At 42.6% G+C, this 212540-nt stretch overlaps 16 protein-coding genes across 26 annotated transcripts in view; 9 read left to right on the forward strand and 7 right to left on the reverse strand.

The window, feature by feature from the left end:
* The window catches only part of tmem245 (transmembrane protein 245), a 12424-nt gene extending 2592 nt beyond the window's left edge, over window positions 1-9832 (reverse strand). The window contains exons 1-15 of one of the 3 annotated variants that reach the window (XM_079164580.1): window positions 8911-9832; window positions 7564-7681; window positions 6881-6976; window positions 6209-6316; window positions 5520-5741; window positions 5248-5417; window positions 3960-3983; window positions 2082-2186; window positions 1915-1997; window positions 1725-1815; window positions 1517-1615; window positions 1312-1443; window positions 859-981; window positions 109-254; window positions 1-5 (exon numbers count right to left, since the gene is read on the reverse strand). The exon at window positions 1-5 is cut by the window's left edge and continues 96 nt beyond it. In XM_079164580.1, the coding sequence (XP_079020706.1) occupies window positions 1-5; window positions 109-254; window positions 859-981; window positions 1312-1443; window positions 1517-1615; window positions 1725-1815; window positions 1915-1997; window positions 2082-2186; window positions 3960-3983; window positions 5248-5417; window positions 5520-5741; window positions 6209-6316; window positions 6881-6976; window positions 7564-7681; window positions 8911-9510 (2122 nt within the window). In that variant the 5' untranslated portion in view covers window positions 9511-9832. The remainder of the gene's footprint in view (window positions 6-108; window positions 255-858; window positions 982-1311; window positions 1444-1516; window positions 1616-1724; window positions 1816-1914; window positions 1998-2081; window positions 2187-3959; window positions 3984-5247; window positions 5418-5519; window positions 5742-6208; window positions 6317-6880; window positions 6977-7563; window positions 7682-8910) is intronic. The other 2 variants (XM_079164581.1, XM_079164582.1) reach the window with 2 other exon arrangements.
* A 1821-nt stretch (window positions 9833-11653) lies between these two features.
* On the reverse strand, window positions 11654-14375 carry frrs1l (ferric-chelate reductase 1-like; the record flags this gene model as incomplete). The annotated part of the gene is made up of 5 exons (XM_079164061.1): window positions 11654-11826; window positions 11922-12168; window positions 13296-13434; window positions 13714-13798; window positions 14174-14375. The coding sequence occupies 5 exons, from the start codon at window positions 14373-14375 to the stop codon at window positions 11654-11656; spliced, it is 846 nt and encodes a 281-aa protein (XP_079020187.1).
* An 11547-nt stretch (window positions 14376-25922) lies between these two features.
* LOC306699293 (phospholipase A and acyltransferase 2-like) lies at window positions 25923-27267 on the forward strand. Its single transcript, XM_079163865.1, has 4 exons — window positions 25923-26082; window positions 26510-26633; window positions 26736-27037; window positions 27121-27267. Exons 1-4 carry the CDS (start codon window positions 26029-26031, stop codon window positions 27184-27186), a joined length of 546 nt encoding a protein of 181 aa, XP_079019991.1. The 5' UTR covers window positions 25923-26028; the 3' UTR covers window positions 27187-27267.
* A 97-nt stretch (window positions 27268-27364) lies between these two features.
* alg2 (ALG2 alpha-1,3/1,6-mannosyltransferase) lies at window positions 27365-31783 on the reverse strand. The gene is made up of 5 exons (XM_079163864.1): window positions 31675-31783; window positions 30955-31126; window positions 30739-30876; window positions 30076-30243; window positions 27365-29034 (listed from the first exon to the last, which is right to left on the reverse strand). The coding sequence occupies exons 2-5, from the start codon at window positions 31123-31125 to the stop codon at window positions 28294-28296; spliced, it is 1218 nt and encodes a 405-aa protein (XP_079019990.1). The 5' UTR covers window position 31126; window positions 31675-31783; the 3' UTR covers window positions 27365-28293.
* A 352-nt stretch (window positions 31784-32135) lies between these two features.
* On the forward strand, window positions 32136-35539 carry sec61b (SEC61 translocon subunit beta). Its single transcript, XM_079164825.1, has 4 exons — window positions 32136-32269; window positions 32791-32888; window positions 33980-34084; window positions 34967-35539. The coding sequence occupies exons 1-4, from the start codon at window positions 32267-32269 to the stop codon at window positions 35052-35054; spliced, it is 294 nt and encodes a 97-aa protein (XP_079020951.1). The 5' UTR covers window positions 32136-32266; the 3' UTR covers window positions 35055-35539.
* Window positions 35540-87579: 52040 nt separating this feature from the next.
* On the forward strand, window positions 87580-108231 carry nr4a3 (nuclear receptor subfamily 4, group A, member 3). Of its 4 annotated transcripts, none has more exons than XM_079163883.1 (8): window positions 87580-87707; window positions 90661-90831; window positions 94802-95634; window positions 99969-100098; window positions 100853-101016; window positions 101127-101326; window positions 104482-104660; window positions 106384-108231. In XM_079163883.1, exons 3-8 carry the CDS (start codon window positions 94804-94806, stop codon window positions 106644-106646), a joined length of 1767 nt encoding a protein of 588 aa, XP_079020009.1. In that variant the 5' UTR covers window positions 87580-87707; window positions 90661-90831; window positions 94802-94803; the 3' UTR covers window positions 106647-108231. The 4 variants fall into 4 exon arrangements, with proteins under 4 accessions (XP_079020009.1, XP_079020008.1, XP_079020010.1 ...); XM_079163882.1 differs by having other exon boundaries at window positions 87585-87707; window positions 90616-90831; XM_079163884.1 differs by lacking the exon at window positions 87580-87707 and adding an exon at window positions 91661-91742 and having other exon boundaries at window positions 90667-90831.
* Window positions 108232-111629: 3398 nt separating this feature from the next.
* On the forward strand, window positions 111630-120631 carry stx17 (syntaxin 17). The gene is made up of 7 exons (XM_079163869.1): window positions 111630-111786; window positions 112529-112737; window positions 112839-112904; window positions 114866-115192; window positions 115755-115805; window positions 117973-118059; window positions 119623-120631. Exons 2-7 carry the CDS (start codon window positions 112615-112617, stop codon window positions 119863-119865), a joined length of 897 nt encoding a protein of 298 aa, XP_079019995.1. The 5' UTR covers window positions 111630-111786; window positions 112529-112614; the 3' UTR covers window positions 119866-120631.
* A 110-nt stretch (window positions 120632-120741) lies between these two features.
* On the reverse strand, window positions 120742-131678 carry erp44 (endoplasmic reticulum protein 44). Its single transcript, XM_079165129.1, has 11 exons — window positions 131549-131678; window positions 128944-129016; window positions 128229-128268; window positions 126907-127022; window positions 125881-126065; window positions 125652-125767; window positions 125392-125566; window positions 125028-125139; window positions 124782-124923; window positions 122978-123080; window positions 120742-122881 (listed from the first exon to the last, which is right to left on the reverse strand). The coding sequence occupies exons 1-11, from the start codon at window positions 131606-131608 to the stop codon at window positions 122771-122773; spliced, it is 1233 nt and encodes a 410-aa protein (XP_079021255.1). The 5' UTR covers window positions 131609-131678; the 3' UTR covers window positions 120742-122770.
* Window positions 131679-132359: 681 nt separating this feature from the next.
* On the forward strand, window positions 132360-151717 carry invs (inversin; the record flags this gene model as incomplete). Its single annotated transcript, XM_079165464.1, is given in 21 exon segments — window positions 132360-132423; window positions 132513-132577; window positions 132581-132602; window positions 132605-132618; window positions 138221-138320; window positions 139084-139247; window positions 140559-140732; window positions 141309-141476; window positions 141614-141794; window positions 142623-142732; window positions 142881-143052; window positions 143809-143964; window positions 144106-144227; window positions 144747-144854; window positions 144953-145059; window positions 145177-145386; window positions 146270-146481; window positions 146697-147273; window positions 147867-147991; window positions 151130-151216; window positions 151298-151717. Coding segments are annotated over 21 exon segments (3054 nt in total). The 3' UTR covers window positions 151414-151717.
* Window positions 151718-152002: 285 nt separating this feature from the next.
* On the reverse strand, window positions 152003-160702 carry tex10 (testis expressed 10). Of its 2 annotated transcripts, XM_079165197.1 has the most exons (16): window positions 160677-160702; window positions 159886-160077; window positions 159595-159782; window positions 159179-159505; window positions 158874-159086; window positions 158502-158754; window positions 158307-158419; window positions 157950-158197; window positions 157582-157717; window positions 156739-156908; window positions 155699-155876; window positions 154656-154872; window positions 153254-153334; window positions 152950-153134; window positions 152590-152800; window positions 152003-152487 (listed from the first exon to the last, which is right to left on the reverse strand). In XM_079165197.1, the coding sequence occupies exons 2-16, from the start codon at window positions 160066-160068 to the stop codon at window positions 152365-152367; spliced, it is 2826 nt and encodes a 941-aa protein (XP_079021323.1). In that variant the 5' UTR covers window positions 160069-160077; window positions 160677-160702; the 3' UTR covers window positions 152003-152364. The 2 variants fall into 2 exon arrangements, 1 of the variants encoding a protein (XP_079021323.1); XR_013767196.1 differs by lacking the exons at window positions 152003-152487; window positions 152590-152800 and adding an exon at window positions 154110-154165 and having other exon boundaries at window positions 153082-153134.
* Window positions 160703-160952: 250 nt separating this feature from the next.
* On the forward strand, window positions 160953-166899 carry LOC306699415 (uncharacterized protein). Of its 3 annotated transcripts, none has more exons than XM_079164027.1 (12): window positions 160953-161048; window positions 161344-161436; window positions 162669-162699; window positions 163692-163769; window positions 163865-164004; window positions 164095-164220; window positions 165132-165177; window positions 165277-165342; window positions 165439-165830; window positions 165932-166036; window positions 166253-166355; window positions 166539-166899. In XM_079164027.1, the coding sequence occupies exons 2-12, from the start codon at window positions 161362-161364 to the stop codon at window positions 166580-166582; spliced, it is 1206 nt and encodes a 401-aa protein (XP_079020153.1). In that variant the 5' UTR covers window positions 160953-161048; window positions 161344-161361; the 3' UTR covers window positions 166583-166899. The 3 variants fall into 3 exon arrangements, with proteins under 3 accessions (XP_079020153.1, XP_079020152.1, XP_079020154.1); XM_079164026.1 differs by having other exon boundaries at window positions 165430-165830; window positions 166539-166894; XM_079164028.1 differs by lacking the exons at window positions 160953-161048; window positions 162669-162699 and having other exon boundaries at window positions 165430-165830; window positions 166539-166889.
* Window positions 166693-169651, reverse strand: rbm12ba (RNA binding motif protein 12Ba). 2 transcript variants are annotated; one of them, XM_079164025.1, is made up of 2 exons: window positions 169598-169651; window positions 166693-169053 (listed from the first exon to the last, which is right to left on the reverse strand). In XM_079164025.1, the coding sequence occupies exon 2, from the start codon at window positions 169026-169028 to the stop codon at window positions 167373-167375; it is 1656 nt and encodes a 551-aa protein (XP_079020151.1). In that variant the 5' UTR covers window positions 169029-169053; window positions 169598-169651; the 3' UTR covers window positions 166693-167372. The 2 variants fall into 2 exon arrangements, with proteins under 2 accessions (XP_079020151.1, XP_079020150.1); XM_079164024.1 differs by lacking the exon at window positions 169598-169651 and adding an exon at window positions 169258-169365.
* Window positions 169652-169838: 187 nt separating this feature from the next.
* On the forward strand, window positions 169839-179629 carry tmem67 (transmembrane protein 67; the record flags this gene model as incomplete). Its single annotated transcript, XM_079165465.1, is given in 30 exon segments — window positions 169839-169861; window positions 170767-170780; window positions 170783-171016; window positions 172648-172736; window positions 172875-172965; window positions 173127-173226; window positions 174141-174204; window positions 174298-174369; window positions 174462-174524; window positions 174639-174793; window positions 174900-175008; window positions 175140-175226; window positions 175486-175551; window positions 175701-175854; window positions 175934-176054; window positions 176153-176258; window positions 176425-176481; window positions 176617-176715; window positions 176804-176902; window positions 177191-177277; window positions 177390-177489; window positions 177592-177731; window positions 177826-177966; window positions 178107-178187; window positions 178353-178469; window positions 178547-178663; window positions 178779-178886; window positions 179024-179126; window positions 179223-179365; window positions 179452-179629. Coding segments are annotated over 30 exon segments (3021 nt in total). The 3' UTR covers window positions 179533-179629.
* An 806-nt stretch (window positions 179630-180435) lies between these two features.
* Window positions 180436-187234, forward strand: pdp1 (pyruvate dehydrogenase phosphatase catalytic subunit 1). The gene is made up of 9 exons (XM_079163910.1): window positions 180436-180527; window positions 182406-182681; window positions 182773-182940; window positions 183443-183654; window positions 183941-184022; window positions 184474-184568; window positions 184655-184823; window positions 184915-185133; window positions 185414-187234. The coding sequence occupies exons 2-9, from the start codon at window positions 182430-182432 to the stop codon at window positions 185792-185794; spliced, it is 1578 nt and encodes a 525-aa protein (XP_079020036.1). The 5' UTR covers window positions 180436-180527; window positions 182406-182429; the 3' UTR covers window positions 185795-187234.
* Window positions 187235-191638: 4404 nt separating this feature from the next.
* Window positions 191639-198924, forward strand: LOC306700447 (GTPase IMAP family member 8-like). The gene is made up of 3 exons (XM_079165466.1): window positions 191639-193057; window positions 195696-195748; window positions 197223-198924. The coding sequence occupies exons 1-3, from the start codon at window positions 191736-191738 to the stop codon at window positions 198425-198427; spliced, it is 2580 nt and encodes an 859-aa protein (XP_079021592.1). The 5' UTR covers window positions 191639-191735; the 3' UTR covers window positions 198428-198924.
* Window positions 198925-201361: 2437 nt separating this feature from the next.
* cdh17 (cadherin 17, LI cadherin (liver-intestine)) lies at window positions 201362-211845 on the reverse strand. 2 transcript variants are annotated; one of them, XM_079164744.1, is made up of 19 exons: window positions 211790-211845; window positions 210166-210222; window positions 209567-209662; window positions 208752-208889; window positions 208514-208649; window positions 207850-208008; window positions 207426-207578; window positions 206827-207032; window positions 206563-206694; window positions 206306-206456; window positions 205043-205252; window positions 204885-204961; window positions 204615-204803; window positions 204239-204483; window positions 203421-203551; window positions 202933-203157; window positions 202721-202831; window positions 202295-202411; window positions 201362-202146 (listed from the first exon to the last, which is right to left on the reverse strand). In XM_079164744.1, the coding sequence occupies exons 2-19, from the start codon at window positions 210211-210213 to the stop codon at window positions 202052-202054; spliced, it is 2619 nt and encodes an 872-aa protein (XP_079020870.1). In that variant the 5' UTR covers window positions 210214-210222; window positions 211790-211845; the 3' UTR covers window positions 201362-202051. The 2 variants fall into 2 exon arrangements, with proteins under 2 accessions (XP_079020870.1, XP_079020871.1); XM_079164745.1 differs by having other exon boundaries at window positions 211795-211832.
* Window positions 211846-212540: the final 695 nt, after the last annotated feature.

The raw sequence follows: 212540 nt of genomic DNA on the forward strand, positions 1-212540 counted from the left end.
CTCCTCTTCAAAACAAACACACACACACACAAGGTCAAAAAGAATCTCCTTTAGCTAGATGTTCAGATTGTCTACATAGTTTTTGTGTGTGTGTGTGTGTGTGATTACCTGATGGCCTCTTCTACAGACTGGCCTATGATATTTGAGGAGGGTCCAGGCTGGGAGAGGGGGGTCAGGCGGAGCACCCATTTAACAGGTTTGTAGTATTCACCACTGGAGCTCAACAGGTAGAAGAGAGTGGTCAGGAAAATCACCTGCGTATGAAAACAGCAGAAATATGAGCAAGTTTGCTGTCGCTAAACAAATTCAGATTATTTAACCTGTCTTTACACTCGTAAAAAACCCATTCAGGAACAGAGTCCTCGAGTACATGTGGACCGTCTACTTTACCACCAAAGCATATACCGCTCAGAACAACCAAGCCTTTCACAGGTGTATCGAGGGTCAATATCTGTTGCAAACGCTTCCATTAAGATGTCTCTACATCTCCAAGTGAGAATTTAGGGATGAATACAATGATTTTACCTGCGCTATGCAGACCATGAACACATGTATTTAATGTTGGTAGACTGTGCAAACACCTGGGACAACGATGGCAGGAATATTGTTTCATCCCTGATAGAGTCTGATATGTTGTATTTTAGTACGTATATTATTAGATCAGCTGACATGTTTGTGCTTGTTACTCTTGTTAGCTACAAAAGAATAAACATGCAGTAAATGTGATCTGAAATCTGAGTGTTACCCTCAGTTGAAATTGTTGCTGGTTTTATTGTAAATGAATAACCTCATAAATAAATGTCAACAAACCAAACCCAACCCGTGTCATTTTGTGTCCGATGGTTTAGTGCTTCATACCAGACTCAGGACAAAGTTGAGCAGAGCCGTGCCGCTGTGGAACAAGACGGTGAGGAGAGTTGTCGTGGTGGAGATGAGGAGGCCGACGTTTCTACTCATCACCACCCATAAGGACTCCAGGATCTTCAGAACAACAGGGCAACAGTAACAGCGTCATCCACAGGAGAACTATACACCCACTTGAGTTATAAATGCGTCAACGATTTATGAACTGCAGTTGTCGTAACGCCAACAGTAGCCCAATCAGAGCCAGGCTGACACACAACACGTTTTATCAAATTCACTGATTCTTGGAAATATAATATTTGATACAAAGCACAAACAAATGACGACGCAGCCCCTCGTCTTTAGTCAAACTTTATTCCATTTAGTGTCACAAATGTTGATGGGTCCTTGAAAGCAAAATACATGCAGGTCCTCATGCAGAAGATGGTGTTAAACAGTCATACTTACAGACAGCAGAGTCTCAATGTTTTCCTGCAGAAAGGAGGCGATGTCATTCCAGTCGAGGATTTCGCCGAGCCAGCTGTTCCCTCTCTGAACCATCATCTTCTGACCGCGGTGCCGGCCCGGGTGGGTCATGTTCTGGGAAATGAAATATTTTGTGTGAAGGATAAATCTTTCCCAGACATTTAGAAGTTAAATTGACTTGACTGACCTTCACAAACCAGGAGTGGTACAATCTGTCCCAGAGCTCCAAAACCTGTTTCTCAATCACAGCTGTGTTGTTCATCTTGTCCCCTAACATCTTGTGGAGCTGCACAAAATGAGAAAGATTATTAGTATATTAAGTATTCAGGGTTTTTTCTTCCACAGTTTGAGTCAGAGAGATCAATGGTAAACATACAGGCACTTTTTATTCTTACCTTTTGTGTTATCCATTCTCTACCGTGTTGATGAACATTAGTAGCAGCTGAATTGAGAGCCTTCTGCACCACACGAGCCTCTGGAAGCCAACTAGAGGACGACGATGTAACAAGAAGATGATGAGAAGTTACAAACTCCAAACACAAAAGCAAAAAATACAAACTACAAATTAAAAAAGGAGAGTCGTACTTGGCCCATTCCGGATGGTTAGACACAGTCTCATTGATGAGGTTACTGGTTACGTCGATGATGTGAACACTTTCATGGTGAACCTAGAAAGATAGAAGTTACTTTGTGCCTCTGAAATGCAGTGATGTAAAAAAAAAAAAAAAAAAAAGGAACAAAAACAGTAGTACCATAGCGGTGAGCAGTAGAGCCATGAGCAGGGTCCCTGTGACCAGGATGAAGATGATGAAGATGCTGATGATTTTATCCAGAGATCGCTCCAACCACACGATCATCTACGCACATAGAGAGGACACAGATAGGAAGAGGGGGGCGGGGGGGAGATACAAAGTCAGCAGAATTCTGAAAAGTTTGAAAACATACAGTGATCGGACACATGGAGAAACCTGCGTCCTTCCCATGTGAAGAAGCCATTTTGGATCTAAAAGCTGCCCCCTTGGGCCCTGAGAAAAGCAAGGTGGTCGACTGAGTGAGCCAGGGTACCTGTACGCACGCATGCACACATCCTTGCACTTTAACACGGAAACATGCAAGCGAAAAACTCCGGCCGTGTGTTCTGAATGCATGACATTCCCGTCAGTATCTTTTATTTTAAAAAATAGTTTGCGAGCCCGTCCAACAGTCTTTCAAAGTTCATTCTGTTGAAAGGTGGTGAAGTTCTTAACTCAGGTTTCTCAATGCTCCAAAACTGCATCAACAGCGAGCTCATAACAGCATCCGTCAGTGTGTGTTAATGTCACACAAGCCATGTGTTACTGGATACAATGGCATGTTACTGTTAGTGGACACCTCTCTCCCGTAAGGCTATGTCCTTATGATTTGTCATTGTATTGATGGTGAAATGCTATGGCCGCAAAAGGTCCCACTGCATTTCAGCTACACAATGCGACACAAAGTCTAGAATAAAGCGTTTATTATTGAGGTGAATGTTGAACTTTTTTCTTACCGTCTATAAGAATGTAGCCGTACTTTACAGATTATGCTTGTCAGGCTGACTGATGGTAAACAAAAGAATGGAAACACCACATCAGCGAGGACTTACTCCTGATTTTAAAATAGCTACTTCAGGCACATAACCATGAAAGTTAGTACAGTATGTTGGGTAACAATTAGCAAAAAATCACCAGCACTTAATGCAACACAAGACCACTAATGACATTCCAGAGGCCACACAGTCAGTGCCGTAGTTACAAACACCACATTCTTAATGCAGAAAGGGACCTTAAAAATAGTGAAAATTCAAACCATGTATTCAGAAATCTCAACAATCGCACCAACACCTTATTTGTTCTTATTAAGAAAAGTATAGAACAATTCAGCCCTATCCTTTAAAAGAAAGTTAATTTCCAAAACACGTCTTTTAAAACTGGAGCTTCTAATATTCTCCTAAATACAAACAGTTGAGGCATCATATAATAGCACAACAAAGAAAAGTAAAGCTCTTTTAAATAAGGTAAAAGTTTGCCCACATTGTTAATATGAAGCGGCACCAAATAAAAACAAAGTGTGAGGTGTTTCCATTGTTTTGTCCATCCTCGCTCCCACCCATAAAATCTCCTGCGTAACCACATCTCTCCACGGGTTCCATGGACAGTGTTTGTCCTTAATCTCTATAAAACAACTTATCAGGCTTATCAGCCAACATATATTCAGGTTCAGAAACGCCGCCCTCTGCTCCGTCTGCATCAGTCATCTCTCCATGCAGCCCAAACACTCTCAAGCACAACCTGCCAGTTAGACCACAGCAGGGAAGGTACGAACGAGGCAGAGGGACCGAAGAGTCCCGCCTCCCCCCCGGCCGTAGCTTCCTGTAAAATAAAAGCATGACCCAGCGAAGCAGCGAGAGGACAGACATGTAGACAGGATGAAGGGGTGATGACAGTGGATGGGTAAAGCGCCACTCTAAGCTTGTGCTCACGCCTCTACACGCATCCACACACACATGTAAACAGGTTTGTTTCCTTATCCTTCTTCTCTCGCTTTCTCTCATGCACACGCTTTCTGTGAGTCTCTCGTTCTCTCAGCACTCTGCTCCTCCAAATCATTACCTGCTTGTTAAGCCAATGCCAGAGCTTGGGGAGGAGACAAAGAGACATTGGGAAGATTATTTATTTTTTTTTTTGGAAAGACCTGTGCAGCAGTTCATCACATGTACCCATGCGACAAGAACACAACCTCTTCGGGTACAGGCAGTGAGGGATCAGGAAGTGGCCCGTGGCAGGAAGGATTTGACTACAGTGTTTGAGTGTGGACTGGCACAGTGGGATGCAAATCATTGGGATTATAAACACACAACACAACCACATCAAAAAAACATCAGGAGAAAGACATCTTTTAATGGATCGATAGGCCCTGTGTTTGTTATGGCCAACATGTTGGCAAACAACTGCCTACTTATACATCCAGCAGGCAAGGATCAAAATTGTCATTTATTTGAAGTCTTTTGGAAATATCTGGTTCTTTATCTGCTGAACAGGAAGTGTGCGGTACCGTGTCGGTTTACCAGAGCTGCATGATGCATCTCGAAACAGCGCGAGCAGTGAGAGTGGATCGAAACAATGAGCCGATAGACGTTATGACGCTCCGTAAAACAGAGGGGAACTGCAGAGTCGGGTGACACACCTTTCATTTGCTTTCATACAGTTTTGATATAAAAATGTGGATAATTGCAGCGTCATTGTAAAATAAATGAGTATCTGAAAAATAAGCACAAAAGCAGACCATGGCGCAAATAAATCACCAAAACTCAGTCGGTTCTGATCCCTAAAATGCATTTAAAGTTTGTTTATTGTGTGCCATTGTTGTCCTGTGTTGTGTCCAAAATCTGAATTAATACACGATTTCATTTTTTGTTAGTTTGTTCTTGAAGAAGGTGATTACATACAGTATACCCAAGATGTCCTTCTGCACTCATGTACTGAAGTCCTGAGGGATAGGTGCATCAGAAAAGACACCATCAGGACAAATAAGAAGGAAAAGATACGACACAATGACTGAAGTGAACAATTCAATACCCCAACACACAGAATTGTAATTCTTGCTGAACTATTTCAATACTTACAGAATATTTTATCCTGTAATATTTGAACTGCAGAAAACCAGCAGTCCTGACCTTCAAAGAGTATTAGCCAAACAGACCTTGATAGCCACTGATGGCCCTTAACTGTGGTCAGTGATGAATATACTATATCAACACAAAATAATGTCTAAAAGGACGTACAAGTGAAACATAAAAAGGTGTGTGTGCCTGGATGAGGATGCGTGAAATCAAAAGGAAGAGGGAAATAAGGACAGCGCCTGCACCGGCGGCACGTGGAGATCAGTCAGAGGCGTTACCTTCGTGTCGATGCGCAGCAGGAACTGAGCCAAGCCTTTGATTGGTCCAGGCAGCAGGGCCCCCTCTCGCTCACGTCCAAGCTTCTCCAGCACCGCCCACCATGAGATGAGAGTCCGCTCCGCAAAGCCCTTCAGGCCAAAGCGGACCACCAGCTTCTTCAGCACCCACACTAAAGCATAAACGCAACAGTAGTCTGTGTACAGTAGAGCAAGAAGCATGTGAAAGGGAGTGTTCATGCATGTGTGTGTGTGTGTGTGTGTGTGTGTATTACCAGCCACAGGGATAGGCAGCAGTTGAAGGATCCAGAGGTTGAGCCAGACCTGAACCAGTACAATGGCCCAGACTAGTAGAATAAAGTAGATATCACTGGCTCTTTTGGGGCTTTTCTCTTTCTGGAAGAGGCCGGTTGGTAACGAACTAAAGCCGCGAGGGAACCCAGGCGTGGAGGTGAGGGGGCCTACAGACTGCACACCACCTTGGAAGACATCACGGCCTTGGCGCAGAGGAAGCACATAGAGGAAGAAAAAGAGAGAAGCAAAGAACATTAGTTTGTTGTTCAAGTGCAAACCACTGGTGAAGCTAAAGCAGAAGTTTCTTGAGCTGCAGTTCCTCTAACGGCTACTAGAAGCTGGCTCAGAAAGACGTTGTCTGTATGGAATAAAAATGCAACTTCTCTATTAAGATACAATGTCATTTTCAGATTAATGTTCATTAAAGATGAGCCTTTCTCCTCTCTTTAAATCATTAGGGTCATTTTGAAATAAATGTTTTTTGCCAAATGATTTATTTCTTCAGTAAATAGCCGTGTAATAAGCGGGATAATGTACAGCGACGGGGTTCCTGTCGGGGTTCATTCCGTACTAATGACCGGCTCGCTGTTCATTAATACCCCTGACATACACAGACTATCTATAACAAAGTGCCTCTATAATACACAGAGTTGGAAGTGAGCGCTCTTACCTGCGGTAGAGTTTTCACTTGGCTCAGTTTTCATCTGAAGGTTGCTACAGGAGATCGCCATGTAAATAGTGTTAGCAGCGAAAGACAACACCTGCCCCGACAGCTCTCCTGAGGAAGAAGAGAGACAGAGGACATGAAATCAAAACAGCAGAGCGTCAAATAGCACATTTCTTTGTGTCCTGATTAAAAAAGGGACAAACTGCCCTCCTCACGATGCCTGTGTTTTAGGTAACGCTGTACTAAGATACTGTTTAACTGTGTATTTTTAAGCTGTTAACAGGATAACAGCTGCTCAGCGAGATTCTTTCATTAGGCAGCGCATCAAAGTTAATTATAAGCTGATTTGACCCCCTTGACTTTTAAAGCAATCGTTTGACATTTGGGGAACTTGTTGAGAGTTAGATTGAAGATTGATACCACTCTCATGTCTGCACAGTAAATATGGAGCTACAGCCAGCAGCCAGATAGTTTAGCTTAGCATAAAGACTGGAAACAAAGGGAAACAGCTAGCCTAGCTCTGTCCAAAGGTAACGAAGTCCACCTACAGTACCAGCACCTCTTAAGATCCCAAATGAACACATTATTTCTACTGTTTAATTCATACAAAAATACATTTTTGAATGCCCAGTGGACTTCTCACGGTGGTACATGTGCGTGTCCATTAATCTTCACCTCTGCCAGGATCAGGTGGTTTCTCTTGGGATCCCACGATGATGAGTATGACCACAACCACAAATAGGGGCACTCTCCACGAGCCGGTCAGAGACACTGAAAACAGATGCAGAAATCAGGCTGGTAACGCTGTATTTTCTTGCTATTGTGGAGAAACATGTTGCTCTTGAACTGCATAATATTTTGATACATTATTAGTTATTTCTTGGCAAAAAAATAGTGAGCCTTGTGTCAGCTGAAACATGTGTTTTGCAATAAATAAAAGATCAAATAATGAGATAATATTGATCACACGCTCATGTGAAAAACCTCGTTGCTCTCCTCTTGAGCAGAGCGTCTTCTTAATATCGCTCAGTCACTTTTAACATTTCACGCTTGAAGGTCAACTTTTCGGCACGCCTTGAGTGTGCTAAAAATACTGGAGACTTTATCATCTTACTATGCAACTCTGCACGCGCTCTGTCAATTAGACTTCACTCATATATCACTTTTGAAAAAAAACTGTGTTTTGACATTTGTTTTAAGCCTCCTTTAAACTGCTACCTGCCAAGTAGGCAACATTTGAAGAAATCTTCCCGGGGGCAAAAAATTTAAAAAAAAGGGGAATTTGAATAAAAGCAATGGAATGACAACCAACATGTCTGAGCAGACTCTCCCTGGCTGCCCCTCCTCAGCACACTCACCAATGTAGAAGAGCAAAATGGCCCAGACAGGAAGAGCCAAAGCCCTCAGGTAGTGCTCAGTGTGGGGACTCCACTTGAAACAAACCACCAACAAGTAGCCAAACACCACAGTGCACACCTGAGAGGAAACAAGAGGCACAGTGGCAACATAATAACAATAGAGGGGATGCTATGGGGTACCGTCAGACCAAAAGGTAAAGGTTGTAACTTTTGCACCGTCGCTGCTTCTTCCACACATAGTTTTGTTTCAAACTGGTCAGCGTTTATAATCTATACTCGAAGAAAACTCAGCAATCACTCCATATGATGTTTGTGTCAATCGTTTAGTGTTATCGTTGTACCTACATGAAGGTGTCCGCATGAATGACTGAGCATCATTTGATATGAAACTAAGACTGTGACGTTATTGAAGGTTTTTTTTTTTTCCTAAACTGTTGCGCATTTGAAAAACATTCAAAAGGCCTTAAAGTGATCAAACTATACTTCTGTTAACCCACAGACAATCTGCTGCTGTTTGATAGGAAAAGCATGAAATGTGATGCTCCAGTCACAGAGGTCTTATAGCTGGTTCCACTGCACACAAAGGCGCATTTCGATGTAATCGAATATAATGTCCTCGTCCTATTTTTGGACAAGGGCCCTGTGTCCGTCTACCTCAGCATTTAAAGAAAAGGACAAGGCCGTCTGAGGAGGAACGTTTAATACAATTTGAATCTAGTCAAAGCGTGGCTGGATTCAGGCCCCTGCAGCCGTTTAGGATTAAATATCGATCGATCTGCAGGAAACTGCAGGAAATGTGATTAGCTAGGATACAAGTTTAGGCATATGTTCCAAATAAAATAGGTAAGTGGAATAACCCATTATGGGACACATTCAAGGAAATGCAATTCAAACTATTTGCAGCATTTCCTCATTCTGCAATGATTCCAGTTTCTTATTACCATTCATCCACTGTTGATAATGGATGATCACATTGTGTCATCCTTTAACAATGTTGCTAGTAACCCTCTGTTTATTTGTTTGTCCATCAACTCATCAATTAGTTATATTATTATAATATATAGTCATATATATAAGTTGTATTTGTCTGAATTTCACAGATAACTCTAGACAACATCAGATGCATCTCAGAATAGTATGCATGATTTTTGCATCAATGTTCCAGGCAGTGATGTAAACAACACTGGAGAACATGTTGTTTTTAATAGCGTGATATACTGTAGCTGTCAACCGTGTGGTTTGTTGGGCTGACAGAGACCTCGCCCACCCAGCAGCATCCACTAGGAGTGACAACAGAGGGTCTTGTTGTCACCCCGGATGTACGTGCCCACTTGTCCATCCACTCACCCACGCAGTGTAGAAATAGTCCAGCGCGGCCCCGATGATCCCGCAGATGTGCCCGAGGATCACCTGCATGCCGACGACACTCCAGAAAAGGTAGAGGAAGTAGACCAGCGGCGCCCCGGCCCCGATCACCAGCAGCACCGTGAGCCTCTCGAGCACCAGCCTTCCCATCGCCTCCACCCCGTAGTTCACACACCACACCGGGATCAGCAGGGTCCCCACCACGATGGGCGTCCGGGTTTCCTGCAGCCCACTGAGCCACGAGCGGCCGAGCCGAGCCAGGGAGTACTTGAAGGGGTGCAGGAAGGTCCCGCAGAGCACTGCCCAGAGCAGCGGGCGGAGGAAGGCCTCCAGGATGAAGTAGACCAGGACCGAAGCTCCGCAGCATATAGCCACAAAGATCATCGCCCCCGTGTTGTAGAAGGCCTGCTTAATGTTTTTATCAAACTTCAGGGACGACGGCTGGGTTAACAGTTGGCTCACCATCCCGACGGCCGGCTGGACGCTCTCGGAGAAAAAGACGGAGTGAAGCCGCGCAGAGAGAGGGCTCTCCGGGGGAGAGGCGGAGGCAGGCCCCGGAGCCGATTCCTCCTCGTCTTCCATGTTCCCTGATTCCACCACTGTAGGCCACCCGAGGGATCACTTCTTCTTCTTCTTCTTTTACTTTTAATGGCGGTTGGCAAATAGCTCTCGGGTCCATTACCGCCCCCCACTACTCTGGAGTGTGGACTAAGGATCTATATTCTCTCTAAACCGACAACAAAACAAAGAAAAGAAAATAATTAACCAAACAAAAGTGAACGAATGGAAAAAAATAAATAAAACAATAATTCTCAAATTATTTTCATTAGTCTTGTTGACCCTAAATACTGTAAAGAAGTTTCCAACATGTGTTACTAGAACTTTTCTTTACTGATCACTCACTGAAACGTTCTTCTATAATAAACAATAAAACATGGTCCACAGTTCTTCTTCACAAAATCCTACTACTACCAGTTTATTTATTTATTGTTTATTTCCTGTTATTACTATTTATCATACTATTAATAGTGTAATAATAAATTATTATCATTGTTATCATTATTGTTATTATTATTAAACATTTGATCTAAAGAAACAAATAATGTTCTTGTTTGTCTTTTAAGTTGTAGTCCTGCATAATATATAAAGTATGTGATTTAAAAACTAGTATGTAGCAGATATAGTGGTAGACATGGTTGAAGACACCGATACAATCAGAACAATGTAAAAGGTACTATAATCACATTAACCGATTTACAAATAGCAAATAATATAATCAGTAATTTTAAATACTGAGGTAAAGTGTCCTGCATGTGGCTTTTATGGATAAGAAGTGTTTTTATCTGGACTGGTTAGAAAAATGACCTTACAGTTGGCTTATGGTTACAGACAATATTTTGATTATTGCAAGCTATTTTTTATGTAAGTTTTGAAAAATATAAATGTGTGCATGCGCCAAAGAAGCAGGCCCCTTGAATTAACGTTGATTGTTGAATATATTATAACATCTTGATTTTATTAAATTACTAATATAGGGCTTTTTTCTTTTAATTACTCCAAAAAATGTTTCCGTTGAAGGCAAGACCAAAATAAAAATGTTGTTTTAAGATTTTCAAATGTATTGTCTTATATTTTATTTTTATTTTGTATCTCTCTTAATCTCCTATGGCCTTATACTGTTTGACTGACAGAGCTGTCTGTTCATGCACAACATCTGTACTGTGTGTATTGTATTGTTATTTCTTCACAGTTTTATTGATAATAAACACAACCATGGCAGATTACTTCAGTGGGAGGTGTTTTTATACAGATTAAAAGGCTACAATAACAGCCTGGGGGAAAAATGAGTCCACCTCCAAGAAACTGTCCAATCCACAGTTTGCTTAAGTTTAGTGTGTTATTGCTTGTAATAGTAACTCATTAGCAGCCTCTCTGTCTTTAAAACACAGTCACAGTGGCACATTATTAATAAACAAACACAACAGACATTCTGGTTGAGAAAGTGGGGAAACATCTTGAAAGGAAATTATAGAAAAGTTCAGCCAAACATAAGAAAAAGTTTATGAAAATCTTTTACATGGTAAACACGTAATGTAGGCAGTACCTAAAACCATGGAAACTATATGTTATGATAGGCCCAGTTCAAACAACAAACAAACCATGATTTTCTTTTTTGCAAAGCATGAAATCCATATAAAGAGGGTGAAGGGGGCAGGAAGAGTTTGTGCAAAAGGCTGTGAGCTGCTTGTTTTCTTTTGTCCTCCGAAAACCTTTTGTGTTTTAGCCAAGTTCAACAAGAGGCCCTGTCTTCTCATCATCGCTGAACAGCGGGATTTTGAAATCATTTCCACATTTCCCAGTGCATGCAGTATTTCAAAGACTTGTGAGATTTATTTATAATCATTTTTAGTTCTCACATTTTTTAAATACTTGGAAGCTATCATAAATACTGAAAATAACTGTCCTATTCTTAATATAACACTACTCTTGTTTTGTACTGACACCAGTACATGACTCCTCTACAATATAGGTTTAATAATTTGTCAAGATCTTCTTTATGAGTTCAATGCTATAATATAAGTAATATACTCTATATTGTGTTTAATATATCTAACGATGTCTCTTTGCACAAAGTGCACACTTGAATGTGGCATCAGACAACTTATTTATTGCTGCATCATGTTCTCTTCCCTCTTTTTTCCACTATGTGGTCTGCTGTGCTTCATTATGGCGTTCCCATTAGTAAGTAGAAGGTGAGGGCTACGATGAGCAGTAAGCAGAGGGGAGAGTTGAAGGTCTGGTAGGCCGTAGAAGGCATGAAGATGTCCTCGTACTTATAGATGCTGATCATGTGGTCACTGACAGGCGGATTGTCGATGTCATGCCTCGTGATGGAACCTGTTGGAAAAGGGAAGACGATGTAAGATGAGATGAAAGATGTAAAATAAAAAGCACAAAGACAGTTGACTTGATGCTAAAGCTTGATCAATCACCTTGTATGGCAGGTCCCCATGCAAACAGGTAATACCAGGACAGGTGTAAGTCCACAAGTGTTTCCTCTCTGGGGACATACAACGGTCGTTTAAAACGGCAGGTCACCCGGTTGTTCTCAAAAACGCCCTCTTCATCTCTTGCAGGGTTCCTTTTTATTTCCTTGGCCCACTGGCCGACATTGTAGAAGTGATGAATCCGTACACGTCCGTTATCGTCATGCACACAGCCCATGACATCGTCTCCTCCCTAAGGAAATAGGAAAGGAATGAAAAGCTTTATTTCAAATTGATGTATTCATCTGTTGACAAAAGGTTGACTTCTGATACAAAACATAAATAAAGTTATTGGGACTGAAACTATTATTGCTCATGCTTGTGCAATAAGCCCCAATGGGTCGTTATAATGCACACAAGTGTTAGTTTTCTTTTTTTTCCTTGTAGGAATAGTCAATAGGAGAAAAACAAGACGCGGGGTAAACCCTTGACAGGTCGCCAGTCAATCACAGGGCTGACACATGAAGACAGAAAACCATTCAAGCTCACATTCACACCTAGGAATCTATAAACTCACCTGCATGTCTTTGGACTGTGGCCGGAAACAGAGAACATAAAGAAAACCAACGGCAACATAGGAAAACATGCTAACTGTACACAGAAGAAAAGCTGGAGGGTTAAAACCCAGAACAGTGCTGCCCCTGATAGTCAGACAATTAACTTTTGATGAAGTGCCCAGCCTTCATGGGGGCCACAACATTTATGACGTTTGTACATGCTAACTGGTACGCAAGTTCAAGTTCTTACGACCCTCATCATGGGTGGTGGCTTCAATATTAATTGTGACGAGTTCAACCAAAGACTGACTTTTCCTTCTCAGATTGTTACATTTGAACAAGTGACCTCAAAGAGTTACAGAAAGTTCACAATATTTAATGTGAAAATGGCAGGAAAAAAATGGGAGGAAAGTAAACTAATTTTGTATAACCTGCCTCTGAACATCTTGTAAGCGCTCATATTTATCTTGGCTGCCTTAAAAATAGTTTCATTAAAAGCATTACCATACTGTATATAAAGGTTTTTACCTTCATCCCAAACAAATTTCAACACAATTATGTAAACGATGGACAATTGCTTTTGGTATAAAAGCCTTCAAAGTACATGTTTCTGTAGTTAATCATTTGGTTTCATAGTGACAGTAAACTCTTGAAAATATGCATAATTCGCACCACATCCATGTGTTTAATTACAGGTTATGGACCATACATTGGCATAACTTGATCTGATGCAACATATAAACTAAAATAACACACATACTGTGTGTGTCATACTGCCCTGAACCGTCTCAACAGTCAGAGTTGTTGATGTGCAGCTGCTCACCATTTTCTTGTCAGAGGAGAAACCTATAGCCACCCAGCCGTCTGTGTCTGAGCTCATCTCATACTCCACATCTGTCCCGATGCGGCGATAACTCAGAAAGTAGTCACACGTTTCTGCATCACACCCTGGCTTTCCATATCTGTACAAGGACAAATGAATGCGTTCACTTAGAGGCCCTACAAATAGAGACATTAGAGAAGGTGAGATTCACAATATCTTCATAACGTAAATAGGGCACTTTTTAGGGTTATTTCACGCAGGTTTCAGAGAATAAATACAAAGACGAGAAGTCCATGTTTAGCTCCAGCTTTAGAAAGTCAAGCGACAGCATCTAGGATAAAGCAGCCTCTGGGAATTCATCTGCACCAGAGTTCTGTTCAGAAAGGGAGAGTTGGCAAAAGATGTAGCCTTCTCTAACCTTATGCAGCCTTTGGTTACTCCACAGTCGACAACTTTGATCTTGGCAAAGGGATCCACTGGTGGGGCGGTGGGGAATGGATAACCTGCAAAATGCAAAATCAGCACTCTGTTGGTTCCACACAAAAACAACTGATGTTTGTTTTCAAGACAGTCAAAGGGCCAACTAGGGGGAGGCCATCTGCACTGTGAGCGTGTGTGAGTGTGCGTGTGCGTGTGAATGAGAGAGAGCGAGGAGGAGGGGTTGGGCAGCTACCACCGGGGAGCTGGCCTGGGTGCTGAAAGGCCTTGCACAGTGCAGGTTGGATGCAAGACAAAATGAGCAGCACGTGATCAGTTTCTGTTTACAGTTTTTGTTTAATTTTCTGTTCAACTTGTATGATAGAAGTTTGTCTATTGCGCATGCCATGTAAACCAAATCCACCAACTGTGAATCGTCGTACAATGCATTAGAGCCTTACCGTCATCGGACAGATATCTGGACTCCAGGAACTCGGAGGCGAAGGTGTAGGAGTCCTTGCGGGGCTCCTGGTGCCCCGGCTCTCCGTGCTCCCCGTGGCCGGCCCGTAGTGCTCCCTCATCGGTGGGGCTCGGCGCGACCCCCAACCATCCGCTCTGGATCAACAGCACCAACAGCTTCACGAGCCTCCGCAGGAAAATCATGGCCGAATTATGTCAACAAAGAAGCGATAAAAACCACTAAACCAACATAAAATCAAATCGAATCCTCATTATTGTTTGAATTTCGGTATCTTCGCAGGTACCCATCGCAGCGTCACCAAAATCATCCCCGCATCCCAATTGTCTGTTTGGCTGTTTACTCGCAGGTTAGTGGGGGGATTCAGCGCCCATGACCGTGTGATTAAGAAACTAATCCAATCCTAAATTACCCCTTATTGTAATCGTACCACCTAATTCGGCTACACGGCCGTAATCCTCTTTGAAATCCGAATCTAGATGCCTAGCAGTGCTCATTCATCTTCGCATATTTTTCAGTCGGAGTATTGGCCGGATGAATGGTTTCGCCCGGCCTCCCTCTCTTCTCCCTCCTCAGTCAATCACAGTAACATCCAATGAGGAGGCGCTACGTGCTATTATCAGGATCAATCAATTGGGGATTAGGCCAGAGAGGGTATTTCACACACAATCTCTCAGAGATGTGGAGTATAGACATGTACTGCTCAAAAAGCCGTGCCACAGATGAGCAAAAGAGCAGGAATAGACTTATATGAAAAACAAAACAAAAAAATTGGCATAGCTAGGATGTGAGTCCCCCTATGGGTAGACTCTTAAGACACAAAAAAAGTCTATAAATAACTCATTTATCTATGAAGATGTTTCATATTCATAGTCAGTTGTTTGTGCAATTACATTTTCTGTAAATTTCATCTACTAAATTGGCCTACTTTTAAGTGTGCCACGCTGGAATAACATTCAGGAGAAATCCTTTATTTACCTATATAAAAGTAGCTTTGAATAAAAGTATAATTTGCTTAAAAATACTGTAATCAGCCTATAAAATGCCCACCATGTTTTAATTGCTAATTGCTTTGTTTGAATTATCTTTATTTCCTGCTGCATTATCTTGGATGAAAAAGAAAACCTGGCACGTATCCCGGACTGATAATATGTATTTGCAGATCCAAATCTAGAGCGGCCTTGTCTCTGAATGCGTTGTTTCTTTAATATTGTGCAGCCCAGCTTTAATTTGGATATTTAGTTGACAAGGTCTCATGTCTCATGTCTCATTCCAACTGCCGAGGGAACACTGCCTCTAGGTCACCCTGTAGGTGTACCCACAGTACTGGTTGCATATGCAACTAAACAAGACATCAAAAAACATCATCTAACCATCCTCACTCTCATCCTCGAACTGTAACTCCATCCTCTGTCTTTTTCAGTGGCTGTACACAGTCCTGCCACTTGATGGTGATATAAAGCCACGGTTTGAACATCATGTTCAGGCCGGCTTGGGGAGTCTCTTCTAAGGCTACACCCATCTGTTTCACGTTTCACTTCCCAACTGATGCAGAGCAACGTCTTGCTAAAACCTTGGACTGTAGGTTCCAAATAAATGTCTCATCAACTTTCCTATTTTACCTTCAGTGAAGGACAAATTACAAGCAAACTTTTACATAGTTGAAAGGACTTCAGTCACTCCAGTGCGCTTGTGTCTTGCTGCTGCTGATAGCCTAATAAATGATGAGCATACTACTGAATCCATAACTCAGAAATACTGAAGAAATCTAGAGAATAAGTATATCATACTGTGCCCCTTGCAGAAATAAATATTACAGAATTACACCTGCCTCTTATTCATGAGGACACATGACGGTGACAGTGAAATTGATTTGTTTACACTTGCTCAGTGTCCAGTCATCGTCATAATTTAAAATGTCTTCAATACTTAATGTGTCATGAGTCAGTCTATTTACTTGTCACTCTCAGAACAGTGAAAGTTTAACAGAACATCTCAAATGAATTTAAATTAGCCTCAGGATCATAATCTATTATAATCATAGCAAGAGACTTGTAAATAAATGTACGTAAATACGTAATATTGAATTGGTTTTGTAAACAATCATATTGAATGTATCATCACACAACTTCATTCACAAATAAAGCATGTTTGGACAGCTGGTTTTTACTTGAATTAACAAAAATTACCTCCAATGATTGTATGTATAACATAACAAGTTACTTTAATTGTTTTTTAGCAGGGACAGCAGGTGACGGAAAAAACGAATCAGGCTGTGAAACTTTGCTGTTAATGTCTGTATCCTGTAGGTGATGCTGGTGTTACACAATCTGAAAGATGCTAAAAGTGTAAATAGACAATAATGACTGCCAGAGGGGTTACAGGCTGACTGACATCGACAATCACACACACCCACACACATTCAGACACACAATATAATAATATAAATGTTTTTTAAACATCCAAAACTCATGTCAAGTTAAACCTATGGCATGTTATCACATTTTTACTTTATTGAGTTTCCATCGTTGTAGCATGTCTGTGTGCATGTGTGTGTGTTGCATGTGTGCATCCACTCCTGCATGTCAAATTTTTTATTTATCACACTTGCGCACATGCTTGTTTGTACATACAAGAGTGTGTGACCTTTAACCCTTCCTCTCTTCACACCGTCTCTCTCTGCAGAAACAAATCAACCTGATCAATCGCTCCTCTTGTTCTCGATCCGCCCAATTATCCCTCGTTCATCCTCCTATTATTTCCACTTCTAACACCTGACCCCCTCTCTCTCTCTCTCTCTCTCTCTCTCTCTCTCTCTCTCTCTCTCTCTCTCTCTCTCTCTCTCTTCTTCTCAATTACAATTCTGTGTAGGGGGCAATGCTTGCTGGGTAATGAGGGACTCTGGGCGTAGCAATCTTTTCTTAATAGCCTTAAAGGGCCACTCATTAACACAAACACTCACTATGTCTCTCTCACACACACACACACACACACACACACACTTATCCACACACATCTGTCCTGGCACATCAGGCCACAGAGAGAGATGGAGTGACAGAAAGAGAGAGTGAGCAAGGTACAGGAAGAAGTAGGAGATAGTGAAAGAGAGAATGAGACAGGAGAGAAGGGGATGGTAGGAGAGAAGCGATGAGGAGAGGGTGAGGCAAGCAGGGTGAGGAAAGAGAGAGGAGGGGGGGGGGGGGTCTTGTAAATGTCAGCGGTGTGTCTCCTGGGCCAGAGAGACGAGTTTAGTGACAGGAGAACAATGGCCACTGGATCCATTCAGAAACACAGCTGCTATGAGCGCATGCCTGGATCTGTCTTCTGCTTAGCCATCAAACGGCAATTGTAAAGGCAGAGCTGAACACATACACGCACATAAACACAGACTAATAAAAAAAAAAAAAATGCATAACTGGCACACTTTCAGCCACCCACAATTGTATGTCTGGACACACAAGGTAAGCCCTGGATGTAAAGGAGGATCAGCAGCGATGTGGATGGTTTAGTCAGCGCTGTCAGTCAGTAACAGCCCCTGTAGACTGTAAAGACCCAAACATCCTGCATACTCTGCCACCGCTTCCTCTCTTCCCTCTGTCACCTTAAAGAATAAAGCAAAGAAGAATAAAAAAAAAACTATTCAAAATGCATAAATGACATGTTTAATAGTGAGGCGTTCCTTCTTCAAGATGAACATGGGAACTGTAGTTTATTTCTGAGTCAATCACAAATATAATATTTTCAAAGATCACCGGGAATTTGACTTTTTAATTTGACTAAAGAAACTGATGCTTTGCTCTGCGACTCAGTTGGTAATACACAAGAGGCACAACTGGGGCTATCCCACTCAATAGTGCACCAAATGTGAATATGCACTGTTCATCTGTTTGGGCAACTTTTGCTTAAAACTACAATGCTCTGGTGTTTTAACAAATTATTGATTAATGGGTTTGTGGCTGATCGAATCGTTTAGAGAAACAGTCTTTATATTGCTGGTTTCGGTCTTTAAATGGGATTTGATGAAAATAAGCAAAATATAGAACAACTTTAGCCTCGTGCTTTAATCATGGTCTGCCTCCTCTTTGCCTGTATATCTCCAGCAGTTCAAATATCTCACCTTTCCCCATTCCGTTTGTTGTGTTACCCTTTGGTGGACAATACTGTATGTGTAGTAGAATTGCAGAGGGGTCATTTTATTCCCCTCTAGAGCTGCAGAAATAAACCTCTAGCTTTTGTCTTATTTTGGCATCTAAACTCAGTGTTGGATACCTCTCACCTCATTATCTATTGGAGAGTGGATAGATCACTTATCGACTCACTCCTTCTTATAACGGCAAGCTATTACCTCTGTCTCTAACTCTCTCACACACACACAAACAGTCATAAAGCAGGTCTGCGATCTAGCTGCAGGCCTCCCCACCCCCAGGGCTTCATTTAGGACTTGTCAGAAATCACTTTGCTCACAGAGGACAGTAAACACTATTGGCATGTTCTTCTGTCTGCATTGCAATTGCACCTCCACCCCTCCCACCTCCACATCCACAAAGACACCACAAAGACATGCATCTTCACTGGTGTATGCTTATTTCATTTATTGGGTAGTTCTCTGTAAGAGTGGGATATGAACAAAAGCATGTCTGTCTTTGTCTTATTTGCATATGTCATTTGGTTTGTGCAGTTTGTCTGTTGGGGTCTCTGTGTGTACCAAAGGCTGAACGCTTCCATTGTGCTGATGAAATGTTTGCTTTAGAGATAAGGCGGCACAGATGAGACATCGATCAGCACTCATTAAACACCTACAACTGTGGTTACACACATTCACATGCACAAACTCAGCCACATGACCACGTACATGACAAACACTGAAAAAATTATTTAAGCTCGGAATTTGTTTGATCTCATTCCAGCCTCTCATACATTGGTCTCTTGACATGTGAGTGACTCTGAAAGCGTGTATTGACAGCTGACTTAAAATGCTTGTTGTCAGTAGACTTATCCATTAAGCTGTGACACTACTCTCTCTCCATATACACACGCCGGCTGGCCAGGGCCTTAAGCAGTGATTATGGTGTTGGGCAGTGGGAGCTGGGGGCTGCACCGTCATTAGCCTGGTTAATCAGAGCCTTGCTCCAGGTTAAGCTCCGCAGCCTCAAGAGATGGGCTGATGAGCTGAGAGCCGTGCCCAGCCTGCAGTTCTCGGGTCTGGGCTCCAGCAGCTCCCCTGGCCCCCGCCTGCTCTAGCCAGTAATCTATAACTCTCTCCTGGAGCAGCGAGCGGAGGCTCAGCCTCCTGGACAACACTGACACACGATGCATGGTAATGAGACACACACAAAGTGACACACTGTCACACACACCTGTTCGCACCCACACTTCCCACTGATGCAGCGTTAGCAATCATCACTGAGTTTCTATGAGTTTGTTCTGCCTGGCTTCCAAGAGAAGTGCATTTTTGCTCAATAGCACTCCAAAAACAAGCGAGTCCCTCTGTGTTTTACCAGTTAGCAGTGACCTTGACTTAATGACCGATGTGATTTGACATCTAAATGCTACCCTTGTCCATGGAGCGCGATAATAACCAGCTCAGCAAAATGAGTGTATAATGACCACAGGGACTGTTGGGGTTTCAAACAAAAACTACCCAAACACATACACATTCATACACTGACACATTCCCATGGGGCAATGAGGGTCTCAGCGCAACAGGGACCCTCCAGACAGGTGCATGTGAACCAGGCCTGCCATTGGCCAGCCTCCTCTATCCAAGTGTCCCCTGTGAGCTCATTAGCCCCAATCATAACCACTTTCCTATGTCTACTTTACATGCTCCATCCATCGCCACCCTGCCACACACAAATTACACTCTCCATCAGGATCGGATGAATAGTGTCTGTGTGTGTGTGTGTGTGTGTGTGTGACTGCAGGAGTGCATGTGTGTTTAAAGGACAAGCAAGGTCGGAGAGCCCCGTGAGCCCCCGACATTTCCCAGTGGACTCTGCAGACCCTAGCAGAGCAGAGAAAAGTGGGGAGGGGGCCGCATGAGAGCAGACAACCAGGGGTGAAAAGTAGAGAAGGAGGTTAAGAAGTATGTTTTCCGGTGATGAAGTGGACGACCAGGTTTCAGTTTGGGGCCCCTGTACTGCTCTTTTGTGCTGTGTGACCCAGATGGGCGGTGAGGAAGAAAAAGAGGAAGGATGGGGGGAGGCCAAGAGAGATAAAGAAAGAGGCTTTTTAAAAATGAGTGCATGCTGCAGACACAGGAAGGACCCCAGAGAACCATAGAATGGGTTGAGACAACAAAGAGCCCCATCATCAGTTCAGTGAATGGATCTGTCCATCTATCCCTTTTATCTCCCGCTGCTGTCTTTTTTTTTTCAGCATCTCTTTTCCTCTCTTAATCAGCCTCTCATTGTGCCATTAGCTCAACCTGTAGTCTTAATCAGAGGCTTGGCAGAGACATCATAGCCATCCACTGCCCTTCTACACACACGCGCACAAACACTAAATAAACAGATTTTAATGCGAAACCAATCATGTCATCTACTCAATGAGCCCTTCTCCCCTCCCTCTTGTAGCCCACAACACAAACAACACATGGGACGCCCGTCTCTCCCGTCCATCAGTCAGCCAACACACTGCCGCTCTACAAATGTGTGTGTGCGTGTGTGTGTGCGTGTGTTTGTGCGCGTATGGTTGCATGTGTTTTTGGTGTGACTCCCAAGGGGAGGGAGAACAATTTTAACTCAGTAACCTGAATCACCTCCTATCCCAAATCTTTACTGCAGAAATATTGTACACACACACACACACACACACACACACTCTTTTGCATGTCAGTGAGTGTGTATTGATAATGGCCATTAGCATATTTATGATCATTGCCAGCCTCTTATTGTTTGCGCGCTCCATTAATCTTCATCTGCTGCCTGCCGACTGACAGCTCAATCTAACAGGCCATCACTGGGCACTGGGCACACACACACACACACACACACACACACACACACACACACACACACACACACATTAAGAATGCATAGTTGTACATAAAGCATACTTGCAACAACAATCGAGGGGCATTGTTTCACACATGCAGACACACACACACATTCGTGCAGACAGCGTGATTGACATTCACCCCTGTGAGTGTTATCACCGGAGGTTATCTTCCCCAGCTGTGTGGGGGTCTGCTCGGCTTCTTCTGTGCAGCGCTGTGGAGTCGTAACCGCAGGCAAGTGTGCGAGTTCCTTCTGGGCCATAGGTGGGCGATGGTACCCCTTGATCAGGGTGTACCAAGCCTCTCTCTGTACGTCTGCCTGCACAAACACCCCACATATGCATTGTCATCTACCACAACCCTCCCACCTCATCAGTAAAGACCCCTTCCTGTGGTCACCCTATGCTAGTCCCCACCAGAACTACATCAAATGCACCCCTCAGGCCAACATCTGTCAAGAAGCGAAGAACGGAAAAGCAGGAAAATCTGAAGGAAAAAAAAGCACCGGGTAAGAGCGCAGTCCTAAAACCCAGGGTGTGTCTGATTGTGTGTGTGTGTGTGTGTGTGTGTGTGTGTGTGTGTGTGTGTGTGTGTGTGTGTGTGCGTGTGTGTGTGTGTGTTTAATGTGTTTGTGCGTGCCCAAGTGAGCACTTGTGTAATGCCTCAAATGTTAATGTGTTTGTTTAAAGCCAGTATGACTGACTGACTCACAGCTGATTACTGGCTGAATGAAAGCTGGAAGCGAGCCAAGTTCAACGGGAGGTCTGTTCTCCTGTTGCCTCTTACTTTCGCTTCCTTTTTCTCCCCCCTCCTCCTCCTCCTGCGTCTCCCTGCTGCTCCAGGAAGAGCAACCAGGGCGCCAGGATATCTCTGTGTGCATAATATGTTTGTTTTCAGACATATATCTGGAACTTAAAGTTTGCAGATGAATGAAAGCAGAAAGGTCACAACATCCTTTCTAAATTCATCTCTAAATGTGAGGCTATTCAGCACGTTGACCTGTCTTAAAGGAAGAGTCAAACATTTTGGGAAATATGCTTCTTTTTGAGAGTCAGATGTGAAAATCAAAGAACTTTCGTGCATCAAAGATGCTTAATCAGACTGAATTGCCATTTTGCCAGTTCATTCAAGAGTTACTCCTGTCGGCAACTGGTACATCAACGTTGATCTCATCTCCTCATTTTTTTGTTGTAAATGAGAGCAGCAGTAGTTAGTATGTAGAAAACTGAAACATAAGTAACAATGTAATAGTATCAAACGATTTTCAAAGACCAGAAAATGCATGCATTTTGTCTAAGTTTAAATTGAACATCAAGAATAAACACTGGAAGCTCACCATGGCTTTGTGGAAACTTTGATAACTATTTAATCTTATCAATAAGATAATAATATAATTATCTAGCAGAACAAAATGTGCAACCCACATTGTTTTGTTTTTTCTCGTTGTTATTACTGTTTCTTATCTGACTGCACCTCATCAATGCTGGTGGACAATTCCTCATAACTTTATATCTGAAACAAGACTCCTTACAATTTTATGGACAAACCTCCCGTGAATTAGATGACGTCTGATGTATGAAATCTATGGACTCATTTATCTTTAAGCTATAAGATGGTTTAAACCACAACGAGCAGGGTAGAACAAGTCGTAATGCTTCTCTTTCCTGGGCCATAAAGATCTTTTTATAGAGGCTATCTATAATATTCCACTATCAGAGATTATAGAAGTTTTATTGTGATCTCCCACAGAAAGAAGAGTTTTATGTAGCTTTAGTAAATCATTCCTTTCCTCCGTGATATCAGTTCCTCATACTGTTTTACCAGTGTGAGTATAAGAGTTGTGCAGTAGTAACATTTATGAGGTGTAGGCTAATATATTTGAATAGTTTATGGAAGCAGTAAAGAGTGAAATACATAATTTGCTAACATGTACAATGTAAAACACCTCTTAAAGATGAGCTGTGAATACAAATGCAGATTTCCCATTTTTTAAGCATATTCATTCATCATTCATGACGAGGAAGACTCTTTCTCCTCACTGCATTCATCCAGCAGTAAAGCTAGTCCTGTCTCTTGTGCAAAATGGGAAAATATTTGGCGCGAGGAAAAGGCTTTGTTACATTGCATAGACTGCAGGATCTTTGCACATCACAGAAAATGGAGGAATGTAATCTCGCTCATTCCATTTATCGCTGATTAAAGCCCCTTTCTATACATCCAAGGAAAATGTCCAATTTATACGTTTGTGTTTGATAAATTAGGTTGAAAGAACATTTTAACCTTTTGATTGGTTAAGATTACAGACAGAAGACTATACGTATAAGAGACGTTAATATTGCACATTTGGTGAACAATATTAGAGATCTACCTGCACTTTACAAACTCATACTGTTGCAAACCTGAATTATGCTACAGGTTTGCTTAAGTGTCATAATGACATTATAATTACAACGTAATTTGCACTACTGCTACACAACTGAATTGTTTTTTGGTATATGTTTATATTTAGCCAAGTGATTTGTCTTCCCTAATTCTGTTAGTGTTCTCCTGTTCCAACTTCCTTTATTAACTTTTAAATATTTCTAGATCAATCAGAGGGGACAGCGACCGAAGAATGTCATTGTGCAGGACAATAAAGCTTTGAATCTTCAATCGTCAGTCAAATCTAACTCTACTTATCTTGTTTTTTATCTTAATTTACAGATTTTTTGTTTAACTTTTTAAGCCACAAAAGATCATTTATATTTGGTGGAGGCCTACCTAATACTATATCGAAATAAAATTGATGGAATACTGTATATGTAAACAGACACCACCCTGGTGAAGACAAGATCACGGAAAACACTAAATAAAACATGGTAGTGTACTGTATAATGGACTTCTGTCTTGGTAAATTAAAGTAATTTAAAAGTGAACTACTCGATTTCTTATAGATGCCCTTCAGCATCTCAAACTAAATAAAATGGGAAAGTTTTGAGAGAAATGGTTTTTTTACAAGATCCTTACTGACAAAGAAAAAATACTTTTGTTTAATTCAGTTCTACCAATCTTAACTCATCCAATTCATTATATTTAAACCTGCGTAACACACACCGTGCACTCCTCTTAACACCGTCCTCTGATTTCATTATGTTTAAATCTCATGTACATTTCTCTGTTTTGGGGCAATGAGTCCATGACCTGGTTCAGATTGATGTATTATTTAGCCCATGATTAACTCCCAATCATATGACATGATTAAAAGTCAGAGTCAAAATATTCCATACATATTTAATATTCCACTAATAAGGAAACCAGCTCCCAAACTGCCAACAAAATAGATATACACCCATAAAACGCACACACATACATCTCTCCTTTCCTCGCCTGAAAACACACACACCTAAACATTTCTCGGCTATCTCTCCCACACCCCGCTGCTGGCTAGGTGGAATTAGAAAACCAACCCCGCGGTCTCATTAATTAATTAAACACCATGTGCCAGTGGCACCTGGGTACCGGTTATCGCTGCCACTCAGACACACCGTGATCTCAATAACCACCCCACCACAGGGCACTGAAAGAGCGGAGGTGGGGGTGGAAGTAAGGGAAGGGACATTGACTCTTCTCTCACAACTTTGAGGTAAAGAGTGAGGAACAGGAAGAGATGGAAAAGAGACTTCAGTCACCATCTTTCTGTGTAGGCAGTAAAGTGGGACACATTTAAACTGAATTACACTGTTTGTGGGTCTTTCCCTCCCTTACAGGCTCCACGGGCCCTTTTTATCATCTTGCCTAGCGGGGCCCCTAAATCACTGCAGCTACGCCCTCCTCATCATCAACTCTTAATACCTCTGCATGTGGAAACACTGCAGGAACACACACACACACAGCTGCTTTCTGATTCTTGTCCTAGTACCATTTTATATTTCTTTATATTTTTTTGTATGTATTTACATACACACACACACACACACACACACACACACACACACACACACACACACACACACACACACACACACACACACACACACACACACACACACACACACACACACACACCGGTCATGAAGGATAGCTCTATTTTATGATACTCGTGAGAGCGTTGTCAATAATATTACACCCACATATAGTTTTAACATGTTCTAAATATGCAAATGTTTGATGTTTTCTTTTTACATGAGCTCACAAAGCAGAGTCCTTACAAAGCCTTAAAAAGGCAAGTAACCATCTCATTTTTAATTAGATTTATCTATGTGAAGGATTATCAACAATTACTGGCCAAGCAGTGACTGTTCAAACAACCCACAACCCATGTGGGCTGTGGGTGTGTATATCTATTTATCTTCTATTTGCTCACATCAAACATCTTAAGATCACTAACATGAATTGACTGCAGTCTATCACTGTGGTATCCAAATGATCCAAAAGCTAGACCTTGGTATCTATTTCAAATGAAACCAAGGCCACCTGCACTAATTGCATCTACAGGGACAAACAGTTTTCAGCTCTGAAAAACAAACGGCATCGCTCTGAAGAAACGTCTGAATCAATATGAGAAGTGGGAATTCAAAACTCAATGCAGGTTAATCACATAGTTTAAACAAACTGGAGGAAATATCAGAATAATTCATTTTTGCATGATTGACTGATGAGTGTCTGGCTGAACCTGATAGAATAATAGAGCACATATTAGATTAATAGGTAACATATTATGCTGCCTATCATCTTGAAACAGTTACAGTCGAGGCTATCTGAGGCTATTGAAGGTGTTTGGACTATTACACAACCTGGTTTCAGCCTCCCAATAATTGGAAAATGCACTTCAGTCAGTCTGTTGGCTTCAGCTCACAGCAACAATGGACCTTTTGGGGAACTTGGACAGCTTTTTTTCTCAAATGACAAGGCAACAGGTGAGCATTACCAAATATATCCAGAAATGCTTAACCTGATGCAGCAGTACCTTCAGTCTTATTCAAGGACTGAACGTGTTCATGTTTGCTGACCAGTTGAAGAGGTACATTTGCCAAAGTAAAACTATTTTTGGTAAAATAGCTTAGAAAACTCTATTAGCTCGAATTTAATGTGTAAATATGTTTGTGACATGAGGAATTCCACACTAGAAAGTCATGTTTTTTGCCGTATTGAGTCATTTTAAGATATTCATTACTGCTGCAGCTTGACTTTGGGTTAAATTATTAGATTTGCTGTCCATCATTTTCAGTTTTCCATCATAAATATCTTCTCATTTAAATTCTGTGAGAAAATCAAAAGGGAAAGAAAAAATAAGGTGTTGATGCTTTGCACTGCTCTAACGTTGCTCTTTTTTGTTACCTTTAGATTGATCCGAGTGTGTCCACAGCAGAGATTGGAGACTTGATTGAGTTTGTGTATCCGTGGTCAGGACTGTCTCTTTGGGGAGCTTATGTTGGGGAAGGCTGTGTTGTCCATTTCGGAGTGGGAGGTAAGAAACTGAAATGTGGACTGTATTTGAAATAACGACGTTGCACACATACAACTTAAAGAGCGTTAATCCGAAAACTTTCTATTTCCCTGTAACTGTAAGATGAGAACATGGCACAGAGAACCTGCCGCAGCTTCCTTCAACAATTGGTTCCAAAGTCAAACGGCGATCGTGTTCTCAGGAACACTAGAATCTGCACACAGCGCATTACGGAGATCAAAGTGCCTCCAGGAACTCGCATCAGGGTCAACAACAACAGGCACAACCTGGTTCCATCCCCACCGGAGATGATGAAGAACCGCTGCGAGACGTTCCTGAACCAGGAGTTCAAATATGACCTGGTGAAGTTCAACAGTGAGCATTTCGCCACGTTTGTTCGATACGGCACCGCCGTGTGCAACCAGGTTGGTTCAACGGTATGAGGTTGTGTGGTGTGGTTAATATTAGATATATAAAGCCAATCAGCCTATGTTTCAATTATTTATAGGTGCACGCGGATACAACTCAAACCCTGCAAATGATAATGCAACAACGGATGGAGACAGACATTTAAGATCGTCTGCGGTGCTTCTCATGAACGTCATCCGTCACACCGACTTTCATAATGAGCAAAAATAAAACTCCTTGGCTGCAATATTGTCTGAGAATGTTTCATTTCACAACTCAAAGCACAATCAAATATGTTCAATGAAAAGAGAAAAGAAAAAAGGATGGCACAACATTTCTGTGGCTCCGGGCTCACCCGGAAAAATCCTTAGCGAAGCATAATAAAACTTTGCCAACAAAGCAAACCCCATAAGAGTCAGAGAAGTATGTGTCCTCTTGTTTATTAGGACTTCAGGAATGTCAATAAGAGTGTTTCTATACAGTAGGAGGGCTGAGGAGGCCAGCGCGCAGACACATTGACCTTCTGCTATTCTCCTCGTTGATAATGACCCAGACAAAGCCACACTGCCCATCAACCAGACCTCTAATGAAGCCAAACACTCTATATCATCTGCTAATAACCTCACAGCAGCAAGAGTCATGAACAGGCCAGCGTCTTCTGAATGCGAGGAGGGGAACAAAGCGCTGGGCGGACAGGAAGTAGTGGAAAGCATCCTGTTTATTGATCTGGGACTGTGCGCTGCCTGATGGCACGTGGTGGTAACTACATGCTTCTTCTTCATCCCCCCCCAAACACACAAAGACAAAGAGTACTGTAGCAAAGCACGAAGAAGAAAAAAAAAAAACACACACACACAGTGCAAAAGTTTTCACTCTAACAATCAATCCTTTTGGTACACTCATTTGCTATGCTCTACACATGTACAATTACACGCACACCACCACGTACACACTTGCCGGTGTGGTATTTCTTTCCAGAGATAGGGGAGGTAAACTCGTTATTCTTGTCTTAATTGGTAAAGAGATTCCGTCCTTTTTTTCCTCTCAGCAACCCCTCCAGGGGAATGCTGATTGATTGTCCTCCGAGTCCTCATAATAGCCCCCCCCCCCCCCCACACACACTCTCGCCCCTCCGCACATTTACACACACATTCTCTGCTAGAAGACATCCTCTTCACCTCACTGAAGACCCCTTGTCATCCAGAGACATTTCACAGTTCAGTAGAGGATCATTTTTATCCAACTGTCTCCTGCTTCTCCTCCAGCTTTCACATCACTGGCTCAGCCTGACAATGTACCCATACAGCTGGTTCGAGAAGGCCTGAAGAGAGAACTTATCTTGAACCCTCCGTCTCCCAGCTTGTCCCATGTCCCTGCGGAGCCGCGGCTCCCTCGCGAGCTTCTCCATGGCCTTGGAGAAGGCCTCTGCCGTGGGCTCGCACAGGAAGCCCGTCTCCCCGTCTGCCACGCTCTCCAGGGGGCCCCCAGAGTTCACTGCGATAACAGGGCAGCAGCAGTACATGGACTCTACGGGAACTATCCCAAAATGCTCTCTACTCGGGGTGTACAGCACCGCTGCGCTGCCCCGCAGCAGTGCCACCTTCAGTGAATCAGAGGGGGAGCGCAGGAAAGTGACAAAGTCTTCCAGGTGGAGCCGCGCTGCTAGCTCTCTCAGTTCAGTATAGTGCTGAACATTCTCAGTAACTCGGTCATCGTAGCCTCCCGCCACCACCAGGTGAATACCTGCTCTCTGGCCTGGAGGAAGGCTGCTCTTCAGGGATGCGAAAGCCTCCAGAGCCAGCCCCAGATTCTTCTTTCTCTCGTATCGGTTCAGAGAGAGAAACAGGCATGAGGTTCCCTCGGGGAGCAGCCCTTCCAGGCCTTGTGCTTCACTGGACTGCTGGTCAAAGGTACGCGTGTTGAGGGAGGGATAGAGGACGTCTGTCTGGACTCCTCTTAGACCACGAAAGGTCTCTGTGAAGATGCCTGCGGTGAACTGGCTGTTTACCAGAATCTAAGAGGAAGTACAGGGAGATTAGTTCATAAGGATCTCACATATATCACACGCATTTTAATTCCCTATGAAGTTGGTGGCAGCCTGCAGTCTTTGATTATCCTGAAGTCTAGACTAAAGTCGAAATGTCAGTTTCTTTTCTGTCAGGGCCCTGAGCTCTTACAACAGCGTGCGCACGGAGATCAGGCTGTACCACATTTTAAATAATCACTTTGGTTTATTCAAGCTGTTAAAAATAATATACCTTGTATTTTGATGTATTATATTACACTATAGTTTTAGCAGCTATCAAGCACCAAACTCCATCAGTAAGAGAGACTTCACTTCTCTTAACCTGTTAAACAACATCTGGGTGAAATAAAAGTAGTTCTGAGCAAACCTCTGTGTTCCAAACTTAAACCACTGAGCTATATAAAAATATATTGTTCTTCACTAATCTTTTCCCTGTGACAGCACTGAAATTCCAGGATACAGTTTATTATAATCATGATCTATAAGTGATCTTAAATGTGTTTTTATGTGCTATAAACCTGCTTTGTGCAACAGAATAAACTTAAGATTCATACAATTTTTAACCTTGTTACTGTTTAGAAATCAACATTCCTGTCTGCAATCGGCAAAATGCAAAACCAACTAGAGAAACTAAATCACATCATCCTAGTAGGCCCAGCAACAGTCTGGCGACCTGTTCAGGCTCCAGACACCCTGCGACCCTGAACAGGATAAGCGTTAAAGATAGTGGATGGATGGATCTTCCTATTAGTTTTCAAAATTGGTTGAGAATGCTTCTTTATAAAGACATGCGTAGTTTTGGCCCCGGTCTCTCCTTAAGCCTGAAATCCTCACATAGGACCCGCTGGTCCCTTACAACAATTGTGTTTTATTATTATTTTTAAACTTGATCTAATCCATGTCTGGTATTTTTCAAAAGAATAAATGAGCTTTTAAATTAAACGTTGTACAATGACACAATCCTGCCCTGCAATCGGACCATCACAACCTGTAGAACGTTACAGCCTTCAACCCTCAGCTGTAACGTACCATATCAGCCATGCCAGTGGTGCGTTCCTCCAGCCAGTCGATGGGAGCGCGATAAAGCTTCTTCAGGGCCGACTTCCTCTGGGTCAGTAGCTGGTCTGGAAAGTGACAGTAAAACAAAACCTTCTTCCTGTGACGGGACAGTCGCAGCACCGGGATACACACAGACACCTGGGGTGAAATGAAAAGGGTGTAAACAGAAATGTACATGTCTTCCCTAAGAAAATATGGCAGCAGGAAAATACCAAATATAGAATATATATCATAGCTAAACATTCTGTTATATAAATTGACTCTAAACATGAGGTAAATCATACACTGTGTTAATATATCTAACAGTAAATGCACATATTAAGACAAGTACTGCAAAAGCTCTTTGTGACCTTTGCATGACATGTTTTGGATGATCGCAGTTTTCTCTGTACTGTTGTGCAAGAGAAACGTGATAACAACAGGAGCATATTTGTGCGAAAGACAAAATAGTAGAAGATAAGCAAGGGAGGGTCCACTTTATGGCAAAATGATCAGACAAAAAAGAAAAAGGGAGAAACTAAGAGACCACTGTTAACAATGGAAGATATTCTCTGAGCAACAGAGACAGCTAGAAGATACAGAAGGATGGCGAAGGATCATGCAGACAAATGGCTTCTGTAGGACAGGACTCACTTGGTCACAGAAGATGACATCGTACTCCACCCCGCTGAGGAAGACCAGGTAGAGGGCCACATAGATCATCCTCAGGTAGGCACACAGGGCATGCAGGTAACCAAACACACTGGTGGGTAGCCAGTCACCCACACATACCTATTAGAAGAGGAATTGAAACAATGAAAAAATAGGTGTGTGTCTTTTGAATTTGACAGAATTTTGGTGTTAACGTACCACAGGCAGTTCTGGGTCCAGGGTCTCAGAGAAGCAGTGTGTTGGGTCGTAATGGGCCGTCCAAATCTGCACGCTACATCCCTGAGACTTCAGAGCGACAGCAGCGTCTACCACCAGTCTCTCTGCTCCACCAATACCAAGGTCTGGATGGAGAAACACCACCCGCGCCATCCTGCACACAAGAATGATTCAAGTTCAAATGGAATCTGGAATATATTTACCTACAAGACAATGCTGTTTCGGAGAGAGGGAAGTTAAACACATTGCATATCTATATATAGATATGATGTATAATGAGATAAACTGATGGGCACAGAAAGGCCAGAAGACAGTGCAAATCATCCCAAAATCAGAAGTAAAAAGGGTATATTGACAGCTTAAACATTTGCTTGATAATGGCAAAAACAAACCAGATATGTATGAATCCACTCTCTCGTGCCAATAAGAGAAACTTTTCAGAATCGTATTGTTGACAAACGTCACAAATTTGTCCTTGTGGTTTATTAACAATGGATTTAGATAACTGTTTGCCTAAAAAAGTTATCCCATGCGTGTTTAGCAAATGTAAGTTAACTGTTACAGTGATGACATTATGCTGGCTAGCCTATGTAGCTGTTGAAATTATAACCGTTTTACGAAACTAACTTGGTGAGCAGTTGTCTTTGTGATTGAACACAACTATATATCCGCACAACCTAATTATAATGCAGTTATGTTTACCTTTTGGATCTCTCGACTACCTTGTCCGAGTTCGGATGCCTGCGATTAAACTCGTCTATTTGGCCGTAGCAGAATGAACTGTCAGGAAACTCTACTGTTTGGACGCCATGTTGGCTCAAATCCTCTCTTGTGATCGGGGCTAATCGCGATCTATTTGTGAGCCACAATGGCGTCTGTTTCCTCACTGTAACGGACGCGCTTCCTGTGAGACACGTCTCCTTCAGAATCAAAGCAGACCAAAAATATGCCTTTAAATTAAAATACAAGTACAAATCTAAATTCAATGAACTAGAGATACAGCTGGATTTCGGAAATGTTTGTAATCAAAATAGCCTAAAACAAGCTCCTAAAATATATTTTTAATTCATTATTATTGTGGTGAAGGCGATCAGCTGGTCAGGCTTCTGCTCGGTCTCCTCCGCTGGTCTTGTGTTTTGCAGTCGTGTCCTTTTTAGACAGGCGTCAGCTTTGTGGGATCTCTTCTCAAGTTTGGACCAATTCATACACCGACTGTCTGCTGTTCATTTGACGTGGACATCGGCTCGAAGAAGGGATCAGGTTTTCACCTCGCATCGGGACAAATAAAACAAAAATGGTAAGATACTTAAGATAAGATACTTATCTCCATCTGAAACTGCTAGCATACCAGCTCCAATGTGCCCGTTTAACGTTATACCTATGCTAGCGTTTTGCAATCTGTTAGCTAGCTTTCTAAGGCTAGCTTATCATTTGTGGACGTGGCTCTACTCAAACAGTCTCAAACACACATTTTACGATGGCCCAGCTCTAAATGAATGAATGAATGAATTATAACGTGATGTGTTCCTGAAGACATTTGGTTGAGACTCGGCATGTGGCCTTCGCTTAGAAGTTGAACTCAATGAACAGTGTGGACAACTAGTGAAGGCCTTTGCCATCAGTCTCTGACATGAACACACTGTATAGTTCAGAATCAAAAAGTAAATCATCTAATCAAGTATCATTGTTAAATCTCTTTATTGACATGCTGTTTTTTTTGTTTTTTTTAGCCAGAAATGTGTTTGTGAGAGTGACAGGTTTCAGGCTGTGTTCTCGTGTGTTCGTGTTCATTCATTAATTCTGGTGTCTTCCCCTCAGCCTGGACCAGCAGCAAGTGCAACCAATGTTGGGGCTTCTAGCCGTTCCCCCAGTAAGACGGTGGCTCCTCGTGCAGCAGGCTCCACAGTCAGACAGAGGTAAACACACACACTCTACCAAACCTCTACTCTTTATCTGGAAGGAAGGTGGGTAAGCGCTCCATAAGTGCATACAGATGTGTGTCACAGACCTGCTTAAATGGATGCAGTAAGAAAATGAATGAAGATTCTTCGATGTAGGACTCAAACGCTCACTGAATTGTTTGAGGAGTATAAACATGATGTGAATCATTTTCTACAGTTGTCACAGTCACCAGATTTCAACCCATTTGAACACCTATTGTACATGTTAGTTAGACTTGTTGGGTAGCCCTCTTGGATCAGCAAATCACCACAAGTTCATCACTCCAGTAGAGTTCAAAGACCTGGAGAATACACGAAGCATTAAAGCTGTTGTGGCAACTTTGATGTCTTGCTTACCCAGACACGCGTTGCATTGTTTTCTCCATTAGTTTGTGATCTGTTTGTCGGCTACCACTGTGAAAATGTAGGAGACTGCTTCTCATTAAACATGAGATGTAAGTTATGTGGTCATCTCGCTTGCACACATTCTCTATAATTATTTGTCAAATACCCCGAGCGCTGACCCCCGCCTGCTCATGTCATCGTGCTGTACGGAGTGATTGATGATTTTCAGATGGCCTTTCCCTTTATATGTGTGTGTGTGTCCTGTGTATATGAGAGCAGCAGATGGATGTTGTGCTGTGGGCTTAATCAGTGTGTAATCAGAGTCTCGCTGTTACCTCTCCCATTATTACCCATTACTATCACCCTCTTCATTACCTCATTAACCTCTGTTTAATCTCGTCACGAGCGAAGCAGCCATGAATCACTGCGCTCCTTCATCAGCAGCTATTATAGTTAGTTACATTGTGAGTACAGTGTATAATGGCGAAGATTTGTTATATTTTCAATGAATGTTTTTTTTTTTTTGTCAAAATGTTTGTTTTTAAGAAACTGCTGGATGAGTAAAAGTTATCAGATTTTCACAATATCTGTTCTAATTGTCTTGTTTTCCTATAGAGGCATTTCAACAGTTGATGATCAGATTAGTTATCTCGTAAACACTAGTTTGTGTGTATGTAGTGTAGATATATACTTGACTTGGTATGTGTGTGTGTGTTCCACAGGAAAGCTACCAGCAGCGGTACACGCAGCGGTGGCAGGACCACAGGATCTGCAGGTACCGGTGGCATGTGGCGCTTCTACACAGAAGACTCGCCAGGCCTCAAAGTGTAAGTGCAGTTCATAGAAGCAGAACACACAAGGACATAAACACGAGCAAACAAATTTAGCCACTGACATTTCTAACTTCCATTCACAAACGCGTACTAATACTCAGGATTTCCGACACTTGATATCATTAGTGTCGTATATTTTCATCAGGTAGAATGGGAGGAATGTTTAACGGCAGGAAATTGGACAAACGTGCCTCTGTGGGCCAAAAATTAATCTTTTGAGGTGTGTGTGTGTGTGTGTGTGTGTGTGTGTGTGTGTGTGTGTGTGTGTGTGTGTGTGTGTGTGTGTGTGTGTGTGTGTGTGTGTGTGTGTGTGTGTGTGTGTGTGTGTGTGTGTGGAAAACGCACTTTTATAAAACTCTCAACCTCATGAACTTTTATCCTACTGCATCCTCGCCCCGAATATCTGAGGAGGCGTCCTGTCTCCTGGCCATAGCTGGCTATTGCTGATCGATGGTGCCGTGGTGGTTATTGAGTGCGTCTCTCCAGCAGTCAAAGGAGGGCAGACTCGCCATACAGTTCTGTATATCGAGTGTGTGTTTGTTCCTGCGTTAGACGCTGTCCTCAAAGCTTCATTAAAGGATGCACTCTGAAAGGTCAACTCAATTACAGCCTCCTGTCAGGGAGAGGAGGGGCTGCTGAGGAGGTGGTTGGCATGGCAATGCTGCTACTTAGCGATGCACCCCACACACACACACACACACACACACACACACTCTCAGTCCCTCCTTCAGCGATGAGAGCGCCTCCTTGTTTCCTAAGCTCGTCAATAAAATCAGCCACTGCACTAAGACTCTCGCTGTGGTTGGAGTTTGAGCAAATTATGGGATTTTGCATGTTTTAATCTGAGTGTTGATCAATTTGTCTTTGTCGTGACAGCGGCCCGGTGCCAGTGCTAGTGATGAGTCTGCTCTTCATCGCGTCGGTCTTCATGCTGCACATCTGGGGGAAGTACACCCGCTCTTAAACTCTCCCTGATGACCTCTGACCCTGTGGCTTGGCTTCTTAACACATTGGACTTGGACCAAACAACAACAACCACCATACTCCCCTGGTTCCCTTCTGAACTATCAACAACAAACAACTTGATTTTTATTTTTTATGCGACCGATTCAGTTCATGATCTTCATCTGCACAGATGTTGGTATCCACCTTGTTGCGGTTGCCCTTCCTGTATTTTTAAAGATCTGAAGGGGTGAACGGGACGAAGCCATGCTAGCCCACCACTGATGTAATATCTGTGTGTGTGTGTGTGTGTGTGTGTGTGGGGCTCTCCCCCCAAGCAGTATGTTCCCGCCACTGCTGCATGAAGGTTCCGTGCAGTACTCAAGGACATTGTTGTTTTCAGGCCCCAGAAAACATTTCCTCTTGTAGCCTGGATTTCATTTTTTTTGTTAACAGCATTTGTACAAATGTAATTGTAATATTGTACAATAAAAAAGTAAAAATCAATGTTTGTGTTGAAAGTCACCCTTGTGCTCTGAAATAATAACCCAATTGTGTTTGAGAAAGAATCCGTTTAATGAGAAAATATGTTCCTCAAACACATTTTCAGTGACAAGTGAGGCAGCATTCTCACTTTGAACCTTCTGTAACCAGACTTTTGAAAGCTCGACATTTTGCCAAAAGGCGTTTATGAACCTTTGTTTCAATGAATGCTTTCAGGCAGAACAGGATTATTAAGAGAACCACCGAAGTGTAACATTTTAGTGTGATTGACAGTTCACCTAATTAAGGCTTAAACACATTCAAGCGACCCTTATTTGACTGAGGTTTCAGCCATAACCCACTTTTTAATATTTTCACTGAACCCCGTTGTTTAATCAACCTTCATTGTCTTAAATATGTCGTCATATGGTTCAACAAGACTACACATCTCACACACACACACATACTTAAAAGCATCTAATCTGACACCAGCTGATTTAAAATAAGTGATTGATGGGATGGAGGTGTTCAAAGGCATCAGCCTCCAACATGGGCTGCCCCAGGGTTTGTCCTCACCACCCGCACTGAAGCTTTTTCTCCAGCTGCTCTCAATAATTGCTGACAGGCAAAATTAGTTTTTGAAAAGTGTCAAGTCGTCATGTGCCGGTAATACCAGAAGGTAAACAAGCTGCAGGATATCAGGAATTGTATGGCTTTTGTCTGATGACCCAAATCCTGAATGTTACATGCTGTTTATTAGTTTGTCCTATTTTACATGAATGTCCATTTAAATCTGGTGCTTCTAGGAGAATAGACCACAACAATCAGCTGACAGTATATACCTGCATATATCCAAAGCACAATAATACTTTTTGTTTAATCACTCTCTAAAAAAAAGATTTAATCAATAAAATGGGCTTGTAATTTGTGTTGATGTTGAGAAAGAAATACTGCATTTAGGTTTCCCTGTAAATTTACCGAAAGGCCCTTTTCTGTCTTTTCCTGAGGGGGGCGCTACAGACTATTATGTGAAGAGCACTGGCTCAGAGAATATGAAGATATAACTGTCCTCACTGAGGGAGGGCATGAACACGTGTGGCGATTTTCTTTTTTCCACCTCGTCATATCATCATGATCGTATGTAACATGTTTGTATCAGTGGCGTATCCACGTGTGTGCGTGTGACACCCAAAGAGACAGCTGGCGCACCGAAAAATCACATGCAGAATACATTTTTAGTTCTAGTCTTACTAAAGATTTTTAAAAACTATTATGGTAAATTATAATAGTTACTGTTTCAATTAATTTGAAATAGTTTTCTTCAACAAACAACCATCCAGCGTCATGCAGAATGTATAGCCGCACAACATCTGTTTGATACTCAAATGTTTCATAACCAGACTGTTGAGTTAAATCTTTTAAGATGAAAATCAATATAAATGAGCTGAGGGGAACAAAAGCAAATGATGAGAAGCAGCATCAGATTTGATTTGTGTGAAACCGTAAGAACAATTTATGACGTGATCAGTGTAATGCTGTGAGCTGCTGCCTGAGAGTTGCAGAAGTGGTTCTGGCCCAACCTGCATCCCCAGGTTACCTGTGTTGAATATATAATCACCAGCTGGCTTCAACCTGTGCTTGTGTGCTTGTGGCCTTGTATGTGTGTCTGTGTGTGTGTGCGCGCTTGTACCTAGTGTTAAACGTAGCATTCTGATCCTGTTCATTAATTCATTCTGTTGCTATGGCTCTGCTTTCCCACAGGCTTCCAGTGTTCGTGGCAAACTCGGGCACTACTGCCACATCACTCTCCCTGTCGTCCCTGTCCTACACACACACACACACACATATACACACACACACACAAACTCACAAACTCTGAGGCCCAATTCATGGTGGCACAACACGGCAGTGAGCCAGAATAATTTAACAGAACAATTAAATATGAAGGAGCCGCGGTGAAGCTGTCCCTCAGTGTTCAGGAGTCAAACAGGCCCAGGCAGCACGAGGAGCGCTCCACACTGCTGCCTGCAACCTGTAGTTACAAACTCCTCTTGACACCGTCTATACAAGTCAACTTAGTGTTTCATCAAGGGGTAGACATTTTTATTTTTTTAACGCTGGGACCAGGGTCCTTAGTCTTTGTGTTCTGGACTGACAGACACATCAATACCGCTCTTAATAAAATACTCAGTATGTAAGCTATTGTTTTAGATTTGTACACTGGTGTTTCTCCAGTGTGTGCTTGTTGTTTTTTTTAGATATGTAGAATTTCTTTTTCAGCAGTTGATTGCACACACCTAGTATAATAATATTAGTGAGGTGACTGCTGGATTTTGTCCTAAGGAAGGCAGTTCTATTGATCTATAGAAGTCACAGTTAGTGTGCAACTTTCTTTGTTGCAAGAAAGCAAAAAGATATTTCATCAATGTGCATGTTAAGTGACCAGACAAGCGAAGCCTATACCTCTCATAGTCTATACACAAACCATCCTAAACATGAGAAGTTTGTCTCGTGGAAAGAAAGAACGGAGTGACAGATGGAAGGAGAGAGAAAGAAAAGAAGAGAAGCTTTCTTCAGAGTGCTTCCTCTCTGTGTCTTTTTCACCAGAAACCCATATCCTGTGAAGAAACCACACGCTTTTACAAGGGATGGTCCCTTACATAGAGAGAGTTGAGCATGCACATGTGCACACACACACACACACACTTGAGGAGAACTGTAAATAGGTCACATGTATTTTCTGTTCAAGACATGCTGCTCTGTGGTTTTTACATGGAGGAAAAAGAAACTGTTTAAGTAAGTCTCTATCGCTCTCTATTGCTACATCACGACATCACTCATCCATCACACACGTGTTCATGCTGAATGTCCCAACCTGCAGGTAAACGCAGCTATCAGGATATCAGGTGCAGCAGAGGGTTTATAATTTAAAACTCTCCTTTCCTTTCAAAGACTGCGCAGAATATTCCTTCTTGTAATGAGTGTGAGGGCCCAGTCATGCACGCGCGAATGTCAAGTATGAGTGTGTATTTCTGAACAGATCACATGGTTGGTAAAGCGTGGAATAAATCGTCAGGTGGGTGGAATCGATCCACGCTCACCGACCAAGCGAATCCTGAGGGATGTCCCAAAAAAATGAAGGCTGGTTAAGAGGATACAGGGACACCTGTCTCAAGATCTACACAGCGAAATGACATACAAGCTGTACGCAGACCCATCAGCGTGATCTGTTAAGCAACACATGGATACAGGTATTGACAGTGGTGAAATAAGTATTCAGCTCGTTTACGTGAGTAAAAGTAGTATTAAGTCAATTCAAAATCGTTAATTTATAGAAATAATTATGCATTTTGAAGTTACATAGAATAAAATGTACAAATGAAGTGTTTTCTGTATGCTTTTTTAGTTTTACGTGTATTACTTTAAAAAAGCAGTTTTTCACAAAAATGATCTCTACTTTTACTTTTACTGGGCTTTTACATGTAAAAGTATAAAGTTGCATAAAACAGAAATGTAAAATAAAATGTAAAGTAAAATGGCTTTGAATATTCTTTCCTATTCACTACTCTATTAACTATATTTACTACCTTAATGCTACCTAACGAGACTCAGACTGTTGAATAATACATGTTTAAATCTTTTACGTTCTCTATGATGTGTGTATGTGAGTGTGTGTTCATGTCGACTCGTCGCTGTGATCATGAGACCAGATCAGGAGCATAGCAGCCAATTGGTGCAACACTCTGTTAATGGCCAGCGATCAGCAGGTCTGCTGAGAGGTGAGAGCTTGTTCACTGTAAAATAATCTGACTCCATATTTTGCATCCAGACCACATGGTCTCTGTCATATGAACTGTTCGGGTCACGAGGGTCGGAGGGAGTTGCGACACAGAGAGAATTTGTGAAGGTGTATTTGTGTGTGTGTGTGTGTGTGTGTGTGTGTGTGTGTGTGTGTGTGTGTGTGTGTGTGTGTGTGTGCCAGCTGGAGGCTCCCTGATCTTTCCGGTATCTCCTTCAGAGAGAAATAAGAGAGTCAGAGTCTGAGCCAAGACTGATTCAGCATCTATCAGTACCTCATCTCTTGCTCTATGTGTCACACACTCACTTTGTGTTTAGCATGAAAGATGAACAGTGTGAAGCCCATTCACCCTGCATAAAGGTGGACCTGTTATAGGAAACAGAAAACCAAAAAACTACTTGTTATTTCTCCTAAGTTCTGTTGCATCTGTCTGAGTTAGAACTGTTGGTTGTAGTGACAGAGACAGAACTGTTTATTGTGTCTTGTGACATTATTTACACATATTAAGTTTGTATTTTTTTATCTCCAGTACTTTAACACAAATAGCTTCTTTGATAAATATACTGTTCATCAGTGTCAAAGATCAAATTCTCAGTTCTGAGATTAAGTATTTAAACAAGGTATGCCTACAATCTGGCTATTCACAACCAAAATACCTAAATTGTACCCAATCAAACAGATTCATTAGTTTTAGATATTATCCAATAAGCAGTGAAGTATCTTCAGAGTTTCCAAAAAGTTTCTGCTCCAAACTAAACCACGCTCATTGTTTTGGTTCACCGCTCTCAAAACATAATTTTGGGTTTGCTGCAGGCAAATCTTTTCAGATAAAAAGCTCTAAAACTCCACCTTACACTACCTGCTTAGCACCAAACAGCAGACAGACACAGTAAGCGACTAGCTGGTGATAACATTTGAGCATTTAACAGCTAAAGAGACAGATATTTGGCAGAGACCAAAACCAGAGCAAACAGAGTGTTCAAACACAACAAACAACTGGCTAAAATCACATATACAGGTTTATGATTGATTCATTAATTCATTGAATTTCAATTAGAGTTGATAAAACAGAGTAGCAAGATATAATTCATAAATATAGGACATTTCAATCTACTGATTTGTTGTATGAAAAATATATACAAATACGAAAAGCATAATTGGGAAAACTACATTTAAATGTCTTTTTGTATACTAATCAATTAGAACATATAAAGGAATCCTAATAAACATTTCTCAACAAATGCATGATATCAAGTGCAATACATTGAGATAAGAAGCATAAAGCACAAGTATATCAGAGCTCAACGGACATAGAGGGAAAAAAAGAAAGAAATGTATCAACAGAAATCTGACAAAAGTTGTTTAAAAATAGTCAATAGACAAGTTAAATAGAAATGGAAAGTGAGATCTTGAAGAAGGATATGGCTCCAACGGTTAAAGTTAAAAGAACAAATGAAAGAAAACAAATTGAGGTTGGGCACAAGCAAGAGGTACAACAAAGAGAGAAGAGACACAAGATGCTGGAGAGAGATATAAATAACTACAGGAAGATGGAAACAAGTGGAGACAGTCGATGGTGGGAGAAAACCAAAAGACAATGAGCAGGTCTACAGTGATGATGTATGCAAAGAATTTAAAAGAATGGAACAATGTGGAGGCTCAAATAAAGACAAAGATGAGAGCTGAATATAACCTTAAAAGAGCAGGTAGGGGAAACCAAACACAGTGCGAGGGATCAGTTCAAATTCAAACAAACTACAACAAGTGGCTCAAACAGCAGAATATACTGAAAAAGACGAAATTGACCGAGTTTATTGTCTTTATGTGTATAGTCTGTGTGCATGGGGGGGGGGGGCTTACGATAAGGAGAATCCAAGGATGGAGGCCACGCTGGCCTCTGTAACCTTTTCACACACATCCCCTCCCATGAGCCTGGCGATCCCCCGTGTGACTGCCACAGGCGTGCAGGGCCAACTGGGCTGTGATGTCATAAGCATGTGTCCCCCAAGCAGCACCTCCACCCCCGAACCTCCCCGTCACTGACTGCCAGCCTGCAGCAGAGCGGATCAGACTGGACCCTCAGGGACACTCTGGCCACGGCTGGACATATTTAAGGAGGAGGGTTGGAGTGACACAGCTGCGCTGAGTGTCTCAGTTGTCAGCCTTGTGCCTATATTATAGACACTTGGAGGGTGTGTGTGTGTGTGTGTGTGTGTGTGTGTGTGTGTGTGTGTGTGCAGGTGTGTACTAATGTGTCTGTACGAGTGTTGTTTATGTGCAGTGTATTTTTAGGTGACTGTATTTTCCACTCCTTGTGCAGCACTCCAGGGCAGCCACAGAGGGGAGAGGTGAGGCAGATAAGTGTGTGTGTGTGGGGGGGGGGGGGGGGGGGGGGGGGGGACCTCGTGTATATTAATGTTCCTCATTAACATAAATTATTGTAGTCTGAAAAATTATATTAGCACATGCTTCTTTGTAAATAGTTACAATATGTATTAGATTAATTTTCTATTACAGCCTAAAACAATGCTGAGTCAAACATTACAAGCCCACATTAGTGGCAGAAATAGTCCAAATATTGACGTACACAGGCTTTCTTTTTCGGATTGTCTTCAAGATAGAGCCGGGAGCTTTCATCTCTGAGTCATAGTTGTCATTTTCTTGGCTGGATCATCTGTGCTGCATTCCTAAATCAAATACTTCCTACATTACATAAAAACAAAACGATACCCTGAGAACAAGATTCTGTATGCAAAAGAGCAAAATGAGGAGTAATTCTTGGCCAAACGTCCTGTAGAAGTGCCGAATGAGATGAAATAAAAGGTAATTCCGTCTCCATGATAATCATTTGGTCAGATTTATGAGTTTGGCATGAATGGTGTACAATGTGTGTCTACTACAGATGCATAAATTCTGTGTGGTAAGGTGGTTCCTTTAATGGAACATTTTTCTCCATTGTTTATTCATTTATTAAATGAAGCGTCATATCTCTCTCTCTCTCTCTCTCTCTCTCTCTCTCTCTCTCTCTCTCTCTCTCTCTCTGCATCATGCCAACCAGCTTGTGCACTAAATACAGGCGTGTCGGTTTCGTGGTTTGTGATTTCATAAGCTTTACACAGGATGAGCGGAAGAGTCGCTGATGAATGAGGAAGGCCGTCACATACAATGAGTGCAGCCTTCAGTCACATCTGATGGACAAATATGGAGCATGGCACTTTTCATATAAACTAATAAATAACATTACGCAAGGTTATGAATGATTTAACATACTCTACCTCTGCTGCTGTGCTTCCCATTCAGCTAAATGCTTTACTAAAGCGGAGTAACAGTCAGTGAGTTTCCTCTTGATTTAAACTGGCAATAAGTTATTTGTTGGCCACTTGGGTGCAGCAGAAACAGGTTGTAAACAAAACAGACGACACGAAGCATATTATGCATATCAATTTGATCAGTTATTGTAAAAATATAGATAAGTGAAACTTTTGAAAATAAGGCCAAATCAGGTAATCTAAATATCTTTATTGTGTCTCAAATCTTCAATTCTTGCTGATAATGACAATACCATAGTGCAAACATGTTAAAGCATGCTCTATAATCTCCTTATCACAAAACAGCTTCTTTCAGGTTGCTTGGTTTGCATATAGCATATATTCCTTCTGTTCCACGGCATGTTCATTCCATCTTAACAGGTCTGTCAGGGCAAGTTAGTGTGTGTGTGTGTGTGTGTGTGTGTGTGTGTGTGTGTGTGTGTGTGTGTGTGTGTGTGTGTGTGTGTGTGTGTGTGTGTGTGTGTGTGTGTGTGTGCGTGTGTGTGTGTGAGATTGCGGCAGCTGAGGGTGCATTATGCAGTTTGAAGTGTTCAGGGAGTGGAAGCGCTTAAGGAGTGGAGACATAATGTGAATCGATTTCTCGTACATACCCCCAGCTTCAAAATACAAAACCCAGCCAAGTCCGCTCTGTTTGTGGACGAATTTTAGATTTTACAGCTGCTGTGCTTGCATCTCATCTTTACATATCATAGAGGTCATTCAATACGTGTTTCTTGCATTTTGCTGTGGGCCTGAAGTCAGATTAAGGCATGTAGATGTTTGTGCGACCCCTTTTCAAACTACAGTCGTGGTACACTGCCCTGACTTTTGTCTCTGCTTACGTGATGCAAGAATTTGCATCGTGGTATGGTTTGCTCTCAGGATCTTTGTGCTGAATGAGCACATACCGTACTCGTGACAGCTGATCTATCTCTCTCTGTGTTTCGCTCCGTCTGTCTGTCTATCTCTCTCTCTTTCTCAACTACCTACCTGCTGCAGGTCTGAGCAGGGAATTTCCTTATAATGCTCAAGTGTACATCAGGAGGGCTTGGGGGGCTTCTGTGCGTTTGTTCATGTGTGTGGATGCATTTGTGTGATCAAACACATCTAAAACCCCCAAGCAATAGAGAAGATAATAACATAATGACAGGCAAGTCCTCCAGTCACAATTATCCGGTAGCCTCGGGGTGAGGTGTTGGTTTGTGTGTGTGTGTGTGTGTGTGTGTGTGTGTGTGTGTGTGTGTGTGTGTGTGTGTGTGTGTGTGTGTGTGTGTGTGTGTGTGTGAGGGGGGGGTTTAGGAGCTCATTCTTCTTCTGTCACCTGCTGTCTCATAAGCCTTTCCCTTCCCCCTCACTTGTTCTTCTTCTCTGTCTCTCCTACAGTGGTGGAACAAGTATTCAGAGTATTCAAGTATTCTTTTATTTACGAAAAAGTACCAGCACAATACTGTAAAATACTCCATTCAGTCCTGCAGTCAAAACAATACTGAAATAACACTATAGAAGTATTATCAGCAAAATGTAAAGTATCAAAAGTAGAATGGCCTCTGTACCTCATATATTGTTAAATGTTGTTTATACGGATAATGCATCAGTGTATAAGTAGCATATTACTATTGGTGCTGGTTGAGGTGGAGCTAGTTTTAATTGCTTTATATACAGTTTGTTGAGCAAAATTGTAACTAGTAATTATAGTCAGAAAAATGTAGTTGGGTAAAAAGTAATATTTCCCTTCTGAAATGTAGAAGTATTACGTAACATCGACTACAAATGCTCCTGTATAGAACCTGCGTAAATGTGCATAGTTACTTTCCACCACTGGTTCCCTCCTCGTCCTTTCACCGCTCTGGGCTCCTGCTTCTCATGTTAACTAGTTGCTTGCATTAATAAAATGATGAGAAGAAGAACAGGTAAAACAAACCCAAAGATACAATCTGCTGGGGGTGAAAAATGCAGACTTGCAGATTTTTCACACAGAGATTTGTCAGGGTGAATGACTAATGAGTGGGGACAGACAGTAAACACAAGTAAACACGACAGTGGGAGTGTGTGTGCGTGTGTGCGTGTGTGTGTGTGTGTGTGTTAGCTCTGAGCATTGGACTGTTTCTCTATGTATTATTAAGCAGCTGAAGAATACAAGGAAACACAGGAGATCGTCTTGTTTAGCAGGGAACTTGTTTTTCTCTGAGGGTGTTTCATATTGATGACTCTTTTGTGAGTCAGTAATTTGTAGCCAAACGAAAATAACTTTGATTCAACTTCATGTTTTGGCAAGTTAACAATGACCTTTTGGATACTTTCATTTAAAATGATTTCACTGTTAGATAGATTACACTGGATTAGTCACACATTTACAAGGTTACACACAAATATGTGCACGTGCAAGTATGTGTTTGCCTGGCTCTGAGGAGTGGTGGATCCAGGTCGTCGTTGGATGTCACTTCTAATATCGTCCCATGGCCATGGAGCTCTATTATTCATGAGATCAATGTTGAGATTCAACAAGGCCTGATATTGTACAACCTTTCCTCGTGAGACTCTTCCCCTCTATTTTTCCTCCTCAATGTTTCTAAAAAGATTATTTTCTGCTGGGATCGAGTTGTGAGAGCTGTGAACGTGCAAACTCTGCAAACTCGTGCAAAACACTGAGAAGAGTGTTCACCTCAAGGGGATGACAGCCAGTGAGAGGCAGCGAGGCAGACATCAGTGTCAGATACCCAACAATGACCAGGCAAGTGTAAACTTGTGCTGAGTGTCCCACAATTCATAAGTTATATCTCTCGGTCAGTCATTTCATGTTCCCTACATGATAAACACTCAGTAAACAACTCAATAAATTGAAATTTTCGACACTTATGAGTCATCTTCGTTGCATCACTGACAGGTGTGGTGCAGTGTTGCATAACTGCAAACCGATGCTTTGTATGATTTTATAGCATAAAGTATCAATGTTAACATATCATTTGTCAATTTCAAGGTATTTCAACTTTAAGTTTCTAGCTTTAAAATGTTTTACGGCCTAAAAAGTACACTGTAAAATATTCATAGTGTAACAAATACAAGTAACTAATGAATGAGTTTAAAAAAAAACAATAGTAAAACTCTTAACCAGAGTTGAGAAATAACTAGTGACAATCTTGCAATGGGATCACACCGTCTGCAACGCCAAATCTGGTCAGGGGCATAAAAGTGGGCCGGCCAGCAGCCCCTTCTTTAGTTCCTAGCCCTTACTCATGCTTGATCGGACCACACTCATCTTCAAACTCTGTCTTCATTTTTAACTCAAATGCACACCTGTAAAGCTTCATGACTGCATCTCTCACGGTTGAGACACTATCACTTTGTCAAAATCTGTCCAGAGACACAGACATTTGGCTTCTGTGGTAGTTCCTGCTACAGTAAGTGTCTCCAGGACTACATTTTGTCTTGATGACACACACACACACACACACAAACTGAAAACAACAAGAGCTACACACTATTGTGGCTGGTAACAATGTTACATATGACGGTCTTGACTTTTCCACAGATCCTTCAACACTCAACATGCAATAGTTTCACCCACAAACACACAAACGTGCATATTTGTATTTTTCTATGTGTAAAACGTGACTGGTGTGCCAGGAGCCGGCGCAACAGGGAAGGGGGACTATCCATGCATGCGGCTTGATGCCTCAAAGGTCCATCAAATATGCACAGCGACCAAAATCCCTTCACATAAAGGACAAAACACATATGCTCAAATCATGAACCACGACTCAACCACTCGCCTTCACTAATTACTTTTACATATATGAGCATCTGTGAGCTCCACCCGCGTTGTGTGCCAGTTTTTACACACATAGGGCTGGTTATAAGTCTTTTTCACAGCACACATTTTTAAATAAGGAGAAGCACAGGGGTTTCTAATGACATTAACGATTGCTGTGAGCCAGCATGAACAATACCAGGACCCTAAAACGGAGGCAGCTAAATGGAATTCAGCCATGGGGCCTTTAAAACCATCAGCCATATAAAAACATTGCCTAAATAAATGATAGTCAAAATTAGCTAAGTTTATGATTTACAAGATCAAATAACAAAAAAGAAAATAGGTATGAGGTTGAGGTTCATGGAACATTTGCAGGCCTACCATATATGTGCCTTTAGAACTGTAAATAAAAATGGGCAACCAAAGATATTAGCAGGTACATTCAAGCGGTTGTACACATTATGTTCACACCACATCACAATTTTTCGCACTGAAATGCCAGCAGTGTTATTCAGTGTAAATAGGCCTTTACTAATATCCTCCTGTGTGTCCCACCAAACAAATCAGTGTTTCGTAGCGACTCATAAATATTTCCAACTCCAGCACCCATAATGCTCATAATGCCTGAGAACTACAACTCAGAGGCCCTGAGAACTACAGCTTCCACAGAGAGACGTCAATGTGTCTGCGTGTCAGTCGCCTCGGCTGTGACGTCTCTGCAGGGTTCTGGTCTGAGCTGCCCGTGCGTGGACGCCTGGACAGTGATGTCAGCACACAGGCTGTGGTCAGTGAAGTCGGGTTGAGGTTTGGGACCGTGTGCAGCTGCAGCAGCTGGAACAGACTCCCGAGGGAAAGCTGGGAAAGTGGCCGCAAACCTACCCCGCTCCCAAAGGACACAGTGAGAAACAGAGATAGGATACGACCCTAACTACAGCATGTTATTAGGGGATGCATTGTGATGCTGTTCTCTGTCTATGTGCCACATTGTTGTGCGTAATCACTAAAATCATCTTGTGGATGTGTGTGTGTGTGTGTGTGTGTGTGTGCGCACAGGAAGCAGTGGTGACGCTCTCACACCGCCCACCATAGATATTACAATGAAAAGCCCAAGTTTCAGAGCAACTGTCTCTGCCGTCCAACACACACATGGAAAACTACCATTGAGTTGTTCTGTTGTTGTACTGGCCAGCTGGTGGGTACATACTAACTAACACTGGCTCAATAAAGGCTGAGTCAGGACACATTAGTCTCTGTATGTGTGTGTATCTGTGTGTGTTTAGGGACAGTGAAGAGATGATGGCAAAGCAAAGTGGCGTACACACACTCACTCGCTTTTCTCTTGACACGTGTGAGGATAAACATCGATTTCCTTGACTGACGTTAACACCCTGTTGAGTAAACACACACCTTAACTCACACCACGGCGGCCACACACGACACCCCCTGCACCCTCAGATGCCTCTAAGCACCTCGGCTGCGTCTATAGCCACCTGGTTAACGGCTACAGGCCCAACAAACAGCGCCAGTTCAGGGTTCAGAGCAGCTACAGCCACAGCTCTCCCACACATGCAGCCACTAACACAGCGCATACCTTTATTTTGGTTTAAAAGCCTGCGATTGTCAACACAGTTCACTGTCATGCCCCATAGGGAAAGAAACAGAGACACAGGTCACACTAAAAATCAAGGCCAAGTCATGTCTCGAATGTTTAATTGACAATTAAGAATCTAGGAAGAGCAATAGCTAGGTTAGGTTAGCCTGTCTGGGTGCCGCTGAGCAAAAGAAAAATGCGACATGAGCACATATTCCTAAATTCTATACAGTATATCTTATGATTTTATATTTTTGGGGGGATAATTTTACTTCTTTTATAAATGTTTTAATTTGTGTACTCTGTTTTGACCCATTTCTATTTTGAATTCATATGATGTGTGCTTTGAGAGATTAACATGTGTTCACTGCTGCGCAACCAATTTGCATACAAATAAAGTGATTCAGAACATATACCAAAACTAAATGACGAAGACTGTCCAGTTTGTCCAGTTGGTTATTCAGCCTTAGCGGAATCACTCACACTCTTAACAATTTGAGATGTTTAATGAATCCATTACCGTAGAAAGCAAGATACCAAACCCTCACACCAAGTCATGTTTTATAACTTCCATTTATAAAATTGAAAATGTTTAAATGTCTTTTAATGTCTATCATTATTGATGCATTTATGTGTAAGGAACACTTTCCAGTTGCAGCTATTTTATTGGTGAAGCTGATCATACCCTTCATACTCTTTAAACACCCTGAGGTCAAACTACAAATAGTTAAAGTTATTATAATTTACAGTAATCACAGTTGTAAGAACAAAGACTTATTCTGTTCACTTTAAGCAAATTAAATGTTTAATCTGGCTACCTATACTATTCTCTCTAGATAAAGAAGGGCCTTTAGTCTGAAGAAATCTACTTAATTACATCCTCACAGTTTATATTAGCTTGTTTGTTCTCCCTGACATCGACATGCGCACAACAAACTCAAAATCAGATCCGCAAGCAGAGAGATTACAAGGGGCTGAATGTGAAAACAGCTGTGTTTTACTTTGAGGGGAAAAATTGTTGAACATTCTCACATGAAGGGCACGACGGGATTTTGTAATGGTGTGAAGGAATTTTAGTGGCTCCCCTCAGGTGCGGGTTGATAAATATACTAAACTCAGGAATTAGGTGTGAAAAAGTGTCTCTCGGCGCAGTGTGAAGGTATTACGTGTGTTCCTTGAAAGAAATGAGAATTTTGTTTTTTAATCTACTTTCATGAACAAATGTGATAAAATGCGTAATTGGGTTTATTACTTAAGAGTGTATGTGTGTTTGTGCACTAAGTGACAGAAACAGAGACACAGTGACTCAGTCCTGTGGGGGCAGCATGATCCTATGAATTAATTCCTCCATGTCCCAGAAACCTGAGAGTCAGCTGTGCTTGTTTGTTTGTGTGCGTACAACTAAAGTCATAACATGACAGAAACAGGGATAACTCCTACTTTTATATTTCTACTCCTCTATAATTTAGAAGGAAATAGTGTCCTATTCAATCGGCAGCCCTCATTCATCTTTAACTTCATTTGCTGGTTACCTTAGACAATTGAAGTTGTTTGTGTGTGTCAAACATGTCATTTTATACAATGTGATGAGCTGTGTTAAACTCTGCAACAGTAAAATGCTCCTTCAACATGCATGCATCAGTAATAATGTAATGTATAATAGTGTAACACTTATAGTGTCATTTCCCTGAAATATGAGTACTTTTGATACTCTATATCAGTGATTTTTAAAGTGGAGACCGGGGAACCAGGGGGGTCTGTTAAATGATTTGTTATAAATTATAAAATTGTGATGTTTTGTTAAAAAGTGCATATCGACAGATGGGGACCATTGGCGCTTATAAAACAAGCATATTGTGTCCGTCACTCCCACCCGAATTAGCTTTGGGCCAATATAAACTCGGATACGATTGTTACACTCAGCAATAAGAGGCTGTCAACTAGAGTCCAAATGCAATTTGGATAAAATGTTTAAAATTATAAATGTTTTTAGGTTGAAAAGTTTTAGATTAGTTCCAATGGCATCTAAGAGTTTAAATGTTAGTGAGCAATACTAATCGATGTTACGATTATGAGGGGGCTGGAAAAATGTACTCCTACGTACGGGGTCCCAGGCCCCTAAATGTCTGAGAGCCCCGGCTTTAAGTATCCTACATTGTGTTGATAATACCGACATTCTTGATAATAGCAGTATTGTTAACTTAAAGGATCAGAATACTTCCTCCACCCCTGGTCAGGTGTGCATGTTGCTGCATACGTGTGTAATCCTTAACCCCATTTAAACCCCTTCACTTATCCCGCCTGTTTCACCTGTCTTTCTGTCCTGTCTAAATAAAGCCAAGACAGAAACAGGTTTGAGACCCTCTTCTCTCCTTTCATCTTAAGAACCCACAGATCTGTGGGAAACGAGGAAAGAAAGGACTGAAATCACACAGAACGGCAGGAGGAGAATGTCCTGGAGGTGTGCGTGTGAACGGGTTGGGGGGCTGCTGGAGCGTGGTGAGGTCGGGTTTGTGCAGGAACATGCTACAGGATTAGGCGTTTCCCCTTTGGCAGAAGCAGTGCAGCGTAAATCCACCAGTGCCATCTGATGCCTGTGTTTGTGACGGTGCAACAGCGTGCGGCAGATGCTGAGAAAAGATCTGGCAGCTATAAATAGGCAGTGTGTTAAATAGGCGCGTTGTAAATATAGTGCCCTGGTGTGGTGTCACTTTACACCCCCACCACCTCCACCCCGTCTTGTTCTCAGCCCCAACCGGACTCCTCTTAACTGTTTCATTATGCCAGAGTGCGTCATGAGCGCTGGAAAAAAAAAGACTTGAAAACACAGGAAGAAAGGAAGAAATGAAAGACGGGGGCTGGCAGCAGTGTAGTAATGGGACAGATTAAGCTCAAGGTGTGTGTGTGTGTGTGTGTGTGTGTGTGTGTGTGTGTGTGTGTGTGTGTGTGTGTGTGTGTGTGTGTGTGTGTGTAATGTAACTGAGGCCAGGATTCCCCCAGTCCTCCGGTGTCTGCAGGTTTGGGAAGCTTCCAAAGGACAAGAGGAGAAGTACTGAGAGGGAGGTGATCCTCTCCTTGCTTCTTTCCCTCCTCACCCTCTCATCTTCTCTCCTCCCTTCCATCCCCTTGCCTAACCTCTCCTCGTTTCCTCGTCCTTTCCATTCCCTCTTCTTTTCTCGTTACTTCCATCTCCTCATCATGTCTTTCTTCTCCTCTCTCCTCATTTCCTCCAGTTTCTCTCCTGTCCTTCCCTTTGCCTCCTCTCCCCTTGCCTCCTCTCCTCATTCTTAATTTTTCCCTCTTCTTTCCTCGTTACTTCTATCCTCTCATCTCATCTCTTCTTTCTCTCTTCTTACCTCCTTTCCTCTCTCCTCTCCTGTTTTCTCTGCTCTCATTTTGTTTTTTTCTCCTCTCCTCCTCCTTTGCCTCTTATTCCTGCTCCTCTCCTCTCCTCTTTTTTCCTCTCCTCTCATCTCCTCCCCATTTGCCACCTCTCCTCTCTTTTCCTTTCTCCTCTCCTCCCCCTTTTCCTCATCTCATCTTCTTTCCTCTCATCCATGCATCTCCTATTTTTTCTTTTCCTCACCATAAACTTGTTGAGAAAGTGCTTGGCTGGGTGTGGTGTGGTCACTGTGTCCACTGTGCTTTCACACTTTGTGTGTGTGTGTGTGTGTGTGTAGATGAATTCCTCCTATCGCATATAAAATCCTTCCTATGACATCACTCAGTGACGTCCCTTGACATTAAGAAGGCCGCTCAGCCAGATTTTAAGGGCACCGTGCGAGTGTGAGTGTGTGAGTGTGTGTGTGCTTGCACATCTGGCAAGGATTTTCAAGAGCTTTTTCCTCTTCGTTCCTTTTCAGCTTGAACAAGTGACTTCTTTACAAGACAAAAGTCGGATACACTCAGTCTGTCTCTCTCACACACACACACACACACTGCCACACAAAACACTATGTGACGCAACGGCCACTGGTCATGTTTCCAAGGTCCTGTTCTCAGAGCAGTCTGACTAGAGGCCTTTGTCTACGCTCACTTTAAAAATAAAACTGGAGCAGGGTTACCACACACACACGCACGCATGCACGCACGCACGCACACACACACACACCATCACTCACTCTTTGTGCGTGAACTAAGCCTGACCCGAGGTGGAAAAGGAGCCTACTGCCAACTCATGATGCTGTTTAAGTAAAGTGTGTGTATGTCTATGTGTGTGCGTGTATTAGTACTGCCATACTGTATCCATGTGTGGATTATTCCACTCAGCCTCCTTCTTAAAGTGCAATTATGGGCTTGTGTGAGACCCATATGAGCACACACACACACACACATGTATGTGCCTGAACATGATCACACCACCTGTCATTTTACGGCTGTGCACGGAAACGTGATCCCCCCACAAATTACAGGACCCATCTTAAACTCGTCAAGCTCTTCATAACTTGAGGAGACTTGCTGTTCTGACAGTGTTACTTACTGACCCTCCCCAACACTCCCATTAAAGTACAGCAGCAACATCCCAGTTTAGGGCGTGGGAGGAGTTTAGGATAAGAATCAGTGTCCAGTTTCATGTCATCACTGTCAGCTGTACATTTCAGAAAGCCATTTTATACGTAGATCTAGCATTATATCATGATTTACAGTTGCTTTAATTGAAACGCTAGTCCTGAAAGGGATGAGATAAAACTCTATGACCCTTAAATTGATGACCTTTTTTGACCAATTACAACAGATAATCTTGAAAATACATGGAGGTATGAGAACAACTGAGAACAAGGCAATGGCTCTGGTATTTCTTAATCCGCAGCACAGAAAATGTTGGGTGTTGAAGGTGTCTTTAGATCCTAGAAAGTTTTTAGAAAGTTGCAATTTGAGAGTTAAATAGCAGGTTGTCACCCGCCTGCAATGGTACGCCTTCTGGCAAACCTTCATCCAATATATGCAAATGACCCTGAAAGCACCACAAGTGCTTACATTTCTATCACGGACACCCACTGGGGTTTAAAAACTACACTGTGCCATGTTTTACCAATTAAGAAACACTCAGCTCAAGACATACTTAATTAGCTTTGTCTACTAACTCTGAGATCCCTTCCCTTCTCCATTAGCTTCTACTCCAAAAACATCTCAGCCACAAATGAATCATTGCCTTCCTGAAGGCTTCAAGGGTGCATGTTGAAACAAGTACAGATTCTAGTGAGAGCTCTCGCAGCGGATTAGCAAAGCTTTGCCACAACAAGGCCCAAGAGTTCTACATAAATGATAATAAAGGTGGCAAATAGAAGCGCTAATTGGTAAAGAAAAGAAAAAAGTCCCCCTTTAAATACCCTTTTTGCATTTATTTTTAATGTAATGTCTTTTATTTTTGAACCATGCATTAGAGTCGTTTTTCTTCTTTTTTCATAATAAATAAGTAATAAGAAGTCAAATATCCATTTTAAAAGTAGATGGTTATTGTTTTCAATGACTTTTCAAATCATATTACACACTTTTATTCATATTTATTAGTTGCTGATATCCCTTTTCAACTCCATCTCTTTATTGACAAAGTAAAAAGATGACATTTCAATCAATAAATTGCTTTATGAGCATTTGCCAGGCTCTCTAGCTCCTCCAGAGCCTTCGGCCCCATCCCTTTTGATTGAAAAATATCACTGCCCTGGTTTCACATTATGTGAGTCCTGGCAGGTCAGACCACATCACAAGGCAAACCCTCCTCGGGACACTCGGACACCTTCCAAGGAGCCAGATAACCGCGAGGACCTTCAGGGGGGACACCTGCTGAATCAGGCGCTTCTACGCCACAGAGTGTGATGGAAACTGATCCACTAATATCAGCCATGTGGCTATTAGTGTCCTGTACAAACACACTGCTGTCTGTTAATACTGTAACCTGGCACAAACACACGCGCTGCTCTATAAATGCACACTCACGCGGTGGCTGTCACACATAACTGATCTGGTTTCAGCTGCACAAACCTTCCCGGCAACACATTATACAAGCCAGTAGGCCCACACATGCAGATGCACACACACACACTGGTTGGCCGTGGCTCTCAGTAGTGTCCCGTTCAGCAGACACTTGAAAGGACACCCTAGAGAGGGGTCCTTTTCACAGTAATAGTGCCCGGCAGCACTTAGCGTGGACCCGGTGGCTCACTCCCACTGTAGTGAAGGGGATGAGGGTTCTCAATTCCACAGCAGCCCACTCTTCTCTTCCCGCCGAGTGGGGGGAAGAAGAGTCTTTCATGGACACAGCACTTCACCGGCTGCACGCTCACGCACACTCCAAAGCACTCACTCACCCATCGTCAACTGTGGAGAGCGAGATCTCAAATTTGAGTGAACGAACAAGTGGGAATTGGCGATGAGTGTGAAATATTTCTGATTATATTCAGATGGTTCACACTCAAAACGCTGAAACTCAGCTGCCACAACAGAATGGGCACATGAAAAATTGCCCAGCATACACATACAGATGGGTCAGTGCTCCTGTGAATAAACTCTACAAGGCTCCTAAAGGCTACTGGAGGGATGAGCAACGTCTGCTGTTTACCTTCAGATTGTGAAGATGGAGGGTCGTTGCTATGATTTCCAGAGTTATAAAATTGTTCCTCAGAACATTATGAACCCCTGTTTTGTTCTGGCAGCTGATAAGCATTTAAACTCAAGGATGTGCTATTCAAAACAGATACTATTCTATCGTCTCACTGGTACCTGAAACAACAGGTCCCACACCAACACATCCTCTTGTGTTTTTTGATGTAGTGCTGTTTGCGATCTGAACACAAAAGTCTCTCATGGATGTTCAATTTGGTTGAGATCTGGTAATTGCAAAGGCCATAGTACATGACTCACATCATTAAGGGATCCCTCGTCCTCTGCATGGAAGCATCTGCATTTGTCAATGTCAATGTATATGTATCATCTCTTCTTTTTCTAGTCTATACATGAGCACACAAATCCAAATTAATTGGCCAAAAGTTTACATATTTTTATAAACATATGCAAATATGAATATGTATAAAAGACAACGCTGTTTACATACTTTTTTGGGGGGGGACTTTTCGATGTTTGCTGACCCATACAGGATAATTCCCGTAGTTCAAGTTATTAAGAGAAGTGTTTATACAAAAGAGTCTTTTCAACTTTGTGGCAAAAGTTTGGAGAAGGTCCTTTTCTGTTTTTAACATGACAATGCTAGGTCCTGCAATGAACTAGTCTTCTGAGTGTGGTCCTTAACCCCAAAACACACCTTGTGATGACCTGGCAATAACAGCCGTTGCCGTTATAGCAGTATATTAAAGCCCATGGTTTTAGTATGAGATGTTCAACAATCATATAAGGGTTTACTGTAGTGTTTGGTTGTCCACATACATGGGAGAAAAAAAACCTCTGCAGCTCCTTGTCTCTTTAGCAGCTGACTCTGTGTTGTCTAAACACAGTGGAGTGCGGACCCTCACTTTACCCTCATTGTGGAAAAATGAACCTGAGAGCCTGTGGGTCTGACACGGACAGGCATGAGGGCAGCGTGAGGGTAAGAGGAGCTGTGGTTAACACATCTCATCCCCACAGCACGTATTTGAGTTAAGCGAGACACCATCTTTCAACAGGTTTTCTTTTATCTCTCCCTCTGTTTTCCTTCCTCTCATCTTTCCTGAACATATTGCACATATTCTGTAGCCTCTGTGGTATTCCCGTCTGCCTTTGCCAGCTCAGCATCACCGTTGGAATTCATCCCTTGTGGTTTTGGCGCAGTCAGGATTACAGCAGCATTCCCTGCTGCTCAGTCACAACGTAAATTCAGCTCATCAAAGAGGATATCTGGGCTTTTTGGACTGTGTGTTTCTTGGCTGAGGATCTAGACAGGATGAGCGTAATACTAAGCCTTTAGGAATCAGGAAGATAGTTCCCGGGATGCCTGGAATTCCTTCCGGAAACCTTGCTGTCTGACATGGACGGTGTATTAGAGTCCAGCCTGTGTGTGTTTGTGTGTGTGTGTGTGTGTGTGTGTGTGTGTTTGAAACAGAGAGGGTGAAAGTGAGTTACAGCAACTATCTCCCCCGCTCTCTCTTCCTTTTGAGGCCAGAGCCGATTGCATCTACTTACGAGACTGAAATTATGGGACAGTTATTCGGAGAAGCCTATTATGGTATAAGGACACAACATGTCTCACTCCCACACACTCAAACACACACACATACACACACTGGTAGACAGTTACACAATCGCAGGTGATAGGAATCAGGCTGTTCCAGTGTTATCAGACCAGAATGTGATGCTGCTGTGGATTCCTCAGATACCTAAGTGGTCAGGTTTATTCCTCACTTTAGACGAGCGTTGCAGACGATTGCCTAATAGCAGTCCGAAGTGCAATAATACATAATCTATGATTCAGCCATTGCCTCATGAAGTCATGCAGAGGAAAAGAGAAAGCGGTTCACAGATGAATGGAATGCAGAGGGAAAGTGAAGAAAGGGACAGAGGCTGAATCTGTCAGAGTAGTGACAAACTTTCTTTGGCCTTGTTACCAGCAGCTCAAAACCCATTTACAGTGTGTTGACATCATAAAAAGACAAGTGTTTACACAGGAATGTGCAAAAGTAAACATGCCTCAAAGGATGATTTCAGTTTATTAAAACTTCTTATTTTAGTCTCATTTCCATAGCTGTGGTCATTGTTTCTTTTAATTTTGATAAACGTTTACACACCAAAGGAATTGCTGAGATCTGAGAAAGGTTGCTAAGACAAGAAACATTGTCAGATGATCAGACAGGCTATGAACAAGCCAACAAGTTTAGCCAGATTATTTATATTATCTGGGGGTCAAACTGAAAGTAACACCTCAGGTGCTGAGAAACGAAGCCAACACAGAAGTGTCAAAAACTGCAGTTGAAAAGCTGAACCATGAAATTGGTCTGTGTACTTTAATGAATGTTTACAGGAGATACTTTGGGTGATGATTTTATCTTTCACCTTTGATTCTCTTGCAAATAAGAGAGGATCTAAGGAATTAAAGGAATACTTCATCCACAAAATAACCCAATTTAGATCAATAGCACCCTTTGTTGCCTTGAATATTTAAAGAAAACAAAAACGTTTTTTGGATTCTTTGTTCACCATGGAGGCATGCACGAAAAATCAAGAAAAATCAAGAATTTAAGTGAATTTTGGCCGCGTTTAACCAAAGCAAAGCTATATCAAATCATCCGTTCAAAAACACATCCCAAACACATGTATCTTCCCCAAAACATACTATTGAAAACACACACTCGTCTAGACTTGCACAGACAAGTAGCAAGCCTGGGCAAGCGTAAGACTGTTTATGCATAAGTGTTTTAAGTCGCAAGGTTCATTAAGTTTGAGGTAGATATATAAAAAGAGGCGGAGCAGAAGCCAAAACATCCTGACTTATAGTCTGCGGTATGGGTGAAGCTTTTGTTTTGACTTTTCAAAGCTCCTCCAGAGACACAGAAGCAACCGTTTTCACAGTACTAACAATGACTTGCACCCCTTTGAGGACAATCTTATTAATTCTGATGAAAATAAACCTGAATTATCTGTTCACATGCGGTTTGGATCATCTGTTTGTCAGTGTGTATCTGTCCTTTGATGGATTATGATTTCTGCTGAGACAGCTGAGACAATGGTCCTGGATCAGGTCCAGCAACTGATATGAACATGATGTCATAACTTTGGCACACCTTGTGGGACGTTACAGCAGTTTAGGGGGAAAGAAAATGACATGCATATTTTACAACTGTCACACACACACACACACACACACACACACACACACACACACACACACACACAGTGTGAAACTCATGTGAAATTAACTAAAATGTGCAGTTGGGCATCACTCATCTCCGCTGGGAGCAAGGGATGGCCTCTCCACCACACACACATACACACACACACACACACACACGCACACACACACACTTACTTGTACAATGCCAGATTCAGAACAAAGACATAATACATTCTTACTGCATGTTGGCGAACGAGCACTCCATTTGTCAAATTCTGATTTGTTTTAAACCATAATGTACCACACATGCATGCTTGTTTCCCACTGCTGGAAACTCACAGCAGAAGTGAATAGTGCCCTTGAGGTCTTTCTTTTTCCATTTTGTTTTATGGCGCAGTTTTTGCCATTTTCTCCTACTCCTGACTTTGTAGAGCCAACATACCCTACTACCTCGGGCTGCATGTTTGTTTTTCTTTCATCTTTAACACAGAAACCCGCCGTCACTAGTTCCCACAACTCACCTACAGTAACCCATGAGGGACAATAGATGCATTCAAATATGAATAGCTGGCAGCTTACCAAAAACTTTTGAAAAGGGTGAAAGGATACTTCTAAATTGCTATGCTATGAATTCACAGCCACATAAAGAACTCACAAGGTCGTCTTTTGCTCCGAGGCCTTTGTTAATTTCTGTTTCTGCAACTGACAAAGCGCACACATCTGTCCTAGTGTAACCTCCGAATATCTCTCTATTGTACTGAGTAAGTTCACACTGTGATGCTGCATCTTAGCGTCCTCTCAAACACAGACATCATTACTTCAGAGAATCAAAGAACCCGATGGATTCAAGTCCACAGAGAAGCAGAGCTGACTGACTGATATCGAGGTCATTCTCCTAATAAATGGGCAGTCACTTGTGATGAATGCTTTGATCTCAAAATGACTTACTGATCGTCCATTGTGTGTGTGTGTGTGTGTGTGTGTGTGTGTGTGTGTGTGTGTGTGTGTGTGTGTGTGTGTGTGTGATATCTGTCACTTGGAGGCTCCCAGCACTATTATAACGAGCATACGGTTGGCGTCACACACAGCTCATATTAACCCCATGGCTCTTTCTGTGCCTGCAAGATTGTGCGTTTGGGTCTTAGTCTCTATCTTTGCAAATGTACACACACATTTTGATGTACTCGTGCAAGGGCTGATTTAAGTGATTTACTCCTGTTTTAATGGCTGATTATGTTGAGTGAGTCACAGAGAGAATAAAACAAAGTCTTTGCCTCAGAGCTACGACTTGAGTGTTGCCTCGCTCTCCTCATCCAGCCTCATCAACCATCTTTATCAAGCCCCGGAAGCTTTGGTCACTGTCCTAAACTTTTGCGGTCACTGCCCTGAGAGAAGTCAGCCATGCACCCAAAAAACTCCCTCGCACTCCCAAAGCCGCTCAATAAGAACTATTCATGGTCCGACACCATAGGCAGTAAAGGCGGTAACAGAATAAGACATTGTGCTCGCCCACATTTATGCCAATGTGGGCGAGCCAGAGGTGAGCGAGAAACCCCAAGAAATCCTAATCCAATTTCACAGAGAAATACATTGCAGAAGAAGAAAAAAATCACAGTAACACAATGAGATGTTTCAAGAGCAAAGCTTCAGTTTCTGAAGAATTGTTGTCCAACATCCTGACGCACCCACACTCCCCTCCCTGCTTCAATCCCTCTCTCCTGCTGAAACAAGATCCATGAGTGGCTCCCGCAGATATCTAACCTGGCAAGCATATAAATGTGTGTGTGTGTGTGTGTGTGTGTGTGTGTGTGTGTGTGTGTGTGTGTGTGTGTGTGTGTGTGTGTGTGTGTGTGTGTGTGTGTGTGTGTGCGTGTGTGTGTGTATGTTCCTCGGGTTGTCCCACAGGGGATACGTGTGTCTTGTCTGTGAGTCACAGGCAGGGTCTGTGTCTGTGTAAGAGTCCATCAGAACACATCAGCATCAACATCCCCTAGTTTACCCTCAGGCAGGCGCACACACACAAACATGCACACACACGCATACATACACACACACACATTGCACATTGTGAAAACTCCCCAGGGCTATGTGCTATTCCCCCACATCCCCTCAAGCTGAAACCTCAGTTTCTCTCCTCACCTCACTTTCCACGTCGGACAGGCTGTTCACTCACACTGAACAACTGCCAGCATATGCTGCTCGCCTGGTAAACACAGAGAGCTGTCCGGGACTGGATGAGACACTTAACACACACGCATACACACAGTTTTCACCACATACAATCTACAGTATGCATTAGGCTACAAAAGGACCAAAAAAGTGCCCAGATATTTTAAAAGCAGCACTGGGTTAAATGGATGTTAACTTAATGGAATGAATGTCCCCGCTGCAGCCCAAAGTTGCTTTGCTGCCTGCTGCAAGAAGAAGCTGCACATCACAGTTTACCAGTTTACACTAAATGTGGAGACAATGGAGACAGTGGAGACAAAGAAAGACAAGAGACACAAAGGGAAACAGACAGAGGAGGAGCGCGTGGAGACAGAGAGGCAGACACACAAACACAGACAGACAGATAGACAGAGACTGCAAGAGAGACAGACAGAAACAGGGACAGAGACAAAGAGACAGAAGCAGGAGCGTACAAACATAGAAGCTCGCTGAGTGGATAGCGGGGTTTTACTCTGAGTGCTTCAGCGAGGCTCTCTGCGCTGAGAGTCATTATCAGTCTATGACACAGAAGAATGGTACATTAGCATAAGGGAGGACCTGACATGACACACAGACACAACTAACCTCTCCTTTTTATGAGCTTTCTTTCCCCAAAAGTGGACATATTAAAGAGGATAGGCCATTGTACTCAACCATGCTGCCTCAGACAGCCTCACACACACACACACAGACGTGTGTGTGTGTGTGTGTATATGTGTATGTGTGTGTGTAGAAGAGAATAAAAGAGAATATAACAGCTCTGCAGAGCTTCGCTGCGCAGTGAGTGTTGGTGAAGAGCCCCTGTTTGGACTTGCGGCCTTGTTTGGAGTGTGCCTCTTTCTGGTGTGTTGTTTGACGAAGAGGCTCTCAGAAAACACACACACACACACACACACAAACACACACACATAAACACTCCCCACAAATTGTATCAATGGTTTTCTAGCACATGGAAAACAAGTGCATGTTTGGTGGGTGAAAGCAGCATCCCAAGGTCTTCCATCCGTTGATTGTTCTGTGTTCCTGTTAATAATTTCCAGAGTTTATATGTCCGTGACTATTCCTGGCATGTGATTAGGAGTTTTGTGTAGACAGAGCCGTGCGTAGGGGAAAGTCTCTTTACCCTGGCTAAGCTCTGGGTTTCCGGTTCACTCTCTGCAACTCTGCTGACTGAGTGGAAGTGGCTTCTTGGCTTCTTCCTCATCTTTGTTGACTCACTGGGCAGGCAGCGTGTATGTTCACAAAAATAGCAAGGGGATCCTATGAGGTGTCCTCCTGATGCGGTGGCATAGAGCCACTTAAGCATCTTAGAGGTGGGAAACACTGGGATAGCCTGGCCTATCCAGCCACTAATAATTGGATCAGCATTTGTCCGAAGAGGCCAGGGCCAGGCTGCAATTATCTAATATCCTAAATGGATTAGTGAGTGTGGCTATGTGCGTGTGTGTGTGTGTGTGTGAGGGCTTCCCCAGCTTAGCGTGTCCCCGGTGTGTATAGTAAAGCCGCTGGAGTAAGACATGCATGTAACGTCACACTCAAAGGCAGCTGTATGATCGCTGTTGTGACCCCATGACCGGCTTTTTTTTTCCCGCTGCCACGGCAACACCAAACAGGAGATTCCATCACCAACACAAGCATGACGTCACTGAGCAAGAAGAGGAAACACACAGAGAGCTGAAGATTAATTTACCCTGCGGGATCCAACCGAGTGTGGGGATGGATCCTATTGTGTGGGACAGCCCAAGAACACCGAAACAAAGTGTGCCCATTTACCACAGTTAAGTTCTACTTTGGATCACAAAAAAAAATATCAATAGCGCATTTCCTTTGGCATCAGGGTGGATCACAGGTCAGGACCTTTGCAGTTTAGTTAGTCATCTCATTGGGAGAAGATCCCGGGACAACAAGAGGGTATGGATAAAGGATGGAGGGATGGATTCTCTTGGGCATCAGGTGCTGGATCAGTGGTTAGCAGTTTGGTCTCTCTCACACAGTCCAAAGACATGCAGGAAGCAAGTTTAAATTGCTCGTAGGCGGAGATGTGCATGCCCTGTGATTTATTGCTAAAACGTCCAAAATATACCCTGCCTCTCACTCAATGAATGCTGGGATAGGACCCAACTCCACCAAACAGTGAACATGTGTGTCACTAAAACCAAGCCTGGAGATTGTAGAAGCTTCCCAACCAACAGAAGACCATTTAATCCTTCAATAAATGTAGGATGACATTAAAATCACCATCCTTAAACGGTGCATTCTCAAAGAACGTAGTAAAATAGTCTTCCCTCATCATTTACGATACTGAATATATGTGTGGATTTAGCTTCATGCCTTTGAGGACAAAATGTAGTCATTCAATACAACGTGATCCCACAACTCTACCTGCCACTGGATGCAATGGCTGTGATACTCATGACACAAACTCATTTCCAAAAATGGGAACACACCCACTCTTGTTATGATTGCTTGTGGTATCAGTATTGGCGATGTTCTTGAAGGAACAGCATGTTCTGTTGATTCAGTGCATGAGGCATTGTGGTTACTATGTGCTTGAAAGAGCTCTCTGTGCGTCTGTCCTTACATTCTCTACAATGCTCAAACCAACTCCAAATTAATTACAAACTTATAATGATAGGTCTGTTGCCCAGTTTGTTTAGTGTTACTTGTGTACGCAATAATGCTCGAACTCAAAAGTTCCCCTTCTGTCACCTGAGCATTGCAACAAAGTCTGAATCTAGTTTGTGCTGTGTTTGCATGTGTGGGCGAGAGAGTGGGGGCAGGGATGCTGAATGTGCCGATCCATAAGCCCCATCGACAGAAAAACTACTGTTCCTCAACCGGAAAGAGCATTGGAGGAGAAACACTCGAAATGGACGTCCTCAGAGCAGTTCAACACACACACCCACACACACACACACACACACACACACACACACAGCAGGCAGGCGAAGATGTCAATACTGAATTTTGGCAAAAGAAACATTGGACACAGAGCAAGAGAACTGGCTAAAAAACAATTCATGAAACTACTTTGCACATTGTTTTCATCAAACACAATGATATGTATTTACTCATGCATAACCAATTAACAGTAATTATATCTGAAACACAATATTAAGTGGCTGTCTGGTTTCTCAAAATGTAAGACGGATGTATTATAAGAACTGGATACAGGACTTCGGGGTGACGGCCATTCATTTGAATGAAAATTGTTTACCCAGTGCAAAAGCCAAAAAAGCAACATTAGTTTCTCCCGCAAAGCCCTCAGAGAATAAGAATCACTTTTTCGTATTTTTAATTAATTTAAAAATCATTATACAGAGAGGAGTAATAACTGACTTTGTTTGAAGTTTGAGGTGTCTTGTCAACAGTTCTACAGACATCTTTTTTATAATGGTCATTTATTCCAAAAATGCTTTTTTCATTGCAATACCACGAATTACACAATGAGACACATTAGCTGCAAGGCAAAGGAGCGGCACTCAGCTCTCTTAATACAACTACATCCAGACTTTACATTGGGATGACATCATGCACACCAAAAAAAAACACTCTTCTTGACTCTTGGAAAGTTTAGCAAAAATACACAATGAATAAAAATATTCATATTATTAACAGTTTTCATGGGAACTATTTTTTTCAATAGAAAGAGTTTAGAACAAAATAAATTCCATTCAACTCCATTGTATAGGGGAGGAATTTTCATAATAATTTTCCATATTCAGGAATCTCAGAGGCAGATACACTATAAAAAAAACAGGAAAAAAAAGTAATATTAACTTTAACTAAAACTTTTTTGTCAGTCGGGTGATCTAACCTATACAATTGTAACTTAAACATGCAGTTAAACTATGATGTACACTATGACATACTAATGCACTTCTCTCTACATCTCTACAGGACACACAAACCAAATAAACAGAGGAGCGTATGGTCACAACAGAACCCATTGTGACGGAATCAATAGTCAATAGTGTGAAGTAGAGAATACCAGTTAGATTATAGAGAGCTATATTGTGTGAGCGTGATTGTGTGCTCGTGTGTGTTTGTGTTTTTAAGCACTGTATGCGGCTTGTTACCACAGATCTTTTATGGCATACTAATTAAACATTCAGCTCTTCGTCATCTTCAACACTACAGGGAATTCAAACACGAGGCCTCGACTTTCCGCACGTTGCATTTCATCAAAGTCACATAACAAAAGGATCGAGTGAACGTAACCATGACCCACCGCGCCCTCTGACACGCCCTCTGTCATTTCAAGCCCCTTCCCCTTCAAGCTTCACTCATTCACACATCAATCAAACACATCCTCCCACACAAACCACTGCCACAAACACCCACACACGAGCACGTGTTACAGTACATGAGTAATTAGGTACAGGACTGCACCTGTCGTCTGATATTCTCATCCAAGAAATACAACCTCAGGCTTCACATGCTATTATCCAAAGCGTGGTGGATCCATTTAGACTATATGAGCGTAAATGCCTTCCAGCGTGTCAGTGGGCACACACAAGCATGTACACATGTACACCTTGAGGAGGTTAAAAACTAATACAATATCCTGTTAGGATTAACAAAACCCCTTCAATATGCAGAATAAGCAACCTAATAAGTTACGTGCAAACCGCAGGGCTGATATTTTAACATTCCAATAGTGGCATAAAGTTGAGTGATAAACTAAAGGACAAAAGTGTACTTAGAAAAGGAGAGCTATGAATTTATTTAAGACTGTTATGAATATATGTGAATATGAATATGAACAGGGCTGTTATGTAAACAAATCTCTATCTTGTGAAAGTCAGATAAATGAAATCCATGTGAAAATCAATTAAATAATAATAATAATAACAATAACAATAAAATTGTTGTTTACTGTAAAATGAAAGAATCACCGTCTTATTGCTCTAGCTTCTGGAAACATGTAAACATACATATCCTTAGTTGGAAAAAGGAATGAAATGTTCGGAAATTGCGATATTTTTTTGAATGATAATGCATTTGCGATATGATTTGCGATATTAGAGGGAATGATCTTTTTTTTTTTTACTTATTTAAATGATTATGTTGTGATTTGTGCAGGTGTCTCTACCAAACAAAGTGTGTTTTGTTAAGGTTGTAGAATATGATTTGTAGGCCAGGACATCTCTGCAGCACACATTTTACCTTAGACAAATACCCTGCACGTTGTTTACTGCAATAGGCCATATTGCAATTTTGATCAAATATAAATTCATTGTTTAGCCCTAGTTGGAAAAATGTTATCTGGATTAAAATCAATTCAAACCAATTTTCCTTTAAAAAATATAAGTTTGTCAGTAAAAAAAGGGAACATTTGTACACAACCAACCTTAAATATGCAACAAAAAAGCATAAAATCTAAAATAATAATAGTCAATGCTTCAGCCTCGTGGAGTAACCATCAAGAAAGTTACTTGCTAAATGTAAAGCTGCCACAGTCATATTTTGAAATATAAATGTGTTCTTTCTGGTGTAGGCTGTGTGACATCATTTGGAAAAGAAAATGTTTATCTCACCCTTGGAAACAGGATGTTTTTATCAATTATCTCTGAAAAGAGGTCTGCTGAGACCCCTCAACACTTTGGCCCACATGAGTGCACACACATACACAAAAGTACTCCCACAGCTACCTCAAAGACGCACAGCCTTAGCCAATGAGAGGAAGCTGGGCGATAGAGGAAGTTACACTGTATGTGTTCATCATCAGCGCTGACAGAAATAGCTCTATCAGAGAGTAAACAACACATCCCATTCATAAAAATAAAAAAAAAACAGCCAGCGAACGCCTACTCCCCTGCCGTGCAACGAGAGGAAAAGCAAGAGATAAAGACAGAGAGAGAAACAGACAGAAAAGTGCACAGAGAGACAGATTCTGCACGGAGACAGACACAAAGAGAGGCGGAAATATAGACACAGACAAAAAGTAAGCAACAAAAGAGTAAGCGTGAGACGTGGGGCCGCAGCTAGAGCGAGAAAGAAAGCCTGATGATGACGTCACATCCTCGTCACTGCTGGTTCCACTTCTTTGGTTTGGAAAACACCAGAAACCTACGTCACGTGGTGAGACACCACTTTCCAACTCTCAATCTTTCTCACTAAGTCAGTCACACACGCAATGACACATATACACACTCACCCACACACACACACACACAATGATCATAAATATATGTATATGTGTATATATACATATATATATATATACATATATATATATATATATATATATATATATATATATATATATAATATATATATATATATATATATGTATGTATACACAATCATAGATGATGTACATCCTGTATAGAGTAACCCTTTGTAACACAGGACTCTAAGCATCCACGTGTTAATTGGAGCCACCAGCTGTTTCCCAGCCCACACATTGTGCCATTACACCAAACCACTTTCCACTCGCAAACACACGCACAATCAAACGCACACACATCATGGTTACCGCGCAATACCAGATAAGGAAATTGGTAAACGCCGTTAAGTTACATGCATGAGTGTGAGTGCATGCATGGCGAGTCAGAAAGAGGAAGTGATGCAAGCTGTAATGGAAGGTACATTTTTAGAATAGAGCGGAAGTGTCCATCTAACGATCTAGATTAGCACATACACAAAATACAGACACACGCACACACACAGACACACACACACACACACATATTGAAGAGAAACCAGTGAAAGTGCACACTTCCTTGACACAAACATCAACACAGTCTTACAGCAATGCACAATGTTGGATCTGATGCAATGTGTGTAGCATTTTTTTAGCAAAGTTTTAAATACAAAAAAAAAGCAACCATCACTGGCAGTTAATGTTCCCCTAACAAAATGCAGATCTGCAGCCAACAGAACATCCAGGTTTCTTTCATATGTACGCAGACACGCCTACACAAGTGTGAAATCAGTACCACCTAACCAACCAATCAGCAGAAATAACCCGCTACTACCAGGTGATTATAAAGCTGTGTCATTGCAATACTGATGTCACATGAGTGTCACGGCACTGAAGACAGAGTGGGCGTTTTCACTTCCATTTACATCACATGGTAACAGGATGAAACCAGCAAGTGAGACTTGAGTGGGCGACGTTGTCACCACCTTGATCACTGGACCACAAACCCGCTCTCTATGTGACCAGAGGGTTCAGAGAAAAGGATCCCATTCTTACAGTTTAAACCAGGCCCAACTAATGCTGGTGTTGGAAGATCAATACAGTTAACATTTTCTGTAGGAAAAAAGACACTGGATGCTGCCTTGTTATTCTAAAGCAATACATTAAATAATCACAAACTACTACTACTACCACTCAAGGACCACACCATGTCTTTGGTCTTCATCTACAAAACACATAGTCTTTATATTGTTGGGCATATAATAATGTTTTCACATTGGTTTCCTGATTTTCATTTATTCTTAGATAGAAGATAGATAGAAGTTCCGGGTAATCTATTGCAATTCATTGTGTTCAAAGAAAACACTGGGGGTGATAGGGAAGTTACAAGCACGCACTGCTTTACAAACTCCATTTACTGCATTCAAGGAAGCTGTGACATCCTCGATTTGACATCTAGCTGCTGAAAAGCATTGTATGCAACAGTTACATATGAATGTTTTCAGGAAATAGTAAACCCAGCGGAATCAGGAAACAATGAAGAAACATGGACGTCATTTAAAATATGATATAAGTGTGAGACTGCAGTTTCTTGCATTACAATGGTTGTTGTTTGCACCCCATGTCGGAAGTTGGAGTTCCCCCTAAGGGCTTGAATGCATCAACGAACAAGGAGTTTTCCAAAAGGTTCTGTTTTGGAGTTACATAACCACGAGAGGATGACAAAACAATAAAGACAATTCAGTGTTCGTCATGATGGATCACATGTCTCAACAGCTTTCAAGTCTCTTCAAGAAGATTGTTATAGAGTAATGAAATGAGTGGAGACCAATGGCTGGAGGTCTGTGTAAAGACATCGTGTTCAAAGTGCTCTCCATTGATCGTATCAAAGTTTAAATTTACACAACATGGGGAGTATTATTCAGCCTGTGAATACAGCTGTGTATGTCTTCTGTGGCTTTGACAAGTCTAGAAAAATAACTTAAATAACATCACCTACGTATCGCAGCTTTGAACAGGAAACATGCAATACAAAATGGGGATGTGGCGTTTTGTAGAAGTAGGCATTTGTCAGGCATCTAACAAAGAGACACTAGAGTTGCATTAACCAAAGTTAAGCATCCAGCGTTTTCGGAGCTCGACCCGTACAGGTAATAGGAAGTAACAGTCGGGAAATCTCGACCTCTGTTTTTTTAAGATTAGTTTTGGGGCATTTTAAGCATGATTTTGATAGTGATAGTGGAGAAAGTGAGAGAGTAGGGGATGACATACAGCAAACGGCCTGGCTCCTGCAGTTCCCTCAGCGTAATGAGGATGCAACATTAAGACATGGAAGAGCCTCTAACAGACTCAAAAATTAAAATACAACTAAACCAGTAGAGGTAAAGAGGATGAGAAAAATCTAAATGGTTTCTGATGTTCTGGGTGCAGGACATCATAGCACGGGAGAAAGAACGGGAGATGGAGGATGTTTTCGATGCAGAATTGCATTTTTCAGAATCAACTCAAACCTTCCACAATAAACACATAAAAACACGCTCACACACTTACCACAAGTACAAGGGCCAAGCCCCTCGCACCCCTGCGGGTTACCTCTGGGGGGGTTAATGGATGCACTCACTCACCCTGAGACTTCCCTCCCCCCTTAAGTTCATCTTCCACTACCCCTGTCCTCCCACTCTCCTCTTTTTCCCACTCCAGTAGTGTTTTCCACCTCAGTGGAAACAAGGAGGGGTGGGTAGCAGGGCCGCTCACCAGCGTCCACAGTGTACACAGGAAAATGGGTCAGATACAGGAATGAATGGGGGGGGGGGCCTCTATCTCAACCATCGAGCAAGCGCCGAGGGCAGAGAGTGTGTGTGTGTGTGTGTGTGTGTGTGTGTGTGTGTGTGTGTGTGTGTGTGTGTGTGTGTGTGTGTTTAGAGGTGACTGGGGTGAGTTGGTGGTGAGAGCCCCAAGGGTGGAATCACCTTCTGGCACATGCTGCCAGTGCTTCTCTCTCAAAGACACACATGACGACATCAATACTTAACGTTGTACATATGAAAATAATTCAGAATCACTATCTTTCAGTTTTGGGTTTATATTCTGCCGTTTGTCAACCTCTCACGTCTTACATCAGTCTGAGCAGACAACACGCTAATTTTATCTCATCAACAAGTCGCTCTATTTTGAAACTCTTGAATCTGGCGTATACGTCGTCGTGCGTGTGGGCGTCTTTGTTGTGTGTGTGCAAGCGTTTGCATGAGTGCATGTGTGAATGGTGTTGATGCGTAGGAGACAGTTACGTGTTTTGGCTTACAACATGGCTGTTGATGGCTTGAGTTGTCATGACAATTTTTAGTAGGACTTCACCATGGTGACCATGACTGGACACACAGAAGCACAATTTTAATCCAGTGCAATTGAATATTTCTTAAGTGAATGACACACTTTGGTCTATTCTTTTTATGTTTCACACAAATGCAGTCCTGCCTGACCCACAAAACAAGCTTTTTGTGAAACTAGCTCCTGCTGCCACTCTATCTACTACTGATCATTTTTAAACCCAGATCAAAACTGCCTTTAATATACACCTTAGGATATGAATTGGAGGTTTTAACTGGTCCACTTGGTTCCTAGTAATGGAGAACTGACCCACGACCAGGAAGTCAAGCAGGGTCCCATCATATTACCACAGGTCTTGGGTCTGTGTGTCAATATATTTAGTGGATCCTAATGGACTCGCTATTACTTTGTTATTTTTTCAGGTCCTTCTGCTGCCAGTATTGGTGTCTCTTTTCTAGTTGGGTTTGTTCGGGTCCACCACTATTTGCATCGGATCTAATTATCCTCAGAGCTATTCGGATCAAGCCAGACTTTCTTTTGATCCCTTTCAGATCGGGTCGCATTGATTTTAAACAAATTCATGCATGTTGGGTTCATTTTGTTTTTGCTTTGGTCCATGTTGGATCAAGTCTATTGGATGTATTATTAACCTGATACCAAGCAGAATTCTAATTTATTACAACTTGTATCTTATTTTTGTATTTATTAAAATAAAAAACTCACCAACTCAAGTTGGTTGATGAGATCTGGTAATGTTGCAACATCCCTAAAAAACAGTCAGACAATCTGACAGGATTAGAACAAGCTCCTGACTAAGCCAGGCTTTTATGATAGAGAAAAAGAAGGCTCGAGGTAAAAGTGTCTGTTGTTAACATCAAGTACAATTTACAGACCAATTTCCTGGTTCAACCTCGACCTTGATCATACTTGTCAAAGTTGTGTACACACAATTGTCCTTTGCTATGATTGACAATTATATGGACATTTCTGTAATACTTATAACGCCTAAGACAGAAATAACATTTATTTTTATAATTAACTCTTGAAATGATGAAGACACTTGCAAATGACAAGTTAGCACGAAATGTAAACCATAATTTGGTGTTTCATTTGTACTCCTGCCGGATCACCATGATTGACTTACAGTCTGTATGCACGTTTTTTAAAGCCTTCATCTCTGAAGCTACAGACAGCACTGGGTTCAACTTTAAAGTGTAATATGTTCATTTTATCACACACATGCCTACATGAGCTCTGGGCCACTAGTGTATCTGAAGCAGTGTAACTCGCCCCCATGTCTCACATTTTTACAATGCGGCGACAAGAAAGACGCAAGTGTCCTACTGTGGGGTATAAGAGGTTGCAGATCAGTTGACCTTTACAACCACAACACTCTGTGGCACAGAGAGCGACAGTCGCCCACATGGTATCTCCCACATACACAGCACGCACTTAGACGTCACTCAATCACACACAACAAAGCTCTGACATCATGGCTGACATGACAGCTAAGCAGGGACAGCTGTGTAGTAGTTACAGGCCACACCACAGGAGAGTGACGCAACAGTGTGTGTTGGCGTGCATGTGCTGCATGAGAGTCTAGGTCAGCACTGCGTCTGTATAGGATAGACAGCACTGGTGTGGTCAGCGTGGGAGAGATGAGTCACTAGGTCAAACTTAAGTTGCGTTCCGGTGAAAGGAGAAGAAGAAAAGAGAAGTCAGAGTAAGTGAGAGCAAAGAAATCACAAGTCAGATGGAAAAGGAAAAGCAGACTTGACGGACAGACAGAGGCAGTTTATGTTTTAGCGAATTGATAACACATCCTCATGTAAATAACATTTTGGACTGAGTAGCCAAAAACACAGATCTCATGAACTGTGCAATGAGGTTAAGTCCACACAAATGGACAACGTGTTTCCATGCTGTGCTACGTGTTCATGTTGCGTACAGATAGTCGTGTGTGAATGGTCCGGTCCGCTGGGGAAAAGAGGGAATCCTGCCCAGAAATTCCATGGCACAGATTCCCAAAGAGTTTCCACTACAAGTAAGACACACACTCATATATACAAACACACACACACACACACACACACACACACACACATGCTGCCTCTCAGGATGAATTCCTGTCTAATGTACGATGGGAAACATGTCTCTCCGACAGCTCCTAATCTTCATGAGTGTCATAAAGAGTAGCAGTTAAGCACTCAATCAGGCAGGTTGTTGCAGTGAACTAGCACATACTATTACAGCCTGCACCCAACATGCAAATCCCTAACAGGACACAACTCAAAGTGGGACTTCCCATTTGCAAAGTAAGGACAGCCCCTCTGATACGGAAGAAAAGGTTATGTCTGAACACAAAGACATACACTACGCTGAAATATAAGAATTTGCGACTTTCAAAGTCATCATGCTTCATCAAACAAAAAAGGAGAGAGAATTGAAATTAGCCCACCTAACATTTCATTTGACTTGCCACAAGACTTTAAGTTAATATTGTATATTAGATCATGTAAACACACTGACAATTATAGAAAAATACATGTATCAACTATAAGGCTACTAAGGCTGTATAAAGAGGGTAAACTGCAACAATCTAAGCTTCACAAAGGTAAGATGTGTTGATGGGATCCATTTTGAGACCATTATTAAAAACACATCATCTATTTATTTTAATAGAACAAACTGTCCTCTAGTGTACACAAAGCAGCCACCATCAAGCTCAAACAAAACTCATATATTACCAACACAAAGACTGTACAGCCATGCTAGCGGCTCTGTGAGGCTGTATAGGCTGCTTTGAGCTTAATGCTAACATCAGCATGCTAACATGCTCACAATGACAACGCTAACATGTTTCTTAGCTATCTTTACCATCTTCACCATCATCTGATGGGTGGCTCTAGATGAAAAGTCAGAGGATCACCAAAGCCATTAGGATTCATCCTGTGGGCACCATGGAAATCTGTACCAAACGTCATGGCAATTCATCAAATAGCTGTTGAAATATTTCAGTCTGGACCAAAGTGGTGGGCCGGACAATAAAACTCATAATTGACAGTATGTAGCTATTTAAAAAGAACATTTGAAGTTTGATTTGCTTGTTTTGACTAACGCCATGTGGCACTGTGCGCATGCTTCAACAGTCACAAAACAAGAAACAACGTAAACTGACATGACATTAGCCTATCACATCAAGTTAAACCCTGCAGCCAAGTGAAAACAGAGGGGCTCTGGTTTACAAAAGATTGAAGTAAGCACAACTTTTCCCCTCTCATGTAGCCACTGTTTTTCTGGCAGTGCCACAGTGTAACAGTTCCTCTTCTTCATCCAACCATCAGAGCCCCCATTCCCCATTCATCCCGCTGCCTCTCCACCACTGTCCCCACTGAGCAGAGTGGGGCAGTGGAGCATTTCCACAGCCGTGGCCAGGAGAGCTTCCAAGGCGTCACGGACACACACACACTCACATACAATCACACAATTGCAGTTCCACAAGCTTTCCAGATACACACACAAAAACTTAAAGCGCCAAGAATTATATAAGTCCCAGGCATATATAAAGACCAGATAATGTTCATGGGGAAAAGGAATATCATGACTATTGAAAGGCATCTTTGACAGCCACATATGCCTGTACACACACACACACACACAAAGATGGCTACTGGTCATGGTCATTGTTGAGTTAACGGCTACTGCGTACGTCACTACCTCATGTATTCTATTCCTGTCTGCTTTGAATACGATGACTCTTCCTGTGTGTGTGTGTGTGTGTGTGTGTGTGTGTGTGTGTGTGTGTGTGGGTGTGTGTGTGTGTGTGCTGCTACATATGTGTCTTGTCAATCCATTAATGCTGATAAGTATCCAATTACAGCAGGTGTCTTATAGGAGAAGATCAAAAACAACACGCACACGGTCAGATATAGACCTCTGCTTTGCATATTGCAGTCGTTTCAGATGTTCGCTGGATGTTATCCTTTGAATAGGAGTGCTGCTGGACGGTGAGATAAAAAGGGATCTTTCTCTAATGTCTGTAAAATCATGTGGTGCCAGATGCTTTTTGAAATTACTTGTACGGTATCAAGAAAAAGGAAATTATGCAACCAAAAGATTAAAGTCGTTAATTAGCATGGTGTGAGTAAAAAAAAAAGAAAGAGATGAATGTGCGCTTGTGTACATAGTGTGTGTGTGTGTGTGTGTGTGTGTGTGTGTGTGTGTGTGTGTGTGTGTGTGTGTGTGTGTGTGTGTGTGTGTGTGTGTGTGTGTGTGGACATAAAGCCCAGCTCCCCCTCCCCTGCTCGGTGTGGAAAGTGAACCGGAGCAGCGTTATGTAGCTGTGTTTCCACAGTGGAAGCCTGTTCCTGGATAGAAGCTGCAGTGGAAGTTCCCTCTCATGGAGCGAAGGAACACAAGGAGGGAAAGAGGAGAGGGGAAGAGGAAAGACAGAGCAGAAGGAAGGACTGAGTGGTGAGTTTAAAGAGAGGACAGCAGAGAGAGGAGGGCGTGCAAGGAGACATCAAGAGAGGAACAAAGAGTAAGGGGAGAGGAGAGTGGAACAGAGACCGTGATGGTGAAGGCGTTGCGGGGGAGGAGGAGGGGGCTGTTGGCATTGGCTAAGTGGGTCAGTCTGAAGTCAAGACCTGCCGTTGACCCGAGTCTTGTCTGGCAACTGTCTGAGAGACTTCAAGAGCAGCCTCTCAGGCCATATGATGCCATGTTCAGACCAAATATTTATGTATAAAAAGTTAATCAACCATGTGATATGTAATATGTAATATTTTGATAAGAATGTTCCTGTTTTGAGAAGCACATGGGGACATTCGTGACTCGAGACACATTCCCGACGACGACCAAGAAGAACTAAAATGTGTAGCTGCGTGCAAGCAATAGAAGACGAAGACAACCCACCGAGAAACAGAAGAGGACGGTTTGAACTATACAGTAGAGAGAGTGAATCAAACAAACATGCTTGAAAATGTGTTTAGACGCTGTTCCAGGCTGGTATATTGAATGAAGGGTGGCAGTAACGTGACAAGAAAAATAAAGAATCACTAGCGAAAAGCAGGAAGGAAGAATTACACTCTGGTACAAAATAAAGGTTTTAAACAGAAACAAATATTTCAGTTAAGTTTAGGAGCAATATGTATTAATACGTTATTTAGGCCTCATGTATACACATAATGCCTATCAGGGTGTACCCTGTGGAGTCTTCTAGAAAACAAACACACCTTTGATTACTTTGATTGAGTACTTTATTTTTTATTTATGACTGCATGGGTTGAATTTAATTATCTATCTAACAATGCAGCTACTTTACAGCAGCTTAAAACATGTGTATTTAAAATCAAAGTATGGTTTTGTCTGGGTCAACATGTCAATCTTGGAATAAATGTTCCTCAACAACATGTAGGAGAAGTCGTAGATGATTATGGTTATAAAGGCCACTACATTAGAGCCAAGCACACTGACCGACTGAAACTGTGCATTCTCTGCAGTCACGGTATAATCTAAAACAACGCCGTCAGTCTTTTCTAATGACCCCTCAGCCACTTATTGGATGAGGACTTCAAAGCAGCACAGCAGCCAGCCAGACTGAGGCTCAAATGAAGTTATTTATCTGACAAGCACACAACTTTCCAAACATTACACAACATTACTGAGCAAACATTTAGACAACAGAACCCTCTCTCTAACAGAGTTAGTTAGGTGAATCACATCCGGTGAGTACGCAGATTATTCAACAGAGAGGGATGAGAGGAATGCTGTCTCCCTCGTCCCAGTAACAGAGTTAAAGCTGCTGTCACTGCAACTGTCACAATCACAGATAATTCACATCAACACACCAGTACAGCTCACTGTAACTTTACTACGATGAAGTTTACTTTTCTGCAGCCGTGTAACATCTGTGGCTCTTAAAGACAAGTTCAAGTTTTGAAAAATAAACCCGATGATGCTATCAGATAATCACTTTACTGAGTTGCATTATGGGAATTTTAGGATTTGCCTTTTTGGAGCTTGACCCAACTAGAAACAGTCAGTGTACCTCGGCCTCTACTGCTTTGATTTGGACCATTGTTCTTTTAATCAGTCCTCCAACTTTATGAGTTGTGAGCTTCTATCAAACGTCTAGTTGACATCTTGCTTGCATGAGCTTAAAGCAATTTTGTTTCCAATGATTAGTAAGAAAATACTTGTTCCAAAAAGTTTTAAAGCTAGGATAAAAAACACTTGAGAAGGGTCGTTTATTTACTATATAAAGAGCAGCTGATCCTATAGACATCCCATAGCTGAGCACTTCTGTCAATTTCGCTTTTAAATAATTTATAATGTAATACAAATATAACAGAAGGTTTTATCCACCAAATATATATATAAACAGGGTTCTAATCATGGTTGATTGCATAATTCCAAGTGACTTTAAGCTGTGGATCCTCGGATTGCAGTCACACGCTATCTGGAGTCGGCATTACGTCGGCTATGTATCACAGAAGAAGCAGGACCTTGGTGGTCACAGACTTGGCAGAACGTTGAGCCTCAAAAACCACCGGCCCGGTTGGAGCTCTATTATGTGGTCTTTTCCGTATGCGTGTGGGGGAGAACACTGGGAACACACGTGTTCAAATGATGCAATGATATTTTCTTCCCCAATATAGTTTCTCTTAGACTGTCATTACTCAAGCAGGTGGGCGTTGGGATCGACCACTATTCCTGAAAGTTATACAATCAGATGCTGGAACTCCCTCTGAACATCTTACATCAAGCAACAAGCACTTACGCCCACACAAGTCAGCCATGGGGAGCGGCACGCATAAATACTTGCTCTTCAGGTATGCAGTTGGCTGAACATCAGGGATTCTCCAATCTCAGCAGAGGAAATCTTTCTCATGTAAATTTCTGGGAGTGTCTCTCACTTGTGGCTTCTGGGAATCCCAATGTCACCCACGGGTGGTGATGGGGTTTATTACTAGTGCCCACGCAGTAGCCATGATGTGCCATGTTGCATACGTTTGATTCCCGTATCCAGGTAATTGTTGAGCACCGGGTTTCGATCGTGAGAAGGAGATGAAATTTAAATGTCAGATTTGAGACGCAGTGAATCATAAGGGGTGATCTGAAAGAAAAGGTCAAAGCTACAGTGAAGCCAATTTAAATAACAAAATGAATCCGCTTGTGCAACCCTGCATAAGATGTTATTCACAAACGAACCGCCGCTCATATCACGTTGTAGCATAGTGACTTTTAGTGACCTTTTTTTTAAAGACAGTGAAGGAAGAAGACAAACACGATAACTAACAAGAAAGAACAAAGAATTAAACATTGATAAAGTGGTAATCCTTAAGATTTCAGTCCAGGTTGATTTAGAATTTCTATTTGAGGGAAAACAGTCAAATTGTCCTCAGAGTTGGGCAGTCTAGAGTCCTGTTCTTCAGAATTTATTAATTGTTTGTGTGTATACCATGGAGAGCCCAGTTCTTAGTAATATTGCAAATATATAAATACTGCAATGCTTTCCTGGGGCTCAATCACCAATGTTTTACCTCCTTCAGTAGCTATAGTGACTCAACAGACATTTATTTAAATAAAAATCTTCAAGATTGCGACTTAAAAGTTACAAGAGGACATCGTTAAAGACGACTGCATGTTTATATATATATGCATGTCATAGTTTAATTGACATCATACACTGTGTCATTAGGTGTTACATGTTACCTATTATTAAGTCATTCATATAAGAAATATATAAATTGGATATCAGGAAATAGACAATGTCTTACTTTTTATTACTTTTTTTAATGTCATTTGTTATTGTATGCTCCCTTTTTGCATTTTTTTGACCTTATTATTCTTGTTTGTCTGATGTTATTGATAACTCTTTGATACATTTTGTATATGTATTGGAGAATATATTTTGTTTTATTACCAGCAGCTACAGCAACATTGGTATGGTTTTCACCTCGTCAAGAATTGTGGTCATGAAGACACCGACTTTAGCCGGAACTAGTGAGGCAGCTTTGAGTACTTTGCCAGATCGTGTCACAATCATGCAAGATGCAGTCACTGAACTTCACAGGTGTGTAGTTGAAGTCAAAATCTAAATCAAAATGTATATTGCAAACACAAACGGTCTGGTATTATCAAAAACAATTCCAAAGTGAGAGAAGCTGTATTTTACATTTGTACAATTCTATAAAGAACATTTATCCAAACAACTTCAAGCATAGTTATATTTGAATTCTTCATCTTGAAACCTGAAAGACAAACAGTTCTCAAAATTAGACTCAAATAACAAGTGAAACTGTTTCTGGTTTTGAGTGAAATATGTTTCATATTGTAAAAAGATACTGTAACATAGAACGTTTTGTGGCGAATAGGAGGGAATGTCAACGATTGTCAACTCTTCATAAAATGATTGATTTTCTTTTTACATCCGCTGCAGCCTCATTTAGTGAAAAAGAGATTTCACAGGAACATCGTAGTCAGGGTCTGATCTAGAGGTTAAAGATTAAAACCTTTAGGTCATCTGTTCATTGTTATTCATCTCATCATTGTTGAATTCAGCACTTAGAAGTTAGAAGACAGAAAAAACAAAATAATCTGAAATGCAGTTGGTACCTGTGGATCCCAAAGTTCAACCATCCTTAAACTGTCAAAAAGGTTAAAGGGTAAAAGTGTGACACTAGATTGTGAAATTATTTTAATCCCATCCACCCACACCATACAAATACCAATGGTTAATGGGTTTGAAAATGGAATGATGACACTTCATGAGTCAACTCATAAACAAACTTACAATGCGTTTGTATTACATGATCATGCAAGCGCCCACGCACACATACAACTGTGGACACTCACAGATAGCCACAGGCACAGACATGATCGGACAGGTTCCTCCCTACAAGCTAATATTTGCTGATCCCTTTTTTAAAGTCAGCCGCACATACCTGAAGTTTAAAAAGCCTAAACTTATTATGTCTCAGTCACAGCCTTCCAAGCATTTCATTCATACACTGTGAGAAGAGAGTGAGCTTGGCTCGAAGCATTGATAGTATTTATTAATCCTTGGATGTATAACTGAAAAAGAAATGAATACATGTCTCAATGAAAGTCTATGGATTAGCAACATAGATTGTTAGATTAGTCAGTGACGAAAAGTCAACCAGCTCTGAGATTTTAAACAGCTGACAAGTATTATGCAAACATCAACATATACTGTGATGATGTAATCTCTTTAGTAAAAACGTGGTATAATACTGAAAAGTTGTTTGTTTTAACCTTCCTTTAATCAAGTTTCACTCAGAGAAGTTTCACTCTCTTTTCTTTCACAAACACGCTGTTCACGTGGTTACACACTTTCACACCTGGAGGCGGCCCAGTACAACCACAATCTGATCCGATGGCCGCCAAGCAGCTAAACTGGAGCAGTTGAAGGATCAATGCATATTTAGTTTTCCCCCATCAAAAATTAAAACTAGGACTGCAACCAACAGCCCAAAGACTTAAAAATATTGAGCGTACTATCATTTATGATAAAAAAAACAGCAGCTAATCCTCATGTTTGAGAAGCTTGAACCAGCAATTATTTAATTTGCCTAAAAAATGACTGCAACCGTAGATCAATTACTTAACTAGGTGCCAAATTATTTTCTTTCGATCAACTAATTAAATGGTTGAAGCTAACAAGACACAAGATATGTGTCCACTTTTAAATAACACATCAGTATTAAATATTCACCTGTAATGACAGATTACATATGAAACATAAATGCTGCCATTTTAGAGTATTGTAGCAGAGTAGAACAAGGACATATTACGTGATGTCAGCAAGAATATATTCACAAAAATAGTAACTTAGTAAATTGTAGCAGTAGTGGCGGTAATGGTGGTAGTATAAGAAGTAGCAATATTTGTTTTATGCAGTATCCTCTTGCATTGCTTTTAAATTTCAGAATGAAATAATACAGTTCGATATTATATATTTTATACAGTATATGATGTGTGTTTCTGTTAATGAGCAAAAAGAAAGGGAGGGAAAGTAGTCAGGATGTCTGTATTCTCAGCAGGTATGAGCTGAAACCACTGTCCACTACAAGTTGACAGCATTAGATACACATCAGATACTTCAAGAAAGTATCAAAAGTGTCAGCAGGGGGGAATAGCCCAAACAAGGAAACTTTCCACCTCTGCCCACGACTGTGACTCATGCAGAAATGCAACCACTTGTTTATCTGTAAGTGTGTCTGTGTGTGTGTGTGTGTGTGTGTGTGTGTGTGTGTGTGTGTGTGTGTGTGTGTGTGTGTGTGTGTGTGTGTGTGTGTGTGTGTGTGTGTGTGTGTGTGTGTGTGTGTGTGTGTGCGCGCCTGTCTACCCATGCACATGCCCATGTGGTCAGTGTGTGACCCAGAATATTACTCTGAGCCACGGCAAAGCGTCAAACACCGAGCACATATTTAGACCCTGTACGCAGATAAAAAATCACAGAATACACACACACACACATTCTGCTCAAGTGTTGAATATCTGAAGGGCGACAAAGACACTGACTCAGCTACCAACTTGTCATCACTCCTTTTTAAAAGTTAGCCTGAACTGCAATTATGAGCTCCCAGGCAGATACCTGGGCTGAAGTCGTGGGAGTGGAATGAGCGGAGGTGGAACTGATGAAGGTGTGTAGGGCATTCAGCCAGGGGACAAGTGTCTCCCCGAAGCAGGGCCCAGAGGTGATTATGAAAGAGCAACTGTTTCTCACACTAATATAAACACTCAAATGCATATACAAACTTTTGCATTCAGCCAAAATGTCCAAACTTTAAAAATAGCATCGACGGTATCATTGCCGGCCCTCTGCAGCATGTTTTCTATTACGTTTATTCATAGACTGCACGCAAATATTTGGGTAATCCTCCGTCGCTGCACTGGTGGTCAATGTGTCTTTTCAAGTGAATCTCCGCCACGAGGAGATTCTGCCTGTTTGTTGTCTGGTATCTCCATCTAAACACTCTAAGAGGGGGAATTCTGTGATTCTTGAACTCAACATCACACACGCGACACACACATGTACACTAATACATGTTCCTGTTTCTGACATCTAGAAAATGGCCTTTAAACAACTGCCTACACTAAGGTGACTCATACGCCCACTGTTCACATATTTCCACAAACTATCTTACGAATCACACCCACACAAACTTGAATTCACCGCTGGTAGTTAAGTTGTAATCTTAACAGTAGTGGCAATTCGTTTTTTCAAATAACCTTACATAACAAGTGAGTGCTGCATCTGATTGGCAGGTGTAAAGGTATTGATCAGCAGGATTTTCTTCCTTTTTTAATGCAAGATGACTTGCGTGACCACAGCTTCAGGATCATAATTAAAAACAAGACAGATTTGGAATACAAAAAGTCCAAAACCAGTAACACCTGTGGGGCATGTGCTCGAAATGTTTCATCTGATGCAATCACTCAATTCGGAGATTGCTCAATATCAAGATGCCATTGGGTTCAATTCCTTTAGGGAGTGTTTCGTGTGTGTGTTTTTTTCCTGCCTGTAGCAAACTTCTGTATGTGGCACACAAAGGTTCAGAACATGGAAACCATGAGCATCACGAGTTAAAAGATCCCCCTCAGACACGTTTAAGAAATATAAAAATACTTTGTTTAGTAATAATAATTTGTGTCTGATATGGTTTTCCCTAAAAAGCTTTAAACGTCGTTCCATCATTGAAATGCAGAATCTATGAAAATGCTAAATATTTTTCATTACAAAAGTTTAACAGCTGGACAAAGTGTCTCCTACTCGCAGGTTGCATGTTGGACCAAATGGCTTCCAAACTGGTCCTGTTTATCTCAAAATCATGCATGCATGTACATGTCTTGACTTCCAGAGGAGCACAGATGAATATGAAAATGTTCTTGTCAACTTCTGCTCTGTGAGTAACACCAGGATGTTAATAAGCAAGCTTTACATTGGCATGATGTACTGATGTTCAAGTCGTTTATGTTCCTCTGAAGTCAACAGTTGCACATTATGAGTGCACCTTCACCCACATGGGATCCTTACTGTTCACAATCTGTTTGATCCTTTGTGTAACTGACATGGCTGGTATCCCCATCCATTAACAGTCCAAAGCCCACAATACAACTCTCACTGTTAATTACTGATCTGCTGTTGCTGCAGCATCTCATTAAACATTGAACGACTGCTGTCACCCATTTGGTTGAATACTGTCTGTGTCTGTCAACTATTCCGCCCAAGCACATAACTGCAGACTGGCTTATAATGGAGATATCTGCTTTGTCTGCCAGTATACCCAGAAGGGTGTAGACAAGCTATCAATACACACAATAATACTTATTATAAAGGAGTCAAGCCAGTCGTACTGATTAGCAGCTTTATGTCATGATAAAAAAGAATACAAAGCTTCTATTCCACCTCTAAAGTTAAATGTTAAATCATATCAAGATATTATTTACTTATTCATATCATTAAAATTGTATTTCTGTCTATGATATTTTTTAACTGATGTAAAGAGAGTCACACACATAAGGACCCTGAACCTCTGTCAGAACAAGCCACCGTGTCTCCCTGACTCCACACATGTGCACATAAGATAACGTGGACTTGACAGCGCAAATGCAGAAGGATATATGTATATTTAATAGAGATATTTCTTTGTAACCGTGCAAACTAAGACTCCGTCCTTGTGGAGAAATGCATGGAGGCAGAGTGGAGGCCTTGAGAAATTGCAAGTACAGCACTCATGAACATATGAACACATGCACAATAGACCACAGATAAATGTGCTGCTAAACGAAGGGGCCGGGTTTTAATCACACTGCCACACACTCTGCAAAAAGTACACAAGGCTATGAATCATGCTGTTACATGCAGGAGTTACATGTTTACTGCAGGGTAATAATAAGACAAGTGATAAATCTGCCATCAAACAAGCGAGGGAAACTACAGAACAAGCTGCTGCGCACTACCGTTCTCTCCCTCTGTCAAGACACACACAAACACACACAAAATACAGTATAAAAAACACATCATGATAACATCACATAATGGCCCACAATCCCTGAGTGATATACAGTACACCTCCTGTGCCGTGGCTCATGGAACACCTCTCTACACTCCTCTCTCCTGTCTTTGGGCACTGGTGTGATAAGGCAGTGATGGGTTGTATTACTTCACTTGGGTACTCCCGAGGGGGAATCCCCATGGTGTAGCTGTATGTGTGTGTGTGTGTGTGTGTGTGTGTGGGGCGGTGTGTGTGTGTGTGTGTATGTCTGTGTGTGTGCCTGTGTGTGTGTGTGTGTGTGGCCACAGAAAAGGAAGAATGCAACCATTGAGCACCCTACCATTGCGCCAGCAATCCTCTCCCCCGCACCCCCGCCCCTTCCCGTCCTCGCTTGCACTCTGACGTACAGTTGAAGCAGATTTGGTGACATGAAGATAAAAGCCTTCCTCTGTTTCTCTGCTTTCCTCTTTCTCCAATGTCACCAGAGCACTGAGTGCTGGTGCCTTGGCCGTAGACATAGAGAGCTCATTCAAACTGACACAATCACTTTTCACTTCTGCTTTGTGATAAGCCAGAGTTCAGAGTGTCTCGGTGCAATATGCCCACCGGCAGCTCTGTACAGGAAGCCTAGAGGGATGCTACACCGCTGTACAGTATATGCTCCAGCTGTGCTCTGACAACTGGCACAAGATGCCCCACAGAGAAACTTTTTATGCAAAGGAACCCTCGGTCATAAATCTGACAACTCTGTCAAGCCTGCTGAGGCAGTTCTGTACAGAGCAGCAGACATTCAACCTGTCAGTGTAATTCTTTATGGTCGTATAATTAGTTTTAGAAGCAGTAAGTAATTCATTTGATTTGTCAAATTAAATTTGTCTGGCAGGAAATAGTGATTCTAAAGATGCACTCACCATTCAGCCAAGATGTTTTTGCATGGCAGCTTTACGCAGAAGTCAGTCAGAATGAACTTTACCCTGAAAATGTCAAGCAAATATTAGAGAGAAGATGGGATTTACTTTGTCTTCAGCTAGTTTTGACTTTTCCCTTTTCTTGTTTGTAAAACTGTAAAGGTGATAGAATAAATGCAGCAGATTTAAATTAATATTGCACAAAAATAGAATGTATGGAGAACAAAGTGTTTGATAGATTTATACTTTTTAACTTGTGGAATTGTTGTGTGAGTTTGTCTTAGGTTTATAAACTGGTTAAAATGATGGTTGGGTTTAGATTAAATTTGAGGTTAAGCTAGTAACGGTTGTTGTTAAAGGCAGGGTGAATATGAATCAAACCAATGACAGCAACCAACAACAACACGCGCTTGTGTTTGTGTATATTACTGTCTTTGTGAATGAATCACATGACACGCGACGCTGGTGGATGCAGTTAATTACCCACACGCCAAATTCTATTCAAAGGACACGGTCATAATCTCTAATCACTTCCATGTCTGGCGGAATAAGAGAGCAGGTTAATCTGGATTACACGTCACCATGGTGAGGTGGTCACAGCAGAGGCAGCTGATACAATGACCAGCCAGGAAGAGAGCGGGAGAGAGACCAGGTGAGACACAAAGACAGGGAGAAGACTGGGGACCAACAAAGAAGCTGATGAGTTATAAAAACAACGAGAAACGCCTTGTTTTCATAGGTAAATTCAAACAGTTCCCCTTACATGACCAAAGCAGGTTTATGGATACTGACAGCGAACATAAACAACAAAGGTATTGACATACAATGAGCTTCATTTTACAATAATAATAGAAATATGAAAGCCCATTTTATAAAATAAATGATCCATTTATAAGGGCTTACCCTGGATGACCCGAATTTTGGTTCAAAACTGAAAAGAGGGAGAACAGAGCGGACATGAAGAAGAACTTGTGATCTATGCCTATAGGATATGTTTTACCCTGATAAGCCACGGGGACATAATTCAACAATGAAATGTATTGAAAACTGTCCTGATAAGATGGCACAAATAGAAGAAATGTGAAGTTATCCATGAAAGGTGTAATATTCAACCTGCAATTAACCTGCACTGTCACGCACTTAACCAAACCAGTGTTCACCCCCATCAGATGACCGAAGCAATACTACAAACTATTGACAACTGTTTCAGTGTGAAATTGTGAATTAAAGGGAGACATTTTCAAATTAAATTAAATTACAAATTCATGCACTGTCACTGAAGGAGGGTTTTTTTGTTTGTTGTTTATCTGGGGCCTGGTGGCATGTGATCTGCATGCCCTGCAGCTGATCCTGCCATGTGGGACTGACCATGCAGTGTTCTCCAGCATTAACCACCACCACTCGCTCTTCAAGCATGTTACAAACTAACTTAGCATGACTGGAATGTTGGATGCTGTGCACACTACAGTGCATACTTCGATGAGCTAAACCAGGACAATTTGTGTGATTGTATGTTTTGGTGTTTCATACAGGGCTCCTCTCTTTTGTGCACACGTGCATACGCAAATCTATGGATTTGTTATCTGCAAGTCAGAGAGTCTCAAGGTGTAACACGTGGAGAGGGATTTCCCGGGGCAGACGGGTTCACGTTAGAGTGCTCTCCTTTCACGGCTGTTTTTGCCTTCAGCCTACAACTTTCCGCCATTATCACAAAAACTTCTCCTGCAGCAGAGGTGTATCCTGACTACAGTGGTCCTCTCAGCTAAAACATTTTTTAAAAAGTCTGTGCTCAGCTGGTGTGGAAGAAGCAGCGCTGCTGTGCGAAGCTTGCGAGCCATCATCACATCCACAAACCTGTTGTATGTGTCTGCTTGACGGACCGAAGCTTATACATCTTCGGGTCTACGGTCTTTTCATTCCCCGCTTTTCCAGCCTTGTCCCCGGGTAGAGAGAGAGAGAGAAGCTGTGGGCAGTGAGAGTGACCCTCGACAGTTGTTTCTCTCTGTGTATGACGGTTGTATCAGCTGACTGTAAAACTATGCCCTACTGAATAACAGGTTAACACGGAGTGTGCTGATTGTGGAGCTGGGGGCTCACTTCACTGTATCCTATATCGCCCATGTGGCTTTTGGCGGATGAAAACGGGGACACGCTGTACGGCTAAAAATACCTGTCTACGACTATATTTGGCTTGGCTGGATCACAAACGGAACGCTGAAATAGTCGGGCCCGCCCCGGGACAATGAATGGGCTCTCTGCTATCTCACCCTGCCTCCGTCGGCCAGTTATTTTTAGTAATAAGGCTTGCGTCAATCACGAGCCTCAGTGCGTCAAGGCTTCCCCGCCCCCTGAAGCTCGTCATTGGTCGGAATTAGGACGTTACGCGCCTCGTGATTGGCTGTTGTGAGTTATTGTTCTGAGCCGCTCCGGTGGCAGTTTTTTTAATTTTGAGGTTGCTGGGGAGGATGGCTTCTTACTTTTATATCCCGTCAACCTTATTTAGTTATTTATTTATTTGGTGTGTTGGTTGGTGAGAGTATTCCTCACTCATAACCAATTTTATCAATTAGATTATGCAATTAGATTAAACACGGTTTTAGGTATGTGAGTCAAATTAACTTTAGTCACATTTTCTTTATATTGAAGAACTTTTGTTGAATCATAGACTATCTTGTAAACTAAAAACATGTGATGTTTAAATCACACACAAAAAAACATTTTAACAAGTCAGGTAGTTTCGTTATATTCCTTCAAAATGTAATTTATTAGATTTTAAAATTATCCTACTAATAGGATGAGATAATCCCATTTTCTCCTGCTGCAATTTCCCTTATGTCAGGATTTATCTTTGAATAGCCTAACTGTCAATGTCTTGACAAAATTAGGCTGGACACTGCGGTGTGATTTTAGGGTGGTAAATTGAGATAAGTTGATTTGTATTGGGAAAAGGCTGAATCATCTAGTTAGATCTTTTCACTTCACAAAATAACACAACCTGACAATGGACACAATAACTTGAGATAAGAAAAGGTCATAAAAATAGCCATAAGGAAGCAAAGACAAAGACTTCTTGTGGATTTAAGGCACATAATCTATGTTGAACTTCTTCACAGGCAGGCCCATTTGTCCCAGGAAGTGCAGGCAATATTATATTATAATAACACATAAAAGTCCTGCATTCAAAATTCAAATACAGCGTACTAAAAGTACTTATTATGGAGAAAATCTAAACCTTATATACAAACAACATTCATTTGGAAAAATAATCTGAATCTGAAAAGTAATAAATAAGTGCAAAAGTGCAATATTTATCCATAAAATATAGTAAAGGATAGAGTTAAATTAAATACGATTTCAATACTCAAGGAAAGTTGCCCTTCCCTTAAAAGTGTGCAATATAGTACTTACTTACTTCTCACCACGGTTACTCTTACATTTCTCATACAAAAAGTTGACGGTAACTAACATATGTGTATGCTAATGTATTTTGGCCTTTTATTTGTGAGATTAATGAGTGTTTAGTGAAAGTGAACTCTTACATGTCTCACTGATTCGTTGTTTATGGTTAGTAGTAAATCATTATTACAATTATTTTTACGTTTACTTTCCATTATAACGATGATAATAGAGTTTGAAATAAAGTGCCTGGCACATAAACAGTGTTGTCTGCCTTTACCAGTAATGGTGCAAGCTCGCCCGCCGGATCCCCCTCGGCTTCCTCTTCTGCAACCATCAAACCAACCGCCTCGCTTTCTCACTCCCTCTGATCCTCTCCCCGCCCCTCTCTCTCTCTCTCTCTCTCTCTCTCTCTCTCTCTCTCTCTCTCTCTCTCTCTCTCTCTCTCTCTCTTTCTATCTCTCTCTCTCTCTCTCTCTCTCTGCTACTGCAAGCGGGGCTTATGTGTCTGGTACTGTAGGGGAGAGAAAAAGAGAGCGAGCGAGAGTGAGTGACGTCACCTCTCCCATGGCGTCACATTGACGTAGCGCATACCAGCCGCTCTATGTGGAGGCAGAGCCCACATAAATGCACTAGTTGACTTTCTCCCTTCAGACGGCGCACATAAACAAACCCGCGTTACTTTGCAAAGCACCTATCAGCACTGACACACTCACGGGAACGGACGAAGACACACTTCTTATATCCGGGAGTTTTGAATTTTTTGAATTTTCTGTTTCATGTTTTTTCTACTTTAAGTAAGAAGAAGAAACTTTTTGTCGCCGATGCATCCTGATCCTCCGCAACATTAGGCCAACCTTTTTATATATATTTTCTCTCTATTACTCGACTCTTGGTGATTATTCTGGATGGAAATGGGATACTTCATGCGAGGTTATTACCACATGTAAAGACGGAACCTCTACAGCAAACCAGTGAGTAAACTGTGAATGAATGAGTCTCTAATATTCTACTGTACAGCGAGTATAGACTACTTGTTAGATTGTAGGACTCATTCAGAGCCAAAACATATTAACTATCAGTTGTGTGTACGCATGTTCATATTAGGCGACCTAAATTATAAATATGTCATTTTGAATCTATACTCTTTTTTGTATCATTCTTGTCCGCTCTGTCCAACTTGGTGCGTCCAACCTGTTGATATGTCAAACTCCAACACGCTGCTCGTACAGTATGTCCCTGTGTGGTGTCTCCAAATAGCAAAATGAAGCTGAATTTAAATTTAATTTACGCTGGGAAGGTATCATATCCTTTCTGGTTGTCATGGAAATGAGATGCCTCTCACTCACACAATGAACAGTGGAGTCAGACGCACTAATGGTCTGAGTGGAGAATAGTCTACATTCAGAAGCTGAGAGAGAGGAGAGTTAAAGCTCTTTGATTTCTTGCCATGTGTGGGTTGTATTTTTATTTTTTTGCGTCATCATGTTGGATTTTCTGAGGGCTTGTGTTGTTTACGAGTTTACATAGCGTCATGTGGGATACGGGTTTGTGTTTATATACAATGTCACTGATAGGCCATATACTACAGCAGGATATTGTCTCACAAATGAAACCTATACAGCGTTATGATTCTCAACCCTGGTTTGCTTTTAGGAATTAAAGCTCCACAAACAGTCATGTAGTGTGAACTGTCCCCTGACTGGTGGCCAATCGCAAATATCAGCTGTCTCACTGTCTACTGTCTCTGTGAGGACACAGCCTCTCCTACCATTGATCGCAGGATAAAACCATTAACTGTTCACCATAAAGCCACATCAAATTTCTGAAGTCATCTGTGAAGTATTTCCTTGAAGCTTCTGATGGCAACACAGACACTGTATTCTATAACAGAAGTGAGGCTTAGTGCTAATCGTATGATGTGTGATCAGAAACTACCACTGCTGAATTTAGGTTGTTTTCTGATTTTATCTTTCTTTCTTTCTTTCTTTCTTTTTTTTCTTTCACACACTCAGGTTTACGCACGCACGCAACCGCGCACGAGGGGACTTCTGACAGTCTCCCTCTCAGGACTGATTTACAGTACTCACATATTTCTCTGCTCTCTCCTTTTTGTCCTCTCTTTTCTCTGTCTCTGTTTGCTGGAAGCCTCGCGCTGTCCGGGGTTATTGGTGCAAGGGGCTACCGGGGGCTACCGGCGCTCCGGGGCGCGTGCTTTGCAGCTCTTATGCCGTTCTCTTGGTTACCGGTGCGCGCAGGGCCAGAGCCCCACCGAACCGGCTCGGCCTGAGAAGAAAGCGAGAGGGGATCCGTTTGCTCATTTAGAAATAAAAACTGACCGAATGTCTCACTTTGCAGAATCAGTTTTTATCTTTTTCCTTTTTTAAGTCAACATGCCATTTTATTGTCACTTTCTTAACCCTTCACAAAAGCTGTGATAAGAGCACGTTTACGCACAGTTGCGCTCTCAACTTCATACGTGTATGAAAGAATGAGGCTATGTTGACGTATATCAAGTAGTATCTTATTTCTGAAACTGCCATAACCAAATACATTCATTGGCTTAGAGGGTTTTTTTCTGCACTCAAATAGTTCCACACAGAATTGAGTGTGTTCCAATTCAACCCTAATCAAATACGTGTTATACAGCCTGACTTGTTTGTTTACTCTGGTTTGTCTTCTTTATTTACTTAAACACATTTGACGAATAGTCATGCAACCGTTTCCTCACAGAATTGGTTTATAAGAGTTTGGAGAAAAGTGGATGTTATCCGACACCAAGTGGAGGAGTTTGATTTGTTGACACAAAGATAAGAGATGACAGCAGGCTGCAGGTGCATGTAGCACTGAGAGTCGGTTGAGATGCATATACTGGGAGATCGAGTGGTCTCTCGACTTGACCGTATATCCAAGAGGGTATGTGTGTCTGGCAGAGAGAGAGAGCGTGAGTTTATAAGAGTGTGTGACAGAAAGGGGGCGCTCTGTGCCTTGAAATCCGGCGGCCATGGTGCGCCCTGCTGCAGAGAGGGAGTTGAAGGCGCACGGCGCACAGGAGTCCACTGATTCGGTTTCAGGTCCGACTCTTACATTTCTAGATTTCTCTCTGCATCTGGATGAACCCTGAGCAGGCGAATACGGTGGTGCTCAGACACAAGAAAATCGATGGCCTGGAGGCATTGACAAAAACGGCTTTTATAAAAGTGTTCACTTTTGCAGGTCTGTATTTGTAGAAGTTGTGTACAGTTTTAGCCCGGTTGAATACGTCTTTTGTTGCGCAATATTAGAGTTATAATAATAATAGAGCACAGCGTAGTGTTAGAATGAAACTTGTCGCCCACGTATGTGTAATTCTTGAAATGAGCTAAAAGTCCTCAGTTGTGGTTCATAATATTCTCTTTGTAGCACAGATCCAGTGTCATATTTAATGCCAACGTTGGTCTATGTTTCATTTTAATGTGCACATCTTCCTTTTACTTTGCCTTCCAATGGATTTACATGAATGATTGCAATGATTTAGCATTTGGCATTTTGCTCCGATGGGCACAGAAGTTGTCATGCTCTTTCATCTTTCTGCTCCTTTTCATCCGATTTCCTCACTTTATTTGTTGGATTACATTTTTGGCAAATAGTTTTCCTCTATTTATGCGCAAAATCAAGTTGTGGCTTATTGTCTAAAAAGTAGAAATATTTAATATACAATAATGTTTTGAGGTTGTTATGAAGTCCGACCTTTTTTAAGAAATGAAGTTTAGGAAGTATGCATGCTTCTGAAAAATAGTAAACATCGATTAGTCTAATTCTGAACTTAAGTGTGATACAATTTTATATTGTTGCCTTATGATGATCACTGAGTGAGATGACCGTACGTACCTTTTTATTCAGCGTGTCGCCACATCACTGCCGGTGACCCAGACATCTCTCCTCCAGACACAGGTTCGGAAGAGCGCGCCCAGCCGAGCTCGGAGCACCGGCGATCGGAGACTTCCTTTGCGACGCCCGCCGAATCCTCCCCGCTCCAGAAGCCCTGTCCCGGCTGCAGCCACGCCAGCCCTCAATCCCGGACACTCAGCACCATTCAGCGCAAAGCTCTTTCACCAGGTAAAGACCCCAGCACTTCCTTTTACATTTCATCGAATCTTTTACTTTCTCTTTCTTTCTTTCTTTCTTTCTTTCTTCACATAATCTATTTTCTCAGTTGATGTGTAAATGTGACTGTTGTGGATTACGTCTGTTTTTGTGCACCTATTGGGTAGGTGTTTGGTTATGTTTAGTGTATTATTGTATGAAAAACTGCAGACCCCGAAAAGTCTATTGTCAACTTAGAGGTAAAATCAGAGTGTAAGTGTGTAATAGGATGCATTTGAACTTCTGTATACTGTGTTTAACAAAAACAATTCTGAACCTTTTTGTTGTGCGCAAGAGTGTCTGCTCGTGTGCCCTTGTGTATGTGAGTGATTGTGTGTGTCGGCTGGCAAATGCGGACTGAACTTACATTTCAATAATTAGACAAAAATAAATCTGAGAGCAGGCACACTTAAATCTGGGAGCCAATCACATTGGTCATAGACAACGATCCTCTTATTACTATATTTTTGTACTGTCTCGGTTACATACATTTTTTATTTAGTTTTATTTTGTTATTTGTATCCTGGTCAAAGGAATATTCAATCACGAGATAGTATACTTTCTGTCCTGGATAAATTGAAAACATGATTAAAAAAAACATGATAGATATTTAACATATAGTCAGTGATGGTGTAAGTGTTCTTTTGTGTGGGCCTATGTGTGCATATATATTTATGAAAATCACTTTACTTATTGTGTGAGGCCACTGAATTGAGTTCAACCAATTTATCTCATAATTCACTGACAAAAAAAAATATTGTCTTTGTATTTATGTCTGCAACTTCATGTTTTTATTTGTTAGATCTATGGCATTCTGACAATGAACAAGCGCGCTCAGTTATTGGAACAGCTGCAGTTTGTCCAGTTGAAATGCACACCTCGAGGTTAGAGACTGTTTCCCTTCGCCTCAATGCTGCACCACCTGTGTCTGACTCTGCTTGGGTTGTCTGTCCTCTTGCTTGTGCGCGCACACACACACACTGCTTGCATAGGCTAATAAAGACAATCTGAGGGTGGTGTTGGAGTGTAGAAGGTTTCCTACAAGTTAGCTTCAGTGGCATGAAAATAAAGATGCTCCACGGATACAGTTCTATTTGTATTGTTGGTTTATGAGGGAGAGGGTGCATGCTTGTGAGCATGTGTGTGCGCGCGTGTGTGTGTGTGTGTGTGTGTGTGTGTGTGTGTGTGTGTGTGTGTGTGTGTGTGTGTGTGTGTGTGTGTGTGTGTGTTGCTGAGAGAAGGAGAGGCACACCACCAAATGTAAAGCACTAGAGGATGATATGTTTGCAAACACTATAGTGGTTTTACAGGTTTTTCTTAGGATAAGGGCACATGTTATTGGTAGAATGAGCGTATGCAGGTTCATGTTGACATCTTGAACATCATTACTGATGAAAATGTGTGTGTGTGTGTGTGTGTGTGTGTGTGTGTGTGTGTGTGTGTGTGTGTGTGTGTGTGTGTGTGTGTGTGTGTGTGTGTGTGTGTGTGTGTGTGTGTGTGTGCCTTTATGTGTGTATGAATAAACAAGTCACCAAAAGCATCTTTCCTCACCTGACACACACATAGACAAGCATCACAGTCAATACAGTTTGAAGTATCTGTCAAGTAGATGGCCTGTATATTGGCATATATTTGTTTTGCAAAATTTCTCAGCCTCCCTCTTTTTGTCATTCACTTCTTCTTAAAATGTTGTGTGCATATAGCTGCTAATAAAATACTCTATTTGACAGGTGTTATAAGTCTTGAACACATACACACACACACACACACACACACTAGAGCCCAACACTGATCTGAGGCTTGACCTACTGACACAACACACAGAGAGCCACAAAGTTCACCACTGTACTCTCCTCCGCTCACAGTTAAATGCCTTCCTCTGATGCCTCTAATCAGTTGCAAAAGTTCTTTAGGTATAGCCCAGAAAGCCTCCATGACGCCATATGTATGTTTTTCCGAGTGGGCTGGAGAGCTGGTCACTAGTAGAAGAAGAAAAAAAACTTCATGATGTCAAGCACCCGTAGGCTTACAGCTTGACTCATATCCTCATTTAAACAAGGTGTAGGTTTGTCTGCTATACCCAACAGTTCATTTTGAAGAAATCATTTACAGTTCAAGGTTGATATTCAAAGAAAAGTGTTGTTTTAGGCTGCAGGGTCCTTTAAAAAATCAATTTCAGGGTTATAATAATTTTTCCTGCACCAGGTCAAATCTAAGGTCAGCTCTCTATTGACCCTTTGTCTCCTTGTTAGAACCACAAATAATATAAAACATATAAATGAATGAATAAAAGAATGAATAAATAAATAAATCGATGAGTGTCCCTTATTTCTTTAATTAACATTTTGAGTCACCTTTTGTTCTTCGAAACCCCACAGCCCCAATCACAGGCTGCCCCTCAGGAATAATGTAATTGTGTTAGAGCAGCTGAAATGAATGTGTCACTCAGTCTGCTTTCGCCATGACTGACATTCGTGTATATAGGCACATATGACCGCAAACTAAAAGTTGTAGGCTATTTTCAAAATGCATTATTATTAGCCTATTAGTAGACGTTAGTTGGCCAATCAAAATTGAGAAACGGAGGATGTTTTTTTTTGTTGAAAAAGGATTGAAACCTCTTTTTTATTTACAACGGGGGTGGGGGGGGGCTGTGATTACTTGACCGAGCCTGAGTGCGTCGGTTTGGATTGAGGAATTTGTGACAACAACAGCAGGATCCGATGTGGCCCGTATTTGACTAGACAAACATGACGCGCGTTGAACGAGGGCGATTACGGCAGAGCGCGCGCATGGTGGGCGTCAATGAGAGCTGCGCTGTGTTGACAGTTCCCTGCTCAGGAGCGACGAGCAAACACCACAAAACCCTGGCTGTGCTGACACTCATGACTGATTGGCCCGCACACACACATCATGCACACACACACTGGTGGAGAGTATTACGTAAGGGGTTTGATAAGACAAGACCATAGTCCACACACACACACACACACACACACACACACACACAGATGATGAGGTGGTGGCCTGCTGCTGTGACGGAATTAAATCAAGCGAAAAACTCAAGACATACCGACTGGCGTCTGTTGCAGTTAAGGAAATATCTGAGTCTGTGTGTGTGTGTGTGTGTGTGTGGGTGTGTGTGTGTGTGTGTGTGTGTGCATTTGTGTGTGGGTTATGCAGCAAGCATCCAGCACGACCATGGGGTTCCATTATTATTTAATGTTATCTCATCTGCTTTGCCATCTGACTAACCAGAGTACACCCACCCACACACACGTGCAACACAAATCCTGCACACACACACACCCTGGTTGCAGATACTTCAGCATTTCGTTCTGTGGAGTGGATTGGATCTTTGCTTTGACAGCTTTTTCTCAGTCAGCTTCTCTTACTGAACTAACTGTGGGAGAATCGTCAGTGTCTGCGGCGGTGTGTGCGTACTGCAAATGTTTCTACTTATTCAGGGAGGTGCAAGAAGTGTTAAAGCAGGAAATTGAGTAAATGGCAGTAAATGGAAAGATTTTCATATTCCTTAAAAAAAGGTGCATTCAGAAAAGTTTCATAACATTGCAAAATTTCTGACACCTCAAGAGCTGAAAAAACTGCCTGTTCCAATAAAGCTGTGCAGAAACTTTTAGTCATGCACTGTTTAATTGTTGACCCTGTTCAGCACTATCCCTGCATGTGTCTGCCTTCTATAGTAGATTTACTGCAGGGCTCTTCCTGTATTGTCTTCTGTGGGCAAGCTCCCTCTTGATGTCCTGCTTTTCTGTTTACATCGGTGGTTAACTAATATGTAATTTCCTCACTGACTATTTGTTGCAGTACAGCTGTACTTTACTAACACCAATAAAATGCTTTGATTGAAAACTTTTGGAATACATGTGGTCTGACGTGCCACGCAGCTCTAACTTACATGTGTCCTCTGTGTCCCTGGCAGACATGCCCTGTGTGCAGGCTCAGTATGGGCCCGTCCCTCCAGGCTCAGCCTACTCTGGCCAGTCCTTCAGTTACCAGGGCGACAGCTACGGCTCTGACCTCATGACCCCTGACTACACGAAGCTGGACCTCGGTGGTGGCGAGATCTCTGCTGCCGCCACCACCTCCCTACCCAGCTTCAATGTCTTCGTGGAGGGGAGCTACGAGCCCAAGTCCTCCTGCCTCTACCAGATGCCCACACACAGGCCCATCAAAAAGGAGGAGGAGAGCTATCCGACTGCTCCACCGCTGGAGGCCATGTCCTCCTCCACCATGTACTTTAAACAGTCTCCCCCGTCCACTCCCACCACCCCGTCCCTGCCGCCCCAGCCTGGCACCTCCTTCCTGTGGGAGGAGCACCCCCTGGCCCCTCCTTCGCACCCCCACTCTCTGGGCTCCAGCCTGGAGTCGGGCCCCCTCAAGTCGCCCCGCTTTCCGCACTTCTACCAGCACTCGCCTCCCCACAGTGGCGGCAGCATCGGCGGCTATGAGAGCCTGGGTGGAGGATTGGTTCGCACCTCCTCTTCTTCCTCCTCCTCCTCCTCCTCTGTCTCCCATCCTCACTGTCCACCCCTGGACCAGCCCATGTACCAGCTGCACCGCGGGGCCGGGGGTAGCAGCCTCGCCTTCCGCTCCCTGGCTCTTGGGCCCTGTGGCCCCCTACTAGGAGACAGCCTGCCATCGCCTCCCCCGCGTGGCCCCCAAGGAGAGGGCACCTGTGCGGTGTGTGGGGACAATGCAGCCTGCCAGCACTACGGCGTACGCACTTGTGAGGGCTGCAAGGGCTTCTTCAAGGTAAAAACCCCTCAAAGTAAATATGTCATTAGGAGTGTTGCCTCATCAAAGCTTAAAACTACAACGATGCCTCTGTCCATTTCTGAAGTAACTACTTTTCTTCTTACTGTTCCACTCCTCCTGTTCCTCTGTGGCTTAAGTCCCACCAACAGACACACAACCAGACGCACACACTCACATTCACAACTAACATTCCACCTTAAAATATCACCCACTGTGAAGTAGCTGTAAACTGACTGACTGTTTCTTGCGGCTGCCTCGCTCCCACTCTGCACTCGTCTCTGCGCTCTCTAAATCGTCTTTAAAGACATAATGAAAGCGCAACACACCCACAGGGGTCGTCTCTCCCAGCAACCAAGTGGGCAACTTGTGTGTATGCATGGTCTGTGTGCGTTTGTTAGGTGAGAACACAGAATGATAAAAAACACAAATACAAACGGGGGAAATGGCCCTCCATGCTATGATTCAAGTGGAAAAGGAATCCTCCTTTAAATCTAAGTTTCCTTTCAGGGTGTTTGTAGTGAATCGGTGGCCACGAAATTGACCACATTTCACTGACATATTACTGAGGACAATATGAGTCAGTTTGAGATTTGGTCCGTAAAATGATTCAAATCTAACGCCTCTCAGCTCGCTGTCTCACATCCTATGTCACCGCACACGTGCTCATACACACAACTCATTGTTAAACATCAATTATTTATTTTTTTAGACATAATAACAAACTTCTCTGACATGTGAATGTGGTACACTACCTCATTCAAACAGCAAACTCACAGTCAGTCATTGAAGCCATTTCTTTGCCCAGTTTTTGAATTCTAACATATTCTGGCACACTTGTTAAGCATTGTATTGGCTGCATGAGACAAGATACAGCAAGAAGGAGGGGGCAAACACAGAGGTAATTGAATAATGCCTCTGGTAGGTGGAAATGAATTATCCTTCTTTTCAATTAGTTTCACAATTTGTTTTTATTTAGTAATTAATGAAAGCAGCGTCTGGTGGCAGCAGGCCGCGGGCTGTCTGCTTGCTGCAGCGCTCAGCAGCCTGTCAAACCTCACTATGTTTCCTTTACACACACATGCAGATGCAACCAAGCATGCACACGCAACATATCCACACAGCAACATATTCATACAACATAAGCATGTACATGTTTTTCTGTTTCACCCTGAATACAGGATGCAACAGCAGAAACGGAAACATGCCTTTCGAACACCTGCTCTTTTTCATATTCATATTATCAGGCACATTACCTCCATTATCCTGATGGTTTTATTGTCCCCTAAAAATATTTTCCTGATTATATTTAATTATTCGTGAATGGCTATTACACATTAAACCAGAGGCTTGCTGTAATTTGTTGTTATGTCATTAGTGCAATTTCAGGCACATTTTCACTGTGAATTAATTTGAGCTCTTAAACAAATAGTTTTTTTTCCTGTATTTATTATTTTTTTGCAGAATAATGTAGTCCATTCACTGGTTTCCATTAATTAATTAAACCTATTCAGAATTATTTTTTGAATTAAAAACTAGATCTAGTATTTTACAAACATTATGCTGGATACAAAAATACTATTAAAAAGTGACATGTTTTATGCACCTACTGTCCTAACTAGTGAGCTACTTTAGTTGTGTTTTTTTCGGTCAAAACACACACAAAACATCAGCTCAGCTCATTGCACATCATTTTTATTTTCCACATGCTTGCACAGCATGCAAGTCACAAAAAGGTTGGGAGGTGGCAGTGGTGGAAGAAGATATTAAAATGCACAAAACTATATCCCTTGAATGGATATAAGTTCAACATTTAATTCATTCAGGAAATGCAACCAGTTAAACACCCACACACATACACAGTCATATATATGTGTAGGAGAACTACTTTGCACTATGAATCAGGTTTTAAAAGTTAAGTCTATTTTGTTTCCATAAAGAAAACAATTGAATCAGCTCAGAGATACCGACACATAATTCTTTAACTACAAACCACCCTTTCACTTCCTCTACAGACGGCGAGAGAGATTGCCTCTGATTAAGAAGCTGAGGATTGGAGGGAATAGAGGAGACAGGGGGAGGAGAAGGGGGAAGAAAGTCCCTAAAGGCTTTTAATTTAAGCTCAGGCTATTAGCACATGTTACATGTCAAGATTCTGCATCTGCATGCCTCCGTACAGCCCCCATAACACCGACAGCATGTGAGCTTCTGTAAGCGTGTGCGTTTGTGAATGTGCTTTCAGTGCATATAACTCATTCCTCAACTCTGACTGTCAACGTTTAACTGAACATCTTTTCACTTGAATTAAGTCCTTGCCCACACAAACATTACTGCCATCCTACAATTTCAGTTTCTGATACCAAGCAAATTTTAAATTAGTCATTTCTTGCCCTCAAAGTGAAATTCAGCGAAATACAAGAAGGATGAGATGACTTGAACTAGACACACACACACACACACACACTATAAGCTGGCCTAAATAGGTACACAATGTACAGAGCACAAGAAGGATCTACAGATTTGCTAACCATATTGAGATAATTTGATCTGACTATCAGAGACTAGTTAGTTACAGTGTATTAGCTCTGATAGTGTCTCTGCTCTGAGACGCCAGTCTTGCCCCACGCTGCTTATTAGAAAGCAAGGTCACAAGAGCTCCAACCACACACACAAACACACACACACACACACACACACACAAACACACACACACACACACACACACACACACACACACACACACACACACACACACACACACACACACACAAACACACACATACAGTGGCCTTGAGGTCACTGAGGGGAAGAACTATACTCATCCAACCACCAGGGTAAACTGAGTTTACATCACTTCCACCTGAACCCACAATCCGCTGCAGAAAAAAACACAAGCTCTTATCGCAAACGAAAGAATCAAGAATGTTTAACTGTAAAAATCAAAACCTCAAAGTTATCAATCCACACAAAAAGTTGAACTCAAGCATGTTAATTAGATTTTTCTGTTGGACGAAATGCACGAAAGACTGTGGCGATGTCTTCACACTCTGTGTTCGCCTCGGTGCAGAGTTGTAAAGGTGTAAATAAATGTCAAGCAGCCTCTCATACAGCTTCATGTTTAGTTCGGTCCCCCACTAAACGGATGCTATTTCCCCTCAAACACATTAATGACCATAACTAACTTATCCCCGCGCGCACGGGTCACTGACCATTGAAGAGATGAGAGGGATTCATTCAGAGCGATCTGCGGTGCCATGGCAACGGCTCTCATCCGGCGCTGGCGCCCATTACGCGCCAGTTCCGCACTCGCGCCGGAGCATATGGAATAATTGGTGTGTTATTGGTCTCCCGGGGGCGCGGGCATGTGTGGCGCGAGGGGTTCCTAATTGGATTTATTTGTTTTGATGTGTTTTAGAGGCGTTAAAGAAGAGGGGAAGCTGCGACACTTTCCGTGTTCCGTTTGCTTAATTTGGAGTTTGTTCTGGTGCTGTCTTGTCTGAGTGGACTAGGCTACTGCGGGTCACAGCATGGCAGAGTATAAATATAAACACTTTGCAAATGACAGTAATTATGGTGTAATTGTAATCGTATCGTTGTAACAGATTTGCACCTCAGGCAGAGGCTTGCCCAGAGAGAGTTTTAATCCAAAAACGTCTGTAAAGATTGGCTGCATGCCAGTAGCCTAGACCTCACCGGACAAAGTTACACAAGCACTGAGTACATTTCTGGGATTTGTTTATATTAAGAATAATTACCGAACTGCACACTTCTCCTGCATTATCACACTGCGGACAGGTATAGGCCACTCTGTTAATATTGTCTTTGATCCACGCGGGGAGCTCACCCGGCCCCCACGTGGCCCGTTTCTGATTTCATTTTAATAAGGTCAGTAATAATCGCGCTAGCCAGCCGAGGAGAAAACAGCTCCCGCGGGGCCTATTGAGAGAGGCGCGATGCGCGAGGCCCCGGAGGTACCATGAACTGACCCACGAGCTTCACAAGCAATCTGATCACGCAGCTCTTTCGGCCGCTGTCCCCCAGTCTCGCGGGACCCGCCTCGGCACGCAACGCGCTCGGTCCCCATTGTCAGCTCCAGCGCTAATAAAATTGTCCCTCCTGCAGGCGAGGCTTGTTGGGAAATTAATTTTATCTAATTATACTGATGTCAACGCCGCCTTTCAGAGCGTAATTAAAATCTGACCTGGGAGATTCCGCTTTCATTCTTTGATGGGGAAGGGAGAAAAAAACAGAAATTGAATTAAACAAATCAAATATTAGTTGGATGATTGTGTTTGGAGGCTGATTATCGGAATGTCTCTCTCTTCTCTTTCCAGCGCACCGTGCAGAAAAACGCCAAGTATGTGTGTCTGGCCAGTAAGAACTGTCCTGTGGACAAGAGGAGACGCAACCGCTGCCAATACTGCCGCTTTCAGAAGTGTCTGAGTGTCGGCATGGTGAAGGAAGGTAAGATAAACAAAGCGACCACACACCTGATACCCACTTTCTAAACAGGCAAGCACACACACACCATAGTGCAACACAAATCTGACCTCCAGTCCATGATGATGAAGCTTGTCTCAGCAATCAGGGTTTAATAGGCCGGTAATGACATGGCTTGTGGCAGCATCACACACATCCATGGAACAGTAACCTTTTCTCTTTCTGGTGGAAGGACAAAGTAGAATTCACATTGTACTAATTAGCGCCCATCACTTTTTAAACTCTTCAATCCAGATGATTTTAAAGCTTTGAAAGAGACTCAAAGGCGCTCACACTTTCTCTACATTTGTGTCATCACATCTGACATAGCTGATTGTTGCTGCACAGCAGAGGTGTTTTTGCTGATGTGAAGTGCGGCAGCCACACTGCCCTCATTTCTCACCTGTTTCACACACAGACACACGCTCTCATGAATGCAAGCAAACCTACACACAAGCACACACACGCCTCTCTATCCTGTTAACACATGTGCAGCCCGTAGAACAGCTCCACTGCCATCTGCTGGCTAGTGGCCTCCTGTGTAGGGATTGTGGGAAGGTTGGGAGAGCTACTGTGATGAAAAGCCTGTCATAATTCTACCGCTAATCAAAAGTGATGACAAGCCGACCAGTTGGAGAATAGAAGTTCTTGTTGTGCATGCATGCGTGAATATTACCAGATCCAACTGAACAACCTCTTCATTATTGCCTGTTGTCTACTCTCCATATCTTGTTCACAGTGGTTCGTACTGATAGCTTGAAGGGGCGCCGAGGCCGTCTGCCTTCCAAACCAAAGAGCCCCCTGCAGACAGAAGTGTCTCCTCCATCTCCACCCCTCAGCTTGCTCTCCGCTCTGCTCAGGGCTTATTCTCACTGCACACCCCGTGACCTCGACTACAGCCAGGTACCCCAAACACCCCCCTTTTTTTTCATTGTAGTCAAAGAAAATGCTTTCAGTGAGAAATATGGCTTTTTTATGAGTTTATTCAGTCCTTTATCTCTCTCTCCATCCAGTTCAGTGCTGCCGACCCTCCCTCCTCCTCCTCAGATGCCGAGCACATCCATCTCTTCTACAGGCTGCTCACCATCTCGATGGAGACCACACGATGCTGGGCTGAACGGCTGCCCGGGTTCTCCGAGCTTCACCGTGACGATCAAAACCTGCTCATTGACTCTGCCTTCCTGGAGCTGTTTGTCCTGCGATTGGCTCACAGGTGAGAAAGGGGAGATGCAGCCTGTTTGGTGCCAGAACAAAAAGCCGATGGAGGACAACTTTAGCACATGTATTTTCACTTTTTAAACATGTACACAAGTCTCCATCCATATGTGCACATCTCAAACTTCTTCCACAAGATTTAAAATACACACCTACGACTTTATCAGAAAGTTTACTTCCTTTGGCCCAGGATCAACAGGCAGTTATATCAGGCATATCCTTTTCCATTACAGTACAGCGGGCAACGCCGTGTGCTGCTGCTGCAGTGCATATCCAGAGTAGGAGGAGCGGAGCTGAGTAATCGCCATTTGAAGCAAATTATGAATGGAGTCTGTAGCTATGACAGCAGCTACACCCACCAAGTTCCGCTCCGCTCGTCTGATATCTGACGCACAGAGAGCTCTGTGTGTGTTCTGCGGGCTAAAACTGTGCAAACATTGTGAACTGTGAATTGACAGGATCAATTCCATCTAAAAGCTAGTCAGCTGAGAAACTGAAAAGGGCTGTTATGGAAGGACATACATATTCAATTCAGCTGACTGAAATTTAAAAAAAGGGGAATCGACTTAATTTACTTCATGCGTCCAGTGGTGTGTATGTGAGGATGTGTGTGTCTTGCTCGTGGATACCTGTGGTGCCATTATGACTGCCCTTGCCCATCTTTGCCTCAGAATTGCCCCGGGTTACCGGTCTGCTCTCGTAAGGCATGTGGCTGGTTAAATTTATGGGGAGGACGGGGGTTGGGCTACAAGCTCATCCCTTTGTCTGCGCTGTCGTCTAGTGCAGAAAACCAACACAGTCACACACTCAAGCACACTTACTCACACACACTCACGCACACCGATGATGTAGAATCCCAACTTTCTCTCCTCCTCCCGGTGCAGGTCCAGGTGCAGGGTGGGTAGAGGATGGGTGGTGGCATCACAGTCTCAGCAGGAGGGGGATCAGGCTGCGACTCTGACTCACGCTAAATGGTGGACTCATAGGGGCCTCTATCAAACGCACACATGCTCACGCACACTGCTCATCTTCCCATCAGCCAAACTCCCACGGCACAGAGGAAAACACACACAAGCACAGCACTGTCTTACTTTATCTGTCTTCTGTGAGTGCAAAGGATGAGGTCTACGCTCCCATCTCATCGTTGACGCAGCCTTACATTGACCCTGTGCTGAACTCAGATGCCTTGCAGACCTCTGCTCAAGCACATGTCTGTATGATTGTGAGTTTGTGTGTGTGTGTGTGTGTGTGTGTGTGTGTGTGTGTGTGTGTGTGTGTGTGTGTGCTCAGTGTGTGTAGAGTAAATTTGCTCCGCTTTTCTGGGTCGGCATTGCCGTAAGCACTCCGTTACCAAACAGTTTCTGTGGTTATTGGTTGATTACCGTGGTGACAGTGTAGTCAGGAGTGAGTGGAATGTGTGGCAGACATCCAGCTGTGTGTGTACGTGTGTGTGTGTGTGTGTGTGTGTGTGTGTGTGTGTGTGTGTGTGTGTGTGTGTGTGTGTGTGTGTGTGTGTGTGTGTGTGTGTGTCTGTGTGTGTGTGTGTCTGTGTGCATCTGCCTGGCTGCTTGTTTGCCAGACTGTCTGCGTAGTTTTGCTCATGTGCTACTATCAGACATGGGTCAAATAGAATTGTGTCTCTTGGTAGTAGCTCAGTGTACCAGAGGGGGATTTACTCAATCAGGGCAATTCAAACCGTATCAGCTCGGACTCACACACATTTAGAGTGAGTTGGCCTCATATTCTATTGTATTTCTATAGGTTTACGAGACCTAACATGTTGTTTTTCAGTTTTACATTAATTTGTAGTAAAAGATTAAATATATTCCACCTTGCTGACATTTATCCCTCAATTCATAATTTTAAATGCATAGTGTCAAAAAGCTTTGTTCACAAACACAAAACCATTTTTAGAAATATGCACATTTTTTAATGCTACATTTGATGGAAATTTGTAAATAAAATATATGAAAAGAATGTCTAATATGTTTACATAAAAAAAAGATGGCGCCAATGAAATTTGGTTAACATAAGTGCACTAATACAATGGGCAGATCGAGCTTACATCATAACTTTAAGACTCTACAGTTTGCATAAAACATTGAAGCCATTTAAGGGGGAATTTAAGGGATATAACAAAGTTCCAGGGGTCAAAAGACTACGACCGTTAGCATAAAAACGTTATCAGAGGTCAAGAAATTCAGTCTCTTCCCTCAGCAACAGGTGACGAGCATCTCCCATTCTGCCACTTCCATTCTCTCCCAACACCTGCACCTTTACTCTTAGTTGTTTCTCCCCTCTACCTCCCCTCTCTCCAGGTCATGGGTGACCATTTTGGCCCTGACGGCTAGTTCTAAACCTTTTGTGTGTATAGGATGGGAATGGTATTTTTGACTGTAAAAATGACAGAACTGGTGGTTTCGAGAGCATGTTCGAGAGCAAACTAATGTTTATGTGCGGGATGTGATTTGAGGCTTCCCCTCTTCTCCCCCCATCCCCACTGGCGCTCACTCTTCTCTTCTTTCATCTATCAGCTGTTTTTCAAGGACACACGTTCTGCCTTTGTCCCATTTTCTTGAGATCTTCCAACAAAACACCTTTTCTCGCTCTCTGAAGAGAACCATGCTCTTCATTTAGGCACTAATAAAGACTAGTCATAGCCCTCCCCCATTCACTGCTTGTTCTCGTTCCCTCTCTGCTCGATGGTAAAGGAGTGGGATGTAGTGTGTCGTGAGTAACCGATGGCTAAATGCGTCTAAGGAGCCTTTTCATTTCCTAATTAAGGCTTTGTGTTTCCACTGCTCACCACAGCCCGGGCACATTAAAGCCAAAGCAGTTTACCTATCTGCAAAGACACACACACATAGAGCAGCACTCTGCCCTAACCCACTCACCCCGCTCTGCCAGAAGGAATGTTTTAAAATGCTATAATTTGGAAAACACAACCTTAATCAGCTGCATGCCTGTGTTTGATGTGTATCCCGTTTGTGTGTAAGTGCGCATACTGCCTGGTTTTCTCATTGTTTTTATTGTAATTGTTTCCTTGCCCCAGTATCTCAAGCCATATTTACAATACAGGAGGGAAAATGCAGCGTTTCATTGGAAGAGAGATCTAACCAAATTTCTTCATCTCCTTTTTCCTCTGTGTCTCAGGTCGATGCTGTCGGAGGATAAACTAGTGTTCTGTAATGGCTTGGTGCTGCACAGGTTCCAGTGCCTTCGTGGGTTCGGAGAGTGGCTGGACTCCATCCGGGACTTCTCCACCCACCTCCAGAGCCTAAACCTGGACGCCTCCGCCTTCGCCTGCCTGGCTGCCCTCGTACTGCTCACAGGTAAAAACACAAGCCAGTGACTTTCAAATCTCAAAATCACCATCAGAAGAGATTCAAATAAAAAAGATAAAGTATAAATGAGGTTGAGAAAAAAAAGCACCCTGTTTTCCAAGTCAGCTGCCCCTCTCCATTATCCACAAACAAACATTGTCAATCATAAAAGCTGCTCATGCATAAATATATGGATACAAATCCACACACACCTTCTTTCCTTTATCCACAGCTTTGCCTGTGGGTGATTTAATGTGACAGTGATCAGGTGGATACATCCACTAACGTCACACATACGCTCAAAGACACACATGTGCATGCTTGTTCTCACACATCTCGACCTGAAACAAGAACCCGATATCCTGGAGCACCTGCTGCACCTGCCTCACACCTGGCCCTCTAATCAGTGTCCATGTGTGAAAAATTGAGGCATGGTCAAAGCTCTCTCTGCAACCACAGTTCTGAGGCACAACAGAAGAGTCAAAAATGTAGTGATCGGTAAAGTACATTAGAAATAGTCAATTACAAATGTAGCCAAAGGTGATAGAGGAGGCCCGTGCAATTAAGTGTTCACATTTCATTTTTTACACTTTCACATCAGAGTCAGACACCGTATAAGTGTGTAATGGGTAAAACACCACTCCTCCCTACGCTCATCTTCCTTCCTCACTCGGCCCCCGCCACCTCCTCCTCTTCCTCCACCTTCTCTTCCTCTGTCTAAGCCCTCCAACCCCATCCTCACTCTCTGGGGGAGCACTTAACTCTGTGCCTGATCGACCAGCCCACCGTGGAGCACAGCTCTGGAATGGCGTCTGCGCTGTTCTCAGTGGCTCTCTGCCACCTCGGTAAAGCACACAGAGCACTGCCACGACAGAGCCGCCAGAGCCACCAGGCGATCGACCGCTTCAGAGTGGCCCCTGCAGAAAGGCAGTCATCGATCCCTCCCCGGGAGTACATAGAGAAAGAAGGGATAGGGAAAGAGAGGGAAGCGAGAGTGTGTGAGAGGTCTGAAAGCTGCCGTGAAAGGAGGGCTGGAGTGACTCTGTGGCAGCAAACACAGGACAAACAAAAGAGTCACATAAACAAACAATAAATAAGCTTCAGATAATAGATACCTCAAAGTGAGACTGGTCTTAGTGACAGCCTCCCTGCAGACTGGCTTGTGTGTGTGCCTGTATATGCGTGTTTGTGTGTGGGGCTGGACACCCTGTTCTCTGCAGAATGAGTTAGTGTCACATTAAGCCTGGTACGGGTGCCACAGGAGTTGCTACGGGCAGCAGTGTATGTGCGTGCGTGTGTGTTTCTAATTTAATTTGGCTGCTCAGAGGGCCGAATAATCAGCTAATTGTTGAACACTTTTGTTTCTGTCAATGTCTTAAATTGCAGGGACAAATTTGTGTGTTTGTGTGTGTTCAAATGTTTGTAGGCTATATGTGTGTGTGTGTGTGTGTGTGTGTGTGTGTGTGTGTGTGTGTGTGTGTGTGTGTGCGCAGTGTACAGGGGGCTTATTAGGTTAGACTTTGTATTGATCTGTAGTGAGTGAGACAAGTTAAGGCCTGTTAAGAACATTAGCTATACCGGCTAATGAGGTGGAATTCAATATAAAAGAAGATGTAGCTAATGCTCTGTCAGCTGAATGAGCTCTGATGTATGTGTGTTTTTTTTTTCAACGGATGCAATTTTTGCTGTTTAATGTGTTATTTTCCTAATGTCTCTGTCTGTCCATCCACAGAGCAAGTCCCAGGTCTGAAGGACTCAAAGCGGGTTGAGGAGCTGCAGAATAGAGTGATTTGTTGTCTCAGAGACCACCTGGGTTGCGGCCCTGCTTCCTCCTCGTCTAAGGCTGCGCCCCCTCTGAGTCGTATCCTGGGTTTAAGGGCAGAGCTCCGTTCCCAGAGGACCCAGGGCCTTCAACGGATCTTCTACCTGAAGCTGGAGGACCTGGTACAGCCCCCTCCGTTGATTGACAGGTTCCTGGACACTCTGCCCTACTGATGGGCGGGCTGACCACACAGAGAAATAACCCACGTCACGTTCTGTTCAGGCCCCCCCACCCCTCAAGGAGCACGCACACACATTCAGAGAGACTCTCACTCCACTCTGACTGATGCAGAGCAGAGAGCCAATCAAATGCTTTTCACTCAACAGGACAACCAACTGAACGCTTTTCACCAGTTTAAAAGACAATTACTCAAACGCTTTACCACTTTTTATTTGATCCTCCTGTTTTTCTCATGTGGGGGAGGATGACGAGGCTGAGATGGACAACAGAAAAAAGACTTTTTACTGTCCTCTCGCCGTCTGGGTGGCAGCTCATCCAGCAAAAAAGAAAGAAGGTTTATGAGTACTGTTTATCTGTGTTTTGGCCTGACTCATCCAATATGAGGATTTCTTTTGAGTAGAGAGGGAAGGGGTGGTGTCACTGTGTTCGATGTCCCAGTGAAACACAAGTCACTGTGTGTTCTACGTCCTCCTGCTGAAAGAAGGAAGGCGGCGTTTTCATACTGAAAATGCATTGAAATGTCAGAGGTCAGACAGCGTGAGCATAGACACTCAGAAACATCACAAAGCAGACACAGATATTTCATAAACACATGGAAGTGGCTGTTGAGTTGGGCTCTTGATTCCAAGTGCAATTTCTTAAGTGCTATCTCACCACAAAAGGGAGAAGTGGAGAAGTAATGGTTTAATTTCAAACTCTAAATTATTTGAACACAGAGATTTGTCTTGTACTATCAGCAGCTAAACAAAAGAGAGACAGTCCACGCCTGGCTTTAGACAGCAGAGGAGATACTGTGCACTAACGATTGATGACAGAGTCACCCAGACTTGAACTTGCTCTAGTATGTTTTTTTAAAATTAACTCATTTTTAAAGCATAGGTCAAGTAGATGTATGGAGGAATGAACGTGGACAAAAAAATTGGCTTTTGAAGCACTTACACCCTGACAAGGGCTAGAAGCACAGACACACACCCTACCTGCTCCCCTGGAGGACGGCGGTGAGTCGGGGAGAGGAGGGTGCTCGACAGATAGCTGTATGTCCAGGGATGAAACATTCCGCAGTCATGCTCTTTTTCTATTTGTTTCTATTGTGGAGGCCGTGTGAGAGTGTGGAGGACATGGTTGCATACTGTCTTTGTGTGTACGCTTAGAGAAGCCAGGATCATATGCATGGTGTGTTATAAGCTGTCAAGAGCTGCCATAGCCTGTCAAAACAGCTCGACCTGTGTTTGTGTCTCAGACTGTGGCTCGATGGGGATCTCCCTGGGCCTCCACCACCCACTCACACTCACGGCGGCAGTTTGAAATATGAAAAAAAGCAAATTATATAGATATAAATATAAATATATATATATACAAAACTAATATTTTGAAGTGTTTTTAGCTTTTTCAAATATTGTGGTACGAGTTGTGCATTGTTTTTTGAAGAAGAGAAACAAAAAAGAAAAAAAGTTGCTGTTTTTCAATGTCCCTCTTTGGTTTGAGTTTCCTGTTTGATTATTTTTTTTCTTTCTCTTTGGTTCACTGGATTTTCTGTTCAGCACTTTGAAATCATAAACTAGTTCTGATTATTCTGCCCGACTGCGTCCTGTGTTTTGATTTTTATTTAATTACATGACTTTCACACAAAATGCCCAAAAATCCAAACATTACAGTGTTTCGAGACTTTCTAAAAGTAAACAAAAGGCCAAAATTGAGCTGATTATATTCTGAATACGTGTGTCTGTCTGGTAAGACACAAAAGCCTCTTGACAGGTAAAAGGCCTTGCCTCTCCCCCGAGAGACCCTTGGGCTCTCACGGAGAGTAGAGGGGGATTAGAAGAGTGAGAAGGGGGAGGAAGAGGGAAGCGAGGACAGCTTCATGTTAGCATGAGGTCCAGATCAGCCTCCAGCCTCGTTAAACACCATCGATTGGCACGGTGACATTTCACAGCACATGCCATCTATACTGTCACTGCCATCACTCACCCGTCCTCCTGCGCAACAGCACGAGCACTAACGCACTAACACACACACACACACACACACACACACACACACACTTGTCTCTCAGATAGCCAGGTGATTGATAGTAACTGTGGTAGTGAAATTGTGAACAGCTCCTCTAACTGTGTGTGGGGGGGGGGGGGGGGTCAAGTTCAGAGTGAGTGTACAAGTGTGGAGTGCACCCTGTTGAACTCGCTCCATTTAAGAGCTATAATGTGACACCACACAACATAAAATATTAAGTCCTAAACGCTTTTACTTAACAACCAGGAAACACACTTTAACATTGTTTTTCTGTGTGTGCTGGTGTTTCTGTCGCTCCTGACTGGAGTTGTGATATCTCTGTGTTTTTATTCAGCAAGCATAAAAAGACCATTCACACTAGTTTTGCAGTGGTGTGAGTGGTTGTGTGCACTCGTGTGCTGTATGTGTTCAAATGAACATCCTATTTCTACGACGGCGACATTTCTGAGTGACCAGGAAAGAAACACAACCACCAAGCCAAGAGCTTTGCTTCAAGCTTGAAACACACTCAAACTTGCATGTGAGCACACAGAACACAAACACACAGTGAGCTGTCAGTCTTGTGGCCAATCGATCAGTGCTGGCAGATAGCAGATACCCCCAGAGTCTTAATTAGAGGTCCCATTAGAACATACACACACACAAGTACATTTGCACACGCACACACAAATTTAAAGTGTATCCTAATCCATTCAGAAATGTAAAATGACCCCTTTAAGACTGATGATATCAAAATGTGTTCACATGAAGAAAGACCTGCAGGCTTACAAAAACATAGAGTAGGTTGTGATCTGAATAGGCCTTATTCACAGAAGATATTTTGACATGTCACAGTATTAGAAGCACAGGTGTAAACAATAGAAGCAATGAAGACTGAATTCCATTTAGCTGCTTCAGTTTCAGGGTCCTGGTGTTGTGCATGCTGGCTCACTGTCACACTGTCACGGCTCACTGGAACACCTGAATAGAACAAATCCACCGTTAATGTTAGTAGCACCTGTGCTTTTCCTGCTATGACAAGTCAAGATGTCCGCTGTGAAAAAGGTTTATATCCACTGAGCCATCAGGATGTGCTGATCACAAAAAACAGTAAGATGCAGGAGGTAAGAAGGGAACGGAGCTCCCTGCTGGCCTCCTCTCCTGCTGACAAACTTCCTGGATTAGACTGAAAGGAATGGCACCTGAGTCCTCCTGAGCCCCCCCCTACACACACACACACACACACACACACACACACACACACACACACACACAGACAGACAGACACATGAACCAAAACATTTTTGATGATTTGCTATCTAGACTTTCAATGTCAGTTTTGTTCTTCCCCCTCAGTCTGCGACTCTGGGAGTCCCCTGGAAGTGGACAGACAGACACACACAAATACACGCACACACACACACACATGCACAACATGTGTATAACACCAGGGGAAATCCCCTGTAGCAGGGGACTGTGTGTTTTACTGTGGCCTCTTTGCAAGGAGCATCCGCTGAGGGAAGAGTGTGTGGGGTGTTGGCCTAAATGTCAAAGGTAAAAGGTGCCAAAGAAGAGGAGTGGAAACATGCAATAGACCCACTCACAAAGGCTGATCTCAGAACAGCGAGGGGGGGGAAACCCATTTCTCTCTCTTCGTCTTTCTCCCAAACACAACATAGAGAAAAACATCACACTTTATGTGTCTTTCCACAGGATTGATGCTGTAAACCATGAACAGCTAAATGTAAATGACGAACAATAAAAAACGTTTTAAAAAATATGTAAAACTAAATCAAATCACCCATCTCTGTCCTATAACCTTTATCCATTGATTATAATTTATGTTATTCAGTGATGTTGGGTCTGAGGCTGTGATCTGAATCGGACTTTTTGATATATTGCCACTGCTTGAAATATTACCACGTTCACATAAATTTCATAGTCTGGCTGTCATCAGTATGTGTGTCACATTTTGAAAGGCCACACATTTTAATTTATGTTGCCACACATAGTGACCTCACAGTCATTTAAATAACTACCTTTTAGCCCACAGAATAGCTGTACCCAGGATTTTGGAAATGTTTAAGTTGTGAAGTCCGAAGACCCAAAGTAAAACCCCACTTACCTAAGAAATGTTTGATTAGCCCCAAATTATATTTTATGTAACTTTAAACTCCCTTCATTGTCATCAAAATATTGTAATTATGATGGAGAACACTGTGCCATAAAACACATTTATTCTAATGTATCTATTTAGTTATTTATGTTATAATTAGTGTAAATAAAATCCCTATTTAGCTTTCAAAAAGTGTGATACTGAATGAGAACGAGTATGAGTAGCACACAAAATGTAGCCTTACGGCATAGCAGGATTATTTTTGATTGAATATTTAATGGTTTGGAATATAATTCCCTTCTGATCGCTTTAACTGGTGGCAACGAGTGTATCAGTTTCACTTGTGTACAGGGTCACACAAAAGGGGGTGACTCTGTACAACATCCCTCAGTGTTAATGATGAGCAAGGATTACTTATTAAAACAACATGAATAAATAATGCATTTGTTGTGGCTTTAGTAAAAGAAATAGCCTGTAGTCTTTTTTTTTGTACACAACCATTGAGAATAAAAAAAATACAAGTGGCCAGCAATATGACTTGAGAAATAGAAATATATTGATCTAAAATAGCTAATGTTGGAGTAAACTTCCTTGTAATGCCTGAGGAATGTGTTTAATAGGAAAGAGAGAGAGAGAGAGAGAGAGAGAGAGAGAGAGAGAGAATAATGATTTTGAACTCTTTATTATTTATTTCATATGCTGCCCCTTCCTAGTTAAAAAAACAACGATCAAATATAATCAATAAGAGAAATAAACACGTTTTTATTTCAGTGACGTGTCGTTAGTGGCGCTGCAGTCACGGGGAACAGTCATGAGGAACACAATGTGCTGTGGGCGCTGGGTGAGGTCGGAACCTATTCGTGGACGCACTGGGAAGAGAGTTGTTTACAAACAACAAAGTGTCAGAAAAACACGAAATCTTTGCCGAAAATTAGCAAATGTAGCACATCGTTGATTTTCTCAACAGTATGGAGGATCATAACAGTCTTTAGCGAATACAAATGACATCCTGAGTGATATTTTCAGTGGTAAGTGTCGCCGTATGTCCTTTAAGTTTCGTTTATCTGGCAGATGGACTGGTGTTTAAAGATTGTCTGGCTAAAACAGTGAGTTAACTAAAATGTAATAAGAGTGATCTAACCGTGCTAAGCTAACAGCTAGTGCCATGCTACTCGCTTCATTTACAGCTGCTGCAGATCTGTACGTGTGAAAGTTTCCATCCAGGTGTTCAAAAGACATCTAAGGAAATGTGACCAGATATCTCTCACTTAAATGAACTGTTTCTGGACTTTGACATTAACAACATTCACATAAAGTGTGGTTCACAATAACATTGAGAATAGGGCGCCTGAAGAGCTTAGTGGATATTGGTATCAGCTTCTAATAGCCATTAAAATAAACCTCAGTGACTATACAGCAGGAGTACCAGACGTCATTATTATGAACATTTAAATGACACAGTGTAGACTATGGTTGCAACAAAAGATATGTTATTATCACCATTATCTTCATTATTGATGAATCTGTCAACTATTTTCAATGAAGTGATGAATTGTTAGTCGCAGTTCTCTGGTTTCGTTTCTCCATAGATGCCATACTGTCAGTGCATCATACTTTATTACTCTTTTCACTGGAGGATGTTGGCAAGAAAAAAAGGATTGGTCTTATGGAGGTGCCAATTTTAGATGTGTGGGCATCCTCGCATGTGTCACATAGTTTATCCATTTGATTTATGTATTTATTAAAATCCTGCTCTGCTGGTATTTACAGTGTCTCTGGGGGCATTGATATAAAGCTGAGCAGGTGCAGTCTCTAAGTTACAAAGAGGTGTTGGCTGTGGGCAGTCGGCAGGACACATGGCAGAGGAAGGCAACAAGCTGACACTGAGGCGCCTGGAGGCACCAATCCACAAGTTCATTAAAGTGGCTCTACCCACGGACCTGGAGAGGCTGCAGAAACACCACAATAACATACTGAAGGTGACGGCTGAAATCTGGCTGGACACATGATCGCACCCTCTCATCCACACTCTTGCGGTCCACAGATGGATAACAGATAGTTTCTCTTTCATTTTTCGCAGTACCAACAAAGCCAGCAATGGGACCGGCTTCATCTGGAGCATATTAACGCCAGCAGAACTGTTCAGGTATAAGATAACACTCTGTAAGCTAATGCATCGTTTTGTGTGTGTGTGTGCGTGTGTGTGTGTGTGTGTGTGTGTTACATTACCCGAGTCAGAGCCTGGCAGTGAAAGTGAGCATTGATTGGTTGATGATGTGACTCACTGCCTCTCAAGATTCCTGAACAAGCATCACCCTGCAACTGTATCGTACGTTTTTGCCTCAAATTGTCAGGACATTTAGAAGCCTCAGTTCTGGAGAAACTTGACATTCCCTGATTTGTGGCGGTCTAAAGTGAAAACCAGTGGCAAGACACCGAGTGGTGTGTTTATCCAGTTACGTATATGAGTGAAGGAGGGAACTGTCCACTGTTTTACAGCCTTCTGGAACTGATGTATGACCAGAGAGCCTGAGCCCTGCCACACCACAATGAGCAAAGGGAATAATGCTTGACAAAAAACGTTCTAAACATTCTGTGTTTACTCAACACAAGGTCCAACGTACTTGCTGTACTCCCCCATATATGACCCCTTCTTATTATGTGAACACAATTCCTCTCTAGAGTCACATGATGACGTCTAAAACCACCTTTATGACAACTGAGCCACTCCATCTGAGGAGGAGGGCAAAGAGATGTCGTTATAGAAGGTAATAGAATAAATCAGTCAAATCTGTGAATATAGAATTAGCTCGTCCACAAAAAACACACGCAAACATGTGAAATACACAAAAAGAGGCTCAGTTAACAACTAAAGGAACTTTCTGTATAGAAATGCACTCTTAAAAATCAGGGCAAGGAAAGAGCTGTTACCAAACCTCAAATGGACCGTCTCCTGTGTGTGTGTGTGTGTGTGTGTGTGTGTGTGTGTGTGTGTGTGTGTGTGTGTGTGTGTGTGTGTGTGTGTGTGTGTGTGTGTGTGTGTGTGTGTGTGTGTGTGTGTGTGTGTGTGTGTGTGTGTGTGTGTAAGTACTTGCGGCCTTGTTCACATGGTGGGTGTGAAATGTCTCAGAGGATGTTGTTGCCTGGAAGCCGTCATGTCTCTGAAGGTGAAATAACTCCAAACAGGCACAGCCCATCCTCTCACCATTACCCTGCAAAACTCCAGGGAGACACACAGAGTGCTTTACCATGTCTTCATGGTGGTAATCCAGAGTAGGGGTTAGTCTACTCTGCTTTAGATGTGTGTGTGTGTGTGTGTGTGTGTGTGTGTGTGTGTGTGTGTGTGTGTGTGTGTGCTTATATTCCATAGATAGATAGAATATCTGCTACTGAGGATGTGTTTGGTTGATCTGTGTGTTTGAGCATCCTACGCTCACGGTTAATTTGCAGGCTGACCGGTGCCTGCCCTGACTGTCTCCGTGTTAATTAGTGTGTTTTTCAGTTTTATGCACACGAGGACGAGTGTATGCATGTATGTTTATTCATGTTGTGTAATTAGCCGAATGTGTTATCGGCAGCGTGTTGACCCCCTGAGCCCCGGTCGGGCTGCGGCCTGGAGGGCTGATGGCTGGGATGTAATCCTCCTGTCACCCTCAGGGCACGGTGGGATGAGGGGCCTTGTGGTCCCCAGCCTCATATCTGAACCGTATTAAGCCCACACCCCCCAAAGCACGCACGGACACGCATTTCCCACCACGAGAACAGTTTATTGGAATGCTGAACCCGTCAGCATGAGCACTTCTTTCCATCTGGGGCAACCGGCAAAAGTATTTTGTCTGAAGATTTAAAAGTTATGTGTAGAGTTGTTCATTCATTTTATAGTTCAGGATCCAATTGATTTTATTTCCTCCTGCTTAAATAGTTTACTTAAACACCACACTTGTTAACTTGTGTGTCTTCTCTCATCTATATCGTGTTTTTGCAGCGAGGGCCTCGATGTTACCACAGGTTTTCTGCATCCCAGTGCCATGCATTTCATTCATTGTTTGTCTGTCCCTCTCTGAAAATGTTCTGACACCACGCCGCTTCTCTTCTGTCTCCCTGCAGCAGTTGAGAGCTAACGTCAGAGAGATGGAGAAGCTGTGCACACGGGTTCGTGCCGAAGACGCTGACGCTTTGGAAGCGCTCGTCAGGCCAGTCAGAGATCGGGCATCAGCCGCCGCACGAGACTTCCTGTGTTTGCACTCTAACCCCGTGCCTCAGCCGGCGCCAGCAACACCACCTGCCGCTCAGCCATCCAGCTGTGTGTCCAGCAGTTGCCACGCTGATGACAATATGTGCGAGCAGCCAGTGTCTAGCAGGCAAATTCAGCTACAACTTCCAGAAATCCCTGCTGATCAGAGTGCGGCTGAGTCCTGGGACAACCTGGAAGAGGTATGAGGGCTGGACCCTAACATACAGTCTGGATATCATATTCTACTTAATAATTATCTTAAATTCATAGAAAAGTAATTTTCAAAACTAAACTGAACATTTTCAAAGTAAATGATGTTGCTTGTTGCTTTACTGTTGTTATAGACCCTTCTTTTTGATACGTGGGTTCAAGGTGTGCAGCGTATTCTTGGTGTGCAAAACAAGGTTTTAGTTAAAGTGAGCTTTACTTCCTCCTGTAAAATAATAAAGGTCCAAGGATTGGATTTAACATGGACAGGACCAAATCTTAACTCTTGTGTTGTTGTTGTAGCATCGTCCTTCATATTAATGATATTATATATTATATTATATTTGTCTTTTTCTATCTCGTCCATGTGATTCTAAACAAAGGAGTTGAATGTATTATTTCAGCCTAAAATACACATAATACACATTCATATTCACGTTCATTAGTTAATGTGACTGTCAAACCCAAACACTGACAGTTTGGACATACTGTTGCTGTAGATCTGCGTGATAAGCATCACAATGAAATAAATGTGGGGCTTATTCTCTCTCTCAGGATCTGAAGGAACTGAGTGGTTTGGTGACGGAATTTTCTCTCATCGTCCATGTGAGTACGAACACACAACTCTACTGCGTACTTCCTGGCTGCTCCATTCACGTTTCTCTATCCACATGTGTGCAAAGCTACCCCTGTGAACGGGAACAATGTGACGGAGGCGGTTTGCCTATAGCGTTTCCAGGAAGTGGTGCGTATTTGACCGTGTGCGCTTGTGTTGCCTGGTAGAGCTCCTCTGAGAGGAGGTTACACAGATCGGCTCAGGACTACCGCTGGGGCCCCAGAGGCCCTTCACCAAGGCAGGAGGAGAGATTGAGGAGTAGACGAGGGCGAGAGGGAGGATTTGGGGGAGGACGCCGGGTTGTCCACAGGGGGAGAGGTGGGGAACAATGGCTACGTCGGAGCAGGTGGAGAACAGACGGCTCAGATTATCACTCTATCCTCAGGGATAGAAAAGGAGAAGCAGGGAGGCCGAGCGAAGGAGAGATTAACAGTGAAAGAGAAAGAGACAGAGAGTGAAGATGTAGTTAGGTTAAAAAAAAAAAAAAAAGGCAGGGTGGGGGGAGAGTTGTGTGGGGGGGAGGGGGGGCGCAGAGAGCATAGACATGTTGTTGTGGTGTCTCAAGGGTGAAAGACACCGTTAGGGGAGTAATATTCCAGCTCTCAGCCACAGTGGAAATACTGAGTGAGTGTGTGGTTGTGTCTGTACTTGCGTCACGTTAGTGGCTGTTCCGGTGTCTGTGTCCTTACCGGTATGTTTGTTCTTTGTGCGTCTTCTAGGGACGCACAGTTATGAGCTCAGCTTGCGATTGTACTTCATAAAACTGGCAAATACAGTCTTAAAATGACTGAAAGACTATTGCTTATTTAGTTTGATAAGACGCTTGAGAACAAAGCAAAATTTTTTCAATTTATTGGAATAAATCCCTGTAGCTTTAAAACAAAGGATATTATAATATCAAATAAAACAAAAACAACTAAGCAATGTTTTTCTATTTTTACCTCCTAAATGATTTAAGTTTTACCAAAACTGGAATAGATTGATTTTCCGTACATGGACACATCAAATAATCAAACGATTATTATGAGCACCATTATGCACCACTTCCACCATAGATCATTATTACATTTGGCAGCTTTTAAACTTCTCATATTAGAAGTCCATGAGATCATGAGCTAAGATTAAATAAGAAATATGACAAATAAAAACAAAGTCCATTTAATGGCGCTTTAAATCAAATTATACTATTTTCCTCAGCAGATGTCCAGTTGTCATGGATTTGTAGGTGTTACAATATCTCTTCTTTTGAGCCAATAACTGTTGAATGGACCTTATAATGAGACTAACTAGTGTTTTCAAAGTCAAGAATACACTTTCATTTTTACATGTTCTCTAAATTTCCACCAAAACTCCTGAACATATTCAAAATGTATGACCACATTAATGGAAACGGCTGCATTTGTCATCTTCTTTCTTTTGTCTATTATTATTTTTTATTGTCATATATTGTCATTTTAGGCCTTTATTAGATAACAGGAAACGAAGGAGAGAGCGATGCAACAAAGGTACCTGACCGAACCTGAACCGGGGACGTTGGGCTCCCTGCTTCAGTCACTTTTTCGTCCCGATCGGGAGGATTGACGGTTTTTTCCTGTTTCATATAATAGCAAACTGAATGTCTTTGGGTTTTGGGCCGTTGGCCAAATAAGACAATACATGTGAAGATGGCACCTTGGACTGCGGGAAATTATAATGGGCATGTTTCACAGTTTTATCGAGAAAATAATTAGCAGAGGAATTAATAATGAAAATAATTGTCAGTTGCAGCTCAATCATCATCTTGGTGAAACTGCTGCTTTTAAGGGAGAAAAAAAAAAGTGCTCTAGTCGTTGTTTGGTCACTGTGTCCATCCAGCCCTCACATGGAGAGAGACAGCTGCCTCTCTGAATATTTCATGAGATCTACACAATACCACACACACACACTATGACCCCCCCCAGTGAAATCTCCTTTGAATATACCTACAACGTCCACACACACTCATTCACACCCTTCCTGTGTTACCTTGTGCCGGAGACCAGCATTTGGAGAGATAAAAGAAAGCTTAATACACAACAGGTGGTAGCTCTTTCACATGTGTGTGTGTGTATCTGTAGGTGAATGTGCTTACTTGAGTGTGAGTGTGTGTGTATTAATATGTGTTTGTGTGTGCATCAGTCCCAGCAGGAGAAGATTGACAGCATAGAGGACAACGTCAACACAGCCGCTGCCAACGTGGAGGAGGGGACCAAGAGCCTGGGGAAGGTGTGTGTGTGTCTGTGTGTGTCCTGATGATGTGATGCGTGCGTGTGTGTGTGTGTGTGTGTGTGTGTGTGTTTGTGTAGTGTTTGGGAGATGGGGGGGATCGATGGCACTTTGCCTCCCAGCCATTCCACAGCATTTGTCCCTATTGATCCATTCGAATACGGAGGAAAGCTGCAATTAAGGAAATAGAGAGAGGAGAGGGATCGAGAGGAGTGGAGGGGAGGAAGCGTGATAGAGAGGTAGGATGAGAGGGGTGACAAGAGAGGGTCTGTGCATTTGTGTGTGTGTAGCATTAAGGAGGGGTTTGAATGACTGTTTAATAGTTTGTCAGGAGCAGCATTCGGCCTTCCAAAATCAATTCAGGACACGACGCGCTGAGTGTTACTCCGAAGGACAACTCAGTGCCCTCCTTCACACATACTACGCACTTGAAATGTTGAACTTTTTGTCTGTAATACTCAGAATGAATCACCTGTTTTTGTTAATCTACAACACACACACACAAGTGCAAACTGATTTCTACCAAGGATTGTGACATTTTCTAATTGTCCAACTGTCCACGAGCATCAGCACACATGGAAATAAAACCATCTGCTAAATTAATGTTTTTTAATTTCAGTTAGGTTTCATCTTAAATTAAATGGTGTGGGCATCATCCCATTCACCTACATTGTCTTTGGATGGCAGCAGGAATTTCAGACTGATATATCAAAATAAGCATATAAAACCAAAATTGTATAGCCGGATACCAATAAAAGGTATGCGAGAAAATCTGATTTTAAATTAAATGTAACTGCAACGACCCTTTAACAGTTTGAACTTTAGTTCCAACATTTCTGAAATAAATGCTACAAATAATCAAATATTCTTTTGAAATGGTTATTTTAAATTGAATTCACCCAATTGGCAGCGCAAGCAAAGGTTGCCCTCTCTCTGAGGTTGCTGGTAGATGTAGTGGGCTGCACATTAGACGGGGGGTGTGTGGAGAGATAAAGCAGATGAGAGGGGTGTCAGATGTTTTAACGTGTTTGAAAGCTTGTAATCTGTCATCAGGTCAAACCGCATTACACACACACACACACACACACACACACACACACACATTTCATCCTGCCTCTACAACCTGTGCCCAGAGTCCTTTTAACTCAGATGAAATTAAAATTCCCTCAACTGCCACAAGCAATGCTCGCTTTTGAACTAGATTAATTTAACGGTGAAGTGTTAATCAAGTGTGTGTCCCTGCGTGTGTGTGTGTGTGTGTGTGTGTGTGTGTGTGTGTCATAAATTGTCATCAGCAAAGAGCACCTTCCAGTCTGATGATAACAGCCGTAATAACACACAGGCCACATCTCTCTGATTTCTCCTAAATGGATATAATGAAAACTCTTTGATGCAGCAATGGAAATGTTGATTTACATTTACCACATGCAGGCTTGTTTGTTGGTCAATGTGTGATCATGAAAGGATAGACACGTATCGCAGACTGTTTAATGACTCAAAAGGCGTGTGTATGTGGATGTTAAATTAAACTGGAACATATTTCTTCTTCCTGTCTCTCTCTAGGCGGTTGGCTACAAGTTGATGGTGTTGCCGGTTGCTGGGGCGTTGCTGGGCGGTGTGCTAGGAGGACCACTCGGCCTGCTGGCCGGGTTCAAAGTCGCAGGGGTGGCTGCGGCTCTGGGAGGGGGGGCCCTGGGGTTTGCAGGCGGCAACCTGGTCCAGAAACACCGCAAAGCCCGAGTGGATCTACAGATGAAACGGCTGACGGCACCGCCGCCAGAACCAGAGTCAAACAAGGACAAATGACCCGACAGTTCTGGTTCGGCCTCTGACTCCCGACTAATCACGAGGCTCCAGTGTTGACTGACCAATCGGAAGCACAAACTAGAACCCGGGCGGTGTCACAATGCCTTAAAGAGACTCAACATAACACGTCATCAGGCTTTGACGTCGACATGCACTGTTGTAAAACAGTTCTGTGAGGACATTCATCTCAGTTTATACACACAACTGACTTTTTTAATTCTGAAGCAGTTGTTTTCACTACATATTTTAGTGCGTGTCTGTGTCAGCATGACATCACATCTCTGAACTAAAAAGAAATATTTGTCACCAAATAAATACATTTAACACCTCAAACATTCTGTCAGATGCCATCACTAAAGCCTCAGTTATACTTTACGCTTTATGGATGGTGTGACGTCACTTTGGCAGTGTGGCAGTGTTTATTAGGACATCGTTTATTCCTCAAGCTAGCATCTTTTTTTTTTCATATTATTTTTCACCAGTGATTGCGTCTGTGATCATGCCTCAATATTCCTTTATGCAGAAAATAATATCCCAACGTGAACAGCTGCACTACTGATGATTACAATGATATATGGAGATAAAAAAATGTGGTGGTACGTTCAATTAAAGTGGATACGCTTCAATGTTTTCATAAATTCTACAGTTTATAGATACCGACCTGCTTTTGCAACGTGTGAGAGCAAAACTGCACATAAAGCACCAAAGTGCCACTGTCCAGGTCACTTCAGGGACTGGGGTGGAACAACCTGCCGTGTATTGATTATGCCGATGCAAATAAAACGTTTCTTTTCAATGTCATTCGTTGGATAAATCGGAGGGATCATAGGTCAGAGGAACCTGACATACAAAGCATCAGACGACACAATATTCTGTAAAATGTTTTTTAATTTACCTTTTAATTATTTTTTTTACTCTTCTTCCCCTCTGAGATGACTGGTTTTAGAAATGGCCTCACGCTCCCCGCCTGTTGCTCTTCTGTATGTGGGCTGATATGTCACTATGCAGGCATCTGGTGGCCTCTATGGAAGGGCAGGGATGCACAGTACAAACGTAGCAATGGTTCCCCACGCTCTTAATCTGGATTAATTCACACTCAAGAGGATCTCAGGGAGCTGGACTTGTACCAAAACCTCAAAGACACATATAAAGAGACAAAACCAGTTTTAAGAGAAGTTGTATAAAGTGGCAGACTGTAAATTTCCACCGTTCATCACATGGGTTTCCCCCTCTTGTCTCGGCTTTTTAAAGCACTGGGAAGGACGCAGTCTTTCTCTCCCCCGGCATGATGACACATTTGACAACAGGTAACAGCCAAAAAAAACAACAGCCATTTCATAAATTCAGAATAATTTGAAAGTACATCATTGCAAAAACATTTCTTCCTCTATTTGATTCCTGGGAGCACAACTCAGAGGTGTTACGGCAAATACTGTGCCTTTAAAAAGGTATCGAGCCCCCTTTGACTTTGGATGTTTTACAGTAGTGGAGGTAATCAGCACTTTAGCCACTGAACAGAAAAATAAATTCAGATTTCTTGGGTACAAAATAGAAGAAAAAAAATCCCGATTGCACAAGTTTTCATGTCCTTCAAGACGATACGTAAAAGAGGCACCTTTGGCAACAGTTACAGCCTTAGGTCTACTTCAGTAAGCCTGTAACAGTTTTACACTAATTATTTCACATTCTTCTTTTAAATGCTGTGTCGATTTGGCTTTATGTTCGGGGTTGTGGATAAATATCTATAGCGGTACGTTTTCTCTGCACTCTGCTGCATGAATATAACCTTCCACCGTCACACGACGCCCGGGCCCGGCTGTCGAGAAGCCTCCACACAGCATGATGCTGCCACCACCAGGCTTCATGGAAGGGAGGATGTGCTTCTTAGTGTCTTGCAGTTTTAGGCTTTACTAAACACAGACTTTAGTATCATGGCCAGAAGGCTCATTCGCTTTGACGTTTCAGTATTTTCTGTTAATCGTTGAGAAATCCTAATTACATCCACTGTGATTCAGTGTCGTACAAACAGTGACGCATTAAAAAGGTCCGAGGGGGGCAATACTTTTTATAAGCACTGTAAGAGACATCATGATCTAGAACCATTTAGTACCAGGGAGAGAAGGGGTGCATCTCAATAGGCTGGAGTAGCTCGGTCTCTTTATCTTCTGTGACAAGTCATGGTTTGAAGTTGTGTGACCATTTTCTATTCCTTTAGAATGTGTGTGGAGAAGATATGGAGATGAAGCTACTTCAAACCGGTATATTGTTATAACTTACAAATTTACAAATGAATTAAACTAGAGTTGGTCATATTGAGATGCAGCCATGAGGTCAGAGAGACTAAACAACAAGCGTCTCCGTTCAGACAGGCTGAACTGGACTACCCACAGATAAGAACCGTTACGACTGGAGTGAGGGAACTGCTCTGTTAGTTTTCACTACAAAAAGCCGGAATAAAGAAAGGAATAAAATAAAGAAAACTCTGCATTTAATTTAGACCAAAAATGAGACTCCCATGTAGCACAAACATATTTACAAGCTCCAAAAAAAATAAAAGTAAAAACACTTCTTTTGATGTCCTATTGCCCCTAACACCCACCCACACACGATTTCTTCTTTACCCCGCCCCCCCCTTCCTTTTGATCCAAAATAAAAACTGTACGTGAAAGAGTTATGAAAATATAGGTTATTCCAACATGGTTGTGTCGTGGACTGAACTCCTTCTGTTCTTCTTTTTCCTCCTCCTTCATCCCCTTCATTCTCCTCCTCTTCTCTTTATCTCTCTCTCTTCAGTAAGCGTGTTGGGTGCTGCTGTTCTGTCCCGTTGCCTGTCCCAACCCTAACCCCCCCCCCCTGACCCCAGGGCATGGCATTGAGTCACAGGATCACTGGAAGGCTGCTGAGGTCACAGCTCGTCACGGTCCCGACTGAGGATGGTGTAGCGAGTCTCGCTGGGCGCCAGCTTCTGGAATGAGCTCTCTGGAGGGCTGCTGGCCACTTCCCCTCCCGTCTCCTCCTGAGGGTAAAAGTCAGAACAAACAGTGTTCACGTGACGCAGTAAAACAAACTTTCAGTGGCTCCGTGCTGGTGTGTGCTGACACTGCTGTCTGACCTGTCCTGGCGTACTGTCCGTGGGATCAGGACCGTGGTGAAACTCTCTGTGTAGCTTTCCAGAGTGAAGGTCCAGCACAAACTGTCTCAGCTTGCCAGGGATACTAGAAAAAAGAAACACATTGGACATGCAACAACATTTTTGTATCCTTATCTGAAATCTCTTATTTTTTTTTCTGGGAGGCTCGTTCATGCAAGTGGTTGTAAAAACAAGTCAGATTAAAAAAAAATAAAAAAAATGTTTAGATAATTTCATTCTGATCGGTGCCCCCTATTCATGAAGGTGTGTGTTTGTGAAATTGTATCATTAGCTAAACAGCTTCAAAGATGTTGAAGTCGTAATGCCAAATCAAGCAAATAAAAATTAAAAGCCATGATGATGATACAGTGTGACCTGAATATTAAGTTATCTATCTTTATGTTGGTAGATTTCCGTAACACAATTCATTCAGCTTGAGGCATTAGGATTCTTAGGTGTTTTTGTTCTGTACATGACTCGTAGAACAGGGCTGGACCACTCGTGGATTATATTAGCACTAGAAAAATTCAAAACTCATAAGTGCCTCTTAATAGCCTGTTTGACAAAGGCATTCCAACACACGAAGTTCAGAAATATAGTTGATGTGAGAGTAAACGGCTTGTGGCAGCAGCAGAGGACCTCGGCCCCTGCGGACGTGTCGTGAAGCAGCATTAATCCATATCAAGTGTGCTTATTAACGACAGGTCATGAGCTGTTGTCATATCACAGAGGCGGAGCAGCTCCCCAGTCAACGCTAACCCCGTGTGTCAGAGCAGCATGCAGACACACACACACACGTGTGTGTGTCTGTGTGTGTGTGCGCGCGCGCGCGCGCGTGCGTGCGTGCGTGTGTGTGTATATATATAATATATATATATATATATATATATATATATATATAAATAAAAAAAACATACACTGTGCTAATGTAATTACAAGCTGTGTGCCACATGCGGGGTTGATGTGATGTAATTAGGTTGTGGAGGGCTGGTCAGTCCTCGGGGCTTCAGTCTATCTGATCAAACTCTGATTGGGGACTGGGGGAGGCCGATTGGTGGGGGTGGGGGGGGGGGGGCAGAATAAATAAGATTAAATTAGATTAGACTGGATTAGTTTAGCACTTATTGCACGTGCCAAATCATGTCACATTAGCTCCGGTGTCCTGGCCCATTCATAAAGGACAGATTTTAGGAGGTGTGACATTTCTCTGTTGTTTGAGTGCACAGTGGATTACGGTTTGTGTGTGTGTGTGTGTGTGTGTGTGTGTGTGTGTGTGTGTGTGTGTGTGTGTGTGTGTGTGTGTGTGTGTGTGTGTGTGTGTGTGTGTGTGTGTGTGTGTGTGTGTGTGTGTGTGTGTGTGTGTGTGTGTGTCTGTGAGGGGGGGTGTAATGAATGAAATGTAATGGGATTAATTTAGGGAGATTTCGTTATGAACATTTTCATATACGGTGTCGGTATCAGGCAATAACTGCTCAAATATGTCCAAAAGATTGCCGAATATATCAGACTAATTTGACATTTGGGTGATTCATTTGTTAATTTCAGCCGCATCCGTGTTAAATTTTCACTTATATTTGTCTTTCTTTTTGCATAACAAAAATCACCAGCCTCTATTTTTCAAAAGCCGTGTAAAGGGAGACGCACACATGGTGGTATTGCAAAAGAAATCTATCGGTATCGTTTGAAATGACACAATTAAATATAATATATAATTGTGCATATTTAAGGACTATATTGCTGCACACATACAGTTCATTTTAAAGAGAAAGAGGAAGCTGGTACTCACTTGAGGTCTTTAAAGTCGGGGTAGACATACATGTGTCTGAATGAGTCTATAGCAATGACGGGACAGTCAGCAGGAGTTTTCTGGATGTGCAGCAGAGGATGCCGGAACTTCTCACAGTCTGCGTGCAGGAAGTTTATCGACCCTGAAGAGGAGACACCAATGTCATGAACACCACTTCTGTAGACAAGGCCGTTCAGCTCATGAGCAATGATCGGAAAACAAAATGCCACGAACACACAGCCTCACCTTTCTCGCTGATGAGCTGGCGAGCCACTTCATGCTGGAACTTCTCTAAACTCTCTGTGTCTTCTCTAACATGGAATAAGATGAGGAAAGGGATTCCTTCTTCAGTCAGCTCCTGAAAAACACAAATACACACACATACACACACACACACACACACACAAAGTGTCAAAGACAGATGGAGTCAGGGCCTTTCCGTGGCTCAGCAGATGGACGACCCACACAGACTCCATAAATACCCTCCAGGCTGTTTTTTGTGTGTAAATAATCCTTATGTACATCTAGATATCCAGATTTACACATTTAACATCAGATCAAAAAGCAAAAGGTCAAGCAGACAATGCTCTATAGAAAGCCGGCCACAAACCTCTCCATTTTCAAAGGTGATCTCCCTGACCAGAGGCACACACTTGTCCTGGGCCCAAGCGTAGGTCAGGTCGAAATTGAGGAGTGAGCCGAGGTAGACCATGTCCGGGACGCTCTCCCCCGCAGGCTTGTAGATTACGTTGTCTCCACTGAAGCGCTCGGCCTCAGACACGGTTCTATACGAGCACAGCAGATAAGAAGATTTAAAGATAAATAAAAACTGAAGTATTAAATCTAAGCCCAAAATGAAGATGGTCTCACCCAAAGGCAGCCAAGAATGTGCAGTCATCACGAAGGATGTTGGCAACTTTTTCATAAGTGTGGTAGTTATCCGAGTCCCTTTGTTCAAAGTAAGCGATGATGTTTCTCTTGCTCCTCTGTTGAATAAGATATTATGAAAAGTAAATTATACCGTTTCCTTTTCCTGTGAATGTGGCAATTTGCGATGTTTATTAGACACAGTGTGTGTGTGTGTGTGTTTGCCACTCACATCCAGAGTATTAACCTCCTCCATTGAGTTCATCTCTTTCACCGGGTCGACCTGCTGCTGGCGGATGAACTCAGCGATGGCCGCCACCGACCTCTGACCCCTGTACTCCCTCTTCATCATCATCCCGTTGCGGAACAACTTCAGCGTTGGATACTTGCTGATGCGGTACCGCTGGGCGATGTCCGCTACACAGCGAGGCAGGGGAGAAGTTAAGCAAAGAAGGACAAATCAATTGATGGAGAGGAGGAAGCTGAGTTAAAAACACAGGGGGATGGGTGGACGAGGAGTCGAGCGGTGACAGAGGCGGCAGTTAAACCTCAGTCTGAAAACACTGCCTTCAGTCAGCTCCGAGCTCTGATCTCCGACATGAAAGCTGCCCCCTGCCAAGAGTAAATACTCTCTATACACACACTGAATGAGAGCGCGTGTGTGTGTGTGTTTGCGAGTGTGCATGTGGCAGGTGTCAATCTCCCTGCGGGGTGTCTCTAAGCCTCCCGTCTTCACAGGAAGCAGCAGTTTTGTCATTAGTCTTCAAACAGTTTGCAGGTCATCAATAATTCTCTTTAATTTGCTTTATCTCAAAAGGCTGAGGCTGGCGGTTTATGTTTCAGTGCTTTGGTGTCCAGGGCATCTATGTGTACATACGTGCATCAAATATAGTAAGAGTGTGTGTGTGTGTGTGTGCCTCTTTTCACCATAAACAACCACCCCCTATATATTCATATTAATCATAATCATAGTTTGGGCAACAGATTAATCATCTAAGTAAGAAAACATAAAACCATTTCCCAGTTTAAACTTCAAAATCACTTATATTAGTTCACTTTCTATCAAGTGAATAAATGGTTTAGCTCTGGTAACTTGTGTTGGGCATTTCTTATTATTTTCATGTTACAGGTTACACAAATTTAAGAAATGCTCAATAAGTGTTACATGTTTAAATGTTAATTGCATCTGCATGTTTGGCAATTTTCTTGACAATGTTAAAGAACATTAGAAACGAATAAAAAGGTAATTAACACTCACAATGTTGGTCACAGTCGACACGGGCAAACACCACCTGCTTGGTTTCAGGGAACTCCTCCCTTGCTATGTTAGAGGATTCCTCAAAAATTGGATGGAGCATCTGACTGAACCTGCACCTGTAAAGCGGGGCAGGGGAAGCGGTGTGAGGCCAAAACCATTTACATAATTTGAAAGTAAGTTATATTGACTTTTTCAGATCCATTGGCCTTAATGTTGACGTATTTGACAATGTTGACAATTGATTTTTGCCTTAGACAATCCATCAATTAATGAGACCAAATGACAATAAAAGAGTCACACTATGTAAAAATCAACAAAACATGACAGTAATCTAATTATACTGTGTGGCGTTCATAGGAACAGTCAGCATCATGAGCAAAACTCATTTGAACGTCTATGACAGGGGTGGCCAACCAGTCAGAGACCAAGAGCCACATTTTTTACTGTGTTACCGCAAAGAGCCACATCATACACATGGGCACACATGAACATCACCCTATCCCTTCCTCACACACACACACATACCTTTGCTCAGCCAGATTTATTGTAAATGTCACACACCAACATGATAATGACAGAAATTGACTCCTAAGACCACAGGCCAGTCATTTTCAACAATGAACATTGTGTGCACTGTCTCACACAGACAAACTCTCAGTTCAACCAAGTCCACAAACAAAAATATAATAATTTACAATAGTGTTTTTCTTTTACTATGCATGTTACTTAGTGGGACTTCTGGCATTCCTTGCCTTGAACAATCCTCTTCAAATCTGGCTTGTATTCCGTTGTTGCCACTCGAAGCAATTCTTTCACATGGGTGTCAGTCAGAACAGATCGATGCTTTGATTTCACGTGTTTCACCGTAGAAAACACAGACTCGCAGACGTATGTTGACCCAAACATTGACAGTATCTTAACGCAGCCCGTTTGACATTTTTTCATTGGCACACTTTTCCAGGACTCAATGGTCCCGTCCCTTAAAGCAGGTTTGAGTTGGTCCTCCTCACAAAGATCGATCATCTCCAACTCAGCCGCATCCTCATCTGTGACTAGCGGGGCTTTCAAACAGTCCGTCTCGGCGTTAAATGGGTCGACGAGGAACGTAATCTGTGGCCGCACATGCGCGTTTGACGAAAATACCGTATTTAATTCAAGCGAAGCGAACAAGCACATTAAAAAAACACAAATACAAACTTCGATATGAACGTAAGAGCCGCATGAAACCGGGCAAAGAGCCGCATGCGGCTCGGGAGCCGCGGGTTGGCCACCCCTGGTCTATGACATCCAATGAAAATGAGAGAGAGAAACGACACACTTACCAGTCTGCGTAGAAATTGACTAATGCCACCCCAGCATTATCTGAAAGGAAACACACAAACAGGAAATAAATACACGCCTCTATACATTACTAAATACACTCTTAAATGTATATTTTGTTTGTAAAACTTTGTGGTGATTAGGCTAATCAATCTTAAACCCGTATCTTTCTGTCAATGATGGAAAAAACTAAACAAGAGGTTTAAATACTGTTCACCTGCATTTAACCAAATGATTGTCCTACAAACATGATGTCTTTGGCAGAGGAAATAAAGATGGAAAAATGAATATCTCTTAAAAACAAGGGAGGGGAAAAAATTGTTGAAAATCAGTATTAAATGAATAATTTGACATTTTGGGAAATACGCATATTTGTTTCCTTGCCAAGATCTAGATACAAGAGAAATAAATACAAGATAATAAGCTGATTGGCCCCATTTCCTGTCTTCATGACAAGCTGAAGCGTAGTTTATACTCGCCATTGTGAAGTCGCGCACGCCAGGAAATGACATAATCACGGCAGGCGTGTCGTTGGCTCCGCAAGTGGCCACGCGACTGTCATAATTAGTTAACTGATACAAGCACTATTTAAATGTCATGGGATTAAACAAAGAAGGCCAACTCGCTGTTAAATGCTGTCTGCGGAGGCTGTCTGCGGAGGCTGACGTTACCTCGCCAAGCGCAAATATAAACAAGGCTTCAAGTGTGATCCCTTACTTAGGACGTCATCAATGTTGCCTGAATCCAGACTGGTTATTTCTGCTTGTCCGGGAGTAGAGAGGCCCATCACCTGCAGGCACAGGAAGAGATAGGTCAGCGTTTTAAAAATAAAAACACATGCATGCTGGTTGAGACAACTTTACAACCTTTAGTCATTCCCAGAGGGAAAATTCACAACTAAAAAGACTTCATATTGTTCAATCATCTTCGAATAAAACAAAATATGAAGTGTGCTTACGTAAGCTAGTACCAACCAATTTAAACCAATAATATCATGAGATCCAACAATCTGCAAACTTTTAGAGACAAGGGAGGTGTGTGTGGAGCCACAGTGCTCTGTAGCTCCATATCACGCTACATTATGAGCCCTTCACATTTTAGCAGTTCAATCAAATGCGCAGGATTTGATTAAAAACCCTCTCATAACTGTACACTGCTCAAATATTCTGTTTCACCGAAGAATAAGTACAGAAGCTAAAGACGCTCTGACTTCCATTTTTGATACTTTATGTGGCTAAAAAATGTGACAAAACATGGAACAGTGGAGCAGCGTCCATTTGTTAGTGTGTTGAGCCCACGTATCTCCTGAGGAGGCCAAACTGCATCCGCTGTCATCTTTAAATGAATCAGCAGAGCTGATTATGAGCTCCACCTCGAATCATTCAACTCGTCGTCACCCTAACGCCTAATTGAGGCTACACGTACTGTATTTGAATTCATAATCTTTTTTGTCACTCTTTACTCTAAGAACATGGCCATCAAACAAGGATACTGACACAGTGTTATACAAACATCCTGTTTTGGAAAATTGACATTTTCTCTGACAACTAGAGAACACGAGCTAGAACTATGGTCAGTAGAATTATACTATTTTTCTAATCCTGCAGCCATCTTTTTTTTCCTTTCATGTAAAACAAGAACACGGTGAAATTGTTATGCACCAACAGGGGATTTCTGTATACCAGCTCTGATTGCAAAGATGTAAAGATAATTCTGTATGAAAGAGATCACCACAGAGACATTTTAAGGGCTCAAATGACATTCACTGGAGGGGGGAAAGAACACCAACGTTGTTGAGGTGCTGACTGCCAAATGAAAACACAGAGGTGCAAATAAAAAAAGGGATTTGTGGCCTGAGTGAACTCTTTTAATAAAAGGAACTATCAGCAACTGTAATAAACACTTAATATTGCACTGTCAGTGGTATGCAGTGTGCCTGTACTATCTCTTTATCTGCTGTGTTATCTTTTCTGACTCAACATCCTATTCAAACAGGATATATATGGCGATCGTCATCCTCCTCGAGGCTGTGACAAACACAAACATCAATTCAAGTTTCAAGACAAATTGTCAAAATGGTGAAATAACCAGAGCTTGCAGTGCTAAATGCTTTGTTGGATAACCCTTGATATGTAACTGAACTTTTGCTCACACATAAACCAATAGCGTGAGTTTAACAGTCACTGTCCTTCCCTTTGTTTAGTGTTGTTTAAGTGTTTCCTCATGTAAAATAAGGGCTTTTATCGATTAAATGATTAATAATCTAGTATTTGAAACATATGCATCGATGCATGAAAAATGGCCGTAAAGGTGTCAGCAATTACTCAATTATCAATATTTATAATTATTATAATTATGACTAATCATTGAGTAATCATTTAATAGACTTGTAATTTCAGCACAATAGAACATATTTCCTGATTTCCTTCTGGAAGACATTATAAACGTTTTTAAAACAATTATTGTGTCTTTTTACCATATAAGCTGACACAGCTGCGTACTAATAAGAAACGCCACCGTTGCTGTGGTCAGACACGATGAAGACACTTCTCTTCCAACTCGGAGAGAAGTTTTAAGTTTTCATTTCAGGCCCAAAATTCTCACTACAGCGGAACAGCTACACTCCGTCTAGTTCCGGGTTGTCAGCCAATGAGAATGAGCCACAACAGAGGAATTCTCCAACCGGCGAGCACCATTCAGAGAGACGTACAGTCTATGACAGATACACGAAGAGTCCCACAATAAATGTGTGCATCTGTACGATAACACATATGAAGCTTGATAAACAACCGTAGACCAACGCATTCAATAAACAAAAAAAACATTAAACTAACCATTCAAACAGTTTATCTCTCTGCTGTCAATATGTGGTAACAGCTAATGCTAGCTCGGTGCTTTATTTCTCCTCAACAAAGTTATTAGGAGTCCAACATACGCCAATTTATTACGTTTTGATTGTACGGTCTGTTAAATATATGGATTATAAAACAGGGATATTGTTACTACAGCTAACGTTACTCAATACTACCGGCTAAGTTGACATTGCAGCTGGATAACTCGATTAGTTATGGGAGTCGTCTGGTGAAACCCAGTCAAAAGGACAATGAGCCTGATGAATAACAGCACTTCCAGCAGTGAGTGAGCTGCCCCGCTGGTCACCTTTAGCCACTTTAAAAGTCACGTCACATGCCAGAAGAAGACTCCTCGGTTAGCTAGCCTGCTAACTGTGCATCACCAGGCTAACTTGGCTAGCTTCACGTTAGCTTGCTCTTGTAAACGTAGTATTCAATGCATATTCCGAGGCTGAGATACACATGCTTACCAGCAGCACACCCGTGAAGAAGCGGATATCGAGAGAGGGAGATATTGCTAGCAGTTTCATTGTACAGGTTAGTTATTGGAGGTGGTGGTGAATCTTCCCAGTTTGTCTCGACGCCGCTCTAGACTTCAGGCGGAAACCGACGTCGAACAATCTCACGGTGACCACGGAAACGCGAGTACACTTCCGGGCACCGCATGGCTTTGTGGGTAATGTCGTATTTTGAAGTCGCCGAACAGCGGAGGTGGGTGAAGGGCCAAACTCCAACCATGGTGGTGTATTACTTTACAACACTTAACGGGAGTTGTAGTGTTTTGTCACCTCAGACGTCGGCTATTCAACGGGAGTACTTGGAAGAAAGCTTTCCAAAGCTTTCCATCTGAGAGGAAAGGCAATCAAACGGTAAATATAACACCGACGAAGACGTGGAAAGGACAAGTTATTATTATGCAATAGCATGAACGTTATCCTCAGTTCATCCACTGTCACACATCTGTTCTCTTACTTTAGCTCGCTTATGAATAACGGATTTCTCTTGAGCAGGGGGGAGTTGCATCACTATGCTTCACTTTTTGTAATACTCTCTTCGACCTATTTTCCACAATCTAGCAATGTGTTTGAAGTTATTGAGCAACAACTTACTTTGCAGCACAACACTGAGTTCAAAATAAACTTTAGAGACTTCGATGTTCATCTCTGCAAAATCTCTGCAAATAGTTTACCCTAAATCCAGAAACCTTACGTGTGTAGCTGCTGCTTTATCAAACACAGACTCCACAACACGTGACTGAAACAAAATATTATCACACCTCAGATGAGAAGACTGGTTAACACCAATAATGTGTCGCTCTCAGGCATCATCTCTCTGCCTGTAATCAGTACAGTATTAGTGATACTCTGGCTCCTATATGTGGGAACAGGTGGGCTGGTCTCAGTGTGTGAGTGATCCTCTTCTCTTCCCCTGCAGGAGCCAGGATCAGGGCAGGTAGGAGACCTGGACGTGCATCCACACAGACAAAGGATGCTCTGAGCTGAGAAACATCTGCTGAAGTGTCCCCCTCAACGCAGCTATGGTGAGAATCCAACACACATAGAGCAGTGACCCATATTTAATTCAGGTTCATACATCCCACAAGAGTTTTATTTTCTGTAGTTATTGGGTGCATCTGTTTGTTACTTTAGACTCTCTCCTGTACTACCGGTTAGTAATTCTCTCTCTCTCTAGAGTAAACCCATTGAGACTATGTGGAACAAACCTAATTGTGTGTGCTGGAACAGCCTAATTGTTAAGGAGATTAAGGTGGAATGTTGAATTGAATCCCAGCATTAATATTTTATGGGCTAAAGCTGTCCATAGGGGGTTCACAGTGTGTGAGCAACTCGCAGATGGAGTCAGAGGCAGATTTCTCTCTCTTCCTGTCTGAATATCAGGGGTGGAGAGAAAGAGGAGCACAATGTCTTGCTTAAATTGTTATGCTGGCAAGAAAATAAGCACAAAATAACCCCCCCAAAAAAATCATCTTTCAGTATTGTTACATATATCCCAATATCTGCTGAGGTATAATAAAAACACTTGTTGAGTTGTTTATACTGTGTTTGTTAAACTATTTGGTAATCTATATTGCCGTTCACTATATGTTACTGCTAGGCTTTAAGTCTGCTGATTATTTTATTAGCAGAAAAGACAAATTGGTGTAAAGTTAGTAATTCAGTCAAAGTTGAAATCATTTATTATTCCATCTAATAGTTGCAGAGTCTGAAGATGGTTTATGGATGTGCTCTTTCCTAGAAGTTTCTAACAGTTCAGACATTAGGTTCAAACCAGGTTGACAGAAATAGAAGTATTTCACAAGTATTTCACAATTCTTAGTGTTTCTGGAAAGGCAACACTATATTTCTTTATGGCATGTTACATCAAGTGATGTCCTGATAATATACTGGACTATGCACCAAAGGATTGTTTAGGAAATACCAACTATAAACAATAATGACAGATGCCTTTTGCTACTTACCAGAGCCTAATAGGAGGTCTTCAGATTGATTGCGCCGTCAAACAGTCAAAAACACAAAGGTTTTCAATTCACAGAGATATGAAACAAAGAAAAAAGCAAATATTTACATTTGAGAATCCTTAAACAACAACTGGCCATTGCACAAATGTAGGCACATACTTATAGTGCTGCTGTAAAATCAGGCCTGCTGTTACACCTGACGAGAACATTTGAAATGTTGACTTTACCCGTCTGTGTTTTGTCTCGCACTCAGCTGCAAAGCAAATAAAGCTACATATGAGTAGTTATTTTGGTTTCTAACCCTACATTTTGTGAGGTGGCCTTGTCTAAAGACAGTCCGATCACACTAAATGCTGAACACACCCAAACCGCTCTCCCTGCACTTTGATTGCATCTGTCCATCCTCTCCCTATTTCGCCATCTCTTGCCTTTTCTGTTTTCTCCATCTTTTTCCATTTCGCACGGCCTTCATTGATTTTTCTGTTTGTTTTTCCAGCTGATTATGTCCCTGTACTCTGATTCGCCGGTGGGCAAATTGCTCTCTGCGCTTTAATTGGACATTTAATTAGATCACAGTTTTAGTCCAATTAGACTCGGAGGTGTTGGAAAAGGGATATGGAGGGGAGAAGAGCCCCAAGCTGGTCTCTGTCTCCCTTCCCCCTTCTCGTTCCCTCCCCTCCTCATCTCACTCATTTTCTTCCTCTGTCTTTTTCTGCCCGCCTTGCCGTCTCTCGCCCCCCCTCCCTCCTGAGGGCGGCTCATTAGTGATATAATGGGATGACGCAAAACACACAGCTCTCCTAACTCTGAGAGTGTCTCAAGCAGTGCCTGGACCACACACACAAGGTGACAGAGACTGTATCAGCTCACTATAGCAGAAGTTGTGTGCTTTCTTTCCCGGGTGTTTCTTTTAGAAATCTTGCTCTCCTCCTCCCGTTTGGTATTGAAGCCATGAAGGGGTAAGCAGAGGTGTTTTGAGACCGAGCCTGGGCGTTATTAGTGTCTCTGATTAAACTCCAGCACCGCCTGCCAGTCACAGCAGCATCGACCAGCCCATACACACACACACACACACACACACACACCACAAACATTAACGACATGCTGGGCAGAACCCTATCGACTCAGTGGAGTGCTCCGGTATGATATCACTACACCTAATGAGACTAAGATAAGCCTCATTACCAGCAGCGCTCATTTGCATGCCAGTCAAATGCAGCGCTATTCTGCATCAGTTTTAGCTCCCTTATGGTTCCGCCCTCTTCGCCCTTTTGTTGTCATAGTTCTCACACAGAGCACTGACTCCGAGCATAAACAACACGGTGCCCCAGTGGCCCAAAACACATGGGCAAATGTAAACACACACCCAGCTGTATGTGGATGTGCACACACTTGCGCTCAGAGGAAGGTCCTCAGAGGACACAAGTCAATCTCTGTGTCCCTCGAGCAGTCACACACATCACCTTCCTCTCTGACTCCCTCCTACCCTCCACCTGCAGGAGAAAGATGGAGGACCAGCTTCTACAGTGTCCCGTACTCCACACACACTCACACATCCTACGCCTCATATTTGCACCAGTAATTTGTGTGTTCCCTCTCTATATGTGTGCATGTATAGATGTGTGCGTGTGTATGTGTGAGAACGACAGGCAGGGGTGTTTTAGCCACTGGCGTCACTACCTGACCCCCGTGGCTGTGAGATTGACAGCTGTGGTCCCGCCTAATTGCATTACTCTCCCAGGTGATTGGCTCACACCCTGGGGGCTCATTTGTCAGGATGCATTGTGGTAATGATGTAAATTAGCAGATCTATGTGTCACTCAGCCTTCTCGCCCCCTGCTGATTGGCTCTGCTGTGCCCCAGGGCCCGGCCCCCAGCTGAGGGATCCAGCTCATTGGTCCTTGGGGATCCAGGAAGTCCCCTAGAAATAGGGCTTTACAGATTGGGCATCCCTGTGGGCTGATATTATCCTTCCTCCCACCTCTTTACCTGTCAGTCAAAACCCAGGGACCCATCCCTGCAGCCTTTATCTCCTATCTAAGACATGGATACACACACACACATTACAGACATGTTGGTGGCATAGGCACCCTTAATAGCCCCATGTAAGAGCCTAAACACACTTATAACTTATAACTGTAGAAGCTAAAGATTCATGGCTATAAAAGTGTGTGTGTGTGTGTGTGTCTAGAAATGAAATAAAGGCCACAGGCTCAGGCTCTGTTCCCCACTGCTTCCCTAGCATGCCGTAGCTATGTCCTCTATCAAAGGCAGACACCTTCATAGTGAAAGACGGCCAGAGAATCAAATAGACAAACACACTGAACACAAACATATACACACTTTGACTCTCCGGTTTCTGTGCCTGTCTGTCTCAATAGCATCAATTGTGTGTGTGTGTGTGTGTGTGTGTGTGTGTGTGTGTGTGTGTGGATGTGTGTAAGGAGGCGGCAGTGTGTATTACAGCACTCCTGTAGTGTTGCTAAAAGGTTCCGTGGGAGTTTCTGCATTCTTTGTTAAACTCACTGCAGTTATATGAGGCCGAATATGAATAAAGACTAAATAATGTCAGCATCAGCATGAATCAATACTTATACAGATGCACAATCACTTGGTCTGGACCTCAGCCCGTGATCAATAGTTTACTCTGAGTTATTGTCTTCATATTAACAAGTGGAGTGCTCCCTGAGGAACACGTATGAATGGCTAAATGAGACCACTCCAAACCTCTCAACAGGACCTGGTGTTGTTTTTACACCCTCCTTTGTTTGATTTCAGACAGTGCATCGCAAAAGCCTTTTTAGCCAAATTCGGATGCACTGTAGGTGTTTCCAAAACACTCAGGTCCTCATGAAACTCTAATTGCCCGCTCTTGGCTTTATGAATGTCCCTCACATAGATTCAAATATTGACCTGTGTCCCTCATGTCAGGGTTTCTGCATCTAAGATTATTCATAAATCAATTCATATTTTCATTGTGCCACATGGGGCTTTCATATTGACTCCAGAAATGCAGAAAATGATCAAAATAAGTCAACAAGAGCAAGGAAAAAGTTTGGAGTGCTCCGTCAAGAGTAAAAAAATGTAGAGTGAATATCGGTCATCTGTGTAAGATGATGTTACAATCAGAATCATATTACTCTTTATGGACTGTGGCCATGTATGTCTGCGATTTCTGCATGTGTTAGATATTAGTATTAGCAGACTGTGTGTGTGTGTGTGTGTGTGTGTGTGTGTGTGTGTGTGTGTGTGTGTGTTTGTTTGTGCACACGCATTGCTGACTGAGTAATCATTGTAAATTAGAGATGTTTGTGGTTGATTTTAGTAAAGGCCCTGTAAATACTCTCTCTCACGGAAAATAACTTCCCATGACTTGGCACATGTGCCAAACTTCCACACACACCGACGCTCACACACACCTTCATGTGCCGCACCTACCGCCCTCGTTTACGTGCGCATAGACCTTATTTGCAGTAAATGTCGTAAATGAACTAACCTGCATTCAGTCTCCGCCACTACTTGACAGAGCGTGAGAAAGCAGCGAGCATGATGGGTAATTGCCATGCTGCACGCAGTGTCTACAGGAGCACACTTTATGAGGTGACGGCGAGGGAAGGGAGAGGGGGATGAGAAGGAAGGATGGATGACACCGGCGTATTCCTTCCTCCCTTCAGATCATTCAGGGTTTTTTTACCAATAGTTAAAAAGTTTTCAAAACTGTGGCCGAGGTAATCAGCCTGCCTATATCAATATTTCCTATTAGTTGTACTGAATGAAACTGATAGCAGAGAATCAAATCTATTTGTGTGACCGATAATGAAAATGTCTCGGAGAAATCTCCGATTGTGGCATGAGTTTGTGCCTCCAGCGTTTATGTGTTTAGGGGCAATAATTGATTTCTGTGTTGTGCCCCGCAGGGCTTGTCCCACATCTCTAAACCCACACACACACACACACACACACATCCAAGCATGCACACACACACACACACACAGCAAGGCATGCTGCAGTATTAATGAGACATGAATAAGACATGAAGAGAGACCCCCCTCTTACACGCTCACACAGGGTCTCCCCCTCCCCAGCTGCTTCCTGTCTGCAGATTACCCAGCTTTCACTGGGCTCTGGTTAAGTGGGGCCAGGAAGAGATTTAGCCCCCTCAGCAGGAGCAGACGCACACACATATATACACTCACAAGCGCACACATAGAAGCGTGTGCACGCACAAACTCCCTACTGTAAGAAAGATATCGGAAAGTATCTGTTTTATTGTGTGGTTGGCTGCGATGTCTGAGGATACTACATTCAAGTTTGCTCCTCCAGCGCTGTCATCTACTGAATTAAGTTTGAACTATCAGGCACAATTTCAAATGGTGTTTGTGTATGTGAGAATTATATAATAAAAAACTATATATTTTCTTTATATTTTTTTGTGTGTGGGGACTGGGAGTGATTTTGAAATTGGTGCTACCCATTTAAACATGGCTTATTATGTTGTTATGCATGATTGGCTTAAGTGTACTTATGTCCAGTTGTGAGGTGTGTTTGGAGCTAAATAACTGCTGAGGAAGCAGTCTAGACGCCGCGTATTATCACTGTATTAAACAGCTGATTGTATGTCGCTGCAGGTTGAGTTGTGACCTTCTATATGTTCGTGTTGCAGGCCTCAGCGACGTCAAGCCCCGGACCTGCGTCTCTGGGCTCGCAGGTTCACGCTGCAGCTGTCAATGGAGATAGGAGCGCTCTCCTCAAACTCATCACAGGTAGGCAATCAGTTTCTAAACATATTACAGGTTTAATCAACTGCATCATATAGGTAGAGCTCACAGAGCCATTAAGACACCGTAAACACACAGGGCTCAATTCACATTAATTAGTTGGAATTTTTTTTCTTCATTGATTTTCTATTTGGAACATTTCTTGTCTTTTCCGTCATCTGTAGATAGGTCAGAGTGCAGGGACGGCTGCAGCAGCAGGTAGGAGTAGAAATGACAGCTGAGCAGGTGGTCAGGTCAGCATGGAAGCTGGAACCGTGGTCCATCAGCTGAAAGGATGGTCCACCCTTCTGCGATTATCTGGACATTCAGCCATGTCGATATTTAACCTTAAATATGCAGAAAACAGAGTCTTGCTCGGGCATAGAATAGAAATGTCCGGCAAAAAAATATATGAACAGCATCAAATGCAAATTCTCTTGCTCTAGTCCTCCAGGTTATCAGTGTTACAGTATTTCCTTACGGCTTCCAGCTGCCCCAAATAAATTAAGAAAAGTGGAAGTGGAATTCCTATTAAACGCAAGCAGTAAAAGACTGAATTTAAGTACAAGAAGTCGCCTTTTAAAAATAGTTTTATAATGTATTCCATCACAAGTCACAAAATTGGCCGGCTTAAACTGTGCTTTGTGTGTGTGTGTGTGTGTGTGTGTGTGTGTGTGTGTGTGTGTGTGTGTGTGTGTGTGTGTGTGTGTGTGTGTGTGTGTGTGTGTGTGTGTGTGTGTGTGTGTGTGTGTGTGTGTGTGTGTGGCAGAGCCGTCACTGCGGGACCGCGAGGACCAGTTTGGCCGGACCCCTTTGATGTACTGCGTGCTGGCTGACCGACTGGATTGTGCAGAGATTCTGCTGAAGGCCGGCGCCTCTGTCAACAAGACCGACCACAGCCAGCGCACCGCTCTGCACCTTGCCGCGCAGAAGGTTTGGACATCCACAAATACACACACACACACAGACATACACCGGTGCACACACAAATGTTGCACTGTAACACAGGTGTCAACCCTTTTTATGGCAAAAAGTTGACAAAGTTGATTCACAAGAATTGATAAGTGGATGGTCATTTAAAGATGCATCGAATATGAAGACCAAGTGTGATCTCATAGAGGTTTAACGGCAAAGAGAGAAATTGAGACCATAAGCGCCAGTGGGAAGCCAGTGCCCCCTAGTGGCTGTAGTCAAGGCTTTAGGGTTTATGGGGGTGAATATCATCTGATATAAAATCCTGCCACACAAACACTGCAGCAAGGAGTTTCACTTACACCAAGTCTTATGAATAGAGAATAATTCTGCATGGAGAAGGTCCTGTTTCACTGCATTTTGCCCAGCAAAACTTACGCAACAAGAGGAGATTAATGTATTCGTCACTCACACTTAAGTCTAGACTGAGGAACAGCCAGAAGAGATGATAATAATGAGACTGGGTGGTCTGTTGTCTCTTCAGGGACGTAGCTGGGGAACAGTGGGATGTGGTACGAATAATATCTCTTTACAGCTCATTTATTTATTTGTGGTTTCTTTTATGGGAATGCACTGATACAGGATCATCATATCATTGAAGAGAGAAAGGGGTTAATAGGTTATTGGGGTCTGTCCCATAGCTGGAGTGTGTGTGTGTGTGTGTGTGTGTGTGTGTGCGTATGTGTGCTAGGGGATGCTAGTGATGGGAAGCCCTGTCTCTTTGACATCTGATCAATAAACGGCTGAGACAGGGAGAGAGGCCAGGGATTACCGATCTAATTGGACTGAGAATAGGGAGGACAGGAACACACACACACACACACACACTCGTCGTCTAGATGCATGCTCACACACAAGATAGATCTGTCAGACTATGGCGTTGTGGTCACAGGACGGCAAATATACTAAACACACTCACCCGCGTTCACGGTCATGCCCGTGTGGACACTCACATCCTGTTGTCCAGCTGACAGCTGTTGCGCAATACATCATCCGGCGGCCCGGTGGTGAGAGACCAAAACTGAACTGAGGATGATGATTTGGAGGGGAGGACAGGCGGAGAGCCGCTGTTTACTGTTTAACAGCTCATCACAGAGGCAGGAGGAGGGAAGATGGATGACCTGCGGATTGAACCAGACGCAGCTAAAAGCCTGGGGAGTGCGTGTGTGTGTGTGTGTGTGTGTGGAAGTGTGTGCGTCATTGCTGCTCGTTCACAAATGATATTGAGGAGAATTGGTGATTTTCTGAGCAAATTCTGCTTGTGTGTCGCAGGGGAACGTGCGTTTTCTGAAGCTGCTGCTGTCCAGGCGCGCTAACTGGCTGCAGAAAGATTTAGAGGAGATGACCCCGCTCCATCTGGCCACCCGACACCCATCCCATAAAGCCCTCGCACTGCTGCTCAAACACATTGGACCTGGAGAGGTTGACACACAAGACAAGAACAAGGTACTACAGTACAAATACACACTAACAAGTTGTTTGTCCTCAGTTAGAAACCAGCCGGTCTGGGCGTCTGAGCAATAACCTGCAAAGAGATAACTGACTGACTCAAGATATTTCCTTTGAAGCTTTAGGAATTTGAGTTCATATACACATAAACACTGAGAGGCACACTCACAGCAGTTAACAATCTGTGGCTTTGTCCTGAGTTCTGCTGATAAGACCATAAACACGCAAACAGTCTCCTTTGTCTGTTGGGGCTGATGTGTGTCTGACATCAGTAGTTAGTTTTGTAATAATCCAATATGCATCATCGTGTCAGATGACAGTGGTTTCAGCAAATCTCAGAATAGCTCAGTAGCCGTCATGGCTGCACTATCTGAGTTACAATCTCAGCTCACTGCTGGATCTTCAATAAGAGCTTTGTGTAGCACGAAGCCCTCATATTTCCTGTCAAAGTGGAGTCATTTCTTTAACGTAAATGGAAACCTCAAACCTGATGATACAACAGCCCCCTTTGTTTTGAACTCCATTCATCATCTGTGGCTCTTCGTTTTCATCTCTCACTCTTTCTCTGTGCAGCAAACGGCTCTCCACTGGTCAGCGTTTTATAACCGACCAGAACACGTTCGCCTTCTGATCAAGCACGACTCCAACATCGGCATCCCAGACAGCGAGGGCAAGATCCCTCTGCACTGGGCAGCGCACAGTCAGGAGCCCAGCGCTACACAAACTGTCCGCTGTATACTGGTACACACTATTGTGCACACACACACACACACATACACACTCACTTTAGTGAATCTGCCATCATCGTCCTTCATCCTCACCCGTCAGTCTGCATGTCTCTTTCTTTTGTGTGCGTGTGTGTGTGTCTGTGTATATAGGAAGCAGCTCCCACTGAATCCCTGTTGAACTGGCAGGACTATGAGGGCCGGACACCCCTGCACTTTGCCGTGGCCGACGGTAACGAGGCAGTGGTGGAGGTGCTGACGTCTTACGAGGGCTGTAATGTGACCGCTTACGATAACCTATTCAGAACACCGCTGCACTGGGCAGCTCTGCTCGGTGAGTGATCCTGTATGTGACCCACACAGCTACACACTGACATGAAGGATTACAGGCTATTGTCCCCAAAACTAAATTTGAATTAGAAAAAAGTTTACACTGGTCCATTGAATCAAAGTCAAAATGGACGAGTTTTTAACCGCATGATAAGATGTTTTATTTGATTTTAGCCACAGTAGCAACGTGTCTCTATTGATGGCAGTGTTTGTCTGTCCGCCACCAGACTCAAATATCTCAACAACTAGTGGATGAATTACTATGAGACTTTCATTCATGGTCCCCAGAGGCTGAATCATACTGACTTTGATAATTCGCTGACTTTTCTTCTTATGCCAGGTGACATTCCCATCAGCCTCCGCTGTACTTTGTGCTAATTAGCAAACATTAACATGTTAACACAAAAGGCTGGGCCATATGGAGAATAATATAATAAATAACAGTCTGGTTAGATCATAAAATGAGGGTTCACTTTACTGTAACGCAGCCTTTAAAACCACTTATGCCATATCACAATATCCAAAATACAAGACGACATCTAGTCCCATATAACAATATGAATAATTTACATGCTAAGGTAAGATGGTAAACATTGTAAACATTATACCTGCTTAACATTAGCTCTGGTTAGAGATTGTGTAAATATTGACAGTTGACTTATGTTGAGTCAATATGGAGTTATTTGTTTTGCTGTTAACAGTTTGAAAAGTAAACTGAAAAAACGAGGTTAATAAGAGACAAACGGGTGCCTTTGTTGGAGAGTTGAGCAGTCCTTCCAGCTCCTTACTGTTTGTCTGTCACATCCCTCTAATGTAAACATGTGTTTTTCAGGCCATGCCAGAATTGTCCACCTACTGTTGGAGAGAAACACATCAGGCACTATTCCCTCAGACAGCCAAGGAGCCACACCTCTGCACTACGGTGCCCAGAGCAACAACGCTGTGAGTTGTATAAACTTACGCACAAAGCTGGTAACCTGCTGAGTCAGCATCATACAACATTGCCGATAATGAAGTAAAGCTGTCTCATCCTGTATGTTCAGTATCCTTCTAATGAATAAACTAAACTACACACCGTGTGTGTCTGCAGGAGACAGTGGGCGTGTTTCTGTCCCACCCGTCTGTGAAGGATGAACCCGATCTGGAGGGGAGGACGGCCTTCATGTGGGCCGCTGGGAAGGGCAGTGATGACGTCATCCGCACCATGCTGGCCCTCACCCCTCACATTGACATCAACATGGCCGACAAGTATGGAGGCACCGGTGAGCACCTAAGAAACAAGAGGCGCAACCGAGGCTCCTCTACACTGCTTTGACCCACGTCCCCCGCTCACACCTCTCGAGTGTGGCCTGCTGCTTGTTTTAGGCTAGAGCTGATGATGTCACAGGGGATTCCCCCTAAATTGCTAAAGAGACCACGAGATTGAAGGAGAGAGGGAAGTGACACTGTCAGCGAAATTAGTGTGAGCCCGCTCAATAGACTCCCACCACTGCCAGCCCTGTCCTCTGACACACACACACACACACACACACACTGCCACGCTCTGACCCCCGGGGCTGTTTGGACGTATAATCTCCATGGCGATAGCCCCTCTGCTCAGCCAGGCGGTCATTGTTAATGCATGCATAGCATGCAACGGTTGAGTCATCCTAATGAGACGGTGCGCAGGGCAGTGGAGCTGACTGGTGCCCAGATCACTTCCATGCACTTGACTCTCGTCTGTGCTATCTGGGGACTGGAGAGGAGAGAGGGGGGGGGGGGGGGGGTGCATGGACAGCCACCAGCTTAAGTGTATTGCTCCTCATTAAATGTCTCTGTCTGTTTAACCCACCATTGACCAGGCTTTAGCCACAGCCCTGTGGAGTGGAGCTGCAGTCAAGGGTGATGCATGAACAAAGAAGAGGCAGATAAAGGAGGAGCAGTTGTCCTGAGGGTGTTTACTGTCCCGTTAGATTCAGGACCTCTTATCTCAGGATGTTTTCCTTCATGCTTCTGTGTATGTCTGGGTGTTCACACAGCCCTCCATGCGGCCTCCCTGTCAGGCCATGTGAGCACCGTGAAGCTGCTGTTGGAGAAGGGAGCGATGGTCGACTCTCTGGATGTGATGAAACACGCGCCGCTGTTCCGGGCTTGCGAGATGGGACACAGAGATGTCATACTCACGCTCATCAAAGGTTGGTTTAATTGGTGCATATGTGCAAGCATCCCAATCATCTGCTTTTCTGTACCACTGATTCCTGAGTATTCGTCTTTACCTTACTATTTAAGAGACATGAGTGTCACCTCGACTGAACTGTAAATGCATTGAATAAAAGGTTCTGCACGTGTGGACCTGGTGGACGTGGACGGTCACACCGCTCTGCATTGGGCTGCTCTGGGAGGGAATGCTGAGGTCTGTCAAATACTGATGGAGAATGGGATTAGTCCCAATGTACAGGTATGAATGCACACGCTCAAAACATTATCAAAAACAAAGTACTTTACAACCCTCATTTAGTGCATAAGAAGAACTCCAGTTTAGCAAACGCCATCATGATACAACAGTCTGTTAGAGCAAACCTGACGGGTCAATTCAAATACATTTAGTCAGAAATGATATGTTCTCAGCATCCATCTGTTGCACTGTTCCATCTGTATACTCCCACAAATACTGGCAATAAATACAACTACACATATATATATATTTACTCACATTCACTATGATAGACAGCTTTAGCATCATGTTAGCTTTGGCTACACCGTGGAGGGCTTTCTATCCACTAAACAAGGATTGTAGCTTTGTCCCCCATTAAATGCGACGAAAAAACAGTTGGACGGCTGAAGCGGCATTTCTTGTATGAATCCAAAAATAAATTTCTCCGCACTGCTTTAAGAGCAGTGAGTATAAAATCAGGATCAACCTCATGAATCCTGAGCGACTCTTTAAACTGTTAATGATCTGAGCTCTCCTGGACAGGACCAGGCGGGACGGACTCCTCTGCAGTGCGCTGCTTATGGCGGCTACATCACCTGCATGGCTGTTCTCATGGAGACCAATGCTGATCCAAACATACAGGACAAAGAGGTAAAAAAAAATAAAAATTTCTACTCCTACATGTGAGCTATGTTGAGCTTTTGAACACGACTGTATTTTAAATGGGTGCTCTTCATATGGGTGCACAGGGGCGGACTGCTCTCCACTGGTCTTGTAACAATGGCTACCTGGACGCTGTGAAACTGCTGCTGGGCTACAATGCCTTTCCTAATCACATGGAGCACACTGAAGAGAGGTGAGGACCCAGCCAGTCCAGAGGAAGGAGCTGGAGCTGAGGAGAGGGAGGGAGTGAGGGGGGGGGGGGGGGGGGGGTAATAGAAGTATGAATGACACTGGTGTTCGTTTTGTACAGGTACACCCCTCTGGACTACGCTCTGCTGGGGGGGCACAGCGAGGTGACTCAGTTCATGCTGGAGCACGGAGCTCTGTCCATAGCAGCGATCCAGGACATCGCCGCTGCCTCCATCCAGGCCGTCTACAAGGGCTACACCGTCCGCAAGACCTTCAGGGAGAGAAAGCAGCTCCTCATGAGACATGAGCAGCTGCGCAAGGACGCAGCGAAGTGAGAGATGAGCACAGACATGAACACACTTCCATACCGGTGTTTGTAGACACACAGAACCACACGTGCACTGAAGCCTTAGTTGTTTCTATTTCTTCATGATGTTCGTAATTGTTTTACGACTCTCATAAACATCCCTCTCTTTGTCACACAATACCTTTTGCGTGTGACATTTGCATGCATAGTGTTCATCACTCCCCATCTGTCTCTTTCTTCTTCTTCTCGCTCAGATAGGAACAGTCACACTCTGTCCATATCTATCTTTCTCTCTGTCATCCCTGCACACACATATGTCTTCCCGCTGTCTCTTTCTCTTCTGGCTTGTTCTTATTTTGTCATTTGCTCACCGGTCTCACCTTTAAGCTGTCTTACACAACGCTTCTGATCGGCAAGTTGTTTAAAGAGAGCATAATATCTTACTCAAAATATCTTGTGTTTTTATCAGATTGTTTTTCTGATTATTAACCAAGCTGTGACCAAACTTTTTAATCCCTTTGCATCAAAAAGTTGCAATTTTGCTTGTGCGAACTGATACATTTTCATACTTGATGGTGAAATAGTGCAGCTAAAATATGTCATTTGATTATGTGTCCATTTTGAGTGCACACAGAATATATAATGACATGCATTAACCCAAATAAATCACCATAGCCCACAGTCAAATTCCTTTTGAAACAAATGTCCACACTGGTAGAATAGATATCTGCACACTGAAATCCATGCAGAGAACACTTTGTTTTTAGCTTTCGGTCTAAAGGACCTTCATCAGAGCATATATATATACACACATGCTTCCTGTCTGGACTTTGGCTGTTCATGTGGTGCGTTTCAGACAAAACTCTTAGCCTCGCTTACATATCCAACCGCTTTTCTTTGTGTGTAGGAAACGAGAGGAAGAACAGCGGAGGAGAAAAGCTGTGCAGCAAGTCTGTGTGTCCACTGCGGAGAAACGGAGGGTCCCTGTGGTGAGAACAGAGCAGGAAAAGCTCTCCTTAGTGAACATATTAGAGGACTTATCCATCAATGACCCCGTGGTGGAAACGAAGAAATCATCCAAAGCTGAACGCGCTAAGAGCAAAGAGGAGAGACTCAAAGGTACAAATGTGCAGAAATTCTTAAAATTGCTATATTGTATATTGCTATATTGAGTAGTTTGACAGTTATGATAAAGTATTGGTATTAGAGGCTTTTGACCGAGACATTTTATTAGTTTTTATCCCTAATTCAGAGTGTAGTGCTCATTTACACGAGGTGTCATGTTGTATATTATACAAAATTATATATATATTACACACACTTTCTCCCACCAGCCCACAAGAGCAGGTCCTCCAGAAGAAGTAAAGCAGCTGAAACACACGAGGTTCCTGATGCTTCGATCAGCCACTGTCATGTGACCGGTGGAAGTGTGCCCGGTGCTCTTCAGACCACCAGGCTGAAGGAACTTCTCTCTCCCGTCAGCTGCAGCCCGCCACCTGGCCTCAAACCTGGACCCCCCTCCATGCCCAAAGCCAGGGAACGACCTTCCTCAAACTCCTGCATTCCCTCCGCATGTGTTGCGGTGACAGACAAACCTGACACTACTACCAGAGAATGCGTCCCTCTGAAGAAGAGAGACGCTCTCGTGACTGTGCAGACTGCCCCCGGCGAGACTGATGCTCTCACCGCCCCACAAAAGCACAGAAACCATAAGGAGCGGACTTCAGAAAAGGCCGCCGCCAAAGACCTAACTGGCATTCCCTCGTTAAGAAGCAGTTCATCTTTAGACCACAAAAGCCCCTTGAGAAAGACACATGCACCCATCTCGACACGCACGCACAGGGAACACAACAAAGAGCAGCGCGGGAGGAGGAACGAGGCCGCACGCATCATCCAGCGAGCTTGGCGAAGGTGAGTTTACAGGACTTGTGTTTGTACCTGGAGGGGTGTTCAGTAGCTGAAGCCCCTCTGGCTGTGGGTGCTATAGGCGGTGCCATGTGGTGCCCACATGTGCCCTCTCTCCCACATACATGCCAACCCGTTCTCATCTCCCCTGTAACCCCCCCCCCCCCTCAATTGTTGGTCTGGATGCCATCAACACTTGAGCAGTTAGGGGGAGAGCGTGGGAGATGGGTGAGACAAGGAGGCAGGGGACGGACGAGCTATAATCTAGAGCTTTCATACTGGTTTAACGAGAGGCTAAAAGTTCAGCCGTGCTGCTCTTAATCGCTACCAGCAGCCGCTCTTTGCTTTTCTCTTGCTCTTACACACTCTGTGTTCCTCTTAGAGGTTGCCAGTACGCCACAGGAGGTCCTCTGTTTCCATTCAGCTTCACAATTATATTCTCTATGTGCTGCCTATTAACTGCCTTAAATACATTTTGTTTACTTAGTTTATGCTTAGTGAGTTTTAGTGGTAGGACTTGCCAGCTTTTAAACCTTTGAACACAGTCTGACTTTCTTTTTATTGAACACCCTTGCATCGATGTATGTGTGCGTCTGCAGGTTCCACACACGCACACGGAGAGAGGCACAGGCCCCCGAGAAGGCGGAGTCAAATGATTCAAACCACGCCCACAACAGGAAGAAAATGGAAGCGAGTAAAAGCTCAGTGCTTCAAAGCATCTATGGTGAGGTCATTGCTTTTTGCCTCGTACACACTCAGTACATGACACAGATTAAATGGGCCATTCATATACTCTATATATGATATATATATCTGTTATGCAGAGCAATTACAGACCCTTAACAGTCCTTGAGAGCCGTACTGCAGTTTGTATATCTGGTGGTGTAATTCATCAGAATGATGGCACTCTGTTTGGAAATGGAGAAGTCATTATGCTAACACAGTGCGTCACTGTTTCCATGAGCTGTACAAATTCACAGGTCAAAATTGAACGAACGTGCACTCAGAGATGTGACTCCGTCAGATCCGGCTGGAGCCGACATCCGAATAGGAAAAACATTCCTGAATTTGTCCGTCACTTGAGCTTCAATTGGAGTGAATGGGAGGAGTGAATATGCGTTTAATAAGTCTTGTGATATTCTATATTTTTAATTATGGACAACATTTATTGAATAAACTCATGACAATGAATTCATCCTTCTTTTTTTTTTTTTAAACAAACCTGTTTTTGAGACCCCTTTGGAAAGATTTATCTCCTTACTGGGAACGAATGGTCTTTGCGCTGAGTGCCGCAGACAACTGGGCTCAAAACATGAAACAAGCTACAAGTCACCAAGAAAACATTTTAAGATTTATGACGAGATCACTTCAAACATGCAAGAGGATTCTTCAATTGTACTGCAGCAGAATAAAATAATTGTGGATCAAATTTGTGACCACAAATGATAAAAAAAACATAAAATATAGGCTCCAATGAGGATTGAACTCATGACCCCTGGTTTACAAGACCAGTGCTCTGCCACTGAGCTATAGAGCCTATGTTACCATAGTAGTTTCAGATCAGCTTCATAAAGACAACACCCTGACCAACCATAGGTTTGGGTCTGACTTGATCAACCAGTTACAGGAGTGTCCTGAGCTTTGTTATGCAGCACCAGCTGAATGCAGTCACTGTTCACATGATGCAACTGCAAATCTAAATGATGATATCCAAACATTTTCCTTTACCGTCCTCGAGATAACTCTACATGAGGGCATTCACAGGATAAGGACGTTGGAAAGCATTTGGAGATGGACTAATGACTGTGGCCTCTGGTCTTTTCATGGGATTTATAATGAATATCGCCAGCCTTATCCTTAAAAAAAAACTGTGAATCACTTGCTGTACTGCTCTCTAGGCTGAAACGTTCAAGCATGCCGTATGTCAGAGATGTCAAAGCCTGTATTGGTGAGGGTGTGAGCAGCATTCTCTTAAGTTGCAACCAACTGAAAGCAGTGCAACAACGGCAGCTCTCTAACCCACATGTGCGAAAGATCATACAAAATCCCACATTGGAAAAAGAAGAAGCTGGAGATCAGGACGGTTGTCATACCGGTGTAGAACACAGGACGCCATGTAACTGTCTGTGTGATGCTTCAATCTACACTCCGGGACAGTATCAGCCTGGTGTCCCTGTGAGGAACCTCTGGTCGGGTTTCGCTCCGCAGACAGGCCTGACCTTCATCACACATCACCAGGTGATGATGGGAGAACGGGCAGGAACCTCGCTGCGCCAAAACATACAAGCATGCACGCCGTCACCGCTCACAGACAGACAGACGGAGCACCCTAACGTGGTTTTCCCCTCCCCCTTTCTCACCTCTTTCTCTCTCTCCCTCTCTCTCTCTCCCCTTTTCGCTCTCTGACAGTGCTGGCACTGTGAAAAGTTCAGAGCTGTCAGGGGGAATGTCAGATGACTGCGTAGAGCCATCAGCTGAACGCACACACAAAACCCGACACACACACACACACTCAGACTTGCACTTCTTTTTTTTCTTTACTGAGAAGTCAGGCATTTGACACAACTCTGGACTGGGTCACACTGCTCCGTTAATCATCATTTCTTGGATGCCTGTTAATTATTTTATCTCAAATGTAGATTACAAAACTACACGTGTCACAGATTTGCTGTGTGCAAGCTTGATTGATTTGTTGATTTAAGAAATGCTATACCTCTGCACAGCAGTGCAAACATTGCACGTTAAAGAGGAGACACTACAAGTGAATAGGTTGAAAGATTTAACAAATGAATATCACTATGAAACATAAATCTTAACATTGGATGAAGCCACGGTGAAAGTGTTTCATTTTGTTGACAGATTAGAGTGAAAGTTTTGTCTCTTTTCATCACTCCATACAGTCAGAAAATACTGTCAGCAGCCATAAAAAAATTATTTCCGCCATGTTTCTAGGAATATAATGTTATATAGATCATAATATGATTGATATATGAACAAACCTCTGAATAAAAACTTTTTATAGAAAGGAATGAAGTTGAAAAGTTTGGTTAATGGAGGTGCTCAGAAGGGAGAGATTAAAAACTGTTGAACAATATATACCACCATGAGACCTGCCCAGTTGATTACTTACATTACCTTTTTTTACTACAAGTTTTCTGAAATATGTTTAAATATGCAAATGAGGCTTAATCAAAAGCTAACTTTTGGCAAATTTAGGCAAAATTTACAAACGCAAATAGACAAAGTAGTAAATTAAACAAATAAATGTATATTTTGGATGTTTTCTTTCCACTGAGCTGAAAGAAGACGGTATGGAACGAAATGACCCAAAATTTCATAATTTATCAGTCCAGAAATTGTGTTTTTGCCTGTAGTGTCTCCCCTTAATAACAATAACATGTCGGTGTTTCCATTGAGCTCCTACAACACTAGACGACAGATAAACTACCTCCTCCCTGTGTTCGACAGATAAACTACCTCCTCCTGTGTGAAATGCTGTGCAATAAAAACACTGTATTTAAGTTTTAGTTTTTTTATAATATTAAGTGATTATTTGTGACTACTAATCATTTAAAAACATAATTAAGGCTCCAATGAGGTTTGAACTCATGACCCCTGGTTTACAAGACCAGTGCTCTGCCACTGAGCTATAGAGCCTATGTTAACATAGTAGTTTCAGATCAGCTTCATAAAGACAACACCCTGAACAACCATCGGTATGGGTCTGACTCGATCAACCAGTTACAGGAGTGTCCCGAGCTTTGGTATGCAGCACCAGCTGCTTGAATGCATAAACTGTTCACATGATGCAACAATATACTATCCTAACAAATGCAAACATTTTCCTTTAACTGTCCTCAAGGCAACTCTATGGCCAGACGAGGGCGTTCTCTCCGGGGCTCTCAGTCTCAGCTGCTGCTGGACATGTCGTTACGCACACAGAGCCAGTGTAAGTCCACGCACAGCCACAAACACGCAGCTTTAATGAAGTCAAAAGTCTCTAAAGTCATTTTCTGTGCTTATTTTACAGTGAGCGGTATTGACTGTGTGCACCTGACCGACGCTGTAAATCAAGCCAAGCAGTACTCTTACCACCTGAGACCACATAGTGCTGGACAGGGGACCAGAGGCCGGGGGAAACACTGAACTGAACCAACCCACACCCACACCCACCCCCACACCAACACACACACACACACGTTCTTTGATGTTTTCTCAGCTGGCCGGCGGCGTTACCTCTATAGAATTACTTTACACATTGTTCGCTCGGTGTGCCACGCTTTCTAAAATTAAGCCATATGACATCAGAGCCATGACCTCACAGGGTGGGGTCAAGTCTACAGAAATGGTGTGTGTAAAAGATAACCTTTCATCCATTGTGGAAGGAACACATACACACGCCGTATCCCTCGTTCTCCATCGCTCTCGCACACACACTGAGATAACCTTTCCTCCTGTTCTGGAGAATGAGGCAGTCTATCAACAGCCGGTCATACTGATAGCCCACCTGCAGCCGCGGACACACACAGTTACTTTCTACACAACAGTCTGCTCTCTAAGTGCTTTCCATCTCAAGAGAAAGATGTGTTTCTGAACTATGCAGTTCGTATTTACTTAAATATGCCTTTGCACAAAAATAATCCATTCATCTTGTGTAATTTTAGATGTACCTGAATGTTGTTGTTTTTTTATTGCCTTATAAGAAATATAATAAAAATAGACCCAAAACGCAGCGCACTTGGATTTAAGTTTATTATTGCTTTTTTTCAACCTTTTTCTGTTTTTTTTGTATCAAAAGTGGCCAGGTACACTGGACAACATTCTGCAACAATACTCCGAAAAGGCAAAAGAAGGACAAACGATTACCAGGCTAAGAATGAAGCAGCTCAAGACACAAAAAGAACTAGAGCTGCTAAAACAAGAATGTTAAGAATTCATTGTCACTCATAATAAACAAACATGTCACTCGACTGTGTTCCTGTCTGAAAGTTGTGTTGTATGTACGTCATTGCTTTTGTGCTGTGTGTGAGTGTTTTGTTTGTCAAAGTCACTGTGAGATGTTTGAGAGGGTGAGCTGGGAAACACACCAGGTGGCGGTCAGTAAATGTCTCGAAGGCCCAGGTTTCCACGACGAGCGGAGGAGCCGTGAGCCACGGAGACGGTATAACAGTAGAGCAGGTCCGTCAGCCATTGCTCCCTGGTCGCTCCCCGGGAATACCTCTGAAACACATACAGAGAGGCGTTAGCATCCTTAAGCTCTCCATCGAAAATTGTCGTCTTTAACTCGATCTCAGTGAATTTTCAAGCGGGAGCTGTGTCTACCGTGAGCTGTTGTATGATCTCCTGCAGCAGAGCGGCATTGGCCAGCAGCTGGTTCTGGATCGGTGTGTGCTGCAGCAGCAGCGACAGGATCTGTCCCAGCTGTGGCCGCTCCTCTCCACTCAGATCTCCAACGCGCATCGACTGCAGAACCATTCGAAGCAGGCGAGGAACAGAGCTCAACGCCGACACACAGGCACCCCATATTGCCTCCCTGAAAAATGTGACACAGAGGTGTTTGAAATCCCAATCGTTGCTTCAGGCTTCATCGCCTGATAACGGCAAACTGCTACTATTAAGGTCAAGATTTCCTATCAACAGGAGGTCTCGTTGTAGTCATTCAACACACACACACACACACACCTCTTGTGGTTGGTTTCGGCCGGTACCTCCTGCTCCAAGGTGATGAGCAGAGCCAGCAGGCTGAGGCAGCACTGAGACAGGAAGCGCAGCATGGGCTCGATGGGCAGGACGGACAGGTCCAGTAATCTGGAGACAGCTCTGAGCAGCCCGGCCGCCATACTGTCAGGCACCACCGCTAACTTGGTCTGACACGCAGAACAGGGTGATCATTCAGACAACAGCGGTAAAGCACACAACTGCGCAAACAACTGTGATTGAGAATTCTTAAAAAGTTGTTTCCTGCTTAATGAACACAGTTTCTTACCAGGTATTTGCAAATGCCGTTTTGTAGGATGTCAAAGCACTGAGACTTTGAACCCAGAGTTTCCAGACAGTGGCAGACTTCCTGTGAATGAAACAAAACATAATTTCATATTAAACAAGCTTTTTTCATAGAATGAGTGTGATAGGGATTTCTAATTTTAGCAATGCAACCACAAGGCTTTGGGCTTTCAGTTGGAGACTTGAAAGGTTTTCTAGTCAGAGTTTTTGCTTTTAACTCTTTGCAGTGGACTATAAAAGTGTGTTTCTAAAAAATCGCAGAGAAGGAACTGCACTAAGCCTTATTTTCTTAAGACTACTGAAGCTGTGATGTAAAGACTTAGATCAAATAACAAGTTATGCAAAAAACACGACACAATTCTAGGGAAACTGTTCTCATAGTTTCATGGAGGAACCCTCTACATTCCCAGATGTGTAATGTTAGGTAATAAGAGCTGTTCTTAGTAGAAAAACAAAGGCGGGGTTGTGAAACAAAAATAGCAGTAATAACAGTTTCTACATCTGTCTGAATAAGGAAAGGCCTTCACTTCATCGTTACCAAAGTAAAGATTCACTAAACAGCATCTACATTTCATTCTCACAGAGGGAGACGAGAAGCTGCCACAAACTTTTTTACAAGTGAAAAATAATCCAAATCAAATTCTCATTAGCTTTTTATCAAATTGCGTGCTGAAATGCAGGAGTGCGTTGCGAGCCAGCGTGTGTCAGAACGGAGCACCTGTTGGCATTCTCGCCGTCATTAAAAACAATCCCGTCTCATTAGGCGAACCAGAGTTGACACGGTCCGTCCCTTAAAGCCCCCCCCCACCCCCACCATGTGTGCCCTCCCTCCTCCTTACCATCACTTGCCTGTGATTGACTCAGACAGGGAGATGAGAGAGGCAGGATCTGAGGGCTTAATTGAAGAGCTGAATTAGTGATTATAAGCCCCCCCACTTGCTCTCTCACACACACACACACACACACTTGCCCCAGGGCATAGTAATGTTAACTGTAATTTCCTGTGCAAAAATGTCACACTCCCATCATGCCATGGGCTCTCATTAGCATTTGTGCATATGCGCTATGCCCGATAACCACGCATCTCCAACCTGCGCAACGCGATAAAGGTTCCCCTCTCAGCCGTAGTGCCGCGATAAAGCTTCCACCCTCTGAGCTCTATATGAGAGACGGAGAGGGACCAGGGGAGACTGAAAAGACCACAGCTGTGTCCAGAATATCAACACTTTTCAAAACAATGTCTTCTCCTCTTCCTTCACTTTCCAAGTCCCTTCTAGGTTCATTTTCAAAGTTGTCTCCAAACTTTCTGATTGGCAGTGGCCGTGGTAAAAATGTATAAATGTATATGAGGTTTTTGGGTGATTATGAGTGTGCAGTGAACGCACCTCGACAACATCCCAGTGGTGTGTGAACTGCTCCAGCGGCGTGGGGTAGAGGCTGAGAGGTGAGAGAGGGGAGGGAGGAAGGGCGTCGCCGGCCTCCTGTAGGGAGGCCAGCTTGTCCGACGAGAATCCCGTCAGGGTGGAAAACAAGAAGCTGATGTAGTCCACGTCCTGCAGAGCCGCTTCCTGGCTCCCAACCGACCAGCCGCTCAAAGATGACCTACACAACACAATCGGGGAACAATTATCGACTCGAAAACTGCGTTAATCTCAAAGCCACGTCTTTCTGAGCGTCAAAACATTTTAACAGCTTATAGTTTCTGAAACTTTTTCAAAATGTTACCTTTTGGACACACCACTTAATTTCAAAATAACAATTTCCTGGTTATACATTCCTCATCACATTTCTTATCATTATTCATTTTTAAAGCATCATACTGAGAATAATAGAGCATAGAAAGTTCCTTGTCCCGAGGGGAGGATAGATCCGTAACAGTAAAAAATGTGAGTGAATAACAAGTGTGTTTTGTGAAGCCCGGCAGGCACATGCAGACTGAACTGTCTCCTCGATACTCCATGACGACTCTGCATTCCAGCCTCCCAAAGAGCTCTTTGTATCAGACCCATTACACACACACACATCCCATCTGAAGTCAGCTCCCTTCCCTCTACATTTGTACAACACTGGCACTCGCAGAAGGCCAGACACACAAATGCAGGCAAATACACACACTGTACCAAGGAAAGGTGTGTAACAGAATATAAAAATATAGAAACGGCTTTTATGGTCACCAGTAAGTTGAATATTGTAAATATACAGGGCCCCCACATCAGCACCTGTCAACAGGTATGGGATCCATCTGTGAAAGCGCAACACTGCCATCTGAGGGTGACAGGAGAAAGTGCTCCGAGTGTCCAACACTATTTACTGATACTGAACTGTTTGACTCCAGTGCGCTATCAGGAGTGTCTCCTCACACACATATGGCAATAAATTGAGTTCTAGTTCTTGACCTCTACAGGTGTGTTGGGTTTTCCAAGCTCACCGAAAGTGTACGATACGAATCAGAGAGGCAGTGAGGCCGGCAGAGATTCGTCCAGCGGTGCAGCAGTGGCTCAGGTTGGCCAGGAGAGACGGGGACATCTTGGGTAGAAAGTAGAGCAGCTGCACCATTCGTTGCTGGGACTCTACTGGTAAAAGCACCATAACTCCTTCCTGTGGATCTTCACACACACACACACACACACTTCACATGTAATTACTTAGACACAGCAATGGACTGCAGCCTCTGGGGATAGAAGATGAAGCTCTCACAAGAAAATTAAAGAGATACCCGGAAAACTAGACTATGTTTGAACTAGTAAAAAAAGGGGACACGCAGGCATAGCCACGACAGTGAGGGCTCAGATAATATGTGTGTGTGTGTGTGTGTGTGTGGTGTTATGTCTGTCTGGCTCTGACGCACATGCTGATGTCAGAAGACCTCGGACAAAAGGAGTCTTGTGATAGTGAATTGCTGGCTCTGCAGCAGTTTTTTTATCCGGACCCCTCGTCTCATGGTCCCCCTCTGTCACAAAACAACCTAACTACCCTAACACCCTCAGAGCGGTGGCTTGTTACCACCTACCAGCTCTGCTCGTAGTTCAGTTTTACAAAGTTGTCTGTGGTGGGAAACATGGAGCTACACCGCCTCCTAGAGAAAGTACGGTGTAACATGCGGTTCATTATTCTCCCGGCAGAGTAACAGTTTTGTCTTTGGTATTCTGACCATCGTTGTTGCATTCTGTATTCTATTTACTGTGTATGGGAATTCAAATGTATTTTTCACAAGTAAGAATACTTTTCAGGAATTCAGTAGTGGAAATAAAAAAACATCAAACTAGAGAGCCTACTTTTACTGCAACAAGTTTCAAATCACAAACATCTACAGTTTTCTGTCCTATGCGAGTTGGTGATGTCTGCTTTTCAGGCAGGGCTGTGATATAAATCTGATAATTCTATCTAATATTATTAATTCTATTTGATATCACAAAACCCTCTATGATCATTCACCTTTGGTTGGTCCCTCTAATTGAGTGTGCGTACCGTAGAGCGTGCAGGCGTGAGTTTGCAGACTGTTGAGTAGGTCTTTGTGTTTTCGAGAGGCGGCAGCCTGGATTGACAGGATGAGTCGTGCAGAGAGAGCTGGGTTACGCTGGCCCAGCTGGGACAACTGCCCAGGAAGAGATGCCAACCAACGACACAGCACCTTACTCCTTCAGAGAGACGGAGAACATACAGGTGCACATCAACCAAAGGCAGCCAGAGTTACAGTTAGGAACGACGTGCCTGGATATACAAAGGCACAGTGGAAGGTTTGGGACTCGATAGATCCAATTGTTGAACAGACAAATAATGTAAATAAGTTCGTCACATTTGTAAAAGATCTAAAAATAAATAAAGAACATTAGAGTGCAGTGCTTCAAAAGCCAAGTGGAAAAATATCTTTGCCGTCCACTTATTTTTTTTTTTTTTTAATATATATATATATATACACACACACACACACACACACACACACACACACACAAGTCTTAAGCAAGGGCACAGCCCTGGATGAATTAGCTTGAGAAAGACGTTATTTCATGTAGACTATACAACACATGATCCTCATCAACCCTTCATGTATTTGATTGGATGAACACAATCGCTTCCTAAACAGTCACTGGTCTGTTGTTGTAACGCACAAAAGCCGAGGTTGTGAGATGGTGTCTGGCACATCAAGACTATCATGCTATTGTGCAAGGATATTGTGTTTTCTCCTACAAGTTGGGTTTTAATTCATGAAAATCCAATTTAATACGGCGCTATTGCTGTGTTAGCTGTGTACAAGCATTGTAAGTCCCCAGTTTGATCTCCCACAGGTTGAACAACAATGACTGAGGTTACCTCGCTATGTGTGCATGTCCTTGCTCCTGCAGGTAGAGCTTGCTGTAAAACGACAGCAGCAGCGATCGTGTCTGTAGAGTCAGGTGCATCTGCTTATAGTAGACATACACCGCTGCCAACAGATCCTCTGTCACTGCTGCACAAATTCAAAACGTACATACAGACATTAATGTTAAAATATATATTCTAGTTCACTAACTAGTATCTGGAAACCAACCCATAATCTTGACCTAAAGAACTGAAATAAACACTTGTATCCCGAAATCTGAAGGTGTGTCCTGTGGTCCATGTCGCCTTAAACTGTTCTAATCTTGTTGAATTCATACTTTTATGTTACAAATATCAGACACACTTTTACACATGCTTACTTGTGCTTCTCTGTGTGAACACCATCTTCCACACAGTCCCCAGTAGCATGTGGAGCTGCCTGTAGCTCAGTTTCACGCCGCTGCCCAGAGTGTCTCGGACAAACGTCCTCAGAGGCGTCAGCCAGTCTCCATCCGTCTCTCGGCCGAGTCCTTGCCTCTGGCTGAGGGACACCATGACTTGGCACAGTGTGATGTTTAGGGCCAGAGGCTCCACTGTCAATACTGGGACAGCTGCGGTCTGCTTACTCCTAAAAGGAAGGGCCGAGGGATTACAGTCGTTTGAGCGAGTAAAAGTCTTCATAACAGAAGTTAAGATTACAGATCCTGGGTAGTTTATACAATGATAATATTACTTACCTTTTGAGATCAACCTTCCTTCTATGTTTTGGTGTGTCCCGAGAACCATAGGGAAAGTTTTTCATGAAGTGCTGCTTGAAATCTCTGAGGTATTCTTTGTAGAACCATGCATCCTACTCAAAGACAAGGCATTTTTAGTAAACCTTTTCTTGTACAGAATACTACCGTGTGATGCTTCTCCTCTCCTCGTCTCACCAGTGCCTCCTGGTTCTCCCTCTGCGGTGCCAGTTTTCTCAGCATTTGCAGAATAGACAACACCTGGAACATTACCGACATGGCATCTGGGGTGAGCAGGTGAGCGCCCTCAGTGGTGTTCCAGGGACAGTCACCGGTGCTGGCTTCCACCCACACTTCAAGCAGAAGAGGCACCATTGTGGCTGCAAAGCTCTGAACAGCCTCAGCCGAGTCCAGATCCTCACCCACCGTGGGTCCATGGTTCACCTCCGCTCTACACAGAGATAGAATCAAATAAAGAATAGGATTAAGACTAAATCTAATTGTTTAAAATCAACTGAAATTGTTACGTCACATATTCATATATGGTAACAGGAGTTTGTGTTGTTGTACCTGAGTCTAAAGCTGGACTGGGGGGTTGGTTTGGCCCCAGAATGCTCATACACCTTCACGCCAACCTTGCTGTAGGTGAGTTCTTCCCAGTTGAGATACAGAGGTGTAAGCTTGCCCTCTCCACTGGAGCCAAACCCTCCTTCAGTTGGGATAAAAATATCACTTTCCTCCATCGGTCTTTCCTCAACTACTGCCTGCAGAAAGCGTCCAAGCCTGAAATACAAATGACACAAACCAAAGCATTAGCAGCTAGAACTTTGATTTCACTAAATTCTGTAGAGTCTGTGTGCACATGGCCTCAATACCTGAGGAGCACAGAGAGCCGCCACTGCTGACTAGTCACAGCCCTGCTAGGGTTGACTGACAGCGCCCAGGTCCATCCCTTAGCATCCTGGGGCTTGTTGGCTCCTCCACTGCTTTGTCTGTGAGAGATCAACTCTAGGAAGTTAGTGATGAGTACCGCAGGCCGTGCTGCTAGCAGAGCAGCGTAGTGGTCCAGCAACACATCCAGGATCTTCATGGCGTCCTCCTGGATGCTTGCCTCGATGTGGGTCATGGCGCAAGACAGGTGGGCACTGAGGACGGGGTAAAATGGATCCACTCGTTCTGCAGGCACAGACTGTGCAATGAACCTGGAACAATGTGACAGTTAAGCCCATGTTATTTAAAAAAAGAAAAATACTGTGTTGTTGTATTCCTCAATCGCTGTTGCTTCGCTAACCTGAGCACACGAGTAGCTGCCACACGAACGTTGCCATCCTTGTCTGTGAAAACAGCTGCCACTTCAGAAAGCAGGCGAGACAGATGCTGCTCCAACAGAGACGGATTGAACGACAGCAACTCTCTCAAACCCAACAAGGCACTGTGTTTTATGTTGGCACTGTAATGGTGGAGCTGAGACAGGAGGTCCTGGAGCAGTAGAAGGAAAGAGAGACAAAGGAGAGAAATGAAAAGTATTCCAAAAATGAATGTGTAGTGAAAGGATGTGTTGGTCGACAGGTAAAGAGCTTACATTGATACTAAGATGTCTGTGCGTGGTGGGGCCACTTGTGTCTTTCTTCAGCTGTTCGGTTAGATGAATTCCCTTTGAGCGGAAGTTGGTGTTGGTGGCATTATCAGCTTTGGGCTTCGTCTTCCCCACCTTTAACTTGACCTTCTGGAAGTCATCCTGTCTCTTCTTCTTCTTGGACTTCATCGCTGCAGTCTGTAACCATGCATGCACGTGAGATGATGGAACTGAGTGAGTGCATTGATTTCAGTAAGAACCATACAGAACCACATCCATACGTTTGGTACGGACAGCTCGAGTATTCAAAAATACATTTTGTGGCACAGTCTGTACAAACTCACAGTACAAATAGTCAGACTATGGGAGCGTTTAAATCATAACGGGCAGCACCTGTGTAAACGTCAGCTAACCTGAGGTAGCTAGCTTGTAGCTAACTATACATCATACATGACAGTTCTTCATTTATCTTACCAATTGAAAAAAGACTCGGCCACTGCCGTGATAGGTTTACACAGCACCAAACACTCACTCGGTGTATATCGGTAAATATTAGCCCCCTACTATCAATTATCAACACATATGAAAAGAAAATGCTCTGTTTCCAATCTCGTGTTGATCCCTCGGGTCCTCTCAGTGTACCGGAGCTAACGATATAAAACGTGTAACGTGACTTGGACCCCATAGACGTTTTTTAAGATGCCCCAGTAGTATTTCAAGCACATACTTGTCATTAGAGTTAATCAAATACAAAAGTTGTACCTAACTGTCATGAGAAATATAAACGTGTTCAATACCTGGTTAAATGTCTCTCCAGCAAGGTGTAACGGTAAGCCCTGGCACACAAAACGAACGTACTGCCTAGTTGTCCTCACATGTGCCTTAGAAACATTATAATCATTAATGGATCAAATAAATACTGTAATTATAAATACTGCAATTATAAATGGCTTGGCAATGTGACTTATTCATGTTTGAGAGTTTTGTTGTAAAGCGCGAAGTTAAAACAGTTACATTTTGTATTTTTTAAACAGGCAATAACCACCGCTACCTATTATCTCGGAAGCGGCGTTGGTCTTGGAAATTGTGTTTTTTTAACATCGTATCGCTGATCCTGTACTGCCGATCGTTTGCTTCGAGGAACTCGTAGTTTGCATTAAATAACTCGGGTAAGTTAGGAAATATTGTCTTTCTGTTGAACTAGTGGAGATACTTGTGGTCTTTGTTGTTTGGATTTGCTGAGATATTGTTCGTAACTAGCGTAATGTTGTCAAGAAGCGGTCAAAAAAAGGCTCGGCTGGGCCTGAGATGAAACAAAACAACATATAAAACGCATATGCTCGGATAAAAATAACATAGATCATAACTCAATAACTACTCACGAGCGTGTGTCTCTGCGTTGAATGGGGGGGGATTATTTGTAATGTGAATGTTTTTGATGCGATCACCTTCTTTGTCCCACAGACGCGAGAAACTGAGGAAATGGAGGCTCAAGCTTCAGTCAACCAGCTTGCACATAAAAATGGGCCGCAGTCAAATCAGAAGAGAAATCCCAGGGTAAGTATCACAATAACATGCACACAGCTAATCACAGCACAAACAAATACACTCGTATCTCCTCACATGTGTAATGCTGAGTGCTCGTGAAGGAAACATGATTTCCTTTTGATCTTTATTGTACACTGTCTGGCTGTGTTGATGCCTGATGGAGAGTCAGGCTGCGGCAGCAGCAGCAGTCCTTTGGCACGTGGACTTGGTGCCAGCCATTGTGCTCTCAGGATTGTTTATTTTTTTTGCACTCTGGTGTATGAATACCCTCACTCAGTGGTCTGGGCCTCACACCTGGGGCCAGTGTCATCACTGTTGTGGTTTTAAAGGAATTTCTTTGCACCCGTTTTGTTAAGTCCACTTCGTTGGCTTCACAATGCAAACATTTCTGCAGGGTTCTGAAACTGATTTTAAAGTTCACACCTTTTCTCATATTCCACATTTAGTTGTATGTGGGATGTGACCTGGGTTCTCTGAACCAATGTCTAATGGCTGCTCAGTTTTTACACCTGAGTGCTGTCGCGTCCACAACCAAAAAGACTCCTGGAGGGACCCGCTGACAAACACTTGTTTTGAAAGCAGTTACATAAAATGTAAATCAGCTGCAAAGCAGACTATTGCTGCTGCGATTACTACACACATTACTATTGATTTAAAGTTAATTACATTTAACACAGATTACAGATATTTTTCTTTCATGAGCCACATGCAGCATTTTGAATTTCCCTTGTGAAATTCATGTTGTCTCAGGATGAGTAACTGTAGCAAGAGATGAACCCAAATCCAGGCCACAAAATGTTGAAGGAACTACCTCACCCTCCCTTTGCTCCTCCTGAAAAGGAGGTCAATGTTTCGTTGCTGTCAGAGCATGTGTGTTTGCTATTTTAGTCAGTCAAACTTAGATTTAGGAGGCTCCCAAACACACCACACCTGGTGTAAGACCACAATACACAGTGGAAGAAAAACAAAAGACTTGGTGCAACATCTCAATTTCATTCTCCTGGAAAAAACGTTTAGACTGATCCCCGGACTACTTGACTTGAATTCCATGTACATACTTGTCTCTTTGACTGCCACTGCTTGATGCAGAGGTCATGGAGAATAAGGGAAATATTGGCGCGATGGCATATATATTGTGGCGGACATGGACGAGGAGTTCAGTCCTCTGCCAAGTGTCATCCTGTCACTAATGCCTGTATGTGTCTCTCTCCTTCATGTGGGTTTATTCCCTCCATTGACAGAGAAAGCAGCCGCAGCATTCTGCTGATATAGGTAAGTCCTTTATACACGGTGCCAGTGCTGAGAGTTGAAGCTTGAAATCTTGATTTCCCTGCTTCGTGTCATGGGTGATGGTGGCATGTTCACCACTCTTTGAGACTCACACTCTCAGAAACGGGGACTGTTGTGGTGCTGTCCATACCGCTGGTCTGTGGAAATCACCACTGCAGAAATAGTCTTTAAAGCAATTTTCAATATCTTGCCACAATTTTACTATTTTAGAACATTTTCAACACAAGAAATATACTGAACAATCTTAGAAATTTCAACCCATTCTCCTAAGATGTTGCTACATTAAAGACCAGCACCATAAGCTCCACTAGTCCATCGGGACACCTACACATGGTCTTAAAGCAGCGGCACATCTGATGGTTGCTGATGAAGATTTAATACACTTTTTGTGCTGGGATGGTTGTTTTTTTTCCCCCCACCGTTAAATATTTGAACACCGCTGAATGCAGTAATCATTTTTTTTATTCAGATGCCTGTGCTTCTGGCTTGAGATATAATTTGTTGTAATACATGTTTAATTAATCAGAGTAACCATAGTTTGTTCAGATAATACAGGCTTTTATTATGTTTTCGCACTTGGCCTGCTTCATTAGCAGAGGTGACTCTCCTGTGGTTGGACACAGTGAGAGCCAATGCATGATGGGAGCTGGTGTCCTGCAGCCCACTTTGGGCCTACATGGGGGTTAGCCAAGAACTGCTGTTCCCGTTCTTCCCCCCCAGGCTTCAAAAGCACACATGAGTTTGGGTTTCTAATGGTTGTTCAGTTCATCTAGACAGAATGAAATTCACTGGTCATCCCCAGACACTGCAGGTAGTGCAAGAACACAACACAATGTCTTTACTTCAGTGTCTTCTCAACCTTGATTGTTACTATCACAGGTTTGTGAACTAGTATTTCGGACACAAGCCTTGTCGTCTCAGTTGTGGATCATTATAAAGCTTTTGCTTCGTGTTGACCACGTTGTTTATTCCAGTATTCTCCAAAGGGGCATCTATCCAGACCATGCCCTCTCTCAGCAAACTGTTGAAGGCAGTCACAGAGTGTGTCATTGGTAAGCAGAAGGCCTATTTTCCCTCACATAATCACCTCCTTCCCTTTCTTTCTGGAATATAATTCCTATAATCAATGACCGTCACATGTCTACAGGTCTTCAGTATGTGTGGGAGTACCGCAGCCCCAGTAAATCCGTCCCACCACACTACCAGTGCAAACTCTGTGCCGTCTCCCGCTTGCAGCATGATATGCTCGCCCACGTAAGAGGCTGGAAACACAGCTTCAGATACTTGGTGAGTATTGCTGGTTTCTTAATCTGCATCAAAGGCTTGATGTGGCAGAATTAGTTGTACTATTTGAACATTTCTCTGCCTTGTACACAGAAAAAGGTCCATCCTGACAAGGTCGTACATGAAGAGGAAGCAGCCATCAAAGACCCTGTTGTAAGGAAGGCAATTAAAGAAATTTCTGCTGCAGTGGAGAAGTCCGAGGGAAGAGGGCAACTCAAGGTGAGAGTTAGACCCATATCACTGCAGCAATGGCAGAGAAGACTTGTTTTATCCTCCTGGGCATAGATGTTATTGCTTATAATGATCATTGGAAACTAATGTCTATTGTAAAGTACTGGTGAGAAGATTAAATAAAAAGTGCTACATCTAAACTAAACAACTCTAAAGTTATCACAGCATTATACATTTTACCTTCCATCTCAACGATTGCGAGGTGTTGGGAGTTCACTATGCGGTTGGGAGTTGGGCCTACATGGTAGTCAGCAGCCTGATTTGGGTTAAATTCACACCAAGCCCCACCAGATGTTAAATCTCCCCTACGTGTGATTTTTGGTCCAAACTCAACACTAAGGTCTCATTGGGCGAGGGTCACAGGCCCCACAGGGGGCTTCCTGTGTTACGGCCCTGTCTTCACTGTGGCTATGAAGATCTGTTACTTATGATATGTATATTCGAGCTCGGAGCCATTACACTCGATTTGAATGAAAGGGGATAGGCACAACGTTGTTGTGAATAGTTCTTCATTCGCTGGACGAACAATGGACTGTCTTTCGATCCTGAAGAAGAGAACGGATTAATTCTATGCCCCGTTCTTTTTCCATTAAAGTCGATATTTGCAGGTCGTAAGGAAGAAAAATTCCCGTAACTTCCGAGGAATCTCCGCTGCTATACGGAGGACTTATCGCCGCGCAGTTTGAGCTCCGTATCCCGAGTTTAACAAAGAAATTCATCGTGGCCGTCGCCATTTTTGTAGTTTTGCGTAGCGTGGTCACATACGAAACTACATCTGCCATTTTGGTAGTCCTATCCATCAATCAATGTCCCATGTTTATATTTGAGTGGTAGGTTTACTTATTTCATACATCATGATTGTGGATTTGATGTTTGCCTATTCCTTTTGTGACTTTCAGGTGATTCTGAAGGAGCCCTGTGAAGTACTTGCTTTCAAAGGACTCCGTAAGTTACTCTGCTGTGAAATAGTTTAGTAACAAAGTATTTCCTGTTGGTCAGTAACCTAAGTTGTGAACGTCTCTCATGTCCTTTCCTCTCTCACAGGTACTGCTGTTCCTAAATTTATCCCTCCAACAGCACCAGGGATGGGACCCAAGGGACCACCCTTTGGTGAGTCCTTATCATTGAAGCATAATCTACGTAACGCTGTGCACGTATTCTGTTTTTCTAATGAATAACTGTATTTAAATGTAACAGCTCTCTCAGGTCCCAGGTTCTCTGACCCGAGGTTTCCAGGAGAGTTTCCATCTCAGGGTGGTCTTCTCTCTGACTATCCAGGGGGAGACTACGGGGAGCCCGACTTCAGTGGCTTTGATTACCCGGCCAGGCAAGATTCCCTTGGCTGTGATATGGATCGAAGGCCTTTCTCAGATGGTATGGGTCATCACCCAGCTGGGACTGGAGATGGTTTTGGATCAGGCGGTGGACGAGATGGCTATGGAAGGAGAGGACTCCTCGAGGACCCAGGCAGGACGCATACTGATGGGTACCGGAGTGGCTTATTGGACAGACCAGTGGACAAACCACTGGAGAGGCCAGGCTTGATGGGAGCAGCTCCAGACAGTAGCAGCCGCTCTAATACACTACTCACTTACCTGGTACGTGTCCCGTTCCTCCACAGCTTAACTCATGTGTCAATGCTATTTCGTTCAATCTTTGTATTGAAACATATAGTAATTTAAAAAATATATATTTTTAGGATTCCTTCCGGATAGAGAACGAGAATGACGCACAGCTGGTGCTAAAGGTGACACAGAAGCTGACAGATGTGCTGATGGAGTACAGACTGAGGAGCGTATCGAGGGTATGGAGCTTGTTTTTACTCACACAGCCCTGTTCTCATATTTAAAACCCAAGTGTTAAATCTTTTCATTTGATCTAGCTCAGAAAACCAGATTCGCATGTGTCCGGATTTCTCAGTTGTTGAATTATCTCATTAGTTGATTGACACGAGTAAAAGTGTATTTGGCAACATGTGCATTGTGTTCTCATACATTTTCTGTCTTCACTTCCTCCTCAGGGTTCTAGTCTGAACACCATGTCAATGAGCTCCACAAGCTTCTCCTCTACCACCCCCAGAATGTTCAGCAGCAGCGACCGATTCCCTTCTAGCAGTCTCCTGGGTATGTGAGCACAAAGTCTCCCGTCAACCTTTACATTTGATGCATCCGTGATTCAAATGTGGAAGGTTGTATGTTGACTCAAAGAAATCCCTGTTGCTCATTCTTGAAATGACACGGAAGACAAAATGTACGTGAAGCATCTTTCTATGTTCTGATTGTTTTTGGCATGTTGTGTCTCTGCAGGTCCAAACAGGTACTCTGATGGTCCCAGCCGGTATTACAAATGACAATCCAAGAAGTGACACATCGGTCTTCTCATCCCTCTGTCCGCATCAGACTGTGCAGGAGTCAAACTTCAAACTTTGATTTTGTGTAAATGTTAATGGTTAGAGGCATATTATTTTTTTTTTTTCTTGTTTTATTTTTTTAACTTTGTTAGAATGAGAAGATTTATTACTTGGAAAGTTTTACACAGAAATACGTGTGCATGTTTTCAGCAGCTTTAATGGAACTTATGTGATTGACCTTTGTTTCCCATGACCCTGTTGTATTAAAAGAAATGGAGAAATTATGCGTTTTTGAAATCAATTCAACTACTAAAAACACATTCTTCAGTTCACATGCTGTATAGAGAATAATGGGGGATGCCCCAATATGTTCCGAATGTAATCCCAGAAGCGTTTGAGACACTTATCTACTGGTGGAGCAAGTTTCAGTGGACGCATCAAATGACTTCATCCCGAGATTACACTTCAAAGCATGTCTGAATAATTCCTGTTGACGGTTGTTGAAGTTAATCCTATCTCGTTAGGATCCTGCTCAAACGTTGCTGATGTAGAGCCATATAGAGTCACATCACATACAACAATTAAACATTTTTTTTTTTAATACATGGAAATGTTCAGAGGGAATGTAAAGAAATGCTCAACAATGGTTATAAAAATAAATAAAAAAAACTTAAGTGGTAAACAACTCAAACTCAGGTGGTTGATGCAATCAAGCAGAATAAAAGACAAACTTGATGGTAAGATGATAAGAATCCATCTTTGGCCAGCGTCGGCATTTGAGCATCAATGTTCAACTTCCTGCCAAGATGTCCTCCATCTGCTTCATACTGATGGGAGTGAGAAGCACTTTCGTCCCCAGGAAGTTTTGACCGTCGTGCCTTTGAGCCAGTGCAGCAAGCTTTTGAGATTTGAACTGAACCACGGCCTCACCAATGCATTTGCCATCACAGTCATGCAGGGAGATGATATTATCCTCCCTCACTTTGTATTTACTAAAAAGTCTCTTTATGTGGCGTTTCTGTACATCTGCGGGCATGTTTCTGACAAACAGGCACGTCTTAGCTGCCGGGTCCGGGGTCTCGCTCGGCATCTCTTCTGGCGCCTCAAATGGATTTGTTTTACTCTCTTGATTCGGTTCCTCCTTCGTGCCGGTCTTCCGACATTGCTTAAGATTTCTGTGATGCGTTTTGGCCATCATGTCCCACATCATTTTTTTGGTGATTGATGAGACCGTAATGGCGTCTGAGCCCACGTGGCAGCCAGTGAGATTTATTGCATACTCGTAATCCTCAGTGCAGGTAAAAATCAGAAACGCGGTGTCTGTTCTGCTGCCTTCCAGGTCAAGCAGATGTTGTACATTTTTGTGTGCTAGGTTTGGACATCCAAACAATTCTTTTATTTCAGTCTTGGTCATGATTTTGGGTAAATTAGTGACCATGACAATGTACTCCATAGTCGGAGTACATCTTGGCTTTTTTGGTGTTTCAGATGGCGACTGGTTGACGGCTCTCCTCTTGAGCGGCGGTGCAGAAATGATGTTTTGTTTGTGGTTTGCAGTTCCCCCGAGAGGGCTTCGCTCGGGTGTCACTCTCTCCCCGACTTCGAGAGCAGTTTCACATTCTTTTACCGCACTGGTCCACATCTTCTCAGTAGCTCCACGTACCTCCACACAGATGGCGCCCAGCGACTTTTGGTTGAAGAGAAGAGCGTCACGCGCGTCCTGCTCGTTTGAGAACTTCACAAGGCAGCCGTGGCCGCGTCCCAGCTCCACATTCACTATGGCTTCCTGCACCGTCAGCCCCGGGAAGAACTGGCAGATGTCCTCTTTAGTCGTGGAGGCCGGCAGACCGAAGAGCCTGGCGTAGCCTGGCCTCGAGTCCAGAGTTGGCTTTTGTGTCCTTGTCTCGTCACACACAACCGGGCCGTCGGCCTTGGGAAAATCAACACTTGGCACTGCAACGCTCTTTTCACTTTGACGGGAGGAATGGAGACCTTGGAGGACGGTACAAATCCCGAGAAGAAAGGCAGTTTTGGAATCAAGTGATTGTGCATCCAAGAGTGGTAGATTAGGCAGATTCGCAGTATTTTGATTGACAGGATGTGCATTCAAAGGTAGAGCATTTGCATCTGGAGCTGCATGCAGTCGCTTCACGGTAGGCTGCATGGGGGAGGGTTTCTTCCTCTTCAAAGATGACTTTAGTTTTTGCTCCAGCTCTGCCATGCTGCTTATGTGTAGAGTCACCAGAGACCCTTTGAGGAAATTCTCAGTGTACTGCATGGCCTGCTGGGCATCTTTCTCTGTGGTGAATGCAATAAAAGCCTCTCTGAGGCTTCCTCCCACGATGTACACTCCACCGTCAGGAATGTGGAGGCTCTTAAAGAATGTCCGTATGTCTCCAGTACCTGCCGTCACAGCGAGGCCTTGCAATCGCAGGATTATGGTCATTTTTTCACACCAGGTCACGAGGCGTCTGAAAAGTAAGACAAACAATGGTGAAAAATGCAAAAGTAACATGTTAGTAGTATGTTGAGGTTTTACCACGAGACATCAAGCAGGGAAAGAACCACACGTGCGCACAGACGTGCGGCAAACGGCATCACTGGAGCGGAAAGAGAGCCTGGCAAAATGTTGAAAAAAAGTTTCCTGTCTCTGAGGAAGGTGCAAAAATACTCACCACAGATGAGTACTATGGTTGCTGTTATCATGTCTCAAGTTAGCCGTGACAACATGCTGAAAGAGAAGTTCTCCTCTTTTTACCTCACAGCTCTCTTCGTTGTCCAAACTGCGCAATGAGCGCCGTTTGCCGTACTTTCTGGTTTTCCCCTCTTTTTCCCTCTCCCGCCCCTTTTACGTTCTCGACAACGTGTGTGACGCACATTGCCGCCAACTACAGGACTGGAGTCTGAGCTACAGTCAGGACAATACTTCTCTAAAAAGTAACTTCTGTGTCTGGCTGATATTAGAAATTAAACGAGATTTAGCGACTTATTACGGTCATTACATTAATTTCTTACCGAGCTGAGTCCTTTCCTGTCCGGTTGAGTCCTCCTCTCTTCTACACATCTCCGACGCTGCCCGTGATTTAATTAATGTATCAGATGACACACACTGACAGGAAGACTTCCTTATTTGGTAAACTCGATGACTTCACTCTTTCCACACAGGTCGTGTTTGTCAGATGTTTTTAGTCTTTATGTCTTTTACTGAGGGCAGCTCTTCTGGGATCTCAACTCTTACTTGACACCCTCATCAAAAATGGTAGTAAGTCCTCAAAAAATGTAACCTTCAGATCAGATATCTGAAAAAAAGGACAGGTACAAAATATATAATTAACACTATAAAGAGACAACATTCCTCACCCAACAACTGACCACAATCCCACTAGTTTATCATGGCACAATGATCCAAAACACTCAAAAAGAGAGCTATAGTTTTATTTGGCACCACTCAAGCCCATTGGGTACTATTCTCTGCACAGCTTCTTTCTTCCACACACAAAGTCCAACTGGCTTTGTAATGCTTCTCATATCTACTCTATTTCGTTCAGTTAAATTAACATACAACTACACTATCAACAGGAAGTGAAGAAGACTCTGCTGCAAACCTGTTGTTTCCTGCCAAAAGTCCCTTATGACTCACCCATTCTGTGGTAAAGTTAACCCAGAACAAAATAATCAGTTAACGCTACTAATCTTTCTAAAGTCAGCCCCCCGAAAAGTTATTTACCAACGACAATGTATCCTGTTTACCTAAATCAATCGGTATTGTTTTGAATATCTATATGCAAACCTTTGCAGACTTTGTCTCAACTTTTAATCAAAAAGTGATGCATTTAAACAGACACTAGCAGTTCACACCTTATATCTCTCTTTCCTTCCTCCCTGTCAAGCTCTCACATTTTGACAGTCATAGTTATAGAATATTATTATTATTATTATTCATAATGTGAATTTTGACTGATAAAGATAAGTTTGGCTTTGTGTCTAATAAGGCTGATTTACTGTGATTATATTCCTTATGTTTCATTCATAACTCTACACTCATATTTTCCTTGCTTTTAAGTTCTATTAATTACATACTTACAGTTAATAAAATTAAATTGGCTAACATGAACCAACATGTGGAGTTTTTTTCTGTGACGCAAAACCTAATGTGGTCGGACGTCATCACGCTGGGTGAAAAGGATTGTGGGTAAAAAGAAAGACCGTTGTTTACCATGGCGACGAGGACGCTACGGGGTATATACGGGATGTATCTAAACAGACACAAAGTGCCTCTCACATTATTTCTGTTAGTATACGTTGATCTACTCAATGGCCAGCAGTATGTCATTCCATTTAAGTCTCCTTCAGACTGTAGCGCTGAAGAATTTTTCGATATCTCGAGTCTTTCGTGTGTGAGGTGCGGATCAAACCAGCGACGGAGCACAACAGGTCGGCTACCATCTTCACACCACATCACGATAAATGATTTACTGACGATGCTACAACAACAACAAGTGTGATCAGTCTCACCGTAAAATGAATGTGTTGTAACTGTGAGGTGGTAAGACAGCGCAATGCGCTGGAGAGCCGTTGGCTAAGCTAGATGCAGAGCTAGTTAGCGTTAGCTAAGATATTGAAAATCAGTTCAGAACTTGTGACGACTGTTCATTCACAAAAACAGACCGTATCGGGCTCCGTTTACATTTAATAACGAGTAAAGTCAAGTACTTGCTCCCACAGACAGGTCTGGGAAATGTGTCTGAAACTAATATTGTAAAATAATATTGTTATATATAATGTGAATAATATTTTCTCACATCAATGTTTGTGTATCTTTAAGACAAAATCATACAGAATAGTCAAACTGATATTTAAAGCAACAAACCTGGTTCCACGTTCATGCATTAATCAACCCAAACTCTTCATATGTTTAAAATATTCATTATCGGTTCATTTTTTTATTTGGTCTATGAAATGACATCACATTTTCGAAAGTGATGTCATTGCTTCTTTAGTCCGAACATCATTTAAAAACCAAAAGATATTGAGTTAACTGTCACGAAAGCAGCAAAATTGTCATAACTGAGAAGTGGGAACCGTTGATTGGTTATGCATTACCACAGAAAATATATCCAAAAATACATTAAATAAAAATGAAAATGAATTGTGTTTTGCAGAGGTTTTCCCGTTTTACATTATGTTTAAATATTACTTACTCAATCTACCAAAACTTTAGCAGCATAGCAATGGAAAACATGACACTTTCATGGTTCTTGTCGGTTTACTGTACATGTCGAAGCTAGTCTTCTATGGCAACATCTATCCCACCGACAGTTTATACAGCAATAATCGCTAGGTGTTGATAGTCACTTCACTCGCCCTCACAGTCTTGTGGGAGTGAAATACTCTTGTTTTTATAACTAGAAACATGCATCTGGGATTTGTTAATTCACTTGTCATAGTTGAAGAAGGAAGGACCCAAATGCAGACTCAAAGACAGGCTGAAACAATCAAGATACTCTATATATATTAAAGCTTTTAGGCTGAGAGTCCTTAAAGCAGGCAGGGACAGATTTCAGGTACACAAAACTCCATGTTACGACAAAGACGGACATGATAAAAGACAAGAAGAGCACAGAGACGAAATACACAGGGAAATGAGGGAGATAACGAGGGACAGGTGACGGTAGGGCTAACGAGCAACAGGTGGAACTAATAAGGGCGGAGCAGACAATCTATCCATGCCATTATCCATACTACCATACTAGTTAGTATACCAACATTTTTTTTCAATGCAATATGCCAAAAATGCCAGGATGTTCAACTGCATACGGTTGCATTTTGCAGTATGAAAGCCAGCATGCTTTTCTGGCTATTCTGTTTTTGGAAGACAGCTAATCACACAAGTGGGAAACAAACAAAAGCAGGAAGTAAAGCAAGATGAGACGACACAAGAGGAGAGAACTGTCAAACTAAAACAAGAGACAAAGTTTAACAAAAACTTAGAACTTTGGCATGACTAATATCTCTGAACTCAACACTGTACAACATGCTCTTAACTTTTCACTGGCTTTTTGCAGGACTGAGTTGCATTTGCAAGGCTGGGTACCAAACTCTCACCACTGACAAGGCCTCCATCACTTGTCAGCAATGTCCCACTGACAGACCTGTACGTGAAATTCACCTATAATGTCCTTATTTGCTGTTCATCTCACATTATACTGTAGATACTGCATCTCACATTCCTTGCACAGCTTCTCATGCCATTTGTAATGATGATCGTTTGACAAGTTGTCTTTCATTACAGGCAGTATCTAAAGATGGGTTTGGGTGTATTCGTTGTCCAGGCAGTGTCAATGATGAGGGGAAGTGCCAGTGCCCACCAGGCAATATCCTGGGTGAATCACCAATTACAGGACTAATTTATGAATTGCAAGAAATGTTTCTGATAAACAGTAGTTAATGTTCGATGTGCTTGCTGCAAATTCAACACGAGGCAATAGGATAGTTTATTAATGTATTGTATGTTTAAATGGCTGAATATTGGCTGTTTTTTCAGTGGAGAGAGATGTCAATGGAAACCTTTTGAATGAGGCCAGCTGTGACATGTGTAATGGAAACTCCCCTGGTTTGTCTGTACCAAACAACAGTGGAGACAGGTACGCGTCCACACCAAACTTTGAAAACACTGATATATTCAGCTGGTTCATCCAGGTTGACTGTGGCTTCTGAGGTCATACCTTTTTCGAAATTATATGAATATTGAACAACAAACGGACACAGTTGCACTGTTCCAACTATCCGACAATATCCATATTTCATACTCTCAACATGAGGTGAAATCATCAGGATATAATGGATAAAGCTAATCAAAATATAGAAAGTGCAAATCACTTCACGATACAGTCCTGTGAAATTAATTATATTTACACATTATAGTAAGTTCAGTAGAGCTCAGCACAATCATGCCTGTAGAATTTTAAAGGTCATGACCAGGAAGTGTTCAATGCCATCAAGTTGCAATATTTCACTTGTTGAATTCAGTAGTTTTGGAGCTTAGTAGAACACTCAGCCTCTACTACTTCAATTTAGAGCATTCTTCCCCCAAATTCATGAAACTCAATACTAAATAGCCGGATTGCTCTTTCAATGGATTATTTCCCTCCCACTCAAATTTTTAAGGGACCATTATGGAACTTTGAATATTGGGGATTATATTTACACAAGGGTCTTCTTTTTTCTGAGCCCGTCTTTTAATTCTATCTATAATACAATAAATAAGGACCCCTGCACAGCAAACCCACAGTCAAATGAGGATGTAAAACATGTGCAGAATCCACTTTATAAGTTAGGCATTGACGGTCAGAAAATGTATCTTCCCTGTCTTCATCCATCTATGCCTAGTAAGCATGACCCTCATCATTGCGATGACAGATGGTATTCCTTAATTGACATATTTTCCCATTTTGTTTGTTTTGATAAATGGCTTATGTCTGCTTACTCTCTCTTAACGCCATTAGTGAGGTGCTGTCAGTATGCAAGTGTTGGAACAGTCTCCAAAATTGTCTTTCAGGTGTGAGAGATGTCAGGCTTCCTTCATTAACTCCTCCTGTGTGTGTGACCCTCCGAATGTCCTGGTGAGTTCTGCTGACCCTCCACACACACCATTCAGTTAGAGACTCCTAGAATACATCTATACATCTGTTGATGGTTGGCATGTGACTTTCCAGGCAGGAGGATTATGTTTTCCTCCAGGCAGCCTCTCCACCAACGTGAATCCCAGTGTCAACTATGCTCAGTTGGTGAGTCTCCTTTTCCTCTATCGCTTGCTCACTTAGTTTTTGTTTATATTGATGTATTCTGATTTGTGTTTTCTGCTCTGTTCTCTTTGCAGAAGTTCAGTGTCCAGTCTGCCTGGTTCTTCAAAAATCTGTACTCCTCGTCAGCAGCCTGCCTAGTAAGTCCATGTCCTATTCCATGTTTCATGATGAAAAATAACCTTGTTCTTGATCTAACATCACAGGAAGCCAGTTCTGTGCTCATTGATGATTTTATGATGTTGTGGTTGCAGGTCTTCTTCAACCTGACGGCGTGTCAGGCTCTCGGGAACATGTGTGTGATGAACATGCACTCCTTCAGCGGCGTCTCCACCGATGCCTGCGGTCTCTTTAACACCATCTTCAGATCTAGAGCTTCTTTCAGCTCAACTCAAGACATTTCCTACTGGTAATCAATACGATCATGGCATATATGTATATCTTGTGCTATCTTCGCAAATTATGAATGAAACCAGCAAGGTTTCATTCCCATATACTGTCATTTGGTTCTCCAGGAGAGTTAATCTGCCATGGCTTTACTATGGGGACGAACCGGGACTGGCCACTCGAGTGCTTCAGACCGATCCTGTTCCCATTGGGTTCAGTTTCAGAGGAAGAAACAAGGTAAGTGATTACCTCCGGTTATCACAATAAAATCATTGTTTCGTGATTTTTTTACAAATTGTGCGGCAAACCTGAAATGTTACCAAAACATTTGTATTGTTGTAAATTGACAAATGCTGTTTCTCTGACAGAACACTGACATTAATCTGGTTGCCGCCGTCTATAATGTCAGAGGAGAGTTCCTCAGATGGGAACAAGTAGGAGCAGGTAATCTCCAGGTAAGATGTCAGATGAGAAATGAGATGAAGCGTCTGCATACACGAAAGCATTATAAAATGTGAAGAGCAGCTTGGTTTTCCTTGATAGATAGGTGGTAGGTCCAGATTCCAGTCATTGTTGGCCAGTAGGCCTCCACTCTTGTGCATGTTAAAAACACAAAGTTATCAGTTGTTACCATAAATCATTTGAATGTGGTTCATACCAAACAATATAGGAGGCTGGTTAATACTCCACTCCACCTCTCTTCTGCTATTTTAGCTTTGTCCACAACCCACCACCAAACAGGCAGCAGCCTTCAGCTTTGGAACCGCTTACCAAGAAAGTGTGAGTGTTTCTTCTTTCATTTAGCTTAGAGATTGTGCACAAACTCTCTTGCAAAAGCTGTTGTGTTATGTGTGTGTGTGTGTGTGTGTGTGTGTGTGTGTGTGTGTGTGTGTGTGTGTGTGTGTGTGTGTGTGTGTGTGTGTGTGTAGTGTGATCTCTCACTAGCAGAGCTGTTGGGTACTCATCCTGAGCCATTGTTCTATGATGTGTTTATGGATCTTGGTGGAGGAGAGGACAGAAAACTTCTCCCCCTGCCTACACTGGTCTATAACCAGCAATACAATGGGCGGTTCATCAACCAAGGTGAAACTTTCATTCTGAGCCTGTGAATGTGTGTGTGTGTGTATTCATTTTCTTTAATATATATTTTGTCCTTGTACAGAGAAAATGAAGAACTGGTACCTTTCTCGACGTATGTTTGTTGTCGACACGCTGAGTGGAAGAGAGAAGAGCATGAGTTCCCTGCCTAAAGTCATCCGTGTAGCTAGCAGTGTCAAAATAAGGTGGGTTCCAATGTGCACACCTCTATGATTAAAAAGAAAGAAAGTTGTTACTGCCTTCAGGCGTGGTGATGTTTTTAATCAAATGTGTGTTTGGTTAGGTTCCAGCTGGTTCCACGAACCCAAGAAGGACAGGTATTTCCTCCTCTAATGACTGTGACCTACAGAGACGTTGCCATCACGGATATCAATACACAAACAGTGACTGTGAGTTGACACACACACACACACACACACACACACACACACACACACACACACACACACACACACACACACACACACACACACACGGTCAGCTAAAAAATGGCTAGTAAGTTGCTGTACGAGCTTTTGTCTTGTTGATGCGTTGAATGCACTCATCTGTTTCCAGACAACGTTTGCTGTGGAGTACGAGATGGATCAGAATGAGGCTCGTATGAAAACAGATGTGAGTAGAAGTATTAATGGTACATTTATTGTTAAATGGTGTAATATGACGGACAAAGGTTAGGTTCTTGTGTGTGACTGATGCTCTCCAGTGTTTATAGCACACAGTGATGGCTCTGACATTTGATGTGCACAGACGGCTCTCGGTGTGATGGGCGGTGTGGCCGTCATCTACTCTCTGCTGAAGACAGTCAGCTGGAAGAGGAGGATCGCCTCGCCCCTCGTTAACATGGAGGTATTGCATCTTTAACGTGTCATAATAAGAATTCTTATGTCGGTGTGAAGCTTGGCAGTAATGCGAGTCCCTCCATCCTCTGCCTCAGACTATGGGGCAGTTTTTGTTGTTTTATGCCGGAGATCTGGCCAATGTTTTCTTCGCCGTCACCGTGGGAAGTGGACTTTACTGGCTCATCTTTTACAAGGTTAGTCTGATTTCTTTAAGACTTTAATGTTTGCATCATTATCTCATGTCTGTGGCTTTTTCCTTTGAGCACTTTTTATTCAAACTTTATTTCTTTTCCAAAAACAAATTGTGTTTCTCTTCTCTCTGACTTCTAACTCTTATTTTCCTCTTTGCACTCTTTAGACGTTAAAGGCAAGTCGCTTTCCTCCTTTACCTTCTTTGCCTGAAATTTTTCTTCAATGCATAGATTTAGTTGTGATTGTTATTGGCTGCTTCCTGTGATTAATTTGTGTTTGCATTTGTTTAGGCCCAACAGTTTGTATCTGTGCTGTTACCACTACCTGCTCAAGAGGAGCGCTTTGTGACGTACATTGGTTGTGCCTTCGCTCTCAAGGTTAGACACTCACTTAACAGATCTAAGAATGAGCAGTATTGTTTTTGAAAGCTGGATAGGGTGCTTCTATTAAAAATATTGAGAACGTATTGTTTTGTGTATTTGTCTCCAGGCTGTGCAGTTTCTGCACAAGTTGATCCGTCAGGTGTCAATTGATGTATTCTTTATAGACTGGGAGAGGCCGCGAAGCAAAACTAGCAGAACTGTGCAAGGTACAAATATAGTTTTTTGGAGCTTATATTTTGCAGTCTTCATAAGAACAAATTATCCAGTTTTTTTTTTTATCCCATTCACCATATTCGTTGCCGTTTCAGCTGCTGGTGAGGCAAAACGTGACCCCTCTCCGGTCAGCATCTGGAGAACCTACTTTGTGGCCAATGAATGGAACGAGATCCAGACCATCCGCAAGATCAGCCCGACTTTTCAGATCATTGCCGTGCTCTTCTTTCTTGAAGTACATCGTACACCAACACATGCACACTGCTCTTTTTTTGCAGCTTTTGTTATGTCCCTTTACTAATCGCTGACATGTCGCCCGTATTGTCCAGGTGCTGGGTTTCTCTAACTTGGCCCTGAGGGACCCCTGGCCAACTCTACAGCGCTCCTCACAGGCATACACGCCCTCATACAGCTTGATGCTGCGCTACGGTCTGGCAGCCACGCTATGGCTCTGCATCGGACTTTTGCAGGTAAAACCGCTATCAGTCGTTCTTATCTCATCCTTTGATCTCTCACCTCTTCCTGTCTTTCTTAAATAATGAAATAAACACTGTATGCAGTATGAATGAACATGGAGGGCTTCTTAAAAGATAATCCCGTGTCTCTACAGGTGATTTTCTTCACTGTGTTTTATGAGCACTTTGTGGAGGACAAAATCCGTCAGTTTGTAGATCTCTGCTCCATCAGTAATGTGAGTAGGAGTGTGCATATTAGCCTACATTGTTGTTATTGCCTTGCCTTTTGCTTTGTACACTCTGTATTTAAAGGTGCGATATAAATAAAGTTATTATTATTACATTTTAAACATTTTATCTGTCAGGACTATTTTACATATATGTACTTTGTTTTTCTAAAGATTTCTGTGCTGCTGTTATCTCACCGTTGTTTTGGATACTACATTCACGGACGTTCAGTACATGGGCACGCAGATACAAACATGGAGGAAATGAACAACAACCTGAACAGAGAATCGGTAGGTACACCAACAGACTACATGTTGCGACATTGTTGATTTCACGTTATATATCTATCATCTGTTTGTGTGTCAAGGAGTCCCTGTGTGGTCAGAGAGGTCTGCTTCCAAACACAGAGATTCAGACCTTTCAGGTGTCTCTCACCAACCGCCTGCGGTCGCACTACGACAGGATACGGGAGCAGATCGGCAGGGTCGGTGCTTTCTCTGTTGTGTTATTGATTATTGATTGAGCTTTAACCTATTACACAAAGACAAAATTGACTCCCCATTTTAAATTTAAGTGGTTGCTTGTCTCCTGTGCTTCAGAGGAACGGACCATCCCGGCTGATAGACGCAAGCTCGGCTAACCAGTTTGAGCAGAGGGCCAGAGGCTACCAGACCATGAACCACTTCCTGGGATCCATCATAGACCACGTTAGTACAAATACACACAAGCACATTGAAGCCAGCAGAGTTTGAGTATATATTCATCTATGTGTTAGATTGTAAAGTATATGTGTTCTTTCCATTGACCTGAAGTATTGTCTCTAACGTTGTGTTATTTACCTCAGGCGCACCCGGACATGGACTATATAGTGAAGGACAAGCTGATGTTTGAGAGGGTCATAGGGATGGAGTTCCTTGAACCCAGTGAAAAAAGCCTCTTTTACAATGGTAACGACCTCTTGGCCCAGACAGGCTGTACATTTGTGTTTGTTTATATACAAACAGTGTATTTATATGATGTGTGTATATAATGTCTGTTCGCAGATGAGGCCCACTCCTTCAGTGATGTGCTGTTTTATGGAAATGAGGCCACGCTGCTGATCTTCGACACTTTGTTCTTCTGTGTCGTCGACCTCGGATCTCAGAGCTTTGTACTTGCGGCGGTGCTTACATGCGTACAGCAAATGGTCAGTGCTTGATGTGTATATAACTTTTATGTTGCCTTCCCTGTGCGAAAAATAACATGTATTGAACACCATCTCATTCATTACAGATATTTCGCTTGATCCGTAACACTCTGGGAAGGAAGAACCTTGTCAACAAAACTCTGGTGGATGAGAGATTTCTGATATAGAACCCCCTGCTAGGTAATTGGTAGTGTCAGTGTTGTTTAGTGGCGTTCCTATCAAAGATGTTTACAAGGTTGTGCAGCTCTTTTTTGTTCTTTTCTTTTACACATACAGTATTTTTGCTACTGTTTACATAGTTCTGTAAATACACTTTTTGTAAAAATTTCAATCTTTTTATTGATTAAAATGTTTTGATATGAAGTCTTTTGAGTTTTGTTTTGAGGTCATTTTAATAAAACGCAATTTATTCTCCAGATGGATTATGAAAATCATGGAATTCATAATTATACGGATTAGCCAGACAACAGACATTCCTTGCTTTCTCATACCATTATTGATACTGCTATATAAAGTCACATATACCTTGATAGAGGAGAGTTTGAGTGGAGTCACATTGAAACCTCTAATCACAGATAATTTCTTCTTTGTCTTGCCTTCATAATTTCTATTTCTGCAAATATGTGGGCTTTACCTTTTGATGTGTAGTTTACAGATGGATATATTATTAATATTCTGCTTCTAGTAAAGGAGATGTTTCAGTTGTAATATGATAACAAAATTAAATAAGAATAATAAGAATTAACAAGATGCTTTCAATTTAGCATATTCCAGAGAGATACTTTCGCAGTATTATTATCACATCAACATTTATCTCTTCATATATCTGCTTGTGGGATATTAAAAACTGAAACTCACCTCTCTGATATTAAAAGGTGTATTTGTTTCTGTTATCAGAAACAGAAGATGTAATTGATGTCCTGTCAGGTCACCATACCTTTCTTTAATTGAGTAAAACAAGAGCATTCAAAAAGGCCTTTTCTTTGTTTATGGTGCTTGAGGGATTGACGTGACGTCACGGCGTCTGTCAGAGTCTAAGCCAATCAGCGTTCACTTTGCAGCGCTGCGCTCCACACACAACGATGCAGAGCGGAGGGGTCGATAGCACGGGGTCGGTGTGAAGTCATGAACTTCAGTAACTTCTTCACGTCCAGCTGTTAAGGTGAGTCTGAGTGTCGCTCTCCGCTCACATGTTGATATTTACGTCTACAGGGCTGTCGGCTCGGCCTTACGTCTTATTTTAAAGCAGACGTGATCCAGTTAGACGGTAGCTGGTGGGTATAAACAACACTAGCTACTATTAGCATGTGGCTACCCATCGGACAGCCGACGTTAACATCATCTGTTAATGTCATTACCGTGGCACAGTGTGCTAGCCTAGTTCAGCTCTGACTCTGGCGTTATGAACAGCACGTTCAGCCAACAGCTGATGTTAGCTTACGTTAGCTTTTGCAGCCTTGCATTGCTAACCAGCTAAAGGAGGCTAGTGATGTCAACTTTCCTGCAGAGCTCCGAGCTGGGACCTGGGACGCGCCCTCTGACGCATGCACGGGTTTGGTGTTTGGGAGGATGTTTGGCTGTCCAGCTAACTTTAACATACCGGGGTCACGGAAACGTGCCTGTGCTTTTGCGTCTTTCTCTCAAACTCTCCTGACTCCAATGAGCTCTCATTAGCTGCAGATATACTTAAGTGAGAACAGATTAGTAGAGATAACGTATCGCAGCCTGGAACCAGTTCAGTAGATCATGATGACCGGCGGTCAGAACATTTCGTAACATCCAAATGTCAGGGCTGAGGTTGTTTCCAAAGCTATTTTGAGGCCTGCTGATCTATAGTTGGAGGAGAGAGAGAGCGGAGTTGCACCTCAAGTCAGACGCCAGTACATGCTCTCTCTGGTGGTGCTGTATCCTAATACTCCTAATACCTCAGGACAAAAAATGTGAACTGTGCTGAAACTTCTAAATCAAAAGTCAGCTGCTGTGCACGATGCTGTATAGTGTACCTGTGTGAGGCTATGGCACGTCAACACCCAACAAAGCTACAGTAATATGACCTAGGTTTGATGTTACCACACTGAGCAGGATGTTCATGATCGGGGGTGAGCGTGCAAGAAGAAAATATTAAGCAGAAGAATTTTGCCTGATGCATTTCTGTTTCCTTTTAGAAATAGACTGTTTACAGGTCTACCTCTCTAAAACTAATGCAGTCTAATACAAGAGTCCAGCAATAAATCCAACCTCCATGAAGGTTGTAATGAAACCGTACACAAGAGGTGTTGATTCAACTGTGTGCTCATCTTGGGGGATTAAGTGTGTGTTGTGCGTTTGAGCTATATTTCACTATATTTAGCCTACCCTTATTAGTATAAATGTGATGGACAAAATAATAGAAACACCGGTAAGTATAAGGCAATACAATCTGACATCATCCACAATGACCATAATGTTGAACCTCTCTAAAACTGTAATAACACTTAGCTAAATAATATCTTTGAAATACATTGTTGGTCTGTTTACCCCATCTGGTATGACCTGCCAAATGCTCAAAATCTAAAGTTTGAGCCGCCTACATTGTTCAAATACTTTTTCCATTGCTGCCACTGATATTTACAACAATGTAATACCATGGACCTTTTTTCCTTACTCTTAAAGTTCCAGTTAAATGGTTTTATTTCACCACATGGGGAATGCCACTAAGTTGTGTCTAATGTTAGGCTCAATAAGCATCCAGGGAAAGGTGATGGAGGTTTGTTCCCAGAAGTTAAGGTTAAAGATTGGACTGTAAACAAATATTAAAGTGTTCTTTTTCGAATATTCAAAAGTGTGGCGGGTTGGTGGTGTTTGGTTGTTTAAACTATTTGGGGATTTGGGGATACTAATGTATGTACCAGCTACTGTCTACCCGTCTGAACTTCTAAACCTTTGCACATGTGCTCCTTCTGTTTACACAATGTTTGCTTAATGGTGCACAAAGACGCTGTTCTCTTGTTATACATGCAGCTGTTGCTTTATGAGCTCTCCATGTGTGCCTCTTCAATAGGTTTGTGTAAGTGCACCTGCAGCCATGCCTGTGACATCTCAGCTGCTCAGAGGTTTGCCTCGTGCTACGGTCTTAGCCTCCAGTCTGTTACCATGCCCACAACACCAGGCCCAGGTAGGACCCGTCACTCACCGACCTGCTTCCAGATGGCCCTCTCGTGTATGGCAGAGCCAGCAGCACTCACGGAGTTACCAGACAACCACGGCGCTCCGCAGCTACATCCTCTCCCCTCCGCAGGTTAACTCTATCCTGAAAGCCAACGAGTATAGCTTCAAGGTTCGTGCAAACAGAGAAAAACCCATCTGGCCATCTCTACATTTCAATTTTTCATCTTACACTTTTTTTTTTTTACATGTTGTTGTTCCAGGTGCCAGAGTTTGATGGGAAGAATGTGTCATCAGTGATGGGTTTCGAGAGCAATCAGCTGCCGGCCAACGCTCCCATAGAGGACCGTCGAAGTGCGGCCACGTGCCTGCAGACGAGAGGAATGCTGCTGGGTGTGTTTGACGGCCACGCTGGCTGTGCCTGTGCACAGGTAAAGCTGACTCTGTCTTCACATTCTACTTCTAATCTTGTGTCAAATATACTGTTTGTTAAAATATCATTTGAGTATCCTATCCAGGGATGAGGCACTCTACTCCATATCCGATCAAGTTCTTTCAAATTCACAATTTTGATAGAAAAAGGATCTTTCATTAGATCTGTTTAATTTGTCTGCAGTCGATAGATTTTCAAACATGGTGCATGCTTAGAAGAGCCTGAAGCACCAAGATATTAAGTTTGTAAACATAATAAACCGGCTGGTTTGAGGAATAGATATATTTACTATTTTCTTAATTTTTCCCCAATGTTTTTTGCACACAAGTTTCTACTATTTGGTTATTAAAGTTTTTCCAGAAATTCAGCAATAGGAACATACTAATTAATACCTTTTAGATTGAGATGTTGGAACTCACACACTTCATTACGACTTATTTTCCTGCGTCATTTCTATACACCCTGTTTCATTGACATTATTTTTCCAACTCTCTTGACAGGCGCTGAGTGAGCGGTTGTTCTACTACATTGCCGTGTCTCTGTTGCCCCACAACACACTGTGTGAGCTGGAGGCAGCGGTGGAGGCCGGCCGGGCCCTCAGTCCCATCCTGCAGTGGCACAAGCACCCCAACGACTACTTCAGCAGGGAGGCTCAGACTCTCTACTTCAACAGCCTGAGGACTTACTGGCAGGAGTTGATAGATCTCACCAGGTGAGGACCGGGGGAACACAAGAGGATGTACGACAAAGCCAAGACAACAGCACTGTGGCCACAATGCAGGTTTCAAAAGGGCGTAGTTTGCTGTCAGGTTTCTTGGCTTTTCCTAACAAAATGTCCTAGTTTCTTATTTCATCTTCACCTGTACCTCGTAGCAACACGGCCACACCAACACTGACCGGTTTGTTGTTTTGCCGATGGTGCTTCTATCTTGATCTGTTCTTGAACTCTGGCGTCCTCTCTGTGTTTCACACATATTGCTCCTCTTCTCTGTTTTCAGCCCTGGTGAAGTTCCAGACACCCACGAGGCTTTGCTGAACGCCTTCAAGAGGCTGGACAATGACATTTCTCTGGAGGCTCAGGTAAGAACTGTGTGCCGTCTTAACAGGAAACATGGTTCTTCTAAAAGCATCTTGTTTTTATGAGGAACTCGGATGTTCCCCTAAGACTCCTAATTGAGAAAATCCCAAAGCAGGTGTTTTTACATGTTTTATATGCAGATTTAGGGCCTCATTCTGGGGTTTACTCAGCAAATGAACATAGTGAAATTTGGCCTTAGACAACACTGCTGTCGTCAACCCATCAAACTCAACATTATTATTACATTTCTTCCGAGTGCAGGACTTGATGTGTGCCGTCTCGCACATCATGATACGTATTGAATATCACTTTTGCCACATGGCAGCCGTGCAAAAAAGCATCCAAATTTAAACTTTTATGGATTAAAGAGCTCAGGTGTCGTTCCCTCTCCGTGTAATTTAAACCACATTCCATATCCTGTCAGTAGACTCACGGTGTCATTCTAACATGCAGGTTGGAGACCCGAATGCTTTCCTGCATTACTGGGTCCTGAGAGTGGCCTTTTCTGGAGCAACGGCCTGCGTGGCTCACGTCGATGGATCAGACCTGTAAGGAGGATAAAAACAGGCACACATTTATTTAAACTAAACCGACATGTCTCAGGCTTGCTTCTTCGTCTCTCTGTTCCATAAAGGTTCATAGCTAACTCAGGAGACGCTCGGGCGGTGTTGGGGGTGCAGGAGGAGGATGGTTCGTTCAGCGCTCACACTCTCTCTAACGACCACAGCGCGCAGAACGAGGAGGAGGTGGCTCGGATACGAGGTGAACACCCTCCATCAGAGAGGAAGACCGTTATACGACAGGTAGCACACCTACTAATCTGCACAATGTGGTTGCTGTTTTTGCAGTGTTTATTAAAACCTCTTACCCTCTTTCTGTCATCTTCTTCCTCAGGACCGTCTGCTCGGCCTCCTCATGCCACTGCGTGCATTCGGGGACGTGAAGTTCAAGTGGAGTATTGAACTGCAGAAGGGTGTGTTGGAGTCTGGACCTGATCAGCTCCATGAAAACGAGCACACCAAGTTCATCCCTCCCAACTACCACACGCCCCCTTACCTGACCGCCGAGCCGGAGATCACGTACCACAAGCTGCGGCCACAGGATCGCTTCATGGTGAGAGAAGACGAATCCTCTCATGATTTGTTTCCAAAACACAGTGATGCATGAAACAGGAGATTTATACTTTGATAATGAGACTGAATTACAATTTTCCTTCATCCTTTTTCACAAATTTAAACTTTCGGCGAAGCTGTCCAGCTGCGTGGATCTCATTTAGAGTCACGTTTGCTTGGATTATTAACCGCCACGGAGTCTTTTCAGTTTATTACAACATACTTTATATGTAACAATCGTTTGTTTTCTGATTCCAACTCTCCTCCGTCTGTCCCTGCAGGTGATTGCTTCTGACGGCCTCTGGGAGACCCTCCACAGACAGGAAGTGGTTCGTATAGTCGGGGAGTATTTGACGGGGGTGCACCAGCGTCAGCCCCTCAAAGTCGGAGGCTACAAGGTCACCCTGGGACAGATGCAGGGGCTGCTCGAAGAGAGAAAGGCTCGCGTGTCTTCGGCTTTCGAGGATTACAACTCGGCGACCCACCTGATGCGTCACGCGGTGGGAAACAACGAATTTGGCACGGTCGACCACGAGAGGCTGTCGAAAATGCTGTCGCTGCCCGAAGAGCTGGCTCGCATGTACCGCGATGACATCACCATTATCATCTCTCAGTTCAGCCCTCATGTGATTGGAGCACAGAGGCCAGAAGGGCAGTCCTGAGTCGTACAAAAGCTGTCCCCTGAGGACTACACACACACACACACTCGTGTAACTGTGTACACCTACACGTCGGCACACTGTGTGGACAAGCAGGCCATACTAAGAAAACATCTGTCCAGCGGTCGGAAGAATTGTTTTAGCTTATATAAAGAATTTGTATGTTTGTATGCAGTGCTAGAGGAGATCCGGTTCCTCATGAAGGTAAAAGGTCTTCATTGGATTGAAGTATCACATATATATATATATATATATATATATATATATAACATGCTATTTATGATTCCAATATCCTCTGGTTTCGTATACATTTCTCCATGTGGCTAAAAAGACGCTGTTACAAACAGATTTTTGTGCCAAAAGAATCAAGTTCCTCATTTACTGAAAGACGGAGCAGGGTTGAAATGATCCAAAGAGGGTGAAGGTTGAGTCTTCATGAGTGAAGAAGCCGTGATTCATGCAGCACTGACTTGACCTGCCTCTCTTTATATGGACTCTAGCTGGGCTGGGCTATTATAACACCAACACCATTTTTCTCTGCTCTCTGGGGTTCCCAGGCACAATCGATCTTACTTTCTAGGCTGCACCTGTTACAACTGAGGACTGTTGCATCTTGTATGTTTTTACTCCTTTGTGTATTTCATAGTATGATATATTCTTAGTACTGTCCACACATACACATTTTCTGCAGTTACACTTCAGTCTGTGAGTATTTAGATGATAATGTTTACTCCAGCGCACTGGATTTCAGGTAAAACTGTGTCTGGTTTAGTACTGACTTTCAGGGGTCGCAAGATTGGGAAGAGAGAGAAATTATCTTGCACAAAATGCATCTATTTAAATAGAAACAGGAAACAAAAATTGGGCCACATGCCAAAAAGTCTGGGAGTCAGTGAGCTAGTGATTGTTTTCATTTCAAATCTAATATGGTGGAGCACAAAATTGGAGCAACATTTACAGACTGCAGAGTCTTGACAGGTCATGCACTGTGCACCACTACAGGTAGACAGTAGAAGTAACAATTAAGTAAATTACTCTCCACTTATATAATACAGCACCACTGTGGTTAGTGACAGGAAACCTCAAAGTCAGCTAGTGAACCTCTAAGCAGACACTGTGTATGAACGTGTGTAGATCTTTTCCAAGCTTTATTGGGTGAGAAGGTCATCTTGCCTTGTGTTATTTTTTTCTGACAGGTCATTAGCAGTTTTGGTTGGGTTTTTATTACTCATGACAGCAAAATGAAGCACTCTCCTAATACTCCAGTTGAACGACTAAGTGTGTTCAAGTGTAAAACCCAAATAACTGAGCAGAATGTACATTTTTAAAGATTATTTATACAGCTCTGACGGTATGTTACACTGCCTATTTACAGTTGTATGTATAAATTGTAACTTATGTGGGTTAAGTTTTGTAAATGGAACGGTTTAATAAAACACTGAATATACACCACTTGGTACTTTGCTGTGTGTTTCCGGTGGTGCATCCGGCTAACCTACAACCACCTGGAGGGTTAGCTTGTCTCAGGTTGCAGGTGTGACTGCTTTTACTGCGACCTCGTTACCGTAGCCATAACATTTAGATACTTCACTTTTGTTTTAACATTTTCTCCGACTGTGTACTCCCATTAAACTACATTTCAGAGGTTAATTGTTCTTTTTAACACCACAGCTTTAGTTAACACGTGCTAATGTTAAACACATGGTCGGGACAGCGTCATCACAGGTAACCGCCATATAAGCACAGCCTTTGGCTAGCAAGTGGGACAAGCTCACGTGCGCTAACATGCACTTAAACGCACGCGCGGCCGGCCGGCTAAGTAAACAAGGAGAGGCTCTGATTACACACAGGTGGACATTACTTCACTAACGTTATACCTTCCATTTTCATGTTATATATCTTTACCTTTTGGTATTGGATCTGAGTTTTTCCTCCACTGACACAAGTTGTCAGATCCACAAGACAAGTCAGTGAACTTCCACTAGATGCTGCTGCAGTATCAGACAGTGTGAGGAGGTTTAACTACTCGGTACAAGATCTGAGAATATACATCAAACCCTGATGTGAGATTGAGAATATTCTATTTGCAAATAATACTTTTCTTTATTAATCACATTTCCTGTTGTGTCACAAAGAAGACACTTTACTTTGAGCCAACAGCTCTTGTTGATTGTCATCATGTTGACGTCCAGAATAACTGGTGTAACATGGTTTATAGGTGACTTCCAGTCAGTTTACTGGAAATAAACAAACATATGTTTTTCCAGGACTAGTTCGTAAAAGCAGACCGAGTGACATTTGTTTACATGCTTGAACTTTTACGTGGGTTAAAGACGCAGGCTGTGTAATGAAAAGCATCCCACACAAACGCTGTCTCTGATATACAATATTGCAACCGAGGGGAGCTCAACACCTAATATAAATGTTATCCACCACTAGGGGCAGTCACAATGTGTCAGGTTGAAAATTTGACAAATACGTTTTTATCCACACACAATTTTAATGTCATTTAAAAAATGACACATTTTAGTGACCACGTTGCTTCCCAAAAAAAGGGTCACCACGGTTGCTGGAAATGTTTGTTTAGACGCGTGCTCAAGTAAGAACGAATTCTACTTCCAATATAAACGATTTATTTTCTGTATAAACAGAGTTCATGCCTTTCTCTGCTGTAATCAATTTTCCTTTACATGAACCAAAATGATTACATTTATATTCATTCAATATGGAACGGTCGATGTCGCACGGTCAAAAACTGTTTGCTCCCTGGCGAATCAGCAACACCTGTATGCAATGACCCGACTGATTATGTACCTGTGCCCCAATTCCCACCGGCACTACTCCCCCATGTGGTGGGAGTTTGTACAAAACAAAAACAACAAAATGGCTCTTACACATTTTATTAAAAGCAGAATAGATCATTTCAGCTCTCTAGCTGTCTAGTTGTTTCTTTGGAAATACAAAACACAGATAGATCTACAAAATGTCAGTAATAAATAAGAGGACGGTTCCCTCTTCTGCACTGAACTTCAGTTGTGTGCTCTGTTGAATGAAGAAGACGGCTGAGGAAATAGCCAGGAATATCTAACAAAGATTTCAATGTAAAATAAAGATAAATACCAGTAGATGGCAGTATACGTGTATTTAAACCATAGATGTAGTTATATTCACCCGTGTCTTCGTTAATTATCTAGGTCAGAGGTCTTCAACAGGTACTGCAGGGGGGGTCGTGAAATGTTTGGTTGATTAGACAATTTTTTATTATTATTTTTCCCCCCACAAATGTATTTTAAAGATAAAGTAATAAAAGACTTTCACATGTTGTAATTAAATAATAGAATGCAATAATGAAAATGGGGGAAAATGACATTTTGGATTATAAATTACAATATTTATTTTCAGGATTTTTTTCAAAATTATACAATTTATTTTTCCTTCTTTCCCTTAGACTGTTCCAAGGGCGAAGCTGTGGTGGACGGGCAACATGTTGCTGTTATCGACACCCCGGACGCTTCAAATGTTTGCTTCACTTCGTCACAGTTATACAGCAGTTTGACAGTTTCAAGGAGATTCCTTCCCACCCTGAGCACGATGTCAGAGCAATATGTCCTCAGTTTGAATATTTGTTTGAATATGTTGAATCGACTAAGCACTAAAGAACCTAAAGATTTACTGTCTTGTAAGTCTCTCCTTTCTCAAATTTTAACAGTAATTTAAATTAATTTCTATTGATGCACTTTCTGGTTAGTGTGGTTAATTAATTAATACATTTTGAAAGTCACTTTGAATTGTCTTTGTTTATAGTATGTCATATGAAATAAAAAACTTGCCTCGCAATGTTTTGCAGCCCTGCCCTATGATGCCATTCTTGTCAATAAATTATTACCTAGGTCGATGAACAAATTAATCCAAAATATCCCGTGGAATTTAAGAGAACTGCTGCCATTTCTTATAAATCCTCAGGGAGTGGCGACCATTGTTTATTTAGGTGTAGATAACGCAGGAACTTTCCTGAAAGTACAGCAGGGCCTGTTAGAGAAGTCAGATAAACAGGGGACAAACTTTTAGACTGAATAAACCTTTTTTGGAAGGCTGAATTCAAACAGAAAATACAAGTCAAACAACAGCGGGAACTTGCACATGAAAGTTATTTATTGGGTTTTCCCTCTGCCAACCCCACACATACTCCCCTGCTTTCCCTGAGTTTTTGTTTGCCTTTACAAACTGACTTCCTGTGTTTGGACTGCTTGGAGCCTCGCAAAAGACTGTGTCTTCTACATGACCTCGTCTCCAGTGTTTGTGTCTGCTCTTGAGTCTCTGCTCTGCCCCAGAACAGACAGTTATAGGAAACGATGTGACAAATAAGCCAGCATGTGGTCATCAAGAAACGCTTTTCTCCACACAAGTTCCATATTTATCTGGGATACTAAGTCATTATCATGACTGTATGCATGCTAAAGTTAGATTATTGTCTTTTTTCTCAATATTCAGGGATGGGTTTTGCAAAGGGATCAAGGTTTAAAACATTGAAAGTACTCTAATAAAAATCCTTGCATAACCAAAACCTCCATAAACAGCTTTAGTTTCCCTTTCTGTTTGTGGGTGTGGTTATATAGAGAGCTGCAGGAGACACTCTGAACTGTCTGAACTTCAGCTGCAGTATCTACTCCACTCTTTAGCACAAACATGGCCAGCAACTTAAGTAAGTCGGAAACTGCATCTATGTTTTTAAAGTAAATTATTGTTTGGTGATTGGTGGGGAAAAATCTAAATGACTAATTATTATGCATTTAATAATTAGTGATTGTTATACATTTGATATAAGCTCATGTCCTCTGTAAGTGTTTAGAGCTGTGTCCTCAAATGGTTTCCTGTGAACATTCTGTGACACTAGGACCTTTCTCAATATAATACTTCTCTGTACTTGTGAACTCGTGGACTTTCTGAAACTTGCCGCTGGTTGACGTTCTGTAGTGTTTTCCTCATCGGCAAAGAGTACAGCAATCCGGATCTGATCCAAATACATATATATACATACAATTACAATTATATATACATATATATTTACAACTATATATATGTGTGTATAATATATTACACTTCTATAATAATATATCATTTTTTATTTAAAATGAAAACGAAAAAAGCAGGGTTGTCATATTTAGTTTGATTGTAAAAATACTTTACAGTAAAAAAACCAGATTAAACTCATTAGCAAGACCAGCTGAGGTGGTGATGTCATCAAGTAAGCTGCTGTTCCAATTGTCCGTACTGCGTTCTCTGGACTTGATCCAGACTTCAGGTCCAGACTCTAAAAGTTCACAAGTCCATACTTGTGGGTATTGAGAAAGGCCCCGTCTCAGCAAATGTGTAATCTATTAAGGAGCAGTTGACGGACGAAAGAACACTTCAAGCTGTTTACGCTAAATAAGCCATAATAAACCTGTAGAGGCGTATCAGACTTACTGGGTAGAACTGTAAATACATTGAGCTTTTCTGACTTTAGTACCAAGAATGTAACCTGATTTAAATTCTGGAATTCATCTTTTCCCTTAAAATCATGATTTCTTCATCACTAGAAAATAAAAGTAAATAATTACCCATAGTTAAGTCAGATGAATGCAGTTTTTGTTCTTAGGAATCTGAGTAAAAAGTTAATTTGTTCTGTTTTTGTTATTGTATTATTTGGTAGGGAGGTTGAATTGTCTTTTGGAGGGAGGTCCAGTTGAACCTTTTCTTTGATTTGACTGACAAACAAGTTTATTATTACAATTTTTATTTTTTTAATCTGAGACACCTTCAAAGGAATGTGTCAGTCTGGACAGATAGACAGACAGGTTTCCACCTTGCAGTTCCACTTTCAGCTGACAGAGGGGGCAGTTTAAAAGACCTGCTGTCTTTTCCTGTAAGTGGTGAAATGAACAGTATATGGAAGCCACATTAGATGATGGAGCGAAAGCCAGATGAGAACATTTATTTGTCTCAAATGAAAGTCTGCAACAAATGTTGTAAATTGGAACCTCCAACAAACTCCTTTATTGGCTCTGTCAAAGCAGCAGAATGGATGTTTCTGTTCTCCTATTTACAAGTTGCATTGAGTACGTGTGTAGTGTACAACCTGAGTCTTATTCAGTGTCACTCATTCTTCTACACAGGAAGCAGCAGAAAAAATGATGAGGAGCTGAGGATAGTGATGGTGGGGAAGACTGGGAATGGGAAGAGTGCCACTGGAAACACCATTCTGGGAAAAAAGTGCTTTATATCAAAGTTCAGTGGCGAGTCTATGACTGTCAACTGTTCCAAGGGCAACGCTGTGGTGGATGGGCAACAGGTTGCTGTTATTGACACCCCGGGCCTCTTTGACACCAGGTTTAACATGCAGAAAACAGCTAAAGATCTCTGCCAGTGCATCACTTATGCTTCTCCTGGACCCCATGTGTTCCTGCTGGTCATCAAGCTGGACAGATACACTGGCGAGGAACAGCAGTCAGTGGAGAGAATTCAAGAAATCTTTGGCCAGGCTGCAGACAAATACAGCATGGTGCTCTTTACTCATGGTGACCGTCTGAAAGACACATCTATTGAGAAATTCTTGAAGGGTTGCTCAGGCCTGCTGGAACTTGTGAACAGATGTAATGGCCAGTACCATGTCTTCAATAATGATAATCCGGAGGATCGCTCTCAGGTCACTGAGCTGCTCCAGAAGATCAGAAATGTAGCCCAGACGAATGGAGGAAGCCACTACACCAACGAGATGTTCAAAGTGGCAGAAAAGGCACTCAAAAAGGAGACACAACGCATCCTGAAAGAGAAAGAAGAGCAAATAAACATAGAGAATGAGAAACTGGAGAGGAAACTAAAGGGAAAATATGAAAAAAAGATGAAGCAACTCCAGGCTGAGAGAGCGAGGGAGAGGAAAGAAAGAGAGGAGGAGAGGAAGAGGGAGCAGAGTGCTGAGCAGAGAGAGAGGGAGGGTAAAGAGGGAAGGGAAGAAATGTTGAGGGAGAGGGAGAGGCAGAGGATGTATGAGTACAGAGAGAGGGAGAGAGACGCAGAGAGAATGAGAGAAGCAGAGAGATGGCGATATAGAGAGGAGAAAGAAATGGAATACCTGAGGAAAGAAAATAGGGAGCTGTATGACAGAGAACTGAGAGAAGAAAGACGAAGGGTGGAGGAAATGTATAAAAAAGAGGCCAGAGAGAAAGCTGAGAAGAATACTTCAATTGGTGGTACGTTAGTTAACACAGCCAAAAAGGTTTGGGGCTGGTTTTTTTGATTTCTCAGGCAGTTAAACTACAGAGTAACCCTCCAGAACACATACAGGAACATATGAAACAAAAATGATTTCATCCACAGAACTATAATCTACATTTCCCTTTTTTAATTATCAGAATGAATAATAATGAATGTTATTTATCTAAGTAGAGACTATTGGTAGTCAGGCTAAGTCATGCATGATTTTGTTGAATGTGGTCTTAGGAGGTATTCAGTGTGTAAGTTAACTTTTCATAGTAATAAATGTACGCATATCATTAACATTATTCATTTAAAAGATCATAACTGAAGTAACAGTCAAAGAATTCTTTTCACAAATTATGTAAAGCTGTAAGTGTTCATATGCTAAAGTGATCTAGTAATAAACATGTGATGTTAAGACCAGACCTTTTTCAAAGTCATGATTAACTGTTCAACCAAGAGTTCAAAGGTCACAAGTCTTCATCTAAACTTTGACACTTATATGAAAAAGTTCTTTACACACACATATTTGTGTGTTCTAAAGTTGCTCTGGATATCACCTTCCCAGCGTTCTCCTTCAAGATAAGAACTGTATATCAGCAGAAAGCTTCTTCATGTTTTCTATCAGGGGATCTTAGCTAGCAAGTGGGACAAGCTCACGTGCGCTAACATGCACTTAAACGCACGCGCGGCCGGCCGGCTAAGTAAACAAGGAGAGGCTCTGATTACACACAGGTGGACATTACTTCACTAACGTTATACCTTCCATTTTCATGTTATATATCTTTACCTTTTGGTATTGGATCTGAGTTTTTCCTCCACTGACACAAGTTGTCAGATCCACAAGACAAGTCAGTGAACTTCCACTAGATGCTGCTGCAGTATCAGACAGTGTGAGGAGGTTTAACTACTCGGTACAAGATCTGAGAATATACATCAAACCCTGATGTGAGATTGAGAATATTCTATTTGCAAATAATACTTTTCTTTATTAATCATATTTCCTGTTGTGTCACAAAGAAGACACTTTACTTTGAGCCAACAGCTCTTGTTGATTGTCATCGTGTTGACGCCAGAATAACTGGTGTAACATGGTCTATAGGTGACTTCCAGTCAGTTTACTGGAAATAAACATAACATAAACATATGTTTTTCCAGGACTAGTTCGTAAAAGCAGACCGAGTGACATTTGTTAACGGAAGTTGTTTACATGCTTGAACTTTTACGTGGGTTAAAGACGCAGGATGTGTAATAAAAATCATCCCACACAAACGCTGTCTCTGATATACTAAGGGCGAAGCTGTGGTGGACGGGCAACATGTTGCTGTTATCGACACCCCGGACGCTTCAAATGTTTGCTTCACTTCGTCACAGTTATACAGCAGTTTGACAGTTTCAAGGAGATTCCTTCCCACCCTGAGCACGATGTCAGAGCAATATGTCCTCCGTGTGAATATGTTGAATAGACTACACCATACACACTAAAGAACCTAAAGATTTACTGTCTTGTAAGTCTCTCTTTTCTCAAATGTTAACGGTAATTTCTATTAATTTCTATTGATGCACTTTCTGGTTAATGTGGTTAATTAATTAATACATTTTGAAAGGCACTTTGAATTGTCTTTGTTTATGTCATATTAAATAAAAAAACTTGCCTCGCAATGTTTTGCAGCCCTGCATCATGTTATTCTTGTTAATCGTTGTATAAATGATTACCAATAGGTCGATGAACAAATTAATCCAAAATATCCCGTGGAATTTAAGAGAACTGCTGCCTTTTCCTGTAAATACTGAAGGGGAGGGGGAGCTTTGTGCTGCTTTAAAGAACTGCTGCCATTTCTTATAAATCCTCAGGGAGTGGCGACCATTGTTTATTTAGGTGTAGATAACGCAGGAACTTTCCTGAAAGTACAGCATGTTCTGATACATAAGTCAGATAAACAGGGGACAAACTTATCAACTGAATAAACCTTTTTTGGAAGGCTGAATTCAAACAGAAAATACAAGTCAAACAACAGCGGGAACTTGCACATGAAAGTTATTTATTGGGTTTTCCCTCTGCCAACCCCACACATACTCCCCTGCTTTCCCTGTTCTGGTCGCCATATTGTCTTTGTCCTACCCCGTGTGTCATCGCCTTCCAGCATTCTTCCCTCGTGTCGATTTCTATGGTTTGTTACTTTACCTTGTTATCGGTTTTTGGAGTTTTGCCTGCTACTTGTCGTTTTTGTTTGCCTTTACTTCCTGTGTTTGGACTGCTTGGAGCCTCGTAAAACACTTTGTCTTCTACATGACCTCGTCTCCAGTGTTTGCGTCTGCTCTTGAGTCTCTGCTCTGCCCCAGAACAGACAGTTATAGGAAACGATGTGACAAATAAGCCAGCATGTGGTTATCAAGAAACGCTTTTCTCCACACAAGTTCCATATTTATCTGGGATATACTAAGTCATTATCATGACTGTATGCATGCTAAAGTTAAATTATTGTCTTTTTTCTCAATATTCAGGGATGGGTTTTGCAAAGGGATCAAGGTTTTAAACATTGAAAGTACTCTAATAAAAATCCTTGCATAACCGAAACCTCTATAAACAGCTTTAGTTTCCCTTTCTGTTTGTGGGTGTGGTTATATAGTTCTAACAGCTGCAGGAGACACTCTGAACTGTCTGAACTTCAGCTGCAGTATCTACTCCACTCTTTAGCACAAACATGGCCAGCAACTTAAGTAAGTCGGAAACTGCATCTATGTTTTTAAAGTAAATTATTGTTTGGTGATTGTTGGGGAAACATCTAAATGACTAATTATTATGCATTTAATAATTAGTGATTGTTATACATTTGATATAAGCTCATGTCCTCTGTAAGTGTTTAGAGCTGTGTCCTCAAATGGTTTCCTGTGAACATTCTGTGACACTAGGACCTTTCTCAATATAATACTTCTCTGTACTTGTGAACTCGTGGACTTTCTGAAACTTGCCGCTGGTTGACGTTCTGTAGTGTTTTCCTCATCGGCAAAGAGTACAGCAATCCGGATCTGATCCACATACATATATATATACATACAATTACAATTATATGTATATACAATTACAATTATATATACATATATATTTACAATTATATATATATATATGTGTATAGAATATATTACACTTCTATAATAATATATATTTTTTTATTTAAAATGAAAACGAAAAAAGCAGGGTTGTCATATTTAGTTTGATTGTAAAAATACTTTACAGTAAAAAAATGGATTAAACTCATTAGCAAGACCAGCTGAGGTGGTGAGGTCATCAAGTAAGCTTGATGACAATCGTCCAATTGTCCGTACTGCGTTCTCTGGACTTGATCCAGACTTCAGGTCCAGACTCTAAAAGTTCACAAGTCCATACTTGTGGGTATTGAGAAAAGCCCCGTCTCAGTAAATGTGTAATCTATTAAGGAGCAGTTGACGGACGAAAGAACACTTCAAGCTGTTTACGCTAAATAAGCCATAATAAACCTGTAGAGGCGTATCAGACTTACTGGGTAGAACTGTAAATACATTGAGTTTTTCTGACTTAACCTGATTTAAATTCTGGAATTCTTCTTTTCCCTTAAAATCATGATTTCTTCATCACTAGAAAATAAAAATAAATAATTACCCATAGTTAAGTCAGATGAATGCAGTTTTTGTTCTTAGGAATCCGAGTAAAAAGTTAATTTGTTCTGTTTTTGTTAATGTATTATTTGGTAGGGAGGTTGAATTATCTTTTGGAGGGAGGTCCAGTTGAACCTTTCCTTTGATTTGACTGACAAACAAGTTTATTATTACAATTTTTATTTTTTTAATCTGAGACACCTTCAAAGGAATGTGTCAGTCTGGATAGATAGACAGACAGGTTTCCACCTTGCAGTTCCACTTTCAGCTGACAGAGGGGGCAGTTTAAAAGACCTGCTGTCTTTTCCTGTAAGTGGTGAAATGAACAGTATATGGAAGCCACATTAGATGATGGAGCGAAAGCCAGATGAGAACATTTATTTGTCTCAAATGAAAGTCTGTAACAAATGTTGTAAATTGGAACCTCCAACAAACTCCTTTATTGGCTCTGTCAAAGCAGCAGAATGGATGTTTCTGTTCTCCTATTTACAAGTTGCATTGAGTACGTGTGTAGTGTACAACCTGAGTCTTATTCAGTGTCACTCATTCTTCTACACAGGATGGAGCAGAAAAAATGATGAGGAGCTGAGGATAGTGATGGTGGGGAAGACTGGGAATGGGAAGAGTGCCACTGGAAACACCATTCTGGGACAAAAGCGCTTTATATCAATGTTCAGTGGCGAGTCTATGACTGTCAAGTGTTCCAAGGGCAAAGCTGTGGTGGATGGGCAACAGGTTGCTGTTATTGACACCCCGGGCCTCTTTGACACCAGGTTTAACATGCAGAAAACAGCTAAAGATCTCTGCCAGTGCATCACTTATGCTTCTCCTGGACCCCATGTGTTCCTGCTGGTCATCAAGCTGGACAGATACACTGGAGAGGAAAGGCAGACAGTGGAGAAAATTCAAGAAATCTTTGGCCAGGCTGCAGACAAATACAGCATGGTGCTCTTTACTCATGGTGACCGTCTGAAAGACACATCTATTGAGAAATTCTTGAAGGGTTGCTCAGGCCTGCTGGAACTTGTGAACAGATGTAATGGCCAGTACCATGTCTTCAATAATGATAATCCGGAGGATCGCTCTCAGGTCACTGAGCTGCTGAGGAAGATCAGAAATATAGCCCAGACGAATGGAGGAAGCCACTACACCAATGAGATGTTCAAAGAGGCAGAAAAGGCAATCAAAGAGGAGACACAACGCATCCTGAAAGAGAAAGAAGAGCAAATAAACATAGAGAATGAGAAACTGGAGAGGAAACTACAGGAAAAGTATGATAAAAAGATGAAGAAAATGAATGAACAACTCCAGGCTGAGAGGGAGAGGAATGAAAGAGTGGAGGAAATGAAGAGGATGTATGAGGACAGAGAGAGGGAGAGGAAAGAGAGAGAGGAGGAGAGGAAGAGGGAGCGGCATGCTGAGCAGAGAGAGAGGGAGGGGAAACAGGGAAGGGAAGAAATGTTGAGGGAGAGGGAGAGGGAGAGGGAGAGGGAGATGGAGAGGCAGAGGATGTATGAGTACAGAGAGAGGGAGAGAGACGCAGAGAGAATGAGAGAAGCAGAGAGATGGAGATATCAACAGGAGAAAGAAATGGAAAACCTGAGGAAAGAAAATAGGGAGCTGCATAACAGAGAACTGAGAGAAGAAAGAGTAAGGTTGCAGGAAACGCATGAAATAGAGGCCAGAGAGAAAGCTGAGAAGAATACTTCATTTGGTGGTAAGGTAGTTAACTTAGCCAAAAAGGTTTGGGGCTGGTTTTTTTGATTTCTCAGGCAGTTAAACTACAGAGTAGCCCTCCAGAACACATACAGGAACATATGAAACTATAATCTACATTTCCCTTTTTTAATTATCAGAATGAATAATAATGAATGTTATTTATCTAAGTAGAGACTGTTGGTAGTCAGGCTAAGTCATGCATGATTGTGTTGAATGTGGTCTTAGGAGGTATTCAGTGTGTAAGTTAACTTTTCATAGTAATAAATGTACGCATATCATTAACATTATTCATTTAAAAGATCATAACTGAAGTAACAGTCAAAGAATTCTTTTCACAAGTTATGTAAAGCTGTAAGTGTTCATATGCTAAAGTGATCTAGTAATAAACATGTGATATTAAGACCAGACCTTTTTTCAAAGTCATGATTAACTGTTCAACCAAGAGTTCAAAGGTCACAAGTCTTCATCTAAACTTTGACACTTATATGAAAAAGTTCTTTACTCACACATATTTGTGTGTTCTAAAGTTGCTCTGGATATCACCTTCCCAGCGTTCTCCTTCTAGATAAGAACTTTATATCAGCAGAAAGCTTCTTCATGTTTTCTATCAGGGGATCATTTAGTGATTTACTGGTATGAATCTGTCTTTCAATAAACCCCGTCAACTATAGCCTGACGCTTCGGAAGTTCACAAACCATCTCTGCGGCTCAGTGGTAGCTCTGCACAAATCTATGAATTAAAAAGTATAAATTAAGTCTAATTAGACTGTTCACACCGGAGGGACGCAAGTTTAAGGCACTTCTGCATTGGCTTCACTTTTCAGAACCGGAGGTTGCTGCCTGGTCTTGCTTTTTAAATGTTCTTTTACACAGACTTAAAGAGGCAAAGTCCTGCCCCTTCCGGTTGAGCACAATGGGACCGTATGTAGGAAAAAGTATGTATGTAGTCAATGGCGAGAGTAAAATGATGATTTGATCCCCTTTGAATTGTGCCATGAATTACAAACATGTTTGACAATTAAACAAATGTGCAAGTCAAGAAAGTTGACAAAGGACAAGACTGTAAAAAGTAATCAGAATGACTACACACACAAAATGCAAGATGGACATTGATAATGCTGATTGTGTTGTTTTGTCGTTTAATCGAAAAAACTAAAATACAGAAATACCATGTTTATTCGTTTTTTGTTTTATATAATGCATAGACTCTTATAAGGAGATGCAGAGTAAACGTGTTCACCCTCTCTACCAGTAGATGGCAGTATACGTGTATTTAAACCATAGATGTAGTTATATTCACCTGTCTCTTTGTTAATTATCTAGGTCAGAGGTCTTCAACAGGTACTGCAGGGGGGGGGGGGCGTGAAATGTTTGGTTGATTAGACAATTTTTTATTATTATTTATTCCCCCACAAATTTAAATGTATTTAAATACACATTATCATCAATCCAACATATTGTAGCGAATGGATAAATGGAGGCAGAAGATGTTATTTTTCAGTCAGAAATGCACACATTCATCGACACACAGGAGCTCTGTCAAGCACCGGTTCACTCACAGCGCGAGACTAGCCTGGACCTGTCCCCCTACACGTATGTTTAAAAAGAAAACATGAATCTGCCTGTTATTTTAATAGTTCAGCATTGTATGCAAGATAACAGGTATGTTTATGCATAGCAGTGGCACTAATAGGCCATCACTCATTTTCGTTTCCACATTTATGTTTAAAATAAATGTCAATTTGATTAGCTTGTATGCATGATTATCATGCAATTAACAGGCAATGTTGATATTGGCATTGGTATCAGCTGAAGGTGTGTTTATAAATGGCAGTGGCACGGCCACCCTACTCACTGTGCCTTGCACATGTTTAAAAATGAAAACATGAATATATGAACCTGTGTATTATTTGAAAAGCTTAGTATTGAATGCACAATAACAAGGTATGTTTATACATGGTACTAGGCCCAGTTTAATATAAAACAAAATGTTATACAATATAGTCGGGGGTCCCTGCTCCATCCCTCTATCAGTTTGGGGGTCTTTGGCCTGAAAAACGTTGAAGACCCCTGCTTTAGACATTTATTTTTTGCATCGCTGTCAACTCTGGCACAAAGGGACTGAGCGTTTCCATATATATATATATATATATATATATATATACACACAAAATGGTTGGGTCATTCATCACACTGTTTACGCCGTCTTTCTTCCACCTCTTCTCTTCTGTCCCTATTTCAACTTAAACTTCTCCCACCAGCTCCCCAAGTGTGTGTGTGTGTGTGTGTGTGTGTGTGTGTGTGTGTGTGTGTGTTGTTGTGGAAAGTGTTGCCGGGATACAGGCGAGGAGAGAGTGCAGACATAAACACCGGAGAGGCTCCATGTTGAGTTTGTCGTCATGAAGCCATAGCTCAGTCCACTCTGACACTGTTCTCCGTTTGGCTTTTGTAAGCTGCAGCAGACCGTTCGATGACTCATCTCAAACACGCACACAGTTACTCACAAACACGGCACATTGACAGGAAAGGATGCACGTTCATGGCAGCGCATGTGACAGCCACATGTGGGAGCCACATCCAACTCTCACATGTATGCGTCGGTTTCTTTTTGTGTGTTGCGGCCCCTTTGTGCTGCATAAAAGCCCACAATTACGCCAATTCATCCTTTCAGCACTGCTAACAATCTGCGGCCCGTCTCCCACTGTTGAAGAGATGACTCAGAGCATCACTCTCTGCAGTACCGTGGCTGCTCAGCGACAGACTGGCAGGGCGGGAGGAAGAAAAAGACTAATTCAACAGTACTGACTAAGCACAGAGTAAATGTCAGTGAGAAATATGAACAGAGAGAAAGTTAGTTGGTACGAGATGAGGTGTGAATGCACGTCTTCGATCACCTGCTGCACCACGCGTCTGCTCTGTCATATACTGTACACACATGTACTGCAGTGCACACACACTCACACAGGCAGAAACACACAATGATAATGTGAAAACCAAAGTGGTTCCCAGTTTCTTTGTTTATTGGGAAACAGCAGTGCAGCTCCTCACAGAACACTGTAGTAATTGTTAATTACACACAGTAATTACACACAGTTATATTTGCAGCTGTAACACAACATTCACGAGGAAGAGAATTACAACACAAAACTAATTGAATTATGTGAGATGATTAAACTGCTAATGAAACAACCTCAGTCTGGGAGAGAACTTCAAATAAAATACGTTAACAAACGTTAAATATTCATGATTAGCATGGGGACACCTGACAGTAATTAAGTATGCACAGCACTGATTAAGCAACTCTCTCTTCCAAATAAAATAATGTTATGTAAATGTGTGTGTGTGTGTGTGTGTGTGTGTGCGCACATCTATCTATGTGAGAACTAATTCAACTTTTAGATCTTGAGAGTGAGGATACTTGGAAAATTCAGTCCTCACTTCTGCTGTTTGGCTGGTAAAGATTTATATATTTTATTAATTTATTTTTCATTCTATATTTGGCAAGGCAGATGCAGAAACAAAAGATTGTAAATAAGACTGAGTTAGCCTATAGAGGTCTTGGTTTAGAGGGTTCAGTTCAGAGAACACACTAATTCATGTTAGGCATGTAGATGTGACCGATAAAGTCCTCACAAGTATAAAAGTACAAATGTGTGTGCGTGTGTGTGTCTACATAATGGCGTTCCTCTCTTCTTCTTCTTCATTCAGGTTCGTCTTCTTGTTGCCTTTATTTCCGCGTTTGACCGCTATGACGAAAGCAATTACTGCAACAAGACAAAAACAAAATGGAGTCAGCACCGCCGACACAAAACTAAACGATAACATCGGAATGTGCAGTATGAAGGACGCCGGTTCATGTGTGAGTTTCTTTTTTTTTTTCAGGACTTTTATATGAGAATTTGTCAGACTTACTGCAGAATCCCAGAGTGCCAGCCAGGATCCCGATGGTGGGTCCCATCCCATAACTGAAGTTACGCTCATCGTGTGCCATGTAGCAGTAGCCCAGCTCTGTGCAGTTACATACTCTCACTGGTACAGAGAGGAGAGAGCAACACACACGTCATCAAACTTTTATAAGAGACAGACGAAGAGCGTGTAAGTCAACCATCAACAACCGATCTCTTATCACAGCCCTTGAAATTCAGTCTTTTCCTGCTAAAAAATGCAGGCTCTAAAACACAATCGCATGTGTAACATTTAAAAATGTTCATCAAAAATAGTCTGATGCTTAAAAAAAGGAAACAAAATAGCTTTCCTAAAACAGCTGGCCACTGTATTTTTTAGCAAATTTAATTGGAGAAAAAAATACATTTGTTGGGCTTAACTGAATGAACTCACCCTCAAACGACTGTGTGACTCCCATGCCTGCATTGTCTTTAATGTTAATGGGGATTGTGAAGGTTTTATCTTCAGTTGGTGATTTCCTCAGGGTCAGTTTCGCCGTTGTACCTGCATGACATGCAAAAGGAGACAATAACAATGTGATTATTTAAAAATACGGCTCAGTTTTACACCATCACTTCAGTAGTAGCTACAGTTTGTTAGCGTACCGTCAACACTTTTCAGTTCCCAGTTGGGAGATTTCTTGCCATGGGCGAAGGCGAAGGTGAAGGGCTGGGAGAAGGGGGCGCTGTCCGTGTCTTGGGCCTTGATGAAGACAGGTTCAGGTTTCTTCACACAGATGAAGGCCTGCGTCTCAATCAGTTTGGGAATGTTGTCGTTCACATCCAGCAGCCTCACGGAAACGACACGCTCGGACGACTTCACCGGATTGTCTTCAGAGAGAAAGCAGAAAGTATGAAAATGCCTCGCTGATTCAGCAGTTTGTCGAGTAACAATAAACGATGGTCAGATTTTAAATATCGTGTACATAAACAAATGAAACCTAAATTTATTAAATCCCCTTCTGTACCAACAGTGCTTTGTATGATCCTAACTTCAGACAGGACAGCACAAAGCCTAAAAAGTGAAACTGTAAGGCCGTCATACAAACTGATCAAACCCTCTAATAAGCTATGATGAGAGTCTAATATCTCACCTTTCTCAAACGCAGTGACGGTGACTTCAAAAGACTCCAGGGTTTCTCTGTCCAACTTGTCTTTGGTCTTGATCTCTCCCGTGGCAGCATCGATCTCCAGCCAGCCGCGAGTGTCACCGTCCATCTTAAAACTGCACAACACACCAGCAATCACACACACACACACACACGCACGCGCACACACACACACACACACACACACACACACACACACACACACACACACACACACACACACACACACACACACACACACACACACACACACAGAGCAGATATTAGAAATCATCCATGACACACCAGGCTCTGAACTGAGGCCCGGGGGAATAACGGTATAGTCAAAACAAATCAATAGTCTGTTTCGGGTACATGTGATAGTCCTAACAGTAGCAGTAACGTTAAAAACAAAAGCCAGAGCTGATAGCGGAACAATTCCTGAGCTATGAAATCTATGCAGATGTGTGTTTGTGTTCAGTCTCCTATCATACAGTACAAAGTGGCCTTAGATGAACGGCACCTTTAAGTATAAGCCTGGTGTTATTCTATATTTCTACTATTGTCAACAAATCCCATGAAAAGACTAAAACCAACAATATATCAGTCTGTCTTCAACTCCAACTCCCTAACCCTGTCCGTGGCTCTGAGCTGAAGACCTACATCTTTAACAGTGGGTTACCAATGTGTTTGATTAAAGGAAGATATATCAGGCTTTGGGCACACAGATAATACATCAATTCATTATTTGTTTGGGTCTTTTCATGTGATTTGGGTTTTATTTGCTTGCTTTTGCCTGTGTCGTCTTATTTCTGTGTGTGTACCTGATCTCTTTGCCCTCTGGATCCTTTGCCTCCACCGTGAGCAGCACTGATCCCTTGGTGGTGTTTTCGGGCACATTCACGTCCAGGATGTCCAGGCTGAACTCTGGAGCCTCGTCTACGTCAGTGAGAGACACAGAGACGAAGGCTGTGGATTCGCTGCCGTACTCCAGACCCGTCATCAGCGGCTCCGGGTTACGAGCATCAACCTGGAGCTTGTAGGTGGCAGAGGACTCAAAGTCCAGAGGCTGTTAGGAGACAAGCAGGCTGGTTAGAAGAAGCGGTAAAAGGGACTTTGAATGTAGATCAAAGTCAATGAGTTGTATGGAATAATCTTTGTATGTTTGTGTGGGAGATGCAGAGAATGGAGAGAAGGTACCTTAACTACGACAAGATGGCCGACGCCTGTGCCGTCGGTTTCCACAGTAAAGACTCCATCGTCGTCGCCGGCAGTGATTTGGAACTCGATGCGGGAGCTGCCGCTGTCTGGGTCATCGGCGTCTGTTGCATTGATGGTCAGCACTGTGTGTCCCACAGGAGTGTCCTCTGCTAGAGTGTGACTGCCATACTGCACACAGACACAGAAACATGAGGGAAATCAGCCAAACGGCACCAGAAGTCAGAGGCAGGAAGTGGTTCCCATACTTACGTCGTTCTTCTCGAACAGAGGCATCTTGTTGTTGACGTCGATGACCTTGACGACGACCTTACATTCTGTGCTGAAAACTGTGAAACAGAAAGTATTTGGAGTTCAAACAGACTCACCTCTATTTACAGGTGTGTTGCGTCATACGGTTTGTGTGTTACCTAGGTCGGTGACTCTAACGTTGAGGTTATACACCTGCTGCTCTCTTCGCTGCAGCGAGCGCAATGCCTGGATTGTTCCAGAAGCAGTGTCAATGGAGAAGGAGTTGGGGGAGGTGGGTGGATCTTGGGACACGATGGTGTAAGTCAGCTGAGCGTTCAGTGTCCCCTCTTGATCGTCATCATGGGCCAACAGCTGTCCAATCAGGCTGCCTGGAACCACAAGTTTTATAAGAGTAAGGGAAACAAAATTTTGCTGAATTTAAGGGATCTCCAGAGGTCTCTGAGGCAGTGAGAGTAAATCCTACTGGAGATGACAGTGGTGCTGAATCAGAGGTGAGTACACACATGTTGAGACATGTTCCACAGTGATTGTGCAAAATAGCAATAATAGCAATATGTATAATTCAGAGTAAGGCATTTTAGTCTAACGACTAAAATGAAGCTGGATTTAGATTTTGCTTGCATCTTTCACTGGCTGCACTCATTGTGGCACTAAATTCTCTGTAAATTCTCGTTTCTCTTTTTGTTTCAACACGTGATCACTGGAGAGCTGCTCTTAAATGTTTTTATGACACTTCACTTTACGTACAGGTAAGTCACTCGCAGTGCACAGTACATTTACTGTACTTAAGTACGATTTCGAGGTACTTTTTACTGTACTTGAGCATTAGCATTTTATGCTACTTTATACTTCTACGTCACTACATTTTGAAAGGCAAATATTGTACTTTTCACGCCACTAAAGTTATCTGACAGTTTTAGTTACTTTGCAGATTCAAAACATGAATACAAAATATAATCAACTAATAAATTACTATGTATTATTATATTAAGTAGTTATATTTTGTCCTACCGTTACCAGCTGCAACATTAAAGTAATTATTATGCATCTATAGTTATAAAACAGTAATATAACATAACGTGCCATAATGCATAATAAGCATTTTTACTTTTGGTACTTTAAGTACATTAAAATGCTCATATTCTTTTACTTGTAATGCAGAATTATTTTTAAACAAATGAGTACTTCTCTCTTTTCACTCCTAACATCCATCTTTGGAGCAATCTTAAGTCTAAATCTCTGATAAAGATGGACCCAGAAACACAGAAGACAGAAGAAACAATGGAGAGATCAAATTCAAAGCAAGAGAATAGAACTTTAAGAAGAATGTTGGCTGACTGAGGCATCATCCTAACTTTCAAGCACATGTAACGAGCTTTACGCCATGGATGTGTTATGTAATAATCACACACACATCATACCTGCAGGCTCGTCCTCCTGCACCTCAAACACACTCTCCTCATTTGCACACACTGGTGCGTTGTCGTTCACGTCCTCCACCAAGACTTGAATCTCCATGGGTGGATCCACCTGGTTTTCGTCGGTATCTACTGCAAACACCACCACGATGTACTGAAACACAACCAACACAAGTTCAAGAGTAATCCCTAGAAGTAGGTTGTTCTTTTTATATGGGATAAAAGAGATGTAGTCAGCAAACCAAGCATGTATTGTGTACCATGTCTTTGTCTTCTCTGTCCAGCTCCTCTGTGAGATGTATTTCTCCCTCTTCTGTGATCTGGAAGGGGAATTTCAGCTCTCGTTCTTTCTGCACTAACGTGTACACGGCGTTGGGCTCATTAGACTGGACCTGGATCCAAAAAGTGAGGAAAGAGGCCAGAGTAGGAAGGTTATTTAAGGATGCGGAGTAGGTAAAGTCGGTGTGTGTACTTCAACGTGTCAGCATTTGTGAGATTTGTGCAGAGTTGACATCCCGCCACACCTTCGCGATGAGCAGAGGGTACGTTTCCTTTAAGTGCTCTCTAACAGTTATAGGTCCAGGATTGACCCATAGGTTTTGCTGCACGACAATGTGCACTCTGGTGTTTCCACTCAGCGCGGTCTGCGACGCTCCTCCCAGGTCCTGCACGCGCACAGTCAGGGTGTAGTCTGGGTCCTCCAGGGGGTTCACGTTTCTCCTCCTCATTTCTGACACCACAGAGAAAAAACAAATTTGAGCAATTGTACAGGCAAGAAAAAGAAAAAGGTTGGAGGGTTGAACGTTAACAAAGTAATCAGTCGATCTCTAATTTTGGAAAACTGAGTCATGGCGGCTTAACCACTCTCCTACACCCAAAACATCCCACCAGCACTAATCACTGGACAGTCCTTTCTTCATTACAGTCTTCGTTTATCTACATTGACACCATCCATCACTCTTACAAGCAAGTCAAAGTCCCTCGTGACTTTTAAGATTTTAGAAAAATACGTGTCAAAATAAACAAAAGTATGTGTTTGCAGTTGTGTGCCACAGTTCACTCTGCAGATTAGAGGCTCTCAGTTTATATGGTGATATTTCATCTTGTTCCGCTGCATACACACCTGCTCTCTCCACACAGGTGAAGAAGGGGTTTTCTTCAAAGGGGATCTTCTGCACTGAACAGTAGTCGATAAACTTTGTCTTCAGAGCATCAATGCTCTGGTCTTCTCCTCTGCCATACTGGATGCCTATTCTAGCTTTAAGCATCTGTGTCCCTGTTAAAGAACACACATGTTGTTCAGTAGGATGTCAAACAGCTCACAGATGTAAACAGGCATCTTCAAACATGGTGCTCACACACACACACTCAAAGTAATCAGTGATCAGCTTCACGCGACACATTCAGGCAATCTGCCTCCACTCAGCGTTAATCTTGAGCACACAAGATGAGCCGTGTAATCTGGATTTACAGTGGCACTATACGGCCAGATCACAGATTATAAACATTCCCACAGACGGTGCACCTATAGTTCTGACTCCTATCACCTGTTTCTGTGGTGGAGATCTCTCCCGTGTTAGGGTCGATCTGGAACAGAGGGATGTCGTGATTGTTGGGGATCTGGCTGACCAGGCTGTAGCTCAGATGAGCGTTGGGAGTCTCGGGGTCGTCCTGATCCAACGCAAACACGCGAGTAAATGGGACACCTTGAATAACAAAGAACAGATGTTAAAGTCTCAGCACAGTGAGAAGACAGCCTGAGTATGATAACACAGAGAAGTATAATGACTGGATGTCAGTGAACAACATAGAAGTACTGCTTAACCCATATGCATGCCAGGAATCATTTACAGGGTAGCCTTGAAGAACCACAGCGGTGCTGGTTGTACTATTTTAGCGAGTGAGTGAAATACCTAAACCCAAGACTGCATGTTTTTATGGTTTTAAATGTAAATATTCTAGATGTCTTATGAATAAGTTTATACAACAAAGGTTTGCTGCGGATCTTGAGTTTGTCATGACTAACGCGCCACAAATCCATGCCTCAGCAAAGGTGAGGTAGAAGAACCATGGTCCTTAAATCACATTATTTTAAAGTAAAACAGGTTCCATTACTGTTGTCTGTGATGGATTGTATGTTCTCAATAATAATAATTCTTAGGCCAGTGTCAACATTTCCTCTCCTCTTATTTAAATATTCGTAATACACACCCGCTGGATTGTTTTCTCTGACCACAGCTGTGTATGCGCTCTGGTTGAAGAACGGAGCGTTGTTGTTGACGTCCAACACATTTACGGTCACATAAACGGGCCCATCCACAACTTCATCATCTGCCAGCGCCTCCACCTGGATACAAACACGAGTATGTATAAATACATGTTTTAATGCTGCTATATTGCTGAAGTTTGATTTTCTGTGTGTTAATAAGAAGAGAGAGGACAACCTTACCATTATCATGTAATGGTTCTCTCGAGACCAGTCCAGAGGCGTCTCCAGGTACAGCCACCCGTCCTTTGAAATCTTAAATTCTTCCTTTCCTTCTCCACCCAACCTGAAACTATTAACTGCTGGATTGGTCACCTGAAACTATAGAGTGAAAGATGGGGAGGAGGGTAGACATATGAAGAGACAATTACAGATAATCTAAAGCCTTTTTAACACCACATTTCATCACAGACAAAAATATACAAAAGAAACTAGTTCAGTGGTTCTCAATCTAAGGGTCGGCCCCCTCCAAAAGGGTCACAAAAGAAATCTGAGGGGTCGTGAGATACTTGTAGAAAATCAAAGCTCTGCTGCACAAGATTTTATTATTTGTTCTAACTTTTCCGTCATCTTTTTTAAGCTTTTTGTTAAATATTGAAGAATGTTTCCTCTGGGATTCAAACAATATTCAAAAATGAAACCATGTGACCAGTTTACCTGAGAGATCACTCTTTGAGGAAACTGCTAACGACTCATAGACATCTGAAACATGTGACCTCAAGAAGGGCCTTAAGTAAATTTAAGTAAGGTTTGTATACTGCATTTTAAAAGCCTATTATGTGTTTTAATATAAAATCTAAATTTGAAGAGAAACTATAGCTGTCAGACTAATGTAGTGGAGTAAAAGCTACACTATTTCTCTTTGAAATGTAATAGAGCAGACGTGTAAAGTAGCCAAATTGGAAATAAGTACAATTACCTCCAAATTGTATTCAAATACAATACTTTAGTATTAGTACAATAGTTATTTTCCACCACCGCTGGCATGCGTGTAGTACCTGATACATGGGATATTGTACTGGTGTCCCCTCTGGCACATCCAGCTCTGTGTTCTCGAAGGGGCCCTTCTTTTCCTCCAGATCCTTCCCACCAGCCTATCAGAGCAGAGGAACAGGTCAAAGCTCATTGAACATAGTACAGGCTGAGGCAGAACTGACCCTCTCACACTCACGCCCACATTTGCCCTTTTCACATTGGCTCTGTACTGTCGCTGAATGTAGTCAGGTTTTTACAGCCCAGTTATTTATTGAACCAAAACTACCTGACAAATTGGGAAATCTTACATCCCACTGCATGACAGGGGAGCAAAGTCTACAAAGGCCCACTGCTCAGTTTAGTAACAATTTGCACTTTATTTTAGTGTTTTAGATAAGTTACCAAAGGGTTTCTTGCACACCTTCCTTTATCCTTTGATATTTACTTTGCTTGTTTTCTTTGTTGCTTCAATCGCCATAAAAGAAAGTCTGCATGCATGCACCAAAGGTGTCCCATGACTTGTGATAATAAACACAAGCATCCTTTTACAGGTTGGTGAATGTGTGCATTAACTGAATATGTATTGAGGGACCGGGGTAACAGTTGGCAGTTATGTACTCACAATGCTGAACAGGAGTGGGAGCAACAACAGATGTATCACGGGTGTCATGATCACAGTCTGGGAAGGAAATGTAAGAGGAGGAGGAGACGGGGGGGGGGGGGTATGAAAGCAGGAGGTTGAGGAGGCAGAGAGGTGACATAAGACGAGGATTTAAATGACACATTTCAATTTTACAAGGCAAAATATTCGCTGTTAGATTCACATCCCATTCTTCTAGAAATAATTAACCCTGATGTGAATACTTGTTACGTAGTCCATTTGGAAACAATTAACCCCACTGTGCCTGTTCTCTATTCAGCACAATGAGTTATTGATTCATGAAGACAAAGAAAACCTGTCCTCTGTCCCAGGGTATCCACACATGTACATGCTATCTCTAGGTGTGGCTTCACCTACACAGCCAGGTGAACCTCCACACAGGAGAAACTGAAAGTCAGAGCTCACATGCAACGCCAGACTTGGGTAAATTGTGTCCACAGTGGGCGTCGATATGACGCAGGTACTGAAAGATCAATGAGCAGTGTTTAACCTCAGCGACTATACAGCCGAGTTTAGAATAATACCTCAGCCTTCATTGTGTGTTTGAACGCGTGGGTGTGGTTATTTTTGCTTGAATAAGAATGATAACGAACACATTTACTGTCTCCTTGACATCCAGAAGTTACATAAAAGATTAAATGATCATTTTATTCTTCCACTGTGTCTCAAAGATGTTGTAAAGTGTTGTATTCAGATGGCAGCTGAATACATGTACAGCACTGTCTGAGATAACGGTACCGTGACACTGCTTTACATAATAGGAAAAAATAAATCCTTTCACGTCAAACAAGACTGTGATAGAATATCAGGAGTGTATTGATAAGTGGACAGGTTGAGGATTTGTGGACTAAAGTGCCGTCAAAGAGAAGAGTAAGGTCAGCCGACTAGTGAAGGTGACATTGAGTCGTGGCTAATGACCTTTTTGTAGCGCAGCACACTTTTAATGTCACTGCCCTGGTACACTCCTTATCAACAGAACACACATTTTACTTCAATTCTAATGAACTAACTATTATTTCTGTCTCCCTGTTGACAAATACCTCAGCTGACTGGCATATTTTAACTGACAGGCCATTGCTAGCATCACTAATTTACAGAGAACCACTTTGGTTTAACTCGACTTCCAGAAAGGAAAATATTCTGTGAATTGAATTATTAACCGTATTTGTCCGACAGAGGGTTGATGGACAAAGTGACAAAGCCCTTGTAGGCCCTTTCTTTCTCCTTTTAGCGCAATGACTCAGTGACCTTTGTCAGTCTTCCATGTCAGCTGCTTTGACACCAGATCTAGTCTCACATACACGTGATATCCCCCCAAAAAGCAAGGCACTGACAACAATCCAGGAAGCCACGACGGGAAGGACAGGTTGGTTGTCAGATATGCTAACACCCGACCCTAAGGCCCTGCCAAAGTCAAGTGAAGATCAGAGCACTTTTAAAACGAACTGAAAGCACGCGACACATCAAACTCAGCCTGTTTAAACCCAACGGAGGCAGTCCAGTTTGTGTCCTATTCACACGGCAAAATCTACTCCAAAGACTCAACAGTTCCAAAGCTGGAAGACCGGAGAGCGAGGACACTTACCTTACCGGAGAGATTGAGCGAGTCACTCCTCAGGCCTCAGAGAGATCAGAGCAGCCCCATCCTTTTCTGGTCAAACGTTAACCAAGTGTGTTAACCAGCAATGTTTTATTGGATCTAATGATTGTCTAATCACCCTGCCCTCATGTGGAGCTAGCCAATGGGGGAGTAGCTGACGAGAGAAGACAGGAACAGAACAATTGTACGTACAGTACGGTAAAAGAGGAGCCCATTAAAACGTAATATTAGCTGCTAATTTTACATAAATCCTGATATATTGAGTTCTGTTGGTGGGTTATAGTTGCAAAAAACAAAGCGGTTGAAGGAATCTCCCATTAAAGTACTTTTACACTGCATGTGTGTGAATTGTAGACAAAAAGAGAACAAAAAAGGGTGTAATAATGGGGCAAATTTCTCTAGATATCTGCTATTCATCTTTGAAGTTGATAATTTCCCCTCAGACTTTGACCTCTGCACCGTTTCCTGTCAGATTTTCCATTAGTAGCAGTGCCTGATAAGGAGCTGTGTGTGCAGACAATAGGACTATCAGATTACACTGACAATCCCTTGCATCGTAAGAATGCAAACCTCTGGGGTCATCTGGTGTGATTCAGCAGGTCAAGGCATAAACTATAAAACTGTTTAACAGCAGGTGTGAGTCCAGCTTTGTCTCTAAATAAGTGAATGCCACAGAAATGCCTGAAAGAGAGTGCTAATAGAGTGTTTTCCTTCATCACATCTGGCTGGGATTATC

This window comes from Pholis gunnellus (genome assembly GCF_910591455.1).
Source record: "Pholis gunnellus genome assembly, chromosome: 8".
NCBI lineage: Eukaryota > Metazoa > Chordata > Actinopteri > Perciformes > Pholidae > Pholis > Pholis gunnellus.

Bases quoted from the DNA above. Each gene is read 5' to 3' on its own strand.
- LOC306699293 (XM_079163865.1), top strand. From the start codon at position 26,029: ATGGACCTTTTGGGGAACTTGGACAGCTTTTTTTCTCAAATGACAAGG. The intron at 26,083-26,509 runs GTGAGCATTACC...TGTTACCTTTAG, and splicing joins CTCAAATGACAAGGCAACAG to ATTGATCCGAGTGTGTCCAC. The intron at 27,038-27,120 runs GTTGGTTCAACG...AATTATTTATAG, and splicing joins GCACCGCCGTGTGCAACCAG to GTGCACGCGGATACAACTCA.
- alg2 (XM_079163864.1), bottom strand. From the start codon at position 31,125: ATGGCGCGGGTGGTGTTTCTCCATCCAGACCTTGGTATTGGTGGAGCA. The intron at 30,877-30,954 runs GTACGTTAACAC...CTCTTCTAATAG, and splicing joins TGGACCCAGAACTGCCTGTG to GTATGTGTGGGTGACTGGCT. The intron at 30,244-30,738 runs GTGAGTCCTGTC...ATTTCACCCCAG, and splicing joins ATGTCATCTTCTGTGACCAA to GTGTCTGTGTGTATCCCGGT.
- sec61b (XM_079164825.1), top strand. The intron at 32,889-33,979 runs GTAAACACACAC...TGTGTTCCACAG, and splicing joins GGCTCCACAGTCAGACAGAG to GAAAGCTACCAGCAGCGGTA. The intron at 34,085-34,966 runs GTAAGTGCAGTT...TTGTCGTGACAG, and splicing joins GACTCGCCAGGCCTCAAAGT to CGGCCCGGTGCCAGTGCTAG.
- nr4a3 (XM_079163884.1), top strand. From the start codon at position 91,679: ATGAACAAGCGCGCTCAGTTATTGGAACAGCTGCAGTTTGTCCAGTTG. The intron at 91,743-94,801 runs GTTAGAGACTGT...TGTCCCTGGCAG, and splicing joins GTTGAAATGCACACCTCGAG to ACATGCCCTGTGTGCAGGCT. The intron at 104,661-106,383 runs GTAAAAACACAA...GTCCATCCACAG, and splicing joins TGCCCTCGTACTGCTCACAG to AGCAAGTCCCAGGTCTGAAG.
- stx17 (XM_079163869.1), top strand. From the start codon at position 112,615: ATGGCAGAGGAAGGCAACAAGCTGACACTGAGGCGCCTGGAGGCACCA. The intron at 112,738-112,838 runs GTGACGGCTGAA...CATTTTTCGCAG, and splicing joins ACCACAATAACATACTGAAG to TACCAACAAAGCCAGCAATG. The intron at 112,905-114,865 runs GTATAAGATAAC...GTCTCCCTGCAG, and splicing joins ACGCCAGCAGAACTGTTCAG to CAGTTGAGAGCTAACGTCAG.
- erp44 (XM_079165129.1), bottom strand. From the start codon at position 131,608: ATGAAACTGCTAGCAATATCTCCCTCTCTCGATATCCGCTTCTTCACG. The intron at 128,269-128,943 runs GTAAGGGATCAC...GTTTCCTTTCAG, and splicing joins CAACATTGATGACGTCCTAA to ATAATGCTGGGGTGGCATTA. The intron at 125,140-125,391 runs GTTTGTGGCCGG...TGTGTTTTTCAG, and splicing joins TCACCTTTGAAAATGGAGAG to GAGCTGACTGAAGAAGGAAT.
- tex10 (XM_079165197.1), bottom strand. From the start codon at position 160,068: ATGAAGTCCAAGAAGAAGAAGAGACAGGATGACTTCCAGAAGGTCAAG. The intron at 159,087-159,178 runs GTATTGAGGCCA...TTTGTATTTCAG, and splicing joins CGGCTCTCTGTGCTCCTCAG to GCTTGGACGCTTTCTGCAGG. The intron at 153,135-153,253 runs GTAAGAAACTGT...TCTGCGTGTCAG, and splicing joins ACGGCATTTGCAAATACCTG to ACCAAGTTAGCGGTGGTGCC.
- LOC306699415 (XM_079164026.1), top strand. From the start codon at position 161,362: ATGGAGGCTCAAGCTTCAGTCAACCAGCTTGCACATAAAAATGGGCCG. The intron at 162,700-163,691 runs GTAAGTCCTTTA...TGTTTATTCCAG, and splicing joins GCAGCATTCTGCTGATATAG to TATTCTCCAAAGGGGCATCT. The intron at 165,178-165,276 runs GTAAGTTACTCT...CCTCTCTCACAG, and splicing joins ACTTGCTTTCAAAGGACTCC to GTACTGCTGTTCCTAAATTT.
- rbm12ba (XM_079164025.1), bottom strand. From the start codon at position 169,028: ATGACCATAATCCTGCGATTGCAAGGCCTCGCTGTGACGGCAGGTACT.
- pdp1 (XM_079163910.1), top strand. From the start codon at position 182,430: ATGCCTGTGACATCTCAGCTGCTCAGAGGTTTGCCTCGTGCTACGGTC. The intron at 184,023-184,473 runs GTAAGAACTGTG...TCTAACATGCAG, and splicing joins ACATTTCTCTGGAGGCTCAG to GTTGGAGACCCGAATGCTTT. The intron at 184,824-184,914 runs GTAGCACACCTA...CTTCTTCCTCAG, and splicing joins GGAAGACCGTTATACGACAG to GACCGTCTGCTCGGCCTCCT.
- LOC306700447 (XM_079165466.1), top strand. From the start codon at position 191,736: ATGATGGAGCGAAAGCCAGATGAGAACATTTATTTGTCTCAAATGAAA. The intron at 193,058-195,695 runs GTTTTTTTGATT...AACTGTCTGAAC, and splicing joins GCCAAAAAGGTTTGGGGCTG to TTCAGCTGCAGTATCTACTC. The intron at 195,749-197,222 runs GTAAGTCGGAAA...TCTTCTACACAG, and splicing joins AAACATGGCCAGCAACTTAA to GATGGAGCAGAAAAAATGAT.
- cdh17 (XM_079164744.1), bottom strand. From the start codon at position 210,213: ATGACACCCGTGATACATCTGTTGTTGCTCCCACTCCTGTTCAGCATT. The intron at 208,009-208,513 runs GTGTGTATTACG...TTGTTATTCAAG, and splicing joins CAGAGAAAACAATCCAGCGG to GTGTCCCATTTACTCGCGTG. The intron at 206,457-206,562 runs GTACACAATACA...GTTGTGTTTCAG, and splicing joins ACAGAGAAGACAAAGACATG to TACATCGTGGTGGTGTTTGC.